The 234,814-nt window shown below is 56.5% G+C and overlaps 15 protein-coding genes across 22 annotated transcripts; 4 read left to right on the forward strand and 11 right to left on the reverse strand.

Moving 5' to 3' along the window:
* Window positions 1-7,579: 7,579 nt before the first annotated feature.
* KLHL10 (kelch like family member 10) lies at window positions 7,580-14,958 on the forward strand. 2 transcript variants are annotated; one of them, XM_029074631.2, is made up of 5 exons: window positions 7,580-7,892; window positions 11,536-12,025; window positions 12,711-13,328; window positions 14,236-14,385; window positions 14,494-14,958. In XM_029074631.2, exons 1-5 carry the CDS (start codon window positions 7,696-7,698, stop codon window positions 14,866-14,868), a joined length of 1,830 nt encoding a protein of 609 aa, XP_028930464.1. In that variant the 5' UTR covers window positions 7,580-7,695; the 3' UTR covers window positions 14,869-14,958. The 2 variants fall into 2 exon arrangements, with proteins under 2 accessions (XP_028930464.1, XP_028930465.1); XM_029074632.2 differs by having other exon boundaries at window positions 11,551-12,025.
* Window positions 14,959-15,083: 125 nt separating this feature from the next.
* On the reverse strand, window positions 15,084-24,360 carry KLHL11 (kelch like family member 11). The gene is made up of 2 exons (XM_029075538.1): window positions 23,871-24,360; window positions 15,084-20,149 (listed from the first exon to the last, which is right to left on the reverse strand). The coding sequence occupies exons 1-2, from the start codon at window positions 24,344-24,346 to the stop codon at window positions 18,556-18,558; spliced, it is 2,070 nt and encodes a 689-aa protein (XP_028931371.1). The 5' UTR covers window positions 24,347-24,360; the 3' UTR covers window positions 15,084-18,555.
* A 4,904-nt stretch (window positions 24,361-29,264) lies between these two features.
* Window positions 29,265-60,657, reverse strand: ACLY (ATP citrate lyase). Of its 2 annotated transcripts, XM_029075129.2 has the most exons (29): window positions 60,578-60,657; window positions 50,710-50,890; window positions 50,386-50,508; window positions 49,568-49,630; window positions 49,044-49,234; window positions 48,225-48,304; window positions 46,826-46,956; window positions 42,036-42,154; window positions 41,699-41,835; window positions 41,259-41,320; window positions 40,938-41,055; window positions 40,029-40,183; window positions 39,712-39,805; window positions 38,792-38,821; window positions 37,248-37,389; window positions 36,982-37,150; window positions 36,686-36,790; window positions 36,183-36,379; window positions 35,331-35,412; window positions 34,869-34,979; window positions 33,944-34,071; window positions 33,510-33,603; window positions 32,783-32,937; window positions 32,040-32,190; window positions 31,517-31,660; window positions 31,087-31,200; window positions 30,909-30,991; window positions 30,672-30,748; window positions 29,265-30,334 (listed from the first exon to the last, which is right to left on the reverse strand). In XM_029075129.2, the coding sequence occupies exons 2-29, from the start codon at window positions 50,866-50,868 to the stop codon at window positions 30,240-30,242; spliced, it is 3,309 nt and encodes a 1,102-aa protein (XP_028930962.1). In that variant the 5' UTR covers window positions 50,869-50,890; window positions 60,578-60,657; the 3' UTR covers window positions 29,265-30,239. The 2 variants fall into 2 exon arrangements, with proteins under 2 accessions (XP_028930962.1, XP_028930963.1); XM_029075130.2 differs by lacking the exon at window positions 38,792-38,821.
* Window positions 60,658-77,531: 16,874 nt separating this feature from the next.
* Window positions 77,532-88,764, forward strand: ODAD4 (outer dynein arm docking complex subunit 4). The gene is made up of 12 exons (XM_029075131.2): window positions 77,532-77,748; window positions 79,737-79,868; window positions 80,091-80,244; window positions 81,488-81,549; window positions 83,423-83,585; window positions 84,634-84,858; window positions 85,410-85,617; window positions 86,195-86,281; window positions 86,650-86,846; window positions 87,324-87,424; window positions 87,885-87,975; window positions 88,449-88,764. The coding sequence occupies exons 1-12, from the start codon at window positions 77,635-77,637 to the stop codon at window positions 88,700-88,702; spliced, it is 1,788 nt and encodes a 595-aa protein (XP_028930964.1). The 5' UTR covers window positions 77,532-77,634; the 3' UTR covers window positions 88,703-88,764.
* Window positions 88,765-90,944: 2,180 nt separating this feature from the next.
* On the forward strand, window positions 90,945-94,070 carry LOC114815024 (2',3'-cyclic nucleotide 3' phosphodiesterase). Of its 2 annotated transcripts, none has more exons than XM_029074811.1 (4): window positions 90,945-91,053; window positions 91,957-92,623; window positions 92,903-93,042; window positions 93,191-94,070. In XM_029074811.1, exons 1-4 carry the CDS (start codon window positions 91,051-91,053, stop codon window positions 93,638-93,640), a joined length of 1,260 nt encoding a protein of 419 aa, XP_028930644.1. In that variant the 5' UTR covers window positions 90,945-91,050; the 3' UTR covers window positions 93,641-94,070. The 2 variants fall into 2 exon arrangements, with proteins under 2 accessions (XP_028930644.1, XP_028930645.1); XM_029074812.1 differs by having other exon boundaries at window positions 92,014-92,623.
* A 378-nt stretch (window positions 94,071-94,448) lies between these two features.
* Window positions 94,449-105,837, reverse strand: DNAJC7 (DnaJ heat shock protein family (Hsp40) member C7). Its single transcript, XM_029074810.2, has 14 exons — window positions 105,735-105,837; window positions 99,921-100,009; window positions 99,585-99,709; window positions 99,393-99,506; window positions 99,089-99,163; window positions 98,260-98,378; window positions 97,606-97,759; window positions 97,050-97,214; window positions 96,788-96,879; window positions 96,211-96,284; window positions 95,836-95,982; window positions 95,524-95,676; window positions 95,066-95,128; window positions 94,449-94,787 (listed from the first exon to the last, which is right to left on the reverse strand). The coding sequence occupies exons 1-14, from the start codon at window positions 105,809-105,811 to the stop codon at window positions 94,750-94,752; spliced, it is 1,485 nt and encodes a 494-aa protein (XP_028930643.1). The 5' UTR covers window positions 105,812-105,837; the 3' UTR covers window positions 94,449-94,749.
* NKIRAS2 (NFKB inhibitor interacting Ras like 2) lies at window positions 104,919-109,572 on the forward strand. 5 transcript variants are annotated; one of them, XM_039913663.1, is made up of 4 exons: window positions 104,919-105,085; window positions 108,322-108,428; window positions 108,594-108,834; window positions 108,916-109,572. In XM_039913663.1, exons 3-4 carry the CDS (start codon window positions 108,601-108,603, stop codon window positions 109,153-109,155), a joined length of 474 nt encoding a protein of 157 aa, XP_039769597.1. In that variant the 5' UTR covers window positions 104,919-105,085; window positions 108,322-108,428; window positions 108,594-108,600; the 3' UTR covers window positions 109,156-109,572. The 5 variants fall into 5 exon arrangements, with proteins under 5 accessions (XP_039769597.1, XP_039769596.1, XP_028930646.1 ...); XM_039913662.1 differs by lacking the exon at window positions 104,919-105,085 and adding an exon at window positions 105,979-106,086 and having other exon boundaries at window positions 108,593-108,834; XM_029074813.2 differs by lacking the exon at window positions 104,919-105,085 and adding an exon at window positions 106,131-106,352.
* A 119-nt stretch (window positions 109,573-109,691) lies between these two features.
* On the reverse strand, window positions 109,692-122,574 carry LOC100077714 (zinc finger protein 385C; the record flags this gene model as incomplete). Its single annotated transcript, XM_029074809.2, has 7 exons — window positions 109,692-110,311; window positions 110,582-110,689; window positions 110,846-111,045; window positions 111,286-111,600; window positions 111,860-112,016; window positions 113,008-113,118; window positions 122,425-122,574. Coding segments are annotated over 7 exons (1,278 nt in total), but the record flags the coding sequence as incomplete, so codon positions are not given.
* Window positions 122,575-123,913: 1,339 nt separating this feature from the next.
* On the reverse strand, window positions 123,914-127,277 carry C11H17orf113 (chromosome 11 C17orf113 homolog). Its single transcript, XM_007658852.2, has 2 exons — window positions 126,724-127,277; window positions 123,914-125,918 (listed from the first exon to the last, which is right to left on the reverse strand). Exons 1-2 carry the CDS (start codon window positions 127,255-127,257, stop codon window positions 124,353-124,355), a joined length of 2,100 nt encoding a protein of 699 aa, XP_007657042.2. The 5' UTR covers window positions 127,258-127,277; the 3' UTR covers window positions 123,914-124,352.
* Window positions 127,278-131,800: 4,523 nt separating this feature from the next.
* On the reverse strand, window positions 131,801-153,686 carry LOC120638685 (zinc finger matrin-type protein 3-like). Its single transcript, XM_039913483.1, has 4 exons — window positions 153,641-153,686; window positions 139,356-139,622; window positions 132,353-132,412; window positions 131,801-131,880 (listed from the first exon to the last, which is right to left on the reverse strand). Exons 2-4 carry the CDS (start codon window positions 139,618-139,620, stop codon window positions 131,801-131,803), a joined length of 405 nt encoding a protein of 134 aa, XP_039769417.1. The 5' UTR covers window positions 139,621-139,622; window positions 153,641-153,686.
* A 3,112-nt stretch (window positions 153,687-156,798) lies between these two features.
* DHX58 (DExH-box helicase 58) lies at window positions 156,799-167,051 on the reverse strand. The gene is made up of 13 exons (XM_029074499.2): window positions 166,923-167,051; window positions 166,531-166,699; window positions 164,066-164,267; window positions 163,747-163,937; window positions 163,395-163,511; window positions 161,972-162,098; window positions 160,933-161,124; window positions 159,492-159,751; window positions 159,050-159,199; window positions 158,784-158,945; window positions 158,078-158,268; window positions 157,812-157,908; window positions 156,799-157,055 (listed from the first exon to the last, which is right to left on the reverse strand). The coding sequence occupies exons 1-13, from the start codon at window positions 166,952-166,954 to the stop codon at window positions 156,882-156,884; spliced, it is 2,064 nt and encodes a 687-aa protein (XP_028930332.1). The 5' UTR covers window positions 166,955-167,051; the 3' UTR covers window positions 156,799-156,881.
* Window positions 167,052-172,047: 4,996 nt separating this feature from the next.
* Window positions 172,048-193,011, reverse strand: KAT2A (lysine acetyltransferase 2A). The gene is given in 21 exon segments (XM_029075277.2): window positions 172,048-172,303; window positions 172,432-172,516; window positions 172,973-173,036; window positions 173,152-173,188; window positions 173,429-173,543; window positions 173,634-173,777; window positions 174,017-174,127; window positions 174,377-174,503; window positions 174,796-175,004; window positions 175,089-175,225; window positions 175,333-175,464; window positions 175,583-175,689; window positions 175,894-176,085; window positions 176,201-176,382; window positions 176,711-176,800; window positions 176,910-177,055; window positions 185,378-185,501; window positions 186,178-186,360; window positions 186,362-186,462; window positions 190,006-190,055; window positions 192,959-193,011. Coding segments are annotated over 21 exon segments (2,583 nt in total). The 3' UTR covers window positions 172,048-172,109.
* A 563-nt stretch (window positions 193,012-193,574) lies between these two features.
* RAB5C (RAB5C, member RAS oncogene family) lies at window positions 193,575-200,850 on the reverse strand. Its single transcript, XM_029075827.2, has 6 exons — window positions 200,776-200,850; window positions 196,871-197,133; window positions 195,654-195,805; window positions 194,958-195,080; window positions 194,723-194,816; window positions 193,575-194,494 (listed from the first exon to the last, which is right to left on the reverse strand). Exons 2-6 carry the CDS (start codon window positions 197,034-197,036, stop codon window positions 194,373-194,375), a joined length of 657 nt encoding a protein of 218 aa, XP_028931660.1. The 5' UTR covers window positions 197,037-197,133; window positions 200,776-200,850; the 3' UTR covers window positions 193,575-194,372.
* Window positions 200,851-218,844: 17,994 nt separating this feature from the next.
* Window positions 218,845-221,010, reverse strand: HCRT (hypocretin neuropeptide precursor). Its single transcript, XM_029075716.2, has 2 exons — window positions 220,713-221,010; window positions 218,845-219,471 (listed from the first exon to the last, which is right to left on the reverse strand). The coding sequence occupies exons 1-2, from the start codon at window positions 220,725-220,727 to the stop codon at window positions 219,043-219,045; spliced, it is 444 nt and encodes a 147-aa protein (XP_028931549.1). The 5' UTR covers window positions 220,728-221,010; the 3' UTR covers window positions 218,845-219,042.
* Window positions 221,011-221,547: 537 nt separating this feature from the next.
* GHDC (GH3 domain containing) lies at window positions 221,548-229,164 on the reverse strand. The gene is made up of 9 exons (XM_029074831.1): window positions 229,093-229,164; window positions 227,544-227,923; window positions 224,748-224,884; window positions 224,060-224,567; window positions 223,777-223,945; window positions 223,109-223,180; window positions 222,767-222,900; window positions 222,279-222,367; window positions 221,548-222,185 (listed from the first exon to the last, which is right to left on the reverse strand). Exons 2-9 carry the CDS (start codon window positions 227,833-227,835, stop codon window positions 221,979-221,981), a joined length of 1,608 nt encoding a protein of 535 aa, XP_028930664.1. The 5' UTR covers window positions 227,836-227,923; window positions 229,093-229,164; the 3' UTR covers window positions 221,548-221,978.
* Between the last annotated feature and the right edge of the window lie 5,650 nt (window positions 229,165-234,814).

Raw genomic sequence — 234,814 nt, forward strand, 5'->3', positions numbered from 1 at the left:
AGCACGTGTTCTTTCCACTAAGCCAGGCTGCTTGTCCTGAATGGATGAATGAAATGACAGACAATTACTCTCCCCCTCTTCAAAGCCTTACTGAAAGCACATCTTCTCCAAGAGACCTTCCCTGACGAAGCCCCTTCTCCACTCCCTTCTATTGCCCTGACTTGCTCCCTTTATTCAAACTCCTTCCCAGCCCCATGGCATTTATGTATATATCTGTAATTTATTTATATTAATGTCTGCCTCCTTCACTAGACTGTAAGCTCATTATGGGCAGGGACTGTCTTTATGGTTATGTTGTACTCTTCCAAGCCGTGAGTACAGTGCTCTGCACACAGTCAGAGCCCAATAAATACAATTGAATGAATGAATGACAAAAAGGAATGAATCAGTACTACTAATAATAATAATGTTGGTATTTGTTAAGCGCTTACTATGTGCAGAGCACTGTTCTAAGCGCTGGATAGATACAGGTTAATCAGGTTGTCCCACATGAGGCTCACAGTCTTAATCCCCATTTTACAGATGAGGGAACTGAGGCACAGAGAAGTGAAGTGACTTGCCCAGAGTCACACAGCTGACAAGTGGCGGAGCCGGCATTAGAACCCATGACCTCTGACTCCTAAGCCCGTGACTAGGGCCTGACTCTTTCTCTTCTCCTCTTTCCTCTTCTCCCTCTTCCTTCTGTCACCCTTGCAGTTGGATTTGTAGCGTGGCTCAGTGGAAGGAGACCGGGCTGGGGAGTCAGAATTCATGCGTTCGGATCCCAACTCTGCCACTTGTCAGCTGTGTGACTATGGGCAAGTCACTTCACTTCTCTGTGCCTCAGTTCCCTCATCTGTAAAATGGGGATTAACTGTGAGTCTCAGGTGGGACAACCTGATTACCCTGTGTCTACCCCAGCACTTAGAACAGTGCTCTGCACATAGTAAGCGCTTAACAAATACCAACATTATTATTATTATTTGCACCCTTCATTTTCCCTTCCCTCAGCCCCGCAGCGTTGGCATACATATCTTTAATTTATTTATATTAATGTCCGTCTGCCCTTCTAGACTGTAAGGTCATGTGGACAGGGAATGTATCTACCAAATCTCTTATACTGTACTTAGAACAGTGTTCTGCACACAGTAATGGCTCAATAAATATAATTGGTTACTGTTTATTGAGCACCTACTATGTGCAGAGAACACTCTACTAAGTGATATTTGTAAAACCCTTAGCCAATAGCATTTACTGAACAATTACCATGTGCAGAACACTGTCCTAAGCGCTTGGGAGAGTACAGTGTAACAGACACATTCCTTGCCCACTGTGCTAAGCAATAGGGTAGAGACAATACAATCAGATCAGGGACAATTTCTGTCCCACATGGGGCTCACAGTCTAAGGGGGAGGGGGAAGCAGTGTGGTCTAGTGGAAAGAACATGGTCTGGAGTCAGAGGTCCTGGGTTCTAATTCTGACTCTGCCTTATACCAGCTGTGACATTTCCCCCGCCCCCGCCCCGGGTGATGATGTCCTTGTTCTCACCATGTTACCTTACCTTACCCGCCGCCTACGGCCGCAACCCACCCCGGACAACCTCAGGGCCACCCCGCCGCCACAGGGACATTTGGTCATGAGCTCTGGGACTCTCTCGGCCGCTGGCCACTTGACTTTGAGTCTGATCGGGTAGGGTCGGCTCGTCCCCCGACCCTGGTCATCGCCTGCTTATTAACACTATTGTATTGTGTCTTACTGTACCATGTTGCTATATTAGCGATTTTGCTTGTTATTGTTTATGTCGTGCTGCCACCCACATCTCTGGCCTCACCAGCCACCTGACTTTGAGTTTGATCAGGTCGCCCCTTAATCGAGCCTACCCCCGACCCTGGTCATCGCCCGCTTATTAACACTACTGTATTGTATCATACTGTATCATATTGCTATATTAACACTACTGTATTGTATCATACTGTATCATGTTGCTATATTACCGATTTCGTTTGTTACTGTTTATTGTTGTCAGTGCTGCCACCCACCTCTCTGGCCTCGCCATGTCCCTCCTCCCCCCCTCCTCCCTCCCGCCCCTTCCTATCCTCCCCTTCCCCTTCCCCTCTCTCGCTCAGCTCTTTCCCGCTCTCTCCTCTGTCTCCTTCCCCCCTCCCCTCCCCCGCCCTAGAACCCCACTTTACCAGCGCTACCCCTCTTCCCCCTCCCCCTACTCCCCCCCCCCACCAAACCACCTCCTCACCCCCTCCCCCCTTCTCTCTTCCCCACCCACGCCCCATCCCAGTCCTCTTGTCCCACCGCCACCCCTCATCCCCCTCTCCCCGTCCAGGGCCCCGCCACCTCCTTCCCATCCAAACCCTCCCCTCCTCCCGCCCTTCCCTCCCTCCCCCCCTTGCACCCACAGCTACTTTCAAGTGTGGCCTCTTGAACCCCCGCTCTATTACAGGTAAGCTACCTTTCGTCCATGACCTTTTCCTCTCCTGCTCTCTCCTCCTCCTCGCCCTTTCGGAAACGTGGCTCTCTCCCGAAGACACGGTCTCCGCCGCCGCTCTCTCCAGCGGAGGCCTCTCCTTCTCCCACTCCCCCAGACTCACCGGTAAGGGAGGAGGCGTCGGCTTCCTCCTCTTGCCCCGTTGCCGCTTCCGCACTATCCCTCCTCCCCCCTCCCTCTCCTTCCCCTCCTTCGAAGCCCACATCATTCGCCTCTACCACCCCCTCCAGATACTTGTCGCCGTCATCTACCGCCCTCCTGGTCCCACCTCCGACTTCTTCAACCACCTTGACCCCTCTCTCACCTTCCTTCTCTCCTTCTCTCTGCCCACTCTGATCCTCGGAAACTTCAACATCCATATGGATGTACCCTACGACTCCTCTGCCGCCCGCCTGCTATCCCTCCTCGACTCTGCCGACCTCCTCCTCCACCATACCGCGCCCACTCACCGACTCGGTCACACCCTCGATCTCGTCATCTCCTACCGCTGCACTATCTCCTCCCTCACCGACTCTGAAATCCCTCTGTCTGACCATAACCTTCTCACCTGCCTCATCTCTCACACTCCCTCCCCCTGCAAATCTTCGCTACTGCCCCACAGAGACCTCCGCTCTCTCGATCCCATCCGTCTCTCCAAAAGCATCTCTCCTCACCTTGCCGCTCTGTCCTCACTTCCCACTCTCGACGATCAGGTCTCCGGTCTCAACTCCACCCTCTCTACTTATCTCGACTCTCTCGCCCCCCTTTCCCTCCGCCGCTCTCGCTCCACTAACCCACGGCCCCGGATCACCTCCTCCGTCCGCCTCCTACGCTCCTATGCTCGAGCTGCTGAGCACTGCTGGCGAAAGTCCAAGCACCAAGCCGACCTCACACACTTCAAATTTATCCTTTCCTGCCTTAACTCTGCCCTCTCCTCCGCCAGGCAAAACTTCTTCTCCTCCCTCATCAACCCGTCACCCCCGCCGATTGTTCCGGACCTATAACTCTCTCCTTAGGCCCCCTGTTCCTCCCCCTCCCCCATCTCTCACCCCCAGTGATCTGGCCACCTATTTCCTCACGAAAATCAACACAATCAGGTCTGAGCTCCCCAAAGTCACCCCTCCGCCTCTCCCCTCCCCCACACCGACCTACTCCCCTACTTTCCCATCCTTCCCTGCAGTATCCTCAGAGGAGATCTCCTCCCTCCTTGTAAGTGCCACCCCCTCCACCTGCGCCTCGGACCCCATTCCCTCTCACCTTATTAAAACCATCGCCCCTGCCCTCCTCCCTTCCTTAACTTCTATTTTTAACCACTCAATCTCCAATGGCTCCTTCCCCTCTGCCTTCAAACATGCCCACGTCTCCCCCATCCTAAAAAAACCCGCTCTTGACCCCACTTCCCCCTCCAGTTATCGCCCTATCTCCCTACTACCCTTCCTTTCCAAAATCCTAGAACGAGTCGTCTACAATAGATGCTTAGAATTCCTTAACTCCCATTCTCTCCTAGACCCCCTCCAATCTGGCTTCCGTCCCCTCCACTCTACCGAGACTGCTCTTTCTAAGGTCACCCGTGACCTCCTTCTTGCCAAATCCAATGGCTCCTACTCCATTCTAATCCTCCTTGACCTCTCTGCTGCCTTTGACACTGTCGACCATCCCCTCCTCCTCCATACCTTATCTCACCTTGGCTTCACGGACTCCGTCCTCTCCTGGTTCTCCTCTTACCTCTCTGGCCGGTCATTCTCGGTCTCCTTCGCTGGTGCCTCCTCCCCCTCCCGTCCTTTAACTGTTGGAGTTCCTCAAGGGTCAGTTCTGTTCTCCATTTACACTCGCTCCCTCGGTGAACTCATTCTCTCTCACGGCTTTGACTACCATCTCTACGCAGATGACACGCAGATCTACATCTCCGCCCCTGTCCTCTCCCCTTCCCTTCAGGCTCGCATCTCCTCCTGCCTCCGGGACGTCTCCACCTGGAAGTCGGCCCGCCACCTAAAACTCAACATGAGCAAGACTGAGCTCCTCATCTTCCCTCCCAAACGCGGTCCTCTCCCAGACTTCTCTATCACTGTGGATGGCACGACCATCCTTCCCATCTCTCAGGCCCGCAATCTTGGTGTCATCCTTGACTCGTCTCTCTCGTTCACCCCACGCATCCTAGCCGTTACCAAGACCTGCCGGTTTCACCTTTACAATATCACCAAGATACGCCCTTTCCTCTCCACCCAGACGGCTACCTTACTGCTACGGGCTCTCGTTATATCCCGGCTAGACTACTGTGTCGGCCTTCTCTCTGACCTCCCTTCCTCCTCTCTCGCCCCACTCCAGTCTATTCTTCACTCCGCTGCCCGGCACATCTTCCCGCAGAAACGATCTGGGCCTGTCACTCCCCTTCTTAAACAACTCCAGTGGTTGCCTATCGACCTCCGCTCCAAACAAAAACTTCTCACTCTAGGCTTCGAGGCTCTACATCACCTTGCCCCTTCCTACCTCTCCTCCCTTGTCTCTTTCTACCGCCCACCCCGCACGCTCCCCTCCTCTGCCGCCCACCTCCTCACCGTCCCTCGGTCTCGCCTATCCCGCCGTCGATCCCCGGGCCACGTCCTCCCGCGGTCCTGGAACTCCCTCCCTTCTCACCTCCGCCAAACTGATTCTCTTCCCCTCTTCAAAACCCTACTTAAAACTCACCTCCTCCAAGAGGCCTTCCCAGACTGAGCTCCCCTTCTCCCTCTACTCCCTCTACCACCCCCCCTTCACCTCTCCGCAGCTAAACCCTCTTTTCCCCCTTTCCCTCTGCTCCTCCCCCTCTCCTTTCCCATCCCCTCGGCACTGTACTCATCCGCTCAACTGTATATATTTTCATTACCCTATTTATTTTGTTAATGAAATATTCATCGCCTCGATTCTATTTAGTTGCCATTGTTTTTACGAGATGTTCTTCCCCTTGACTCTATTTATTGCCATTGTTCTTGTCTGTCCGTCTCCCCTGATTAGACTGTAAGCCCGTCAAACGGCAGGGACTGTCTCTATCTGTTGCTGACTTGTTCATTCCAAGCGCTTAGTACAGTGCTCTGCACATAGTAAGCGCTCAATAAATACTATTGAATGAATGAATGAACCTTGGACAAATTACTTCACTTTTGTGTGACTCAGTTACCTCATCTGTAAAATGGGGATTCAATGTCTGTTCTCCCTCCTATTCAGACTGTGAGACCCCTGTGGGACAGGTACAGTGTCCAACCTGATTATCTTGTATCTATTCTAGCATTTAGAACAGTACCTGACATATAGTAAACCCTTAGCAAGTACCATTTTTAAAAGAAGTATTTAATCCCCATTTTTCAGATGAGGAAACTGAGGCACCGAAAACCTAAGTGACTTGCCCCAGGTCACACGGCATGCAAGTGGCAGAGCCAGGATTAGAACCCATGTTTACTTGTTATGGGCAGGGAACAGGTCTACTAATTCTGTTACTCTCCCAAGTGCTTAGTGCAGCACTCTGCACATAGTAAGCACTCAATAAATACCACTGATTGATTGATCGATTATCAGTCCTGTCTTCTTTCCACTAGGCCATACTGCTCCTCAGGGCTTTTCGGTACAGAGTGCGTGGGAGAGTACAATAGAATGAGGAGATATGATCCCTGACCTCAAGGATCTTACAATGTAGGAAAGGAGACTGATTATGAAATATATTACAAGAGGGGAAATAGAGAGTAAAGTTCTGTTCAAAGGTTCTACAGTGAGGTTGTGAGTACTTACATGCTTCCGTGGCATGGACTATTCATAAGTGTGGTACTTTTTAAACACTCGCTATATGCCAAGCCCCCCTCTCAGGGTCACACCTGGAGAGTTTCCAGTACTCTACCAATCTTGGACAGTGGCTAATGAGTGGAAGGCAATCTGCTACAAGTCAAAACTCACCCGTGCTGGGCAGCAGCGGCACGGGAGAGAGTCGAGGGCGGAGATTCTAGTTTACTGCACAGAAGGATGCAATGGTAAACCACTTTCGTATTCTTACCAAGAAAACTCTATGGATCCACTACCGAAATGATTGCAGATGGAGAGCGGGACGTTCTGGGAGAGATGTGTCCATGGTGTCGCCATGGGTCGGAAGCGACTCGACGGCAGAAGACAAGACAAATATGCCAAGCAGCATAAGACAAGACAAATATGCCAAACACTGTTCTAAGTGCTGGGGAAGGTACAAGTTAATCAGGTTGGACTCAGTCCCTATCCCACTTAGGGCTCTCTGTGTAAGTAGAAGGGAAAGGTCTTCAGTAAGAGGGAGTGCTGAAATTGTGGTTGGGAGCTGCCAGAGAGGATTTCAGAGTCCCTTGGACCCCCAGAGATAGAGAGTGGTAGTCCAGAGAGGTAAGAGGAGAGGACCATTTCAGAAAAATCAAGGTTAGATAGTGCTTAGAACAGTGCCGGGCACACAGAAACACTTAACAAATGCTATAATTATTATTTTTATGGGAGTGGTCTACAGTGCCAGGTACTGAGGAAGATGAGAGTAGACCTGGCAAGGAGGAGATCATCGGTGACTTTGGAAAGGTCAGTCTCAGTGGAGCAAAGGGGGTGAATACCGGATTGTAGAGGATCGAGATGGTATTTAATATAACAATAATAAACGGTGGTATTTGTTAAATGCTTACTGCGTGCTTTGCAAGCACCATTCTAAATGCAGGGATACATGCAAGATGATCAGGTTGGACATAGTCTCTGTCTCTCATGGGACTCAAAGTCTAAGTAGGAAAGTAGATTTTGGGTGTAAACTACCTGTTGGAAGAGTTTGGACGGGAGGCTGTAAGCTCGTTGTGGGCAGGAAATTTGTCTCTACTGCTATATTGTACTCTCCCAAGCGCTTAGTCCAATGCTCTGCACACCATAAGTGCTCAATAAATATAACTGAATGAAATACAATTGATTGAATGAACGAATGGGAGGAGGGAGAAGGGACAATGACGATCTGCCGCATCGGTGATGCAGAGAAGGTTGTTTTTAAGGTGGGGAAACGTTTGACGGCTGAAGGGGCGAGGGGGTTCTGCGGCGGTAGTGGGGAGGGGCGCCCTCCAGAACAGAGCACACAATCCCAACAGTGACCTCACTGTCATGAAGATTCCGGAACAGGGGTCGCACCCACCCATTCGAAAGATGTAGTAGCGAGGCGGAGAGGACCGCTGGCAGCTGGCGACAGGCCCCTCCCCTCCACTCGGCCCCACTGACCGCTAGCTATCATGGAGCTGGAGGGCCCCAAGGGTGCCTCCACACGCTTCCACCAGCCACACATGGAGAGGAAGATGAGCGCCATGACGTGCGAGATCTTCAACGAACTCCGGCTCGAGGGGAAGCTGTGTGACGTGGTCATCAAGGTCAATGGGTTCGAGTTCAATGCCCACAAGAACATCCTGTGTAGCTGCAGTTCCTACTTCAGGTACCAGGGCCCAAGATGGCCTCAGTTCCCGCCCCCGCTTCCAGGGCAGTCCCAGCCCCTGCCCACCGGAGGAAACGGGCCCGGGCCTAGTCGACCCCGGGTCCGTGGGGTGAGTCTACGTCCCAGCTACCGTGGGAGCGCGGCCCGATCTGTGGGGAAAGGCCCGAGTCGACCTCGCTGGGGGAGAGGCCAAGACAGTGAGGGAGAAGGAGGCCGGACTGGGCTGGAGATAAATGTCCCCGGGAGGGATGGCATGAGAGAACTCCCTAAGTCTGGCCGGAAACAGCACTCTGGGCCAGACCGGAGAGAGGATCAGTTAAGGGTGATAGAAGGGATGGTAGTGGGTAGAGAAGCAGCATGACTTAGTGGAAAGAGCAGGGGTCTGGGAGTCAGAAGGACCTAAATTCTAATCCCGCCTCCACCACGTGTCTGCTGTGAGACCTTGGGTAAGTCATTTCACTTCTCTGTGCCTCAGTTACCTCAACTGTAAAATGGGGATTTTAAGTGTGAGCCCTATGTGGGACAGGGACCGTGTCCTACCTGATTAACCTGTATCTACCCCAGTGCTTACAACAGTGCTTGGCACATAGTAAGCACTTTACAAGTACCATAATTATGATTACTAGCGCGTAGTGGGGAATGACAAGATTGTTGGGCAGGCCCACTGGATGGAGAGTCAGGGGGTGTTGGATGGACTCTGCTGAGTCCCGGGGAAGGAAAAGGATGTCTCCACATCGACCTCACACCACCACCTCCCCAGCCTTAATCACTTCCTCAGTACACTACCCGTGTTCAGGCTGCAGAATACTTCTTGGGGAAATCCAGACACTAGGTCGACTTTGAACACTTCAGACTCATCTTTGCTCGCTTTAACTCTACCTTCTCCTCCCTTCAGCAATCCTCCTTCTCCTCCCTCATCGGAAATCACCAAGTATTCCAGATCTTCCACAACCCTCCTGACGCCCCTACATTCTAGCCCTTCGCTAGCCCCTGATGACCTGCCAACCACTTGGTGTACATAAATGAAACCAACGGGGAGCTCCCCACGGATCTCCCCCTCACTTTCCCAACTTCTCCTCGTACCCCCATTTTCATTTTCACATCCTTCTGGGGCACTTCTCAAGAGGAAAATTCTTGCCTGCTTTCAAATTCTACCTCCTACTGGCACATCAAACCTTATTCCTCATCTTCTCACAAACTTTCCCACCCACCCTCATTCCCTCCTTGACCACCATTTTCCACCATTCACTCTCTGACAGCTCCTTCCCTTCCACCTTCCCACTTGTTCATGTTTCCTCTATTCTAAAAAAGCCTTTTCTGGATCCCATTGCACCTTTCAGTTAACACCCTGTCTCCCCAATCCCATTCCTCTCCAAACTCCTTGAACGGGTTGTAAGCCAATCTTGCTCTCCACCCACTCCCTCCGTGACCCACTTCCCTCCACTGAGACTACTCTCCCCAAAGTCACCAATGTCCTCTTCTTTGTCAGATGGACTCTGCCCAATCCTACCTAATTCTCCTCCACCTCTCAGCTGTCTTTGATACTGTGGATCACTCCTTGTGGTTTTACTGACACAGTTCTCTCATGGTTCTCCTCTTACCTCTCAACCCACTCCATTTCAGTCTTTTTTACCAGTTATTTCCTCTGTCTCCCATCCCCTTGCTGTGGGTGTTCTACAAGGCTCTGTCCTAGATTCTGTCTTCTCACCATACAGTCACTTCCCATAATTTCTAACAGATGCTCTATTAGACGCTCCCGACCATTAGCTTTAAAACAGTCAGCTCTCTCTCCTTCCGATTTGTCCACTCCCTTCTTCCACAACACCCCAGCTCATACTCTTTCTCCTCTCAAGCCTACTTGCTGTGCCTCATTCTCTTCTATTTCACCATTGACCACTTGTCCGTCCTCCCCCGCCACCAGCCTGGAACTCCATTCCTCCGTCCATCTTACAGCCCTCTGAAATCAAAACTCCCCTAGGAGGCCTTCTTTGGTTGAGTTCTCACTTCCCCACTTTCTTTTCCCAACAGTCATTTCAGCATATCTCAGTCACCTAAGCACTTAAGTACTCACATCCCTCTGGAGTATCAATCATCCAGTCAATAGTATTTATTGGCTGTCAACTGTGTATAGAGCACCATACTAAGCCCTTGGGAGAATGCAATTTTTTTTTCTACTTGTGAATTGTTTCAAGGCTTGCCTCCCCTGCTAGACTGTAGGTTCCTTTAGGGCAAGAGACCCCATCCACTTATTCTACTGTAATCTCTTAGGCATTAGTACAGTGCTTTGCACACAGTAGGCACTCAGTAAATGCTGATTGGTCACAAGGGGAGAAGTAGATATTGGATGGTCTGGGCTGGATCACTGGGTGAGTGAGGGATGGAGAGAGGAGGGTCAGGCGTGTTAGATGATCCTTGCTTGGTCACTGAGGATTTCAGGAATGGAGAGGGGAGAATTAGTTATGTTAATCTGTTAATCTGTTAATTAATCTGTTAATGTGTTAATTAGGAGAAGCAGTGTGGGTCAGTGGAAAGAGCACGGGCTTGGGAGTCAGGGGGAAGGGTTCTAATCCCCGCTCTGCCACTTATCAGATGTGTGACTTTGGGCAAGTCATTTAACTTCTCTGTGCCTCAGTTACCTCATTTGTAAAATGGGGATTAAGAATGTGAGCCCCTCGTGGGACAACCTAATTACCTTGTATCTGCCCAGCGCTTAGAACAGTGCTTGGCACATAGTAAGCGCTTAACAAATACCAAAATTATTATTAATCCACGCTGGGTGACTGGGGAAGAGTCTGGGGAGAGGAGATTTAGAGTCCGTGCTGGGTTACTAAAGGAAGAGTCCAAGGGTGGAGCAGGAGAGCCAGAGGTGTTGGATGGTCTATATTAGGTCACTGGAGGAGAGCCAGAGGTGGGGAAGACCAGGGACAGGACAGGGAGAGCTAGGGGTGTTAGAAAGTTCATGCTGGATCACTGGGGGAAGCACGGAGATGGGAGAGCCAGACGTGGGAAGGGGACAGACAGGCATGTGGAAGATGTGAGCCAGGAGTGGGGAGTGGAAAGCGGTGTGGCCTAGTAGAAAGGGCATGGACCTGGGAGTCAGAAGACCTGGGTTCTAATTCCAACTCTGCTACTTGCCTGCTGTGACCTTGGGCAAAGTCATTTAACTTCTCTATGCCTCAGTTACCACATCTGTAAAATGGGGATCGAGACTGTGAGCCCTAAGTGGGACAAGGAATGTATCCAATGGGATTACCTTGTAGTTATCCCCGCACTTAGTACAGTGCCTGGCACATAGTAAGTGCTTAGCATGGTGTAGTGGATAGAGTAAGGGCCTGGGAATCAGAAGGTCCTGGGTTCTAATACCGGCTCCACCATTTGTTATCATTACTTATTCAAATGATAAATACCATTAAAAAAAGCCGTTGGTGGGGATGGGAGAATCAGGAGTAGGGAGAGGAAAGGCAGGGGTGGAGAGGAGAGACCCAGGAGTGAAGGTCCATCCATCCCCAACTACAAGAATGGGCGACCAGCACCCGGTTCCTCTAAACGGGCCCCCCGTTGGAGAGCAAGCCCCAGGACGGATGAGCCCGGGGTGTCGCTCAGGGCCTGACAGGCCGTGGGCCCGCCCCGTGTCCGACTGCAGAGCTCTGTTCACCAGCGGCTGGAACAACACGGAAAAGAGGGTTTACAACATTCCCGGAGTCTCCCCGGACATGATGAAGCTGATCATCGAGTACGCCTACACCCGCACGGTGCCCATCACCCCGGACAACGTGGAGCGCCTGCTGGCCGCGGCAGACCAGTTCAACATCATGGGCATCGTGCGCGGCTGCTGCGAGTTCCTCAAGTCGGAGCTCTGCCTGGACAACTGCATCGGCATCTGCAAGTTCACCGACTACTACTACTGCCCAGAGCTGCGCCAGAAAGCCTACATGTTCATCCTGCACAACTTCGAGGAGATGGTCAAGGTGTCGGCCGAGTTCCTGGACCTGTCCGTGATGGAGCTGCGGGACATCATCGAGAAGGACGAGCTCAACGTCAAGCAGGAGGACGCCGTGTTCGAAGCCATTTTGAAGTGGATCGCCCACGACCCTCTCAACAGGAAACAGCACATTTCCGTCTTGCTGCCCAAGGTCGAATTTCTCCGGGCCCTTCCCTGCCTGTTTCCCGCCCCCCTTTCCCCGTCCCACCGGGAGGGCCGGTTCCTTTCCCCGTGGGTGCTGGAAAGGGGAGGGGGCCTTGCCCGCTGGGGGCCCTTCCTGACTGTTTGGGAGAGGCATCCCGGAGAGTCAGGGAGTGGCAGACAGCACCCACATAATGGGGGGAAGTCTAGCGCCTACTTCCCCTCTCCCGCTCTGAGGGCAGAGTCCACCCGCCTTCATGCAGGGGAGCGTAGGACAAGGTCGGGGGGTTGGGCGAGGGTCCCTGCCCCCAGTGTGAAGCCTCACTGCAGAGTGTCCTCTGCCCTCAGAAAGGCAATCCTGAGCAGCCCGACTAAAGCGGGCACCCGAGTTCCCCACACCTGAGTCCCGGTTGCCATCCACTGGGGTAGTCAGGGGCATGGGGATGGGGGTCCCGCCCCGGATGCTTGCCTCTGGCCCACCGAGGGTCCCGAGAGACCCAGCCAGGGCTAGAAATGGACCCTCCCGGTGACCGGATGGGCCCCTGTGGTTCTGACTAGGACCTTCTCTCGGCCCCTATCCGGGCCCCACCGGGACCCCATAAAGCACGTGCCAGTGTGTAGAGAAGTAGGGGGGTGGGGGGCCACTGCCCAGGGACCGCCCCCAGAAAGCAGCGCCTCGTTTCCCACCGCCACAGGTGCGCCTGGCCCTAATGCACGCGGAATACTTCATGAACAACGTCAAGATGAACGACTACGTGAAGGACAGCGAGGAGTGCAAGCCGGTCATCATCAACGCCCTCAAGGCCATGTACGACCTCAACATGAACGGCCCCTCCAACTCGGACTTCACTAATCCACTGACCCGGCCGCGGCTGCCCTACGCCATCTTGTTCGCCATCGGCGGCTGGAGCGGCGGGAGCCCGACCAACGCCATCGAGGCCTACGACGCGCGGGCGGACCGCTGGGTCAACGTCACATGTGAGGAGGAGAGCCCGCGGGCCTACCACGGCGCTGCCTTCCTGAAGGGCTTCGTCTACATCATCGGCGGCTTCGACAGCGTCGACTACTTCAACAGCGTCAAGAGGTTCGACCCGGTAAAGAAGACCTGGCACCAGGTGGCCCCGATGCACTCCCGGCGCTGCTACGTCAGCGTGACGGTCCTCAGCGACTTCATCTACGCCATGGGCGGCTTCGACGGCTACGTGCGCCTCAACACGGCCGAGCGCTACGAGCCCGAGACCAATCAGTGGACTCTCATCGCCCCCATGCACGAACAGCGGAGCGACGCCAGCGCCACTACGCTCTACGGCAAGGTAAGGCGGCTGGGCCTCTGGGCCCGCCGGTCCTCTCCCCGAACGTCTCTGACCCAGATGTCCGACTACATCAGCCACGCTGACGGGGGCCCTGGAGAGAACCAGTGTGGAGATTCTGCCATTAAAGGGGTCTTGGCTGTTGGCTTGTCCTTCCTTCCCCATCAAGCCTTCTCCAGAGGCACTCGTGGAGGGCACCCCCATCCTCACGAGGATGTATGTATACACTACGGCGGGTGAGATGGCTAAAATGGTTCGGGAGAACAGCCAGTGATCTGGATGAGCCTCCGGCTGGATCATCAGCTTCTGAGTGAGACTGACTCCCCTTCCTAATTGGAGTCTCGAGGGGATCGGGGAGGGGCCACCCGGGCTGGAAGTCTCCAGCCTCGAGGTTAAGCCATCTGCCCGGCCGGTCCTTTGAGGTGAAAAGGCAAACGATGATTCCGGATTGGGCTGGGGATGTGGCTTCGCTTGGCCCTGCCGGCGGGTTCCATCCCTCAGTCCGAGGGAGGACCCGGGCCCGGCTGTCCCTCAAGATGAGGGGCCAGGTGGATCAGGGGAAACGATGGTGCTTTTGGCCTGGGACCTGGGATCTGGGAGACGACAGGGAGAAGAAAAGGCAGTTGGGGAAGGATGTTATTGGAGTCCCTGGTCCAGGAGCCCCTGTAGGAATCAAGCCTAGGGATGAGGGCCAAAGTAGGGGAAAGGGTCTCAGTACGATCGAAGATCCTCCCCCTGCTACCATAGGTGGTTGGGTTTGGGGTGGGACACATCCTTCTCCTCTGAAGGGGGAGAAAGGGCGAACTTGACCAGCCCAAGAGACCCTGCCCCTCGGGGCCTTGTGTGTCCATGAGGCAGCGAGGGGTCTCTGGCCGGCCCGGTGCCGAGCCCTGTGCTCTCTGGCCCTCAGGTGTACATCTGCGGGGGCTTCAATGGAAACGAGTGTCTGTTCACGGCCGAGGTGTATAGCACGGAGAGCAACCAGTGGACTGTCATCGCTCCCATGCGCAGCAGGAGGAGCGGGATCGGCGTGGTCGCCTACGGGGAGCACGTCTACGCGGTGAGCTGGAGGAAGGGCGGGCCGGAGGGCGGTAGGGGCCGGGGAGGACCAGCGGCCGGGTCCGGCCGCACCTCCCCAACCCCAACCCCGTCCGGTCTGGGTCCGCAGGTGGGGGGCTTCGATGGCGCCAACCGGCTGCGGAGCGCCGAGGCCTACAGCCCCGTGGCCAACACGTGGCGCCCCATCCCCACCATGTTCAACCCACGCAGCAACTTTGGCATCGAGGTGGTGGACGACCTCTTGTTCGTGGTGGGCGGCTTCAACGGCTTCACGACCACCTTCAACGTGGAGTGCTACGATGAGAAGACCGACGAGTGGTACGACGCCCACGACATGAGCATCTACCGCAGCGCGCTCAGCTGCTGCGTGGTGCCGGGCCTGGCCAACGTGGGCGAGTACGCCGCCCGCCGTGACCACTTCCCAGGCCTGGCCCTGCGGGACGAGGTCAAGTTCTCTGCCTCGACGAGCACCCTGCCCGTCTGAACCCCGCCCACCTGTCTAGTAGGGAATAAAGAGTCTAAGCAATAAGGGTTAATGCTTTTTTTTCCAATAAACACACTACTTGAACCTTAAGGAGACCTGGAGAGTGTTCCACCCGAGGGACCCGGGTGGGCAGGGAGGGAAGCGGGGGAAGTAGGGAGGGTAGGGCCCGCTCCGCCGAGCCCCTCGTCTGACCCTAGCGAACACGACTCAGGCAGTTAGAGAAATAAAGTTTATTTGCACAAACCAACATCTGAGAACCACGGAGTCGGTAGTGAGTACACGCCATGAACCGAAATGCTGGCTCTCAGCAAGAGCCCCGAACCGAGAGGCCCGTCCTCCGGAGTGGGAGCCAGAGCAGTTGCCGTGGAGAGCGCTCCGGGCTCCTCCACGTGCCGGCTGGGGAGGTTGAGGGCCTGGCAGAGCCCACCCCGAATCCACACAAAACAACAGCCATATCCATGGGCTAGGGACCCTCGGACGGGGGGACGCCCCGCACTAGGCTGCCTCAGCTTGAAGTGCAGATCTGCGACGGGACTCGCGTTCTCATGAGGGCTGTGGCCACGCCCTGCCCCAGGACCGTGCACGGTGACCACAGCTGCCCAGGAGCTCTCGGTGGGAAGCCACAGTCTGGTCCCAAGTGCCCCAGGGTAGTGGTTCTGAGGTGATCCCGGGGAGGGAAAAGCCGGCAGCCTGCCCCCTCGGCCAGGTCCATCCCGGGAGTCGTCTCGGCCTGCTGGGACATGGTGGGCCACGGAATCCACTGCTGAGGGAAAAGGAGGGGCCGAGGCGCCCCCGGGAGTTCGTCTGTGGCCCCGTGGTGGCCTCTGTCCTCCCAAGGAGGGGCTCAGGCCGGAGTGTGGGCAGCAGCCCCAGGGCCTGCTTCTCAAGGGGCAGCAAATGGCTGTGGCTACGGTGGTCCCAGTGAGACAGCGGTGAGCACAAGGCCCGAAGAGGCCGGCCACAGCTAGCCTGTGACCGGAGCGGCGTGGAGTGTTTCAGACAGATTACTGAGCTACACAAGACAAGACTCACACCCACACGCATGCACACAGAGGCACATGCATGCACATACATGTGGTCCAGGAAACCAATTGTGAGATTCTAGGATGGGGAAGAGGGGTCCCCCCAATCCCCTGCCTCCGCTCCGTTTCGTACTAGGAGACAGGGATTTTTGGTCCAAACACACAGTGTCTTCACCCAACCAGCCCAAGCTCATCGCTACAGCTGAGTTTGGCGGAACGGCCGGCTGTTCTGACCGTTCGGACTGGTGGTCGGGGTGGGGAGGGAAGGAGCCCCGAGGGGAGGTAGTTCCGCAACAAGGTGCACACATGCATGCCCACGGTTACCAGGCTGACCCACCTGGGGCTTAGGGTTGATGTTCCTGTGCCCAGCGTGGGCACAGCGCCACCGCACCCAGGTGTTTTTGGGGGGAGGGGGGTGGTGGGGAAGCAGGGGAGTGAGTCTATTCCCCAGCCCAGCAAGTCTTGGAGATGGAGGGAGGGAAGAGGGGAGCAGCGCCAAAGGGGGACAGTGAGATTAAATCTGCCACCTTGCCAGCTGGGTCACCCACAAATTTAAGTGCAGGAGCCAGGGGTACTGCCAAGGCTGGGCAGTCCCCCCGGCAACTCCAGGACTCCCTACCTACCACCACGCCCACTCTCTCATGATTCAGTCCTGGATTCAAATCCGATTTACCCCAGAAACACCCTCCAGCCTACCAAGAGAACTCCTTCTCGCCCTTGCCAGCAAGGGCCATAATGGATCCCCTTCACGGGTCAGTTTGAGGAACCCGGCACCCAAGATACCGCCATGCCAGGGAGACACAGAACTGAGAGAGCCCCCGAGGCTCCCTCACAAACCATGCCGATGGAGCTCTTCCCTTCCCCACAGTCATGGCCTGGGCCATAACCGCTCTAGAGGAAACTGAGACCCTCAGGGCCTCCACCCAGGAGTAACAGGAAACTGTGGCCCCCGAGGTCTGGTAAAACAATTTGGGTTCTAAGGCAGAGGCCTGCGGCATCCTTCGCCAAGAATGGGCAGCCACTCCCCCTGCTGCCCAGGCTCCCGGCTCCCTGCCCCCTTTCTCCTATTCTCAAGGGCTGGCCATAGCCCGATCCCTGGTTTCACCCTGCCCCTACCCAAAATCTGCTCCAGTGGCGGAAGGCTGAGGGCTTGGGTCGGACAGCTCACTGACTCGGACAAAGGCCTACGAGCCAACCTCGGCCCAGAATTGTGCTTCTCCTTCCAGCCTGGAGGCAGGTGCCTGGGGGTGCCCGCTGGAGGCTAAAGGACCCTACACTCCAGAAGGCCCCTTTGTGACTAGGTGGTTGTGCCACAGGCCGGGAGCTCGTTACTCTCTGGAAGCGTTGACTCCTTCCCGCCTCCCGGGACAAGGACTGGAGGAGAACGACATCTTCTAGCTGCAGGGGAAGAGGTCCCAGCCCGCCAGAGGTCCAGTCCCTCGCTTGCATGATGGAGACCCACTAGCCAGTGCCTGGGAGGCACGGGGAACCTGAGACCGGCTTTGGGGAAAGCTTCCTGAGGAATTCCAGGCCTCTGACCATTCCCACAAACGCAGTGGCAGCGTCGTGGCCGGAAGGTCCGTTAGCCGGCCAGCCAGAGAGCCAGCCCCCGGCCCCGCTCCAAAAGAGGTGGGGGTTGGGCGAGAGGCAGCGACGGATGCGATAGGCTGACTCCTGCGGCCGCTGGCGGCCGGGCAGACGGTCAGAACGGCGGCCCTTGGCAGTTACTGCCATTTCATCGGCCCCCAACTTGCCCCCCTGGAAGATCGAAGGCACCGTGGCTGGTTGATTGTCAGAGGTGTGTGGGAGGGGGAGGAGCGGGAGGGGGGCAGGGGTGGTAACACAGAGGGGGTGGATGCGGCTCGGCAGCAGCTCACCCAGGTGGTCTGAACCGACCGCGGGCTCTGAGCCACCCAGGAGTCTGGCTGCCTCGCCCGCTTTTCCGGCCTGCCTTCAGCGGGCGACGGTGGGTCCCTCAGCCGGCCGTCCCAACACCCGGATTCTCTCCTGGCCCGCCAGCAACCGGCTGAGGAACCCGGGTGCCGTCAGCGGCCGCTCCGGCTGGCTGCCCACTGAACCCGTCCTGCGTCCCTACGCCGGGGAGAGAGTACGAGTGCCAAATCCCCGCCTCGAGAAAGCTTTTCCCGCTCTCTTCCCAGGCCGTAAATGCCAGTGCCTCTGGACAAAGACGCCTACGGACCACTAGTCAGGGAGGCTGCCTGGAGTCAGCCCCGTCTGAGAGGTTGTGCTTCTCCTCAGCCCGAGGAGGGGGAGAGCCCGGTCCCCCTTGCCAACCCGTGCCCCAGTCCCTCCTCCATGAACAGTTAGAGGGAGAGCCAGGTCAAAGTGCAAATCAAAAAAGTCATGCTTAGTGCACGTCCCACCACAAGTAAACCCTTAAGACCAGAACCTCTCTCTCTCTCTCTCTCTCTCTCTCTCTCTCTCTCTCTCACACACACACACACACACAACCCCACATACGCACGCAACGTGCAAACACACAGTGGAGACGGCAGAAAGCGACGAGAGCAAGCCGCACCCGCACTTCCCCCAGATGGCATCGACAAGCAACGGGGGTATCACTGGAAGGGGCGTCCGGACGCCTGCACCACAGACCCAACCCCCGGGGTCCAGAGCCCAGCGCCCTCCCCCCCGCCGCCCGGGGTCAGCACTCGATCTGGGAGCGCGGCGTCCTGCGCAGGTTGAGCGCGTGCCGGTGGATCTCCTGCATCTGGCGGATGCGGTCCTTCTGCCAGACGAGGTTCTGTGGCATGGGGTAGCGCTGGGCGCCGTGCAAGCAGCGGTAGGGGATCCTGACGGGGCAGGCCGTGGCCCGGCAGCGGGGCTGGGGCATGGGCGGCAGCAGAAGCCAGCGGCCCCGCTCGGCGCAGTAGCGGTAGGCCTCCTTGCGGTACTGCTTGTCGACGTCGTCGCTGTTCTTCCAGCCGCCGATGACGAAGACGTCGTCTCTGTAGTAGCAGACGGCGGCCCCCTCGACGCCCAGCACCTCCGGAGGCAGGCTCTCCAGGATCTCAGCCGAGGGCCGGGTGGCGCTCTTCCGCCGGGCCTCCTCGCGGTCCACGGCGTAGCTCCGGGGGCAGCAGGAGGCCGTGTGGTAGAAGTTGGTGCCGGCCACGGCGGCCTGGAAGAGGCAGTAGTTGTCCAGGAGCGGCAGGGAGTCCACGTCCTGCCAGTGCCGGGTCTCGGTGTCGTAGCGGGTGACCACGGCCCGCAGCCCGTCCTCACTGTCCCCGTCCACGGGCGTGCGGGCGGCCACGTAGACGAAGCGGTCCTCCAGGGCCACCGCTTTGACGTCCCGCAGGATCCGCGGGGCCGACTCCAGGCTGTGCCACTTGTCCTGCTCGGGGCTGTACACGGCCACGTCCTTGAAGCCGGGGCTGAAGTTGCCGTGGCCCCCGATGCCGTACAGCTTCCCTTTAACCTCCGCGAGGGCGAAGGAGTGCTTCCGCGTCGTCAGGTTGCAGACCTGCTCCCACGCGTTCCGGTTGGGCTGGTAGCGCTCCACGGTCTTGGCGAAGCCGGGCTCCATGGACCCCGCCACGTAGACGTGGGACTCGGTCACGGCCACCGCGTGCCCGTCGAGGTGGTTGTGGATGTGGGGCAGGTTCACCCAGCGGTCCTCGGCGATGAAATAGCCCACGCATTCGCTCAGGTAGTCCCCGCCCTCCGACACCCCTCCGACGACCATGATCACGTCCATGTTCTGCCCGTAGCGGGGCAGGGAGGAGCCCTCCGCCGCGGCGGGGGCGAGGGGCGGCGGGGGGCCGCCGGACTGCAGGGCCTCAGCCCGCAGGGCGTGGCGCTCCACGGCCTCCGACACCAGGCGGGCGCAGACCTCGCTGCCGGACACCAGCCGCTCCGACTTGACCTGCCGCGTCAGGTAGGTGGGCCTCATCTGCGACAGGCGCAGCAGCTGGAACAGCTCTTCGAAGTACCGCTCCCTCTCGTCCGCGTTCCTCTGGACCCACTTCAGGACCGTCTCGAAGAGCACCTCCTCCGAGTCCACGGTGATATCCAGGTCGGACAGCCAGTCGCGGATCAGGTGGAAGGGCAGCGTGTAGAACTCCTCGTCCTGGATGACTTTGTGGAAGTTCCGGCGGATCATATCCGCCGCCTTCAGGGCGAGCTGGCTCAGGGTGTACATGTGGGCCAGGCTGTGGATGGCCACGCAGTTGGAGAGGTTCAGCTTCTTCTTGAGGAACTCGCCGCAGAACTCTTTCAAACGTGTCAGTAAGAACCTGAGGATGGGAGACGAGAGTCACTCGCCGGGATCCCCGGACGGTGGGTCCGACCGCTTCCTGCTGACCCGGGCCCGCCCAGCCCTCCCTCCCCCACGCCCCCGGTGGAAAATTGGTTTGGGAATGTGTGACATCTGCACCGAGACCCATCACGTGGCCCCGCAGCTCAGCTTGGTCGACTGTCACGTCCATCCGGCGGTGGACCGCCGTCCTCATGACCTTCCCCCGCATCGGGGGAGCTCTGTCTGGTCTCCTGCCCGATTAGTGACCCAGATGGATTGCTCACTTCCCAAGACGGACCCTCTCCCCCTCGAGCTTACACTGACCTCCCGCTGCATATCCCCGAGGGGAAGCATCAGTGGAACAAGCTGGGATCGCTCTGAAGACCCAGACCGGACAGAGCGAGTGACCAGTGGCGATGTTGGTCTAAGCCTATGGGCCCAGGTAAGTCGGGGGAATGGAGAGGATGCAGCATCACTGAGTGGACTGGGGGTTTCGGCAGAGTGGAGAGGATAATAATAATAATAATCATGGTATTTAAGCGCTTACTATGTGCCGGGCACTGTTCTAAGCGCTAGGGTAAATACCCAGTAATCGGATTATCCCACGTGAGGCTCACAGTTTTAATCCCCATTTTACAGATGAGGTAACTGAGGCACAGAGAAGTGAAGAGACTTGCCCAAGGTCACATAGCAGACAAGTGGCAGAGCCGGGATTAAAATCCAAGTCTTCTGACTCCCGATCCGGTGCTCTTTCCACTGAGCCAGGCTGCTTCCCTGGGTCATCGGGTGGACTGGGAGTTTCTCAACCCAAGAGCCCAGGTCGGAGGGAAATCCACACGGCCTCGACACCGGTTTGGGATCTGCAGTGCCCCCCGCTCCCTTCCCCTCATACCTTCGATTCCCGGGCCCCAAGACAGGTAAAGCCCCCGGTCCGGCGCTTAGAATAATAATAATAATAGTATTTGTTAAGCACTTACTCTGTGGCAAGCAGTGTACTAGATGCTGGAGTGGACACAAGCAAATCAGGTAGTTTCTATCCTACAAGGGGCTCACAGTCTCAATCCCCATTTTACAGATGAGGGAACTGAGGCCCAGAGAAGTGTATGGTTCATTCTTTCAATCGTATTTATTGAGCGGGGAGACAGACAACAAAACAAGTAGTCAGGCAACAATACCATCAAGGTTCTATTTACCTATTTTGATGGTCGAGATGCCTGTCTACTTGTTTTGTTTTCTTGTCTGCCTCCCCCGTCTATACTGTGAGCCCATTGTTGGGTAGGGATTGTCTCTATCTGTTGCCGAACTGTACCTAGTGTGGCTCAGTGGAAAGAGCCCGGGCTTGGGAGTCAGAGGTCATGGATTCTAATTCCGACTTAGCTGTGTGACTCTGGGCAAGTCACTTCACTTCTCTGGGCCTCAGTTACCTCATCTATAAAATGGGGATGAAGACTGTGAGCCCCACATGGGTCAACCTGTATCTACCCTAGCGCTTAGAACAGTGCTCAGCTTAACAAATACCAACATTACCTTCCAAGCGCTTGGTACAGTGGTCTGCACACAGCTAGCACTCCATATATATGACTGAATGAAGTGGCTTGCCCAAGGCCCCAGAGCAGACAAGCACCGAGAAGCCGAACGGCTCAGTGGAAAGAGCCCGGGCTTGGGAGTCAGAGGTCATGGGTTCTAATCCCGACTCCGCCGCTTGTCAGGTGTGTGACTTTACTTCTCTGTGCCTCAGTGACCTCATCTGTAAAATGGGGCCTAAGACTGGGGGCCCCACTGGGACAACCTGATCACTTTGTATCCGCCCCTGCTCCCAGCGCTTAGACCAGTGCTTAGCCCATAGTAAGCGCTTAAATACCATCTGTCCATAATCCAATAATAATATATTAGAGAGAAGCAGCGTGGCTCAATGTTAAGAGCCCGGGCTTGGGAGTCAGGGGTCATGGGTTTGAATCCCTGCTCTGCCACTTGTCAGCTGTGTGACTGTGGGCGAGTCACTTCACTTCTCTGTGCCTCAGTTCCCTCATCTGTAAAAATGGGGATGAAGACTGTGAGCCCCACGTGGGTCAACCTGTACCTACCCTAGTGCTTGTAACAGTGCTCAGCACATAGGAAGCACTTAAATACTAACATTACCTTCCAAGCACTTGGTACAGTGGTCTGCACACAACCAACGCTCCATAAATACGACTGAGTGAATGAAGTGGCTTGCCCAAGGCCCCAGAGCAGACCAGCACTGAGAAGTGGCGTAGCTCAGTGGAAAGAGTCCGGGCTTGGGAGTCAGAGGTCATGGGTTCTAATCCCGACTCCGCCGCTTGTCAGCTGTGTGACTTTGGGCAAGCCACTTTACATCTCTGTGCCTCAGTGACCTCATCTGTAAAATGAGGCCTAAGACTGTGGGCCCCACTGGGACAACCTGATCACTCTGTATCCCCACCCCCTGCCCCCAGCGCTTAGACCAGTGCTTAGCCCATAGTAAGCGCTTAAATACCATTTGTCCATAATCCAACAGTAATATACTAGAGAGAAGCAGCATGGCTCAATGGAAAGAGCCCGGACTTGGGAGTCAGAGGTCATGGGTTCGAATCCCAGCTCTGCCACTCGTCAGCTGTGCAACTGTGGGCGAGTCACTTTACTTATCTGTGCCCTCATGTATAAAATATATACATGTATAAAATGTATAAAATGGGGGTGAAGACTGTGAGCCTCAAGTGGGACCACCTGATGACCCTGTATCTCCCCCAACGCTTAGACTGCCCATAGGAAGCGCTTAACGAATACCAACATTGAGAAGCAGAGTGGCTCAGTGGAATAAGCCCGGGCTTGGGAGTCAGAGGTCATGGGTTCAAATCCCCCCTCTGCCACTTGTCAGCTGTGTGACTGTGGGGAAGTCACTTCACTTCTCTGGGCCTCAGTTCCCTCATCTGTAAAATGGGGATGAAGACTGTGAGCCTCACATGGGACCACCTGATGACCCTGAATCTACCCCAACGCTTAGAACAGTGCTCTGCATGTAGTAAGCGCTTAACAAATACCAACATTTTTTTTTTAACTTCTCTGTGCCTCAGTTCCCTCATCTGGAAAATGGGGATGAAGACTGTGAGCCTCACGTGGGACCACCTGTTGACCCTGTATCTCCCCCAGCGCTTAGAACAGTGCCCTGCCCATAGGAAGCGCTTAACGAATACCCACATTCTTAGTATTATAATATTCATTTTGTTAAGTGCTTAATACCCTTATTATTACAAGCGGCGGAGCGGGGGTTGGAAGCCATGACTCCCAGGCCCGAGCCGTCTGCAGTGCTTGGCCCAGAGTAAGCGCTTAACAGCTTAATAATAACAATGTTGGTATCTGTTAAGCGCTTACTATGTGCAGAGCACTGTTCTAAGCGCTGGGGTAGACACAGGGGCCTCAGGTTGTCCCACGTGGGGCTCCCAGTCTTCATCCCCGTTTTCCAGATGAGGGAACTGCGGCCCAGAGAAGTGAAATGACTCGCCCACAGTCCGCTGCCAAGCGGCAGAGCCGGGATTCGAACTCATGACCTCGGACTCCCAAGCCCGGGTTCTCTCCACCGAGCCACGCCGCTTCTCTCTAAAGTTGGTGTTGGTTATGGTGGTGAGGGTTATTCTATTCGGATGCTGAGGATGAGGCTCCCCTCCATGCCCGCGTCTTCCTGCCCTGCGGGCCGGTCCTGCGTGCGGGGGCAGGGGCCGCACCTGTCGGCCAGCTCGAGCACCTCGTGGACGCTGCCGGTGGAGACGCGGATGCGGCCGGTGTACATGTACTCGATGACGGCCTCCACCGTGTCGGGCTCGGGCCCGGGCTCGGAGCTCCACTTGCGCATCTCCACGCGGCCCGAGCGCGACTCGGAGAAGTGTCCCGACAGCAGCGGCGTGAAGTACTCGGTGGCGGCGGCCAGCACGGACCGGTGGGCGCGGAACTCGCGGCCGCCGCCGAAGCACAGGGTGATGTCGCAGAACAGGCCCTGGCGCCGCTGCTCGTTCTGCCTCCACGACAGCGCCGGGCAGTGCTCGCTGCACTCGAAGTCCTCGGCCTCGGAGCCCGCCTCCCCGCCGCCCGCCTCGGCCCCCGGCCCGGGGTCGGCGGGGACGCCGCTCCCTTCTCCCGCCGGCCCCGCCGCCTCGGCCCTCTCCATCTCCAGCGGCTGAGGCGAGGCCGTCGTGGCCGCCATCTTGCCACCGCCACCCCCCGGCCCGGCCCCCGCCCGCTCGGCCGTTAGCCACGCCCCCAAGTCCGCCCCCAACCAATCCCAAGCCCCCCAGCCCGCCCTCTCGGCCAATCACAAGCCTCTCCCCTAGACCGCGCCCCTAAGCCACACCCCTCGAGGGGCTGGGGTGGGAGGGCGAAGGGGCGGGGCGAAGGCCGTGGCGGCCCCTCTCCTCTGCGGAGCGGGGCATGCTGGGTAGGAGGGAGGGACGCGGGACGCGTCGCCCTGGTAACGGCCGTGGGGGCGAGGCGCGCATGCGCCTCGCCCCCCGCCCCTTTCCTCATCCAACGCATTCATTCATTCATTCATTCATTCATTCATTCATTCATTCATTCATTCATTCATTCATTCATTCATAATAATGATGATGTTGGTATTTGTTAAGCGTTTACTATGCGCAGAGCACTGTTCTAAGCGCTGGGGTAGAAGCAGCGTGGCTCAGTGGAAAGAGCCCGGGCTTGGGAGTCAGAGGTCATGGGTTCGAATCCCGGCTCTGCCATTTGTCAGCTGTGTGACTGTGGGCAAGTCACTTCACTTCTCTGGGCCTCAGTGACCTCATCTGTAAAATGGGGATTAACTGTGAGCCTCACGTGGGACAACCTGATTACCCTGTATCTACCCCAGCGCTTAGGACAGTGCTTTGCACATAGTAAGCGCTTAACAAATACCAACATTATTATTCCAGGGTAATCAGGTGAGGCTCACAGTCTTAATCCCCATTTTGCAGATGGGGTAACTGAGGCCCAGAGAAGTGAAGTGACTTGCCCACAGTCACACAGCTGACAAGTGTCACGAGGCAGAATTTGAACCCATGACCTCTGACTCCCAAGCCCGTGTTCGTTCCACTGAGTCACGCTGCTTCTCTATAATAATGTTGGTATTTCTTAAGCGCTTACTATGTGCAGAGCATTGTTCTAAGCTGTCCTCATCTGTTAAAATGGGGATTAAAAAAAAATGTGAGCCCCACGTGGGACAATCTGACTACCCTGTATCTATGCCAGCACTTAGAACAGTGCTCTGCACATACTAAGCGCTTAACAAATACCATAATTATTATTATTATTAAGCACTGGGGTAGATACAGAGTAATCGGGTTGTCCCACTTGAGGCTCACAGTTAATTCCCACTTTACAGATGAGGTCACTGAGGCACAGAGAAGTGAAGTGACTTGCCCACAGTCACACAGCTGACAAGCATTTATTGAGCGCTTAGTACGTGCAGAGCACTGTACTAAACGCTTGGAATGGACAATTAGGCAACAGATAGAGGCAATCGCTGCCCAGTGACGGGCTCACAGTCTGTCAGATGGTGGCATTTATGGAGCGCCCACTGTACCTAGAGCGCTTTACTAATGAAGCGCTTGGGAAGGTGATAATAATAACAATGATGGTATTTGCTAAGCGTTTACTATGTGCCAAGCACTGTACTAAGCACTGGGGTGATCAGGTTGTCCCATGTGGGGCTCACAGTTTTAATCCCCATTTTACAGATGAGGTCACTGAGGCCCAGAGAAGTGAAGTGACTTGCCCAAAGTCACACAGCTGGCAAGCGGCAGAGCCGGGATTAGAACCCATGACCTCTGAAACCCAAGCCCATTATTAAATACCACAATTATTGTTATTATTATTATTATTATTAAAGTGCAGTACAACAGAGTTGATAGACAGGATCCTCGCCCTCAAGGAGTTTACAGTCTAGTGGGGGAGACAGACGTTAAAATAAATTACAGACAGGGGAAGCAGCAAAGTACCCGATTATGTACAAAAATGTTGTGGGAGTGGGGTAAGCATCACAGAGTTTAGGGGGTGTGGAGCCAAGTGCATAGGTAGGGTAGGGATATGAGAATTGACTCCTATCCACCCCAGTGCTTAAAACAGCGTGGGCACAAAGTAAGGGCTTAACAAGTATCATAATTATTAATTATTATCATTAGGGGTTGTCAGGGAAGGCTTCTAGGAGGAGATTTTAAGATTTTAATAGGATCATGGAGTTGGGAAGAGTAGTGGTGGTCTTGCAGATTTGAAGAGGGTGGGAGTTCCAGGCAGGAAGGAAGATGTGCACTTCTTACTAACTCTAGCCCTTCCTTTTCACACCTTCCTCTCCTCTCAACCCACTCAGGGCCATTTTCTCCACCCTCCCACCCTCCATCCGCTGCGCCCCGGATCTGTGAAGTTGGAGAAGGGGAAGGGCCCCCTCTCGGCCTTCTGTTTTCCTGGGGAGAAGTTGATTGAGACGGAGCATGGCTTTAGTGGCCTGGGAATCAGGACATGGATTCTAATCCCACCTCCACCACGTATCTTCTGTGTGAAGTCACTTCACTTCGCTGTGCTGTAACACACTTCGATGTGTTACCTCATCTGTAAAGTGGGGATAAGAGTGTGAGCATAGGGACTGTGTCCAACCTGATGAACCTGTATCTTCCCCAGTGCTTAGAATGGTGTTTGGCACATAGGAAGCGCTTAACAAGTACTATTATTATTATTATTCTGGATCTCCCCTGTGACCCCTGGGGCTGTGTGGGGCGGGGGGGGGGCAGGTCCCCAAGATAGGAAGAAGCAGTCTAATTTGAATTTTCTCCAAAGCCTGGCTGGAGGAAGGGTCCAGGAGGGAAGACAGAGCTCATCCCTCCTGCTCTAGGAGCCCCCTCTACAACCCCTGCCTGGGTTCTGCAGAAGCAGAAAGTCTTCAAGCTCAGGACTGGTGCTCCGACCACCGGCAGATCTCCACTTGGACCTGGCAAAGGCGGCATCTTTCTCGGGCAAGGGGGTGGAGAACAGGCTACATTGATTTGTACCCAGCAGCTTGGTTGATGTGGTGGGCACAGACCTGGCCGAGCAGAAACGCAGCTGGACCTGGGTGCTTCCACTCAGCCTGGGGTGGAAGTGGTTGGACCCAGTTCTGATGATCAGTGGACTCCAGGCCTGACCCCGAGAGGAAAAACACATGGCCACAGCTGGGCCTGAGAGAGCCAGCGGGAATGGTATTGAAGAAGCAGCGTGGCTCAGTGGAAAGAGCACGGGCTTGGGAGTCAGAGGTCATGGGTTTGAATCCTGGCTCTGCCATTTGTCAGCTGTGTGACTGTGGGCAAGTCACTTAACTTCTCTGTGCCTGAGTTACCTCAACTGTAAAATGGGGATTGACTGTGAGCCCCACGTGGGACAACCTGATTCCCCGTGTCTACCCCAGTGCTTAGAACAGTGCTCTGCACATAGTAAGCGCTTAACAAATACCAACATTATTATTATTCTCTGTGCCTCAGTTACCTCATCTGTAAAATGGGGATGTGAGCCTCACGTGGGACAACCTGATTACCCTGTATCTACCCCAGCGCTTAGAACAGTGCTCTGCACATAGTAAGCGCTTAACAAATACCAACATTATTATTATTATTATTGTTACCGTACTTGGATTTCATCTCTCTCACCACTGACACCTCGCCCACGTCCTGCCTCTAGCCCGGAACACCATCCTCCACCCTCATATCCAAGACAATTGCTCTTCCCCCCTTCTAAGCCTTATTGAAGGCAAATCTCCTCCAAGAGGGCTTCCCTAAGCCCTCCTTTCCTTTTCTTTAACTCCCTCCTGAGTCGCCCTGACTTGCTCCCTTTATTTATCCCTCCTCCCAGCTCCACATATCTGTAGTTTATTTAATGTCTGTCTCCCCATCTAGAGTGCAAACTTGTTGTGGGCAGGGATGTGTCTGTTACACTGTACTCTCCCAAGTGCTTAGTACAGTGCTCTGCACACAGTAAGCACTCAATAAATACGACTGAATGAATGAAAGGGACCACTTCTGGGTTTGGTGTCCTGTGCTGGCAGGGAAAACTCCAGCAGGAGAGGTACTGGAGGGGAATGGGACCCCACCCTGCAAAACTCCCTCTGGTCTTCCAACTCTTGGTGAGGCCAAAGCCAGTCAGCAGCCAGGAAAGCAGGTAAGTTTTATGAGCACTGCACTACAAATATATTTTTAGCAATTTGACGTCAACAAGCCACCAGTCCCCCCCCCCACTTCAAAACTCTCCTAAAATCTTATCTCCTCTAAAAGCTCTTCCCTGACTCAGCCCTTAATTTCATTTCCCCATCCCCTTCTATTTTAATACCTGTCCCTGCTCTAGACTGTAAGTTCCTGCTGGCAAGAAGCCCGTCTACCAACTCTTAGAATAAGAGTTTAGCATAGTACCCTACACATCGTAAGTGCTCAGTAATAATTTATTATTTACATGTAATTTATTTATATTAATATCTGTCTCCACCGCTAGACTGTGAGATCATTGTGGGCAGGGAAAGTGCCTCTTTGTCCTCTTCCAAACACTCAGTACAGTGCTTTGCCCACAGTAGTCAATAAATACAATTGAGTGAATAGCACTAAATGATCAAGCTCTTTGAACTTTACACTGATGAAGTAATCGTGCAGAGACATGAGGACCGAGAGAGAACCTGTGCAGACGGTCTAGACACCTCCAGTGTGTTGCACAGTTCCACTTGACCTCTCTGGTCCCCATAGTTGTGTTCCTACAGGGGATCAGACTGCCACGAGTTGAGTGGGTAAGGGGGAAAGCCAGTGGGGAGAATGCATTGCAAACGGCACATCGTCTTTTCCCTAGGGCCAGTGATGGCCACAGCAGAGTGGCCACAGAGTGCCAGCAGGTGGTTACGGTCTCCCGTCACCCCATCGTGAACCAGCCATCTTTCAGGAATCCCTCCAGGCCCGTTCACTTCCTGGATGCCATGGGTGGCCCTCTGGTCAGAGGCCTTGCTCCCTAACCGCAGCCCCCCCCACCCCCGGCTTCTGGACATTCCCACCCCCTCTCCCACGGGGTGTCCATCCCCCACTGAGGGCGGCCCAGTCACCCAAATCGCAAGCACCTGGGGACGCCAAGGCTTCATCGTCAGCGACTGTTTATTTGAACTGAGCGAAGGGGTCTACAGAGAACATGTAAGACTGAAGATACCCTTGAGGCTACAGAGCCAGCCCCCCAGGGGACGAGTTCGGGAGCTGCCCCCAACTGGAGGATGAGAGAGAGGTGGTGGGGGGCGGGGAGATGCGGCACTAATAGGAACTCATTGGCAGGACACTGGCCAAGCTGTGTAAATATGGAGGAAACATTACAGACCATTTCACAGTTTGACACGAGTGTATGTTACAGTTTTACATTTCAATTCACGACTGTGCAGCTTGTGTGTGGCCTTGCTAAACGGCCCAGTGGTCCCAGCCCCATGCCGCCGCCGGCCCCAGGACGGACATACAGGCACGGTGACACGCACGCCCACACAAACAAAAGTCAACGCAACATACAAAAAGATCCCCAAAAATCAGATCGCTTAGTACAACGACGCTCTTCATGTTACAGGAGGAGAGGCCTTTAGGAGGGGAATGCTGTGGGCCTTTTCAGGGAAGACGACCCCTTGCCCTTACAATGTGGAGATCCAGCTGGTCTCCGCACCCCCGGAGGAAAAAAGCAGAATAAAACCAGGTTGTTTAAAAAAACAAAAAACAAAAAAACAGCAAAAAACACACCCTACATGTACATTAAGAGGAAATGGGCCCAGGCAGTGTCCGACTGCCCAGGTAATAAATACGGCTGGCGGCAGGGGGAACCTCCGGAGGACGTGGCTCCCGTCTCCGTCACTCTGCCGATAAAACCTACGAAGCGCCTGGTAGGGGCTGGCGGCAGCAGGAGCTGAGAGGCGCCGGGCTCTGGGCTTTCGGCTCGGGTGGACTCCGGTCCCCCCAGGAGTCGCCGCCATCGCTGGTCACCCGCAGGCCCGGAGGTGGGGGAGGGTGTGGGGGGAGGGAACGGGAGGAGAAGGCTGGAGCTCTCCTGTGCCCGTAGCGGGGACATGGTACCCGCCTCCGTTACATGCTCATGTGCTCCGGGAGGACATACGAAATGTCGTCCCACGGATGGCGGTAGAGGCCTTGCTTGAGCCTCTTCTGGTCGAGGTAGTGCCCTGCACAAGGAAAGGAAGGGGCTCTTTAGGAAGGGGGGAAGGGAGGGAGGGACTGAGGAAGGGGAGGGTTCTGTTTAGGAGTGGGGGAAGGGAGGGAGAAACTTCCACGCCAAGCCAAAGGGTCTCTCGGTTGACCCAGGCAGATGGACTTGGATGAGCTGTAAGCCGTAGGCCTCAGCTGCAAGGCCGAGTCGCCGAACCACAAGACGCTCTCTGGGACTCCCGCCGGGCCCAGAAGCAGCGATGTGGGGGGACGGGGAGAGGGGGAGTGGAGCCGAATGAAGATGGCGGCCTTGGGGAGACACCCAGGGTTCGATCCTCCAAAAACCGGACTCACCAATGAATCCCATGCTCCGTCCCAAGACGAAGATGCCGTTGAGAGCTCCGATGTCGATGTATTCGTCGGCTTCCTCCCTGAAACAGAGGCAATTTCCAGCTTTACCAACATCGGGGTCTAGCTGCGCTTGGCCGGGCCGATCCTGGGAACGCACAGAACCCCAGCCCCTAGTGCCAGCGGATCCAGCTCGGCCCCGGGCCTCAGCGCCGCCCGCCGGGGAGGACCTGAGGGGCTCACCGGGTGAACGAGCCGCAATTCCGCAGCATGTCGACGAACGCGACCCCGATGAACCCGTCCACGTTCAGGATGAGGTTCGGCTTCTGCGGAGGAGAGACGGCGTGTTGGAGGCCGAGCTCAATCCGCGGTACCCGCAGCCCTGCTCCCCTTCCCTGAGGAGCGCCCGCAGGGCCCTCACCTTCGAGGTGGTGATCTTCTCGACCTCCAGGGCGTAGTCCAGCAGCGGGGTGGCGGGGAAGTGTTGTTTGACATAATCTTTCAGGATCTGCACTCGCATGTCCGGGTTGTTGATCTGGAAGCCAATCCCAGTGGTCCGGAGGCCTCTGCCCGGCTGAGGCCAGATCCCCTCCACACCATCCCTTGGCCCCCCCACTCCGAGGAGTTCACGCTGCCACAGGGTGCCAGGGACTCGTTTATCCCGTACCTACCCCAGCGCTGAACACAGTGCTTGGCACATAGGTCCTAAATACCACAGTTATTACTGCAATCGGGGGCAGGGATTGACAGAAAGCTACAGTTCAACATTAAGCAGGTTGGACCCAGGCACAGGTGGGAGTCGGCAAGGGCAGAGCCAGCCACCTCCAGCCGCGCTTACCCCCGGCCCTTACCGATTTAACCCTGTGTCCGATGCCCATGATCAGTTTCCCCTCTTTCTTCATCTTGTTCACAAACTCCATGGGGATGATGCCGCTGTCGAAGGCCTTGCTGAACATCTTGGCTGCGGCATCCAAGGCTCCGCCAAACCGATCTCCCTGCATCATAGACCTCCACGTCACCCGGGGCCCAGACCCTCCGACCAGATGCCCAGGAGAGATGGGTGCCCCACCCCCCACCACTGGCCCTTCCACCTGGGGTCTCACAGATAAGATCCATGGAGAACTAATCTGCCCTACCCCGAGGGAGGCCCAGGCAAGGAAAAGCGAGGAATCCAGGCACCCGGGACCCACAGTTATAGTCAGAGGCTCAGAACGCTGGTCCCAGCAGGCTGGGTTCACAGGTGGTCTCCACTGCCTCAGCCCCTGACTCCTCGTGGAGACGTGGGCCGGAGCCCGGTAGTGGACACTGCACACCGGTCAGTGGTGGGCAGCAGGGAGGTAGAGAATGCGGGGGCGGCCTGGGGCGAGGACTCACGATGGTGAGCAGGCCGGACGTGAGGCTGGAGACCAGGTCCTTGCCAGCCCGGGCGCAGATGATTGTATTGTGGGCTCCGGAGACGGCCGGCCCGTGGTCCGCCGTCACCATCAAGCACATCTCGATGAACTGGCAGGAGTACTTGGGCAGCCTGAAGGCCGGGGGGAGGGGAGGGAAGAGAGGTGGCGATGAGAGAGAGACCACAGCCACGGGCCCAAGGGAGACTCCACGTCAGCCAGTCCCAGGCCATGGCCAAGGGGACCAATCAGAGAAGAGGAAAGAGGTGTGATAGAGGGTTTGGGGGTAGAAGGTATGTCGGGGGCAGGGGAGAGGGAGAAGAGCGGGAAAAGGAGCAGAGAACTAGGCAGATAAATGAGCTTCTCCCTTTGTGGGGAGGTGGGAGTTTGCAGGCTGTTGAGGGCTTCCCAAGCTCTTTCCCCTTACTCCTACCACCACAGGAGTCAGGGGGCAGCTAGCCCCTCCAAAGCTTGCTGCCACCCCACCTCTGTTCCAAAGAAGTGGGGGGATATGACTTGCAAAGACTCCAAGGAACAGGACTCCCATTTCTGCACCTCACGTCCACCCTGCCGGGAAGCTCTTCTTCTCACCGTTCCCCAGTTCTGTGCCTACACCTGCCCACCGCAACGCAAGCCCCCACCGGACGCTGAGCTGGCCCTCTTGAGGCTCCCAGCTCCCCATTGCAGGCCTGAGCTGACCACAGGATGCAGTCCCAAGGCTCTCACCGTCTCTGGAACCAGAGCAGGCCTAGCACCCCGCCAATGCCCATCTCCTCCTTGAACACCTCGGTGATGGGCATCCCAGCATAGATCAGCTCCTGGCCCCGCTCGTCACAGATGCTGGTCATGAAGGAGGCGGGTTTGCGGATCAGGCCCAGTTCCTGGGATATAAACAGAACAGAAGCTCCACAGCTGTCCCTGCGCACACCTGGGACCCCTACTCGCCTCTCCCAAACCCTGTATGTGTGTATGTCTCTCTCTGCTATCTGTGCTTGTGCTCCGGGGTACAGGGTTTGCCTGTGACAGGTGTGGGGGCACTCAACTCTCCCATCAGACAAAGGGCAGGGACTGTGACTTCTCCCTATGACCCTCTCCCAGGGCTCAGTGACCTCTGGAGAGACGGCGGGATTTTATTTCTATGAATAATGGATGAGGTACAGACCCGCTCCCCCGGGCTCCTGCCATTACCCCCAACTCCCCAAGGCAGAGGCCCAGAACTGCAAAGGCGGCAAGCCTCCCGCTTGGCTTAGCTTGCTGTGCCCCGGGTCAAAGGTTAGAGCTGCTCCTGGGGGGCGAGGGGACGCTGAGGGCAGTTGCCTGCTGACCTCCAAGCTACACCATTAGCCCAGGGCCAAAATCCTCCCTGGAACCTGGGGAGTCGGAGCCTTAAGGCTGGGCCAGTACCCTGCACCCTCACCCCCGCCCACCCACACCGCCCCAGGCCGTCGCTTACCCTGGCCCAAGAGTAATCCATAGGGACTGTCGGTGGGGGCACCTCTTGAGCGGGGACAATCACTCCCTTGGCCACGAGATCTTCGTACACAGACCTGGGGGAGTGGGAGAGAACATTAAAGGGCTTTACCTGACGCACTCAGACCAGCAGCCTTCTGGGGTCACTCCTATCTTCCATTCCTCTGGCTCGAGAAATTGCACTCCACCTCCCTTCTTCCCTAACTAGATATTGGTGCACCCCTGGTGTCAGGGCCCAGGTGGGGTGAACTTCAACTTGACTGGGTTGGTCCAGGCAGTCAGGGCCTACGCCAATTCTGGGCTGACTGAGGAGAGGAGAGGAGGCAGACCCCAGGCCTTGGCTTGGGTTCGAGGGGCAAAGGGGAGTGCTGGCTCTGGGGTAGGGGACACTGATGGCAGAAGCAAGAGTGGGCTTACTGAATCACATCTCCCAGCTCATCGAAGCTCCGGGGCACGTAAGCACCGGCCTCCTTCAGTGCCTGGTTCTTGGCTACTGCGGTCTCTGACGCTTGGTTGGCACAGGCGCCCGCGTGGCCGAACTGCACCTGGAATCACGAACAGTCGATCCATTAACCGAGGCCCTGGCCACCTGATTCGGAGGCCACTGGGGTCCTGACTTCTCTTTCCCCTCAGGCCCCTCCCTAGCCCTCACAAATGGTATTGGCTGAGCTCTAAGGCACTGAATTAAGCATTGGGGAAAAGAAGAACAAAAGCAAGACCCTCCCCCAAATTCCGGCCCTCCAGGAGCTCACACACTGTAACAGAGGAGACCGGCAAATAGTAACTCACAAACAGCACCCACCACAGTAGGAGGAAGGCCAAGGGCAGTCTGACATTGGCTAGGTATCACTCCCAAGCAGGGTGGAGGGGAGGGGTATCTCCCCTAAAAAGCCAGAACTACAACCCTGCCCACAAAGAGGTGGTCGAGGTGTCCTCTCTGCTAGGCACCCCAACTCCTCTCCATAACGTGTCCACACTGTCTGCTCCAGGACTTGTGGGACCAATTTTGGGGGTGACCAGAGAGAGCCATTTATGTCAGACGCCAGTTGTGCCCTTCTCACTGGGGCCACAAGGAAAAAAGAGAGTGCAGCTCCCAGAGGGGGCAGACGTCAGAGCAAGCACCGAAGGGAACAATGGAACTGTTTACTCCTGATTGATTCAAGACCCCTCAGACTTTAACTGCTTGTGGAATATGGCATGATGTGGGGCTCCTGGTGTTCCGCTTCCCCTGTCCCGGTCCTCCGCCACCTTCCCTGACTTCTCCTATGCCCTTCTTGGCAACTTGCTGCTCCTCCAAGGGGCCCGGTGCCCCAGCCCATCGTTCCCCACCACAGCCACCCACCTCAGAGGAGAACATGGTGGCACAGGTCCCGATGCACCAGCAGACGATGGGCTTGGTCAGCCGGCCCTCCCGGATGCCCCGGCAGATGCGGTATTCTTCAGTGCCGCCAATCTGGCAAGGGAGAGGAAAGCAGTTGGGCCCCGGCTCCCGACCCTCTCAACGTAGGCTGTGTGGTCACCCACGTGGGATTGGAACCCACAGAAAGCAGGCAGGGCCCCAGAGAAAGCAGGCTATGAGCAAGGGAACAGTGGATTCAAGATGGAAAAAGCTCCCTCAATCCCAGAGAAGGGTCTAGCAAGGCCCCAGCGAGGAGTCCGCCAGCAAGGACATGGAGGGTAGGGGTTATGGGGAGAGAGAAGGATGAGGGAAAGTCTGGAGGATAAGGTGGGGCCTGAATCCAGGCCCCAAGGGTCTGCTCTCTGCTCAGCTACTCAGAGCCCTAGTCAGCAGGGCACAACTCACCTCCCCCAACACCACGATCATCTTCACCCCCGGGGTGTCCTGGTAGCGCAGAACGTGATCCATGAATGTTGACCCCGGGTACCTGCCGGTCAGGAGGGGAAAGACAGTGATGGGGGTCAACGGGCCGAGAGGGGAGGGCAACCATGATCCCCATCAATCCCAGGGCACCTGTGCTCGCTCACCCACCTGAAGCCCTAGTGAATAGTCTCCACTATTGTCCTTACTGTTTGAGCAGGCAGTGATTCATCTGTCCATCCTCCCTTTCCCTTCCTCCCCCACTAGAAATACTATCCTGTGTCTCTCTCTTATTAGACTGAAATCTCTTTGAGGGTGGAGTCAGAGACTTTGACGTCTGCCGCACGGTTCCCCAGGGTTCAGTAACAGTTACGGTATTTGTTGAGCGCTTACTATGTGCCAGGCACTGTTCTAAGCGCTGGGATGGATCCAAGTAAATCAGGTTGGGCACAATCTCTGTCCCACGCAGGGCTCATAGTCTCAAACCTCATTTTAAAGATGAGGTACTTGAGGCCCAGAGAAGTGAAGTAACTTGCCCAAGGTCACACAGCAGAGAAGTGGCGGAATTGGGATTAGAACCCATGGCCTTCTGACTCCCAGGCCCTTGCTCTATGCACTACCAGAGATGGGGGATGAGAGGGACAGGGACCACACTCAGTCTTACAAAGAGAGGACACAGAAACCGGGGTGTGGACGATGGGGAAGAGAAGGCAGACCTCAAGATGCCCAGGGTCGTTGTTAACTTCCCCATCCCTTATCCTTTTCCCCAAAACACACCTGTTCCCACCAACAACCACATCCAAGACCCTCTCCCATTCCCCCCCAACACACACACACCTGTCCCCACCGATAGCCACACCCTCATAGACGCCATCGGTGGTCCTGGAGATGATGTTGTTGAGTTCGTTGGACATGCCCCCTGAGCGGGAGACATAGGCCACGCTCCCAGGGCGGTACAGCTTGGAGGCCAGGATGTTGTCCAGCATGCCGCCCGTGTTCCCAATCTTGAAACAGCCAGGCTTGATGCCACCCACCTGCAGGCAGGGGCAATGAGGGTGAGTCCTACCCCGCTCTACCCCTGCCCCCCTTCCCCCTGCCCAGAGAAACTCTGGACTGTCTGAACAGGGAGATTCTGGCTAGTGGAACAGGCCAGTGCTCAGGAGAAGCAGGCAGGGTATGCACAAGCCCTGCAATTCCCCATGTGAGAGCCACTCAGGAGTGGGAGCGGTAGGGATACTTTAGAAGGGGCAGAGGGGCAACTGGAGGGATGGGGAATATGGAGGGATAGGGTTGGTAGAAACAAGTGATGGTGGCGGGTGATGGAGCAGAGAACCACTTACAGTAGCAGGGCCGATGATGGTGACTCCCTTTTGGTCTGCCTTCTTGATCAACTTCCGGGTCAAGGCCTCAGGGATGCCCTCGGCGATAATGGCAATGGTGCGGATCTGGGCCCAGATGCGGGCAACGGACAGGGACACACAGGGACCGACAGTTATGACCCCCTCGGCACTACCCAGAGCCCCCCAATGGCTGAAGCCAGCTAATCCAGAGCTCAGGCCAGGCTGCGGACTACTTTGCCTGGACCTCCCTCCCCCTTCCCAGCCCCGCCCCACCTCCACCAGGCCCCTTCCCCAACCTGCGCGTAGTTCATGGTTTCCAGGGTGCTGTCATAAGCCGAGCGCAGGGAGGCAAAGTTGATGAGGACATCCACCTCTGGGTGCTTCTTCATGGCATCCGCCATGTTTTTGAAAACAGGAACCAGGATCTCTTTGTGTCCCCAGTAGAACTTCTGCTTGTGGTCCCCGCTGCAGGAAGGTGGGAGGACGTGGTCATCATTCATGCCCCCATCCGCAATCCCCAGCCCATGGCCACTGCCCCCCACGCCCGGCTGCCTGGGCTCACGTGAAGGGGTAGACCATGGCGGCCACCGAGGGCCCGTCCCGGGAGCAGATGTAGTCGAAGTCGAACATGCCCTGCACGGCGCGTGTCTGCATGCCCCACACGATGGCCTTGGTGTGGCGGCTGAACAACGTCGCGGACTTGCCTGGGGGTGGGCAGAGGGGAGGGGACGGTCCAACCCACGCCGGCACACAGCATCCCCGCCAGCGAAAGCCCCCCAGCTTGGGGGTTCCGCTCCGTGGGCCACGTGGTGGCAGTCGGTGGGCCCCCCCCCCCCCCGAAACTGGTGAAATGCCACTGCCCCACACTCGGGTTGGGGACTGTAAGCCAATGGCTTACAGGGGGGAGGATCAGGAGGAACTGGGAGCTGGAAGCACAGTTCCGGGCCCAGGAAGGGCCATCCCTAGCCAGACGACATCCTAGGCCCATTATGAGCGGGGCGGGCCAGGAGAGGTTGGCCAGGTGGCCACTGGGCAGAGATGGTGGAAGGTCAACTGGAAACTCCTGGGGCCCCAAGTCTGGAGACCCCAGGTGCAGAGTGCAATCCCCCAACTCAGGCAGCTCCAGAACCCACTGCAGCCTCTGGTCACGGGGTGATCCCACTGCCCAACTCTGGGGTCCGGAGAAGGCCCCAGACCCACTGACTCCCGCCCAGTGGAAGACAAGGCGGCTCCAGGCATCACAGCAAGCAGCCCCCAGCAGAAGACAACGGAGGACCAACAGTTCCATGGTGCTCTTGGCCAGGGCCACTGTCCCCTCCCCAGCAGGCCCCTCCACCATGTACTGAAGAGACCCTGAAAGGATGAGTCCTGTCCTCTGTTCTGAGAATTTATTTCCCAGAGATTCCCCAAATCCTCCTTCCCACCCAGAGGCCCCTGCTCACTGGTCCCTCACTTCTTTTCCCACTCTGAACCCCTCCTTTCCAGTCAGCCCTTCCCTAGAGGCAGAGGCTAGTTAGGGGTTCCCAGGGTATTTCTCCAGTGTGCTGCTCGCTCCTCAGTCTTGCTGACCCAGACATCAAAGGGTGCACAGAGGGGTCCTGGGGCCAGATCGCCACCTCCCCACTGCAACAACCTTTCCAGACCCACTTAATTCCCTCCGGGAGGGTGAGTCCGTGTCTGGGCTTGGGGGATGGATGCCCCGATTCCTGGCTCTGTTCAGCACCCTGGTCCCTCCCTTTTCCTAAACTGTCTCCCTGGCACACACGAGATCATCCACCCCAAAGCCCTGCCAAAAACCAGATCCAAACGTGAGTCCCAGGAAGCGGCTGCCAAGTTAGAACGGGGGCGTGTTACACGGGAGGCAGAGGCTGGGGAGGAAGGGGCCAGCTGTGGGGAGGTGGGGAGGCTGGAGGGCGAGGAAGAGGATGGGGGAGGGGACGGCTGGAGGCCAGGGCGGCTGGGACCGGGAAGTAGCGGCAGAGAGGGAGCGGAGGGGGAGCCGCCCGACCAGCTAGACAACACTGCAGACTGTCAGGAGAAGACACACTGCCCGGCCAGGCCGCGTAAGCTGGACCGGACACACTCAGCTGGCTGCAGGAAGCCTACCTTGCAGAGCTCCTGAAGGTGGGACAGAATCTGTCAAAGAAAGAATGACCAGGGCACTGGGTGACCGCGAGCACCCCAAGGGAGCGCCCTGGGGGCGGGGCCGGCCGGCTCAGGCCTGGTGCGAGGCGGTGGCGGCAGGAGGTGGGAGGGAGAAACGAGCTGGCGCAAAAGCAGTGAGATGGGAAGTCTGAGTGGAAGTGGGGCAGTATAGGGGGCATCAGTGGCTCCGCTCCACACCCCCTCCGGCAGGCCCCACGCCATCACCAACTTCGAACCAGGCAGCTGCTGGGCCCGCCCCACCCCTAGAAAGGTAACATGGGGGGCAGCTCTACCCTCGAGGTTCTGCCGCAGCACTGGATCAGCCCCTCCGGAATCCGACCACGAGGGCCAAGACGGGGGGTGGGGGCCCTCCCTCACAGTGCTTCTGGCCCCACCCAACAGGGTGGTCCCATACCCAGAGAGAAAGGAGTGGAAGAGCAGCTGCGGAAAGAAGGGGTAAGGGTTTAGGCACAGGGGTCCCTGGGACGCGGCAGGAGAGGCGATTGGGAACTCTGGGCCCGAGGCTGGAGTGACCCCACTGGCTCGGCCTCTCTGGAGGGGAGGGAGCAGGTGGAAGGAGGCTGGCTCTGGCACGGGTTGGATTCCGGCTCTCCTGTTCTCCAGGCCGTGGTCAGCTACCTGGGGAGACGGCGGAGCCTCCGGAGATGGTTTGGCCAAAGCTGCTGCCAGCCGAGGCACCTGCTGAGCCGCCTCCAGGGCTCGGAGACCTCATAAAGCCGGCAGGGAGAGGGCAGGTGCCCGCCCCGACCTCACTCCATGAGACCACCCAAGATACACGCCCTCATCCATCCGCTCTGCCCATGTCCTTCTGTCCGGGGCAGCCCGGGGGCAGGGCAAGTTCCCAGAGTTCTCGGGCTCACCTTGGGGCATGGCTGGTTTAGCCTTCTTGGCAGGGGCTACAGCCTCGTCAGCTTTGGATTCCGAGAAAGAAGCAGTTCGGCTGGGGGCGGGGGTCTGGGGAGGAAGTGGGGGGAACTGGGTCACTCAATGGCCACCTGAACCTCTCCCTATCCCACTCCACCCCCCGGGCCGTTGGAGGGGCTGTGCGGAAGAGCTTGTAGTGGACAGGATGGGCTGGTACAGGTTGGGAGCTGAGGTGGAGAGTGGGCCCAGCCTGGGGGGGGGGTAGAGGGTTTTCAGGTGCAGTGGCAAGAGTACAGCGGCATCGGGCACTTACCGAGGAGCTGCCGCCGGCATTGAGCAGGAAGTTGGCAGTGTGGGCCGCGGTAGGCGGCTGGTTCGGGATGGGCCGGTGCCCCAGGGCCATACCCACAATGGCCGTCATGTGGGTCTCGGTGCCAAACACATGGATGGGAATTCCCGTGGTTTTTCCTGTGGCCAAGGGAGACGGTGAAAATGGGTAAGATGGGGGAGATCCAGCTGTGGGGAGGGAGAAAGGCTGCCAAGGACCTGGCGGTGTATGTGTGCGCATTCTGGGTGTTGGGAGAGGGACTACGGAAAGAACCCAAGATCCTGCCTTCAAGCGGCTGCCAGTCTGATGGGGAGACAAATTTACTAGACTGTAAGCTACTTGTGGGCAGAGATCATATCTACTAACTCTGTTGCATTGTACTACTCCAAGCACTTAGTACGGTGCTCTAACAATAGGTGCTTAATAAATACAACTGATTGCCTGAGTGCCCCCATATGTGTCCCAAGTATCTGTGACAGAGAAGGCAGCAGATGCTTCCAGGCCCAGATGAGGGATCGACATTCATATCATTGTGATTGGGGATGGGGCATGGCCTACTGGATTAAGCATGGGCCTGGTTTCTAATCCTGACTCTGCCACTTGTCTGCTGTGTGACTTTGGGCAAGTCACTTCACTCAAACCTGTGCTTCAGTTACCTCGTCTGAAAAATGGGAAGACTGTGAACCCTATGTGGGTCACGGACTGTGTTCAACTTGATTAACCTCTATTTACCCCAGGCAGGTATGCTGCCTGGCACATAGGAAGCACTTTTATACCTTTTTTTTTCTTTTTCTTTTTTTTTAAGGTGAAGAGGATGAGTGTGGGTAGGCATGATGGATAAACTGTGGCAGCCAGGGAGAAGGGGGTAGGGATGCGGTGGGGGCAGGGTCTTACCAACTTCTCCCATGACCCGCAGGCCTTCCTGGTAATTGGGGCCGCCTCTTCGGACAAAGATGGTCACCGCGTGCTCCTTCAGGGGGCCCTGGTAGTCCCGAATCGCCCGCACGATGCCCTGGATGCCAGCAGAAGAGGGGGATCTTGCAGCAGCCTACCCCCAGGTCATCACCGAGCTCATCTAGAACCCTGCTGCCCAGACCTGGGCACCATGCACAGACGGTGTCGCAGGCTGGCCCCCAGATCCCCAGGTCCAGATATTAGCTGCCGCTCCCCACCCTCTGGGCCCGCAGCCTGGTCCCAACCTCCTAGCCCTGGTACCTTGAAGGTGGCGGCGACGTTGGTGAAGTTGGCAATGCTGCCGCCGATGATGAGAATCTTACCTGGGGGTGGAGAGGAAGACAAGGATGGTGTCACCCCCATTCCCAGCCCTCCACACTGGGAGAGTGTCCTTGAGAGCCCAGAATAAATCATCACCGGACAGCCATGCCCTCTCAAATGGATAAGTACAGGCCGTTCTCTGATACTCATTTCTTCCTGGGGGGCCTCCAGGAGGAACCGCCCCCTGAAACCGTAAGGGATGGACATTAGACAAGACAACCTCTTAGCAAGGAAAGGATGAGGTTCGGGAAGGTCCCGGGAGCCCAGCATCTCTTCCTTCAGGACCACGTCGGGCCTGCCTGGAGGCAGGGGATTGGAGGCCTTGACCCATCAGGGGAGCTGGCAGGAAGGGCGAGGAAGGGCTGGGGTTGGAGTCTCACCATCGTGGTGCTTCTCCCGGGTCATGAGGGAGAGGATGGTCTTGGCGTAGTCGTACGTCTGCTGCTCGCTGGGTGCGCCCGAGTACTCGCCGTAGTTGGCCAGCTCAGCCACGCCGCCCAAGTCACAGATGGTGTCGCTGCAGGAGGGGAAGAAAAGCATCAGGGAGGGCCCCTGATCCAACCAAGTGACAGTGCACCGGGAGGGGGACGGAGGGGGGCGGTTGCTCAGCGCTTACTGGGCACCAACTGGATCCAGCTGCCGGGGCAGGGGGAGGGAAGGGGGGCGTCCCACCCTCACCTCAGGTTCCCACCCGGAGCCGGCCGACCTGCCCCGCACCTGTACACGACCGAGGCCCCACCCCCGGCCACCATGGTCCAGATCCTGCCCTTGGGGTTCAGCAGGGTCAGTTTCAGGCTGGCGCCGCTCTTCGCATCCAAGTCAGCGATGTAGGCCTCCTGCAGAGAACGGGAGGGACAAGCGCTCCGGTCCACCGCCTCCAGTCCTGGGACCCCTTTCCATTCCACAACCGCCTCCCTCCTCCGAGGCCCTCCTGAGGAAGTCCCTGCTGGCCAGCTTGCAAGAAGGTGAGCCCCCAGCCCACGACCTAACCTCACTCATCTACTAAGTAGACAGATGCCTGTCTACTTGTTTTATTGTCTGTCTCCCCCTTCTAGACTGTGAGCCTCTTGTTGGGCAGGGATTGTCTCTATCTGTTGCCGAACTGTACTTTCCAAGCGCTCAGAGCAGTACTCTGCACACAGTAAGCACTCAATAAATGCGACAATGAATGAATGAATACTACAGCCTGACCTGACAGACCCACACACACCGCTCCTATAAAGTCTCAGTGCCTCGATCTCATCTATCCCGCCGTTGAACCCGAGGCCCGATTTCCCTGTGGGTCGGGATCTCCCTCCCCGTCATATCCAACAGTCCACCATTCTCCCCACCTTCAAAGCTCTCCTCAATATCACATTTCCTCCAAGAAGCCTTCCCACAGAAGCAGTGTGGCCTCTCGCTTAGAGCAGAGGCCTGGGAATCAGAAGGATCTGAGTTCGAATCCCAGCTCTGCCACTTGGCTGTGTGACCTTGGGCAAGTAACTTCACTTCTCTGTGCCTCAGTTACCTCATCTGTTTACATCTGTTTACACTTTACATCTCCCCTATGTCTACCCCAGCGCTTAGAACAGTGCTCGGCACATAGTAAGCGCTTAACAAATACCAACATTATTATTATTATTATCTGTAAAATGGGGACTGAAACTGTGGGATAAGGTCTGTGTCCTACCTGCCCTGCTTGTATCCACCCCAGTGCTTAGTGCAGCGCCTGGTACGTAGTAAGCCCTTAACAAATACCACAGTTACTAGTTACTTCATCTGCAAAATGGGGATTAAGACTGTGAGCTCTATGTGGGACAGGGACTGTGTCCAACCCAATTACCTTGTATCTACTCCACTGCTTAGAATACTGCCTGGCACATAACACGTACCATAAAAAAAAAAAAAATTTAAAAAGCCCGTTATTTCCCCTAACCGCCTTCCCCTCTGCGTCGACTATACACTTGACCCTGCACCACTCAAGCACTTTGATACTCACCCACCCCCAAACTATTTATGTAAATATTCTTATACCTTATTTCCTCTATCCCTAATCTACTTTAATGTCTGTCTCCCCATAGACTCTAAAACCCTTGTGGAAAGGGACCATACCCAACTCTGTTGTACTATACTTTCCCAAGTGTTTAGTACAGTGCTCTTCCCAAACGGAAAGCACTCAGATCTCACTGATTGGTGGGGCCACAGAGTTGGAGACGCAGCCTCCCAAGGGGGCTGAGTCGCAAGGGCAGTGCTGGCTACTCGGGTGGCCCCACCCAGACCTGCGGGACCAGGCTTCGGGGCTTGGATCGGACCCCGGGCTTCCGATCAGGTGGGACCACCTGGGTCCAGGAGGGACGGGGAGGGGCGGCTCAAAATGGAGTCCCAAAGTCTTGGGGCAGAGCGAGAGGGACGCCCCCCTTACCCTGGGGTGTGAGCACAGTGGGATTGGCAAAACACGACTCCATCTGGAAGAGGAGGGCAGCGTGTGGGGTCGGAGGCTCGCTCCTTCCTCATGGTGGGGGGCTGACCCCGACCCACAAGAGCTGGGCCCGGGGCCAGAGTGGGTGTGCAGGGATGTGGCTTAGGCTGGGAGGCTGGCGGGGGAGGGGAGAGTTGATTAAAATTCCCCCACAGCACTCAGACAGCAGCACTTTCCAGAGAGGATGAGTCAGTTGCTGGAATCAGCCATTAATCTAGTTAAGAGCTGAGGGAAGGGGCCGTCAGAGGTTCTGGCTTCAGAGAACAGGTTGCACGGTGGCTGCTTCTCCCCCCGCCAACAAGCTGTTGCTCGGAATATTAATTAACAAAGCCTCTCTCCGCTGGATCTCACGCCGCCGAGACCACCCTGGGATAAGCCAAAGATGAGAGCACACGGGTTCCTGTCACCTCCCTCCACCCAGCATGTCTGCCCACTCCTAAATCCAAGGTCCGCTGGGGGGAGATGCCCCGTTCTTCTCCTCCCATTGAGGGTCATTTTGTCCCTCCTCATCTCTGTTCCGCTGACCACACCGGCATCCTCCCCATCCCTCAAGCCTGCAACCTTGATCTTATCCTTGACTCCTCTCTCTTAAAACCTCCAGTCAGTCAGCCACCAAATCCCATCAGTCTTGCCTTCACCCATTCCCCTCCCCTCCAGCCAAGCTTGTCAGATCTCGACAAGTAGATACAGGATAATCAGGTTGCCCCACGTGGGGCTCACGGCCTTAATCCGTTTTACAGATGAAGTAACTGAGGCCCAAAGAAGTGAAGTGGCTTGCTCAAGGTCACACAGCAGACAAGTGGCAGAGCCAGGATTAGAATCCACGTCCCCTGACTCCCAAGCCCGTGCTCTTTCCACTAAGCCGCGCTGCTTCATCCCTATTGTTCTCCCCGCACTGATCATCACTTTCAGATCACTTAAGCACCTGATTCACCCTCTAAGCACTTGCTCACTTGTCCCCATCCCCGTAGCACGTCTTTAAATTTTGTCTCTTCCCTCTACTTGTATTTTAAATGTCTGACTCCCGCTAAGCTGTAGCTCCTTGATCAACTGAGCAATCATATTTGAGCGCTTACTGTGTGCAGAGCACTCTGACCACTTGGGAGAGTGCAATACTACAGACACATTCCCTGCCCACAACAGGCTTACAGTCTAGAGGGGGAGACGGATATTAATATAACGAAATTACAGATATGTACATAAGTGCTAAGGGGCTGGGAGCGGGGGATGAATAAATGGAGGTCAGGGTGGTGCAGGAGGGAGTGGAAGAAAAGAAAAGACAGCTCAGTCAGGGAGGGCCTCTTGGAGGAGGAGATGTGCCTTCAATAAGGCTCTGAAAGGTGGGGAAAGTAATTGTTAGGTATGCGGAGGGAGGGAATTCCCAGCCAGAGGCAGGACGTAGGCAAGAAGTCAGAGGCGAGATCAAGGTGATTGAGTGCCTTAAAGCCGATAATAGGGAGTTTCTGTTCGATGCAGAGGTGGATGGGCAACCACTGGAGGTTCTTGAGGAGAGGGAAAACAGGGACTGAATGTTTTTGTAGAAAAGTGAACTGGGCAGCAGAGTGAGATATGGACTGGAATGGGGACAGACAGGAGGCAGGGAGGCTGATATAGTAGTCAAGGTGGGATAGACTAAGTGCCCAGATTAACGAGGCAGAAGTTTGGATGGAGAGGTAAGGACAGATTTTAGCAATGTCGTAGAGGTTGAATAATAATAATGACGGTGTTTGTTAAGCGCTTACTAAATGCCAAGCACTGTTCTAAGTGCTGGGGTAGATACAAGGTCATCAGGTTGTCCCATGTGGGGTTCACAGTCCTCACCCCCATTTTATACATGAAGGATATGAGGCACAGAGAAGTGAAGTGACTTGCCCAAAGTCACAAAGCTGACAAGTGGTGGAGCGGGGATTAGAACCCATGACTTCTGACTCCCAAACCCGTGATTCTTCCACTAAGCCACACTCCTGTTTGACAGGATTTAGTGACAGACTGAATATGTAGGTTGAATGAGAGAGGAGTCAAGAATAATGCCAAGGTTATGGGCTTGTGAGACAGGAAGGGTGGTGGTGCTGTCCACAGTGATGGGAAAGTCAGGGGCAGGACAGGGGTTTAGGTGGGAAGATAAAGAGTTCTGTTTTGGACCGGGGGAGTGCTCAGCAAATACCGATAGATCGCTCTCTCCCCGGCCCTCGCCACGAAACACATCTCTGGGGCCAGAGGGATCCCCACCTACCTCAGTATTATGATTACTACGGTGTTTAAGTGCTTACTTCGAGTCAAGTACTGTTCTAAGTAGTGGGTTAGATTCAAGTTAATCAGGTTGGACAGAGTCCATGTCCACATGGGGCTCACAGTCTAAGTGGGAAGGAGAACAGGTATTGAATCCCTATTTTACAACTGAGGAGACTAGGCCCAGAGAAGTTAAGTGACTTGCCCAAAGTCACCCAGCAAGCAAACCACAGAGCTGGGATTAAAAGCCAAGTCCTCTGACTCCCAGGCCCAAGGTCTTTCCACCAGGCCAGGCTGCTTCTCGGGTCTCCCGCCTCTGACAACTACTCAGTCCTCCCTGCTGTCTAGCCTCCAACCCTTCGGCTGCAGTGCCAGCCCATTCCCTCTTGTGTGGTTCTTACTACAAAGTTGGGTGCTAATAACCCCTCCCAAAAAACAAACTGGGGAGGGAAGAAGAGGGGCCAATTTTGTCAGCTAGGGACTCCTGGAGTGTGGCCTGAGAGAACCTCCCCGAGCCCCAGGCTCTCCTTTATTTATCTGGGCTTTCCAGGGAAGGGGGCTCCTCTCCCACTCCTCCGCCCCTGTACGGGAGGACCAGGGGAGGGGTGGGGGGTGACAAGGCCACATTGTTCCTGCAGAAGTAGGGATGGGGGCAGGAACAGATGGCTGTTGGCTCAGATGGTGGGATGGTCAATGGAGGAGGATACAGGTATGTGTGTGTGTGTGTGTGTGTGTGTGTGTGTGTGTGTGGTGTGCTGGGGGAAGGGGGGTGCATGGATGCCAGCCTCAGAGAGCACAGGGGTCTTAAGGGAGTTCCTACCTCTGGGTATGCCTCACGCCCGAATGGTGGGGGGAAGTCCACGTCGCCCCACTTGACTTTGCAGAGGTAGTCAGCTGTGGCGTCTATCTTGGCGGCCATGTCCAGGACGTACACCCCATCTTTGGTCACCACTGTGGGGGCGATATGCCCTGGGCTGTCACTGGAGGGGCTGGGAGGGAGGGAGCCTCTTCCCCACAGCCCCCATTCCAGCCCGGGGAGTCCCTGAATCAGGCTCAAAGGATCCAACTGATGCTCCCTGAGCCGGTCGGCCTGGGCCCCCGTGCAAACCTTAAAGAAACCAGGCTGCAGGCCAGCCAGCTTCTCTGCCTGCCGCCTGAAGAGGATGAGGAAGCCAGTGTGGTCCAAATCACTCTGGTTCCCTTTCTTGAATTCAGTTAATCACTAGTGCCCATCTGGCCCGGAACCAAACCCTCAGCTGATCCCAGCTTCTCCCAGTTCCCCGCAGGCTGCCCTGTTGCTATAAAGGGAGGGCCCACGGGGTGCCCGCACTTCAGTGCCCTCCCAACTTCCCACCCCCGGCCGGCAGGGACACCCCAAAGAGTTGGGGTGAGGTGGGGGAGATGTCACGATTGCATCCTATTCTCCCCACCCTCTCCATCCCCCACAGGGCTGTTGGCTCTGCCCAACCCTGCCAGCCCAGCGATGGCACATCTGCAAGGGGGGCTCGGTGAAAAGGAAAGAGGGCCCTATTTCCCATGCTGGAAGATCCCTGGGGCACACACAGGATCAGAGGGGAGCATGGGACGGGCTCCAGCACTTCTGGTAAGTGAGGGGGATGGAGGCCAGGCCAGCTGGGCGGTCCTCCATTCGGTTAATGAAGTTGGCTAGTCTCGGCAGGGCTGTGGGGGTGGAGGCCGTGTGGGAGGAGAGAGCTGGACAGAAGACAGAGCTCGGCAGGGACCGACGGGATTTCCTGGCAGCCGCCCATATCACCCCATCCCCTCCCACCCCGCGATCCTCACTGCATCTCTGAGCAACCGCCGGCTACACCCGGCCCCTAACAAAGAATGGTCACCTCCAGTTTCCCCCAAAGGTAGAGAGGCAGCGGGTGCGGGGAGGCCCTGAGCAAAGCAGAAGCGGCCAAGGGCTGGAAGGGAGCCAGATGGACGGACAGACAGATGGGAGTCCAGGATCTGGGGCCAAGGCCCCTCCACCCTCCTCGGGTTTGTCTCAGGGCCCAAGCCCCGAGCAGTCAGGGAAATCTGCCTCTGTCCGGCTCCGGACGCAGTGGGTCCTGTCAACTGCGGCAGGGGGAAGGAGTTGGAGCACCCCAGTGAAACATCTGTCTTCATCCCCGCTTAGCTGTTCAGGTCCAGACTCTGCTTCTCCTTGCCCCCTACCCACCTCAACCCATTATCGCCCCCGGCGCAGGAATTACCCAGCGGGTTGATCTCTAGGTAGGTGAAGTACAAGTCCTCGTAGAGGTTGAAGAGTCCAGTGATGAAGCTTGCCAGGACCCTGAGGGATGATCGAGCAGAGACAGAGCTTCTGCCGGTCACTGCTGACAGTGAGGCTGCTCCTTCCTGACAAAGTCGGTTCCTGCCTCCACCATAACCCAGCGATGGAGATCGGGCAGCTGACAGAGAGGCTGCCCCTTCCTGACCCTATCTCATTGTTAGACCATCCCCACTGCTCCAGCCTCTGTCATCACCCAGCGATGGAGAACGGACAGCTGACGGTAAGGTTGCCCCTTCCTGACTCCTCCGGCCCCAGTCTCCATCATCGCCCAGCAACGGAAAGCGGGCAGCTGACAGTTAGGTTTCCCTTCCCAATTCCACCTCCCCGCTGGACCACCATCACTAAGTGCTAGTGGGGGCTGGGGAGGTGGGGGACAGCTGACAGTGAGGTTGACCCTTCTCGACCCCACCTCTCTACCAGACCACCCCCCTGCCCTCTGCCCAGACCCAGGATCCAGGACCTTCCTGAGCCAGCCAGCAGCCCCAGAGCAGGAAGGGAGGGGGAGGGATGTACGAAATGGGGCCGTGATGGGTGGCTGGCAGGGGCAAATCTCAGCTGCCCACGATGGCTTCCAGATCACATATCTAGCTGGCCAGGTAGCCCACACCACCAGGCCCTCCCCCTAACACCTTTCCCCAGCCAGGCACCCCCAATTTCTGCCTTCTCACCCCCAGACATGCCTGGGCATCTCAGAGGTCAAGCCATCCCTTCCCCTGCCTCCACACCCACTTCCACTTACTCTTTCTTGGCCTCAGGGGCATTGACCAGAAGGACCTGCTTCACCTCAGCTACGTCCAGGGGCTCGCCCACAGGGACCAGCAGCTTCTGGGCCTTGGTGTCGACATCGCCCACGTCCACCCCGCCCTCGTGGTGGAAGAGCACGTAGTCCCCATCGCGGGTGGCATAGATACATACGTAGAACTCCTCTGCCTGCGGGGACGAGAGAGGTGTGGCTTTAAGGAGCTGAAGGTCACAGAGGCCCAGCCTGGGGGGCTGCCCGCCACCCACACTTCAGCAGCTCTCGGAGCTGGAGTCCAGTCCAGACCAGGGGGAGAGAGCGGAGGGCGTGACGGGGGAAATAATGGCATCCCCACAGCTGGAATGGAGGCGGGGCTGCCAGTGCCCCTCCCCCAGGCCCCAAGCTCACTTCACTGTGTCCCAGGTGTGCTATGTGGCCAAAGACAAGCAGCTCAACCTCTCTGGGCTGAGCCCCCGCCTGCCGACTGACCGTGTCCGTAGGGCAGCCCCGAGCCCCAGACCTACCTGAGCATGCGGGACGAAGGGTTCAATGAGGAAGTTCTTGAGGATGCCCCGGGCTGTGGCGATCTGGGAAAGTAAGGAGACTGATCAATCGGGTGCCACGGACATCCAGACTCTGGACCCCTCCTGCCCCCATCATCCCACACCCCTCAGCCAGGCAGGGCTTTCTGGACAGGAGAGCAGGGATGCACTTGGGCGGGCCCAGGACCCTCAGGCCTGGGAAGATACAGAAATGCAGGGGATGGGAAGCTATGCCAGCAGTCCAGGTGTTTTGGAAACTAGGAGGCACTGCCCTATTCAGGGGTGAGAGATGGGGGGGGGCAGGAATTGGCTGAAATCCTTCTTGTCACCCCACCCTCTGGAAAGGGTGGGGATCTTCAGGGCAGAGACCCTCCATTTCTGCTCCAAAGAGAAGACACCAAGCCCATCTCCTCCACCTTTGGAGATGGCAAAGACCTGGCCCTGCTGAGGGAAGGGCGGGGGGGTGACGGGGGTGTGAGTGTGTATCCGCCTCGGAGGAATGGAAGAGAACAAGGAGAGGGAGCCCCACAGAGACTCAAGATGCTAATCAGGACTCGGAATAATGTCCTACCCCCTGCCAGCACCACCCGCGGGCCAGGCAACCTTCCATCAGCACTAATGAGCCCAAACCAGGCAGTGATACACTGCCCCTCTGCCCACCCTGGGGCACGGAGTGACGGAGAAGAGGCCGGGGGCCAAATGACCGCTCCCACCCCAGCCCTTAGCCCCACCAGGACCTCACAGGGGTCCCTGGGGGGAGTTTGGAGGCTGCAGAGAGGGGAGGCCCGCCACCTACTCACCGTGGTCTCCTGTCCCAGCCGCTGCTTCAGCCACGCCTTGACGCCATCCAAGGTCAGGTTCACACCCACCAGCCCCAGCTTCCCACGCCGTTTGATCAGCTGGTCTGGCTTGACCACCAGACGCTAGACCAGAGAGAGAGGGTGCCCATCAGGAAGCGGGTGAGGATAAGGGTCAGGCTCAGGCTGTTCAGGTCCGTCCATCCACTCTGCCCCCCCCCCCCCCATACCTGGGGACTTTCTGGGGTGGCTCTGTGGGGGCGGGGGCAGGGGGAGAGAAGGCACAATGTTGCCTGGGGTGGGCAGGGTGGGCTGGGTAGCGCTCACCTCATTGAGCAGCCAGGGGTGCTCCTGCAGCAGGCAGTCCCAATCCGTGTCGGCTGTCACACGGGCATACTTGAAGCGGTTCTGGATGACTGACGTGGTGCAGATGTATTTGTACAAGAATTCCTTCCCCGTCTGCTCCGAGATGGCCTTGGCAGACATGGCTGCACACTCCCAACACTCCCTGCATCGGGTACACAGGGTAGGTGGGTGAGGGTGAGCCGGGCTGAGGCCAGCGGGCCCGGGGTGGAGGTGAGGGGGTGGGCGGGAGAAGGGCTCTCTGGGAGGGGAGGTGGCCCCAAGTCTGGATTCACCGGACCCTATGGCCCAGCGGGCCTGGGGGGCAGCAGGGAGAATGGTCTCATGATGCAGGTGGGAGACCAGGGCATGAGGGAGCAGACCTGGCTTGGGTTCCTCCCCACTGAGCTCTCAGAACAAGGGAGAAAAACTGCAAGCTGTGTGGGCTGGGAGAGAGGTCGGTTGGCCGAGAGGCAGGAACTGGGGGGCTCCTGCAAGACCGGGTCAGCTCTCTGGGGGAGCATCAGAGGCCCAGAGCCTGCTCCCTCCCCCTACATAAACGAGGGATTGGCCAACCCCGGGACATCTCCACCCTCTTTCCCCTCCCGGCCCTCCTGACTCCTGCCAACGTAACTGTTTGCTCAGGCTTGGCCCAGCTGGCTCAGCCACCTGGTCTAGAAAGGGCAGCCTCCTCCCCACCCCCACTCACTCCTTACCAGGCCAGGCTGGGGGCAGAAAGCTGTTCCCTCACACACACATCCCTATCCCCCAACTCTCCCCTCCTCAAAAGTCTGCCTGAGCCTGTTCTTCCAGGGGCAGGGGGCAGGAGGGTGCAGAAGCCACGCAGAAGGAGGAGGTGGCAACCATGACAAGACAGGGCACCCCGGCTGCCACGTGATTGGCTCCACATTGCCGGGAGTGGGGGTGGGTGGAGGAGGAGTTACCCAGTGCCAGGTGGATGGCTGAGCCCTGTCCCAACACCTGCCCCGGATGTGTCCCGCAGGATTGGTTCCCAGCCAAGTTGGCCACGTCGGATACCAGGGCCCTAGGCCCGGAGAGGTTACAGCAGGTCGGTCTGCACCAGGGGAAGAGGGGTGGACTCGAAGGATCCTCTCCCCCGACCAGCACAGCCAGTCTTTTCGAGACCAGGGATTGTATCTGCCAACCCTTTGGTGCTATACTCTTATGAGCACCTGGCACAGTGCTCTGCACACAGTAAGCGCTCAGTAAAGATGACTGATTGAAGAGGCCGGAGCTGGGGAGGCACTACAGAACTGGGAGAGCTGATGAGGAGGGGTCTGGCCTGGACTGCGCTGTCACCCTCCGGCCACGCCCCTCCCCGCAGGACCATCCCTTCGGAACTGAGGCGGCAGAGGGGGCCTGGGGAGGGGGAGAATTGTCCGCCTTCCCCAGAAGCCTGGATGGAAGGAGACAGGATGCAGGAAGGGCTGCTGATCGGCTTGGCTGTGGACTCTGGGGAAGAACAGGCAGCAGAAAAGGCCAAAAGATAAACGGAAAAATCGCGTTTTCTAGCCTCATGGGGCAGAGCCAATCACGGGGCCAGTGACCGAAAGGCTGGTTGGCCATGGCCGACCGGGCCCCGGCGACTCTGAAGAGGCTCCAGTGCCCACTCCCTCCCTCCAACCCGAGTTAGGCCCTAGCACGGATCGAGGCCACACGGCGCATCCAGGGAGGGCCTGCCTCCCCGTGGCTTTCACTGCCCTCTCTGGAAAAGACGAGCCACTCAAGCTCCCGAAGTCGTCACCCCATCGATGCCAAAGGCCAGCATCCAGCACACGTCCACCTGGGGAGGGAGAAGGCCAAGCACCAACTCCAAGCATATGTACAATGCATTCACACACACTACGCAACAAACACCTATGCATCTATGCATTCACACCTATGCATGCATACCAATCAATCAGTGAGTTTGTTGAGCGCTTACTGTGTGCAGAGCACTGTACTAAGCACTTGGGTGAGTACGATTCAATAGTTGGTAGACCCCATCCCTATATTCAAGTAATTTTCAATCTACTGAGGAAGACAGACATTAAACTAAATTACAGACAGGTGAAAGGGCAGAGTTTGGGCAGGGAGAAGCAGGGGCAGTTGGTGCCTATACATTGGGTGCCTATGCACAACTTGGCCTCAAGATCTTTTCCAAGGGTGTTAATGGTTGAACAGGAGCATATATTACTACCTAAATAATGAAAGTGTTATGGGGCAGGGGGTGAGATGAGTAAAGTGCTTAAGGGGTACAGATCCAAGTGACACGGAAGGGAGGGAGAGTAAGATGATGAAATAGAGAAGCGGCATGGAGTAGTGGGTAGAGCATGGGCCTGGGAGTCAGAAGGTCATGGGTTCTAATCCCGGATCAGCCACTTGTCTGCTGTGTGACCTTAGGCAAGTCACTTCACTGTGTCTCAATTACCTCATCTGTAAAATGGGGATTGAGACTGAGAGCCTTACATGGGACAGGGACTGTGTCCAACTTGATTTGCTTGTAACACCCCAGCATTTAGAGCAGTCCATGGCACATTGTACGCACTTAAATACCATCCTCATTATCATTATTATTATTATTATTGTAAGTTAGTCAGGGAAAGCTCCTTGATTTTAGTAGGGCCTTGAAGATGGGGATAGTGGTGATCCCTCTAGACTGTAAGCTCATTATGGGCAGAGAACGTGTCTGCTAATTCTACTGTATTGTACTGTCCCAAATGCTTAGTACAGTGCTCTGCACATAGTAAAAGCTCAATAAATACCACTGATTGATTGATTGATCTGCTGAATACTAGTTTGATTGATTCATCCATTGGATACTGGCCTCTCTCATCACCTCCCTCCGGGTTCTTGCAGCCGTAGCTTAGAACATGAGCATTCCAGTTTGTTGTGGGCAGGGAATGCATCTGTTTATTGTTGTACTGTAGTCTTCCAAGTGCTTAGTGCCGCACTTTGCACACAGTAAGCACTCAATAAATATGATCGAATGAATGAATGAAACTTTGACCCTCCCCTTGAAAAGATGCTGTGAGCCAACCACGCCTAGGCACTCAATCCAACATATACATGGGCAGCCCCTGCCCCTCTCTTGTCCCCAGGCTGGAGCCCAGCAGGCAGGCTGCACATTTCCAAATCCACCTTGCAGCCAGGATGGCCAAGGAAAGCGCTACCAGGTGGTCCAAGAGGACCAGATCAGCCCGGCCGGTGGGCCCACCCCTGGACTGGGCAGGGTCTGCCGGCAAGGTGAGCCCCGCTCACCCACAGGAGATCTGAGAGGGGCCAAGGGGCTGCCTGAGCCTATAGCGGGCTCGGCCAAGGGCCCAGAGCAAGCAGACCCAGGAACGGACCCATCTGCCGGGGAGCTTGAGGGAACCGGTACCTGGCTGGACTGCAGGAGGAGGAGGAGAGAGGAGGGTGACCCCAGAGATGGGTAAGGGCTTTGAATCAGGGGGAGTTTCAGTCCCTAATGTGGCCAAGTAGCCAGCTCCTATACCTAGGTGGAGAGGGCAGAGGTGGGGAGGAGGTATGCCTGCCCCATTTTGGGAACTGGTAACAGGGGGCAGAGGAGGACCCAGTGGCTTCAGCCTTGCGTTGCACCACTGAGTCTGTCAAGTCTCAACACACCGGGCACAAGGGACCCTCTCCGCCCTCACCCCCACCTGGCCTCCCCACCTCTGGATCACCCAAGGTCACGGAACACCTCCCAAGCCTGGTCTGGCCCTCTGGGAGGCAGACACAGCTGCCGGTGAGGTCAACTCAACAACCCACGACCGATCTTATGACCCAGCCCCAACCCGCTGTGTTGCCTGAGGCCACTCTCCCACCCTCTCTGGGTCTCTGTTTCCTTCTGCACCCATTTTCCAGAGGAACCAAGATGTATACGGTCTTCCCCTCTGGCCCCTTGCCCGCCACCCCTGCCCAACCCCGATCTTCCCCACTTCGTCCTCCGTCCTGGTCAGCGAGGTGGGGGGGGTGACAGTAGCATTCCCATAGTTCTAGGCAGAGCCCACCTGTCTGACAGCAGCTGCAACCCCAGAGGCTGTTCCTGGAGACCAAGTCAACTCCTCCACTTCCCCCACCTACCTGGCCAGGAAGATCTTGTTGCAACCTGGCTGCAGAAATGGAGATAGGAGGTGGCCGTGACAGAGGCCAGAAAGGGGGGACCCCGAACCACACAACCCAAGTGACCACGGTCCCCAGCTGCCAATCCTCCAGACCCTCCCAGGCCCACTGCGACAGGGGACAAACTGCCCCTCTCCCTCCCCCCACCAACCCAGGAGCTAGGGCAAAGTACCAAAGTGACAGTTTCCCAACCCAACTCACAGACCTGGAAAAACTGGTCCTCGGGTCACTCCCGCCCCCCTCCTTCCCTGCAGGACGAACCTGCTCTACTCCAGCCTCAAGTCACCGTTACTGAGGAGGTGGGGGCTACCTCAGATCCCTCCAAAGGCAGCCCACCCTTTGGGGGAGGGGAAATGGGGTGTCCGTACCCGTTGCGGCCCCCAAATTATTAAACAGCGACGCTCCAGGAAGCAGCCTGCAGGCCGGCCTGCCACCTCCATCCAGGTGCATTTGCCGGGAAGCTTTGAAGGCTGGTCACGGGGGTGACTCAGTCAATCGTATTTGAGCGCTTACTGCACGCCGAGCACTGTATTAAGCGCCCGGGAGAGTACAATATAATAGAGTTGGTAGATACGTTCCCTGCCCACAACAAGCTTACAGACTAGAAGGGGAGGCGGACATTATTAATAAATATATTAAGGTATGTACATCAGTGCTACGGGGCTGAGGGAAGGGTGATGCACAAGGGAGTGGGAGAAGAGGAAATGAAGGCTTAGGGAAGACCTCTTGGAGGTGTGTTTTGCTAAAGCTTTGAAGGTGGAGAGAGTGAACATCTGCCAGATAAGAAGGACGGAGTTCCAAGCCAGAGGCAGGACGTGGGCGAGGGGTCTGCGGTGAGATAGACAAGATAAGTGAAGATGCCGGATTATCAGAGCTTCATCTCCCTCTGGTCTCCCACAGTTCCAGAGCAGCGGAAGGAGCAGGGAGGGGCCCAAGTGGAACAAAATGTTTGCTCCAGAGGAAGGACCGCTCGAAAGACAACTTGGGCTACAATGGCCCGTGACCCTCCCACTGGTCTCGGTCAAGCTGATTCCCCGGCCCAGAGGCAAAAGTGACCCACCCTGCCAGGGGAGTGGGGAGGGACAGTTTGGCGGCTTTCACTCAGGACTGGATGAAAGATGGGTGCGGGGGGAGAGAGGAAATGCACTGGGGAAGAAGAGATTGAAGGGCCACTGTGAGGAGCAAGACGGATCATGTCCTGGAGACCTTCAGAGTTGGTGGGGCCAGGGGGAGAAGAATCGCCAACCCTTAATAATAATGGTGATATTTACAGTTCCTAGACTGTAAACTTGTTTTGGGCAGGAAATATGTCCGCTAATTCTGTTCTATTCCCTCAAGTGCTCAGTACAAAGCTCTGCACGCAGAAATAGTAAGATATTTAAAGTATTAATAATAATATTTGTAAAGTGCTTACTCTGTGCCAAGCACTGTTCTAAGCACTGGGGTAGATACAAGGTAATCAGGTTGTCCCATATGGGGCTCACAGTTTTAATTCCCATTTTACAGATGAGGTAACAGGCACAGAGAAGGGAAGAGACTTGCCCAAGGTCACGCAGCAGAAATGTGGCAGAGCCAGGATTAGAACCCATGCTTTGACTCCCAAGCCCGTGCTCTTTCCACTAAGCCATGCTGCTTCTCTTAGTAAGCACTCAATAAATACCACTGACTGATTGATATTTGAGAAGCACTATGTGCCACACACCGTACTAAGCACTGCAGTAGATAGAAGATAAGGAGATTGACTTGGGAATTACAGTGAAATAGGGGGAAATGGTAGCTTTCCCTAATTTTTACAGATGAGGACACTGGGGCATAGAAGTGAGGTAAATTGCCCAAGGTCACTCAGCAGGCAAATGGTGGAGCCAGGATTAAAAGCTCAGGTCTCCCGACGCCTGGGAGACGATTCATTAGTCCCGGCTACCCCGATGGGAGATAGAGAGCCAGATGACAAGTGCAGCAGCAGTTTCGGAAGCCCAAACCCAAGCCCCAATCCTGCTGAATCTGGATCTGCTTGTGTCCCGCGACCCTCTCCTCCCCACCCAGCCAGGGACAGACCCTGTAGGGGAGAAGCACCTGTAGCCTGGTCCCCCACGGCTCGTTGTCTATATGGCTGAAGTGAGTTATTTAGGGCTGCTCTCACCCTGCCTGCCTGTTAAAACAGTGCTCAGCCCTTAGCAAATACCATAATTATTAAGGCTGGGGACCTCCCCCGAGACATCAGTGCCCCCAGCCCAGCAGAAACCCACGGGCGGAGAGCCAGGCACGCAGGACCAGGCTGCAGTGGGAGGGGCCTTTCGGGGTGGGAAGATCCCTCCCCGCTCCAGGAGCCAAGGAGTGGGCGGTGGGGGGGATGGGACACGACAGACTGGCAGACTGGTAGAACCAGGCACCGACATCATCTTGAGACCCTCATGTTGGGGTCACATGCAACCACACTGAGCCGGGGGGGGGGGGGCATCCCTGTTTCACTAAGCGGGAGGAAGGCACTTGGGATAGGGCAGGGAGTGCCACCTCAAGGCAGACTGGGCAGGGAGGGGATGGGAGAGGGGCTGGCAAACTATCTTTGTTTGCATTTTTCTCCAGCAATTCCCCCACCCGCAGTGCATCTTCAAATAACTCCAGGCTGGGGGGACCTGAGGAGTCCTCCGTGAAGCCAGCAGCTGGCTCCACTTCCCCTTGGCCATCATTCTCTCAAGGAAGGAACCATCAGATTTCTGAGTCCCAGCGCATTCTTACAGGACTGAGCACAAGGGAGAGGCCACTGCAATCTAGGGCAGGCAATCAAGATTAGAATCCCGGTCGTTTATCACACCAAACCCGGGGACTGGACCAATGGTCACCCTCGGCCGCCCCTTGGGGGAATCTTGTCCCCCAGCCCCTCTGCTCCCGGGGACCCGCCACCCTGCCACCCCACACCCCCAGGCTGCTGACAAACAGTTTCTAATCCCGGCTCTGCCACTTGTCTGCTGCGGGACCTGGGGCAAGTCACTTCACTTCTCTGTGCTTCAGTTACCTCACCTGTAAAATGGGGATCGAGACTGTGAGCCCCACGTGGGACAGGGACTGTGTCCAACCCGCTCTGCTTGTATCCACCCAAGTCCTTAGTTTGGTGCCTGGCACTTAGTTAAGCGCTTAAACGCCACAATTATTATTACTTGACAGCCAGTTTTTCACCAAGAAAACTCGAGGGATCCCATTACCAGAACGATTGCAGAGGGAGGTGGGGTATTCTAGCAGAGATGTGTCCACGGTGCCGCTATGGGTGGTAGACGACTCGACCGCATAAGACCACCTAGCAGGTAACTATTTGCCCAGGGCCCGGAACTTGTGCTGGGCAGGCTGGGCACCCTGGCAGAGCGGGGGTGGGCATATGGCAGGCGGTGTGGGCAGCCGGCTCCGGCCCAGTTCTGTTCTCGGGTGGGGACGGTAAAGGCAGAGAGGCCAAAGATCACGCCCACCGCCTACCTCCACGCCACGCCCGCCGCAAGGTTCCTGTTGGGTCACAGGACTGAGCAATCCCAGAGCCCGAGGAAGGGTGAGGGGCTGGATGCCAGCCAAGCAGTGGGGGGGAAGGGGCTTCTTCGCCCCCACTCCCGCGTATTGGGCAGGGGGCGGGGTGTAAACCCGGTGTGGACAGGGATCGTCTCTCTTTATTGTTGAATTGTACTTTCCAAGCGCGTAATAGAGTGCTCTGCCCCCAATAAGCAGCGAGGCTCAGTGGAAAGAATGAGGGCTTGGGAGTCATTCATTCATTCAATCTTATTTACTGAGAGCTTACTGTGAGCAGAGCACTGTTCTAAGCGCTTGGAATGTACAATTTGACCATAGATAGAGACAATCCCTGCCCAGCAACGGGCTCCCATTCTAAACGTGGGAATGGAGGGGAGCCTCATCATCAGAATCCGAATATAATCATAACCATCATAACAAATACCAACATTATAGAGAAGCAGCGTGGCTCAGTGGAAAGAGCACAGGCTTTGGAGTCAGAGTCCATGGGTTCTAATCCCGTCTCTGCCTCTTGTCAGCTGTGTGACTTTGGGCAAGTCACTTCACTTCTCTGTGCCTCAGTTCCCTCATCTGTAAAATGGGGGTGAAGACTGGGAGCCCCACGTGGGACAACCTCATTACCTTGTATTCCCCCACCCCTTGCGCTTAGAAGAGTGTTTTGCAGCATGGCTCAGTGGAAAGAGCCCGGGCTTGGGAGTCAGAGGTCATGGGTTCTAATCCCAGCTCCACCGCTAGTCAGCTGTGCGACTATGGGCAAGTCACTTCACTTCTCTGTGCCTTAGTGACCTCATCTGCTCAGAGCACAGAGTAACCGCTAACAAATGCCGTCATCATTATTCTCTGTGCCTTAGCGACCTCATCCTTAAAATGGGGATGAATACCGTGAGCACCACGTGGGACAACTTGATCACCTTATATCCCCCCAGCGCTTAGAGCAGTGCTTGGCACATAGTAAGCACCTAACAAATGCCATCATCATTATCCTCTGTGCTTCAGCGACCTCATCTGTAAAATGGAGATGAAGACCGTGAGCCCAGCGTGGGACAACTTGATGACCTTGTATCCCCCCAGCGCTTAGAAAAGTGCTTGGCACAGCGTAAGCGCTTAACAAATGCCATCGTTATTATTATAGTAGGCGCTGAGAAACCATCATCATTATATGCGCTCAACAAAGACCATCATTATTAATGAGTGCTCCCTAAATTGTACCTTCCAAGCGCTTAGTACAGCGCTCTGCACACAGTCAGAGCTCCTGAATGGAAGAAGGGGGTGGTGAAGGCTGGGGAATCCCATGACTCTCGGCAGGCCTGGAGGCACGGAGGTGTGCGGGGCAAGGCCGGTAGGTAGGAGGCCGCCAGGTCCGGGGCGGAGCGTGGGGCCCAAGGTTGGCCCATTCATTCATTCACTCGATTGTATTTATTGAGCGCTTACTACGTGCAGAGCACTGTCCTAAGCGCTTGGAACAGACAATTCATTCGTTCAGTAGTATTTCTTGAGCGCTCACTATTTGCAGAGCACCGTCCTAAGCGCTTGGAATGGCCAATTCATTCACTCCATAGTATTTATTGAGTGTTTAGTATGTGCAGAGCACTGCCTTAAGCGCTTGGAATGGACTATTCATTCAATCGATCGCATTTCTTGAGCGCTTACTATGTACAGAGCACTGTCCTAAGCGCTTGGAATGGACAATTCATTCATTCAATCGTACTTCTTGAGCGCTTACTATGTGCAGAGCCCTGTCCTAAGCGCTTGGAATGGCCAATTCATTCGGTAGTACTTCCTGAGCGCTATGTGCAGAGCACTGTCCTAAGCGCTGGGAATGAACAATTAATTCAGTAGTACTTCCTGAGCGCTCACTGTGTGCAGAGCCCTGTCCTAAGCGCTGGGAATGCACAGTTCATTCGGTAGTACTTCCTGAGCGCTCACTGCGTGCAGAGCCCTGTCCTAAGCGCTTGAGATGAACACTTCAGTAGTACTTCCTGCGCGCTCACTACGTGCAGAGCCCTGTCCTAAGCGCTGCGAATGGACAGTTCATTCGGTAGTACTTCCTGAGCGCTCACTACGGGCAGAGCCCCGTCCTCAGCGCCGGGAATGGACTCAGAGCCACGCCGGGCCCACTCCGCCTGCAGCGGCCGAGCGGAGGAAGGGCCGGGAGGGGCGGCTCGTTGCAAGCTTCCCGGGGCCGAGGGGGACGGTGCGGGGTCGAGGGGGGGCTCACCTGTCCGCGGGCCGTGCGGGGAGCGAAGCCTCGACGGTGCAACAGCAGCAGCAGCAGCAGCAGCAGCAGCAGGGGCGGCCGCTTTTGTCCCCGACCCCGCCCCCGCCCCCTGGCCGAGGGCCCCACGTGACCCGTAGCCCCAGCCGGAGCGCGCTTCCCATTGGCTGCCGCCCGCCCGCGCGAGGGGGCTGCTGGGATTTGTAGTCCCGCCTCCCCTCCTCTCCCTGGCCGCCATGGCCGCGGCAGGAGGCGGGGCCGGCGGTGGCCTGATGTGGGCCGGGACCAGCCGGGGCCCCCCGGGGGTGGGTCCACGCCGGGGAGGGGGCCCTTAAAAGAGAAAAAAAACAAATGAATAAAGAAACCCCCTCCCAACATGTTCGTCCCTTCAATCGTATTTACTGAGCGCTCACTACGGGCAGGGCACTCGAGGGAAGCAGCGTGGCTCAGGGGCGAGAGCCCGGCCTGGGCAGTCGGACGTCGTGGCTTCTAATTATTGTTATGATGATGGTATTTGTTAAGCGCTCACTATGTGCAGAGCACTGTTCTAAGCGCTTAATGATGTTGGTGTTAAGCGCTTCCTATGTGCAGAGCACTGCTCTGAGCGCTGGGGGAGATAGAAGCACGGGCTTTGGAGTCAGAGGTCATGGGTTCGAACCCCGGCTCGGTCACTTGCCAGCTGTGTGACTTTGGGCAAGTCACTTCACTTCTCGGTGCCTCAGTTACCTCATCTGGAAAATGAGGATTAAGACTGTGAGCCCCACGTGGGACGACCTGATTCCCCTGTGTCTACCCCAGCGCTTAGAACAGTGCTCGGCACATAGTAAGCGCTTAACAAATACCAACATTATTATTATTAGAAGGTGATAGTAATGTTGGTATTAATCGCTTACTATGTGCAGAGCACTGCTCTAAGCAGTACCCGGGGGGGATAATAATAATGTTGGTATTTGTTAAGCGCTTACTATGTGCAGAGCACTGTTCTAAGCGCTGGCCGGGGGGATAGAAGGTGATAATGTTGGTATTTGTTAAGCGCTTACTATGTGCAGAGCACAGCTCTAAGCGCTGGCGGGGGGATAATAATAATGTTGGTATTTATTTGTTAAGGGTTTACTATGTGCAGACCACCGCTCTAAGCGCTGGTGGGGGGATAATAATAATGTTGGTATTTGTTAAGCGCTATGTGCAGAGCACCGCTCTAAGCGCTGGCGGGGGGATAATAATAATAATGTTGGTATTTGTTAAGTGCTTACTATGTGCAGAGCACTGTTCTAAGCGCTGGGGGAGATACAGGGTCATCAGGTTGTCCCACGTGAGGCTCACAGTTAATCCCCACTTTACAGATGAGGTAACTGAGGCACAGAGAAGTTCAGTGACTTGCCCACAGTCACGCAGCTGACAAGTGGCAGAGCCGGGATCAGGTTGTCCCTCGTGGGGCTCCCAGTCCTCATCCCCATTTGACAGATGAGGGAACTGAGGCGCAGAGAAGTGAAGTGACTTGCCCGAAGCCACACAGCTGACAAGTGGCGGAGCCGGGGTTAGAACCCATGACCTCTGACTTCCAAACCCGGGCTCTTTCCACTGAGCCACGCTGCTTCTCTAATCCCGGCTCTGCCGCTTGTCAGCTGTGTGACCTTGGACGATTCACTTTACTTCTCTGGGCCTCAGTTCCTTCATCTGGAAAATGAGAATGAAGACTGTGAGCCCCACGTGGGACAACCTGATGACCCTGTATTTACCCCAGCACTTAGAACAGTGCTCTGCACGTAGTAAGCGCGTTAAGATACCAACATCATTATTATTAACTTCTCTGGGCCTCAGTTACCTCATCTGGAAAATGCGGATGAAGGCTGTGAGCCCCACGAGGGACAACCTGATGACCCTGTATTTACCCCAGTGCTTAGAACAGTGCTTGGCACATAGTAAGCGCTTAACAAATACCAACATTATTATTATTACTAAGCGCTTGGAATGGACAATTCAGCAACAGATGGAGACCATCCCTGCCCAACGACAGGCTCACCGTCTAAACCGGGGAGACAGACAGCAAAGCAAAACACAACAAAATATGCCAAATACTACCAATAATGAAATATGAACACTTTCGACGTCGGATTATTTACACTTCCAGGTTGGCCCCAATACACAGAAACAGGCTCTAGGAAAATAAAATAAAATAAAAGTTCATATACCGTGCATATGTGTTTGTGTGGCAGGAATGTGTATGTGGGCAGTTGAGGGGTGGGGGTGAGTGGTTTTTCTCTCTGATGCAGTATAATGCTTTTTTAAATTTGTTTTTTCTTTTTTAGGGGGATGAGGGGAAGGGTTTGGGGTTTTTTTTTGGTCATTGGTCAAACATTTAATTGTTATTAACCTCCACGGCCCTCCCCAGTAGCCACCCTGCCCACGCTGTCAGCCCCAGGCCCGACGGGCACCGTCGCCAACCTAATTGATTTGTATTCGATCGTGTTTAATAATAATGATGGTATTCGTTAAGCGCTTACTATGTACCAAGGACTGTCCTCAGTGCCGGGGTAGCTACAAGGTAATCAGGTTGTCCCATGTGGGGCTCACAGTCTTAATCCCCATTTTACAGATGAGGGGACTGAGAGGCAGAGAAGTTAAATGACTTGCCCAGGGTCACAGAGCAAACAAGTGGCAAAGATGGGATTAGAACCCACATCCTCTGACTCAGCAAGCCCGTGCTCTTACCGCTAGGCCATGCTGCTTCAATATTAATTAAGGGCTCAATTTATCGAGCACTCACAGTGTACAAAGCACTCTATTTACTGCTTGGGAGGGTACAAAAACAGACACATTCCTGCCCACAGCAAGCTCACAGTCTAGAATATCTACCCTGGCGCTTAGAATAATGATAATAATTGCGGTATTTGTTAAGTGCTCACTATGTACTAAGCGCTGGGATGGATGCCAGCAAATCGAGTTGGACACAGTCCCTGTCTCAAGTGGGGCTCACACTCTTAATCCCCACTGTACAAATGAAATAACTGAGGCACAGAGAAGAAAAGTGACTTGCCCAAGGTCACACAGCAGACAAATGGTGGAACCAGGATTAGTATCCATGACCTTTTGACTCCCAGGCCCATGCTCTGTCCACTAAGCCATGTTTGACACACAGTAAGCACTCAGCAAATACCATTAAAAAAGAAAACCTGGCACTCGGTGTGCAGCCTGTCCACGTGTCCCGGGGTCTTCCAGTCAGTCAATCATATTGAGCGCTTAACTGTGTGCAGAGCACTGTACTAAGCGCTTGGGAGAGTACGATGGTAACAGTAAAACAGACACATTCCCTCCCTTCAACGAGCTTACAGTCTAGAGGGGGAGCCAGGCATTAATATAAATAAATTACAGCTGTGTACATAAATGCTGTGGGGTTGGAACGGAGAGATGAATGAAGGGAGCAAGTCAGGGCAACGCCGAAGAAAAGGAGGGTTTAGTCAGGGAAGGTCTTTTGGAGGAGATGTACCTCCAATAAGGTTTTGAAGGGGAAATGAGAGTAATTGTTGGATATGAGAAGGGAGGGCGATCTAGGCCAGAGGCAGAGGTTGGGCGAGAGGTTGGTGGTGAGAAAGATGAGATCAAGGTACAGTGAGAAGTACAGTGTCCCCAGACGGCACTCGACCCCGCTCCCCAGAAGGAGACCTCAAACTCCCCCAAATCTTCAGGGATCTCGTCTACTAACTCTATTGCATTCTCGGACTGTGCTCTGCGCAGAGAACGCACTCAGTAAATACTATTGATCGTCTGATTCTATTCCAAGGTTCCCTGCCCCCATGCACTATTTTAACCAGCCAGCCTCTCCCAGCAGAGAGACAGTCAGATTATCTCTGACTCCAAAGTAAACCCCTTTCCCTCCCACCATGGGCCTGGGCCAAAAGCAGAATCACCCGTTCTCCACCTGGGCCTCAGGTAAGGGGTCAGGCCAAGGGCCATCCTCACTCTTGGCGCTGGTGCCGATTGCAACAAATCCCAGGGGACACACAAACTTCCACCCCGGGAGAGTGAGATAAGGGCCAGGACTGGTAATTATAATAACAATAATAATGGTGGTATTCATTAAATGCTAATTATGTGCTAAGCCCGGTACTAAACTTTATAAGAATAATAATTGTGGTATTTGCTGAGCGTTTACTATGTGCCAAGCACTCCACTAAGCTCTGGGGTAGATACAAGATAATCGGGTCCCACATGAGGCTCACACTGGGGGAACAAATACTGAATCCCCATTTTGTGGCTGAGTGAAGTGAGGCACAGAGAAGTTAAGTGACTTGCCCAAGGTCACACAGAGGGCAAGGGGCGGAGCCGGGATTAGAACCCAGGTCCCCCAGCTTCCAGGCCACGCTACTTCTCATGGGCCGAGAGGTATCCCCTACACATCGAGAATTGGGGGAGGGGGTACCTTTCTGTTCTCCCAGAGACTCTCCCTCCCTTTGACGCCATGTCTCACTCTCTCCCACCTCCACTCTGTTCACAATGCTTCCACAGAGCTGGCAAGGCCCCAGATTGTGAGGAAATCCTGCCCACCCCACCCCTCTGAGCCCCAGGGCTGCAGGAGATAGAGCCACTTAGATGGGAAGAGTCCAACTGCCCAGTACACCCATATGACCAGCCCGAGACGGAGGCACATAAGGTCAACAGTGGGAATGCGAGGCAGGGAAGATGTGACTCAGCTCTCCTCTGGCTCTCTGTCTCACTCCTTCTTCTGCTCCCAAACCCAGCCTTTTTCCTCTCCATCTCCACCCTCCCTGGGCCTCCTCCCTCCCTTCTCTTCCACCACCCCTCCCCGCTCCTTCACCAGGAGGGGAGACCGACCCCCCCAAAACAGCTGAAATCGTTGAAACGGCTGAAGGGCAGTTTGGCCCTTTGATCCGGAGTGTTTGGCCTCTCCCTCCAGCCCCACTTGTGGGCGTTCTCCTCCATCTCTGGCTTTTCGGGGAATCCCTCCCCCTGCCCCACTGGTCCTCCTTGACGTCAAGGGTGTTTTGAAATTTGGAAGGGCTCCGCCTTGACAGGGAGAAATGGCCCATCCCTCAATGAGTAGTGGCCACTCAAATTGGCCTCTGATCCCACTGAGTTTAGGGCTCTCGATCAATCAATCAGTCGAATTTAATGAGCACTTTCTGTGTGAAGAGCACAGGACTAAGCGCTTGGGAGAGTACATCATAACTGAGTCGGTAGACACATTCCCCGCCCACAAGAAGCTTACGATCTAGTGGGGGAGAGAGACGTGAATATAAATAAATGATGGGTGTGTACATAACTGCTGAGGGGCTGAGAATGGGATGAATAAAGTGTGCAAGTGGCAAGAGTAACACAGAAGGGAGTGGGAGAAAAGGAAATGAGGGATTATTTCAGGGAAGTCCTCTTGGAGGAGATGTATTTTTAGTAAGGCTTTGAAGGGGGGGAGAGTGGTGGTATGAAGAGGAGTGGAATTCAAGGTCATTCATTCCTTCATTCCTTCATTCAGTCTGAGCACTTTGTGCAGAGCACTGTACTAAGCATTTGGGAGAGTACAATATAAAAATAAACAGGCACATTCCCTGCCCACGATGAACTTACAGGCCAGAGGCAGGATGTGGGCAAGGGGTTGGCGGCAAGATAAAACTAGATCAAGGTACAGCATGAGGAGATGGGCAATAGAGGAACAAGGTGTGTGGGCTGGGTTATAGAAAGAAATCAGAGAGGTAAGGTAGGAGGGAATCAGGTGACTCTGTCATCCCCTACGTCAGCTGCGGCCGGACAGGGGCTGGTCTGGGCCCGTGACATCAGCCCAGACCAGACGCTCTCTCAGGCCATGATGGAACGGCAGACGGCAGGACTGAGTTCCCGGGGGACCTTCAGCCTCAAGCTGAGACCTCTCAGGCCTCTGACCTCTGTCCAGCTCTTCCTGCCCTACTCTGACACAGAGACTGGTCATCTTGGGGTCACCATCCAGGCCCACATCCCCTGGGCCTTCCAGAAGGGACAGGAGCACAACTCCTCAGCCCCTCAGCTTAATGAGCTGAGGGAGCCAGAGCCTGGCCTCAGCCCCTGGACGCCCCCTGAATGAGTAATCTCTGAGATGGGGCCGGGTGCGGCTCTGGCTACCAGCCCACCGGGATCTTGGCCGAGAGAGCAGTCTGCAGGGGCTACTGCAGTGACTCACCCATGGGCCCCCCTCCTCCGTCCCCCTCCTCTGGGTGGGAGGGGGCACGAGGGACCGCACAGTCAAAATCAAAAAGCCAGGTGAATCAGGGGCCAGAGGAAGAGGGATGGGCTCCTAAGTGGATATTTCGGGATTTTACAGTTTTTGTATAGATGGTTTGCTGATTACCAAGCAGGCTGCCACAGTTTCGTGAGCTCATCTACTGGGTGGGAGTTAGGACGCGGTTTAGAATCGGATGCATCATATGCAACACATCACAAATAACAGCTCAACAAGTAACCAGGCATGACCTCCCCACAAGCCCTGCCCTCGGTCCAGCCTGGGCCTTTCTCGTGGAGCCCCCAGCAAACCCGAGCTCCTCCAGCCACACAGGAGAGGACCTGCAAATCTTCCTCCAAACCTCCTCCGCCGCTAATTATAATAACAATCACTGAAGTTTTTTTAAGCGCTTACTATGGGCTAAACGCAGTACTGAGAAGCAGCGTGGCCTAACTGTCAAAGCCTGGGAGTCAGAAGGACTTGGGTTCTAATCCTGGTTCTGTCACCTCCCTGCTGTGTGACCTTGGGCAAGTTGCTTCCTTTCTCTGTGCCTCAGTTACCTCAACTGTAAAACAATACTACTAATTATAGTATTTTCTAAGTGCTTATTATGTGCCAAGCACTGTTCTAAGTGCTGGGGTGGATACAAGTTAATCAGGTTGGACGCAGCCCCTGTCCCACATTGGTCTCACAGTCTTAAACCCTTATTTTACAGATGACGTAACTGCGGCACAGAGAAGTGAAGTGACTTGCCCAAGGTCACCCAGCAGACACGTGGCAGAGCCGAGATTAGAACGCAGGCCCTTCTGACTTCCAGGCCCGTGCTGTCTCCACTAAGCCACATTGTTTCTCCAAATGGGGGACTTCAAGCAGGTGACCCACCCTTACCTCCCACCAGCCCCTATTTGAAGAACCGGGTGGGGATTGAGATGGGGACTAAGACTGTGAGCCCCACGTTGGACGGGGACTGGGTCCAACCCGATTTGCTTATATTCACCCCACCGCTTAGTACAGTGCCTGGCACCGTATTAAACGCTTAACAAATACCATTATTATTATAACTACTAAGTGCTAGGGTAGAACAAAGTTAATCAGGTCAGACCCAATCCCTATTAACCCACTTGGGGCTCAAACTAAATAGGAAGAACAAACTTTGAACCTCCATTTTACAGATGAGAAAGAGGCCCAGAGAATTTAAGTGACTTGCCCAAGGTCTTACATCAGGCAATCAATCAATCAATCACTCGTGTTTATTGAGAGTTTATTGTGTGCAGAGCACTGCACTAAGAGCTTCTTGTCTTATCTTATGCTTTTGAGTCGTCTCCAACCCATAGCGACTTCATGGACGCATTTCTCCCAGAACGTCCCACGTCCATCTGCAATTGTTCTGGTAGTATAGGTCAGCAGTAAGATAGACACGCTTGAGGTGCAGCGAGAAGGTCAGCAATAGAGGACCAAAGCCTGCAGGCTGGGTAGCAGGAGAGTAGCAAGGAGAAGTAGGAGGGGGCAAGGTGATCGAGTGCTTTAAAGGCAATGGTAAGGAGTTTCTTTTTGATGCGGAGGTGGATGGACATATGCTGGAGGTTCTTGAGGATTGGGGAAACATGGACTGAATTATTGTGTAGAAAAAATGATCTGGGCAGCAGAGTGAAGTATGGACTAGAGTGAGGATAGACAGGAGGCAAGGAGGTCAGCAAAGAGGCTGATACAGCATTCAAGGTGGGATAGGATAATAATAATAACTGAGGTATTTTTTAAGCACTTACTACGTGCCAAGCATTTTCTTAAGCGAACAGTCCCTGTCTCACATGGGGCTTACAGTCTTAATCCCCATAATACAGATGAGGTAACTGAGGTCCAGAGAAGTAAAGTGACTTGCCCAAGGTCACATAGCAGACAAATGGCAGAGCCAGGATTAGAAGCCAGGTTCTCTGTCTTCCAGGCCCGTGCTCTCTCCACTAGGCCACCCTACTTCCCCACAGGATAAATGCTTGGATTAAGATGGCAGCAGTTTGGATGGAGAGGAAAGGGCGGATTTTAACAATGTTGTGAAGGTTGAACTGACAGGATGGTGGGATGAATGAGACAGAGGAGTCAAGGATAATGCCAAGGTTATAGTCTTGAGAGCCAGGAAGGATGGTGGTGCCATCTACAATGATGGGAAAGTCAGGGGGAGGACAGAGTTTGGGTGGGAAGATAAGGAATTCTGTTTTAGACATTTTAGATTGAAGTGATGGCAGGACATTCAAGTAGAGATGTCTTGAAGGCAGAAGTAGATGCGAAACTGCAGAGAGAGATCAGCAGCATGGTGTAGTGGGTAAAGCGTGGGCCTGGGAGTCAGAAGGTCATGGCTTCTAAACCCGGCACTGCCATTTGTCTGCTGTGTGACCTTGGATAAGCACTTTACTTCTCTGGGCCTCAGTTACCTCGTCTGTAAAATGGGGATTGAGACTGTGAGCCTCACATGAGATAGGGACTCTGTCCAACCTGATCTGCTGGTATCCACCCCAGGGCTTACCTGGCACAAAGTAAGAGCTTAACAAATACATTATAATTATTATCAGAGCAGGGCTGGAGATGTAGATTTGGGAATCATTGACTCAGAGGTGGTGGTTGAAGCCATGTGAGTGAATGAGTTCTCCAAGGGAGTGGGTGTAGATGGAGAATAGAAGGAGTCCCCGAACTGAACCTTGAGGGATCCCCACAGTTAGGGAATGGGAGGCAGAGGAGGAGCCTGAAAAAGAGACTGAGAATGAGTGGCCAGAGAGATAGGAGGAGAACCTGGAGAGGACAGAGACTGTGAAGTCAAGGTTGGATAACCTTTCCAGGAGAAGGGGCTGGTCCATGGTGTCAAAGACAGCTGAGAGGTCAAGGAGGATTAGGATGGAAAAGAAGCTGTTGAATTTGGCAAGTGGCGGGGTCAGGATTAGAACCCAGGTCTTCTGACTCCCCAGGTTTGCACTCTTTCCACTAGCCCACCCTCTTCTTTGCAACTCCGACCCTTTCACTCCCCTCATACCCTTTCAGCAGTCGAGGCCAAGCCTACCCCTTTCCCCCTCCTCTCTCAGAGCAATCACTGATGGCCCTAAAGAACACCAGACATCTTGTTGCCAACTTCATTTATTTTTTTTAACATTTTAAGGGCTTACTATGTGCCAGGCACTGTACTAAGCCCTGGGGTAAGTACAAGATTATCAGGTTGGACTCAGTCCATGTCCCACATGGGGCTCGCCTTGACTTACTCCCATAATAATAACAATAATAATAATTATGGTACCAGTTAAGGACTTACCAGGTCCCAGTCACCGTACTAAGTTCTCTAGTAGATACAAGCACATCAGGTTGGACAGAGTCCCTGCTCCACATGCGGCTCACAGTCTCAATCCCCATTGTACAGATAAGGGAACTGAGGCAAAGAGAAGTTAAGTGACTTGCCCAAGGTCACACAGCAGACAAATGGTGGAGCTGGAATTAGAACCCTTGGCCTTCTGACTCCCAGGACCGTGCTCTATCCGCTACGCCACGCTGTTTCTCATCCCGGCCCCATCGCACTTATGGACATATCTGTAATTTTACTTATTTATATTAATGTCTGTCTCCCCCTCTAGACTGTAAGCTCGTGGTGGGCAGGAAATGTGTCTGTTTTATTATCTTGTACTCTCCCAAGCACTTAGCACAGTGCTCTGCCCACGGTAAGTGCTCAGTAAATACAATTGACTGCCTGGTTGACCCCCAACCTCTAACTCTGTGAGTCCCTCAGGGCTCAGTTCTGGGTCCCCTTTCATTCTCCATCTACACCCACTTCCTTGGAGAATTTATTCAATTCTATGCAGACAATTCCCAAACCTGCCTCTCCAATCCTGACCTCTTTCCTTCTCTGCAGTCTCGCATTTCCTTCTGCCTTCGAGATACCTCTACTTGGATGTCCCACCTCTACTTCAAACTTAAGGTCCAAAATAGAACTCCTCATCTTCCCACCCAAACACTTTTTCATCACTGTAGACAACACCTCCCCTCTCAGGGTGGCACCTGGGGAGTTTCCAGTACTCTACCAGTCTTGACTCCTGGAGGGAGAGTCAAGCAGAATCATATCCATTCCATTCCTAGCTTGGGCAGTGGCTAGCCAGTAGAAGGCTTTTTGCTACAAGTCAAAACTCACCTGTGTTGGGCAGTAGTGGCATGGGAGAGAGTCGAGGGAGGAGACTCAGGTTTATCGCGCGGAAGGAGGCACTGGTAAACCACTTCTGTATTTTTACCCAGAAAATTACAGATCCACTACCAAAACGATTGCAGATGGAGAGCGGGGCGTTCTGGGAGAGATGTGTCAATGGCGTCGCTATGGGTCGGAGATGACTTGACAGCACTTTTGCTGTCAACACCACTATCTTCCCTGTCTCACAAGCCCTTAACCTTAGCATTATCTTCCACTCATTTCTCTCAATCAACCGCCACTTGTCAGCTTTGGGCAAGTCACTTAACTTCTCTGTGCCTCAGTTACCTCATCTGTAAAATGGGGATTGAGACTGTGAGCCCCACATGGGACAAACTGGTAACTCTGTATTTACCCCAGCATTTAGAAGAGCACGTGGCACATAGTAAGTGCTTAATAAATACCATTATTATTATGATATTCAATCTGTCACCAAATCCTATTGATTCAACCTTCACAAAGCCGCCCTTTTTCCCCTCCATCGAAACTGCTCTTAATCTGAGCCAGCCACTTATCCTATCTCATTTTGATTACTGCATCAGCCTCCTTGCTGACCTTCCTTTTTCTTGTCTCTCCCTGGCCCAGTCTATACTTCACCTTGCTGCCCTGTTCATTTTTCTAAAAAATCACTCAGTCTCCATCTCCCCACTCTTCAAGAACCTCCAGTGGTTGCCCATTCATCTCTGCATAAAACAGAAACTCCTTACCATGATCATTATCAACACTAATATTGATAATAATAATAATTGCTGTTTTTGTTAAGTGCTAACTTCCTGCCAAGCACTGTACTAAATGCGGGGGGAGATACAAGATAATCAGGTCAGAATCAGCTCACCTTCCTCCTACCTTGAATCCCTGGTTTCCTACTACAACCCAGGCCTCATGCTTTCCTCCTCTAATTCCAACCTACCTAGAGAAGCAGCATGGCTTAGTGGAAAGAGCACAGGCTTGGGAGTGAGAGGATATGGTTTCTAATCCCAGATCCGCCACTTGTCTGCTGTGTGACTTTGGGCAAGCCAATTAACTTCTCTGTGCCTCAGTTACCTCATCTGTAAAATGGGGATTAAGACTGTGAGCCCCACATGGGACAACCCTCAACTCTGGGTCCCCTTCCATTCTCCATCTACACCCACTTCCTTGGAGAACTTATTCAGTTCTCTGCAGACAATTCCCAAATCTGCCTCTCCAATCCTGACCTCTTTCCTTCTCTGCAGCCTAGCATTTCCTCCTCTGTTCATTTCAATATTGTAGAATTTGTACTTGTAGAACAGTGCTTGGCACGTAGTAAGTGCTTAACAAATACCATAATTATTATTATTATAATTACTCACTATACCTCGACTTGGTTTATCTCTCCACCAGTCACTTGCCCATGTCTTCCATGCTGCTTCTCTTTTTGTTAAGCACTTATTATGTGCCAGACGCGGTACTTAGCACTGGGGTGGATAGAAGCAAATCCAGACGGATCTGATCTCTGTCCCACATGGAGTTCGCAGTCTCAATCCCCATTTTACAGATGAGGTGCTTTATAGAAGCAAGGTGGCTTAGTGTAGAAGCAGTGTGGCTTAGTGAAAAGAGCCTGGGTTTAGGAGTCACAGGTCATGGGTTCTAATCCCTGCTCCACCACTTGTCAGCTCCGTGACTGTGGGCAAGTCACTTCACTTCTCGGTGTCTCAGATACCTCATCTGTAAAATGGGGATTAAGACTGTGAGCCCCATGCGATACCCTGTATCTACCCCAGCGCTTAGAACAATGCTTGGCACATAGTAAGCGCTTAACAAATACCAACATTATTATTACTATTATGAGGTCACTGAGGCACAGAGAAGTGAAGTGACTTGCCCAAGGTCACACAGCACAGGAAGAGCCAGGATTAGAACCCATGACCTTTTGACTCCCAGCTCCATGCTCTATCCACTGCGCCATGTTGTGCTCCACTTTCAAAGGGAGGGAAGAAAAACAACTCCTGAGAAGCCCAAGCTGGAAGAACAACCACTTTATTTCTCAGATTCATATCTCATATCTCTGTTCCACTAACCGAAATGCGGAGTTCCGTTTACGTTGACAAGCTTTCAAAAGAGCAGCCTAGGTTTTCGGAAGCTCCCATATGAAGCTAACTACCCCTGGGCCAGCCCATTCTAATATCCAGATGATATTTGAGGAATGCAAGACTGCAAGAAAGCAAGGCAAGATCCGGTGCAAAATGTATTAAATGGTGGCTACAATCTAGGAAAAACATTTTTTCACTCCACATTGGGAAGTGTCAATTATAACTGGGACTTGAAAATTTTATGAAGTTTAGCCCTTTGCTAACTGTAGGTACTGTAGGTAAATTTGAACATCCACTTTTCTTTCGCACTCCAAAATTTTAACAATCAGACTTGGTTTATCTATTTGGTAATTAGCAACTGGATCATTAATAATTGTGATTTTTGTTAGAGAAAAAGCATAGCGCAGTGGATAGCACATGCGTCTGGGAGTCAGAAGATCATGGGTTCTAATCCTGACTCCACCACTTGTCTGCTGTGCAACCTAGGGCAAGTCACTTCACTTATTTGAACCTCAATTTCCTCATCTGTAAAATGGGTTTGAGACCATAAACCCCACATGGGACAGGGACTGTGTCCAACTTAATTTGCTTGTATCTACCCCATCACTTAGTACAATGCCTGGCATATAGTATTTAACAAATACCATTATTTTTATTATTATTATTAAGCATTTATTGGACACAGAGAGCCCAAGTACTCCCTCTCCCACACAGTGATAAACTGCAGCCTCCTTGTCACAGACATTAGGGATTAGCCTGAATTAGACATATTCCTTCCCCCCACAATCATCTAATAATAATTATTATGGTATTTGTTAAGGGCTTACCATGTGTTGGGCTCTGTACTAAGCACTGGGGAAGATACAAGCAAATGGGGTTGGACACAATCCTTGTCTCATGTGGGACTCACAGCTTCAATCATTTCCTAGAGCTTGGGAGTGGGGAGGCAGGAGAAAGCAACTAGGAGACCATGACTGGGAAACAGTGTGGCCTAGTGGAAAGAGCCTGAGCCTGGGAGTCAGAGGACCCAAGTTCTAATCCTGAGTCCACCACTTGTCTGCTGTGTGACATTTGTCAGGTCACTTAACTTGTCTGTACCTCAATTCCCTCATCTGCAAAACGGGGATTTAATACTCATTCTCCCTCCTACTCCGACTGTGAGCCCCAAGGGGGACTTGATTCTCTTGTATCTTGACACATAGTAAGCATTAGCAAATATCACAATCATCATTACTGTTCTCCCTCCTACTTAGACTGTAAGCCTTGTATGCGACCTGATTAGCTTGTGTCTAGCCGAGCACTTAGAACAGTTCTTGACACATAGTAAGCGCTGAACAAATGCTGTAATTATTATTACCACAGAATCAGTTTCTAATTCCCACCGTATACTTTTTCAAAGTGCTTATGGTACGTGGTCTGTACACAATAAGTGCTTGATCAGTAGGATTACTATCACCACCACCATCACTGTATGTATATGGGTGTGTATGTGCATAATTTCCCCTCATAGCAAAATGGGAGTCTGGCAGGGGGGCAGCAGGTGGGTTTTCTCAGTGGGGGAATGGGAGGGAGGAAGGGTGGGAGGGCAGGTGCTGCTTGGGGCAGCCTTTGGGTCACTGCAATCAACCCTGCCTGGGAATCTCATTCATTCATTCATTCATTCATTCATTCATTCATTCATTCATTCGTATTTACTGAGCACTTATTGAGTGCTCATCACTGTAATAAGCACTTGGAAAATACAACACAGCAATAAAGAGACAATCCCTGCCCACAATGCGCTTGTAGCCTAGAGGAAGGGAGACAGACATCAAAACAAGTAAACAAGCATCAGTAGAAATATAGATATAGATATATACATAAGTGCTGTGGGGCAGGGGGCCGGAAAAGCAAAGAGAGCAAGTCGAGGTGACGTGGAAGCGGGGGGGTGGGGGGGGGAGGGGAGCTGAGGAAAAGGGGGCTTAGTCTGGGAAGGCCCCTTGGAGGAGGTGTGCCTTAAGTAGGACTCTGAAGAGGGGAAGAGTGATTGTTAGGCAAATTGAAGAGGGAGGCCTTTCCAGGACAGAGGTAGCACCCCTGGTAGGGCCAGGGATCGGCGATGAGACAGGAGAGATTGAGGCACAGTGAGAAGGTTAGCACCAGAGGAGCAGAGTGTGGGCTGGGACATAGAAGGAGAAAAGGGAGGTGAGATAAGAAGTGGCAAGGTGATGGAGAGCTTTAAAGCCAATAGGCAACCACGGGACATTTTTGAGGAGGGGGGTGACATGTCCTGAATGTTTCTGTAGGAAGATAACATGGGCAGGGGAGAGAAATATGGACTAAGCCCCCCCTTTTCTTCAGTTCCCCCCTTCCTTCTGCATCACCTCGACTGGCTCCCTTTGCTCTCCCCCCGCAGCCCCGTCCCACAACACTTATGAATATATCTATAATTCTATTTATTTATATTGATGCCTGTTTACTCACTTTGATGTCTGTCTCCACCATTCTAGAATGTAAACCCGGTGTGGGCAGGGATTGTCTCTATTGCTGAAATGTATTTTCCAAGCGCTTAGTACAGCACTGTGCACACAGTAAGGGCTCAGTAAATATGACTGAATGAATGAAGTGGGGAGAGGCAGGAGGTTGGGAGGTCAGAAAGGAGGTTATTCCAGAAATCCAGCCGGGATAGGATGAGCGACTGTACTAGGTAGTAGCGGTTTGGATGGAGAGGAAAGGGCGGATGTTGGTGATGTTGTGAAGGTGAGACCGGCGGGCTTTGGTGAGGGATTGGATATGTGGACTGAATGAGAAAGCGGAGTCAAGATGGGAGCAGGGATTCCCGTCCCCCCGTTCACGAGGCGGCTGAGCCGACTGGATCCCCACAAGGACGCAGTGTGCGGCGAGAAGCAGCGTGGTTTAGTGGCAAGAGCACAGACTTGAGAGTCAGAAGTTTTGGGTTCTAATACTGGCTCCACCCCTCGTCAGCTGTGTGACTTTGGGCAAGTCACTTAACTTCTCTTTGCCTCAATTACCTCATCTCTAAAATGGGGATGAAGACTGTGAGCCCCAAATGGACAACTGTTCTACCCCAGAGTTTAGAACAGTGCTTGGCTCATAGTAAGCACTTAAGAAACGCCATCATCATTATTATTATTGTGCTGGTGGTAGCTGGTGGCTGGAGAAGGACCGAGGACACCAGTCCCTCTGTCCCTTGGTGGTGGGAGAGGGCCCGGGGCCGCCCCTCCCTCTCTCTCCCCGTTGGGGTCAGGGGACCCAGGGTTGCCCCTCCCTCCCTCCCTCTCCTCTGGGGACCAGACAAGGGCTCGTGGTCGCCCCTCCCTCCCTCTTTGACCCCTGGGGACCGGACAGGGGCCCCTTCCCCTCCCCTCAACACTGTGCTCATTTGTATATATTTGTTACCCTTTTTTTTGTTTTGTTAATGAGGTGTATATCTCCTTGATTCTATTTATCTTGATGAAGTTGTCTCGTTTTGTCCTGTTCTGTTTTGCTTTGCTGTCTGTCTCCCCCATTTTGACTGTGAGCCCGTCACTGGGCAGGGACTGTATCTATCTGTTGCCTAATTGTCCATTCCAAGCGCTTAGTACAGTATTCTGCACCTAGTAAGCGCTCAATGAACACGATTGGATGGATGGATGGATGGATGGATGGATGGATGGATGGATGGATGGATGGATGAATGAATGAATGAATGAATGAATGAATGAGGGGCCCGGGCCGCCTTTCCTTCTTTCCCTTGGGGATGGGACAAGGGCCCGGGGCCGCCCCTCCCTCCCTCTCTGTCCCCGTTGGGGTCAGGGGGCCCGGGGTCACCCCTCCCTCTCCTCTGGGGACCGGACAGGGACTCGGCGTCTCCCCTCCCTCCCTCTTTGACCCCTGGGAACCGGACAAGGGCCCCTTCCCCTCCCCTCAGCACTGTGCTCAATTGTATATATTTATTACCCTATTTATTTTGTTAATGAGGTGTACGATCTTCTGGATTCTATTTATCTTGATGAAGTTGTCTCGTTTTGTTCCGTTCTGCTTTGCCGTCTGTCTCCCCCTTTTAGACTGTGAGCTCGTCACCGGGCAGGCCACTGTCTCTATCTGTCGCCGAATTGTCCATTCCAAGCGCTTAGTACAGTACTCTGCACCTAGTAAGCGCTCAATAAACACTATTGAATGAATGAATGAACTGAGGGGCCCGGACCGCCTTTCCTTCCCTCCCCCGGGGACGGGACAAGGGCCCGGGGTCGCCCCTCCCTCCTTCTTTGACCCCTGGGGACCGGACAAGGCCCGGGGCCATCCCTCCCTCTCTCCGGGAGCAGAGTTCAGGTCTTGTCGCCACCCCGGGACGAAGGTGTCTCCCCAGTGCCCGGCCCGGGACCCCGCTCCCACCCGACCCGGGTCCACCCGCTTCCCCCCCGTGTTCCCGAGGGCCGAGGAGGGGAGGGGGAGGTGGGGAGGGGGCGAGGGGGGAAGGGCAGGCCCGGAAGGGATGCGACGCGCTCGGCGGTTGCCAGGAGACCGGGCTCAACCCACACAAACCGGCCCAGTTCCCTTCTTCCCCCGCTCCGGCCCGGCGGTGCTGACCTGACCCGACCCGATCCGGTCCATCATGTCGGACCTGGAGTCCAGCGCTCTGCGCAACACCTTCCCGTCCTACGTGGCGGAAGGCGGGCGTCTGTACCTGTGCGGGAACTACCCCAAGGCCATCCAGAGCTTCAGCAACGTGAGTCCGCCCCCCACCCCCCACCACCCCCCGGACAACGGACACCGGACCCCCGGGCCCTGGGAATCTGAAGCAGGGTGGGAGAAGTGGCGCCGTCCCGGGCCGCCAGGACGTGCAGGCTCGATGGGAGATGGACTCTCTCCCCCTCCCCATCTCTCCCCCTCTCTCCCTCCCTCGCCCTTTCTCCCCCCTCTCTCCCCCCTCTCTCCCCCCTCTCTCCCCACCCCTTTCCCCTTCTCTCCCTCCCTCTCCTCCTCTCCATCTCTCCCCTTCTCCCTCTCTCCCCCTTTCTCCCCCTCCCCATCTCTCCCCCTCTCCCCCTCTCTCTTAATGTTGGTGTTTGTTAAGGGCTTACTACGTGCAGAGTACTGTTCTAAGCGCCGGGGGAGATACAGGGTAATCAGGTTGTCCCACAGGAGGCCCACAGTCTTAATCCCCATTTTACAGTTGAGGTAACCGAGGCACAGAGAAGTTAAGTGACTTGCCCACGGTCACACAGCTGACAAGGGGCAGAGGCCGGATTTGAACCCATGACCTCGGACTCCCAAGCCCGAACTCTCTCCGCCCCCCCCCCGTCTCTCCCCTCTCTTTCCCCCTCTCTCCCGTCCCCTTCTCTCTCTTTCCCCCTCCCCTTCCCTCTCTCCCCATCCCGCTGCCCCTGGGAAGGGGCAGAGGGAAGAGGAGACACCATCCCTGACGTCGAGGGGCTGTCAGCCGGATAGGGGAGACAGGCTTCCTGTTTCACTCTTCCTGGGAAGGGACAAAGGGAAGAGGAGACGCGGAGGGGAGCGGCCACTCTCTCCCCCCGCCCCTTTCTTGCTCCCCCAGGGGAAAGGCAGAGGGAAGGGGAGACATCATCCCTGACGTCGGGGGCGGGGTGGGGATGTCAGCCGGATAGGGGAGAAAGACCACTTCTCTCACTCCTCCTGAGAAAGGGCAAAAAGAAGAGGAGATACCATCCGTAACATCTAGGTCTTGTTGGCCCGATGGGAGAGACAGGCGTGCTCTCTCTCTCCCCCCTCCCCCCACCCAATTCTGGCACCCCAAGGAGGGGCAGAGGAAAGAGGAGCCACCGGCAGTGACTTCGAGGAGATGCCGGTCTGATGAAGAGGCAGAAATCAACAAAACTCACCAAGTTCATAGTTCAGAGGAAGTGAAAAGCTATAAAAGTAACGACTTTTATAAGCCCACTGCTTAGGCTCTGAGCCCCATGTGGGACAGGGACTGTGTCCAATCTGATTATCTTCTATCTACCCGACTGTCACATAGGAAGCCCTTAACAAATATCACAGAACAGATACAAATCTATTGACCCATCTATCACTCCGTCAAATATCAATGATGGAAGGTTCAATTGTAATCAACTCGATCACCTATAAGCCCCGTCATTCACCTACCACCAAGATCCTGCCACAAACCGATCGCTAATTGGGCTAATCAGATCACCAGTTCCCCAGCCCTGATCGGTAACCCGTCACCCAGTGGCTCACAAATCTCTCTTCCCCACCGATCCACGGAGCCCTTGATCCTTCCTTCACTCTTGTCCACTTTCACCTCCCCTGTTACATCGGCATGATCTGGTGGGGGCTGGGAAGATCCCACAGGAACCAGGTCTCGAGATCTTTTTGGGAATGGGATTGGGAGTAAGGGTGCTGGAGACTGCTCCCTGCTCCCTTCTTCTTGCAACCTGCTGTCTGCCTCCTTCCCATAGGGGTGCCCCTCAACCTCACCCTGCACCCCCTGCAGTAGGGAATGGGGTTCCAGTAGGTGAAACAGGACCTGAGCATCCTGGCACCCAGGCCCTGAGGGCAGGCTCCGCTCGGCCTCCCACGCCCCAAGCCGGGCCCCGAGGGGTGGGACTGGGGAGAGACCGGGCCACGGTTGGACCGTGCCCCCCGAAGGTGGCTGGGAGAGAGAAAGTTGGGGCCCACCCTTGTGGCCCACCAGCCCGGAATTGAGCTGACCTGGTCCCTCCCCTGTTCCACCAGGCGCTGCTTCTCCAGATGGGTGACCGCAACTGCCTGGTGGCTCGCTCCCAGTGCTACCTGAAGCTGGGTGACGTGGAGAACTCACTCAAAGATGCAGAAGCCTCTCTCCAGAATGACAAGACCTTCTGGAAAGTGCGTCCCCTCTGACTGGCCAGACTGGACCTCCGACCCCCCGGGTGCCTGGCTCAGGGCCCACGATGGACCTTTCCTCCCCTCCCCCCTTCCCTAGAGCTCATTCCTCATGGCTGGGGATGGGCGCCCCCAGTTCCTCATTGCTCCCTGGGTCCTGCCCTAACTCTCGCTCCAACTCTCTCTCCTTCCCTCTCTCCTTTTCTCACTCTTCCCTTCTACCAGGGAATCTTACAGAAGGCAGAGACCCTGTACGCTATGGGGGACTTTGAGTTTGCCCTGGTCTTCTACCACCGTGGCCTCATGTTGCGCCCCGAGATGCGTGAGTTCAAGGTTGGCATCCAGAAGGCCCAGGAGGCCATCAACAACTCCGTGGGAAGTAAGTGAGCCAGCCCAGGACCAGGAAGGAGGCCAAGCTCAGGCCTGTCACTGGGCGAGGCCCAAGCCGGGAGTGGGTCAACCCTAGGGCTAGTCACCCCGATGGGAGCGAGCCCCCGTCTCCTGAAGTGCATGTGGTGTTTGACCAGCGGTAGACTGTGCCTTCAACAGTGGTCCAGCCTCTCCCCAGTCCTACCCCTCAGGGCCCGGCTTGGGGAGTGGGAGGCAGGGGCTCCCCACAGGACATTCAGGTCCCGTCTCCACCCACTGGAGCTCCATTCCCTACTGCAGGGGGTACCAGGTGGGGTTGAGGGCCGCCCCTGTGGGAGTGGGGAGTGAGGCAGACAGCAGGTCATGAGAAGTAGGGAGCAGTCCCCGGCAGCTTTGCTCTTCATCCCACTCCCAGAAAGGTCCCAAGACTTGGTCCCTGTGGGATCTCCCCAGCCCCCACCAGATCAGGCTGATGTAATAGGGGTGGTGAGACTGGACAAAGTTTGAGGATATCTGAGGTCTCCGTGGATAAGTTGGACTGTGCACCCCGTGGGAGCAACGGGGTGATGAGTTACTCATTTGAAATCTAATCCCGGCTCTGCCGCTTGTCCGCTGTGTGACCGTGGGCAAGTCACTTCACTTCTCTGTGCCTCGATTACCTCATTTGTAAAATGGGGACTGGGAGCCCCCATGGGACAGGGACTCTGTCCAACTCGATTTGCTTGTATCCACCGCAGCGCTTAGTACAGTGCCTGGTACAAATAAGCGCTTAACAGATACCATTATTATTATTATTATTATTATTATTATTATTTGAGTGCCCCCTTCTGGCCCCTGCCCCTCATCCGCAGTCCAAGCTGTGGCCCAGAGTTCACCCTGCCTGCCCTTGCCTCTGAGGCCCAAACTCCGCCCTGCCTACCCCTGCAGCTGTAGCCTGCCCTGGGGAGCAGGATTGGTCCAGCTTTAAGGCAAGCAGACAGGGTGGAAGTGGGTCGGGGTTGGGAAGTCTCAGCTTGTCACCTGGCTAATGCCACCACAGCCTTGGCCGTCTGGGGGCTGCCCAGTTGGTCTTGAGTGACATTGCTTGCCACCTCGCCCCCAAGGCCCGGAGCTGGGCCCGCTCCCAGGATCATCAGCAAGGTGGGGTGGCACAAGTGGCCCGGGCGGCATTGGGTGGCGGGGAGCCTGGCTGTCTACAACTCGTTCGCTGAGCCCCTCTCCCTGACCCTCACCCACCCCGTTCCCACCTCCAGGCCCGTCCTCCATCCAACTGCAGAACAAGGGAGACGTCTACTTCCTGAGCAAGCAGGCCGAGGTAAGGGTCCTGCCCACCCCAACGCCCACCCCGGACCTCCGTGGGCTATGGGTGAAGCGGGCTCGGGGAAGAATCGCTGCCCGGGCTGAGCTGCGGCCCGGCCCGGGCCGGGGCGCTGAATCTCCTGGGATTTTGAGGGTTTTTCCAGGCCACAGCCCGCTTCCCCACCCTCTGCTCTAGCAGGAGGCCAAGGGGGGACCAGGCCCAGGTCTCACGGCCCCCGTGAACCGGCTTGACACCCAGATGCCCACCCGAAGGCCCAAAGGCCCCAAGGCCGGCGGCAGAGGGCGGGCAATGAGGTCTAATGGTTAGAGCGGATAACAGCGGCTCGCCGTCGCCACCTAGCGGCCGAGGACTGTATTTGCGGGCACCCCGGTGAGTCCGGCCGGAGGAAGAAGAAGAATGATGGCATTTGTTAAGCGCTTACTATGTGCCGAGCACTTTTCTAAGCGCTGGGGTAGATACAGGGTCATCAGGTTGTCCCTCGTGAGGCTCCCAGTCTTCATCCCCATTTTCCAGATGAGATAACCGAGGCCCAGAGAAGTTAAGTCGTGGCTCAGTGGAACGAGCACGGGCTTGGGAGACAGAGGTGGGTTCGAATCCCGGCTCGGCCACTTGTCAGCTGTGTGAGCAAGTCACTTCACTTCTCTGGGCCTCAGTTACCTCATCTGGAAAATGGGGTTTAAGATTGTGAGCCTCCCGGGGGACAACCTGATGACCCTGTATCTACCCCAGCGCTTAGGACAGTGCTCGGCACATAGTAAGCGCTTAACAAATACCAACATTATTATTAAGTGACTTGCCCACGGTCACCCAACTGACAAGTGGCGGATCTGGGATTCGAACCCATGACCTCTGACTCCCAAGCCCCTGCTCTTTCCTCTGAGTCACGAAGGCAGAGTGACCTCCGGGGAAGGCAGAGTGACCCCGGGAAAAGGCAGAGCGGCGCCAGCCCATCTGGCCCATCTCGGCCAAGGAAACCCTGGAACCAACGTCAGCTGCCGGGAGGGATCCCGGGGGACTCTTGGTGGTGGGTCCTGGCCCTGGTGGTGGCCCGGCCTATAATAATGTTGGTATTTGTTAAGCGCTTACTATGTGCCGAGCACTGTTCTAAGCGCTGGGGTGGATACAACGTAATCGGGTTGTCCCACGTGAGGCTCACGGTCTTCATCCCCATTTTACAGATGAGGTAACTGAGGCACCGAGAAGTTAAGTGACTTGCCCAAAGTCACACGGCTGACAAGTAGCGGAGTCAGTCCCTATCACTCGAGTCCCCAGTGGTCAAACCTGGGGGCCATTTCCTGCAGTCAGCTTTGCCAGCTGCTGCCCCCGGGGACGGTCGGGGGCGAGTACCTCCCACCTCTAGGGTGACCTGACAAGCCCCAACCACCGCGAGGCTTGTCCACGACACCGCAGCCCTGGTGTGACTTCCCTTCGCCTGGCGACCCCCCCACCCCAATCAACCCCCACTGCGGAGCCGAGGGTGGATGCTGGGTACTACTCGCTGAGGGCGAGGGTGCACCGCTGGCCCGGCCCACGGCCCTCTTCTCCTCGGGCAGGGTAGTTCCCCGGCTATGCCAGGGGATGCCTGGTCGGCTGAGGTATCTGTTTCCAGCTTCTCCCTCAGCCCCTCCCCAGAGGTGGCCAGCTGGGCAGAACCCCCAGCTGGGGTGGAAAGGGGGAGGTACAGTAAAATGTCGGCCCAGCCAAAGGGGAGGAGGTGTCCGGCCGCAGTCCGAGGCCACCTCCTTCCCTTCCCCGCTGGCTAGGAAATAGATTAGGTGAGGTGGCGGGGACTCGGAGGGTCAGATCCGACTCCAGGACCGCTCTAGCTGTGACCCGCCGCCTCACCTCTCTCCGTCCGCCCCGCCAGAGCAAGAAGGCCCAGCAGAAACCCCTTGTGAAGCCCTTCCGCCCGGCTCCCGAGGAGCAGCGGAGGGGCAAGGATTCCCAAAAGACCCAGAAGGCCACGCGCCAGCTGCTGGGGGAGCTGTACGTGGACAAGGAATTCCTGGAGAAACTCCTCCAGGACAAAGGTGGGCCCTGAGGCACGAGGCACCGCCCCTATCCCCCACCCCCTGCACCAACCACCACTCCTGAACCCCGGCCTGCACGGCCCCCCGGCCGCCAGTGAGCAGGAGAGCAGGGGACTTCCCCCAGCACACGGCTGCGGTGCCGGGTGTATGGCCTTGGGTACTACATCCCTTATGCTGGCTGGATCCGGGCTCGCCCTCCGGTAACACAGGGGGACCCTGCCCGCCCACCGCGGTGAGCTTCACTGCCTCTCGAGCCGCCCCGTCTGGCCCGCTGATGGCTTCAGGCTCTCCAGTTGGGTTCCGCTCGGCCGAAGGACCAAGACGGGGAGATGGGGGACCCCCACGCACTCCTCCTGGTCCACAGGGTTCTGGCGCTCACTGCCAAGCTGCAGCCCCAGGGTCATATGCTCTGCCCATCCCCCTGCCCCCCTCGGTCCACGAGGGAAGTAGGCCAGGCCTTTGGGGCCCCCAACGGTGACGTCGCCATCATCAAAATTGGGCTTTTTCTTAAATGCTTAGTAAGTGTCAAGCGCTTTGCTCGGCACTGGGGCAGGTAGTCAAACACATTCTCTGTCTCACACGAGGCTCAGAGTCTAAGGGAGAGGGAGAGCAGGTTTGTAAAATCCCCATTTTACAGATGAGGAAACCGAAGCCTAGAGACATGAAGTAGCTTGCCCGAGGTCACATAGCAGGCAAGGGGAGGGACTGGGATTAGAACCCAGGTCTCCTGACTCCCAGGCCGGCGCTCTTTCCACTAGGCTCTGCTGCCCCCCAGGCATCCAGAGCCCCAGATGGGGTTCAGCTGGATGGGCCGGGCCCCTCTCCCATCGTATACCAGCTCTGCTGCGGGGCCGGCCAGCGGGCCTGTGCCCCCATCCCCTCCCACGCCCCCAGCCTGGCTTGCCACGGCCCCGCCGGTTCTCCGGGGATGAGCTCTCCGCCTGCGGCCAGACACTGGCCGGTTCCCGCCAGCCTGGCCTGCTCCTGCCGGCCCACGAGCCCCTTCCCTCCGGGAGCCCCCGCTCCCGCTAGCTTGCCCGCCTTGCAGAGCTGATGAAGAGCACCACGAAGGAGGGCACCACGGTGGAGTACCTCATCACCAGCGGCCTCAAGTACCTAGACATGCGCACCAACTTCTGGAGGCAGCAAAAGCCCATCTACGCCCGGGAGAGGGAACGGAAGCTGTTGCGGCAGAAGTGGATGAGAGACCACTCGCAGCACCCGGCCGACCTGGCCAGGTACATCCTCAAGAGCCTCGAGGACATCGACATGCGTAGGTGGAAGAGGCCGCGAGCAGCCCGGGCCACTGCCTCTGCTGGCCCGACCCTCCCCCCGACCTCCAAACCCCCCTCCAGTCCCCTGGCTTCCTCATCCCCATTGAGCTGGCCCCATCTCTCATCCCACTCTGTCCGATCTGAGCCAAACTCCGAGCCCCTCCCTCCCTCCGCCCTCCTCCTCTTCCCCAGACCTCATCCTTCCCCGCCATCGCACGTCTAAGCACTTACCTCTTCCGAGAAGCCGGTCCGGCTTACCCCATCTGGCTCCGGTTCCTCTGATCACTGGATTTCCCCTCACGCTGTTGTACCTAGCTTGGTGTGGGCGGATCCCGGCTCTCCCATTAGACTGACAGGCCCCGGCTTCCCCCCGCATGCCCCTTGGTGCCCAGCTGCGTGTCCGCATGTGGGTATGCGTGAGCCAACCCCTTCTCCTCCATTCGACCGGTAGGCCCTGGCGGGAAGGGCGATATCTTCCCGGCTGTGGCCCGCCACTTCGGCTCCCACCTCCCGGAGCCCCGCCCACCGCGGCTGCCCATCTTGCCCCCAGTGTTAATGAGCGGCAGCGCCGAGGGCAGCTACCGGAAGGCCGAACAGCTGCTGAAGAAGGTGCAGGGGTGGAACCAGGAAGCGGTGCCCAACAAGGATGAGGTGGTGGGCAACCTGCACAGCTGCATTGGAAACGCCCAGATGGAGCTGGGCCAGATGGGGGCCGCCCTGCAGAGTTACAGGCGGGACCTGGACATCGCCAGGCAGTGGTGAGGGGCCGGGGTGGGGTCAATATGCGGAGGGGTGGGTCCGGGGACGGGGTCAAGGCGGGGAGGGACGGGGCCCAACCCCAGGCCTAGAGGGAGCGACGGGTCTAGCCCCTCATCCCCATGATGGAGCGACCCGTCTAGCCCCTCATCTCCGCTTATCTCCAAGGGGGCTGCGTCCAGTCTAGTTCCTCCCTGTGGGAGGATGGTCAGCCTAGTCCCTCATCCCACCCGGGGGAGGTGTCTCGTGGATTGAGCCCCTCATCCTCGCTGGGGGGGGGGGGGGCGGCATGTCGTATCTACTGAACCCGCTTGAGCTCCGTGGGGGAGGTGGGGCTGCCTGCTTATCTGCCTGCCGTTGGAGGGGGAGGAAGGAAGGAAGGATCCCGATGAGGGTTTTGTGGGCCTGGCCAGACCCCGCCCCCTGCACACAACCCCCCCACAACCCTCCGCTGTTTCGGATGCTGCTTTTCCAGCATTCTGTGGACAGTTGGGGCTGGGTAGCCCGGAGCCCTTAGTCAGGGGAGGTCTGGAGCAGGAGCGGGTTGTGATGAGTCCCCCACTCTCCACTGTCCCTCAGCAACCTTCCCGACTCCGAGTCCCGCGCCCTGGACAATATTGGCCGTGTGTATGCAAAGCTTGGGAAATTCCAGCAAGCCATCACCACGTGAGTGCCCCTCCGTGCCAGCCCCGAGCGGGGCCCAACTCTCCTGCCCTCGGGGGGCTGCCAGTCTGGAGGGAAGACAGGACACACGCGCCTATGGGCCACACCGGTACCTTTCATCGTAGAACCGTGAAACCTGGTAACCTGGACTCCGGGTGGGAGGGGTGGTGGCAGCTCTATGTGGAGGCGAGGGCAGACTGAGATGCGCCCCCCACCCCACCCCTGCAGCCCCCTTCCTTGAGGATGCTAAGATTCCAGATTCTTCCGAGGTCTTGGCTCAGCTGGCTGTGTGCCCCCAGAGGGACCTGGGCAGACACTGTGGGGGGACGTGAAGGGAAGCCAGAAGTACCGTACCCCTCTCTGCTCTCCAGATGGGAAGAGAAGATCCCGCTGGCCCGGACGGGCCCGGAGAAGGCGTGGCTGTTCCACGAGATCGGCCGCTGCTACCTGGAGCTGGGTAGAGCCGCGGAGGCCCAGGCCTACGGGGAACGGTCCCTGCAGGCCGCCGAAGAAGAGGGGGATGTCGAGTGGCAGCTCAACGCCAACGTCCTGGTGGCCCAGGCCCAAGGTAGGGGCAAGGCCCTCCTCCCATCTCCTGAGCCTGGCACGGACTGGCTTGCTGGGTCCCCGGTGCAAGCCCGAGATTGGGGTGGTGCCCCCCGAGCCTGGTACAGATGAGCCTGGTTGATCCCCACACTGGTTGGGCTGCATGGACCCGGGGCCTTTCCTGCCCTCTTCAGATCTGAGCAGAGGGTGGCCCCTCTAGTCCAGCACAAAGTGTTGCCCGCCCTTCCTTTGTGGTCTGAGCTTCCAGAATGTCCTGCTCAGGGAGGCCACATGAAATTTGGGGGGAGGAACTGGCTTCACATTGCAGATTTGGCCTGGGGGGAGTTTGCAGGCGTCAGGACTCTCCCCTTGGCTGTGTAGCCAGCAGGGTCCAGACAGTGACTCTGTCCTGGCCCAGAGCTCTTTTCAGCTCCCGATGGCAGTCGCCAGAACCTGGACCTTCTCACTTGTAGCTTGTCCTTTTTCCCTCCCCTCACAGTGAAGCTGAAGGATTTCGAGGCTGCGGTTATCAACTTTGAGAAGGCGCTAGAGTGGGCAAAACTGGTGCACAACCGTGAGGCGCAGAAGGCCATCATCAGTGTGCGTGGCCACGGGAGATGTTGGGGGAGGGGGAAGGAGGGAGGGAGACAGAGCTGGCCGCAGGGCTCCACACGTGCGTGCAGCAGAGTGGGAGTCCAGCAGTCAATCCATGGTATTAGTGAATGCTTCCTGTGTGCAGAGCACTGTACTAAGCGCTTGGGAGAGTACAATACAGCAGAGTTGGAAGACACGGTTCTTGCCCACAAAGCACTTACAATCTAGAGGGGGTGACAGACATTAACATAAATACATTACCAGATATGTATGTAAGGGTGGGGTGAATATCAAGTGCTTAAAGGGTGCTGAGCTAAGTGCAAAGGGGATGCAGAAGGGAGAGGGTGTAGGGAAGAAAAAGCTTCATTAAGGACGGGCTCTGGAAGTGGCAGGGCCAGGGGTCCACCCGTACCGGAGGCGGGGGGGGGGGGGGCGCTTGGGCCTCACCGGAGCCTGCCTTCCCCAGGCCCTGGAGGAAACCAACAGGGGCATCATGGAGGAGCTGCGGGCTGCGGGTTTTGGCAGGTTAGCCAAGTACAAGAGAGGCTCCGCCAAAGGTAGGTGCCACCAACCACCCCACTGCCCTCTGTTTCTACCTCTTCTCCCTGCTGGGCCGGATCGGATGCGAAGGAGGGAGCCTGATCCACTCTCTATCCCCAAGAACTCCGTCACGCCGGCCGCAGGCAGGCATCTGCCTGGGTCAATCAGGCAGGGGTATTTATTGAGCACTTACTGTGTGTAAAGCACTGTACTAAGCACTTGGAGACTATAACACAACGGGGAACCTGAAAGGCAAGGGGCAGAGACATAATCTTCCTCTGACAGCCATGTTCACGCCCATTAGCGCAAGCTAACACACCTGAACCCAAGTCCACATGTCCCTCGGCGAACCATTAGCGCTCACAGATACGCCCCCGTCCACCCGCGAAAGCGCTGGGGCCCTCGTCCCCGGGAGTGGAGCCCGAACCCTTGATCCTCCAGGGCTCTCAGTGCCAACTCACCCCTTCCTGGATCCCCTTTGATTTTCCAGAGGGAGAATCGAGCAGCACCGCAGACAAACCCCAGGAGAGCAAGCCCGGGCCGGCGGACGACAAGGGAGGGCAGGGGCCTGGACGGGAGCAGGAGGGGGCCGAGCGCAGGGAGGACGGAGGAGCAGCAGGAGCAGCAGCTGGAGAGGCGGAGAGTGGAGAGGAGGACACCGGGGCCCACGAGAAGGCCAAAGGAAAAGGGGACGGCGAAGAGGGGGAGGCCGCGTCATTGGGGGACCGTGATTTAGCTAAATGAGACGTGGGAGAGCAGTGCGGGGCCGACCTGCGGCCTCCCGCAAATATACACGGTCTCTCCTACGTGCTGGGCAGCATGTTTTCTTTTACTTTTTTTCTATACGGCCCCCTCCCAAGTCCCACCCTCCCACGGCTGCCCCGGAAAGCGGGCGGCGGCCAGTGCTTGATGGAGACCACCTGCCAGCAGGCCGGCCCCAGTCCCATGCCAGACCGGGGTGCCGGGGGAAAATGAAGCCAAAAGTCCCGCGCTTCACGGGAGCCTTCTCCCCGGAGCCTTGGGAGCCGCAGCCTCTCCTGGCCAGAGGGGAAGCGGGGAGAGGGGAGGGTGAAGAGGCCCCCGAAGGCAGCGGAGACCCTGTGGGTTTGGAGCCCGTTTCTCTGGGCTGGAGGAGTGGGACCCGTGGGAACCGGCTCCGGGCCTCAGGCTGCCGTAATAATAGTAAAAATGACGGTATTTGTTAAGCATTTACTAGGTGCTAAGCACTGTACTGAGGTGCTGGGGTGGATACAAACCAGGTTGGACACAATCCCTCCCTCGTCGGGCTCCCAGTCTCGATTTCCATTTTCCAGATGAGGTAACAGGTATGGAAAAGTGAAGTGATTTGCCCAAGGTCAAACAGCAGACAAGTGATGGCGGAGGGATTAGAACCCAATGCCACGTGACTGCCAGGCCCCTGCTCTCTCCGCTACGCCAGGCTGCCTCGCTGGTGCCTCGCCCACCCCCCTCAACCTACATAGCTCCCTATCCTAATAAGTGAGTGAGGTGATGAATGGGGCAGTTAATTAATTAATAGTGAGAAGATGTCCACCCCACGCTCCGTGGCTTAGTGGAAAAAGCACGGGCTCGGGAGTCAGAGGACGTGAGTTCTAATCCCGACTCCGCCACTTGCCAGCTGTGTGACTTTGGGCAAGTCACTTAACCTCTCGTTGCCACGGTTACCTCATCTGGAAAACGGGGATTAAAACTGTGAGCCCCAGGTGGGACAACCTGATGACCTTGAATCTCCCCCAGCATTTAGAACAGTGCTTGGCACAGAGTATGCGCTTAACCAATACCAACATTATTATTAACTTCCCTGGGCCTCAGTTACCTCACCTGTAAAACGGGAGTAAGGCGGCGAGCCCCACGTGGGACAACCTGCTTACCTTGTATCTTCCCCAGTGCTTGGAACAGAGTAAGAGCTTAGCAAATTCCATCAGTCAGAGGTCGTGGGTTCTAATCCCAGCTTCACCGCTTGTCAGCTGTGTGACCTTGGGCAAGTCACTGAACTTCTCTGTGCCTCAGTTCCCTCGTCTGTCAAATGGGGATGAAAACCGTGAGCCCCACCTGATCACCTCGCCTCTCACCCAGCGCTTAGAGCAGTGCTCTGCACATAGAAAGCGCTTAACAAATACCACCATTATTATTATTACGGGGATGAAGACTGTGAGCCCCACGTGGGACAACCTGATGACCCCGTATCTACCCCAGCGCTTAGAACAGTGCTTGGCACAGAGTAAGCGCTTAACAAATACCACCATTATTATTATGGGGATGAAGTCTGTGAGCTCTTCATGGGACAACCTGATGACCTTGTATCTCTTGTATCTTGTATCTCTTGTATCTAAAGAAGCAGCGTGGCTCGGTGGAAAGAGCCCGGGCTTGGGAGTCAGAGGCTGTGGGTTCTAATCCCGGCTCCGCCACTTTTCGTCCATTCAGCAGTATTTATTGAACGCTTACTATGTGCAGAGCACCGTACTAAGCGCTTGGAATGTATAATTGGGCAACAGACAGAGACAATCCCTGCCCAATGATGGGCTCACCGTCTAATCGGGGACTTGCCAGCTGTATGACTTTGGGCGAGTCACTTCACTTCTCTGTGCCTGTGACTTCATCTGTAAAATGGGGATGAAAACTGGGAGCCCCACGTGGGACAACCTGATCACCTTGTATCCCCCAGCGCTTAGAACAGTGCTTGGCACAGAGTAAGCGCTTAACGGATACCACTGTTTATCTCCCCCAGCGCTTAGAGCAATGCTTGGCACCCACGGGGACCCGCTGCGCCTCCGCGGCCTGACGGGTCGCCGAGGCCCCGCCCCTTTCTCTCCCCGGCCCCGCCCCCTCCTCCGGCCCCGCCCCCAGCGCGTGCTGTAGGTGTGCGCGTGGGGCGCATGCGCCGGGCCCGCGTCCCCATAGGCCCGGAGGGTCCCGGGCTGGCGGCGCGCGGCCCCGCCCCCCTGCCGCCGGGACTATGTAAAGCGGCCGCGCGCAGGGGGTCGCTTCCCACGGGGGTCCGGTGTCCCTCCGCGCAGGGTGGCCTTCCCGGTGAGTGAGTCCCTCCGGCGGCGCTGCCTCTGGCCTTCCTCACCATGGTGAGTGGGCAGGGAGAGCGGGGCGGGCGGCGGCGGGGGGCTGCAGGGGGGCGGGCCGAGGGGACGGGCGGCGCCAGCCGGTGCCGGCCCGGTGCCCACCGGCCCGGGACCCCCGTCGGGGAGAGCCGGGGCGGCGCTCAATGGGTCGATTGTGGACCGGCCCCCTCTGTGGCCCCATTGTCACCCTCGGCCCTGCCCGCACAAGCGGGCATTATCCCCCCGCCCATTGTCCCGTTGTTGAGGATTCAATGGCCTTTTAGCCCAGCCTTCCCCCCCCCCCCCCAATCCCCACCCCGGCCAGCTGGCTCCCGGGGCACGGAAAGCCGACGGGCCGGGGACCCTCACCCCCGAAACGGGTGCCAGCCCCCACGCCCCGGCCGGGGCGATGGCACAGGTGCGATCCGCGCCCTGGGAGAGACAGGTCGAAGAGGTCGGTCGGTCCCCGGACCGCCCCCCTCTCTCTCACCCGCACATTCGGAGCGAGCGTGGAAAGGGAGGCGCAGCCCGGGTAGACTTCCTGGAAGTGGAGAGGGCGGGCGAGACCGGAGTGGAAGGCCCCCGGGCGGCCGGCACCCGTCCCCTCTCTGCATCAGGAAGCACGTGTCTGTGGGGCGGGTGGATGTGCTGTGCGCAGAAGTACCGTTTCCTCCGCCAACTCGTTCTGCTTCGGAGACCGTAGCTCACCCCTCCGCCGGGGCGCCGGGGGTGGACCCGAGCGGCGGCGAGAAGCGCCGGCCGGCTCCCGCCTCGCCCGGCCGGCGCCGGGGCCGTCCGCCGGCGGGGCAGCCGAGAGGTCCCGGGGAGGGCGGCCCTACCCCCGTCCCGGCCCCCGGGCCCGTGCCCGGTGGCGTCGGGCAGGGGGACCCTCCCCGAGGGGGTCTGACCGGCCCTCCCCCTCCGCAGAGCAGAGGCTTCTCCCGGAGGGGCCAGGCCTTCCTGCCCAAGCTCTTCTTCCGCAAGATGGCGTCGGCGTCGGGACCCCCGGCGGAGCTCCAGTTCCCGTTCCTGCAGGACGAGGAGACGGCGGCCGTGCTGCGCGAGTCCAAGACCCTCGTCGTGCTGCGGGGGCTGCCGGGCAGCGGCAAGTCGAGCCTGGGCCGGGCCATCCTGGAGCGCTACGGGGACGGCGCCCGCCTGGTGTCCGCCGACGCCTACAAGATCACGCCGGGGGCCCGCGGGGCCTTCCCCGAGGAGTACCGTCGCCTGGACGAGGAGCTGGCGGGCTACTGCCGGCGGGGCGTGGCCGTCCTCGTGCTGGATGACACCCACCACGAGCGCGAGCGGCTGGAGCAGCTCTTCGACGTGGCGGACCGGTACCAGTACCAGGTGGTGCTGGCCGAGCCGCGCACGGCCTGGCGCCTGGACTGCAACCAGCTCCGCGAGAAGAGCCAGTGGGCCCTGCCCGTGGAAGAGCTGCGCAAGCTCAAGCCGGCGCTGGAGCGGGACTGGCTGCCGCTCTACTTCGGCTGGTTCCTCAGCAAGAGGAGCTCCGAGAGCCTGCGCAAGGCCGGCCAGGCCTTCCTGGACGAGCTCAGTATCCACAAGGCTTTCCGCAAGGAGCTGCGCCACTGTGCGTGGGGGCGGGCGCGGCCCCTTCCGTCACCCACCCCCCGGGGATGGCGGCGGGTGGGGTGAAGGACACGGTCCCGGGGTTCATGCGGCCCCCTGCCTCGGTTTCCCATACCCTGGGGGGAGGTGGGGGGGAGAGGCCGGCTGGGGTCCTCTCGACCGAGGTCAAAGGAGGGAGGGCAGCGGGGGGCTCGGCTGCGTCCCCTTCCGCCCCTGGGGCTGGGGGAGTCGGCTCTCCCGGGGCAGAGAAGTCAGCCCCCCGCTCCCTCTCCCTCCTCAGTCGTGTCCGGCGACGAGCCCAAAGACAAGGTGGACCTGGCCGCTTATTTCGTCAAGCGTCCCCCCGGAGTCCTGCACTGCACCACCAAGTTCTGTGACTACGGCCGGGCCGCGGGGGCCGACGAGTACGCGCAGCAGGACGTGAGTCGGGGGCGGCGGGCTCGCTGCGGGGGGGGCAGGGGGTTCCCGCCCTTCTGCCCGGCCAGAGACGGGGGTGGGGGGGGCGCGAGGGAGGTGGGATGGGAAACGGGCATCCTACCGGTCCACACTCTCCTCCCTCCCCCGCCAGGTGGTGAAGCAGGCCTACGCCAGGGCCTTCTCGCTGACCATCTCGGCCCTGTTCGTCACACCTCGCACCGCGGGGGCCCGCGTGGAGCTGAGCGACCGGGAGCTGCCGCTGTGGCCCGCCGACGTCGACAGGCTCACGCCGGCCGAGGCGCTGCCCCGGGGCAGCCGTGCCCACGTCACGCTGGGCTGCGCGGGCGGCGTGGAGCCGGTGCAGACGGGCATCGACCTGCTGGAGCTGGTGCGGCAGGAGAAGGTGGGGCCCCCAGCCGAGGAGGTGGGGGAGCTGGGCCGCGGCCGCCTGGTCGCCTACGGCAACGGCCGCTGGCTGCTGCGCCTGGCCAAGAAGATGGAGGTGCGCGCTATCTTCACGGGCTACTACGGCCGGGGTCAGGCCGTGCCCACGCAGGGCCCCCGCAAGGGTGGGGCTTTCCGCTCCTGCACCGTCCTCTGAGGGCCGCCCGGCCCCTCTCCACACCCGTTAACCCGACTGAACGGCTCTCCCCTCCCCCGGAGAATAACGTCACCCCGACTCTAACTCCACCCCGCACCCGGTGCTGGCGCACCCGGGCCCCTCCGCCCGTGTACTAAGCACTTACTACAGTGCTCCGCACGCAGTAAGCACTCGAATACTATCGATCGGCGCCACCCGGCAGCCTTTAAGCAGAGCGGGACCCGGCCCCTCCCGCCCCCTTCACCAGCAGCCGGTGGGCCCGCCGGCCCCGGCCCTCCCCGAGGCCCGCTCGCGGTCCGGGGAGGGGGAGAGGGGCGTTGGACCGACTGCCCGCTCTGGCCCCTTCTGGTAACCCGGACCCACTAATCCTACCCCACTGGGGGCTTGCCCGGCCAGGCCGGCCCATTCACGCAATAAACCAGTAACCAGACCCGTGACTCGTGTGCTGGATGCGGAAAGGGGGGTGAGGGGGAGGGAGGAGGCCCGGGGGTGGGGGGGCAGCAACGCTGGCTTCCTTTCCCCAGCAAGGGGAAGAGGGGCGGGAGGACCCCCGTCCATCCCCCACCCACCCCAGAGGGGGCCGCGGACGCAGCGGTGTGGCACGGCTGCCGGGGAGAGGACGGGAACATTTGAACCATCCCCAGGTGCCACACTCCTGCTCTGGAGGCTCCCACCTCCCACCTCTGGGCACAGCTTGCCCCGACCATCTGCCCCAGGTCGGGGAGGGGGTCCGGGAAGGCGGCCGGGGGCGTCGGACTCTCAGGCCTTTGGGGCTGGGCTCGGGGGCTGAAGCCTATAGGCCAGGTGCTCGGTCTGGATTGTTTTTAATAAAGTTAAACAATAAAAGAAAAATTCACAAGCTGCCTCCCCTCCCCACCCAACCCCGCCCCGCGTCCCCACCCCCTGGCCGTCCCCTTCCCTGCCGGCCCACCGCGATCCCACCCCATCCCCCACGCTGGGGCGGAATGGGAGCGGCCGGAGGGCGAGAGGGTGGCCGGAACCCGGGGGGGGCGGCCGGAACCCGGGGGGGGCAGGGTGAGCGGAAGGGGGAGGCCGAGTCTGTCCCGATGGCAAGCAGCACCTGTGTTCCCCTGATGTCAGGCCAGCCCTTAGCCAAACTGGAAAAAGAAGTTTCCTGGGCCGGAGGCTGGAAGGGTAAAGGAAAAGAATACTGTGGGGGGGGGGAGAGGGGCATGGCCGCAGGAGGAGATGGTTACGTGAGACAGGAGACTCAGGTGCCCAACCTGACAGAGTGTACTCCCCGCCTCCCTCGGGCCAGGGTGGGATCAACCTCATCCGCTCCACCCCATCCTCCCTCTCCAGTTGCCCCTCGGGCTCCTCTAACCCCGATTTGTTACCTAGAATACCCCTGGGTGTAGGGAACCCAACAGAAAGGGAGGGAAGGCGGGCCCCGGCCAGACTCACCTTCAAAGCTGAACCCCCCAGGCCCCCCGAAGAAAGCCTTGAAGATATTGTTGGCGTCGAAATCTGCAAGGGGAGAGGGGAGGCGCGTTGTGGGTAGGGAATGTGTCTGTTACTCTGTTGTGTTGTACTCTCCCAAGTGCTTAGTACACTGCCCTGAACATAGTAAGTGCTCAATAAATATGATTGACTGATTGGGAAAGGCAGTTACAACAGAAACCAAAGCCGTGTGGGTCGGGCCAGACCAATGAACTGGACATGGTTGTCTGTACCAGCCCCTCGGCCCCTCCCCTGAGAGGATGATACTGGCTCAAGTGGAGTGGGCAGCTGAGAAAGAGAAACACAGACACGTGTGTATATATATATATATATATATATATATATATATATGCAAAACACACACACACACAAAACAGTCGCAGCCCAGGGTAGCTCTGCTCGGGGAACCCGGGATGACTCACCGCCCATGTTCATGCTGTCCTCATCCAAGTCCTGCCCGCTGTCATAGTGGGTTTTTTTCTTGGGATCGGACAGGATGGTGAAGGCCTCCCCGACCTCCTTGAACTTCTTTTCCTCTTCCTTCTGCACTTCAGCGCTAGCCCCGCTGTGCCGGTCTGGCAGAGAGGGAGTCGGGGCTCAGCGGGCGGCAGCGGGGCCCGGGGCGGGGGCGTGAGGGGGAGGGAAGGAGGGAGGGGAGGGGAGTGGGCAGCGCCAACCCCGCCGGGTCCCACCTCACCCCACCCGACATCGGCCCGGCCACCGGCTGCCCCGACCTGGATGGTGCATGAGCGCCCGTTTCCGGTAGGCTTTCTTGATGTCGTCATCGGAGGCGTTCTTGTCTACGCCCAGGATCCGGTAGTAATCTTTCCGCTTACTCTTCTTCAGCTCCAGCTGTGCACCTTTGAGCAACTGCTTGTGCTCTGCAACGGGAAGGGTGACATCAGCCGGGCGGGCCCGGACCCCCAGCCCGGAACTCCCAGCGGGGAAGAGATGGGTCCTTGCCGCCCAGGGATGGAGTCTGGGACTCGCGGCCCGGATCTCTGCTCTGGACCGGACCCGGACCCACCCGGACAACTCTCTCCTGGGGACACGGCTGGAAAGGTCACCGGCCAGCGGTTGGCCCGGGCAACGTGGCCCGGTCCCTTCACCTTTTGTTTTCTCCGTCTGGCAAACCCTCTCGTAGTCGCGCACGGCCTCCTCGAACTGCTCCGTGTCCATATAACTAGAAGACGAAATGCCGTCTCCCTGGGCCGCCCCACCACGTGCTGTCCGCCCCGCTGCTCCCCACCACACTGCCCCACGCCACCGGTCGGACATGAGAGCAGGGCAGCCCCATTCCCCAGCCTCCCCGTCCCTGGCCCCTGGAGGAAACTGAGCTTGGTGGGATGCCCACAGTGCCAGCCCCTCCCTGCCCCTGAGGATCTCCATGCCGACGCCGCTGGCCACAGGAAAGACAGCAGAGGGGAGAACCACCGCCCACCGCCGTTACCCGGGCATCCCGCTATACCGCCCGGCCCCGGGGTCAAGCATCCGTATCTGGTTGGGCCAAGGATGGGCCGGCTTTTCCACTCCCATCGGGTAGACACAGAGGCAACCGAAGCCCAGATGCTTGTGCAACTGGCTCCTGCCAGACTAGCCCTGAGGTGTGGGGGGGGGGGGGGGGGGGGGGGGGGGGGGGGGGAGGACTAGATGACCTCTGACCTCCCACCCAACCAACACGCTCACCACTGAGCCCGGCGCAGGTAGGCTTTGATGTAGGAGTCGTCCAGTCTCACGGCGCTGGTGCAGTCCTCGATGGCATCTTCCAGTTTCCTGAGCTTCAGCAAAGCGGCGGCGGTCAGGGCTGGAGCCCGGAGGGCCCGGCCGGTCGTGGTCAACCCAGAGTCTCCCCACCCTGTGGGCTTCCACACAGATGGCCGCCAGGCGCGACCCGTAGGAAACCGTTCGATTCACTGTCCGGGAGGAGCGAGCCGGCACTGGGGGGTACCTTGGCATTCACGGTGGCCCGGTTGCAGTAGAGCTTGGCGTTGGTTTTGATGTTGTTGGGGTCGATGGCCAGGGCCTCTGTGTACAGCTCATGCGCCTGCTTGTAGTCGCCATCCTTGAAGGCTCTGTTCCCGTCGTCCTTCTTCGCTTTCAAAGCTTTGGCATTCTGGGGCGTGGGGAGCAGCGCCGGTCACCCGGGGGTCCCAAGCGGCTGTCCGCTTCCCGCCCTGGACGGCCTCCCGCCCCCGTGTGACACTGCCACAGGTCGGGGTGGTGGGGGGGAAGGCCGAGGCGAGCGCGGATCAGGATGGGGAGGTGGGAGGGGGTGGGAAGGGCGAGCCGGCAGGGCCACGGGACCACCCAGCCTATCCCGCTGCCACCGTCGAGGGCCCCGCCCCGCCCTCTCACCCGAACATCCCCGGACTCCAGCCAGCCACCGGGGAGAGATTCTGACCACTCTTCCGGCGGGCCCCGCTCACCCCAACTCCGCGAGCCGTGGGGGCCTTGGGGCCGGCCCCCCGCTACGGCTGATCTCGACGGCCGGGGGCCGGACTCACCCTGCAGGCCACGCAGGCCTTCTCGTGGTCGGGAGCCATGCGTAGGGCCTGCACAAAGAACTGCACGGCCTTCTCGATGCAGTCCTCCGAGTACAGGCACAGCCCCCGCACATACAGCGCGTCGGCGTTCGTCGCATCTACCCGTAGGATGTCACTGCCGGGGCACACCCACCGGGGGGAGAGCGGGGGAGGAAGGAAGAGGGAGACGTTAGCCCGGGACCCCCAGCACCAGACCCCACCCCACCCGACTGCCAGTGGAACCAGAAAGGCATGGTTCCCCACCATGAAGTCTCCTCACAATGTAGGAAGTCCCCCTGGCAGAGGGGTCCGGCCAGGAAGGTTGCTGCCGCAGCTCAAGGAGGAAACTCAGGGTTGGGGGGGAAGGTCAGGTCTGGGGGTTCGGTCACACTTGGCCACAGACCGGGCCTTGGAGTAGCTCCCCAGCAGGATTAAGCACGTAGGCGGGCAACACTGGGGGAGCAGGGTAGGGCAACGCCAGAGGGTCAGGGGAGGGGTGGACGCGACAGGGCGGGGGGAAGGTCAAGTCATACCCGGCCAGAGGTTAGGCCCTGAGGTAGCGGCCTGGCAACCCTAGGCACCGAGGCAGGGAGCCCCAGGGGTGGGAGGGCAGGGCGGGGCAAGGCGGAGCTGTACCTGGCCACGGACTGGGCCTCGGGGTAGCGCCCCAGGAGCGCTAAGCACTCAGCCTTGAGGATTTTGAAGCGGTGGCAGGAGGGAGCGAATTCCAGAGCCCGGTCCATGCAGAACACGACCTGTCCCGGGGCAAGAAAGGAGGAAACGGGGCTGGGACCCTAGGGCTGGGGGGAGGACGGGCACCCAAAGCCTACTGGCCCGGCCCTCCGGGAAACGGTACAGGCCGGGAGCGCCGGAAGGAAAGTACCGTCACGATGTGCTGGGGAGACCTGCGTCAGGGCGGGCTCCTCCCGGGGCCAGGAGGGCAGGTCCTGCCCCGTGTCCCCAGATTCTAGCCCGTTCTAGGTGGTGGGAGCAAGGGTGCGGAGGGAGGGAGGTGGGGCGAAGACCAGCACGGGGCTGGGCCCCACTCAAGGGCAGGGACTGTGCCTGGATGCCCGCCCTCCCCTCGTCCCAGACAGCTGCGCCAAGACAAGATCTCTGTGTCTCGAAGGATCGCCCGCCCCGACTGCTCATAATCCTCCGTTTGTGGCAGAGGCCCCGAGCCCCAACCCAGGCAGCCCCCAGCCCCACGCGGACAAAGCTCCCATGTCGGGTATCCGCCCTGGAGGAGGGGGGCAGGGAAGGTGGCTCGGTTCTGGGCCGGAGAGGCCGGGCCGTCCATGCCACTCTCGCCCGGTGGTGGTGCTCGACCCCGCCCCACCCCAGGGGGACCTCCTAGGGCAGTGCAGCAGGGCTGCCCCTACCCGCACCCAGCTTGGAGCCGGGACGGGGGGCAGGAGGGAGCTACGAGCCGAGTGGGCGGGGCGGGGCCGGCCCTCAGCCATACCTTGCGAAAGTCCCGCTTCTCGAAGTCCACGTCGGCGATCTTTTCGTACTCCAGGACGGCGCTGGCGTTCTTCAACTAAGGCGACCAGGCCCCACGTGGGTGTCAGCCCGGCCGGGCCCCAGCCCTCCGCTCCCCCGCAGAGCCACGGCAGTCGCCCCCTCGGAGGACCCAGCCGCTGCTGCCGGGGCAGCCACGCCGCAGCGCCGACCCCCTCTTAGGGTAGCCTCGCTTGCCCCGGAGTGGGCCGGAACCCGCTGCCCTCCTCTCTTGGGGGGGACGACCCGCAGACGGGGGAGGGGCCTACCTCCTGCTGGGCCTGAGCGTTCCTGGGATCCAGATCAAGGACTTTCTGGAAGGAGCGGCGGGCAGCCATGGCATTGCCCAGGGAAAGGTGGCACTTGCCCTCTCGTAGGTGACCCTGGGGGCGCAGGACAGGGTGGTCAGGGGCAGGCGTGGTCCGCTCCCCTCCCCAGCATCTCCCGGTCTGCCCACGTACCCGGACGAAACTGTCATCCAGGCGCACGGACTGCTGGGCGTCGCCCAGGGCCTCCCGGAACCGACCCAGCATCATCAGGGTGGCTGCACGGTTGCCATAGTAGCTGGCGTTCTTCGGGCACATGTCTGTGGGACGGGGTGAAGGCCGTCCCCATGGGCGCTGGGCCTCGACCCATCCGCTCCCCCCGTCTCCCCAGCGGCCTCTCCCCGGGCCCCCTCCCTGCATTCACGGCAGTCCGGCCAGACGACCCCGGGGGCAGGGTCGGGGTGGAGGCCGGGCCGGGGCCGGGGGCGAGGGCTGCCGCCGGACCCACCTCGACTTGTGCCGACCGCTCACCTATGGCTCGGGTGTAGCAGTTGAACGCCTCGTGGTAGTCCTTGTTGGCGTAGAACGCGTTGCCCTGCTCCTTGAAAGCTTCCGCCTCCCTAAGACAGAGCGGGGAACTCGATTTGGGACGGGCCACCTGCCGGAGACCGACTCCCCAATCCCCCCCGTGGCCGGGGTACCCCGGCACCCCGGGGTGCCGCACGTTGACTCGGCGGAAGCCGGGGCTTTGGTGCGCAGACGGGTAAACGTGCGAGAGCCCTGGGCCCCGAGGTCAAACGGGTGAGCCCGATCTCTGTCATCGCATCGCCCGCGTCATCGGCCTCTGAGCGCCGGGTGCCTGCTGGGAGCAGGGTCCCGGACCCGGGGGTGACTACGGTGGGATGGTCCACGCTGGGTCACTGGGGGCGTTGAAGTTGGAGAGGGGAGAGGTAGGGGTGTGGCGGGGCCCGTGCTGGGCCACCGGGGCAGAGGAAGGGATGGAGAAAGGGAAATTAGGGGTGTGGGATGGCCTATTCCTGAGGATGGATGTCCAGGAGGATAACCGGCACTCAGTGCCTCTCAGACTGCGTGGGAGTCAGAGTCCCGGGCCGCCCTTCTCCGTCCCCACTGACCCCCTCAATGGACCCCGACTTCCCAGGTGTGGGCTTCGGGCCCTCCCGGAGACGCCCCCGGCCCTCACCGCCGATGCCGCGGGGGACTCGGCCGGGGCCTCCCCGGGGAAGGGCGCGTGCTGCGTGTGGTAAACAGTGAGTGGGATCCGCTCCGGAGACACAAAGCGGGCAGTGTGGGGGCGGCAAAAGGCGGACTGTGTGGGGGCGGGCTGATATGTTTCTGTTCGGGAGCTCCCCCCCGCCGGCAGCTGCCACAACAATGGGGATGCAGTCCTGCTGGCCGGCCCCCTGGCCCGCTCCCCGCTCCCGCCCCCACGCTCCCGGGCTGGCGAATGAGCGAGCGGCCCCGGCCCCGGGGGCCACCGGCCCAAGGGACCGGGCTCCGGGTTGGAAGGGGAAACGGGCGCGCCAGAACGGCACCTATCTGTCCCTCCCCCCTCTGCCGTCGCAGAGTACCGTACCAAGCGCTTGAGAACCGGGCTGGGCCGGGAGGGAGACTGGGGGGCGGGGAGAAATGCGGCGGAGGCCGTGTTAATGCGGGAAGCGGGGCCCCCCGGCTCTACCGCTTGAGTCAATGACGACCTGTCAGAGGGGACCCCTAAATGTCGGGACCTCATTCCCCCGCCTCAAGGCTTCTGTGCTCTGACTAGCTTCACTACAGCCCCATCCCGAGCCGCAAGTGGAGCAGGGAGGAAACCCCAGGTTGGCACCGCAGGGGGCAAGCTGGGCCTGTGCCCCAAGTGGGTAGGGGGTATGGACACACGAACCAGGCCCGGCAGGTTCCCAGAAGCCAGCGCCGGGGGTCGGATGGGTCCAGCTGCTGGGGTGAGGGGCCTGTGCCCGGCTCAGCTCCCGACCGCATGGGCAGGTTGAGCTCTGGTCATGCCTCCAACAAGTGCCCCCTTGTCTCCCCGGTAGCCTCACCGGCCCATGACAGTGGACAGCAGGGGGAATTGTCCGCCGCACACAGATGGGGCGCCTGAAAGAGGCCATTCTGCTCATCCCGCGCGCCGCCCGCCCCCCAACCCGGCCAGCGGGCTGAAGCGGAGTCTGGGGGGGGGGGGGGGGGGGCACTGACGCAGCTCCGGCGGGGTGGGACGGCCACTGCCCGGAGGACGCGAGTCCCCCCGCCACGCCCACCTTCCCATGAAACTGATCCGGCACACACCAGCGCCCCACCTCTTCCCTGGCTTTTCTGCCCGAGCCGCCCTACGGCCCCACCGCATCTCCTGGACAGGCAGCCCTCAGGGCCGGGGTGGACCCCAGGAGTCCAACCTCTCCACTGGGGACCTCGCAAACAACACGTCCCCCAAGGGCTCATGTCCCAGCCCCCCAACTCCAGCCTCCTGGCCCCCACAGGGACCGGGGGAGGTCAGGCGTCCGCTTAGAAGGGAAAGGACAGGGCTGGTCCACGGGCAATCCCAGTGGACCTGTCAGACTCCGTCTGCGGGGGGTCCCCGGCTCCACTGTCCCCCAACTTCTGCAGGACTTCTGGCTGCTTCTGTCTTAGAGCAGGGAAGCCCCCGGGCATGCTCCCTCTCCAGCTGCCCAGCCCTCGGCCCCCGAAGCTTGGACAGCCCTGGGGGCTGGGCCGGGGGGGGGGGGGGGGGTGGGTTGGGGGGGGGCGGCTGGACGGGTGTGGGTCCTGCAAGGTGCAAGAGTGCCCCCTGCTGGCCCCTGAGCCGCGGCCAGCTCCAGCAGGCTCCCAGCCCCAGTGGATGGGTCTGAGGACTCCCCTGCCCTCCCTCCCTCCCTCTCTCCTCCCTTCCAAGCGTCATCAGGGCAGTCTCATTTCCATCCCCCCAGGATCCCCACGACGGGGCAGACGGAGGCGGCCCCGCTCCCTGAGGTGTCCGGGATCACCTCGGGAAGCCCCAAGCCGGACCCCTGACAGGCTGATCGGGGAGGGGGCCCCCCCGAGGCCTGGAGCTGGCCCAGCCCGGGGCCTCGGCGGCTCTTCTGAGTTCCTTCAGGGGACCCGGCCCCATCAAAGAACGGTGGACAGGGGAGCGCAGCTCCCGACGCCCACCCAGCTAAATCTGGACCCCCTGTAGGGCCCCGCTGCCCCATCAATACCACCCAGAGTCCAGACCTCAGGACGCAGAGGCCTCACGACCCTGCCGATGGGTGGAGGGGTCAGTCGGGGACACTCTACTGTCCTATCCTACCAAGGCACCACTGACTGCCCAGTCTAGGAGCAGCAGGAGATGACTGTGAAGAGGGCAGTCTGACCTGGGCGCCACCCCCCCAAAAAGGAATGTGAATCAGGGCCGGGGCCGGGGGGAGATGGGCAGACCCGTCAGTGTACACATTCTTTCTGTGGCAGGCACAGACCCTGCAAGGGAGAAGCCACTTTGTGCGGACCAGGGCCAAGCACATCGTGTCCCGTTCTGGGCTTCTCCGTGGGCCAGGCCCATCTGTTACCCAGAAACCCCAAGGCAGGAATCGCTCACTTTCCCAGTCCCCAGATGAAGAGATCGGGCCGGGCCCACCGTCGGGACAAGAGGGGCTAGATGGAAAACTGAGGTCTAAAGCAACCAAGTGGATCTGCGGGTCTGCGTCTCCTGTCTCTTCTTAACATCGCGAGCTCCACGAAAGCAGGGATCTGCCAGACTCCCAATACAGCGAAGGTTCAAAGATGCCACGGGTGGGGAGATTTTCTTCTGGGTGGGTCCCCGGTTCCAGTGGCACTAAACACAACCCCGTCGTTCGCTGCTCCCGGTGCCCTTGGTTGCCTCCTTGTGTCTCAATTCTTCTGAGGCTTCCAGTCCCATAAAGCCACTCCTTTCTGGTTTACCTGCACCAGCTGACTCCTAGTTTTCGGCTGATGCAGCACTGCTTGAGGCTTGGTTCTGCCAGGTCCTTAAAACACCTCCTCTGTCCTCCCGGTTTCCAGTTTTCCAATTCCAGCTCTCGATCCGGCAGCTGTCTGGATATCCTGCGGTCGGCCATTTTTCTCAGCGTCGAGCAACCGGGCTCAGGGGAATGTAGCTCCGACGCTAGGAGACTGACTCCGTTCCCAGACTCGAGTGCCGGTGATCCCGCCTTGCCGTGTGATACCGGGTGTAGCCCAGAAGTGACGCTGAGGGAACTGCTCGAGGCGTCAGGCGTGGCACCTGGGTAGAGCGCGGGTTTACAGCTCCGCGGACCTTTAGGGTGGTGTGAAGCCTAATATCACACATTTGTGACATTCCGGCTGACTCTCCCAAAGGAGGGGCTGGCCTTCTTCAGTCAATCTGCTACTTCTTTAAGGCGCTCCGGCTAGCCCTCTGTCTCCCCCAAAATTAGACTCACACCTCGCTAAAGTGCAAGGCTGAAAAACCTAAGAGAGGAAGGGGAGTGCCTGCTGGAGGGAAGAGTTTCTGACCCAAGAATCACCCGGGGCTTTCCACCAGGAACCTCGAGCATGAGTCGGATAACGTGGGCGGTGAAACCCACAGTGGCCCCCGAGGTGGTTGCCCGCTACGGTCCTGGCACTACAGCCCATGGTCAGCCCCGTGCCGTGGGTGCGTTAGCCATCCGTGGGGCCCGCAGGTAAACAACCCCCGTGGGCAACTGGCAAAGTGCCGTGCCCCTGACCGCCTCAGGGCCTGTCGCCCTCTGTGCCTGGTCCAGCGGGAACTCGTGCGGCAGCAGGGACCAGAGGACGAGCGGCATGGGGCAAGCCAGCGGCGCGCCCATCAAGCCGTCTGGTCTCGCATCTTCCCGATGAGGCCGCGGCTCAGGGCTTGTCTCGGACGGGGCCGGTGTGAGCGCCGTGGGACCTCCGCGGCCAACGGGCACCCGGCAGGGAGCTCCGCCCGCGCCCCGTAGGCCCGCTCTCGGTTCAGCACTCCGCACGGTGCAGGAGCCCAGTCGATCCAGGGCGGAAGGTGGCTTCAGCAGAGCTCACGGGGACTGAGCAGACTCTTAGCATCCCTGCTCTGGGGCCCAGGCCTGGCCCTGAAACCACGGGAGGGAGAGCTAGGGGAGGGGCGGGAGGAGGGAAGGGGAAGTGCCATGCCCGGTCCCCTGCGGGCCGGGGGGGCCGGTGACCGTTTGGAGGAAGGGAGAGAGGGCCCTCCCGGGCCCTCTTCCCTCATCAGAAAGGGTGGGGCTGGAAGGAGAAGGGCTTGAGGTACCGCCACTCTGGCTGCTCCACCGAGCCACGGGCCTCTCCAGGTCTCCACGGATGCCACGGCGGCCGGCCTGGCTTCCCCCGTCCCCTCCTGGGCCGGGGTACGGACGGGGGGCCGGCTCCCCCACGGAAGACCACCCTCCGTCGCGGGGAGCGGCAGTCGGCAACCGGTGGAAGAAAGGCGGGCTTGCGGTTTCTGCCCCTGGCTCGGCCAGCGCCCCGGGCAGGGCCGCAGGTAGTGGCCCGGGAGCTCCAAAAGTTGTGCGTCTACGTGTGCGAAGGAGGCAGACCTTGGAGGAACCTCGCGGGGATGCCAACCGTCATGGGTCACTTCGGGTCACCTTCCTGGGCGCGCGGCGGAGGCGGCACAGCGGGTCGGGGAGGGGGTGCGGTACGATCGCCGGATCGAGCTTGAACCCGTGCCGGGTGGCAACGGGAGTCTCAAGGTGCCAGGCTGCAGCGGGGCACGGGAGCCCGATTCAAGGCTCGCCCGTCCACGGGGCCATCTCCGTCTGCCCCTCAGGCCCCGGGCGGGGTGCGGGGGTGGCGGAAGGGGGGGGGGGGGGTCTTTCAAACCGGCGGGGAAGGGGAGGGGTCCATTGGAGGCGAGGACCGGCCGGCTCTGCCCCCCATGTCCCCGTCTCCGGGGCGGGCTCTCGGCCTGGAGGCGGGCGGGGCCTGCCCGGGGGGGAGGAGCCGGTGCTCCGGGGACCGGGACGGAAGGAAGAGACGGCCCCGGCGGGGAGACGGGGCTGCTTCGAGGGGGGTCCGCGGACGCCCCCCAAAGTGGGCGCCCGAAGCCCGGCAGGCCCCGGCCGGTCCTGGGGGGGGGGGAGACGGACGGACGGACGCGGGGCACCGCTGGCGGGGGGGAGGACGCTGCGGCCCTGCAGGGCGGCCCCACCCCACCTCCCCCGGGGTGGGTCTGCAGCGGGGGATGCCGCGCCGCTCGGGCCGAGGAGGAAGGGGCGAGGATGGCGGGGGGCGAGCGGAGCCCCTGACGTCCGAGGGGCCCCCGCATGGAGACCCCCCCTCCCCCGCACACCGTCGTCATCCCGCCGCCCCGACTGTTCCCCCCCCCCCTCCCCGCGTTACCTCCTGGCCTCCTCATCGCCGAGCGGGTCCGGGGGGGCCGCCGCCATTACCACATCGCAGCCCGCGGCCGCCGCCATCTTAGCGCCGGGCCCCGCCAGCCGGGCGGGGGGCGGGCGGTGAGGGGCACTTCCGGGCGGACCAACGAGCGGAGAGGCCGCCCGGCGGCCAGAGGGGCCCCTTAGGCCGCCGACACCAACGAGAGGAGCGGCGGCGGGCCAGAGCGGACCCCCGCTTCGGGGCCTCCCGCCGCCAGGGCCCAACGGGGGAGCCAAACCGGGGACCCCCGCGCTCAGGGACGGGGGGCGGCCCCGGCGCAAGGGGGGGACCATCTCCTTGGATCTCCACCGTCGGGGTATCCGTCAAGGCCTCGGGGTCCACGTGGCCATGCACCCGTCGGGGTCCAGCCGCGGTCGGACGGGCAAGGACGGGTCGGGCGGGTCCGAGGACCTTTCATCCCGGCCTCGCTGCCTCCTCCCCTCCCGGGCCACCGCCGCCCCCTGACTCACCCCGGCGACGCCGTCGGCCGGGACAGGGCCCCGGGCCTCTGCCCCGCCTCCAGGGATTCCTCAGCACCGGCTGTTGGCTGGAGGGGTTGTGATGATGATAATGATGATGATGGTTGGTGGTGTTTGTGGAGCGCTTACTAGGTGCCAGGCACTCTTCTAAGCGCTGGGGTAGATACAGAAGCAGCGAGGCTCGGTGGAAAGAGCCCGGGCTTTGGCGTCGGAGGTCATGGCTTCGAATCTCGGCTCTGCCACTTGGCGGCTGTGTGACTGTGGGCGAGTCACTTCACTTCTCGGTGCCTCAGTGACCTCATCTGTAAAATGGGGATGAAGACTGGGAGCCCCACGTGGGACAACCCGATTCCCCTGTGTCTACCCCAGCGCTTAGAACAGTGCTCGGCACATAGTAAGCGCTTAACAAATACCAACGTTATTATTATTATTACTGTGGGCGAGTCACTTCACTTCTCTGGGCCTCAGTGACCTCATCTGGAAAATGGGGATTAAGACTGGGAGCCCCACGTGGGACAACCTGATTCCCCTGTGTCTACCCCAGCGCTTAGAACAAGGACTCTGCACAAAGTAAGCGCTTAACAAATACCAACAGTATTATTATTACAGGCTATTCAGGTGGCCCTCCCCGGGGGGCTCCCAGTCTTCATCCCCACTTTGCAGACGAGGGAACCGAGGCACAGAGAAGTGACTTGCCCAAAGTCATGCAGCTGAGAAGTGGCAGAGCCGATTGTTTTAATGAGATGTTCATCCATCCCCTTGATTCTATTTATTGCTATTGTTTTTGTCTGTCTCCCCCGATTAGACTGTAAGCCCGTCAAAGGGCAGGGACTGTCTCTATCTGTTACCGATTTGTACATTCCAAGCGCTTAGTACAGTGCTCTGCACGCAGTAAGCGCTCAATAAATACTATTGAATGAACCCACGACCTCTGACCCCCAAGCCCGGGATCTTTCCACTAAACCAGGTGGTAAATAAGGTGGAGGGTGGGGTTCCCCCCGGGGGTCGGAGGGTAGGAAGACCCTCTTTCATTCCCCACTGCCCCCAACAGTTTGCAGACCACTGTACTAAGCGCCTGGGAGAGTACATTATAGCAATAAGCAGACACATTCTCTGCCCACAGCGAGCTTACAGTCTAGAGGATGCTGTCTGATCACCCAGAAACTCAGAAAAGGAGCATCTCCCACCCCGGCCCTCACAGCCCCGACCCCAGCCAGCACCCCGTTGTCTGACCCTTCCCGTGCCCAGGTCCCGGAACCCTATCTCAATCCCTTGATCAATTGAATTGTATCTATTCGGCGCCTATTGAGTGCACAGTCCCGTTCTGAGCGCTTGGGAGAGAGATCAGAAAGAATAGGCTTGTTGTGGCCAGGAAATGGGTCTGCTTATTGTTATATTGTGCTCTCCCGAGCGCTTAATACAGTGCTGTGCACACCGTCAGCGCTCAGTATTGACTGACTGGAAGATGTATGTGTCTACCACCTCTGTGGTTTCGTGCTCTCCCAATCGTTTAGTCCAGTGCTCCTTACACAGGAAGCGTTTAATAAATACGATCGATTGATTGATTGCTCCGTAAAGTTAAGGAGTTGGGCTTGGTGCAGGGTAATCGCCCCGACCTTAACTGGGCTTCGCGCCGGGCCCGGATGCTCGAGGCTGGGAAATAGGGCGGGGGGCGGAGCCGGGGGCCGGGCCTCGGCCCTCGGGGGGCGGGGAGAGGAAGAGGCGGCGGCGGCTGGTGCTGGAGCCCGGGCTCAGTCGGTGAACCCCCTCCTTCCCCCCTCCGGGAGCTCTCCCCACCTCCCCCGGAGCCCTGGGGCTGGGGTCTTGGCTGCAGCCCCCTCCCCGCCCCCGCGCCCCCGGCCCGGTCTCCGCTCTGCCCCGGATCCGGTTCCCTTGCCCCGGGGCGGCCCCGGCCAGCTGGGCCCGCCGGACGGGTTTGCTTGGACGCTCCCTTTCCTGCCGGGTCCGAGAGTGGGATAAACCCCTCCCTTGTCCCTCCCCCCAGCGGGGCCAGCCGGTGGGGGCGGTGGGGGGGGGGTGTCCGTCCGTCCGTCAGCCTGAGTGTCCGGCAGGGCCGGGGCCGGCATGGGGAAGAGCTGCAAGGTGGTCGTGTGCGGCCAGGCGGCCGTGGGCAAGACCTCCATCCTGGAACAGCTGCTCTACGGCAACCACGTGGTTGGTGAGTACCAGGCTGGGGGGCGACGAGAGACCCCACCCCCGGGCTGGACAGCCCTCCACCGGGCAAGTCGCACAGGGCATCCCATCCCTGGGCGCCTCCGGCCTCCTGCCCCCACCGTCCCCCCCCTTCCCTAGCTCCCACCACCCCATTTTCCTACCCCCCAGGGTCGGAGATGATGGAGACGCAGGAGGACATCTACGTGGGGTCCATCGAGACGGAGCGGGGGGTGAGGGAGCAAGTGCGGTTCTACGACACGCGGGGGCTGCGCGAGGGCACGGACCTCCCCCGCCACTGTTTCTCCTGCACCGACGGCTTCGTGCTGGTCTACAGCACCGACAGCCGCGAGTCCTTCCAGCGCGTCGAGATGCTCAAGAGGGAGATCGACAGGGCCAAGGACAAGAAGGAGGTACGGGAATTGGGGTGGGGGCAGCCCTGGGGAGTGGAACCTGTAATACATACACCTCCCCCACGCCACACCTCCCCGCAGGTGACCATCGTCGTGCTGGGGAACAAGTGTGACCTGCAGGAGCAGCGGCGGGTGGACCCGGACGCGGCCCAGCAGTGGGCCAAGACGGAGAAAGTCAAGCTGTGGGAGGTGTCGGTGAGCGACCGGCGCAGCCTGCTGGAGCCCTTCGTCTACCTGGTCAGCAAGATGACCCAGCCGCAGAGCAAGTCCGCCTTCCCGCTCAGCCGCAAGAACAAGGGCAGCGGCTCCACGGACGCCTGAGCCCCGGCCCGGACCCCGGACCCCGGCAGCCTCCACCGCTGTCACCGGCTCCGGCCCCAGAGGGCCAGGGAGGACCGAGGGGACCGAGGCGGGGAGATCTAGGCACCGGAGGGGGAGATCGTGCCAGCTGTGCTGGTTGGCCCCTGCAACCAACCTCCTGGTTGGTCCTGGGGTGGCCGGCCTCGGTCTCCCCCCACGCTGCCCCAACTCTGTTCTTTAAGTTCTTTTTCAGCCCCAGTGTATTTGTAGCAAAACGGAGGGTGCACAAGAGCCAAGGCCCCCCACTGTGGCATTGAAACACCTCTCTCCGTCTCTCGTGCCTCACCAGGACCCTCACCCTGCCCCTCGGGGCCCTGACACTCTGCTCTGAGGGGGTTTTTGTTATAAGAGAGTTTGCTATAAAGAGGTTATGCTACATCCCGTTGTCAGTTGGTCATCGCGTGTCAACTGGAGATAGGTGGAAGAGCCCTGCCACGCACACCCGCACCAATCCCTCCCCTCATGGCCTAGGCAGGAAGGCAGGGGACAGTGTGGGGGTCATCAGACTTAAGATTTTATTTTGCGGAATTAGACACAGCAAAGCTGTGAGATTGACATTGCACCCATGAAGACCCCCCCACCCTGTGCCACGGGGCAGGTACTGGCCACGTCCCAGGGACCACCCTGGCTCTGGAGCTGGGAAACAGGTTTGCCACGGAGGGTTGGGGATGCAGAGTGAGGGCATAATTCAATCACTCGCCACCCCCCACTGCCCTGTCGTTCCAGTTTTGACCCAGGGCAGGGGAGGCAAACGCTGCCTCCGGCCGGAATGACTTGGGAGACGCACACACTCACGCGCACACCAGAGACCGCCCTCGACCCACGTCCCTGGCCATGAGAGGGACCCCTGCTCTCTGCCCAGGGGGAAGGGGGAAGGGGGTCAGTAGGGGGTGAAGACCAGTGTCCCCGGGCTGGTGCGGCCAACAGCCATGGGGGGGCGGAACAGGGCTGGTGCCAACAATGAGCCCGGGAAGATGGCGGCCGTAGGGGCGGAGCTGAGCGCCAGGGGTCCTGGCAGCCCACAGAGAGTGGGAGTGGCGGCCGCTGCAGGTAGGGGGCCGGGCAGGAAGCGTGAGGCCAGGGCCTTGGTCAGCTGCTTCTGCAGGGCCAGCTTAGACTGCGGGGAAGAGACACGTAGAGACACAGAGAGATGGGAGGCAACTGAGAGAGGGCCTGGGACCCCAGGAGTAAGCTAGCTTCCCCACCTCTCCTAAGTAGGTGGGAGACCTGAGGTAGGGGTGATCCAGTTCTTCCCCCAGCCCCTTCAACCCCCATGTCTCTGCCTCAGGAGTGTTGTATGTGTGGTGGGCGGGGGGCAGTCTTCCATGCTTCCCACCTTGTCCCACACCTCCCCATGAATGTCTCAGTCAGGCCCCGAGGTTATTACCTGGAGGCCGGAAGCCGGGGGCTCTCGCTGAAGCCGGCCGTAGGGGCTGAATGTGACTCTGGGGGGCTCCCCCACCAGGTGGTCTCGATGCTTCCGGCTGCTCATGTGCTGGAGCAGGGATGGGGGAAGCGGGGCTTTGGGTGAGAAAGGTCAGAACCAGGGGCCACCCACCTCCACCCCGTCAGGGAGCAGAGTACCTTGACCCGTGCTCACGTCTCTCCCGTCCCCACCTCCCTCCCGCCACCCCCACCGGCTGGCGGGCACCTGCTGGAGCTGCGTTTCCGAGTTGACGTGGACCTGGCAAATAGGGCAGTGGAAGACCTTGGCCTTGGCCTTGACTTTGACCCTGGCCAGGCCGTGAGTGCTGCCCGTGGTCCCGCCTGGCTTGGCCTGGGGCAGCAGCTTACCACGGCCGCGGCGAGGGGGACCGTGTTGACCCTCTGCCATCCACCGGTGCTTGGCCCCTGGTTGGGGGAGAGGAAGAGGGGTCCAGGGAGCACATCCCATCATGGGGCAGGGTTTTGGGGATCCACGGGAGAGTCAAAGTCATTGTAACAAACCCCTTGCTTCCACAGGGTCTGGGTAGACCCAAAGTCCTCTGAGCAGAAAGAGGGAGAGGGGGAGGTCAAGGCCTCCCTGATTTGGGGGGCATTTGCGGGGAGGGGAGATGGCAAGGGTGTTGGAGGGGCAGGGGTGAAGCTGACCTGTGGTGTGTGCTCGGAGCTGCGAGGCAGAGTTGACTGTCACCTTGCACGTGGGGCAGTAGAGCTGCGCCCGGACCCCCTCAGCCTCCTGCCCGCTGGCCAGGGCGGGCGCCACGCTGGCCCCCGCTTCCACTCCATTGGCCTCGGGCCCCGACCCCAGCGAGGAGGCAGAGGAGGAGGCGTCGTCGGAACGGAAGGTGGACTGCGGGGAGCCCAGGGGTGCACAAGGACCAGGAGGCTCCCCCAGGGTGGGTGCTGGGACTACGGGCAGCTGGGCTGCAGGGCACGGGACCCCTGCGGGGGCAGGAGATGGAGCTGGGGAGACACAAAGCAGACCCCTCACAGGGCTGGCCCAGTATCCCTTCCGAGGCAAGGGTGGAGAAGGGTGGGAAGAAGAGGAGAAGGAGACCCAGCCTGGTCCAATTTCCCTCCCACTCCCTCCATGGGTGGAAGTCCCCTCTGTCATCTGACTGCCACCCCTCCTGCTGCTGCTCCCGGGAATCCTGCCCACGGTGGAGCTAGGCATCCCAGACAGTGCCTCCTCCCCCCGCTCCGGCTGCCAGCCTGGCCTTACCCTGCTCCCCAGGGGGCACCGCAGCAGGCAGGGTGGTGGGCTGGCCTCGTTCTGACCGCCAAGTGGGGACCGGTGCCTTCTGCTTCTTCCTGGCAGCTTCGACGGCCTTGAGCTTGCGGGCGTGTTTGTGGCCCTTGTAATGGGCCTCAGCCTGGTTCTGGGCAGGGGAAGCAGGGTCAGGGCCATCGCAAGGGGGAAGCGACCAGACCGATCCCATCACCCGCAAACACACCCCAGAGAGGCGCTCGCACAACCACACACGTGCTCAAAGTACATGGTCACCCAAGTGGCCATACGAGGCACACAGTTACACATTGGCACGCCTAGACGCAAGGCAGTCACGTATGCACCAGCGCTGTGGGCCGTGCCATTGGGGAGGACCCCCCCCCCCCCAACTTCCTAACTTCCCTGGGCTCAGATGGGCCAGGGCTCGGAGCTGGCCGGGGAGATCTGGGGGGCCGGGGGTTGGAAGGCAAGGGGGTGACCAGGGTCAACGGCACCGACACGGACCCAACCCAGTGATCTTGGCATCCGGGGCAGCCCCCGGCCAGGAGACTTGGACAATCCAGCTGCTTAGCAGGGTGGGAGAGGTGACCCCCCACCCCAACCCCGGCTCATGGAGGAGGACTGCCTGGCAGCTCATCTGATGACCCCCCTCCATGAGATAGCAAGGTCATCCCATGGGCTTCAAGCTATCTCCCCGAAGAAACCACCCAGCCTTCACCCTACTAGGAAATGCTGCCTCGGGCCTCACTAGAATACCTCCTGCTGCACTGTGAGTGGGGCCAGGAGTCCCGCTGAGCCGAGGACTATGGAGAGAAGCCTGGAGCGAGATTAGGGAGCTGGTTTCAGAGATGATGGGGAGGGTGGAATCGGAGAAATTATTAATTCCTGGTCAAGGGGAGAAGGCAGCAGTTGCAAACTCGAACTGGAGCAGAACACTGGGCACTGCCCTGGTGGGGACGGGACGGTGAGTGGTAATCTGGGGTGGGCACGAGGTACGTCGCCCTCCTGGCTCCAGTCCTTTGTGTCTGATGGCCTCTATGTCTCTGTGTCTCCTTCCAGTTTCTGCCTCTGCATCTCTGCCCCCCAGCCTATCCCCCGCCCCACTACTGACCCCCCACCCCGGGTCCCCACAGCTTGCTCACCGCTGAGTTGAACTGCAGGTGGCAGATATTACAGGAGATGAAAAGCTTCTTCTTCAGGGGGGAAGGGGCCCCGAAGGTGTGGCTGATCACGGCTTTCTGGACCGGGTCCATCTGTAGAGAGAGCCAACCTCCCCCCCAGTCACCGAGCAGGAGGGGGAGGGGATGGGTGCGGGCGGAGAGGGGACCCTCTGTTTTCCACCCCCCATCTGTGAAACCGCTTGTAGGGGTGGGGGTGAGGGGCAAGGAGGGTCTGTGGGAAAGGACAGTGGCTTGGGCAACCATGTCACATACACAGTCGTGCATCCATAGGGTCTCACGCACACACACTCACCCACACAGTGTCACTCACAGACACCCCCTCGGAGTGACAAACACACACACACACACAAACTCCTCTGCAGTGACTCACCCGCATCCTCTCAGCGTCTTGCAGACACCCACCCAGGGTCAGTCCCAGACCCCACGTCCACAGTATCACACAGACAGCCACCATGTCACACACACACAGACACCCACCCAGGGTCACAATGACAGATCCACACACTCAGTGTCAGACACACAGATGCACAGCCACAACCAGGCATATACACCTTAAGTCAGATTCAATCAGAAGCCCACTTTTAGAGAGATTTAGACATCCAAAGTCACATCTATACACACAGAGAATCAATTTACAGATGCTTAATTCTGGGTTCATCTTCTTCCTTCCCTAAGTGCCCTCCTCCCACCTCACAGTCTTCCTACCTCCTCCTCTTGCCCTGCCTTCCCACTTGTTTCTCAAGAGATCTCCCACCCGCTCTTCAATGCTTTTTCCTCTACCTGCACCTCTGACCTCATCCCCTCTGTTCTTAAAAAGGTTTGCTTTTGCCTTCTGCCTATCACTTATTGCTGTCTTAAACTCTCATTCTCAGATGGTTCCTTTTCCTCAGCTTTCAAACATGCTCAAGATTCCCCTTGCCAAAAAATTAGGGTATTTTTACACTTAAACTTAGAAGGTGTCAAGCACTGTATCAAGTACTGGGGTAAATACAAGATTATCAGATCAGACACAGTCTCTGTTCCACAAGGAACTCACAGTCTAAACAGGAAGGAGAAAGAGTTCTGCACCCGCATTTTTCAATTGCGGAAACTGAAGCACAGAGAAGTTATCTGTTTACCAATGTCATATGGCAGGCAATTGGCGGAGGCAGGATTAGAATCTGGGTCCTCTGACTCCCGGGCTGGTGCTCTTTCCACTATGCCATGGTGCTTCTCAAATAGCTTTCTCTGGCTTCCAACATCCCTCTGAGAGTTCCTCATTCACCTGCTCTTGCTTCCGCACAGACTCCTTCGAAATATTGCCTCCACCTGTTGATTTCACGTCCTCTCCTCCAGCTTTCTTCTAGCCCCTTAGGGGCAGGAAAGAAGTCCAATAATTGTGTTGTACTCTCCCAAGTGCTGAGTACAGTGCTGTGCACATAGTAAGAGATCAGTAAATACCAATGATTAATCAGTCAATCAAGGGAAGCTGAAAGGCCTAGTGGAAAGAGCCTGGGCCTGGAAGTCAGGGGATCTGGGCTTTAAACCTAACTTTACCACTTGTCTGCTGTGGGACCTTGGGCAAATCATCTCTAAAATGGAGACTAAATCCAGTTCACGCCAATTTAGACTTTGAGCCTTATGTGGGACAGGGACTGTGTTCAACTGGATTATCTCGTAGCTGCCTTAGGGCTCAGATCAGTGTTTAACAAATACCATAACCCCCCCCCCCCAGTGGTATTTATTGAGCACCATTACTTAGGATTACACTCTCTTCAATTCCCTGAGCCCTCAGTCCCCAAAGTCACCAATGACCTCCTTTTGGCCAGTTCCCTGAACACTATTCTGTTCTCATCCTCCTTGGTCCTCTAATAATAATAATGTTGGTATTTGTTAAGCACTTACTATGTGCAGAGCACTATTCTAAACACTGGGGTAGATACAGGGGAATCAGGTTGTCCCACATGAGGCTCACAGTCTTAATCCCCATTTTACAGATGAAGGAACTGAGGTCCAGAGAAGTGAAGTGACTTGCCCACAGTCACCCAGCTGACAAGTGGCAAACCCGGGATTCGAACCCATGACTTCTGACTCCCAAGCCCGGGCTCCTTCCACTGAGCGGTGCTGCTTCTCAAGGCTGCTTCTCTAGGCTGTAGCTCATTGTGGGCAGGGAATGTATTTGTTAAATTATTATATCTTACTTGCTCAACTACTTAGTACAGTGCTCTGCACCCAGTAAAAGCTCAGTAAATACAACTGACTTGAGCCACTTTGGACAAGGTAAATGATTCCTTCTTCCTCAAGGCACTTTCAGATCTCAGTTTGACCAACAACAACTTCATCTCACCTCACCCCCATGATTCCTGCCTTTGGGTCTTGTTCTTTGACAACTTTTCCACATCACTTCTCCTAACTGTGGTTGTCTTGCAAGGCATTCATTCATTCAATAGTATTTATTGAGCGCTTACTATGTGCAGAGCACTGTACTAAGCGCTTGGAATTTGCAATTCGGCAACAGATAGAGACAATCCCTGCCCAGTGACGGGCTTACAGTCTAAGGCATCCCCTCCTCTTCTGACTTTATGGTCTCTCAATCCCATGGCACTTACGTACATATCTTTAAATTACATATTATTAATGTCTGTCTCCCCGTCTAAACTGTAAGTTCATTGTGAGCAGAGAATGATGACCCCTGATATGACCCCAGATGATGATTTCCCTTGTTGGCATGTTGACCTCAGTCAATCGTATTTATTGAACACTTACTCTGCGCAGAGCACTGTACTGAGCACTTGGAAGAGTACAGTATAACAGAGTTAGACATATTCCCTGCATACCAAGAGCGTACAGCCTAGAGGGAAGAGAGAAGTATAGAAGACCTAGAGAAGAACCTTAGAGGACACCCACCACAAGAGGATGAGAGAGAGATGAGGAGGAGGAGCCGGCAAACAAAACTGAGGAGTGGACAGAGCGGTAACAGGAGAAACAAGGTCATTGATGACATTAGAGAGAACTGCCTCGGAGTGAAGGAGTGAAAGCCGAACTGTGAGATTGAATAATGGGAGAGAGCTCCCTAGGACTAGATTGATTGATGTATCATTGTCCTTCAAATTCAGTGATGTATAGTCATCCTTCAAATTGGGGAAGCGGTGTGACCTAGTGGAAAGAGCATGGGCCTGGGAGTCAGAGGACCTGGGTTCTAATCCCAGCTCCACATTTGTCTGCTGTGTCATCTTGAGTAAGTCACTTCACTTTTCTGTGCCCCAGTTTACATTTACAAATGACATTTACATTTACAAATGACATTTACAAATATCCCCAATTGTAAAATGGGGGTTAAAGCTTTGAGGCTTCTCTTGACTGTTAAGTTCATTGGGGGCAGGGAATGTGTCTGTTTATTGTTATATTGTACTCTCCCAAGGCTTAGAACAGTGATCTGCACACAATAAGTGCTCAATAAATGCAACTGAATGACTGTGAGACATGGACTGTGTCCAAACTGATTATCTTGTCTCTACCCAAGAGTTTAGTACAGTGCCTGGCTCATATTAGGTGCTTAACAAATACTGTGGAAAAAAAAAAGGCACCACTGATGGTGAGTTCACCTATGAATAAGGATGGGGCTCATTAGGCCAATGTAGGAGCCACAGTTCTGGCCAAATTGTGCACACAAAAAGGTTGTCTCTTTGTGGGTCACTCTAATGGTGCCATTTTCTCTTTTGCCTCCTTGTCTCTCTTTTCATTCTAAGCTTTTGCTCAGAGAGAGTTGCTCCCTTCTTGATGGCGGGGCACCTTTCATCCTCATCTACTCACCTGGTTTCAACTACCACCGCTAAATGGTTGAATCCCAGATCTATCTCTCAAAGCTTGATCTCCAATTCTGCATCACTGCATGCCTCCCGGACATTCTTAGATGTCCTTCTGGCACCTTAAACTCCACATGACAAAAACCAAATTCCCCATCTTTCTCCTTAAAACAACATCCCCGACCCGGATTTACCCATCTCATTCAACACCACCCCCATCTTCTCAGAGGGCCACAACCACAGTGTCCTCCTCGACTGTTCACTATTGTTTAATTCGCACATCCAATCCACTGTCAAATCCTCCCGGATTTTCCTACAGAATATTGCCCGGATTGGCCCCTTCTTCTCCACCAAAACTGCCACCACCCTGGTACAGCATGGCCTAGTGGATGGAGTATGGGCCTGGGGTTCTAATCCTGGCTCCACCACTTGTCTGCTGTGTGATGTTGGGCAAGTCGCTTCACTTCTCTGTGTTTCAGTTCCCCCATCTGTAAAATAAAGACTGTGAGCCCTATGTGGACAGGGACTCCGCCCAACCTAATTAGGTTGTATCTATCCCAGCTCTTAGAACAGTGTTTGGCATATATAAAGTGCTAAACAAATACTATTGCTATAATAATTATTATTATAAGCTCTGGTCTTGTCCCAGCTAGACTAGCTCATCAGCCCCCTCCCTGGTCTCCCAGCCTCCGGACTCTCTCCTCTTCTATCTACACTCCACTCTGGAGCACGGATCATCATTCTGAACGATGGATCGACTTACAGCTTTCCTCTCCTCAAACCCTCCACTGGCTCCGTGAGCCTTTTTGCAGCAAATACAGACTCCTCACAATCAGTTTGAAGGCTCTCCACCACCTGGAACCACCTCACCTCTTTGCTTCCTTCTCCCATGACTCCCAATTTGCTGCTTTTGCTCCTCCCAAGACAATCATCTAACTTTGGCTCACTCTCACCTCTCTCCCCTCCCTCCTCTTGCTCAGACTTGGAACTGGCCCCCTTCCCCACATCAGACAGACCCCAGCCCTTCCCAGATTCAAAACCCTTCTAAAATCCCACCTCATCCAACAAGCTTTCTTTGATTCATTTCCCAGCCCCCTGGTCAACTTCGGTCAACTCTAGCACTTATGAACTTATTTACACCTTCCTGAGCACTCGGGTATATATGCCTACTCAGTTTATTTATTTTTGACCTCTCTAGTGTAAAGATTTTATGTTTCCTCTATTAGAGTGCAAGCTCTCTGGGGCCTTTTTTAAAAAAAGTTTTTTTATGGTATTTGTTAAGTGCTAACCATGTGTCAGGCACTGAACGAAGCCCTGGAGAAGATAGAAGCTAATCAGATTGGGCAAGATCTATGCCCCACATGGGGCTCACAATCTTAATCCACATTTTATAGATGAGGTAACTGAGAAACAGAGAAGTGAAATAATATGCCCAAGCTCTCAAAGTGACAAGTGGCAAAGCCAGAATCAAAACCCAGGTCCTTCTGAAGCCCGGGCCAGTGCTCTATCCAATAGGCCACATTGCTTCTCCAAGAGTCTTTGTACTTTCTGAGGTATTTCCTAAAACCCTGGTGAAGGGGACTCCCCCAAGTGGGTGTTCAATAAATACTGCTGTTAGTATTACTGTACCTCCTCTTGCCTCCCTGACACCTCCACTCTCTTTTGCGTGCTCCTCCTCCCCCTTCCATCCCTTAACTTTAGGGGTCCTTCAAGGTTCAGATCTTAGTCCCCTTCGATTCTCCATCTACGCTCACTCCCTTGGAGAACTCATTCGCTCCCAAGGCTTCAACTATCATCTCTATGCAGATGATGCCCAAATCTCTTCCCCTGTTCTCTCTCCTGCCCTCCAGGCTCGCATCTCCCCGCCTCCAGGACATCTCTACTTGGAAGTCCTCCCACCACCTCAAACTCAACATGTCCAAGACAGACAGAGCTCCTTATCTTCCCTCCCAAACCCAGTCCTCTCCCTGACTTTCCCGTCACTGTGAACGGCACAAGCATCCTTCCCATCTCACAAGCCCGCAACCTGGGTGTCATCCTCGACTCCGCTCTTTCATTCACCCCACACATCCAATCTGTCACCAAATCCTGCTGGTCTCACCTTCACAATATCACCAAAATCCACCCTTTCCTCTTCATCCATCCATATCACCTCGACTCGCTTCTTTTGCTCTTCCCACCCCACGGCAATTATGTATATATCTATAATTCTATTTATATTGATGCCTGTTTACTTGTTTTGATGCCTGCTCCCCAACTCTAGACTGTAAGGCCTTTGTGGGTAGGGATTGCCTTTCTTTACTGCTGTCTTGTACTTTCCAAGCCCTTAGTACAGTGCTCTGCACACAGCAACTGCTCAATAAATGAGCAGATGATGAGCAAATGATAATAATAATAATAATAATGTTGGTATTTGTTAAGCGCTTACTATGTGCCGAGCACTGTTCTAAGCGCTGGGGTAGACATAGGGGAATCAGGTTGTCCCACATGGGGCTCACAGTCTTAATCCCCATTTTACAGATGAGGGAACTGAGGCACAGAGAAGTTAAGTGACTTGCCCACAGTCACACAGCCGACAAGTGGCAGAGCTGGTATTCGAACTCACGAGCTCTGACTCCAAAGCCCGTGCTCTTTCCACTGAGCCACGCTGCTTCTCCAGCGTGATGAGAAGTAGCAAAGTATAGTGAGGAGACCAAGTACCTGGGAGTCAGAAAGTCAAGGGCTCTAATTCCAGCTCTGCCACTTGTCTGCTGTGTGACCTTGGGCAAATCACTTCACATCTCTGGGCCTCAGTTACCTCACCTGTAAAATGGGGATGAGACTGTGAGCCCCACGTGGGACAGGGACTGTGTCCAACCCGATCTGCTTGTATCTACCTTAGAGCTTAGTATAGTGCCTGGCACATAGTTAAGTGCTTAAAAAGTACCATTATTACTATTAGTAATAATAAATACTATTGAATGAATGAATGTCCCACTGGTGCCTCAAACTCAACATGTCCAAAACTGAACTTCTCATCTTCTCATCCACCCATTCCTCCTCCTAACTTTCCCTTTTCTCTCAAAGACACCAACATCCTCCCCGAAACCCACGACCTCGGTGCCACCCTCAACTCCTCATTTTTTGCCTCCATGCTCAGTCTAGCGTATTTACTGAGAGTTTATTGTGTGCCAACCTCTGTATTAAGCGCTAGATCCTGCCGGTTTTTCCTCCATGACATTCTCTGGATCCACCCCTCCTTTTCCCCCAATGGTCACCACCCTAGCCAAAGTTGTTGTCGTCTTCTGGCTGGTTTCTGTTCCTGCCTCCCTGCTGGCCTCCCTGCCTCCAGCCTCTCCCCCTCACACCGTGTTACCCACTGCTGCTCAAACTGCCTTCCTGAAATGCCGCTCAGCTCACCCTTCTCTACTCCTCAAACATCTCCAGTGGCCGCATTTAAGCACTAAGTACAGTGTTAAGTGCTTAGTACAGTGAGAAGCACAGATGAGAAGCAGCGTGGCTCAGTGGAAAGAGCACGGGCTTTGGGGTCAGAGATCATGAGTTCGAATCCCGGGTCTGCCACTTGTCAGCTGTGTGACTGTGGGCAAGTCACTTAACTTCTCTGTGCCTCAGTTACCTCATCTGTAAAATGGGGATTAAGACTTGTGAGCCCCACGTGGGACAACCTGATTCCCCTGTGTCTACCCCAGCGCTTAGAACAGTGCTCTGCACATAGTAAGCGCTTAACAAATACCAACATTATTATTACAGTGCTTTACACACAGTAAGCACTCACTAATCCAATTGAATGATTCTCCTTTCACAGCCAATAAATTCCTCACTCCTGGTTTCCAGGCAACCCATCAGTTTTATCTCCCCATCATCTTTTCGCCTCCTTCCTCCACTACCCTGCTTCATTCATTCAATCGTATTTATTGAGCGCTTACTGTGTGCAGAGCACTGTATTTCACTCCTTCCATGCTGACCTCTTGGCCATGCCTCAGTTTATATACTCTCCCACCCACAAGCCCTCACTCCAGTCCTTCTCCCTTCCTGGAACATTTTCCCCAACATCAGATCCCCCAGAACACATTGTTTGCCATCTTCAAAATACCTTGAAATCCCTCCAAGGGGCCTTTCTCAGACCAGGTGACCCTATTAGCCACTCTATCACCTGGGTCTGTTTTTATTTCTACTACGCTCTCTCCCCAAACCTTTGCGTATTCATCAATTCTGTCCCATTCTCCCCATTAGACAGGGGATGAAAAATGGGGATGAAGACTGTGAACCCCATGTGGGACAACCTGATTCCCGTGTCTACCCCAGCGCTTAGAACAGTGCTCTGCACATAGTAAGCGCTTAACAAATACCAACATTATTATTAGACTGCAAGCTTGTTGAGGGCAGGGATTGGGTCTTCCACTTTTATTATATGGTCCCAGGACCCCCTCCAGTATTCTGCTCTGTTCACAGCAGGCACTTAATAAGGCATCCTACACACTTATATACTTTTATATTTGATTAGTCACTTACTCATCTAGTTTAACTGTGGTCTACTGGAAAGAGCATGGGCCTGGGCCTGAGAGTCAAGGGGCCTGGGTTCTAATCCCAGCTCCATTCTTGCCTGCAGTGTGACCTCAGGCAAGCCACTTGACTTCTCTGGGCCTCAGTTTCCTCATCTGTACAAAGGAAGATTCCATACCTGTTTTCCTTCCCCCTTAGATTATGAGCCCCACGTAGGGGACAGGAACTTTGTCCAACTTGATGATATTGTATATACTCCAGCACTTAGTACAGAGCTTGGCCAATACTAAGCACTTAAATACCAAATAATAATATTAAATAATTATATTTGTTAAGCATTTATTATGGCCAGGCACTGTTCTAAGCATTAGGGTAGATACAAGATAACTGGGTTAGACACAATCCTTGTCCCCTTTAGGGCTCACAGTCTTAAGCCCCATTTTACAGATGAGGGAAGAGGGAACTGGGGCACAGAGAAGTTAAGTGACTTGCTCAAGGTCACACGGCAGACACGTGAAGCCGGGATTAGAACCCATGATCTTCTGACTCCCAGGCCCGTGCTCTATCCACTAGACCATGCTGCTTCCTCTCGATCATTGGTAAATTCTTTGGTATCTGTCTTCCCCACTAAAATCTAAGCTCTTTGAGGGCAGAGATTATGTCTTTCACCTCTATTTTGGTTCCCAATGCTTTAGCACACAGTAGCCACTCAATAAATGCTACTGACTGATCACTGACTGCACAAAGGAGGTGCCCAGTACAGTGCTCCCCACATACAGTATAGGTATCAAGTACAGCGCATTACTCTCAGGAGGCTCGGCACATTCTGGGGAGAAAGAGACTCTTGCCACCCACTCCACCCACAATACAGGGTCACAGACGGAGTCACACTTAAACACCACAGTCACATCCTCCCCAATACACACCCATACAGTCCCAAACAACCCATACAAGCTGGGGTGGGGGGTACGGGTCATGAGGTGCAGATGGAGGTGAGGAAATGGGATGGAGGCAGGCCCCAGACAGACAGACACACCCAACGGGCCACCCTGGCCGAGGCCAACTGTGCCCACCTTGGCCCCCCACTGACCGTGTGGAAGTTGGGGAACAAGCCCAGAGCGCTGGCCCCGCTCAGGTGGAAGGTCAGAAAGTGCTTGAGGTCCAGCGGGGGCTGCAGGGGTCGGGTGGCCAGTGGCAGGGGGGCCAGCAGGGGGCTGGGGGCTCCAGCGGGGCCTGGGGGCGGGACAGAGAGAGGGACAGGGCTCAGCTGGGTGGGGCGGGGGGAGGGACCCAGGGCAAAATCCTCCCATCGGCACAGGGGGCCGAGATGGGGGGCCCCGAGTGGGTTACCCCCATCCCCCCTCGCCTGCACCCGCAACTGGAAAGGGGGCTGGAGCATCTGTTCCCACCACCCAGTGTGACCGACAGAGAAACAGAGGCTCAGAGCAGGTGATGAAGTTGACAAAGGTCACACAGCACTTGGCAGGGAGGATTTCCAACCCAGGCACTCCAGCTAGCGGCCGCAGTAGAGATGGGGCTGGGCCAGATTCCAGAGGGCAGTGGTCAATCTGCCCATCCGGTCCTCATCTTTTCCCTGGGGGGAGTCCCCTCTTTCCACCCCATCCAGGGGAATTACAGTCTGGGGAACAGAGAGGACCCAACACTCCAGCCAGGTGCTCAGTACCCGGGGAGGCAAAGACAGGGCCGAAGGGGATGGGGTCATTCCAGCCATCTCCTAGTTTCTATGCTCCCCTGTGCACCCCCTCCCCTCGCACCCCAGGCATCTGGCAAGGGTCTCTCCTGTAATGATATCTCGGGTGGGGAGGGGGGAGATGCTACATTTTGGGGGGTCCTGCTTCTCAGAAGTTTCACTCTTCTCCCTCTCTCCATCCCAGACTCTGACCACTATCCCTCCCACTGTACCTGTCCAATGGGGAAGGAGAGGAGGAATCTCCCCCAACCTGCCCCCATTCCCAAAATCCCTCAGACATGAGTTAACTCTGCAGTGGTCATCACGAGGGGGATCCCGACTTGGCTGCATCACTGCTCCCCACGCGCTTCCTCCTGCAGCTCCAGTCTCCCCAGGGTCCAGAGGAGTGACCGGGGCACCTGCAGCCCCTCAGTCTGATGCTCTGACCTCTGACACCCGCTAGACCGGGCCCCTTCCTACTCCAGGAAGTCTTTCCTGAGGTGACAGGTCCTTAATAACCCCCTCCTCCAATCTTGACAGTGAGACCCCAGAGGGCAGGGGCTTTTGCGTTTCCCAGATCCTCCCTCTCCCCCACAAATTACCAGCACTGAGGGCGGTGGGGAAGGGAGCAGAAGTGGTCAGTCCCCAGACCCAGGAATTGTCTCTTTCCGGGTTACAGAATACTCTGCCTAAGAGGTGCGCACAGTCCCCGATAGTTCAGAAGGGAGAATTGTGCTTGGAAACTGAGGCAGTCTGGGGGACAACGAAAGAGGCCGGGGGCTGGGGCTGTCACTATCAGGTAGCCCTTTTGATCCTGGCTGGCACTGGGCCGGGAGGGGCGGGCGAGGGGGGAGGGCATACAGGTCGGGGGGGGGCTCAGGGAGCGGGACGCCCCACCCCACCGCCCTTCTCCACCCCTAGCAGAGGACAGGCCTATGCTGGGTGCCCCGGGGACACAGAGCTGTGTTTGGTAGATTCTGTATTTCTGCAGCTACATACACGCCTATAAACATGCCGGGCAGGCCTGGCGGCCACAGTCCAACCTGAAAAGCAAAAAGGAGGGGTCTTTCTGCGGCCGGCCGGCCAAAGGGACACCCGTATGGGCGGCCAGCGGAGGGGGGCCTGGAGCCCTGGAGACTAAGGACCAACCGGGGGAGGTTTGGTCCATTTAGAGTGGTGGGTGCATCCGGGGCAGAGCGGGGCTTCCCGTCCCCCAAAACCGGAGCGGGTCCCAAATCCACATCCGCCCGGACCCCCGGCAGGTCCCGTCCCGTCCAGCCGCCCTTCCCTTCCCTCCCCGCCGAACCGGCCCCCAGGCCGGCTGTTGGTCACTTGCCCCGGCCGCTGCCGCCCCCCCGCGCCCCCTCAAAGTACTCGACCGCCAGCCCGAAGTCGAAGTCGGGGGCCGCGGGGCCGTCCACGGCGATCTTGAGGGCCGGCCCGGGGCCCTCTCTCCGCCGCTGCTGCTGCTGCTGTTGCTGCCTCCCCCTCCAACGCCTCTGCAGGGCCCGGCTCCGCCCCACCTTGAGGGCCAGCGCGGTGCCGGCGGGAGCGGCCAGGGCCAGCGCGGCCAGGGCGGCGAAGTCGGGGAAGAGCTCATGCATCTCGGAGCGGGCGCGGGCCAGTGTGGAGCACAGCTCCCTCAGGCTGAGCGGCCCCAGGCTGTGCACCACCCGCTTGAAGAGGGGGAAGTCGCTCAGCGCCCGCTCGCTGACCACTGCAGGGGCATAGGTGGCCAGCAAGGCCCTCAGGGCGCCCTCCCCATAGCCGCCGAGCTCCTCCAGCGCCCGCGGGTAGCGCTCGGGGCTGAAGACGGCGGCCAGCGAGTCCACGGCGTCCAGCGCAGAGGCGGGGAAGCGGTCCAGCAGGCGGCCGCGGGTTCCTTCCAGGTACGTCTCGCGCAGGCGCTCGAAGCTCTTCAGCTGGGCCCGTGAGCATCCGGCCAGCTCCACACCCTTGTAGAAGAAACGGCCTTCACCTGCCCCCCCCCCACCACTGCCCCCGCCTCCTCCGGTCACCCCTGCTGCCGGCCGCCGGCTCACCTCCTGCAGGAACCCCTGGAAGTGGGGGCCCCCGGCGGCCTTCTGGGCCTGCAGCGCGGCCACCGTGGCCACCACGGCCGGCTTGACCTGGCCCAGGTCGGGCCCGTCTCGCTGGAACAGGCGGCCCAGCTTCCGCAGAGCATCAAGGGCGTCCAGCAGGACCTTGGTGAAGGCCACGAAGCAGAACTGCTTCAGCTCAGCGCCCAGGGCGGGCGCCACGGCCGAGGCCCCCGCCGCGCCCTCGAGCCACAGGACCAAGCCGGGCCAGGCGGCATCCACGGCCCGGACGGCGGGGAACACGGACGTCCAGGGCACCTCCCCGTCCGGCTCCACCTCGGCCCGCTCCAGCACGGCCCGCAGCTCTGGAGGGCACCGACCGTCCCCCTGGGCCCCGGCGTAGAGGCGGTAGACGGCGTCCACCGTGGTCTCGTAGCGTCGGATGGCATCCCCCGGACCGGGGGGCAGAGCCCCACGGGGCGGGAGGCAGTGCAGCTCGGTCAACAGGGGGCAGGCGGCCCGCAGACGGGGGCCCACGCCGGTCAGCCGGGCGGCCGTGAGGGCCGAGCCGTCCGAGCTCAGCCAGGCCACCTTGGACGGAGGCACCCGGAAGGCCCGCAGGACCTCGACCAAGCGGTCCGCGGCCATGGCCGCCGTCACCTCCCCCGGCTGGAGCTCAAAGCTGCCCAGGTAAGTGACGGCCGTCTGCCCGTCGCAGGGCGACACCGTGCAGGTGAACAGGACCAGCGTCCGGTGCTCCAGGATGTCCACCGTCTCATCCACCACTAGGCCGACGAAGGGTGACGCCCGCAGCCGGTGGCGGTCCTCGTCATGCAGGACCTTCACGATGGCCTCCTGGTAGGGTGGGGAGGGCGGAGAAGGGAAGGGCACAGAGTTCAGACTGCTTGCTGGGCACCGCTTATCACCCTGCAGTGTGAGGGATGGAAGGCAGACTTCTCCTTGGTCAGAAACAGGATGAGAAGGGTAGGCCAGGACTCCTCCTTTCCCGGGGAGGATGGAGTCTTTGTGTGAGAGACAGGGAGTTTGGTGGCAGGGGGAGGACAGGTTAACCCTTGTCCTAGTGTGAGACTACCTAGGTCTCGGTCCCTCATCCTGGACCCGAAGGGGTCAGGGGTCACAGGCCAACCTGACCCTTTGGTCCTGAATTTTCCAGATTCCCTTCGGCCGCTCACACGGTCGGGGCAAATCCTGACTAAAGCCAGGGGGGCGGCTTGAGAAGGGGTGGCTTCATTCTTTCATTCAATTGTACTTATTGAGTGTTTACTGTGTGCAGAGCACCGTGCACGGGATCGGAAAGGGATTGAATTCTCTCTCCCGACCCTGGCCCTGCCCCAGTCCCAGCCCGGGTCTGAATCCAACCAGGTTCAGGGAAGGGCAAATGACCCTCAAGTCTGGGCTCCTCCCCAGGTTGGGGGGAGGGAGTCAACGTCTGTTTGCTGTTTCCGATCCCTTCTCTCGGCAGCCCAGCCTTGTCAATAACCAGGGGCCGGCCGGCCAGCAACAGAACGTCGGTGACTTCTTGGCGCGGCAAGGCAGGCTGGTGATTTTCTGCAAGGCAATGCAAAACCAGTCCCCCCAATCCAGGACCACACAAGGAAACTCAGGCTCTTCCCCTCCCACCCAAAGTCAGCTCACCCACCTGCATCTCTCTGACGCTGCCCGGGTGGTAGGAGTCGCCTTGCTCGGAGTCCAGCAGGGCCTGGCACAGGTTGAACTTCTGGAACTCGAGCAGCGACAGGCACCGGTCATCCGGGATCTCCTCTTTGGCCATCCAGTAGACCGTGGTCAGCACGGCCACCTTGGCCGGGTTCACCTCCACCTTGATGGCGGCGGGGGCGGCGGGGGCGGCGGGAGGGTCCAGGCGGCCCCCGGGGGCGTCGCAGGCGGGCTGCTCGCGGTTCACAGCCAGGGCCTGGCGGTGGGCTCCCGACGTGACGTGGCGGAGCAGGGCGTGGCGCTGGAAGTTGTCGGTGCCCACGGTGAAAGCGTTCTCGGCCTTGCCGTGCTTGTTGCGGACCAGGGCCTGCCGGCACTCGCCGCAGAACATGAGCTTGCGAGCGTAGTCGAACTCCAGCCAGGCGAACTCCTCCTTCCAGTGCTCGTTGAAGTAGCGCTTGCACTTCTTGTTCGAGTTCGATGCCTCCCCGGCTGGCTTCTTCCCCGGAGGGACCATAGCGCCGGCCCTGCCCCCTTCCCCCCCCCGCCCCTCCCCCCCTCGGGCAGCGGAGGAGAGAGGGGGAGAGGAGAGGGTGGCGGGGGCTGGGGTGAGGGGGCAGGTCCGGGGACAGGAGCCGGCTACCCCAACAAGCAAATTCTATTAAAGCTCCACCGGGCCGGGACTGGGGACAAAAGAGACAACGGGAGAGGGGTTAGGGGACACCTGCAGCTTGAGGGGTTATTTGGGGTGGGTGCGTGGGGGACACAGTGGCTAGGGAGGAGGGTTGCATTTGGCATCTACCCCCTCCCGCCCCGACTCAATCACTCTCAATTCCCACTGCTGAAGGAATGGGGTGGGGGTTTGGGGGTTGCGAATGGGTAGGAGGACCTGTGCAAATAATCACAGATTCATCATCCACCTGGAGGCTGCCATCCTTCTACATCCTCCTCATCCCCTCCTACCTAAGTATGAGGCAGCCTCTGTGCCCCCCCAGATAACTGTGAGCCCCCTCCCCTTAACCCCACCAGATATGGGCATACACACACAGGCACACATACATGCACACATACAAATGGACACGCACACATGCCCTGACAGGGTCAGGTTGGAGTCTGGGGAAACTTTGCTCTGCCCAGGAGCTGAATATACCAGCCCCCCGGCCCCCTACCCTATGACCGGTCTAAATCCCTATCCCCCAAAGCTGGAAAAACATCCAGATCGGGGCGGGCTACAGCTGCGGAGAAAACAGCTGGTCACATTCGAGTAGGAGAAGCCAGCCTAAGCCCCAAAGAAACCAGGCAGAGGTCAAGTCACCCAATCCCCCTCTTTTCTCCCAAGGGCCAGAGCCTGTCTCGGGAGCCTGCTAGGCCCTGTGGGGGGGATGGGAGAGATTTGAGGGAAACCAAGGGGAGGTGTATTATGCCGGACCCTAGGACTTCTTAAATGGGGGGTGAGGGGGAATGCATTTCCTATCTGGGTGGAGGGGGGCATGCAAACTGACTGGGACTCCCCTAAAACAAACGAGGGGGTGGGGAGGAGTTGGGGGTGCAGAAAGGGGCCTGCGGCCTCAAGGAGGGGTGTGCCACTGATCTCACACTCCCCATGTCACCCTGCCTGCCCCCTCTCCCGCTTTCCTTCCCCCAGGGAGTCCTCAGTAACCACCAAGCTTTATCCCTCGGCGGCGCGGTGGGGGGCGGCTGGAGCCGTCTGGGGGCTTTTGCTTTCAGTGCGGCCCGGGGGTGGCCGAGGTCGGTTGATGGGACAGCATCCTGTCCGCCGGCGTGGGGCCGGGACACGGGTGGGGGGGCGGGGTCCTGAAAATCTCAGCCCGGGAGGGTAAAGAGAGGGGAACCTCCCCCTTCGGACCCCCCTCAAAAAACACACACACACGCACAGACACACCCGCCCCGCCCCGCCCCGCCCCGCAAGCCTTCCCGGCCGAGCCTCGGCGGGGCTGGAGGTGGCGGGTCACGCGTGGGCCCTTCGTCCGGGCCGCCCCCTCCCCACAACCCCTTACACACTCACGGAGACATGGGAGTCGCCATCTTGCGCGGACGCTGATCTTTCCTCCTCCTCCTCCTCCTCCTCCTCCTCCTCCTTTCCTCCTCCTTCTCCTCCTCTCCTCCTCCTCCTCCCACCAGGATCCACAGTAGCCACTAGCGGCCGCCGGCCCGAGGCGCTGGCTCGGGCGACCCACTCGGGACCAGCCCACTCGGGACCAGCCCACTCGGGACCGCGGCCCTTTCCCTTCTCCCTTCCTACCTCAGCCTCACCCAAGGGCGGGAGCGACGCCAGGAGGTGGCGGGGAACGGGTCTATCGACTAGCGTGCTCTCCCAAGCGCTTAGCACAGTGCTCTGCGCACGGTAAGCGCTCGGTAACGGCCGTTGATTGACGGGTGGGAGGGGAGGGGGCTCTCCTACGGGAGGGGTGGGGGCGGGGGAGGCCCCAGTCGGACCCTCTCAGGGGTTGGGGGGGCGGGGGGTTGCAGCAGGACGGACGGAGGAGAATAATGATAATAATGCTGGTACTTGTTAAGCTCCTACTCTGTGCCAAGCACTGTTCTAAGCGCTGGGCTAGATACGAGGTTATGGGGTTCACATGGGGCTCACGATCCTTAATCCCCAGTTTCCAGATGAGGCAACTGAGGCACCGAGAAGAGAAGCAGCGTGGCTCAGTGGAAAGAGCCCGGGCTTGGGAATCAGAGGTCATGGGTTCAAATCAAAGCGAATCGTGACTTTGGGCGGGTCACTTCACTTCGCCTCAGTTACCTCATCTGGAAAATGGGGATGAAGACTGAGCCCGACGTGGGACAACCTGATCACCTTGTATCCTCTCCAGCGCTTAGAACAGTCCTTGGCCCACAGTAAGCGCTTAACAAAAACCATCATTATTAAGTGACTTGCCCAGATGAGCCCGTCATTGGACAGAGATTGTCTCTATCTGTTGCCGAATTGTCCATTCCAAGCACTTAGTACAGTGCTCTGCATATAGTAAGCGCTCAATAAATACTATTGAATGAACACAGCAGACAAGTGGCGGAGGCGGGATTAGAACCCACGACCTCTGACTCCCAAGCCGGCGCTCTTTCCACTAAGCCACGCTGCTTCTCAGGTTAGACAGCCGCGAGGACTTCCCAGCTGTCGGGGGAGGGCGGAGTGGACCCCTGCCCTTCAGATGTCTCCCCCCAGGAGAGAACCCCCCGCCCCCGGCTCTCAGACACCTCTGCCAGCGTGGGAGCCGGAACAGGGGCAAGGGGGCAGAATCAGCTGCCCCTTTCCCCCCGCGCCCTCCTCCCACGCGTGGCGGGGGTCGCGGAGGCACAACGGAGCCTCCTCCCGAGGGGGCGAGGGCACAAAGATCGCCCACGGACCCAAGAGCTCTTCGGTCACGCGTGGGAACTCCCCGTCCCGCCGGTCGGACTCCGCCTGGATCGGGTTTGGGGAGGAAGGGGAGGGAGAGGGCCGAGCTGACCCTCCGGGTTTAGGAGGAAGGAGGAGCGGGGAGACACACCAAAAAGGGAACCCTCAGATGGCGGGGGGTGGGGGGAGATGGCCGGGGGAAAATGATTCTGGAAAAACTTGGGAATGGGACTTCGTGCTTCTTGGTGAATGTCTGTGTATTTGCATTGGGCAGGGGTGGGGGGAGATCATCTGTGTGCACAGGTGTGGTTGGATAGCTCCATTAATTAACCATTAATTATTATGGTTATTATTAGTAATAATAATGATAACAAAGGCCCAACCCTCATTTCCCCATCTGCCGTCCCCTCTGCGTCGACCTTGGACTTGACACTTTGATACTCTCCCAGCCCCACAGCACTTACGTAATATCCTTACACCCTACAATTTCTCCTATCCGTAATTTATTTTCAAGTCTGTATCCCTCTGAAGAACAGGGATCACGTCTTCCAACTTGTACTTTCCCAAACACTTAATATAGTGCTCTGCACACAGTAAGAGCTCAATAAATACCCTCGATGATGACGATGATATCCTCATAGTCTACTATTTCCCTCTCTGTAATGTCTACCTCGTCCTACAGACTGTAAACTCCTTGTGCTCAGGGATCGCGTCTCCCAACTCGTACTTTCCCAAGCACTGACTACGGTGTTCTGCATCCAGTAGGCGCTCAATAAATGTTTCTGATTGGTTAATTAATAATAAAATAATAATAATGATGGTATTTGTTAAGCCTTTACTGTGTGCCAAGCACTGTTCTCATGGGGGAGATAAAACGTAATCAGGTTGTCCCACATGGGGCTCACAGTTTTAATCCCCACTGTAAAGTGGGGATTTGAATCCCTCATCTGTAAAGATGAGGTAACTGAGGCAAGGAGAAGTGAAGTGACTTGCCCAAAGTGACACAGCTGCTAAGTGGCGGAGCCAGCATTAGAACCCACAACCTCTGACTCCCAAGCCCGTGCTCTTTCCACTAAGCCAGACTGCTTCTCCTGAGTAAAGTATGCTAAGCGCTGGGGAAAATATAACGCGATCAAGTCAGTCGCATTACCGGCCCTCGGTCCCACAGGTGAAGAGCTGAGGCTGGAAGAAGCGAAGTGACTTGCTCAAGGTCACACAGCATGCAAGCAGGTTAGCTGACCTTAGAACCCAGGTCAACACTGAGCGTGCTGTGTATGTTTCTGTGGGTGCCTGCCTGTGTATATGTGTGTGACTGTGTGTGTTGTCTCTAAGTGCCGGTGTAAGGATGGGACTGAGGTCGCATCCGGGGCTGGGCGTGCTGCCAAGGGGATGAGGACGGGATCGCAGTAGGGGTTGAGGGGGGTCGCAGCCTGGGTTGGGGAAGGGAGCCAAAGGGGTGTCGTATTCCCGTCACCCCCGACCCTCCCCCTCAGCGCTTTTGCTTCCTTTTGTTGTCTGTCTCCCCCCTTCCAGACTGTGAGCCCGTTGCTGGGCAGGGATTGTCTCTCTTTGTTGCCGAATTGTACTTTCCGAGAGGTCAGTACAGTGCTCTGCACACAGTAAGCGCTCAATAAATACGATAGAAAAAAATGAATGAATGAATGGATCGCGGCCGCCCCTTTCCCCCCCGGCCCCGGCCTCACCATCTGGCGAGCCGAGAGCGGTGTTTTGGGGCGGGGGTCTCGGGGTCAGGGCTGGAGAGGTTCCTCTCCGGAGGTTCTCCAGAGGGGAAGGGGGAAAGTGGCGAGAGAAAGAGATTTACCCGGGGGTCCGTCCCCGGACAGGCGAGGCAGGTGGGGGGTCGGGAGGGACGACCCCGGCACTTACCGGATTTGGAGAGAGTGGTCCCTGATCTTCCCCCTTTCCTCCCCCCCGCCTCCGGAAAAACCCCAGACTGACCCTCTCAGGCCTCTCTACGGCAGGACCCCCACCCCGGGACTGCTCCGCCCTTCCCCGAGCCCCCCGCCTCACCAACGCCCTCCATCCCTGTTTGAAGCTCTGGCGGATTTGGGGAGAGGAGGGGGTCGGTTTGGCGGGAGAGGATTTGACAGGTGGCCCCTGGAGCAGGAATTCTGGCACATCTAGAGGGAGGAAGCTCTTCCGAAGGGACCACCCCTCTTCCACCCCCCACCCCCCACCTCCCACCGGTCCCATCCCCCCGAAAAGCGGCCTGTCCCGGCCGGGCACTTACTCCGGAGCATGTTGGCCCGGTTCGGTTCGGCCCGGCTCGGTCCCGGAGCGCAGAGCGACGCTGGAGACGCCCGGAGAGCGAGGGGGAGAGACGGGGCGGGGGAAGCAGAGACACGGAGAAAGACACCCGGAGAGACAGAGATAAAGACCCCACTGGAGACCCGGAGAGCCGGATAAAGTCACAGAATGCCAGAGACAGAGACCCCGAGGCTGAGAACCGTCCCCAGCCCAGCCCCTCCTCGGCTCCCCGGCCCCTGCTCCCTCCGAGAGGGGACCCCGTGGTCCCTGGGCAAGGGGCGGCTCCGAGGGGTCGGGGGGAGGAGCGTCGTCACCCAATTCTCTACCCCCGGACAGTGGGCAGCGTTGGGTAGCGTCCACAGTCATCGTCTCTCTCCCCTTCTCCCCCAGTTATTATTATTGTACTCGTTAAGCCCTTAGTGCCAAGCACCGTTCCAAACACTGGAGTAGATACAAGGTGATCGGGATGTCCCATGTGGGGCTCACAGTCTTAATCCCCATTTTACAGATGGAGTAACTGAGGCGCAGAGAAATGACTTGCCTAAGGTCACACAGCAGACAAATGGTGGAAACGGAATTGGAACCCACCCAGGTCTCTGACTCCCAAGCCTGGGCTCTTGCAACTAGGCCACGCTGCTTCTCTAAGCCCGGGCGAGGGTCCTGGGGTGGGGTGGGAGCGTCCCCCAACCTCCTCCAACATCCCTGGCCTGTCTCCCCAGTAATAGCCCCGCCGTCCCCCCACTGCCTTCCTCAGTCTACTCCTGAGCCCCGAGGCGAGGAGCCGGGGAGTGGACCCAGGGTTCCGGCTTAAACGCCGATGCATGGCTGGGTGGGGGTGGGGTGGTCCTGGGGTTGGGCGCAAGTGGGGCTGCTGCAGTCTGGCTCCCCCTCCAACTCCCAAATCTTCCATCAGCCTCCCACCGGGACAAAGAGCTGGAGAAGGGACTGGAAGAGCAGCGGAAGAGCCTGGTGGCCTGATAGCAGGGAGATCTTCCCCACAGTGAGAGGGGAGGGAGTTCAAGGTTTCCTAATTCTCGGGAGATTGGAAAAGACCCCCGAGGGCAGACTGGAGGGTGGGGGGTCAGGAAACGGGCCGGTTTGACACCCGAAGGGCTAGAGAGAAGGAATGATTTCATTTCGACTCGCTGCCTGATGTTTTATTAGGCCCACTGCCTGATTTCTTTCTGGCAGCGAGAGCGTGATTCGGGGGTGCTGGCCCCTCAAGAAAGCTTCTGGCTGGTCGGGGACAAAGGGGGACTGGATATTCCTGAGTGGGAAACTTGGAGAAGAGGACAGTGGAAGAAGGGTGCTGCTGTGGGGGAGGAGGCCGGAGCTGACCATCCACCTCCTCTTCCCCAGCTTCCTCCAGCTCAGAGCATAGCTTTGATCTCCCAGGAGCTTATCCGGTAGATGGGGGGGTGGTCGGGAGGGGAGGTGGGGTGACACGGGTAGAGGAGCTCCGCTGTATTTCCTGGGAGTTCAAAGCAGGGGTTGGTCCCTCCCGATCCCATCTCTCCTCACCGGTCACCCATCATGATCCCTGCTTCAAGATGGGGAGGGAAGGGGGTGACTCCACAATTCCATCTCCCACTTTTCCTGTTCCTTTGTTCCCTCACACCGTTTCCATCCCCACCCACTCGGGTTGGACTTTTATCTGGGAGTTTAAATCCTTGAGAAATCCCCTCTTCCTGAGCATCAGGTTGCATGGTGGGGTTGCTGGGGGTGGAGGAAATAAGGGGCAGGCTCAGGCAGGCACACACACACACAAGCACACACACACATTCCTGCCGGGAGATGGGGGGGCTGCCATCCTGCCCTACCCAAAGCCCCAAACCCAGGTATCCACCCCCTTGGAGAAGGGGAGCCCAGAGCACAATGTAGCCTGGGGGATAGGGCACCTGGGACCCCTCAATGCCCACCCCCCCACACCATATCTGGGCTGGAAGAGAGAGATTGAAAGCTCCTTGTGGGCAGGGAACATTTCTACCGACTCTGTTATATTCTCCCAAGCACATAACACAGTCCTCTCACAATCAATCAATGGTTTTTAATGAGCACTTACTGCATTCATTCATTCAATCCATATATATTCAGTCATATCCACTGAGCGCTTACTGTGTGCAGAGCACTGTACTAAGCCCTTGGGAGAGTATGATACAACAGTAAACAGACACTTTCCCTGCCCATAATGAGCTTACATTGTACTAAGCATTTGGGAATGTACAATACGATAGATTTGGTAGACATATTCCCTGCCCACAATGAGCTTACAGTCTACACAGTAAGCACTCAATAAGTACCATTGATTGACTGATTCATTAGGAGATGAGCATCCTGCCTAGAAGTTGGGAGGTGGACAGGATGGACCTCAGGTAGACCTGAGATTCCCCCCTGGCCCCAAAAGGGAGAGAGTCACCAGAAGATGATTTGGGACAGAGAGAATTACAGGTTGTTTCTGGACCAGAGATAATTCTGACCATAGGATCCATAATCACACTAAGACCAATCAAGGTAGACATCCCCCAGCCCTGCTAACACCCAGCCTCCACTGGGCAGTTTATCCTTCCAACTCTCTCACCCGCAGCCTGATTTCTCTCAGGTCTCAGACCTGTGCTCCTCTGCCTGGACCACATTTCCCCAAATCCACACAGCCTACTCTCGACATAGGCTAGTGGAAAGGGTACGGGTCTGGGAGTCTGCCAGTTGCTTGCTGTGTGGCCTTGGGCAGGTCACTCGGCTACTCTGGGCCTCGGTTTCCTCCTCTGTGAAATGAGAATTAAATTCTCTTCACTCCATCTTAGACTGAGAGTTCCATTTGGGACAGGGATTGTGTCCAACCTGATAAACTTGTAATAGTAATAATAACGACAATTATTATTGTTACTGTGGTACCTATTGAGCACTTACTATGTGCCGAGCACTGTTCTAAGCAGTTGGGTAGATACAAGTTAATCAGGTTGGACACAGTCCCGGTCCTATATGGGGCACATAGTCTTCATCCCCATTTTACTGGGGCACCCAGAAGTGAAGCGGCTTGCCCAAAGTCTCACAACAGACATAATAATGATGGTATTTGTTAAGCGCTTACTATATGCCAAGCACTGTTCTAAGCGCTGACACTGGAAGCAGCATAGTGTAGTGGATAGAGCACAGGCCTGGGAGTCAGAAGGTCATGGGTTCTAATCCCGGTTCCACCACTTGTCTGCTGTGTGACCTTGGGTCAATGACTTCACTTCTCTGTGCCTCAGTGACTTCATCTATAAAATGAGGATTCAGACTGTGGCCCATGTGGGACAGGGACTGTGTCCATCTGGATTTACTTGTATCCACCCCAGCCCTAGTATGGTGCCTGGTCCATAGTAAGCGCTTAACAAATGCCATAATAATAATAATTATTAAACAGCAGAGCTGGGATTGCTGACTCCCAGGCCCATGCTAAACCACACTGCTTCTGTATCTACCCCAGCGCTTAGAACAGTGCGTGACACTTACTAAGCACTTACCAAATACCATTAAAAAATAAACAAACAAAAAGAACTCTGTGGATTAACCACAACAGAATCCAAACATTCCTGGTAGCTATGAGCCCATCCGGCCTCCGGCACCCGCAGGCACTGCCTCCTGCCAGGGAGGGGAAGGGTGGCTTTCTCCAGCTCTGTCTGCCAAGCTATTCCCCCTTGGTCACCCCCCTCTCCACAGTCAGTCCCGGGGTCACCTCCCCCAGCCACCTCCCAAACAGGGCCACACCCCCGCCCTCCCTCCAGCTGTTATCCATGCCTCGCTGGTGCAGGGAGTGAGGAGCTGACATGCTTCATTTGCCCTTCTCTGATGAACCCAAAGTTCTCCACCTCCACCCCACACCCCTCAACTCCCTTCCATAATAATAGTAATAATGGTATTTAAGTTCTTACTATGTGCCAGGTCCTGTACTAAGCGCTGGGGTAGATACAAGCAAATTGGGTTGGATATAGTCCCTGCCCCAAATAAGGTTCACAGTTTCAATCCCCCTTTTACAGATTCAATCATTCAATCAAATTCATTGAGCGCTTACTGTGTGCAGAGCACTGTACTAAGCTATTGAAATATACAATTCATCAACGGATAGAGCCAATCTTGGCCCAACAACGGGCTCACAGTCTAAAAGGGTGAGACACACAGCGAAACAAGTAGACAGGCATCAATAACATCAAAATAGATAAGTAGAATCATAGATATATACACATCATTAATAAAATAAGTAAAGAAATAATATATACAAATATACACAAGTGCTGTGGGGAGGGGAAGGGGGATGAGGTACGGATGAGGTAACCGAAGCACAGAGAAGTGAAGTGACATGCCCAAGGTCACACAGCATACACATGGCAGAGATTAGAACCCATGACCTTCTGACTCCCAGGCCCGTGCTCTATCCACTAGGCCATGCTGTTTCTTTCATCCCCGCTACCTGCGACCTTCCCCTCTCAGTCACCATTTTCAGACCTGAAGACCCTGCTCTCCGCAGTTGCTGGAGGAAAGAAAAAAACCCACAGGACCCAGCCAGTGCATGGCGGGCAGGGCAGGGAGGGGCAGTGAGGGGAGAGGCGAAGGGGGTCATTCATGGCCTTCTGATGGGTTGGGGGCTCCAGGGGTTCACGGGTGGGTGGAGGGGTACGTGAGCAAGAGGCAGGTGCACAGGACAGGAAGTCCTGAGGGATGCAAGAGGCTGCTGTGTGGAGAAGCAGGTGGGGGGCTGGGGGTCAGGGGTCTAAGGAGGTGGGGACGTAAGGTAGGCAGGGGGATGGTAGGGAATGGTGGTCAGGGTCTGGGGAGGTTGGGGGGCAGGGGCAGGACAGGGAGGTTGGGGCATTAGGTGACCCTGCCTGGTGGGTGAAGCAGTGTGGTCAAGTGGATAGAGCCTGGGCCTGGGAGTCAGAAGGACCTAGGTTCTGCCACTTGTCTGCTGTGTGACCTTGGACAAATCACTCAACTTTTCTGTGCCTCAGTTCCCTCATCTGTAAAATGGGGATTAAGACTGTGAGCCCTCTGCGGGACAGGGACGGTGTCCAACCACATTATCTTGTATCTGTCCCTGTGCTTAGTACAGTGCCTAGCAAATAGTAAGCGCTTAACAAATACCACAATTCTTATTGTTATTAGGGCTGGGGCAAGGTACTGGTGCCCGGGTACTGAGGGGTGAGGGTGTCCTTATTATATTGTAATAATAATAGTAATGTTGGTATTTGTTAAGCACTGTTCTAAGCTCTGGGGTAGCTACAAGCTCATCAGGTTGGACACCGTCCCTGTCCCACATGGCGCTCACACTCTTAATCCCCCTTTCATAGATGAGGTAACTGAGGCCAAGAGAAGTGAAGCGACTTGCCCAAGGTCACACAGCAGCAAGCGGCGGAGCCGGGATTAGAACGCAGGTAGTTTAGGGCTAGGAGAGCCAGCTCCCCATCTTCCCAGGCCAACCCAGCCCACACCTCTCTGGTGTTCCCAGCCTGCTGGGCTGGAAATGTCTTTCCATCTCTATGCTGCTGGGAGCATGGGGGCATCTACAGGGGGTTGGGCAGAGGCGGGAGGAGAGGAGGAGGAAGGCGTAGGGGAGGAGGGGAAGGGGATCAGAAAAGAATGTGATATTGCTTGTGACTGACTGTCAGTCTGTGAGAGAAGGCCCCCAGTCTGCCCCAAATCACAGTGACAACCAACACCCCCCAGCTCTGCCCTCCCCCTCCCCCGCACCTCCCAGAGAACAGGATGAGAAGGGTGGAGCCGGGGGCATGGGGCATCCACTCGGGCCATGGGGTCAGGCAGCTAGGCAGGTCTCTCTGAGAGAGGGTGACTATAAAGGTGGCTCCCCCCACCTCCCACTCAGGAAGACCCACAAACGGAGATAGAAACTGAGGCAAAGAGACAGGGAAAAAGAGATCAAGAGGGGACCAGAGATAAGCATAAAGGAGAGATGGGTGTTAACGCATCCCACTTCTCCCCTCAACTGAGGCTTGAGCCGGTGGCATTTCTGACTTCCCCCTCCTTCCCCTTCTCCCTCTCCACCCTTTTGCCTCCCCTGGCACACCGCCCCCATCCCCCAACCCCACCACGCACACCCTTGTCTCATCACCACTTGCCTGCACTGATTTGCTTTCCCAGAATCGGGGGCTGCACAAAAGCTGCCCTTAGGGATTTCTGGGATACAGCTCAGCTGTTTGACCTTCACTCCTGACAAGGCTGCCCTCCCATTCCACCCTGCAGGTGACCTGGTGATACCCAGAACATTAAACACCTTGACCCGGATTTGCCTGAGGTGCCTAGTGCCCACTGAACTCAATTCTGTGGGAAGCTATATGCCCGGGGCGGGAGGTCTGGCTTGTAAGGTTGACCTTTCGGAATGTTGAAATTACTAAGGATTCTACCTGCGTAGTCCAGGAAGGGGAGCCCTAGGGGAGGTGGGCAGGTAACACTCTGTCCTTATCTGCAAGGTTGACATATGGTGCAGATCATGGAGAAGCGCACGTTTCCTCACAGTCCCTTAGTTCCGATTGGAGATGGGGCGTCTCCGGACCCATGATGGGCCCTTGTTTTTTCCTTTCCTCTTGACATCCCTAACTCCTCCCGTCAGCCTGCATCACCCTCACAGACTCATTCATCCGTCCCCAGCAACGGAGCACCCCACCAGGCCGCGGCTGGCAGCCAGCTGCCCCCTCGGGTACTCTTTGCCAAATCTCTCAGAAAGTCACCCAGATACGGGGCGAGCCGGAAATCCCGGCTAGGATGCAGGCAGAACATGGGAGGTGGGTTCTGATTGGGCATCTCGAAGGGCACATTTGTGGGTTTCTCTACCCCATCACCTGCTTGGCCAGGGGCCTCTCTGGGAAAATCTCTTTATTATAATCTGACCTCTCTGAATGTAAAGGGGTCCCCCGTTGCCCCTCCCTCCCCAGACATCTCTCTCCCCCTGGTTTCAGCCAGTAACTCCCCAGGCCCCATCCCCGACCCGGGAGTACCTTGACCGAGAGGGGCCCTGCTGGCCCTGCGCTGCTGCCGGAGTCGCTTCAGGTGGGCCTTGCCGCTGTAGTGGGTCTGGGCCTGGGCGGCCGAGTTCAGCTGGACGTTGCAGAGGTCGCAGAGGGTGTAGGTGGGGCGCTTCCTCTCCCTCTTGGCCCGGGGGGGCTCGGGAGGCCCGGGGGGGCACTCTGCACTCCCCGGGGGAGCGGGTCCCCCCGGAGGGTCCGGCTCCGTTGGCGGGGAGGGGCTCAGTGGCCGCTTCATACCTGGTGGGGGGTGGGGGAGAAAACACAAATTGGACCCAGCAGAGGGCCAGGGCAGTGAGACCCACGGAGGCAGAGAGACACTCTGAGAGATGGCCCAGAGAGTCCTGGAGTCAGAGCCCCAAAGAACCACAGTCGGATGAGGGGGGCGGGGGGTTGGGGGTCCACCGGCCTCCCTACCCTCTGCTCAGGGATGCGGTGACCCGATCCCAGGGGGAAAGGGGACAGGGTTGCAGGCATCTCAGGGGCCACTGCACGGTAACCCAAGCCTGGGGCCGGGCCAGCGGGGGCACGAGGGACATTCCCAAGTGATGACCCCATGACAGGAGAGCAGCAAAGCCATCTCAGCTGGACCGGCTTGCGGGTCCAATTTCAGCAGCTGCCCTGTCCGCCCCCAACCCTGCCAGCGACCCTTGCTCCCCGCAGCAGCGCTGCACAGCAGACACTCCCAGCACCCTCCAAATAAAGGCCACACAGAAAAGTTTGGACCCTCTGACCTCACTCCTGCCCCGCCCGTCTTCGCTCCGGCTTCGCCCCTGCCCTTGTCCTCACCTCTGCCCCTGGCCCTGCCCCTGCCCCTGTCCTCACCCTTGGCCCTGCACAATCAATCAATCACTGTCTCTGCTCCTATCCTTGCTCCTGTCCCTGTCCCCGACTCTGCTCAAGGAATCAATCAACCACCGTCTCTGCCCCTGTTCCTGCCCCTGCCCCTGCCCTTGTCCCTATCCCTGACCTTGCCCCTGTCCCTGCCCTCCTCTCATCCCCACCCCTGCTCCTACCTCAGCTCTGGCCCTCTCTCCCTCCACTCTGGCCTATTGGAGGCCTGTGTGGGGGTGGGTGAGGGGGTGGAGAGAGACTGCGTGTCTGCTTTGTGGTTGTGTGTGCGATTCCGTGTGACTGTGTTTCTCAGTGTGTATTTGTTTTTATGTACTTTTAGAGGTGCACGACTACCTGTCTTAATGGCTGTGTGACTGAGTCTGATTGTGTCTGTGCATGTGTGTATGTGAGACTGTCTGTGGGCCTCAGTAAGCAACTGTCTGAGAATGTCTGTGTGTGTGTGAGCCTGGATGTCTATGTGTCTATGAGGGCCCGGGTGGGTGATTGTGTGGGTGACTGGGTGTGTGATTATATATCTGTACGTCTCTGTGAGCGCGTGTATGTGTGTGACAGGGAGGGAGGCAGGAACAGACCCAGAGGGGAGAGGCAGCCACCTGGGAAGGGTAGGACAAGCCAGGTCACGAACAGGTGCTCGGACTCTGAGACTGCGGCTAACTGGTCTGTGATTTACTGCCTTCCCTGCCCCCTTATCAGACAGACATTTCCGTTTAGAGACACATATACCCGTCCCTGGGATCCAGGCCAGATCTCCAGAGCCCATTCCCTCCCCGCCTGCACCCCAGCCTTCCCTGGCCCCTTCTCCAGATCCCAACCCCACCCGTCCAGGCTGACTGCCCAAGGTGCTCACTGGGAGGGAAGAAAACGTTCTGGCATCCAAAAGGCCACCCTCTTCTTGGGCACAGAGCCCCCCGACTCCCCAGAGCCCTCCTGCGACCAGAGCGTCCCATGCAAGGAGGGACACTGAGGCTACAGCCAGGGAAGCAGTGTGTCCCAGCTGGATCCAGGGTCAGCATGATCTCGGGGAGCCCAGGGTAGCGCTTTGTCCCGGAGAGGGTGTGTCTACACCTTTGGCTTCTAGGCCTGCTGGGATGGCGCAGCAGCTGCCAGGATACGGCCTTCCCCCAACCCAGGTGTCTCTGCCACTCCGGTGTCTGTCCTGAGCAGACCCAGAGGAAACCACCTGTCCCCCATCCCTGACCCCAACCCAGCCTACTTCACCCTCATAATAATAATAATAATAATAATGATAATAGCGTTTGTTGAGAGTTTACTGTGTGTTGAAGCACTGGGATAGATACAAGATATCAGATTGGTCCCATTATTCCTATACTGTACTCTTCCTAGTACACAAGAAGTAATGTAGCTTAGTGGAAAGAGCACAGGCTTGGGAGTCAGAGGTCGTGGGTTCTAATCCCGGCTCCCCCACTTGTCAGATGTGTGACTTTGGGCAAGTCACTTCACCTCTCTGTGCCTCAGTCACTTCCTCCGTAAAATGGGGATTAAGACTGTAAGCCCCAAGTGGGATAACCTCATTACCTTGTATCTCTTCCAATGCTTAGAACAGTGCTTGGCACATAGTAAGCGCTTAACAAATGCCACCATCATTATTAATAATATAAGATATTAACCAATTGATTATTAATATAATAACATAATTAATAATAATGGTATTAGTTAAGCACTTACTAAGTGCCAAGCACTGCTCTAAGCACTTGAGGAGATGCAAGGTTATCAGCTTGTCCCAGGTGGGGCTCACATCTTAATCCTCATTTTACAGATGAGGTAACTGAGGCACAGGGAAATTAAGTGACTTGCCCAAAGTCACACAGCTGACAAGTGGCGGAGCCGGGATTAGAACCCACGACCTCTGACTCTCAAGCCTGTGTTCTCACATTCCCTGTCCCACTTGGGGCTCACAGTCTCAGTTGGAGGGGGAACAAGAGCTGGATCCCCATTTTTAGAGTTGAGGAAATGGAGGTCCAGAGAAATGAAGTGACTTGCCCAAGGTCACACAGCAGGCGAGTGGCAGGTCCTCTAACTCCCAAGCCCATGCTTTATCCTCTAGGCCACGCTGCTTCTCCTAATCCAGACGCTGGGCATGGGAGGGGGTCTGCTGGAGGGGATGGAGATTCCCCCACCCCTGGGCCACCTGTTTCCACCTTTGGCATGACCATGAAGTCCCCACAGCAGACAGCTTTCCTTGCAAGCTTACTGTAATTCCCACACACCTGGTAAAGTGCCTGGCAACAATCCCAGGGGGCACGGGGTGGTGGTTGCGGTGGGGGGGCGGCAGCATGGTCAAGTGGAGAGTACACAGTCCTGGGAGTCAGAAGACTCAGGTCCTAGTCCCAGCTCTACTACTGACCTGCTGTTCGGCCTTGGGCAAATTTATTTATTGAGTGCTTACTACGTGCAGAGCACTGTACTAAGCATTTATCACTTCACCTCTGTGGGTCTCTGTTTCCTCATCTGTAGAATGGGGAGACGATACCTGCACTTAGACGGTGAACCCGTGTGGATCGAGGACTGTAGGCATGCTATGAAGAAAGACATTAATAAACATTTTAATCATTATTATGGCAGTGCTCTGTAGACAGTAGGTAGCCAGTCCAGTGCTCTGTCCCTAATATACATTGCACGATAGGTATTCAGTCTAGTGCTCTACTTGGAGTAGCACCCAGGATAGCATTGGGAACTTGGTAGCCCCAATGAATATGACAGGATGAGGATGAGGAAGGGGACAGAGTTTCATCTACATCCTTGCTGTGGCCACTCTCCCCTTATTCTCTGGCAGGAAGGTGGGCTGGCAGAGGCTAGGTGGGCCACTCCCAATATGCACTCAGAGATCATCCACTGGATGCTGCCCCTGGGCCCCCTGAGCTTTTTCTTTCCCAGGGTTGGCATCCCACCCCTACTACAGAATTCCATTTCTGTCTCCCATGTCGATCCCCACCCCATCCCGGTGGCCTACGCCTCATCCGACACCCTCTGACCCAACTGTTCCGGTCCCACAAGATGGGACAAAAGGAAATCGATTTAAAAGTTCAGCAGAAGGGAGTGAAGTCAGGGGGCAAAAGGATCTTCTTGGGGCAGGAGACTCAGGGTTGAGGGAGAGGAGATGGTGGGTAACTATCTCAGGAAGAGGGGGAGACTGACACGGGGCAAAGGGGACGGCAGCTTGGGCTCCCGCAGGCCGCAGGACACTTGGGCTGGAAGAGGGGTCTTGCCATCCATTCCTCTGCCTCCAGACCGGCCAACCCTCCCCGACCCCTCTCATTTTGAAAGAAGTTACTGAAGATGCCCCCCTTCTACCTCCCACTCTAACCATCAGAGGCCAAACACACATTTCCAGTTCTGCCCCGTGGGCCAACTTCTGGATCAGGACCTAGGACAGCCCTCCACCCAACCTAGCTCCTCTCTCCCCCCCACCCAACTCCTCTCCCCTTTTCCCCTCTGCCCCCCAGTTCCTGGTGAAATGTGACCTGGGGGAGGTGGGGGAGAGAGAGAAGCACTTACCTAGAGCTTCCCTCCGCCCCCGCCCCCAGATGCAGGGGCTGCCCCTACTAGCAGAGCACGATCCTGTCAGATCTGATGCCTCCTTGGTGGCTCCCCGGAGCAGTGTCCCCAGGGACTCCCCCACCCCCAACTCCGCCAGTCAGCCGACTGCCAGGGTCACATGGGGCAAGTGGGCAGCGGGCGGGGGAAGACAGGAACAGGTGCCAGCGGCCATGAATTACCACAGCCAGAGCAGGTCCAGTCCCAGAAGCTCCAGGCCCACGTCGACAGGGTCAGGCAGGGAAGGGTGGAGGACTCACATCAGTCCTGTGGCCCCGGGCCAGCCTGGACTCACCTTGGCCCTGGCCTCAGTCCATTCTAATCCAGGTGCCTGCCTGTGTGTGTATATGTTGGGGGGGGGGCAGGCGGAGGGGCTGTCTGGGAAGGTAATCTGGAAAGGGGGAGGATGCAGGAGGGGGCTGACTGAAGGAGCCCCTCTGAGCATGGCTGAGGCCCAAATGTCCTTTTCAGGTGAGTCACCAAATCCTCCTGGCCCCAACCCCTCCCCATTATCCTCCACCCCAAGAAAAGATATCCTGCCTGCCCCTGAGGGCCAGGGGTGCTACTCAGTTAATTAGTCCATAGTATCTATTGAACACTGAATTAAGCACCGTGCTGCAAAGCACTGTACTAAGCACTTGGGAGAGTACAACTGGGCCCCTTTGAATAGGGAATGTGTGAAGGGGGGTCTATGTAGTCAGAACCCCTGGGAGGAGTGGGGGGCAAAGCAGACGCAAAGGACAGGAGCATGTAATTTCTCCAGATAATTCAGATCAAGGAGTATTTTATAACAATTAATAATTATGGTATTTGTTAAGTACTTACGATGTGTCAAGCGTTGTACTAAACTCTGGGGTAGATACAGGTTAATCAGATTAATTAGACACATGGGGCTCACAGTCTAAATAGGTGGGAGCATAGGTATTTAATCCCCATTTTAGGGATGAGGAAACTGAGGCCCAGAGAAGTTAAATGAATTGCCCAGGTTCACACATCAAGGAATTGGCAGACCCGGGAGTAGAACCCAGGTTCTCTGATTCCCAGCCCCACACTGTCTCCACTTGGCCACGTTGCTTCTAAACCCAAATTATTCAGAGAATTTGAGTGCAGAGAGAGATGAGCTGAGACAGACATAAAGAGAGAGATAGAGACCAAACCAAGAAGGGAGAAGAACCAGAATAGTGGTATCTGTTAAGTGTTTATTATAAGGAAGCAGCATTGCCTAGTGGACAGAGCACAGGTCAGGGAGGCAAAAAAACCTGAGTTCTAATCCTGATTCTGCCACTTGTCAACTGAGAGAATTTGAGCAAGTCACTTCACTGCTCTGTGCCTCAGTTACCTCATCTGAAAAATGGGGGTTAGGACTGTGAGCCCCATCTGGGACAGGAACTGTCTAACCCAATTTGCTTGTATCCATCCCAGCACTTAGTAAAATGCCTGGAATATAGTAAGTGCTTAGCAAACACAATTATTATTATTATTATTCTATTCTAAGCACCCTGGTAGATACAATGCAAGCAGATCAGAGAGTCGCTCTGTGGCCCCAGTCAGAGGTCATCTTGTCCGTTCCCCTGCCTTCGAGGGAACACTTCTTCTAATCCAGTGGTTGCCCATTCACCACTGCATCAAACAGACTTCTCACCATTGGTTTATAAAGCATTTAATCACCTTGCCCCCTCCTACTTCACCTCGCTACTCTCCTACTACAACCCAGCCCGCACACTTTGTTCCTCTAATGCTTACCTTAACGCTGTGCCTCGGTCTCATCTATCTTGCCGCCGACCTCTCGCCCACACCCTCCCTCCCCCTATCAGATAGATAATTGCTCTCCCCCACTTCAAAGCCTTTTGAAGGCCCATCTCCTCCAAGAAGCCTTCCCTGACTAATCCCTTCTCTCCTCTTCTCCCACTCCCTTCTGCGGTGCTCTTACTTGCTCCTTCATTCATCCTCCTTCCCATCCCCACAGCACTTATGTATATATCTGTAATTTATTTATTTATCTATTAAGGTATTTATATTAATGTCTATCTCCCCCCAGACTGCCCCCAAACTCTCTCTGGTCCAGCCCCTCAGGCCTCACCCCCAAACTCTCCCTGGCTCAACCCCCAAGGCCACGCGCCCAAACTCTCCCTGGTCCAGTCCTGCAGGCCAGGCCCCCAAACTCCCCCTGACCCGACCCCGCAGGCCACGGCCCCAAACTCTCCCTGGCCCAGCCTCTCAGGTCACTCCCTCACCCCTGTCCTGCTCACGCCCATCACCCCCACACTCCCTATAGCGTCCAGGCCATACGGTCGTAGACCACTCCCACGGTCCCGCCCTGCCGGTGCCCCCGAGCACGGACACTCCCCCGCCAAACGGCCAAGCGGGAGTTAGCTAGCATCCTGAGGTGGTTAGCAGGCACCCTCCAACTCCCAGATGGCGGGGGCCAAGAGGCTTCACAATACCACCTGGCCTCCGCACCACGGGAATTTGGGGGAGAGGGAGAGAGGGCCTCTCCAGTCTCCCTCTGACCGGCCACGGGATTTGGGGTCTAGCAACGGGGAGGAGACCCAGTGGTGGATGAAGAGATCCTAGACCGTAAACTAGTTATGGATAGAGAACGTGCCTGCTGATTCTGTTGTACTCTCCCAAGCGCTTAATACAGTGCTCTGCACAGAATAAATGCTCAATAAATATGATTGAGTGATCGATAGAGAAGAGGGAGAGGTAACACCTGTAGATAGCTCAGCGCCTGCCGGCCTGGATGACCCCTGGAAAGCCTACATCACCCGAAAGCAAGGGGGTTTCATTCCCTGGAGTCCTAGCTGCCTGGAAAGGAGAGGGAGGGTTTGCATAGAGGCAGAGGGCGGGACAGAGTGCTTCCCTCCCCCTGTGCACTGCTCACTGTTGAGGGGATAATATGGGTCGAGGGGCAATGGAGAACAAGTACAGCTGTTCCCAATCTCAGCCACGGAGACCGAAAAGGACCCTTGCAGCTGGAGGGATGAAGGTTAGACTCCAGTTTCTCTCCCGCTGGAGAGGGAAACGGAGTCACTGAGCGGAGAGCGTGCCATCTAAGAGCCGCCTCCCAGTCCCCACTGACCGTATCGAGGGCGAAGGGGGAGCAGAGCTGGATCTGGCCACCGCCGCTGAGGGCAGGGCGAAGCCTCCAGACTCCTGCCCCTCTCCGGTACCTCCACCCTCTGCCCCTGCCTCCCCCCAAGCCCCGCACAGAGCCCTCTTTGTTCCTCCGGGCCCCACCCTCCTGGCCCTCTCCTTGCCCCAGCAGAGACCCCCACAGCCGCCCCTCTGTCTCTGCTCCGGGTGTTGGCACTTGAGCAGGGTGGAGCTCAATCCACCCCTCGGTCCATATAAAGGGGTCTCAGTGCAGGCCAGGAAGGTCCCAGCTCCCTGCCTCTCTCCCCACCCCCAGCCCCTGCCCCTCAGCGCGACCAGCCAATCCACCCCACCCCCCACTGCTCTGAGGGGTCCCCATTCGGGAGGGGCCGGGGGTTGGGCCGGGGAGCATCAGAGGCCTATGGGGCCCTGGCTTCCCAATCCCCTCAACTCTGCCTCCACCTAAGTCCCAAGAAAAACAAGAACACTCCTTACTGCCCCACCCTCCGCAAACACCCCTTGTGCCCCCCCGTGTCCCCCGGAGGGGCTGTTGGCTGGAGCAAATGCACTCAGCCCGGCCAGCTGGGAATTATCCCAGGAGGAACTACCAGAGGAGGAGGAGGACCCCAGTCTGTGGGGTCAAGGAGAGGGGCCAGAGGTGGCCCCAGAGGCTGGGACTCTGAGCCCCAGGGAAGAGGAGGCTGAGAGGTCATCCCCGGGAGCGGTCCAACCTGACCGGGGCCCTCCCGGCCCCCCTTCTCCCTGACTGGCCTTCCTCTGACCCCAGACCCCCCGCTCCCCCGGCCCTCAGTTGGGGCATCAAAGGGGGAGCGGCAGAACGGGGGAGGTTTCCATCCCGTGCGTGGGCCGCCGCAACCCGTCCTACGAGTAAACAAACAGCCACAGCGGCTGCTCTGTGCCTGGAGAGGAGAGCACCGGGTTCCCAAACAGACTCAGCCCAGCCCAGCCCTGGCCAAACACAGGCGTGTGTGTCCCGGCACCAGGAGTGTGGGGCGTGGGCCCAGGGAGGAAATGCTTGGGACCGGGTGGGTAGGAAGGACTGCAGTCCAGCCTCTTTCAAGGAAAAGTCTCATCTGAGCCCCGGTCAGCTAAATTCTAGCTCCATCAATCCACCTCCAGAGCGGGGATGGTTTTGTAAAAACCCCAAATCCCACCCTGGGCCCTCTGATGGGGTCATTCTATCTATCCCCTGACCTCCACTCCCCTAACTCATCCACAAATCAAGGTGAGATGGAGAGACACAGGGTGGGACACAGCAGGAGATGGAAATGCAGAGAGAAAATGGAGGAGCATGGAGACCTTTGCTGAAGCAGGAGATAGAAGGCTAGGCGGGAGCAAGGTGACCCCTCCCCATGGGCAGGGGGATGCTGTCTTGGAGGCAGGAGGTTTGACCAAGTGGCCCCTAGAAGGTCATCCCTTGAACTCAAGGAGTCAAGGAGAAAGACACAGCCTCAAAGAGAGTTTGGAGGGAGGATGGTGTGTGTGTGTGTGTGTGTGTGTGTGTGTGACCTTGTATCTGTGACCGGGTGTGTCTGTGTAAGGACTGCATGTGATTGGGGGGTTATGTGACTGTGCGTGACTTTGTGTTGGACTTGGTGTCCTCTGAGGCTCACAAGAAATGCCACGTGGTGGGGAACCAGCGGGAGTCAAGCCCCAGCGGAAGCTGAGGTACACAGTGACCTCTGACCCCCAACTCTTCCCCACTGGTCCCTCCCTCTTTCAGTGGCCCAGGTCCATTCCTGACCCAATAGACTCATCTCTCCTTGATGCAAGTCCCCCAGCCCCATTCCCAGGGTGACCCTAGGGGTCACCTAAAGGTGCACCCAACTCCCTAACTTGTGGCAGACCCCCTCCCACTCCTAATAATAATAACGGTATTATTCAACTCTATGTGTCAAACACTGTGCTAAAGATTGTGGTAGACAATAATCTACTTAGAGAAGCAGTGTGGCTCAGTGGAAAGAGCACGGACCTGAGAGTCAGAGGTCATGGGTTCAAATCTCGACTCTGCCACTTGTCAGCTGTGTGACTGTGGGCAAGTCACTTAACTTCTCTGTGACTCAGTTACCTCATCTGTAAAATGGGGATTAAGACTGTGAGCCTCACGTGGGACAGCCTGATTACCCTGTATCTACCCCAGCGCTTAGAACAGTGCTCTGCACATAGTAAGCGCTTAACAAATACCAACATTATTATTATAATCTGGCTGAATGGAGTCCCCATCTCACGGGACTCAGTCTAAAAAGGAGGGATAAATAAATATAAATTGTTCATTTATGTTAATGTATCTCTCCCCCTCCCAAGTGCTTAAGACAGTGCTCTGCACACAGTAAATTCTCAATAAATATGATTGAATGAATAGAATGTAAGCTCATTATGGGTAGGGAACATGTCTACCAACTCTGTTGTACTCTCCCCAGTGCTTAGTACAGTGCTTTGAACACATTAAGTGCTTAATAAATACCACTGATGAGGAGGAGGAGGAGGACAAACGTTTTATTCCCATTTTGCAGGGGCCCAGGGAAGTTAAGTGACTCATCCCAGATCACATTCACAAGACAAGTGGAAGAATCAGGACTAGAACTCAGTCCTCCTGACTTCAAGTCCTGTGCTCTTTCCTTTAGGTCATCCTGCCTCCCACCTACTCCCTAAACTCCGGGACACCCCAGCCACCATCTTCCTCCTGTTGTCTAATCTTCATCCCTCCTGCTGTGCCTTGACCACTCCGCATTTCCTCTGCCCCATCAAGGCCCCAGCTTTCACATCCCCGAATTCCTGGCCCTTTGAGGGGAGAGACAAGGGGTCTGCCTGGAAGACGTATCTCCCTCTTTCTTTCTCCCTTTTCACCTTGAAGTCTCCGCCTGTCCGCCTGCACTGCCTGTTCCAACTTCAGTGATCCTGTCCCAGCGCGCTAATTAGCGGAGACGCTATTCCTGGGCCAGGAAACCGGAGCAGGGCTGGAGGGCGGCGGGCGGGGGGAGAGGGAGGCAGTCTGCGCCCCCCCCCCCCACCTACTCCCTCCCTGACTGAGTAAAGTTCAAGCTGAACTGGCAGCTTAGGGCATGGCTCTTTCCTAAGGCCCAGACACCCCCCCCCCCCGCCGGACCCTCGGCCCCCACACCGGCCCAGAGCCCCCAGGCTCCTCCGGCCCCCCGTTCCTGGCTCTGCGGCTGCTGCAGCTGTCCCTGCAGAGTCGGGTGACTACACAACGAGACTTTCTGCTCAAACTGGACTGGCCATCTTCCCTGCCTTCACCCCCTCCCCTCAGGCCCCCCGGATCCAGCGGCTTCAAGGACTCCGTCCTTGTGGACACGGCTCCCTTGGACGTCTGGGTGGGGAGTTGTCCCAGCCCAGGGGGTGAAGTTCAGCGGTTGGGGGGCGGGGAGCATCCAGGCCGCAGAGATTCCCCCAAGGGGCCCAGGCCGTCTCCGGCCCCCCAACCCACGGGTGTCCTGCCCCCTGGGTGCCAGCCTTCTCCCCAGTGTCCAGGCCAGACCTCTGTCAGTGTGACCCTGAGCGGTGCCCACACCCCGCGCCCCCGCCCGTCCTCCCGGTTCGGCACGGAGTGGGTGGCCTCTGGCCCGAATCTCCCGCCGCCCGGGAAACACCACGCAGAACAAACAAACATGGGGAACAGATAAAGATGCCTGCCAGCCCCCCTTCTGGCCCCACCTCCCCAGATCTGCAGAAGCAGGGTGGGGATGGAGTTTCTCTGTCTCCTTGCAAAGTGCATTTTTGGGCGGGGGGGGCCTAGAGGATTGATGATCAACAGCCACCCTTCAGGAGCTATGACTGTCTACAAGATGAGGGGACATCTCCTCTCTCTCAGCCAGATGCGGGGGTCGGACTCTCTGTCTTGCCGACCTTTGACCTGGAGCAAGGGGCAGCCAGGCCCGGAAATCAGGGCAGCTGGACACGTTGAACCCGAAGAGGAGGAGGCTGAGGGAGAGGCTTTGGTGACCCCCTGTGGTGGCAGGGTCCCCTCTGGCCTCAGGGTAGCAGGACCAATGGAGCACTGGCCACAGGAAAGAGGTCTAGGAGGTGGCCAGCAAGTCCCCCATCCCATAATGCCCCAGAGATCCACCTACCATGGGTATAAACTGAATCCCTAAATGGAGGAAAGAGAGGGAGGGAGAGGAGGGGAGACTAAGTTTCTTTTTGGAGGCAGGGGATGAGAAACAAGACCCCCAGGAGACTCTCCCAACCCTGAGAAGTGTGAGTTGGGTAGAATTTGTCTGTGCGTAGAGTCGTGTGTCACCATGTTTGAGCTTTCCGCACAGGGGGTTGCCTCTAATGGGCGGTCCTCTCCTCTCCCATCTCCAACCTCCATCTTTGTGTGGCCCCTCCAAATATGTGGCTGAAGGTGTCCAGCTTCTTTCAGATCCCCCTAGCCTTCGCCCCCACCCCCTAACCAGCTTCGAGGATGCAAAGGGTATGGGAGTTGGAGCTGGGCCAAGGACTCAGGTAGGGAAGGGAGTGGGAAGAGAGGTTGGCTTCCTCACAAACAGCCTCAGCTCCATGGGGGTCAATTCAGACTCTGCCCCTTGCCCTCCACGCACTCATCCATTTGAGAAGGGTTAAGTGGTGTTCTGCTGGACGCGGGGGATTATGAGGAATGACCAGGGAGAAAGGGCTGAGGACAGAAGTTAGGAGAGGTACAAGTAGAAGCACAGACTTGCCCAGAACCCTCAGGCCCTGAGTCCCCACTCCTGGCAACCTCAGCTAGAAGCAGCTGAGGTCTAGAGGAAGCCCAAGGCCCGAAGCCTGAGGTCTAGGGGAAGGCAGCAGCATCTCCCTGGAAGCTCCCCTACCCTAACAGGCCATGGAAAGCAGTGTGGTTTAGCACAAAGAGCACGGGCCTGGAATTCAGAGGACCTGAGCTCTAATCCCAGCTCTGACACTTACTTGGTGTGTGACCTTGGACAAGTCATTTATCTTCCCTATGCCTCAGTTCCCTTATCTGCAAAATGGGGATTCAAAACCTGTTCTCCCTCTTCCTTAGACTATGAGCCCCTTGGGGGACCTGATGATCTTACATCTACCCAGAGTTTAGCATGGTGCTTGGCACATAGTAAGCGCTTAATACCACAATTATTATTCACTCCTCAGACACCCCAGGGTGGGTCCTGACATCAGCCCCATGCCTTCAGAGCACCCCAGGTGCTAAAGAAAACTATCTTTCCATGGACTCCTTTCCCCACCTCCATCAAGTGCCCCGGGCCCAGGATGGGGGCAGGAGAAGCGGGAGAGCGGCTCACCTGAATCCCCAACGGGAAGCGGGACCTACCGGTATTTCCCCCCAATGGTTAACATGCAACCGTTTCTCCAGTCACTCATTCATTCAATCATTCAATCATACTTATCGAGCGCTTACTGTGTGCAAAGCACTGTACTAAGAACTTGGGAGAGTACAATATAACAACCAACAGACACATTCCCGCCCAAAATGAGCTCACAGTCTAGAGGGGGAGGCAGACATTAATATAAACAGATAAATAAATTACGGATCTATACATATGTGTTTTGGGGATGGGAGGGAGGATGAATGAAGGAGCAAATAAGAGCGGTGCAGAAGGGAGTGGGAGAAGAGGAGAGGAGGGCTTAGTCAGGGAAGGCTTCTTGAAGGAGATGTGCCTTCAATAAGGCTTCGAAATGGGGGACATCAATTATCTTTCTAATATGAGGAGGAAGGGCGTTCCAGGCCACAGGTGGGATGTAGTCTCAAGATAGATGAGATCGAGGTACAGTTCACCCCCAACTCCCACCCCCGGGGCAAGTGGGGCAGAGCCCAAGCGATGGGACCTCTAGACTGTAAGCTCATTACGGTGAGGGAATGTATCTGCTAATTGCGTTGTGTTGTACTCTCCCAAGGGCTTAATGCAATGTTCTGCACAAAATCAACGCTCAGTAAATAGCATTGAGTGGTTGATTGATCGGAATGGAGTTCGGGCTACCAGAGTCCCCTGCCCCTGCCAGAGTCTGGAGAACGGGGGAAGGTGGGGGCCACGGCCACGGTGGGTCCCTACAGTAATACTCTGGTTTTCCAGCTCCAGCCCCAGAAGTAAGGGAAGGGGAAAAGAGGGGAAGGGAGAAAAGGGGATAGCCCTAAATCCCAGATTCCTCAACCAGACCCCCTGCCTGCTCCCTAGACAGCCGCCCCCCAGCCCCGGCAGGCAGGAGCTCCACACCTGTGCAGGAAAGGAGACTCCCCCACCCCCCGCCATCCCTCACTGCCAGGAAGTCCTTCCTCCTGTCTAACCTCCATCCCTCCTGCTGCAGCAGTTTCTTCTAGCTCTTCCTATGAGGAGTGGGGGCGAGGGAGGGGATGGAGGCCGCGACCCTCACCCCTCTCCTCTGGAGCACAAACCCACTCACGGGCTGTACCTCGCTTTCCTGCCCGGACTCGGAAATCCTAACTTCCCTGTCACGGCCAGCGTTTCCCGCTCCCCTAGGTTGGGGGGGTGGTCCCAAGGGGGACCCAGGGTGGAGGTCCCCTCGCATTCAGAGGGGACAGAGGCCCCCCGGGCCCCGGTTCCCCCCGCTCCACAACTTCCCCCCCTCATTGGATCGTATTCACCCAGCGCTTACTGGGTGCAAAGCACTGTACTGAGCGCTTGGGAGAGTCCAGCGTAATAACAGACACATTCCTGCCCCAGTGCTCAAAAGCGTCGGATACTCGGGGGTCTGGGTCTCCTCGCCCCCTCCCCAATCTCCCCTCCACCGTCTCCTACCTGCCCCGGCGCTCAGCTCCGCCGCAATGTGCAGCACGCTGGACCTCGCTGGGCGGGCCGGGGCGGGGCCGGGGGAGGGAACCGGGAAGCCGGGGGAGGGAGGGGAGGGAGGGGTGGGGAGAAGCCTGGGTCCCTGGGAGGCGGGGGCAGGGGAGGGGGTCCAGCCCGAAGAGTGGGGTTACCAGAGCGGCAGAGAGCGACCCACTCTGCGCCCCCGACCCAAAGACCCAGCGAAGCCCCCCTGGCCCAGATCTCCCCTTCCCTCCCTCCCATGAGTGGACGCCCCTCCTCTGGGGTCAGGTAGTCGAGATGGCCTTTTTTCCGGAATAATAATAATGTTGATATCTGTTAAGCGCTTATTATGTGCAAAGCACTGTTCTAAGCACTGGGAGGATAGAAGGTGATCAGGTTGTCCCTCATGGGGCTCACAGGCTTCATCCCCATTTTTCAGATGAGGTAACTGAGGCCCAGAGAAGTGAAGTGACTTGCCCACAGCCACACAGCTGACCTCTGACTCCCAAGCCCGGGCTCTTTCCACTGAGCCACGCTGCTTCTAGAGGACCCCGGCTTCCCAGCCCCAGGCTCAAATTGGGAGGGGCTGCCAGTCCCTTAGTGGGAAGGGGGCTTTATTATTTAGAGGAGAAGCCCCCTCCTTCGCCCGCGCCCTTCTGAAAGGAGGCCCTGATTTTGTGTGTGTGTTTGTGTCTATCGTGTGTGTAGGTGTGTATGTGTATAGTGGGGAGGAGGAGTTGGTTGGAGGGTGGGGAGAGACAGACGAGGTCTTTCACACCTCGGAAGGGAGGGGAGAGCATGGCATAATGGAAAGAACCCGGGCCTGGGAGTCAGAAGGTCACGATTTCTATTCCCGGCTCCGCCACTTGTCTGCCGTGTGTCCTCGGTCAAGTCACTTAGTTTTTCTGGGCCTCAGTTCTCTCATCTGTAAAATGAGGGCTAAGACTCTGAGCCCTATGTAAGGCAGGCACTGTGTCCATCCGCTTATCTTGTATCTACCCCAGCGCTTAATAATAATGTTGGTATTTGCTAAGCGCTTACTATGTGCAAAGCACTGTTCTAAGCATTGGGAGGATAGAAGGTGATCAGGTTGTCCCTCATGGGGCTCACAGGCTTCATCCCCATTTTCCAGATGAGGTAACTGAGGCCCAGAGAAGTGGAAGGGTTCTTTCCACTGAGCCACGCTGCTTCCCCCCAATACCATTATTAATATTAGCGGTATTAATAATTATCCGCTACGTCCAGCAGCCGTCCCTGTCCCCCTAACACTAAACCCTTCCCATCCTGCGGCCTCCCCGTCGCCCCTTCTCTCTCACCCCCCAACGACCACCCTCTCCCGGTCCTGAAACAGATAGGGCTGCAGAGTGAGAGGCGAAGTGGTGGCCCGATGTCCCCCCCACCCCGGGGAAGGTTTCAGGGACAGTGGCCCCCGTCCCCGAGCCTGGCCCGAGGGAACAGACACCCAGACAGACAGTCGGATCCTTGGGGGATGGGGCTGGAGGGCTTCCCTGAAGAGGGGTCCACGAGGCAAAGACATCACTGAGCCCCAAGTGGGTTTTCAAGCAGACCTTCATTGACCCTCGGCTCTAGAAAGTTTGGAGGAAAGTTTGACCCTTTTCTGGAAATTGCCCCGACGTGGGGCGGGAGTCCGTCCGTCGGTCCGTCCCCCTGGGTTCCCGACGTTGGCTGCGGGGGATGGGGGGCGGGATGGGGAGGGGGGCGGCCCCGCTCCGGAAATAGCGCTTCCCCTTGGAACCGACCTAGTTCGGGTTTCTAGGTTAGAACTCCCCCCGCCCACCCGCGCTCCGTCCCACCGGAGGGCAAACCAGGGGACGGGGGGGGGGGGGGGGGGCGGGGGGAGGGAAACGGGGGCGGGGGGAACAGGATCCAGACCCCGGAGTTCTGGTCCCCAGCACAGGGTGGGATGAGGGTGAAGGTTTGGGGCAAGGAGTGGGGTGGAGAGGGAAGGGCTGGTTGTGGGCTGGGGCCGGAGGCTAGGCTAGACGCTCTGGACGGACCGAGCAGAGCCGCCCCACTCACGGGGTGAGGAAGGGAGGAAGAGAGGGAGGGATGGAAGGAAAGAGGAAGAGAGGGAAGGAAGAGGGAGGGAGGGATGGAAGGAAGGAAAGAGGAAGGGAGGGAGAGAGGGAAGGAGGGAAAGAGGAAGCGAGGGAAGGAGGGCAAGAGGAAGGAAGGGAATGGAGAGGGAGGGAAGGATGAAGGGAAGGGGAGGGAGGGGGTACGGAAGGAAAGAGGAAGGGAGAGGGAGGGAAGCAGGAAAGGGAGGGAAGGATGGAGGGAAAGAGGAAGGGAAGGAGGAAGGAGGGAGGGGTACGGAAGGAAAGAGGAAGGGAGGCGGAGGGAAGCAGGAAGGGGAGGGAAAGATGGAAGGAAAGAGGAAGAGAGGGAAGGAGGGAAGGGGAAGGAAGGGAAGAGGAGAGGGAAAGAGGAAGGGAGGGAAGGAGGAATGGGAGAGGGAGGAAAGAAGGAAGGGAAGGGAGGAATGGAAGGAAAGAGGAAGGGAGGGAAGGAGGAATGGGAGAGGGAGGAAAGAAGGAAGGGAAGGGAGGAATGGAAGGAAAGAGGAAGGGAGGGAATGGAGAGGGAGGGAAGGAGGAAGGTAAGGGGGAGGGAGGAAGGGAGAGGGAGGGAAGGATGGAAGGAAAGAGGAAGGGAGGGAAAGGGAGGAAGGGAAGAGGGAAGGAGAGCGGCAGCGAGCAGGGCAGGGCGGGTCGGAGCGGGGTCGCTCTCTAGCGGCCTCCGGCGGGGCTGCATCGGCGCGGCCGCCGCCCACCCCCCGCAACCCCCCGGTAGGGACAGCGCGGACCCTCGGGCTCGGCCTCCCGGGCTGCGGGGGCTGGCCCGACCTCCCGCCGGGGACCCTGGAGTCGTGGCACCTGCTGATCCCCAGGCCTTCCGGCTCCAGCGGGGCTTAGCCCATACAGCCCGGGCCTGGGAGGCAGAAGGACCTGAGTTCTAATTCCGGCTCCGCCGGGCAAGTCCCTTGCCTTCCCTGGGCCTCAATCACCTCATCTGGAAAATGGGGATAAGAGCGTGAACCCCTCGCGGGACGGGGACTGTGTCCGACCCGATTAACTTGTACCTAGGACGGTGCTCGGCACATAGTCGGGGCTCAACAAATAGCATAATCATCATCATCGTTATTATTATCCCCGGTCCGTCCCTCCGGCGGGGCCGCGCCACCCGACCGGAGCTCAGGCGGCGGCCGCTAGCCGTCGTGCTGGTTCGTGAGGTGCTGGATGTAGTCGAAGTCGTCCACGGCAAAGGGTACCCGGCTCCACTGTTTGATCGGGAAGCGGCCGGCCGGGGTCTCCAAGACGAAGTTCTTGATGCTCAGGGCAGGCAGCTTCACTGACTTATAGATCATCTCCATCCCCCAGAGCTAATAATAACAAGAAGAAGAAGAAGAATTATTATAATTGTGGTATTTGTTAGGCACTACGTTCCAGGCATTGTACAAAGCGCTGGGGTGGATACAAGCAAATGGGGTCGAACACAGTCCCACGTGGGGCTCACGGTCTCGATCCCCATTTTCCAGGTGAGCTAACAGAGGCTCAGAGAAATGAAGTGACTTGCTCAGGGTCACACAGCAGACAAGTGGCAGAGCCAGGATTAGAACCCATGACCTTCTGACTCCTAGGCCCGAAGGGGAGGCAAAGGGCGATGTCAGAGCCCGAGACTGGAAGCTCCTTGAGGGCGGGGATCGTGTCTACCAACTGTGTCATACAGGGCTTTACCCAGTGCCTAGTACTGTGCTCTGCTCACAGTGAGTGCTCAAAACACCACTCCCCGCGCGGCCTGGGCCCCCGGCTAGACTGAAGCTCGTTGTGGGCAGGGAATGTGTCTGTTTATTCATTCATTTATTCAATTCAATCGTATTTAATGAATGCTTACTGTGTGCAGATCACTGTACTAAGCGCTTGGAAAGTACAATTCGGCAACAGATAGAGACAATCCCTGCCCAACAACGGACTCACAGTCTAGAAACAGCTTATTGTTACATTGTACTCTCCCAAGCGCTTAGTACAGTGCTCTGCATAAGGTAAGCACTCAATAAATGTGGTTGAATGAATTCTAGCCCTCTTCCCGCTCACCCCCACGACCCCCGCTGTCGGGCCGAGGCTCTCGGGTCACCCACCTGTCCACAGGCCTTGCAGCTGATAGCGCCCCCGGGAATCCAGTCCCTGAAGACCCGGTCGATGGTCACGGATCGGGGGGAGGCGTGGTACAGTAGTCTTGGAGGGGGAGGGGGAGAGAGTGGGGTGGGCACAGGCGGGCCTCTCGACCGGACACCCCTCCCCCCGAATCTTCAGTTCCACCCAGCTCCCACGCCTGGCCGGGACCCGGGGGGAGGGTGTGATCGGGTACCCCTCAGCACCCACGCCCACCCCTCCGTGGGCTGACCGGAATCCAGGGTTGACGTTGACACGGTGGGTGCCCTCCAGCAGACGCAGGTCCGAGCCTTTGGCCACGGGGCACGTGCAGTTGATACAGTGCAGGCGCACGGTGCTGGGCCGGAACTGATTCCTCTGTGCCTCCTTCTTGGTGGCCTGGGCCTGGCGCTGCTCCACCGCCTCCCGCTGCAACTTTAGGATCTGGCGGGGGACCAGGTTGGAGGGATCAGCATGGTGTTAAGCACTTGTTAAGCACTTACTATGGGCCAGGCACTGTACTAAGTGCTGGGGATAGAGCATGGGCCTGGGAGGCAGAGGGTAGCGGATTCTAGTTCCCGCTCCACCACTTGTCTGCTGCGTGATCTTGGGCAAGCCACTTTGCTTCTCTGGGCCTCAGTTCCCTCATCCGTCAAATGGGGATCGAGACTGTGAGCCCCACAGGGGACAGGGACTGTGTCCAACCTGTCTGCTTAGTGCTTAGTACAGTGCCTGACACATAGTAAGTGCTTAACAAATACTATTCTTCTTCTTATTATTATTATCAGGCCTGGAAGGGGCTGGGAGGTATGGGGGGCTGCGCCAAAGCATCTCATTTTCATCTCATAATAATAATAATAATAATGATGGTATTTGTTAAGAGCTTACTATGTGCAGAGCACCGTTCTAAGCGCTGGGGTAGATACAGGGTAATATCCTCAGGCCCCTCCTCCATTGACCTGGGCCCTGTAGATGTCCTCCGGCATGGCCTGCACTTCGGCCACGGCTTCCTCCATCAACGTCTCCAACGCCTCGTTGACCTCCTCCCGCCGCACCTCCCGGCTGCCCTCGTTGGCCACAAAAGAGTAGAGGCTGTTTTCGGCCCGCGCTCGGCCCCGCGCCTGGAGACACCGGAGGAGCGGGGTGGAGGCGGGTGGTGATTAGGGGGCGGGCGTCCCCCGGGGTGGAGGTGAGGACGACGTAGGGGGTGGGGGTCGGGGGTTACCTGGACCATAGCGATCTCGTTGGTCAGCAGGCCGTAGCGCACCACCATGTTGCACTGAGGAATGTCCAGTCCCTCCTCAGCCACGCTGGTGGACAGTAGCAGGTTCAGCGTCCCCGCCCGGAACTGCTGAATCACAGTCATCTGGCACTTCTGGAGTCAAAAGGTGGGGATGCGGGGCAGGAGGCCAATCATCACTCTCCCCTGCCTTCCCCACCCCACTCCCTGGGCCCCCTCAAGATCTCTACCCCCTAGTCATTCAGTTCATTCAATCCTATTTATGGAGTGCTTACAGTGTGCAGAACACTGTACTGAGCACTTGGGAGAGTACAATAAAACAATAAACAGTCACATCCCCTGCTCCCAACGAGCTTACAGTCTAGAGGGAGGCCGGTCCCCTGCCCCGGACCCCCACTTCCACCCCATCCTGCCCCGCTGGACTCACCTGAGTCATGGGCCTGGTCTGACTCCCCTGCCCTGCGCCGGTGAGCACCGCTGCCTGGATGCCCAGGGCCTGCAGGCTGGGCTGGGCCAGGAGCCAGTGCAGCAGGGCGTGGGCGCTCTGGCGCGTGCGGGTGAAGATGATCCCACGTGTGGAGGTGTCAGACCCCTCAAACTGCTCCCGGAGCACCTCCTCCAGCACTTTCAGCTTCGGATTTTCATAGCGGACATCCTGGGCCAGCCGGGCCAGTTCACCTTTGTGCTCTGCCAGGGGAAGGCGAGTTGGTCCAAGGAGCGAGGAGTAATAATAATAATAGTAATGTTGGTATTTGTTAAGTGCTTACATGTGCAGCACTGTTCTAAGTGCTGGGGTAGACACAAGGGAATCAGGTTGTCCCACGTGGGGCTCACAGTCTTAATCTCTATTTTACAGATGAGGTAACTGAGGCACAGAGAAGTTAAGTGACTTGCCCACACTCACACAGCTGACAAGTGGTGGAGCTGGGATTTGAACCCATGACCTCTGACTCCAAAGCCCATGCTCTTTCCACTGAGCCACGCTGGCCCTTACTATGTGCCAAGGACCATTCTAGGCGCTGGGGTAGATACAAGTCCATCAGATTGGATGCAGTTCCTGTCCCAAATGGGGCTCACAGTCTAAGTAGGAGGAAGTAGGATTGAATCCCCATTTTACAGAAGAGATAACTGAGACACAGAGAAGTTAAGTGAGAAGTTGAGAAGCAGTGTGGCTTCGTGGAAAGAGCGCGGGCTTGGGAATCAGAGATTTTGGGTTGTAATTCCAGTTCTGCCACATGTCTGCAGTGTGACCTGGGGCACGCCACTTAACTTCTCTGTGCCTCAGTTCCCTCATCTGTAAAATGGGGATGAAGACGGTGAGCCCCACGTGGGACAACCTGATTACCTTGTATCCCCCCCAACGCTTAGAACAGTTCTTGGCACATAGTAAGCGCTTAACAAATACCATCATCATCATCTGTAAAATGGGGATTGAGAATATGAGCCCCATGTGGGACAACCTGATTACCTAGTATCTACCTCAGCGCTTAGAACAGTGCTTGGCAAATAGTAAGCACTTAACAAATACCACAAATAATTAATTGACTTGGCCAAGGTTTCACAGCAGATGAGGGATTAGAACCCAGGTCCTCTGACTCCCAGACCCGTGCTCTTTCCATTATGCCACGCTGCCCCTCTGAAGAGTAGGGGGGCACATGCCTGCACCCCCTAGTTATCATAGAGAGGGCAGCGAGTTGATTGGCACAAGGGGCAGGAGCAGGGAGGGCACACATTAGCTCCCTCGTGCTCCATCAGGGACGGAGAGTTGGCACGGGGGCAGCAGGATGGAAAAGGCTTGGGAGGCCTAGGGCTTCCTGAATCTCCCCCACTGGCCTCCCCAGCCCCACCCCACCCCGGTGCCAGCTCACCATCAAACAGTGCCAGCAGCCAGCTCTTGGAAGGCAGCACCAGGCCTTTGGTACCACGCTCCATCTTGTAGAAGTCGGTCAGGGTCTCAAGGGCGTCGACCATGCGGACGGCACCGTGTACAAGGAGGGCGTCGTGATAGCGGCGCAGGTGCAGGGCACAGACCCGCCGGTGAGGGCAGAACTCCTTGGCTCCTGCGGGGTGGCCGGGGAGGGGGTCAACATGGCCCGTGCCTCCCCCTGGTGTCTGCACCCCCGGGGGTTCCCTCGCCCGGGACTTGAAGGGTCCCCTCCTGTCACGCCGACCTCGGTCTTTGAGGTTTCTTCCTCTCCCGCCCCCCGAAATCTCCCCATCCTCATTTCAATCAATCAATCAATCAGGGGTACTTGTTGAGCACATACTACGTGCTGAGCACTGTTCTAAGTGCTTGGAAGAGTAGAAGAGAATAAGCTGACTTGTTCCCTTTCCCATGAGCTCCAGAGACGGTTGCCTCGCTGTCTGCTCTGATCCCCAGCCCCCAGACCCAACTCACACACACCCCCAGCAGTGTCCTCCCAGCTGACCACCACCCACAGCCTCCCACTGACTGGGCCTGAATGACCCCCATCTGTGTTCTCTGCTTTTCCACTCCCTTCCTCCTTCCTTCCAATGGCTGTAGAGATCCCACCTCCTCTAGGAAACCTTTCCAGATTAACTAAACCTGGTTGGCCTAATGATTCCAGGCCTGAAATCTGTCCCTGCAGCCATTCGGCGTGAATATGTCTGCTCACGGGTATCTGCAATGGACTCTGCTGGAGCGAAGGGGGTGCATCCTTCTGTGTGTGTGTGTATATTCATTCATTCAATCGTCTTTTTTGAGCATTACTGGGTGCAAAGCACTGTACTAAGCCCTTGAGCATGTGTGTGTGTGTGTGAGTAAAATCTGCATTCCCCCAACAGACTGGCAGCCTATCGAAGCAAGGACTCTATCTCCACCCGCCTCTGATCTTTCCTTAGGCCTGGCTGTGCCTGGACAATCCGGCAACTGGCTGGTGGTGTCACCTTGTTTGCTGAGCTCGGTGACTTGCTGCTCGTACGCCTGGGTCCCGTAGTCCCGGGACAGCCCGGACTCCCCCAGGAACTCATGGATCCGGTCCATTAGCTGCTTCAGGAGGTCCCCAAATGGGTCCTGAGGTGGGTAGGGGAGGAGAGACACGGTCACGGTCACGGTCGACTCTCCTGGGCCTGCCCCCTCCCCCTTCCCTGCCACATCTCCTGCAGGCATGAACCCCCAGCCCGGGCTGTAGCCCAAGGACAGGGGACGTGAAAGAGGTCTGGGTCCTGGGAATGGTATCGAAGAGTCAGGGGCAGCCCCTCCCTGGGAGGGGAGAGAGACAAATGTCTCTGACTCTACACTGTGTCTGCCCCTGCATCCATCTTTCCATCGCTATCTCTGATTTACCATCAGTCTCTGTGCCTGTTTATCTCCATCTGCTTCAGTCTTTACCCCGGTGTGTCTCTCCATCTGTCTCTGTTCCTGTCTCTCCATCTTCCTCTGTCTCTACACCAGGATCTCTGCCTGTGTCTCTCCATCTGTTTCCATCTCTACACCTGTATGCCTCTGCACTTGTGTCTCTCCATCTTTCTCTGTCCCCACACCTGTCTCTCTTTCTGTTTCTGCATCAATCTGTCAATCATATTTGCTGAGCGCTTACTGCACACGGTGCACCTTACTAAGCGCTTGGGAGAGTAAAATGTAGCAATATAACAGACACATTCCCTGCCCATAACAATCTTATAGTCTGTACCTGTGTCTCTGCCTTTATGAGACCTCCATCTGTTTCTATCTCTACATCTGCATGGTGTATCTCACCATCTGCCTCTGCATCTCATCTGTTTCTATGCATCTTTCCATCTTTTTGGGTCTACACCTGGGTGTCTCTTCATCTGTGTCTCTCCCTGTGCCTGTGTCTCTCTCCCTCTCTGCATCCGTGTAGTATCTCTCCATCCATTGAGAAATGGCATGGTGTAGTAAGAAGCAGCATGGTGTAGTGAAGAGAGCAAGGGCCTGGGAATCAGAAAGTCATGGGTTCTAATCCCGACTCCACCACTTATCTGCTGTGTGACCTTGGGCAAGTCACTTCTCTGTGCCACAGTTCGCTCATCTGTAAAATGGGGACTAAGATTGTGAACCCCATTTGGGACAGGGACTGTATCCAACTCATTTTGCTTGTATCCACCCCAGTGCTTAGTACAGTGCCCGACACATAGTAAGCGTTTAACAAATACCATAATCATTATTATTATTATTATCTATCTCTATCTTTGCTCCTGTGTGTCTCTCCATCTGCATCCGTTTTTGCGAAGCCCCTGCTGCTTGGGTGCTGCAGCATAACGCCAATCTTGTCCTGTGGCTGGCTGAGGTGAGCTTTTGGGATCATGTATGGCGGGGGGTCATGCCCCTCCCCTGCTCCCAGCCCCTTACCTTGTCCCTCTTCTGGCACACATCATAGCGCTTTTGCGGCTGTGGGCTCCAGGTTTCCAGCTGCAGCTGGTGCTCCCGCGGTGACAGGATCCTCCATGTGTCCAAGTTGGCGCACAGCTGCCCAGGACGGTGGGGGTGGAGAGAGGGCGCTGAGCTGAGCCATGGCCCGGGCATCCCAGCCGGACACTGGGGCCAGGGAGAAGTACAGGCCCAAGGGGCAGAGACACGAGCCGGGGCCTGGGGGCACTGGATTGGGAGAGGCTGGGTTCCCAGATCGTGCCCAGGGGCGTGCCCGCGGGAAGAAGGAGAAGTGCCCAGGGGAGGGGAAGGGAGGCCTGGGACCAGAACGGACCTGCAGAACGTGCTCCTTGGCCTTGGCAAGAGTGGATGCACCTCCTGTGCCCGGCGAGGCCGTCAGCCCCAAGATTTGGGGCAGGGGGGTTTCCCCTCGCAGCTTGTGTTCCAGGAAGCGACCCAGGATGGCGTTGTAGACGGTGCCCTTGTGGGTGTGGTGGCATTCATCCACCACCAGCAGGGAGAAGTCTGCCCAGTGGGGAGAGTGGGGGGAATCATTGTCCAGTTCTTCCCAGGCCCCCTTTGGGACTGGCTACCCAGCTCCTCTCCGCCCCATCCCCCAGCCCTGCCCAATCAGTGTCTGGTCCCTCTCTCACCCTGCAGATCCACGTGCCCGTCTTCCTCGGTGCTGCCCAGCGCGTTGTGCAGCAGCTCAGCGGTGCAGATGATCAGATCGTGGGTCCGGGCCACGAAGCCGAAGCCCGGGCCCTGCCCGCTGTTCCCGCTCAGCCCTGACACCGTCCACCGCGGGTTCAGGAAGCGGCTGAACTCCTGGCTGTGCTGGCTGACCAACGGCACCTAAAGAGGGCAGTGGTATTGACCGAGTCCTCACTAGGTGCAGGGCACTGTACTGAGCGCTCGGGGAAGTCCAGAAGAAGCAAAAGAGCACCTTTCCTAACCACAAGAAGCTTATACCCTAAAGGGGAAGACAGACACAAATACTTCCAAGTAATCAGAATAAATAATTGATTACACATGTATAATATCCTGAGGGAGGGATAGAAACAGATCAAAGTGTGAATTGGTGGGAGTTCCTCTTGGAAGGTTTGTTGGAGGAGGAGAGATTTGGGGAGAGAAGGAAAGTGGCCTACTGGAAAGGGCATGGTCCTGGGAGTAAGAGGACCAGGGTTCTAATCCCTGTCCGGCCACTTGCTTGCTGTGTGACTCAGGTAAAATCACTGAACTTCCCTGTGCCTCAGTTTCCTCATCTGTAAAATGGGGATTAAGTACCTGTTCTCCCTTTTATATAGACTCTGAACCCCACGTGGGACAGGGACTCTGTCTGAATTAACTTGTCCCTACCTCAGGGTTTAGAAAGGTGCTTCACACTTAGTAAGTGCTTAGCAAATAACATACACAAACACACACACACAAGCTGTGATCTGGCAGAATTGCAGGAGGATGGAGGTGGCATTCCAGGTTGGGGGAACAACAAGAGCCAGAGGGCGGAGGGGAGGACAGTCCAGAGGGAAGAACAGTTAGGGGGCTTGGGATGAAGAAGCCAGTGATAAGGGGCTCCTGCTGGATGTAATCAATGAATCCATAGCATCTACTGAACACTTAGTGTGTGCACACCACTGCATTAGATGCTTGGGAGAATATAATACAGTCGGTAGACATGATCTCTGCCCACAAGGAATCTAGAGGGGGTGGCTTTAACATAAAATACAGCATAGAAAGATATGTACGATCTCAGGGAATGTATCTACCAGCTCTGTTACATTGTACTCTCCCAAGGGCTCCGCAAAACACAGTAGAAGCAGTGTGGCCTTATGGATAGAGCATGGGCCTGGGAGTCAGAAGGATCTGTGTTCTAATCCCGGGTCTGCCACATGTCTGCTGTGTGACCTTGGGCAAATCACTTCTCTGGGACTCAGTAGTCTCATCTGTAAAATGGAGATTAAGACTGTGAGCCTCATGTGGGACAACGAGCGGGTCCAACCCGATTAACTTGTATCTACCCCAGTATTTAGAATAGTGCTTGGCACATAGTAAGCGCTTAACAAGCACCATAATAATAATAATTATTATTATATTAAGCACTCAATAAATATGAATGACTGATTCCTTTGGGGCTGGGGTGACTATCAAGAGCTTAAAGGGCACGGATCCAAGCCCAAGGGTGATTCATTCATTCAATCATATTTATTGAGCACTTACTGTGGGCAAAGCACTGTACTAAACGCTTGGAATGTACAATTCTGCAATAGATAGAGACAATCTCTGCCCAACAAGGGGCTCACAGTCTATGCAGAATGGGGGAAATGAGGGCTTAATCAGGGAAGACCTGAGGGAAGCAGTGGAGGGTCGTCGAGGGAGGGAGCTCAGCGCACAGTAAGTGCTCAATAAATACCATTGCAATTATTGTATCTGTTAAGTGCTTACCATGTGCCAGACACTGTACTAAGCGCTGGGATGGATTCAAGCAAATTGGGTTGGACACAGTCCCTGTCCCATGTGGGGCTCACGGTCTCGATCTCCATTTTAGAGACGAGGTAACAGAGTCACAGAGAAGTGAAGCGACTTGCCTCAGGTCACACAGTGGACAAGTGGCGGCTAGGGGATCAGAACCCATGACCTTCTGACTCCCAGGCCCGTGCTCTATCCACTACGCCATGCGCAGGCCCATCTCTCAACGGCGAGGCAAGTACGAGAACCGATCGATCGATTGACCAATCATGAGATGCATGATCATGATCATGAGAAGCAGCGTGGCTCAGTGGAAAGAGCCCGGGCTTGGGAGTCAGAGGTCACGGGTTCTAATCCCGCCTCCGCCGCTTGTCGGCTGGGTGACCTGGGGCAAGCCGCTTCACTGCTCTGTGCCTCAGTGACCTCATCTGTAAAATGGGGATGAAGACTGGGAGCCCTACGTGGGACCACCTGATTACCTTGTATCTCCCCCGGCGCTTAGAACGGTGCGTGGCACATAGTAAGCGCTTAACGAATACCAACATTATTATTATTATTGATCGAGTGCGCGCTGCAAGGAGATGATCCGTTAGGCGGCGGGTGGGCAGGGGGATGGGGTTCAGGATCCGGGGATAGGGGTGGGGGGGGTCACCTTATTGACCAGCACGGCCACCTTGCCCCGGTCCCGAGTGTCCAGGTGGTGCTTGCTGACATAGGCAGCGGCGCGGGTCTTTCCAGAGCCCGTGGGCATCCAGATGATCACGTTGTGTCCTGCCATCGCCGGCCGCACCACTTCCCGCTGGTAGGGTCGCAGCTCCATTCTGGGGGGGGGGACGGGGGCACTCAGTCCGGAATCCCAGGACCCCCATCACCCCCTCACCCATCCAGGACAACCCCAGCCCCCTCTCCCGCCCCCCTAACCTGTGTGACCCCGCACACCCCTGGTCCAGCTCCCAACTCCCAAGCCACCTGACCCCTTCCTCCAAATCCAGCCCCCTCCCCTACAAAGCTGAGCTTCGGTTGGAAGGGGTCGAAGCTGCTTACCCGGACGGGTCCTTCCCCTCGGGGGTCTCCATCCTGGCTCTCAGAGGGTCTCCCCGGCCCGGACCGCACTATCAGCCTCGGGGACCTCGGGAGACTGGGGAAGGCCCGGCTACTCGCCCCTCCTCGGTCGCAGGAAACGAAACTAGAATCCGAAAGTGGGCGGGGGCAGAGGGAAAGACCGAGGGCGGAGGCTCCCCGGAGGCCGGTCCTCTCATTCATTCAATCGTATTTATTGAGCGCTTACTAATAATAACAATAATAATGTGTTGGTATTTGTTAAGCGCTTGCTATGTGCAGAGCACTGTTCTAAGCGCTGGGGTAGATACAGGGTCATCAGGTTGTCCCACGTGAGGCTCACAGTCTTAATCCCCATTTGACAGATGAGGTAACTGAGGCACAGAGAAGTGAAGTGACTTACCCACAGTCACACAGCTGACAAGTGGCGGAGTCGGGATTCGAACCCATGACCTCTGACTTCCAAGCCCGGGCTCTTTCCACTGAGCCATGCTGCAGAGCGCTTTACTCGGCGCTTGGGAAAGCGCCATACCACAGTAACCAGTGACATTTGCTGCCCACAACGAGTTTACAGCCTAGAGGTGGGGAAGACAAACCTCGATACAAATAAATGACAGATATGGACAACGTAATAATAATAAAAATGGTATCCGTTAAGCGCTTACTAGGTGCCGAGCACTGTTCTAAGCGCTGGGTTAGATACAAGGTAATCAGGTCGTCCCACGTGGGGCTCACAGTCTTAATCCCCATTTTACAGATGAGGGAACTGAGGCTCAGAGAAGTTAAGGGACTTTCCCAAGGTCACACAACAGAATAGCGGAGTCGGCATTAGAACCCACATCCCCTGACTCCCAAGCTCGTGCTCTTTCCACTAAGCCACGCTGCTTCTCTAGTGCTTTGGGGCTGGGAGCGGGGAAGAGCAAAGGATGGGCAGGCTTGTATCTGTTGTTACACTGTACTCTCCCGACTCTGCCCCGTCTCAGCTGTGTGACTGTGGGCAAGTCACTTCACTTCTCTGTGCCTCAGTTCCCTCATCTGTAAAATGGGGACGAAGACTGTGATCCTCACGTGGAACAACCTCATTCCCCTGTATCTACCCCAGCGCTTAGAACAGTGCTCTGCACAAAGTAAGCGCTTAACAAATACCAACATTATTATTATTATTATTATTAAAGTGCCTTGCACACAGTAAGTGCTCAATAAATATTATTGAATGAATTAATAAATAAAAGGACAGATATGTACATAAGTGCTTTTGGGCTGGGAGGAGGAAGGGCAAAGAGAGCAGGTCAGGACAACACCGAAGGTAATGGGAGATGAGAGGTGGGACTTAGTCTGGGAAGGCCTCTTGGAGGAGATGTGCCTTCAATAAGGCTTTTTTTTTTGATTGGGGCGGGGAAGAGTCATTGTCTGTTAGATTGGAAGAGGGAGGGTGTTCCCGGCCAGAGGTAGGACGTGGGCCAGGGGTCGGTGGCGAGACAGGCGAGACGGAGGCACACTGAGAAGGTTAGCGCTAGAGCGGCCAACTGGGTGGACTGGTTTGTAGATCTTGCCGGGGGGCCAGGGGTGGCTGGGGGCTCCCACCCAGGGAAAATCGACTAGGAGGGGAGAAGCGGACATCTCGGCCCCCTGCTACTCTTCGTCACTGTCTGTGAGTCTGTCCGGCTTTCGGTCCACCGGCCTCCCTCCGCCTCGCTCAGCCCCGGCAGGGACAGGAGAGCAGGTGGTCATTCTTTGACCCCATGAGCCTGCAGCCCCCACTCTCATGGAAGATGGGCCAGAAGCCCCTGAGGGTGAGTGGGGCAAGGACAGCTGAGTCCTCCCCCTGCTTTGAAGCTAATGGATGCTGAGCGCTTAGTTCATTCATTCATTCATCATATTTATTGAGTGCGTATTGAGTGCAGAGAACTGTACTAAGCGCTTGGGAGAATACAACAATACAACATTCCCTGCCCACAACAAGTTTACAGTCTAGAGACAACGAGGCTGCACACGCAGTAAGCGCTCAAGCAATACCAGTGATGGATTGACTGGTGGAAGGAGATGGGGGCGGGAGCTTTGGGTTTCCAAGGAGTAAGGATTTGTCTGCAGGGTGGAAGGCGGCCGAGAGGTCAAGGAAGGTGAAGGCAGAGTAGAATCCCATCCCCATCCTCACCCCCGCCCCCCCAGCCTCGTGTCCAGAACCGCAGAAGGACACAAAGACGCAGAGGCAGAAAGCTTGACTTTAGATCGTGGTTTCCTGGTTTTCCCCCTACCTCTCTCATTACTCCTTTTCCATCTCGTCTGCCAGCTCCTCTTCCACTTCCACCCTCTGCTCTGTGTCCTCGCCCTTTATCACTCTAAATTCACTCTCCCCTTCTCACATAGTTCAGCTACCACCCAAAGCTTCCTCTCTAGCCTCACATACTGCTACTTACTACTACTATTAATTATGAATATGGACTTTATTAAGCATTTACTCTTTGTCAAACACTGTGCTAAGCACTGGAATAATCAGATCAGACAATAATCGGATCAGACACGTGCCCTGACCCACATGGTGCTCACAGTCTGAGGAGGAGGGAAAACAAGATTTTAATTCCCCATTTTACAAATGAGGAAACGAAAGGCACAGAGAGGTTAAATACTGTATCTGAAGATTCAAGGCAGTGAAATCCACCATTCTGCATTCCCTCTTGCCTCTGGGACCTCTCCATTTGTCCGCCCCATCCACATTTCAAACTAAACATATCCAAAGCTGAACTTCTCATCTCCCCTCCTAACCCATTCCCTGCTCCCTATTTTCCCATCTCAGCTGAGATTGCCCCCACTCTCCCTCACAAGCTGGGCGCCATCCTTAACTCCTTTTGGCCCTCATATCCAAATCAATTTTTAATTCTTGCAGATTCTTCCTAAGATCTCCTTGGACCCACCTCCCTCCTCTACACTTCAATAGTTCTCATCCCAGTCCAAGGTCTGGACCACAGATTACTGTATCAGCTGTCTTGCTAATGATAATTTAATAATGGCACTTGTTAAGCGCTTACTTTGTGCCAAGCACTGCTCTAAGCACCGGGGTAGACAAAAGTCGATCAGGTCGGACACAGTCCCTGTCCCATAAGGGGCTCACACTTAATCACCATTTTATAGATGAGGCAACTGAGGCACAGAGAAGTGAAGAGACTTACCCAAGATCACACAGCAGACTGCGTGATTAGATTCCACGTCCTTCTGACTCCTAGGCCCATGTTCTATCCACTAGGCCATAGATTGCAGCATGGTCTCCCTGGATCTAGCCTTTCCCCACTTAACTCCATGCTACTATTCAGATCCCATTCCTTGTGTATATGTGATCAATCAATTGTACATTCAGTTACTTTTTTGGCTCTTTGTCAATATTTGTGTCTGGCTCCCCCATTAGAGCACAAACTCCCCGTGGTTGGGAATGTGGTCACTTCCTTATGTTCTGTATATACCCTGACTACTACTTTCCTGAAATACAGCAGGGCACACATTTCTCCATTCTTCACCATCCTCCAATTGTTACCCATCCCCAAGGAACTGCTAGGGTAGGTACAGAAGCAGTGTGGCTTAGTGGATAGAGCATGGGCCTGGGAGTCAGAAGGACCCGGGTTCTAGTCCTGGCTCTGCCACCCCTCTGCTATGTGATCTCGGGCAAATCACTTCACTTCACTGGGCCTCAATTACCTCACCTGTAAAATGGGGATTACGAGTGTGAGCCCCATTTGGGACAGGGACTGTGACCAAATTGATTATTTTATATCGACCCCAGAACTTAAAAACACTGCTTGACACACAGGAAGTGCATAATAAGCACTATTATTATTATTGGCTTCGCCCCTGTCCTTGCTTGTATAATTTAATCCTATCCCCAGCATATGCATATATGGATGCATTTTTCCATTAATTCAGTTGCTTCATCCTGAGGCTTATATAGCTTCCTCTTTTATACTTGTTCTTCCTCCAGCTTTTAGGGGTTTTGCTTTTGTTTTTCAATGGCATTTGTTAGGCACTTTCTATGTGCCAAACACTGTACTACAAGTGCTAGGGTAGATACAGTTAATCAGGTTGGACACAGTCTATGCCCCATAAGGGGCTCATTTTTAATCCCCATTTTACTATGCTTCTTTTCTTTAGTGTAATTAATTTCCATGTGCTTCATTAAATTGTGGATAATTAAACGGCCTAGTGGATAGAGCACGGACCTAGGAGTCAAAAGGTCACGGGCTCTAATCCCAGCTCCTCCAATTGTCTGCTGTGTGACCTTGGGTGAGTCACTTAACTTCTCTGTGCCTCTGTTCCCTCATCTGTAAAATAGGGATTAAGAATGTGAGCTTTATGTGGGACTGTATCCAACCTAATTATCTTGTATCTAACCCAGCGCTTAGAACAGGGCCTGGCACATAGTAAATGCCCAACAAATACCATTGTTATTATTAATAGCACTAGTATCTCCTAAGCGGCTATGTACTAAGCCCTTGGGAAAGTATTTATTTCCATAGCTGTAATTTATTTATATTAACGTCTTTGTCCCCCTCTCGACTGTAAACTTGTTGTAGGCAGGGAGTGTGTCTATTTATTGTTACATTGTATTCTCCCAAGCACTTAGTAGAGTGCTCTGCACACAGTAAGGGCTCAATACATACAACTGAATGAAAGAATAACACAAAGAAGTAACATATTACCTGTCCACTCTCCCTGTACAGTGGCACAGGCACTCAGAAAAATACCACTAATTGGTTGAGTGGGGCATGGAGCTGTGAACCTCGCTCTGGGTAGGGTCCCCCGACACCCAGAAGCAGAAGGAGGGCTGAAGGATATTGGTTGAAAGAACCCAAGGCTGGAAGTCAGAGAACCTGGGTTCTAATCTGCTTAGTTCAGTGCTTGGCACATAGTAAGCGCTTTAACAAGTACCCCAAACAATCACCCCTCTTTGGGGCCCCCACCCCCAAGAGCAGATGCTGAGTAGGGGCTGAAAAACAAGGCAGGATTTTATTGTTTCATTAACGTCCAGGGAGAAAGGGGAGAGACCTGGCCCTTGGCTCTCTCCCTTCCCCTGACCGCCTCCTCCCTCCCTCCCCCCCGCCCACGAAACACGGGGCCCCCAGGGCAGACCCCCCACCCCCCCTCCCCCCCAAGTTTCAAGCGTGGGGCCGCTCCCAGGGAGGGGCGTCACTTGTCGATGAGCCCTCCCTCCTTGAGCTTGAAGTAGAAGAACTTCTCCAGGGTGTTGGCACAGCGGCAGTAGGCACTGTCGGGCGGGTTGTATTCTCGGCAGTTGGCGATGACCCGCTGCAGGTCCGCCACGAACAGCTTCTTGGTCACGTAGTAGCGGGCTCGGAGCCTCTCCGTCATGGTCTTCAGATCTGGGGGTGGTGAGGGGAGGGGTTGGGGCACAGTGACCGGGCAGGGGGGTGTCAGGAGCGCAGTGTGGATTGGGACTGGTCTGGGCATGAGTGTTGATGGGTCGGTCGATTGGGGGTCGGGGACTCACCGATGGGGAAGCGAATAACCTCGTAATAGTCTGGCGCTTCGGCCTTCTTCACGGGCTCCATGAAGGGCCAGGCACTGGGGTGCGTCTGGTTGGGGGGCGGAGGGTAAAAAGGGGGTTGAGTCAGGGGGCCAGTCGGACCCTCCTCACAGCCTAAGGCTTTTCTTCCCCCAATCCAACCCACATGGCTGTGGGTGCCAGCCAGGTGCCCAGTAAAGACAGACAGGTCTTCCCTCCTTCCTCACTTGGCTCAATGCAAGGCTACTTCCCCCAGGAAGCCACTCTGCGCTGACTCCAGCCTCTCTCTCGTTCTCGCCAAACTGCCTGCCTACCTGGACCCCTCGCCTCCAGCTCTCTCCTGCCAAACAGTATCAGTCTGACTGTCTGTGCAGATGGGGCCTGCCCTTGTGACCTGTCTTCCCTGCTGGGCTGGAAGTTCCCCTGAAGAGTGGGGGACCTCATTCCTGCCCTGTCCCAGAGACCCCAAGGCAGGGCAGGGACAGGGTCGGGGCAGGGTTGAGGCAAGGTCGAAGCAGGCCAGTACCTTAATCTGGGCCAGCAGATTCTTGAGCGTTGTATACAGCTGGTCTGGATCTTTCAGTTCCTTCCTGGAGAGTGGAAGATAAGGAGAGACTGAGCCCCTTCCCCTCTCACGTCTGCCTGACCTCAGGCCGCCCCCGGGGGGATGCACTCCCACGGCACCCCCTCCCATCCCCAACTCACCCCTTCTCCTTCCCAAGGGACTTCCAGCCTGTCTCTCCTGTGGAAAAAGGGAGATGGGAAGAAGGGATCAGGGAGATGAGGATAAGGAGAGAGCAGGATGGGCAGAGGGGGACAAGGATGTCGTCAAGACTCTTGGCTGCCCCAGCCTGCCCTCCAGCTTCCCCCTCGTCCCTGAATCCTGGGACCTTTCCAAGCCCCAGGCTCCAGGCAGCGGTCACCATCCCCGCAGTCAGGACCACATCCCCCTCCCCGGCCACAGGCCGGCCCCCTGCCTCACGCAAGCCGGGGATGCTCTCGACGGGGATCTGCCGGACGCCTTCCTTGAAGCAGCTGAGCCCGGGGTAGACACGCCGGATCTGAGCCTGCTTTCGCTCGATTAGCTTCTTGATGATCTGAGCCGGGGGGACGGGGACCGTGAGCCGGGATGGGGATGGGGACCCCCCGCCCAGAGCCCTCCAGATCCCCCCGGCCCCCGGCCGCACCTCCTTCTGCTTCTTGATGATGTGGGACAGCTCGGTGTAGGGAATGCGAGGATTCAGCTCGCACTCCATCAGGGTGGCCCCCTCATAGTCCTTGATGTAGCCCAGGTAGCGGCTCTTGGGCACCTTGATGTCTTTGGAAAAGCCCTAGGTGATGGAGGGGGAAGCAGGGGCGGTTGGGGGTGCTGGTCAGCCTCCAAAATGACCCCCTTCACCCCGGCTCGCCTCCCCAGCCCCCGCTGCATGATGATGGATCGTGGCTGGACTGCAGGAGGGCCCAGCCTACAGCTGGATGGTGTGTGGGTGTGGGTGTATGTGCATGTACATTTATGTACTTGCACACATGTCCCTGTGTGACTGTGGTGTGGGTGGGAGAAGCCCCTAACCTGCTTCTTGAAGTAGCCAATGGCGTACTCATCAGCGTAAGTGAGGAAGAACAGGATCCCGTGTTTGATGTGATATTCCTTCAGGTGGTTCATCAGGTGCGTCCCGTAGCCCTGTGGGGTGGGGGGATAGGGAGAGGGTAGAAGTCATGGTCCAGGGGCCCCCGCTCCCTGAGCGCTAAGCCAGGAAGAGTTACGGGGGCTGAGAACAGTGAGACCCCCAGCAGGCAGAGCGCAGCCCTGGGGCCGTGTTCCCCCCACCCTCAGGAATGGGTTGATCCCAGAGGAGAGAGGGCCCGGGCACCTGGACTATGCCACCGACAGGCTGGCGGTGGGGGCGGAGGGCGGGGGGCACGCACACACCTTGACTTGCTCATTGGAGGTGACGGCACAGAAGACAATCTCGGTGAAGCCCTGGGTGGGGAACATGCGGAAGCAGATCCCCCCGATGACCCGGCCGTCCTTGATCAGAGCCAGCGTCTTGTGCTTCCTGGGGGGGGCAGGTGGCATCAGCATGGGGGGATGGGAGGAGCTCCCTGACCTCCCAAGGACAGGACCCGCAGCCGCCCGTCCTCGTCTCTGAGGTCAGGAAAGGGTCAGGGCCAGTGTCAGGGGTCAGCTGGGGCCTCCCGATCTCCCAGGGACAGGTCTGGCCCCCCAGGTCTGAGGTCAGGAAGGGACTGGGTCCAGTGTCGGGGGTAAGCTGGGAATCCCCGACCTCCCAGGGACAGGACCCACTCCCCCTCCCCGACCAGACCCCATCCAACGGTGGGCACACGCACGGGTCAAAGACGAGGCGGGCGATGTACTCCTTGGGCATACGGGGCAGCTGGTGGGAGAAGACGTTCTGCAGGCCGACCAGCCAGAGCAGCAGTCGCCGACTGGCCTTGGGGGCCAGCGAGTTCCCGATCACGTGGAACTCGATGATGCCACGCCGCTCCTCCAGCCGCGCCGTCTCGTCCCGCGCCGCGTTGGCCGACAGCAGGCTGGTCTGGGGGAGGGGGACGGCGGGAGTCAAGGGAGGCCCCCGCGACACCCATGGGGCGAGGCGGGGTCCCACGTGAGCGGCTGTTACCTCGGGGCCCAGCATGGCGGCCGGGTCGGTGACGGTCAGCATGACCTCGTTAACCAGCTCCATGGGAATGTCGCCCGTCACCCGCAGCCGCTTGGCATCTTCCAGGGTCAGGCTGTCCTGCGGCTTCCGTTTCTCGCCTGGACCGACAGACAGGCTGGCAGACGGAGGCCCGGAGGCCGACAGACGGCTGGACCCGTGGGGACGGGGGACCCACGCCCCGGATGCCCCTGCCCTGGGCACCCACCTGGCAAAGGTTCAGCGGCGCCAGTGTCCCGGGCACTCAGGGAGCTGCCGGCGCAGCCGCCGTTGCTGCTGCCGCCTCCCAGGCTGGAGCTGAAGAGCGGGGTGGTGGGCACGGCCGTGGCGCTAACGGCGGCTGCAATAGACGGGGGTCAGGCCGGGAGACCGAGGGCAGGCTCCGCCCTGTGAGGCGCCCGGATGGCACAGCCTCTGGCCCGCTCCTGCCCACCCCCTAAGCCCGGTTCCCCCGGCACCTGGCTGGGGCCCAAGCTGAGTCCCCTCCGCCGCGGGCAAGGTAAAACCGGCTGCCCAGATGGGTGAGTTCTCGCCATAGATCTCCTCCTCCAGCATCGACAGGAACCTGTGGGAAGGGGAGAGGGAGGGAGGGAGAAGGGGAAAAGGGAGGGGGGAAGGGACAGGACCCCAGGGTCAGTGCTGTGGTAAACCCCAACCCCAAGCCAATCCCTCCACCTCTGCACTAAAACCTCCCCCTGTGCCCCCGGGGAACCACCTAATCCCTCCACCCTCGTCCCCATCGCGTCGAACACGGGTCCGGGGCCCGTACTTGGGGAAGTGGGTGAGGATCAGCGTCCTCTTCTCGGGCACCAGCTTGTCCTTCTCCACGCGGAACTTCTCCAGGAGCTGGCGCCGCGTCACGGTGAAGATGGACTTGAGGAGGCCGCGGCCAAACACGTGGGTGGTCTCGTAGCGGGGCAGGCTGTCGCAGCTCTGCGGGACGTGGCAGTAGCACAGCCACCTGCGGGGGTGGGGGGACGGGGAGGCGGGGCGCTGAGCCCGGTCGCCCGACGGCCTGCCCCTCCCCCGGATCTGGGGCCGGGACCCCTCGGCCGGCCCCGACCCCGTTGGGCTACCTGGTGTAGTTGACCTTGTAGGCGGCCACGTCCTCGGCCTGCGAGCGCTGGCGGAACTGGGCGGGCGTCTCCAGTTTCCAGTAGTTGAGGCACAGCAGGAACATCTTGGACAGCTCGTACATCGTCTGCCGCTCCTTGGGGGCCAGGTGGCTGAACTTGTACTGGACGAAATTCAGGACGCCCTAGGAGGGGGACGGGAGGGGCGGGTGTGGTGGCCAGGAGGAGGAGAGGAAGGTAAGAAGACCGACGACAGACAGACGGACAGACAGGCTGTCGGCTAGAGCAGTTCACCACACACCAACTACATTCCCCTCTTTCTGGCTCGTCCCTACATCGTCTCACCACACCGGCACCCAGCGGGGCGGAAGGCACTGAGGTGGAGCAACCGGGCACCCGGGACAAAGCTAACCCCGGGCCCTCAGGCTGGGAGCCCCAGAGCTTATCTTCAAGGTTGGATCAAAGCCCCTCTCTGGCTCAGGGAGTGGCCTGGCCCCGTCTCTGCGACCTTACCTGCTCGATGTTGGGCTTCTCGAAGGGGGGGCTTCCCAAGGAGCCCTCCACCACGGGCCTTGTCATCTGCAGGATGCACTTGCGCAGGAGCTGGAGGTGGAGGAGGAGACACAGCGTGGCGCTGAGGGCGAGCCCGCCCAAAGGGCCCCAGCCCCGCCCGGTGTTCCTGGGTCCCTCAGCCCCCCACACCGGGCTTCACCTTGAACAGGTAGAAGTACACCTGCTTGGTGTCAGTGTCCTCTTCCTTGTGCACAGACATAAACAGGTTCTCCACGTCGACCACCATGCCCAGCAGCCGGCTGATCTCGTCCTCGGAGACGTTCTCCAAGTGGGACACGTGGTCAGCTGAGTGTGGGGAGAGAGGCGGAGGTTGGAGGGGCTCCCCCGCTCCCCCCAGCCTCCGAGACACCCTTGATCCAGTGGGCTCCCTCAGCCTTCGTTTCCCCCAGATTTCCCACCTTACCACTCCTCACCCCGCCCCTGACAATCAGTCAATCGACCAATAGCCTTGCCCGAGAGAGGTGGAGAAAGATTGTGGTGATGAAGTTTTAGAACGTTGCCGGCCAGTGAGCCCCAAAACTCCACTCCACCCACTCTTCTGGACGTCTTACCATGTTCATCACTGCCCCGGTAGCCTAGTGCTGTTTGGTCTTCAGGTATCCAATCTTTCCTCATTTATGTACCATTTAAATTTTTTTAATGGTGTTTGCTAAGTGCTTACTCTGTCCTGGGGTAGATACAAAATCTAAGCTCTGGGGCTCATTAGCGCTGGGGTAGATACAAGATTAGGTTGGTCATGTCCCATGTGGAGCTCACAGCCCATTTTACAGGTGAGATACCTGAGGCACAGAGAAGTTAAAAGACTTTCCCAAGGTCATACAGCAGACAAGTGGCGGAGCAGACATCTGAGTCCCAGGGCCGTGCTCTCTCCACTAGGCCATGCTGCTTCTCACAGCACTTAGTATGGTGCTGTGCACCCAGAAAGCACTCAATAAATACCACTGAAGGAATGAGTGAACTGGAAAAATACAACACAAACTAGTAGACATGACCTCTATCTTCAAGGAGCTTGTAATCTAGCTGGGGAGACAGTCATCTGAATGAATTACAGATAGGATGAAATAATATAGTATACAAGATATGCACATAAGTGAGGAGGGAGGATATAAAGTAGGAAGACTAGAGATTAATCAAGGAAGGCCGCCTGGAGGAGGTGCAGTTTCAGATGGGCTTTGCAGATGGGGAGAGCACTGGTCCATCAAATATGAAGGGAGAGGGAGTTCCAGGGAGCGGGAAGACCGTGAATGAGGCCCAGAGAGAAGAATGAAGAGTGCGAGCTGGGGGGTAGTGGAAAAAGAGAGTAGATAAAAGGCAGAGAGTGAACTGATTGTTAGCTCCACAGCACTCAGTCAGGAGTTTCTGCTCGACACGAAGAGAAATGGATAAACCATTTGCGATTTTGGGGGAATGAAGACATGTGCACTGAATGTCATTTTAGAAAAGTGATAGGGGCAGCAAAGTGAAGTATGGAGGCCTGGAGAAGGGAGAGTCTGGAGAAAGGGAGGTCGGTGAGGAGGCTGAGGTAGGAGTTGAGTCGGGATAGGACAAGAGCCTGGCCCAGCAGAGAGACCATTTGGATGGAGGAGACGACCCTGAAAATGTTAGAGGAAGAAACAACAGGATCTGGTGACAGGTGAGACATCCAAGTCCAACTGTTCTGAAGGCAGGAGGAAATGTGGGATTGCAGAGAAGGGGAGAGGTAGGGGCTGGAGACGTAGATTTAGATGTCACTGACGTAGAGAAGCAAGTTGAAGCCGTGGGAGTGGATGAGCATCCCAAGGCAGTGGGTGGACAATAGAGGGGACCCAGAACCAAGCGTTGAGGGACTCCCCCTCCCCTTCCCTTTCACAGTTAGGAGTTGGAGGCAGAAGAGGAGCCAGTAAAAGAGTCCAAAAAGGAGGACTTGATAAGGTGGACACAATTTTTTTTTTTTTAATGCGAAGGGATGGGGTGAGAGATGCAGGTGGTGGAGCCATATTTTGAAAGGAGACAGCTTTTCTCTCAAGAGACAGCTGGGAAGGATGAGAGAGTGGACGTGGAAGTTGGAGGGGTCAGGACCTTGAGAGGTAAGGGGAAAATTTGGAGGCGGTCATAATTGGTTTCAATTTTGTTGATGAAGTAGATAGCAAGGTCAACAGGGGAGACATATGGGGGATGTGATGGTACCTCACCCCCAATGATCTGGCCACCTATTTCCTCACGAAAATCAACACAATCAGGTCTGAGCTCCCCAAAGTCACCCCTCCGCCTCTCCCCTCCCCCCAACCAACCCTCTCCCCTACTTTCCCATCCTTCCCTGCAGTATCCTCAGAGGAGATCTCCTCCCTCCTCGCAAGTGCCACCCCCTCCACCTGAGCCTCGGACCCCATTCCCTCTCACCTTATTAAAACCATCGCCCCTGCCCTCCTCCCTTCCTTAACTTCTATTTTTAACCACTCAATCTCCAATGGCTCTTTCCCCTCTGCCTTCAAACATGCCCACGTCTCCCCCATCCTAAAAAAACCTGCTCTCGACCCCACATCCCCCTCCAGTTATCGCCCTAACTGCCTACTACCCTTCCTTTCCAAAATCCTAGAATGAGTCGTCTACAATCGATGCTTAGAATTCCTTAACTCCCATTCTCTCCTAGACCCCCTCCGATCTGGCTTCCGTCCCCTCCACTCTACCGAGACTGCTCTCTCTAAGGTCACCCGTGACCTCCTTCTTGCCAAATCCAATGGCTCCTACTCCATTCTAATCCTCCTTGACCTCTCTGCTGCCTTTGACACTGTCGACCATCCCCTCCTCCTCCAGACCTTATCTCACCTTGGCTTCACGGACTCCGTCCTCTCCTGGTTCTCTTCTTACCTCTCTGGCCGGTCATTCTCGGTCTCCTTCGCTGGTGCCTCCTCCCCCTCCCATCGTTTAACTGTTGGAGTTCCTCCAGGGTCAGTTCTTGGCCCTCTTCTGTTCTCCATTTACACTCACTCCCTCGGTGAACTCATTCGCTCTCACAACTTTGACTACCATCTCTACGCAGATGACACGCAGATCTACATCTCCGCCCCTGTTCTCTCCCCCTCCCTTCAGGCTCGCATCTCCTCCTGCCTCCAGGATGTCTCCACCTGGATGTCGGCCCGCCACCTAAAACTCAACATGAGCAAGACTGAGCTCTTCATCTTCCCTCCCAAACCCGGTCCTCTCCCAGACTTCCCTATCACTGTGGATGGCATGACCATCCTTCTCGTCTCTCGGGCCCGCAATCTCGGTGTCATCCTTGACTCGTCTCTCTCGTTCACCCCACACATCCTATCCGTTACCAAGACCTGCTGGTTTCAACTTTACAATATCGCCAAGATCTGCCCTTTCCTCTCCACCCAAACGGCTACCTTACTGCTACGGGCTCTCGTTATATCCCGGCTAGACTACTGTGTCAGCCTTCTCTCTGACCTCCCTTCCTCCTCTCTCGCCCCACTCCAGTCTATTCTTCACTCCGCTGCCCGGCTCATCTTCCTGCAGAAACGATCTGGGCCTGTCACTCCCCTTCTTAAACAACTCCAGTGGTTGCCTATCGACCTCCGCTCCAAACAAAAACTCCGCACTCTAGGCTTCAAGGCTCTACATCACCTTGCCCCTTCCTACCTCTCCTCCCTTCTCTCTTTCTACCGCCCACCCCGCACGCTCCGCTCCTCCGCCGCCCACCTCCTCGCCGTCCCTCATTCTCGCCTACCCCGCCGTCGACCCCCGGGCCGCGTCCTCCCGCGGTCCCGGAACGCCCTCCCTCCTCACCTCCGCCAAACTGATTATCTTCCCCTCTTCAAAACCCTACTTAAAACTCACCTCCTCCAAGAGGCCTTCCCAGAAGGAGCTCCTCTTCTCCCTCTACTCCCTCTACAACCCCCCCTTCACCTCTCCGCAGCTTAACCCTCTTTTCCCCCCATTTCCCTCTGCTCCTCCCCCTCTCCCTTCCCATCCCCTCAGCACTGTACTCGTCCGCTCAACTGTATATATTTTCATTACCCTATTTATTTTGTTAATGAAATGTACATCGCCTTGATTCTATTTAGTTGCCATTGTTTTTACGAGATGTTCTTCCCCTCGACTCTATTTATTGCCATTGTTCTTGTCTGTCCGTCTCCTCCGATTAGACTGTAAGCCCGTCAAATGGCAGGGACTGTCTCTATCTGTTGCTGACTTGTTCATTCCAAGCGCTTAGTACAGTGCTCTGCACATAGTAAGCGCTCAATAAATACTATTGAATGAATGAATGAATGAATACTGAGAGAGCTAAAAGTCAAAAACAGTTGGTGTGGACAATGGGCATTAGAGTCTAACAGGATGGAGGACTAGTGTGGTTAGGCAGAGGAGAGAACACAGTTAGAGCAGGTGAGGATGAACTTTGGTGGGTGAGGTAAGCCTTATATCTGGATTTCCACCAGCAGCTCTATGCAGCTCGTGCACAGGAGTGAAGGAAGTGAACTGTGGAGGTGATCTAGGGCTGTGGCTTAGTGCTGTGAGATCGGCGAAGGGATGGGGAGCAAATGAGTGGAGTTCAGTAGAGAGGGTGGTGTGAAGAGCGTTAATTTGGTGGTCACGGGAAGCTGGTTTGGGTATGGAAACTAAATGGGGCATGATGACTTGAGAAAATTAGATGGGGTCAAAAGTTTGGAGGTCTCTGTGAGGGAACGGGGCAGATTTTTGGGGAGGGAGTGTGTGGGAGGGAAGGCAGGTGAGGAGGTTGTGGTAGGATAGAGGAATTTCAGAGTTGGTGAGGGTAGAGATTATTTTGTGACTAGAGATGATGAGATTGAGTATATGTCCAAGTTGGTGAGTGGGTGGCTAGGGTGAGGTAGGAGGTCAGTGGAGTTGAGGAGTGATAGAAATCGGGCAGCAGGAAGGTTGTCAGGAACATTGAAGTCCCTGAGGATCTTTGTAGGGATGGAGAAAGAAGGAATTTGAGAAAGGGATCAAAATGGTTCAAAAAGTTAGAGGTGGGGCCTGGGGGTGGTAAATGACTTTGACTAGAATCTGGGACTCAAAGGAAGGGAAAGAGAGGGTTGAGGGAAGTGAAATGGGGTGAAAATGGCATTGGGAAGTGAGAAGGAAGCTGGCTCCTCTCCCAGTGAGTCTGGAGGAGTGGGAGATGAGGCCCCCCTCTAGAGAGAGCGGTAGGAGAGATGTGTCATCTGAGGAGAGCCAGGTTTCAAGTGATTGCAGGGAGGAGCCAGGTACAGGTCAAGGATCAACAGAAGCTTTCATTCAACGGAGCCAGGGTTTCCACAGGCTGCATTTGGCAGAGGCTGCTGGGGGAAGGGATGGCACAAGGGGTAAGGAGGGGTTGGATGGGAGTGAGCTGAGGGGGCCAGCAGGAGGGGAGGGGGATGAGAGGTGGCTCTGGGACAAGATAATGGGGATCGGGTGGGGGATGGGGAGCAAAGGGTAGAAGGTGATGGACGGAGGGGGACGAGGGTGGGTTCTGGGAAAGGAGGACAGTGAAGGGTGGAGAGAGGGGACTGAGGGGACATGGTGGGGTCGGAGAAGTTAAAGGTTATAGGTGAGGTTGTTGATAGCAGTAACTGCCCAATTTGGTGGTTCCACCACTAAACTGCTGAATTGAATTGCGGGTCCTTGGGTCCTTGAGAGTGAAGAGACAAATGTTTTGGGGGTAAACAGAGGACTGATTCCCTGAGGATAGTGTAGGGAAGGAGAAAGAGAGAAGGATCTCCCCATCACCTCACATACAACCTCTCCAAAACTGAGCTCCTCCTCTTTTCTCCCAAATTTTCTCCTCCCCAGCTTTCCCATCACAGTAGACACCACCACCATGCTTTCTGCCTCACAAGCCTGCAACCTTGGCATGATTCTCAACTTCTCTTCCCTTCAACTCCCATATTAGGTCGGTCCCTAAATCCTGTCAATTCTATCTCCAGAATTTCTCCTTCCTCTCCATCCAAACTGGTTTAAGACCTTGTCATATCTTGCCTCAACTTCCACACCAACCTCCTCACTGATCTCTGTGTCTCCAGCCTATACTTCCGGGAACATTAGAAAAAAAAATAAATAACCCAGCTCCGAACTCATCTTGCCACTCGTCCAGTTTCTCCAATGGTTGCCCATCCATCCGTGCATCACACAGAAACCCCTCACCTTCAGGGAAGTCAGTCCATTTTCTTACCCTCACTCCTCTCCCACTACAACCCAGCCCACCCACTTTTCCCCTCATGCCAGCCTGTTCACTGTGCCTCACTCTTGCCTCATTGGCCATCGACCTCTTCTTCTCACCCTCCTTCCTGCCTGGAGTTCCCTCCCCCTACATATCTGACAGACCAGCTTTGGAGATCTCCCCATATCCAAAGCGCTACAGAAACGACATTGCTTCCAGGAAGCCTTCCCAGGCTAATCCCTTATTCCTGACCCTATTTTCCTCACCCACTGACTCTCCCATGCACTAAGTCCCTCCCCCACAGCACGGTGTAATGGACAGAACATGGGACTGGGAATCAGAAGGTCATGGGTTCTAATCCCTGCTCCACCACATGCCTGTGTGACTTTGGGCAAGTGACTTTACTTCTCTGTGTCTCAGTTACCTCATGTGTAAAATGGGGATTGACACTCTGAGCCCCACATGGGACAGGGACTGTGTCAAACTCGATTTGCTTGTATCCACCCTAGTGCTTAGTACAAGCACCTGGCATAAAGTACTTTCCCAAGCGTTTAGTACAGTGCTCTGCACACAGTAAGTATAAATATGACTGAATGAATGAGCTTAAATACCATCATTATTTATTATTATATCTTTTTTTACTGGTATTTGTCAAATGCTTACTATGTGCCAAGCACTGTACTAAGCGCTTGGGTAGATACAAGATGCTCAGGTTGAACACAATCCCTCTCCTACAGGGGGCTCACAGTTTAAGTAAGAGGAAGTAATCCTCATTTCACAGAGGAGGAAACTGAGACCCAGAGAAGTCAAGTGACTTGCCCAAGGTCACAGAGCAGACAGAGCCAGGATTAGAACACAGGTCCTCTGACTCTTTCGACTAGACCATGCTGCTTCCTTGTACTTGTAGTTTATTTTAATCTGTTTCTCCTTTTAGACTGTAAGCTCCTTGAGAGCAGGGATAATGGCCACCAACTGTATTGTACTTTCCCAAGTGGTTAGTTCAGGGTTCCACACAAAGTAAGAGCTCAATAAATACGACCAATTGATTGACCGATTGAAGGACGTACTGAAAGTTAGGATTGAAAAAGAGGGAGGAATCAAGGACAACGCCCAGGTGGTGATCTTGAGAGACGGGGAGGATAGTGATAGTGCTACTTAAGTCAACTATAATGAGGTGAAGGAGAGGATTTGCGGGGGGATGATGAGGTGCACGTGTAGTCATGAGAGCAGATGAGGTTTGCAAGAGGGGATGAGGGCAAAGTAAGAAGAGTAGTGAACATCCAGTTATTCATTCATTCATCCAATAGTATTTATTGAAGATTTACAGTGCCCAGAGCACTGTCCTAAACACTTGGGAGAGCACAATACAAACATATACAAATTCATTCCCTGCTCGCAATGAGCTTACAGCCTAGGGGGGAAGACAGACATCAATACAAATAACTAAATTACAGATACGTACATAATTACTGTAGGGTTGGGAGGGGGGAAGAAAAAAGGGAGCAAATCAGGGCGATGCAGATGGGAATGGGAGAAGAAGGGGGGCTTAATCTGGGAAGGCCTCTTGGAGGAGATGTGCCTTCAATGAGGCTTTGAAGATGGGAGAGAGGAATTGTCAGATTTGAGGAGGGAAGGCGGTCCAAGCCAGAGACAGGATGGGGGCCAGGGGTTGGCAGTGAGACAGATGAGATGGAGGCAGAGTGAAAAGGTTAGAACTAGAGGACCAATTGTGCGGGCCGGTAAGGAGCCAGTGTGTTGGCGAAGTTATTAAGTTGTGGACTCAAGAAAGACTCACCCGGAGCCCATCCCAACGTGAGCCCTCACACAATCCATCCATGGTATTTATTGAGTACTTACTAAGGGCGGAATATTGTACTAAGCGCTTGAGGATATAGAATACAACTGAATCGGTAGATGTAATCCTTGCCCTCGAGGAGCTTTCAGCCTCATTTCACTCCCCAGAAACACCGCCCAAACAACTTATGTTGCTCACTTCTCAACAGACTCTCGGCTTCCCCCTCTAGACCGTAAGCTCGTTGTCAACAGGGAGTGCGTCGGTTTATTGTTGAATTGTGCTCTCCCAAGCGCTTACCTCAGCACTCTGCACACAGTAAGCGCTCAATAAATATGATTGACTTAACGCATGCATCAGAAGCGGTATGGATTAGTGGACAGAGCACGGACCTGAGAGTCAAAAGGTCATGGGTTCTAATCCCAGCTCTGCCACTTGACTGCTGTGTGGCCTTGGGCAAGCCATTTCACTTCTCTGGGCCTCAGTTCCTTCATCTGCAAAATGGGGATTGAGGCTGTGAACCCTGCGTGGGACAGGGACTGTGTCCAACCCGATTTGTCTGTACTCACCCCAGCGCTTAGTACGGTGCCTGGCACATAGCAAGCGCTTAACAAATACCATAATAATAATTATTATCGTTATCATCACCCCTCCCCGACTCCCCGTCACTCACCCAGCGCGTGCCCGCAGCTGCGACAGGCCTCGCTCAGGTTGGCGGCCGGCTGCTGTAGGTCCATGCGGGGGGCCGTGGGGGGATTCGGGTTCTTCCAGCCATTGCACTTGCAGGAGTCGTTGGCCTGAGGGGGTGCCCGCCCGCCGGGGCCACCATCACCCGCCGAAGCCATGGCCGACGCGCCCTCCCCGCATCCCGGGGGCTCCGTGCTCCGCCCCGGCCTTGGCCACGGACCCGCCGGTCCCGCCCTCGGGTGCCCGCCCGGTTCTCCGGGTCACGCCTCCGGGTGGCCCAGACGACGTCCCCAGGTGGCACAGGTCATGCCCCCAGGAGGCAGAGTCTCCACCCCCAAGTGATTCCCCGGGGCCCCGCCCCCAGGAGGCACAAGCCCCGCCCCAGGTGGCCCCAGGCCCCACCCCCAGGTGCTGCCCCAGGTCCCAATCCCAGGTGATCCCAGGCCACACCCCCAGGTGATTCCCCAGGCCCCGCCCCCAGGTGATTCCCCAGGCCCCGCCCTCAAGTGGCACAGGTCACGTCCCCAGGTGATCCCAGACCCCGCCCCCAGGAGGCACAAGCCCCGCCCCAGGTGGTCCCAGGCCCCACCTCCAGATGATGTCCCAGGTCCCAATCCCAGGTGATCCCAGGCCCCACCCCCAGGAGACCCAGGCCCCGCCCCCAGGTGATTCCCCAGGTCCCAATCCCAGGTGACCCCAGGCCCCGCCCCCGGGTGATTCCAGGTCACACCCCCAGGCGATTCCCCAGGCCCCCATCCCAGGTGATTCCCCAGACCCCGCCCCCACCTTGCAGGCGGAGAAGACCCCGAGCTTCTCGAGCTTCTTGGCCCTGGGCAGGCCTCGCACCTGCGCCTTCCGCTGGCTGGCGCGCTGCTGCTGGCTCAGGCCGGGCCGGGCCGGGTCCCCCCCGCCGCCGCCTCCGCCGCCGCTCCCCGAGCCTCCCCCCGCGGGGGCGGGAGGCGGGGCGGGGGGCTGCAGGCTCCGGGGTTGGGGCTGGGGCTGGGCCTGGGCCGGCTCCGCCATGGCCAGCGCCGCGCTCCCAGCTAGGGCCGCATGGGCGCCCCGGGGCCTCTGCGCATGCGCCGCCGCCGCCGCCGCCGCCCCGGGGCACGCTGGGAGTTGTAGTCCCCTCCCGCCGCCCCCGCCCCCCCACTTCCGCTCGGCCCTCGACAGGGCCGGCTAGGCCGGTGGAGCACGTTTGAAACTCTTACTGTGTGCCAAGCACTCTTATTAATAATAATAATAATAATAATGTTGGTATTTGTAAAGCGCTTACTATGTGCCGAGCACTGTTCTAAGCGCCGGGGTAGATACAGGGTCATCAGGTGGTCCCCCGTGAGGCTCACAGTCTTCACCCCCATTTGACAGAGGAGGTCACTGAGGCCCAGAGAAGTGAAGTGACTTGCCCACAGTCCCACAGCTGACAAGCGGCAGAGCCAGGAGTCGAACTCATGACCTCTGACTCCCAAGCCCGGGCTCTTTCCACTGAGCCAGGCTGCGATGACAGGGACTGAGAGGGACAGAGAGATGACAGAGAGACTGAGAGAGATAGAGACGGAGAGAAATTGGGAGATGACGGAGACTGAGATATGGAGAGAGATTGAGGGACTGAGGAGGGACACTGAGAGAGAAATTGAGAGAGGAGATGACAGAAACGGGGAGAGAGGGAGAGGGATTGAGACTGAGGGGAGAGACTGAGACTGAGAGAAACTGAGAGATCAGAGAGACAGAGAGAGATGACAGAGAGAGACAGAGACAGAGAAATTGAGAGATGACAGAGACTGAGAGAGATGGAGAGAGATGACAGAGACTGAGAAATTGAGAGATGACAGAGACTGAGACAGAGAAAGATCACAGAGAGACTGAGAGAGACAGATACTGAGAGAAATTGAGAGATGACAGAGACTCTAAACCATGTGCAACCCAGCAGTCCTCTTCCGTGGAGCCGGCCTCTCTAGCCCCCTGTCGAAACTGGGCCGGCTGAGCTGGGGGGGCGTCCACCCACAGGCCTCATGCAGGCTGCCTCTGGAGCAAGGAGGCAGGAAGGGCAAAGTGTCAGAGGGATGGAAGACCAGGACTGATCAACTCCCCTCTGTCCCTCCCTGCCTCCTCTGTGGCCCAACACTGACCGTCCAGTAATAATAATCATAATAATGTTGGTATTTGAGCGCTCACTATGTGCATAGCACTGTTCTAAGTGCTGGGGTAGATACAGGGTGATCAGGTTGTCCCACGTGAGACTCACAGTCATCATCCCCATTTTAATAATAATAATAATAATAATAATAATGTTGGTATTTGTTAAGCGCTTACTATGTGCCGAGCACTGTTCTAAGCGCTGGGGTAGACACACGGGAATCAGGTTGTCCCACGTGGGGTTCACAGTCTTAATCCCCATTTTACAGACGAGGTAACTGAGGCACCGAGAAGTCAAGTGACTTGCCCAAAGTCACACAGCTGACGAGTGGCCGAGCTGGGATTCGAACCCATGACCTCTGACTCCAAAGCCCATGCTCATTTTACAGATGAGGGAACTGAGGCACCGAGAAGGGAAGTGACCGTCACACAGCCGACAGGTGGCGGAGCCGGGATTAGAACCCATGACCTCTGACTCCTAAACCCGGGCTTTTCCCACTGAGCCACGCTGCTGCCTCACTCCCCACAAGTGACCCACCCTTAGCCACCTAACACCCCTAACCGGTGACCCGGCATGGACCAGCCCACACCCCTAACTCGCCCCTCTCCATCTCTGACTCTTCCCAGTTACCCAGCACTGATCATCCTACACCCCTAACTCTCCCGGGTGACCCAGCATTGACCATTCAAAATCTAATAATAATAATGTTGGTATTCATTAAGTGCTTACTATGTGCAGAGCACTGTTCTAAGCATTGAGGTGGAAACAGGATAATCAGGTTGTCCCATGTGAGGCTCACAGTTAATCCCCATTTTACAGATGAGGTAACTGAGGCACAGAGTAGTGAAGTGACTTGCCCACAGTCACACAGCTGACAAGTGGCAGAGCCAAGAGCCAAGCCCGTGACCTCTGACTCCCAAGCCCGGACTCTTTCCACTGAGCCACGCTGCACCTCTCACTCCCCTCTCCAACCCTGACTCTCCCCAGTGAGCCAGCCCTGACCATCCTTTACCCCAACCTTCCAAGTCTTACCCACATTCATTCCATCCTATTTATTGAGCGCTTACTGTGTGCAGAGCACTAACCAGCCCATTTCTCAATAGTATTTATTACATGCCAACTGTATGCAAAGCACTGTAGGAAATAGTTGGCAGCATATAATGGAGGTAAGAGATATGATCCCTGCCTTCGAGGAATTTACATTCTACCCCTGGAAAGATATGTGGGAAAGTTAGTGACTAAATAGTAATAATAATTCTAGTATTTGTTTAGAACGCCAGGCACTGAACTAAGTGCTAGGGATAAAAGCAAATCATGTTGGACAGTCCCTGAACCACATGGGGCTCACAGTCTCAAGCCCCATTTCACAGATGAGGAAACGGAGGCCCAGAGAAGTGAAGAGAGAAGCTCTCTCATTCACCCCACACATCCAATCCGTCACCAACACCTGCCGGTCTCACCTTTACAATATCGCCAAGATCCACTGTTTCCTCTCCATCCAAACTGCTATCGTGCTGGTACCAGCTCTCATAAATATCCCAACTGGATTATTGTGTCAGCCTTCTCTCTGACCTCCCTTCCTTCCTTCTGTCTCTCCCCACTCCAGTCCATTCTTTGTTCCGCTGCCTGGATCATCTTCCTACAGAAATGCTCTGGGCATGTCACTCCCCTCCTCAAAAACCTCCAATGGTTGCCTATCAACCTCTGCACGAAACAATAACTCCTCTCTCTTGGCTTCAAAGTTCTCCATCACCTTGCCCCCTCCTACCTCACCTCCCTTCATTCTACTGCTCACCCCGCACGCTCCGCTCCTTTTCCACTCACCTCCTCACCGTCCCCAATTCGCGCCTGTGCCGTCGACCCCTGGCCCACATCCTCCCGCTGTCCTGGAATGCCCTCCCTCCTCACTTCCGCCAAACTAACTCTCTTCCCCTCTTCAAAGCCCTACTGAGAGCTCACCTCCTCCAAGAGGCCTTCCCAGACTGAGCCCTCCCCTTTCCCTCTGCTCCTCCCCCTTCCCCTCCCCTCAGCTGAGCCCCCTTTCCCTCTGCTTCCTCTCCCCTCCCTCTGATCCTCCCCTTTCCCCTCAGCATGGTGCTCATTTGTATATATTATTTATTGCCCTATTTATTTTGTTAATGAGTTGTACATCCCCTTGATTCTATTTATCGTGATAATCTTGTCTTGTTTTTGTCTTGTTCTGTTTTGCTCTGCTGTCTTCCCCGATTAGACTATGAGCCCATCATTGGGCAAGGATTGCCTCTCTCCCTGAATTGTACATTCCAAGGGCTTAGTACAGTGCTCTGCACATAGTAAGTGCTCAATAAATACTATTGAATGAATGGACTGCACAGGGTCACACAGCAGGCACCTGGCAGAGGCCGAACTAGATACCATAACCTCATGATTTCCCAGGCTCATGCTCTATCCCCTAAACCATACTGCTTCCCATAAATCAATAGATGCAAAAATGCTACCGAAGGCTGTGAGTACAAAGGCGGTGAAATGATTGTTGTGAAGGTGTGACCTGAGAAGAAAAGTTACAAAAGTCCCCATTGGAGGGGGGCGGGATTTCAGAAGGGCACTTTTTTTTTTTTTAATGATATTTATGTGCCCGGCACTTTACAAAGTACTGTGGTAGATACAAGCTAATCAGGTTGGACACAGTCCATGTCCCACATGGGGCTTACAATCTTAATTCCCGTTCTACAGATCAGGTAACTGAGGCACAGAGAAGGACTTGCAGACATGCCTTGCAGTCTCACAGCAGACATGTGGCAAAGTCAGGCTTAGAACCCAGTTTCTCTGATTCCCAGGCCCCTGTTCTTGCCACTTGGCCACATCTGTTGCCGATTTGCACATTCCAAGCACTTAGTACAGTGCTCTGCACATAGTAAGCGCCCAATAAATACTATTGAATGAATGAATTGCTTCTTTGATGATGGGGAGAGCAGTTCTCTGTCAGACAGGAAGAGGAAGGGAGTTTCAGATGGGAAGAACAGGAACATAATAATAACTGTGGTATTTGTTAAGCGCTTACTATATGCAGAGCACTGTTCTAAGTGCTGGGGTAGATACAGGGTAATCAGGTTGTCCCACGTGAGGCTCACAGTTAATCCCCATTTGACAGATGAGGTAACAGGCACAGATAAGTTAAGTGACTTGCCCACAGTCACACAGCTGACAAGTGGCAGAGCTGGGATTCAAACTCATTACCTCTGACTCCCAAGCCCATGCTCTTTCCACTGAGCCACGCTACTTCCAAAACATAGAATGAGGCATAGTGAGACAGTTTCAGAGAATGGTACAAGCTGGAATGCAGTTGAAGTAGGATGGAGAAAGCTGACTTCTATAAAGTCAATGCTTAGAAGTTTCTGCTTGATGCAGAAGAGTGGGAGCCATTAGAAATAAATGAGATAGGAGGAAGATCAATCACATTTCTTAAGTGCTTACTGTGTGCAGAGCCCTGTACTAAGCACACAGGAGAGTACAACAGAATTGACAGTCGCTTTACCTGCCCACAAAAAGCTCACAGTGTAGATGTGTGCAGTGATGTTTAAAAAACAACAGGCAGCAGTAAAATTAACTCAATGGGGGGAGGGAATGTGTCTACCAACTCTTTTACACTATACTCTCCCAAATGCTTAATACAGTGCTCTGCACACAGAAAGTGCTCAATAAATAGGATTCATCGAAATATGGATGGGAGAGGAGGGAGATTGGAGGCGGGGAGGGAGTTGATGCAGCAGTCAAGCTGGGATAGGGGCCTTTCGTATGGAGAGGAGGGGGCAGAACCTGGAAATAAATGACAGAATTTGGCAACAGAATGAACATGGGTGTTGAGAGGTGGGAGTCCAGAAGGATGTCAAGAGATGAGGAAGATGGAAGCCTTCAAAATTACAATATTGTGGTATTTGCTAAGCGCTTACTATGTGCCAGACACTATACTAATCGCTGGGGTGGATACAAGCAAATCAGGTTGGACATAGTCCCTGTCCCATGTAGGTCTCAATCCCTGTTTTACAGATAAGGTAACAGGCACAGAGAAGTGAAGGGACTTGCCCAAGGTCACATAGCAGCAAAGTGGTGGAGCCGGCATTAGAATCCATGACCTTCTGACTCCCAGAACCGTGCTCTATCCACTACACCATTCTGCTTCTCAACTATAAAGGGAAAGCTAGGTGGAGGAATGGGTAGATTTGGGAAGATGCATTAATAAATGTAGCATTCATTCATTCAATAGTATTTATTGAGCACTTACTATATGCAGAGCACTGTACTAAGCACTTGGAATAATATTTGCTAAGCGCTGGGAAAGATAAATAACAGGTTTGGCCACACCATCCCTATCCCATATAGGGCCCACACTTAAAGAAGCAGTGTAGTCTAATGGAAAGAGTGGGCCCAGGAGTCCGAACACCTGGGTTTTAATCCCTGCTCTGGTCCTTGCCTGCTGGGTGACCCTGGGCGACTCACTTAACTTCCCTGTGCCTCTGTGTCCTTGTTTGAAAAATGGGGATTAAGACTGTTAGCCCCATGAGGGACGGGGACTACGTCCAACTTGGCTTGTATCCCCCACAGCGCTTAATACAGTGCCTGGCAATTACCACCGTGCCATTACAAATACCATAAAGAGGAAACCAGTTCTCTTTCCTACCTAGATTATGAGCCTATGTGGGACAGGGACTCTATCGATTCTGTTTGGAATGCACTAAGCATTTAAATACCACGACTACCGTTATGGGGTGGCAGAAGGACATTCATTTACAGGTGTTCTGGAGGCAAGGAGGAAGTGTGAGACTGCAGAAAAGATGAGAGGTAGATTCAGGAGTCATTCACACAGAGTCGGTAAACTGGAGTCCTGGGAGCAGAGGAGCTCCCTAGGAGAGAGGAGTGCCAAGTATGAAGATCAGCCAATTGATCTATTCCCAGTTAGGATGGGAGAGGCAGAGAGGAGCCAGCAAAAGGGACAAAGTAGTGGTCACAGGCGTGAGAGGAGATGCAGGAGAGAGATTTAAGTCGGAAAAAGCAAGGTTAGCTAGAGGTTCCAGAAGGGGATCGGGTCCACAGAGTTGGGGGCAGCTGAGAAGAGGAGGAAGATTAGGGTGAAGACGACTCCATTTGATTTTGCAAGAAAGAGGTCATTGGTGACCCTGACGGTGTAATTTTAGGGGAGTGGAGGCAGAAACCAGCTTATAGTGGCTCAGGGAAGGATCTGGAGGAGAGGAAGTAGAGGCAGAGTGTGTGTGTGTGTTTGACCCGTTACAAGAGTTTAGTTAGAAGTAGAAGTGGAATGGGGGTGTAGGAGATGGGACACAATTCCTTATCCATCCCTGCCCCTCCTCCTGTGGCCCAGCACAGCCCACCCCCGGCCTCTCACTCTCCCCTCTCCGTCCCTGACTCTCTCTCCAGTGACCCAGCTCAGCTTACTTGGCCGTGGACCTCTCCACACAGCCCAGATCTGCTGCTTTCTCCAGCCGCATGGCGCCCTAGAGTGTCTTCCCCCACGGCCCCGCCCATCTCAGCTCTTCCCCGAGACTACCCCCTCCAGCTCGATCGTTGTCCCCGACAGGGTTGGGAGGGCCGTGAGGGATTCGGGGTGGGGGGGAAGACTGGGGAACGGGCATTCCAGATGTGCCCAGTGTGCCCTAGTCCCACCCACCTGTCCTTCCCAGTCCCTCCTCTGGCTCCCCTCTGACCAAGCCACGGCCCCATGTTGAAGAGTCAGGGGAGCCTGCCGGGCTCTGCTCTACCTGCTGAGGGTCCTATGCAGTACTGATCCTGGCTGGGCCCTGTACCAGGAAGGGGCACCACACTCGTGCTAGGGAGGACAGAGTGATTTTCTCTTGCTCCTTGGGCACACGGCCTTAAAAAGGGTTGGGGTCTCCCATCCTCCCAGCCGGGGCGCAGTCCCCACCCCCCGACTCAAAGATGCACCCCTCAGACCGTCCGAGACCATCTGCTCTCTGCCTCCTCCTGGAGAAGGGCCTGGCTGCATGATGGACCCGTGGGCCCGGGGCTGGCGCAGAAGGAAGGAGACGGCCGCTAGCCCGGGTGGACTGTATTGTTGACAAGATACTGCTCGGTTACAAGGTGAAGAAAACAAACAATACAAAATACAGAAAAGGTCACTGCCCCTCTCCCCCCCTCCCTCCCACCCCCCCAATACTCATAATTAGGATTTGGTCAAACTTGGGTGTGGCCCCAAGGAGCTGGGGGATGGAGGAGTTCTGGAAGGGGGCTGGGGGCCGTTCCACCCACTGTTCCCAAGGGTAGGAAGGGACCGGGGGCAGAGGGGGAACAAGGCACAGCCCAGAGGGGAGTCTTCTGCCACCGTCACCCCACCCACCCCCTAATACAGGGTCATCCTGTGGGGAGTGAGGAGGTGAGGGGCGGGGGGGGGCCGCGGGGCGGATACCCCAGGCTGGTCCCAGCAGACGAGGCAAGGGAGAGTATGCTCCCACGCAGCTGGGGTGCAAGGGTCAGACCTATCGCTCCAGGAGGGTGGGGAAAGTGGGGGCAAACAGAGTTCATATATATATTAAAAAAGGACTTAAGACTTAAAATGGGATTAGTATTGTACAGGAAGGGGAAGGGGTCAGAGATGGGGAGGGATTGACCCCTTGAGCCTGCGGTCAGGAGTATGTGGAGAAGAAATCATGGCGGGCCCCCAGGCAGGGGCAGCAGGGACCCGGCCTTGTTAAGTGCGATTGGTTAGAGTAGATTCCAGTCAGGGGATGGAGGGAGGTGAGAGAGAGAGAGAGAAAGAAAGAAAGGGAGAGAGAGAAAGAGAGAGAGAGACAGGGAGAGGGAGGGAGGGGGCAAGGGTGGGGGGGCCGCTGGCTCAGTTGCTGCTGCAGCACTGGCTGCGACTGGATGGGCTGCTCTCCTGGAGGTCGACGCCCCGATTCCTGCCCCCCGGCGCGGCCCCCGCACTCTGCGGCTCGTTCTTCGGCAGCTTCTTGGCTGAGGGGACAACGGGATGGGGGTGAGTGAGGGAAGAGCCCCTCCATCCTGGGCTGGGGGGTCTCCGTGTAATACCGGTTGGGGCTTTCCATTGTGTGGTTCAGGACTGGTGGGGGACTTGCGGCGGGGGTGGGGGACAGGGCCCCTGCAGGCCAGACGGGATGAATTGGCATAACCCTCTGCCTGGGGACCCAAAATGTGGACTTGAGGGGGGAGGGGAGGCGTCACCTATGGCCATGAAGATCTCATTGACGTTCATCGCCGTCTTGGCTGACGTCTCCATGAACAGCAGGCTGTTGTCGTCTGCGTAGGCTTGTGCTTCCTGGGCCAGGGAGGGAAATGGGGCTCAGGCAGCTCCCGCCTCGTCCAAATGGCATGGGGTGAGGGGGCCGGGAAGCCCCCAGGTCACCCTCAGCGCCCCCCACCCTCCACAGATCCCACGGTCCCTCTCCGAGCGGCCCACCTGGAAGTCCACGGCTCTCTTGTTGGCCAGATCAGCCTTGTTCCCGGCCAGCGCGATGACGATGTTGGGGCTGGCCTGGCGCTGGAGCTCCTTCACCCAGTTCTTGGCCCGGGCAAATGTGTCCTGCGCCGATGGGGTGGCTCAGCCGGGGGCAACGCAGGCCCAGCCAACCCCCACCAACTCCCGCCATCCTCATCACCCTCTCTCACAACCACCCAGCCTCTCCTACAGCAATCCAACCGGCCCACTTTGCTCTTCTAATGCTAACCTTCTCACCGATCTCATCTCACCACCGACCTCTCACCCACGTCCTGCCTTTGGGTGACCCTCCTCAAATCTGACAATTTCTCTCCCCCATGTCAAAGTCTTATTGAAAGCACATCTCCAAGACATCTTCCCTAAGCCCTCCATTCCTCTTCTCCCACTCCCTTCTCTGTGACCCTTTATTCGTTACCCCCACCTGGCCCCAGAGCACTTGGGTACATATCTGCAATTTATTTAATGTCTGTCTCCCCCCTTTAGACTGTAAGCTCGTTGTGAGCAGGGAATGGGTCGTTTTTTGTTATACTGTACTCTCCCTAGCGCTTAGTAGTGCTCTGCACTCAGTAGGCATCAATAAATAGGACTGACTGATCATCACCCTTCTGGTCAGTCATGACGGCACAGGGGCCTTGCCCACCCCGGGAGGCGGCTCACCGTGTTGGTGATGTCGTAGACCACGATGGCAGCCTGGGCCCCGCGGTAGTACATCGGGGCCAGGCTGTGGTAGCGCTCCTGCCCCGCCGTGTCCCAGATCTCAAACTTGACCGTCGTATCATCCAAGCAGACCGTCTGCGTCAAGAACGCCGCTGCGGGGGACCGCGAGAAGGCCCGGCTCAGGGCAGAGTGCACAACCTGCTCCTGCAGAGCCCGGGTCAAGGAGGAGCAGCCCTGGCCCTCAGACCAACTCTGAAAAGGCTCTTAGGCCCTCCACCCAGCTGGCCAGAGCTGACTCCAGCCCTTCCGCTGGCACTGGGGATGGGACGGCCCGGATCCCATTGGCTTGGGCTGGAAAATCCAGAGCCCGGCAACCTTAGATCCTAGCCAAGACAGCCCTAGCCATTGCTGACCAGCCTGCCTCAGCCCCCAACTGCCACACACACTCTCTCTCACACACTCACACACACATTCGCACGTGCCACAGAAGGATTTCATCACTTCCGCCCGTGCGCGCCCGTGTCCTGGCCTGAGCTGCTGAAGCAGCACCCATAGGCCGGGAAAATGCTGACAGAGCTGCTGCTATTTCCAGCGGGGAGGGGGCAAGGAAGGGCCAGGGCCCCCACCAGCCAGACCGGCCTGTCCTCCTCCCTCAACGCTCTGTTCCACGTGCGAAGTCGTGACCCCCCCAACTCCGGCCCGGATGGGGGGAGACGGGCATGGGCACACACACACACACACACACACACACACACACACACACACAGACCCCCCCCACCCCGCCTCCCTCGCTGGTCTCCCCAGCTCTCCGGGGTGGCAAGCGGGCAGGCTCCAATGAGTCCGGTTCAAAGGGCGTCCAGCCACGGATCGGTAGCAGGAAAGCCAGGTCACCCCCAGCTGCCTGCAGGATGTAGAGCTGGGGCAGAGTGGGGGCAGAGCTGGGGCAGGGGAGGAGGAGGAAGAAAGGCCAGACTAAGCTGTCAACTCCAAGAGGCTGCTGCAAACCTTAACCTCCTCAGCTCACCAACCCCGGTTGTCTCAGACCACTGCCCTTCGGGATGCCGAGCCTCCCTTGCCCTCCCTCAGCATAGACCACTCTGGTGCTCCCCCCGATGGTGCAGACCCCTCCCCCCTGCCCCCACACATACCAGGACTCACCCTGACCCCCAGCCCCACTGGTGCGGGGAACCCCCAGAGCCCCCCACCCGGGCACTCACCCCCGATGGTGCTCTCCTGGTATTCGTGGAACTGGCCCTTGACGAAGCGCAGCACTAGGCTGGACTTGCCCACGGCCGACTCCCCCAGCAGCACCAGCTTGAACTGGCAGATCTTGTTCCCGGCGGCTGGTCCGTTGGGCCGCGCGGCGCCGCCCCGTCCCGCCATGGCCCGGCCAGCTGGGCCGGCCCCAACAGCGTTTGGGGGGCGCGGGGGAGGGGCTGAGGGGACTCGTGGGGCCCACGGCCGGGAGCCGAGACTCCGACTGGGGGCGGGAGAGAAAGGAGCCCAAGGTTAGCACCGCATGCCAGACATCAGCTCGATCCCAGCCCCCATCCCGGCATCCGGCTTCCCTGACAGGGGTAGGGGTGTGTGGGGGTGAGAGGGAGGGCCAGCTGAGCACCCACCCATGGCCAGCATGGGCCAGAACTAAGCGGGTGAAGTCCCACTGTGGGCACCGGCTGGCATAGAGGTGGCGAGCCAAGAGGGTGCAGTATGATGGCCCATCCTCTCCCAACAGCTATAACATGGAGGTCCAGCTCACTGGGGGAGGGAGGCCCCAAGCGCCAGGCCTGCAGCAGGCAAGGTTCCCCCTCACAGCTGGAGGGGCAGGAACATCGAGGGGCTCCGGTGCCCTCACCGGCACAGAGGGGAGGGCAGGGCTCCCGGTTGGCGACCGTGGCGGCTCAGTGCCCATGGATGTTTCCACAGCTGAGGGTGGCCCCGTGGTTTGCTGGCACGGTTGAGAGAACATGTGAGTGGCCCGGAACTCGGGGGCAAAGGGCACGGGCGGATTCCCCAGGCCCGAGAGCCACATGGGTTGTGTTAGTTTTCCGGCCGGCAGCGGAGAGCCATCCCCATCCCCCTGGCCTCCGACAGAGCAGGCGGGGAGGGGTTGCGGACACTCAAGGGAGACCTTGCCCTCGGGACCCCCTGTGACTGTGAGACCCTCCTCTTGGGATACAAATTGGTTACCTGGGGCAAAGGCCCAGTCACTGACCTGATTCCCCAGCACCGCCCAGGTGGGGAGGGAGTGACAGCGTGTAGACTGCTGAGACCCCTTAGGAGGTTCAGCTGAGGGAGGTACATCTAGGTCTTGGGGAGATCCAGCTAACAGGCGGCAGCAAGCCACCGCAGCCCCCACTGCTGCCAGAGACGGCCCCCCACCAGCAACTCCCATCCTGCCTTCCCAGCCCGGGACACGGACCCTCCCCCCGCCTCCATCTCTGCCAGGGACGGCACTCGGCCCGGACAGAGGAAGGGTTATCTCCCAGGGCAGATTTCTGGCTCCCGGGCTTCCTGTTTGAGGCAGAGACTTCCCCACCAGCTCGGAGGCCACCGCATGGCATTCTCTGCGGTGGCCTTCTCTGGGCCTGGGCCACGGCTGGTCGGAGAAAGTAGGCCGAGGGTCCCCGCACACACACTCAGCACCTGCTGGGAGAGGACGTGGGGGGCAGGGAGGGGCCGAGACTGCCAATACAGCCACACTCCCGTAGGCCGGGTACAGCTCAGGCGGCCAGGCCGGGGGGGCTCAGACAGAGTGTGGGGCATCAGGCCTGAGAGGAGGGAGGATGGCAGTGCCCCCCTCCCCCTGCCCCCCTTGGGGAGGCCTGGGCCTGAACCACTGCCACTTATGTTTGAGAGAGTCCTCTCCCCTCCCCCAAGACCTGTCTCTTTGCTCTGACACACAGTGGGCAATGTCCGGGGGCTGGGGGCAGTTGAGGCTACCAACTCCCAATGTTCAGTCCCAGCTGGCTCTGGGATCCCTGCCACCCTCACTCCAGGCTGGAGCAGCAAACGCCAAGGGGAGCGGCTAGCTGAGGTCACAGAGAGAGAGAGAGAGAGAGAGAGATGGGCCCGGTGGGGCCGAGCCCCCTCCATCCCCCTGCCTCTCCCTCCAGGGACCAGGTTGGACCTTCTCCCCTGGAATGTTCCCCCTCCAGCAAGCCTGCCTCTCTGATCATGCCTGGACTCTGGACTCATCCACTCCAGGCCTTGAAAAGACATTAAGTGGAGAAAAGGGAGGGATGATAGACGTCACACACACACATTCAGGGGATGAAGGGGTGCTGCCGCCTCAACGGCATTTCTTGAGCTCTTACTGCGTGCAAAGCACTGTACTAAGCGGTTGGGAGAGTGCAATACAACAGTGTTAGTAAACATATTCCCTGTCTACAACATGCTTCCAGTCCAGATCAGTGCCCTCTCCGCAGGGAGCGGGCGCTCAGACCAACCTTGCTTAGGCCTCGTCTGGTACCCTGTCTCGCCTCGCCCCATTTCTCCCCTCTGGCCAGGCCACGATGGCCTTAACCCTCCCTGCGGGTCACGGGCGTGGGACCTGCTTTGTTTTGCTTTCTGTTTCAAACCAGAATCATTTTTGGGTTCTTGTGAGGTGCTGAACATGAGTATGTGCATGTCCACACACACACGCACACAGTCTTGCCTCCGCAAGGCCATATAATGGGGCTCTCCCCACCACTCTCCCCAGTTGCCATCAGGGCCCGGGGTTGGGACCTACCCCTGTTGATAATGACGATGGCATTTGTTAAGTGCTATGTTCCCCCACATGGGCTTCTATCTCCAAGTGGGAGAAACATGGAGGAGGAGGGGGAGACCCGACAGCTGTTCCCACACCCTCTGAAGGGCAAGCAAGAGGAAAAGGACTGTGAATGCTTGTGAGCAGGTGACCGGCAGGCCAATTAACCCTGAACAGGTGAGACGGGGTGGGGTGGGGCCTCCAGCCTGGAGACCTTTAACCAGGGAACAGAGACCCCGCTGGAGACAGGGACCTGGGCCAGTAGACCCCTCAGGGTTCGTTCCTCTCCTAAACAGGACCCCCTCCTCCTATCCGGAGGGGCAGGGCAGGAAAGTCTGAACCCGCAGCTGATGCACAAACTTTAGCAGAAACTCGGATTCCACCTGAAGAATGATACCCGCTCCGGGGGCCGGGAGGAAGGACCCCTCAGACTGGAGGGAGAGGAGTCCCCAGCTGCCCCGCGGGGCTTAGAGAGCAGGGGCTCGGGAGTTAGAGATCACGGGTTCGAATCCCGGCTCTGCCACTTGTCAGCCGTGTGACTGTGGGCAAGTCACTTCACTTCTCTGGGCCTCAGTTCCCTCATCTGTAAAATGGGGATTCAAACCGTGAGCCCTATGTGGGACAACCTTATTACCCGGTATCTAACCCGGCGCTTAAACAGTGCTCTGCACATAGTAAGCGCTTAACAAATACCAACATGATTATTATAATAATAATCCCATCCGGTCCCCTCCCTCTCCTCCCCGGGGTGCAGACACCAAGGGTCGGCCAAGGAGGCGGAGTCCCCAGTCCCGGGGACCCGTCCGCCGAAGAGGGTCTCCAGGGCAGCTAGAGCCCCCGGCCCTCCCCGCCCCCCAGCCCTTTGGGGGAGGGGGCCCCGGGCCGGCTAAGCTCCAGGGGCCCAGAGCTAGAAGTTGCTGGGGGTCCGGCTCCGGCCAGCGGCCTCTGGGGCACGGAGTCCTGTGGCTTCCTGCTCGGACTAGGGGGAGCCGGACCGGACAGCCCACCTAGGAGGGGCAGTTGGCACAGTCCTCCCGGCTGGGGGTGGGGGAAGCAAGGGCGCTCGCCCTGCCACTGACACACACATACATACATACATACACCCGGGCGGGGGGCACATCGGGCAGAAGGACGCTGGAAATCTGGATGGGGGAAGGACAGGACCCCACCAGAGCTAGAGAGGGTGACCCCCCCTCCCTAAATGGGGGCGCGGAGGCGGGGGAAAAGGGAGAGCCCGGAGGAAGGGGGGCTTTTGGGGGACAGAGGGGGCGAGGCTGGGCTGGGCAGGGAGCTGGGCAAGGGGGCCGCGCGAAGGCGTCTGGGAGGGGCCGGGAAGGAGTCTGGGAGGGGCGGGGGTCCGGGCATACTCACGGCGGCTCCGGGGGGCGAGGCCGGTGGCAGGCGGATGGGGTGGGGGACGGGGACGGGGTAGGGCAGGGTGGGCTGGGCTGGACTCCCCCACCCCCCCCGGGCTGTGTCCCAGGCTCCGGCCTCTACTTCCGCCTTTCAGTCGCTCCGGATCCGGATTCTGCAGCCTTAATCCCGCCCCTCCCCCCCCAAGGTGACTGACGGCCCTGCGGCCCAATCGGCGGGCAACAACACACAAACACACACTTCTCTTTCTTTCTCCTTTTCCCTTTCTTTCTCTTTTTCCCTTTCTTTCCCTCCTTCTCACACACACATAGAGTCTCCCTCGCTGGCGTCCCCCTTCCTTCTTTCCCCCTCGTCCCCAGTAGGGGGCGTCGTCCCAGCGGGCGAGTGACCGCAAAGGACGACGGTCTTTGTAGTCCAAAGGAGGAGGCGGCGGCCTCCTCGACCCCTCGGCCCCCTCGTCCCCCTCAGCCGCCTCCCCCGAGTGGGCCGCCGGGCTCTGGGACCCGCAATCGCCCTTGGGGAAATCAATAAAGAAATAAAGATGAAGTGTTGATGAAGGCGGGGCTCCTGCCCGCTTTCTGTCGAGGCTGCAGCCCTCTCGCCCATCGAGTTCTGCCCCACGGTCCCCTGGGGTTCACTCAGTCGTACTTATTGAGCGCTTACCTTTGTAGAGCCCAGTACTAAGCGCTAGGGAAAGTACAGTGCAACAGTAAACAGTGACATTCCCTGCCCACAACGAGCTCACAGTCTACAGGGGTGTCTTGGGCCAGGGCGGCTGGAATCCCAGTAATTCCTCCATTGGTACTATTTATTCAATAGTATTTCATTCAATAGTATTTATTGGGCGCTTACAATGTGCAGAGCACTGTACTAAGCGCTTGGAATGAACAAGTCGGCAACAGATAGAGACAGACCCTGCCGTTTGACGGGCGCATAGTCTATTTACTGAACATAATAATGGTGGCATTTGTTAAGCGCTTACTATGTGCAAAGCAGTGTTCTAAGCGCTGGGGGGGATACAGGGTGATCAGGTTGTCCCACGTGGGGCTCACAGTTTTAACCCCCATTTTACAGATGAGGGAACTGAGGCACAGAGAAGTGACTTGCCCAAAGTCACACGGCTGCCAAGCGGCAGAGCGGGGATTAGAACCCATGACCTCTGACTCCTAAGCCCGGCCTCTTTCCATTGAGCCACGCTGCTTCTCTAACATCACCCAGTGTGAGCCGAACACTGTAATAATAATAACGATGCTACTTGTTAAGCGCTTACTATGTGTCAAGCACTGTTCTAAGTGCCGGGGTAGATATGAGATCATTCATTCATTCATTCAATAGTATTTATTGAGCTCTTACTATGTGCAGAGCACTGTACTAAGCGCTTGAAATGGACAATTCGGCAACAGATAGAGACAATCCCTGCCCAGTGAGTGGCACACAGTCTAATCTGGGGAGACAGCAGAGCAAAACAGAACAAGGCAAAAACGAGACAACATCATCAAGATAAATAGAATCAAGGAGATGTACACCTCATTAACAAAATAAATAGGGTAATAAATAATATATACAAATGAGCACAGTGCTGAGGGGAGGGGAATGGGGAAGAGCAGAGGGGAGGGGGAGGGGAGGGGAACAGAGGGAAAGGGGGGCTCAGTCTAGGAAGGCCTCCTGGAGGAGGTGAGCTCTCAGTAGGGCTTTGAAGAGGGGAAAAGAGTTAGTTTGGCGCATGTGAGGAGGGAGGGCATTCCAGGACAGAGGTTGAATGTGGGCCAGGGGTCGACAGCAGGATAGGCGTGAACGGGGGACGGTGAGGAGGTGAGTGGCAGAGGAGCGGAGTGTACGGGGTGGGCAGTAGAAAGAAAGAAGGGAGTTGAGGTAGGAGGGGGCAAGGTGATGGGGAGCTTTGAAGCCAGGAGTGAGGTGTTTTTGTTTCGTGGGAAGGTTCATGGGCAACCACTGGAGGTTTTTGAGGAGGGGAGTGACATGCCCAGAGCATTTCTGCAGAAAGATGATCCGGGCAGTGGAATGAAGAATAGACTGGAGTGGGGAGAGACAGAAGGGAGATCAGAGAGAAGGCTGACACAATAATCCAGTCGGGATATTATGAGAGGTCATCAGGTTGTCCCACATGGGACTCCAAGACCCAATCCCCATTCTACAGATGAAGCAACCGAGGCACAGAGAAGTGAAATGACTCCCCCAAAGTCACACGGCTGACAAGTGGCGGAGGCGGAATTAGAATCCACGACCCCTGACTCCCAAGCCCGGGCTCTTGCCACTAAGCCACACTGCTTCTCAGGTAGAAATGGTATCTATCGAGCATCCACTGAGTGTGGTGCTCTGAACTAAACGCAGGGAAGCAGCGTGCCCTAACGGATAGAGCGTGGGCCTGCGAGTCCTATCCCGGCTCTGCCACTCGTGTGCTGGGTGACCCTGGGCAAGTCACTTCACTTCTCTGGTCCTCAGTTCCCTCATCTGCAAAATGGGGATCAAGATCGTGAGTTCGACATGGGACAGGGACTGTGTCCAACCCGATTAGCTTGTATCTACCCCGTGCTCAGTACAGTGCATGGCACAGAGTGTTTGAGAGAGTACACTAGAATGAGTAGATATGATCCCTTGTCCTAAGGGAGCTAACAAGCCACCAGGGGAGACAGACCCCAAAATTAGTAATCATAATAATAATATGATAATCGTAATTATTAAGCACTTACTATATGTCAAGTACTGTCCTATCTAAGCACTGGGGAAGGTAGAAGCTAATCAGGTTGGACACAGTCCCTGTCCCATAAGGGGCTCACAGTCTTAATTACATATGGGAGGAAACAAGAGAGTGTAAAATGTTTACAAAAAGGCAACAAGGTGGGGGGGGGGGGGCGGGTATGAGTATCAAGTGCTTAGGTGAGGAAAAAGTGCTAAAATGGAAATTATGGAAAACTAGGTGGAGACATGAGAGATTAATCTAGGAAGATTTCCTGGTAAAGAGGCCTCGAAGATGTGAAGGCATAGTGGAGAGCCTGGGCCTGGGAGTCAGTTCTAATTCCAGCTCTGCCACTTGTCTTCTGTGTGACCTTGGGCAAGTCATTTCACTTCTCTGTACCTCAGTCGCCTCATCTGTAAAATGGGGATCAAGACTGTGAGCCCTACATGGGAGAGGGATCATGTCCAACCTAATTTGCTTGTATCCACCCCAGTGCTTAGTGCAGTGCCTGGCACATAGTAAGCACTTAACAAGTACCATGATTATTGTTATTATTATTATGCAATTTAAGGCAAGAGGGAGGGCACAGAGAGTGAAAGAGGAGAGACCCAGGCTCAGTGAGTGGGTTAAGCTTGAAAGGAAGAAAGTGTGTGGCCTGAGGTGTAGTGGAAAAAGGAAGGCGGATGAATAAGAGGGAGAGAACTGATCGAGTGCTTTAAAACCTATGGTCAGGAGTTTTTATGTGAGGTGGAAAGGAATGGTGACCATTAGAGGTTTCAGAGGAGTGGGGAGATGTGAACCGAACTAGTTTTTTAGAGAAATGGTCCAGGCAGCAGAGTGAAGTCTGGACTGGAGAGAGGTAGAGGCTGGTGATAGGGAGGTCAGTAAGTAGGCTGCTGCAGTAGTCGATACAGGGTATGAAAACGCTTGGGCCAAAAGGGTGGCAGTTTGGTTGGAGGGCAAGAGGCAGATTCTGGGAATGTTGTGGGGGAAGAACAGACAGGATGTACTGACAGACTGAATATGGGGTTGAGGGAAAGGAGTCGATTTTAGTGATACTGAGTGTTTGCATGTGCTTTTGTACTTTTGAGAATACAGTAGAGTTGGTAGACATGATCCCTGCCCACAAAGGAGTGTACAGACTAGAGGGAGAAACAGATATTAAAATAAATTTAAAATTGGATAAATGATAGAGTATGAGAATATGTACATAAGAGCTGTGGGTCTGGGACTGGGGTGAATGTCATAGTCCTTAAGGGGTAGAAACCCAAGTGCGTAGATGACTCAGAAGGGAGGGCAAAGAGGGGAAATGAGGGCTTCATCGGGTAGGGACTCTGGGAGGAGATGTGATTTTAGTAGGGATTTTAGTAGGGCTTTGAGGATGGGCAGAGTGGTAATCTGTCAGATATGAAAGGGGAGGGAGTTCCAGGTCAGAGGGAGGATGGGGGCAAGGGGTCGGTGGCAAGACAGATGAGAGCGAGGTACAGGTTGGTGTTAGAGTGGAGTTTGCCTGTTGGCTTTTAGTGAAAATCAGTGAGGCTAGATAGGATGGGAATTGCTGGTTGAATGGTTTAAAGTCAGGCAGGTTTGAAAGACCATGTGGCGATGAATGGGCAACCACTGGAGGTTTTTGAGGAGTGGGGAGACATGGACTGAACTTTTCTTTTAAAATCATCTGGGCAGCAAAGTGAAATATGGACTGGAGAGGAGAGAGGCAGGAGAAAAGGGAGGTCAGCGGTAGGCTGACGGAGTAGTGGAGAAAGGCTTGGATCAGGGTGGTGACAGTTTGGACAGAGAGGAAGGGGTGGATTATAGAGGCGTTGGGAAGGTAGAGAACCCACAGGTCTTGGTGACAGACTGGATATGTGGGTTGAATGAGCGAAATATGTCGAGGACGATGTCGAAGCTTCTGAGATAGGGAGGATAATGATGTTGCCTACGGAGATGGAAAAGTTCCAAGGAAGACAGGGTTTGGGTGGGAAGACGAGTTCTGTTTTGGACCTGTTAAGTTAGAGGGGTTAGTCCATGTTTCCCCACTCCTCAAGAACCTCCAGTGGTTGTCCATCCACCTCTGCATCAAATGGAAACTCATTATAGGCTTTAAAGCACTAGATCACCTTGCTCCCTCTTACCTCACCTTGCTGCTCTCCTCACACAACCCAGCTCTCAGTCAGTCAGTCAGTCAGTCAGTCAGTCAGTCAGTCAGTCATTCGTATTTATTGAGTGCTTATTGTACTGAGCTCTCGGGAGAGTACAATATAACAGTAAACAGACACATTCTTTGCTCCCAATGAGCTTAAAGCCTAGAGGGATACTTTGCTCCTCTACTTCCAACCTACTCGCTGTACCTCGATCTCACCTATCTCACTGCCGACCTTTCGTCCTTGTCCTGCCTCTGGCCTGGAACACCCTCCCTCTTCATATCTTACAGACAATTACTCTCCCCACCTTTCAAAACTTTACTGAAGGTACATCTTCTCCAAGAGGCCTTCCCTGACTAAGCCCTCATTTCCTCTTCTCTCACTCCCTTCTGAGTCAACCTGGATTTGGACTTGGATTTACTCCCTTAATTCACCCCTCCCGCAGTCCCACAGCAGTTATCAGTAATTTATTCACATATATTAAAGTCTGCCCTCCCCCCTAGACTAAATTTATCGTGGGCAGGGAAAGTATCTACCAACTCTGTCATATTGTTATACTGTATTCTCCCTGGTGCTTGGTTAAGTATTCTTCACGCAGTAAGCATTCATTAAATACGACTGACAGATTGATTGATTGTATCGAGGATATCGGAGTAGAGATGTCCTAAAGGCAAGAGAAAATGTGACTGCAGAGGAGATGGATCATGCCGGAGAGGTGGATTTGGCAATCATCCACAGTGATTGAAACCCCAGTTACCAGGGTGACTTCGTTAAGGGAGTGGGTGTAGATGGAGAATAGAAGAGGACCAGGAACTGTACCTTAAGGGAGCCTCACAGTTAGGGGGTAGGAGGCAGAGGAGGAGTCTGCAAGGGAGACTGAGAATGAACGGCCAGAGAGAGAAGAGGAGAACCAGGAGAGGACAGTGTCAGTGAAGCTGAGGTTAGATACTGTTTCCAGGAGAAAGGGGTTGTCCACAGTGTCGAAGGCAGTTGAATGGTCAAGGAGGATTAGGATGGAGTAGCGGCCACTGGGTTTGGCAAGAAGGAGATCATTGATGACCTTAGAGAGGGGTTGTTTCTATGCAGTGGAGGGACGGAAGCCTGATTGCAGGAGGTCATGGAGAGAATTGGAGGAGAGGAAGTGGCCTCAGCTAATAATAAACAACTTCCTTTAGGAATTTGCAAAGGAATGATTAAAGGGAGATGGGGAGATAACTGGAGTGTAATCAACTCTCCCGGACTTTGGAAAGGAATGATAGGAGGGAGATGACAATAACTGTAGCCCATTATTGTAATAATAATCATAATAATCATGGCATTTTTAATTGCTTACTATATGCCAGGCACTGTACTAAGTGCTGGGGTAGATACAAGGTAATCAGATTAGAAACAGTTCCTGTCCCACCTGGAGCTCACATTTCATTCATTCAATAGTATTTATTGAGTGATTACTATGTGCAGAACACTGTACTAAGCACTTGGAATGTACAAATCGGCAACAGATAGAGACAGTCCCTGCCCATTGACGGGCTCACAATCTTAATCCCCATTTTACAGATGAGGTAAATGAGGCACAGAGAAGTTAAGCGACTTGCCCAAAGTCACACAGCAGACAACTGGCGGGGGCAGGATTAGAACCCCCATCCTTTTGACTCCCAGGCCGGTGCTCTATCCAGTAGGCCACGCTGCTTCTCTGTACTCTTTCAAGGGCTTAGTACAGTGCTCTGCACTCCATAAATAGCTTTGGTTGACTGGTGACTGGAGGGAGCTGTGGGGTTCAGGATAATGTCAGGTTATGGACTTAAAGGAAGGAAGATGGTAGTGGTGTCTACTACGGTGGGAAAGTTAGGAGGAGGAGAGGATTTGGGGAGGGGAAGATGGAGATGGCAGACTGCAGAGGAGGAGGGTGGAGTCCGGGGCGCACTCTGAACAAAGCTTCTCGGCGTCGGGATTGGCCGATAGGTAGGTGGCCAAGTGCCAGGGCTTAGAACAGTGCTTGGAACATGGTAACCGCTAAAGAAACACCAACATTATTTATTATTATTATAAAGCCACGTCGGAGACCCTTCTTATGGAGGAGTAGAGCGCTGCAGTGTCGGCTTGGCGCCACGAGGGGGCGCCCTCCGTCCCGCAGGGCGGGGCCTTGCGGGGGCTGCGGGCGCTGCCTCCAGGGTCTCAGGATAGACAGAGGAAAGAGCAGGGTAATAATAATAATAATATCAATAATGCCAATAGTATTTGTTGACTATGTGCCAAGCACTGTGGTAGTTAATTATGATGGCATTTGTTAATCGCAAAGCACTGTTCTAAGCCCTGGAGAGGATACAAGGTGATCAGGTTGTCCCACGTGGGCTTATAGTCTTAATACAGATGAGGTAACCGAAGCACAGAAAAGTTAAGTGACTTACCCAGAGCTGATAATCAGTGGATCCGGGATTTGAACCCATCATCTCTGACTCCCCAGCCCGTGCTCTTTCCACTGAGCCATGCTGCTTCTCTGGGGTAGGTACAAGGTAATCAGGTTGGACACAGTCCCAGTCCACATGGGGCTCCCAGTCTTAGCCCCCATTTTATAATGGTTTTGGTTAAGCACTTACTATATGCCAGGCACTGTACTAAGCACTGGGGAGGATACAAGCAAACTGAGTTGGACACAGTCCCTTTCCCAGGTAGAGCTCAGTCTCAATCCCCATTTTACAGACAAGGTAATCGAAGCACAGAGATGGGAAGTGACTTGCAGCATAGCATAGTGGATAGAGCCAGGGCCTGGAAGTCAAAAGGTCATGGGTTCTAATCTCAGCTCCGTCACTTGTCTGCTCTGTGACCTTAGGCAAGTCACTGCACTGCTCCGTGCCTCAGTTATCTGTAAAATGGGGAATAAGACTGTGAGCCCTATGTGGAACAGGGATTGTGGTCAAACCTGATTTACTGTATCCACCCCAGGGCTTAGTACAGTGCCTGGCACATAATAAGTGCGTAACAGATACCATAATTATTATTATTCTGATTATTATTAAGGTCACTCAGCAGACACGTGGGACAGCTGACTCCCAGCCCTGAGCTCTTTCTACTAGGCCATGCTGTTAGTAGTCTTTACTGAGCACACCACGCTTAATAATGTTGGTATTTGTTAAGCGCTTACTATGTGCCGAGCACTGTTCTAAGCGCTGGGGTAGATACAAGGGAATCAGGTTGTCCCACGTGGGGCTCACAGTCTTAATCCCCATTTTACAGATGAGGTAACTGCGGCACCGAGAAGTTAAGTGACTTGCCCAAAGTCACACAGCTGACAAATGGCTGAGCCGGGATTTGAACCCATGACCTCTGACTCCAAAGCCCGTGCTCTTTCCACTGAGCCACGCTTAGAGGCTCAGCTAAGTACAGTCCCAAGAAGGGTCAGGCCCGCAAGAGTTTACACTCTGTTGGGAGAGGAAAACATAAAAGCACGCTAAACAAATTAAATAAATGAACGCACATACATGCCCAAGTACATAAATATTTGCACACATTTTCACAAGTGTTGAGTGGACATAAATCAATCCATCAGTGGTATTTACTGAGCACCGATCACTGGTATCCAGTTATCGTCCTATCTCCCTACTACCCTTCCTTTCCAAAATCTTAGAACGAGTCGTCTACAATCGATGCCTAGAATTCCTTAACTCCCATTCTCTCCTAGACCCCCTCCAAGCTGGCTTCCGTCCCCTCCACTCTACCGAGACTGCTCTCTCTAAGGTCACCCGTGACCTCCTTCTTGCCAAATCCGATGGCTCCTACTCCATTCTGATCCTCCTTGACCTCTCTGCTGCCTTTGACACTGTCGACCATCCCCTCCTCCTCCATACCTTATCTCACCTTGGCTTCACGGACTCTGTCCTCTCCTGGTTCTCCTCTTACCTCTCTGGCCGGTCATTCTCGGTCTCCTACGCTGGAGCCTCCTCCCCCTCCCATCCTTTAACTGTTGGAGTTCCTCAAGGGTCAGTTCTTGGCCCTCTTCTGTTCTCCATTTACACTCACTCCCTCGGTGAACTCATCCGCTCTCACGGCTTTGACTACCATCTCTACGCAGATGACACGCAGATCTACATCTCCGCCCCTGTCCTCTCCCCCTCCCTTCAGGCTCGCATCTCCTCCTGCCTCCGGGACGTCTCCACCTGGATGTCGGCCCGCCACCTAAAACTCAACGTGAGCAAGACTGAGCTCCTCATCTTCCCTCCCAAGCCCGGTCCGCTCCCAGACTTCTCCATCACCGTGGATGGCACGACCATCCTTCCCGTCCCGCAGGCCCGCAATCTCGGTGTCATCCTTGACTCGTCCCTCTCGTTCACCCCACACATCCTATCCGTTACCGAGACCTGCCGGTTTCACCTCTACAATATCGCCAAGATCCGCCCTTTCCTCTCCACCCAAACGGCTACCTTACTATTACGGGCTCTCGTTATATCCCGGCTAGACTACTGTGTCGGCCTTCTCTCTGACCTCCCTTCCTCCTCTCTCGCCCCGCTCCGGTCTATTCTTCACTCCGCTGCCCGGCTCATCTTCCTGCAGAAACGATCTGGGCATGTCACTCCCCTTCTTAAACAACTCCAGTGGTTGCCTATCGACCTCCGCTCCAAACAAAAACTCCTCACTCTAGGCTTCGAGGCTCTCCATCACCTCGCCCCTTCCTACCTCTCCTCCCTTCTCTCTTTCTACCGCCCACCCCGCACGCTCCGCTCCTCTGCCGCCCACCTCCTCGCCGTCCCTCGGTCTCGCCTATCCCGCCGTCGACCCCTGGGTCACGTCCTCCCGCGGTCCTGGAACGCCCTCCCTCCTCACCTCCGCCAAACTGATTCTCTTTCCCTCTTCAAAACCTTACTTAAAAATCACCTCCTCCAAGAGGCCTTCCCAGACTGAGCTCCTCTTCCCCCTCTACTCCCTCTGCCATCCCCCCTTTACCTCTCCGCAGCTAAAGCCTCATTTTCCCCTTTTCCCTCTGCTCCTCCACCTCTCCCTTCCCATCCCCACAGCACTGTACCCGTCCTCTCAACTGTATATATTTTCGTTACCCTATTTATTTTGTTAATGAATTGTACATCGCCTTGATTCTATTTAGTTGCCATTGTTTTTATGAGATGTTCTTCCCCTTGACGCTGTTTAGTGCCATTGTTCTTGTCTGTCCGCCTCCCCCGATTAGACTGTAAGCCTGTCAAACGGCAGGGACTGTCTCTATCTGTTGCCGACTTGTTCATCCCAAGCGCTTAGTACAGTGCTCTGCACATAGTAAGCGCTCAATAAATACTATTGAATGAATGGTATTTATTAACCACTTTCTGTATGCAGAGCACTATGCTAAGTAAGTGGGAGAATACAGCGCAATAGAGTAGATAGATACTAGATTTACAATCTAGTTAGTACTTTGTGATGCTGGGAATTTGCAAGCCACCTCTAGACTGCAAATCTGTTATGAGCAGGGATTTGTCTCCCTTATCACTGTATTGTACTTTCCAACACACAGTAAGCGCTCAATAAATGTGATTGAATGAATGAATGAGTGAATGAATGAATTGGGTATACCTTTTTATGGGGAGTGGGATTTTGGGAGGGGTTTTGATATGGGAAGGGTAATAGCAATAGTACTGATAAAATACCAACTGGGATCTATCAGATTGAGGAGGGAAGAACTTCCAGGGAACAGGAGAACAGCATGGAATAAGTGGGGAGACCAGAGAGTCAGGAACAAGGTGCAGTTAGAAGGAGAGCTTTGGAAGAAACGAAGGAACAAACTTTGGAAGATGAAGAGCATCGGTATGTAAAGTAGGGAGAATTGAAGGGGAGCTTTGCTTGGTTATAATAATGTGGCATTTATTAAGTGCTTATTATGTGCTAAGCACTGAAGTATTGTACTAAATGCTGGAGAAAAAACATGATAATCAGGTCTCATGTGGGGCTCACAGTCTAAGTAGGAAGGAGAACAGATATTGAATCCCCCTTTTGCAGATGAGGGAGCTGAGACCCAGAGAAGTTGAGTGACTTATACAAGATCACACAGCAGGTACACAATGGAGCCAGAATAAGAACGTAGGTCCTCTGATTCCCAGGTCTGTGCTCTTTCCACTAGGCCATGCTGCTTGATGTGGAGGGAAATGGGAAGTTAATGGAGGGTTTCGAGGAGAGGAGAGATATGGGCTAAGTGACCTTTTGAAAACATGATCTGGGTAGCAGCATGTAGTTTCTATTGGAAGAGGGAGAGGCTGGAGACAGGGAGACCAGCAAAAAGGCTAATTCATTCATTCATTCAATAGTATTTATTGAGCGCTTACTATGTGCAGAGCACTGTACTAAGCGCTTGGAATGAACAAGTCAGCAACAGATAGAGACAGTCCCTGCCGTTTGACGGGCTTACAGTCTAATCGGGGGAGACAGACAGACAAGAACAATGGCAATAAATAGAGTCAAGGGGAAGAACATCTCGTAGAAACAATGGAAACTAAATAGAATCAAGGCGATCTACATTTCATTAACAAAATAAATAGGGTAATGAAAATATATACAGTTGAGCAGGACCGCAGGAGGACGTGGCCCAGGGGTCGACGGTGGGATAGGCGAGAGCGGGGGACGGTGAGGAGGTGGACGGCAGAGGAGCGGAGCATGCAGGGTGGGCAGTAGAAAGAGAGAAGGGAAGAGAGGTAGGAAGGGGCGAGGTGATGGAGAGCCTTGAAGCCTAGAGTGAGAAGTTTTTCTGTTTTGTGCGGAGGTTGACAGGCAACCACTGGAGGTAATTATAGTGGTATTTGTTAAGTGCTTACTATGCAGGCATTGTTCTAAGCGGCCGGGGTAGATACAGGATAATTGAGTTGGACATAGTCCCTGTCCCACATAGGGCTCACAGCCTTAATCCCATTTTTCAGATGAGGGAACTGAGGCCAGAGAAATACCCTCATTATTATTAAGTGACTTGCCTAGGGTCACACAGCAGACAAGTGGCAGAGCCAGGCTTAGAATCCAGGTCCTTCTGACTCCCATGCCAGTGCTCTATCCACTAAGCCACTCTGCTTCCTCACCCTCTTGGGCTTCACCCTTCCTGGGCCCTCACCTTTACCTCACCGCTCATAGCAGCGGTGGGTTGAATGGGAGCCACCTTCGACTATTCGTTACCCAGTGGTTTTTTCCCCTCTGCTTTCAAACTCGCCCATATCTCCCCTATCCTAAAAAAACCTTCCCCGGATCCCACTGCTCCCTCCAGTCATGTCCCCATCTCCCTTCTATTCCATTCATTCAATCGTATTAATTGAGCGCTTACTGTGTGCAGAGCGCTGTACTAAGCGCTTGGAATGTACAATTCGGCAACAGATAGAGACAATCCCTGCCCAACAACGGGCTCACAGTCTAAAAGGGGGAGACAGACAACAAAACAAAACAAGTAGACATCAATACCATCAAGATAAATAGAATCATAGACTCATAGATATATACACAATACCATTCTTCTCCAAACTCCTTGAGTGAGTTGTCCACACCCGCTGTCTCAAATTCTTTCCACTAGGCCATGTGCCACCCCTATGAAAATACAATCATGCTCTTGCCACAAGTATGAGCCTGGCTCCTGCTGGTAAGGAGAACGGGTGCCATCTGCAGACATGGGCCAGAATGTCTCTGAGCCCTCACCCACCTGGCAAGCCACCAGTAAACATGGGGCTCACATTGGCTTAGTAAGGACTGTTGGGGGAAGCTCAGTCACAGTGGGTCAGATCTTTTCCATGTTCTTGCAAAAACCAAGGGAAAAGCAAACAAGAAACAGAGATTCTAGGATCAGGAGTCAGACAGGAAGGCACAGAGATAGAGAGATTCATGAACAGAGGCACAGATGGGGACACATAAAGATAGAGAGATTCAGGGACAGGTAGGCAGACAGGGAGACATAGAGACAGAGATTCAGGGATGGGGAGACAGACAGGGAAATAAAGACAGAGAGACAGAGAGAGGATGACAGAGAGACATAGAAAGATTCAGGAACAGGGAGACAGAGATAGTCAGTGACAGGGAGACATAGAGATAGAGAGAGTCAGGGTCAGGGAGACAGAGCTAGAAAGAGAGAGATTCAGGTAAGGGGAGACAGACAGGGAGACCAGAGACGTTGTTGGGGCTAGCGGGGGGCAGGGGAGGAAGAAGCGTCGAGCAGGTAGGCCGGGCTCAGGCTGGCTCCATCCTGTTGCCCTAGTGACGGCTCCTATAGAAACACGGTCCAGGCGTCTCCGCATCCGCTCCCTACTTCCCGCTCCGCATCCACTCTTTGCTCTCAGAACAGGCCTGGTGGCGGGATGACTCGGCTCCTGAGGGAGGGTCTGGGTTGGGGGAGGCCGTGCCCAGCCGGGGTTGAAGACACAGTAGACTCAAAAAGGCGGTCCCTCAGCTCCACAGCCGCCTTCACCCTCGATCTCAGCTCCTGACAGTGGCCCTCTCCAGACCTGGCCTCCCCTTGAAGGCTACCCCAGGCCGGCCGCTCCTTGGTGGTTCGGGCCGGGCCGGGGTAATAATAGTGTTGGTATTTGTTAAGCGCTTACTATGTACAGAGCACTGTTCTAAGCACTGGGGTAGATACAGGGTAATCAGGTTGTCCCATGTGGGGCTCACAGTCTTAATCCCCATTTTACAGATAAGGGAACTGAGGCACAGAGAAGTTAAGTGACTTGCCCACAGTCACACAGCTGACAAGTGGCAGAGCCGGGATTCAAACCCATGACCTCTGACTCCCAAGCCCGTGCTGTTTCTACTGAGCCACGCTGCTTCTCACACCAGGAGTGGTCCATACCCCTCCTCACTCTTGAGGCGGCTTGGGCCCTTCATGCGCAGCTGAGGTGGTTGGGGGAATAGTTTGACCCAGCCAGACCTGGCGGGGGGGGGGCTCCCTGCCTTGACCCTTGCTGGCCCGGCCTGGGCTAATGGCTAGAGCATGGGCCTGGGAGTCAGAAGGACCTGGGTTCTAATTCCAGCTCTGTCACTCGTCTGCTGCGTGACCTTGGGCAAGTCACTTTATTTCTCTGATTCTCAGTTATCTCATCTGTAATATTCATTCATTCATTCAATAGTATTTATTGAGCGCTTACTATGTGCAGAGCACTGTACTAAGCGCTTGGAATGTACAAATCAGTAACAGATAGAGACAGTCCCTGCCCTTTGACGGGCTTACAGTCTAATGGGGGAAGGCAGACAGACAAAAACAATAGCAATAAATAGAATCAAGAGGATGAACATCTCATTAAAACAATAGCAAATAAATAGAATCAGGGTGATGTATATCTCATTAACAAAATAAATAGGGTAATGAAAATATATACAGTTGAGCGGACGAGTACAGTGCTGAGGGGAGGGGAATGGAGAAGGAGAGGAGCAGAGGGAAAGGGGGGAAAGAGGGCTTGGCTGAGAGGAGGTGAAGGGGGGGTAGAGGGGGAGCAGAGGAAGCAGAGGGAAAAGGGGGAGCTCAGTCTGGGAAGGCCTCTTGGAGGAGGTGAGCTCTAAGTAGGGTTTTGAAGAGGGGAAGGGAATTAGTTTGGCAGAGGTGAGGAGGAAGGGCATTCCGGGACCACGGGAGGACGTGGTCCGGGGGTCGACGGCGGGATAGGCAAGAACAGGGGACGGTGAGGAGGTGGGCGGCAGAGGAGCGGAGCGTGTGGGGTGGGCAATAGAAAGAGAGAAGGGAGGAGAGGTAGGAGGGGGCAAGGTGATGGAGAACCTCGAAGCCTAGAGTGAGAAGTTTTTGTTTCGTGCGGAGGTCGATAGGCAACAACTGGAGGTTTTTAAGAAGGAGAGTGACATGCCCAGAGCGTTTCTGCAGGAAGATGAGCCAGGCAGCAGAGTGAAGAATAGACTGGAGCGGGGAGAGAGAGGAGGAAGGGAGATCAGAGAGAAGGCTGACACAATAATCCAGATGGGATATTATGAGAGTCCGTAACTGTAGAATAGCCGTTTGGGTGGAGAGGAAAGGGCGGATCTTGGCGATATTATAAAGGTGAGACCGGCAGGTTTGGGTGACGGATCGGATGTGTGGGGTGAACGAGAGAGCCGAGTCAAAGATGACACCGAGTTTGCGGGCCTGAGAGACGGGAAGGATGGTCGTACCATCCACAGTGGTATGAGAAGTCAGGAAGAGGACAGGGCTTGGGAGGGAAGATGAGGAGCTCAGTTTTGGCCATGTTGAGTTTTAGGTGGTGGGCAGAAATCCAGGTAGAGACGTCTTGGAGGCAGGAGGAGATACGAGCCTGAAGGGAGGGGGAGAGGACAGGGGCAGAGATGTAGATCTGGGTGTCATCTGCATAGAGATGATAGTTGAAGCCGTGAGAGTAAATGAGTTCACCGAGGGAGTGAGTGTATATAGAAAACAGAAGAGGGCCAAGAATTGACCCTTGAGGAACCCAGAACAGAATTTGGGGATTAAGACTGTAAGCCCCAAGTGGGACAGAGACTGTGTCCATCCTGATTAACTCATATGTACCCAAGGGCTTAGAACAGTGTTTGACACATAGTAAGTGCTTAACAAATACCATTATTATTATTATTATTATTATTGTTATTGTCCCTTGGGCCTGGCCTGCACACAGCACATGACTTCTTCCCATCGTCCTTGCCTACTCTCCTCTCTCACACAGGGGAGCCTCACATGCCTGTCCAGGGGTGGTGTAGGGGGGCAGGGATGGGCGGAGGGAGAGGTCTTCCCCACCGCCCCCCGTCTGGGGACCACTTCCACACATTGGCTGGCTCCAATTTTTTCATCCTACACAGACCCGGCCCAACTCTTCCCCAGGGTTTCTGGCCTCCACGCAGGACTGGGAATGTAGTGCCACCAGCCAATTCAGGGAGACACTCCCACAGGGTGGAGAGATCAAAAGGCGTGGGGGTGTCCAGGGGCATCGACCTCCCTCACACATGGACTCCTCCTTTGCTGATCAATAAGAGATCAGTAGCATGGCCTAGTGGCAAGAGCATGGACGTGGGAGTCAGAGGATGTGGGTTCTAATCCCCTTTCTGCCACTTCCATTGTGTGACTTTAGACAAGTCACTTAACTTCTCTATGCCTCCTCTGTAAAATGGGAATTAAGACTGTGAGCCCCACATAGGACAACCTGATTACCTTGTATCTAACCCAGTGCTTAGAACAGTGTTTGGCACATAGTAAGTGCTTAACAAATACTATAGTAATTATTATTATTATACCAGATACAGTTCTGTGTCTTGTTCTACCTACTACTTAGACTGTGAGCACCATCGGGGACAGGGACCTTTTCTGATCTGATTATCGTGTATCTATCCCAGTGCCTAGAACAGTGCTTGACAAATAGTAAGCGCTTAAGAAATACCATTAAAACAAGTCCAAGGGAAGGGGCGATGTCCTGAAGGGGACCTGGAGGGGAAAAGGACAGGGTCGACAGCAAGAGGACGGAGGTTAGACGAGAGGGAAGATTTCCTAGGGGTTCCGGGGGCAGACTGGGGCGGTGTTGAGGTAGAACACCGGAAGAACACTCGGTCACCTGGAGACTCTGACTGGGGGCTGATCGGGGAGACCCCGGGGAGGTTGGGGGGCTCATCCTTGCTAGGAAATGCGGGAATGGAGGGAGGGCGGAGAGAGGGAGGGGGCTGCTGACTCTCCCCTCCCCATCCAGCTTCTGCCCCGTGCCCCTGAAAGGCAACAGGGGTGGTCCCTGGATCTTGCCGTTGTTTCTCAGTCCCAGGGCCTTGTCTGTCTGTCTCTCCATGTCTGACCGTCTCTGACCCTACATCCACTCTTCCGTGTCTTTCCATTTTTGTGCCGCGTTACTGGGTCGCTGCTGTTGGGTCTGACGAACCTCCCTCCCTCCCTTCATAAGCAGGCCTGCCGGACCACTGGCTTCCAGCTCCTTCCCCACCTCTCCTCATTTCGCAGGTCCGCTCTCCTTCCCCGCTGCCCCCTCCCCCGTCCTCCCGACCAAGTTTTCTGGCTCTTCTCTCTGCCCCAATCCACCCAGCCCGCCCCCTGGACTGGTCCTTGCTCTCGGCTCTCCCTCCTCCACCCCCTTGGCATATCGTTCCCCCATCCTGTCCCTCCCTCCTTCCCCAAACCCGACAGAACTCATCTTCAAAGCCCTTCTAAAATCTCACCTCCTCCCAAGAACCCTCCCCCAGTTAATTCCTTATTCCTCGGATTCCGGCCTTCATCATACTGGGCTTGACTACAGTAGGCCCGCCTCAGCCTCTTCATCCGTTTCCCTGACTCCTGACTCTTCCCTCTCTAGGCCCTGCATCTTCAAGTTGCACTCCAATCGTCTTTTCAAAGCTCCGCACAAGACCTCCATCCCCTCCAAACCCTCCAGGAGCTTCATCCCAGTTCGATCTCTCCGTTCCACCCAAGTTTACCGCAATATGCCTTGCTCTCAACGCTCCCACCTCTGACCCCTGGCTTAACCCTGGAACTCCCCCCGCCCCACCTTCAAATCCACCAGACCACAGCTCTCTCCAACTTCAAAGCCCTCCTAAAAATCCCACCTCCTCTAGGAAGCTTTCCCAATTACTGGTTCAGATCACACTCTCCTCACAATCCGCTGAGCACTTTTGCGCCTCTTTAGCACTTTCGATTGGTTTAACACTATTTGAGCGCTTTTCCCGTTTATAAATGATTTGAGGACTCCCTCCCCACTCCCCTCAGCCTGTTGGTTCCTCGATAGAAAGGATCCTGTCGTCTTCTGCTACTGTACTCTGCCTATCGCTTAGTACAGAGTTCTGCCCTCATTAAGCACTCTCTAAATACGCTTCATTGATGGAGTCATTTCCGCCTAACCTCTAAAACTTGGTATTTTGTCTATGCCCATCCTCGGTACTGGTGTGTATATGTAGACTTAATCGTCCAATTTTCCTTGCACTGTATGTAAATGAATATTTTGGAGTCCGTCTCCTCTGTCGGGTCCTGGTGGGCGGAGGATGTGTGTCGTGTTTCAGTGGTAGTCTCCCCAGCGCTCAGTACAGGGCACCACACCCTTTGGACACTCAATTTATACCTCCTCCTCCACCTCTTCTTCCTCCTCCACCTTCTCCTCCTCCTCCACCACCTTTGCCTCCTCGTCCTCCACCTCTTCCTCCTCTACTTCCACCTCGTCCTCCACCACTTTCTCCTCGTTCTCTCCTCCTCCTGACCCCCGACTCTTAATGCAGAATGTCCCCCCGTCCCTTCCCAGGGAAAAGGGGAGCCCGCGGGTGGAGAGGGCGGCAGAGAAGAGAAACGCCCGGTGACTTGTCTTTATTCACCCACTCTGCGGAAGGGGTACAGCCCGGGGGACCCCCGTCCCCTCCCCCCGGGGGCCGCCTCCCCTGCAGGAGTCAGCGAGGGGGACCCAGAGGGTCCGAGCTCCTCCTGTCAGGGCGCAGAAAGCGGGTTTAGGCCCAGGCTCCCCACCCACCCAGGGTCCGGCGGCGTCCGGATCAGGCCGGCCCGTGGTTCTCTGGCCGGTCCCGGGGCGGCGGGGGCTCGGGGCAGGGCGGCCCGGGGCAGGGCAGGGACGGGGCGGCGGCGGGGCCGGGGTCCCGGCCCCCGGCGCGACGGCCCATGGTGAGGATGCCGGCGGCGTGGTTGCCGGCGCCGTGGAGCAGGCGCTGGAGCCGGTCCTGGAAGGCGAGGGCTCCGGGCCTCCGCTTGCCCAGGGTGAGGATGCCGGCGGCGTGGTTGCCGGCCCCGTGCAGCAGGTCGTAGAGGCGGCAGGAGCAGGTCCTCTGGCGGCAGCAGGCGGGCAGGGGCTGCGCGGCGGCGACCCCCGCCACCCCAGCTACCCCCGCCCCCCACCCGGGGCTCAGGAGGGACGGGGGCGGCAGCAACAGCAGCAGCAGCAGCAGCGTGGCGGCGGCCAGCGGGACCTGGAGAGGCGGCAGGAGGAGGAGGAAGAGGAGAAGGCCCTGACGGGGGCTGCGCCCCCAGCTCCCCGCGACCCCCACCCCCGGGACGCCACCCCGCCTCTAATAATAACTACTACGGTATTCGCTAAGCCCTTACTAGGTGCCAGGCACCGTACTAAGCTTCTACACTGTCAGCTCTTTGGGGGCAGGAGCCTGTCTACCCCTCGCAAGCGCTTAGTACAGTGCTGTGCACACAGTGATGGCTCAGTAGATACCACCGATCGATTGATGAGGGGCAATGGTGTTGGGGTGGTGAGCGTTTGCCGGGGTAAAATCAGAAAAGCGAAGGGAGGGGAGGAGAGAGGGGGAACACGGAATTGAGGGGTTCAGGGCCTAAAGCCATTCCCCCCGCCCAAATCTCGGCCTTTCTATCGGATCTCCGGACGGCTCGAAACCTCTGGGCTCCCTATTCGAGTGGACTGTTCCATTGAGGCGCTAAATAAACTCTTTTTAAGCGGATGGGGTTGGGAAGAAAGGTCGTCCCCGCATGTGGGGGAGACCTCACCTCCTCCCCGTCCCCCGCGCCCCCACACCTCAGCAGCCTCAGTGGCCCCTGGACGGAACCCAATACTAGGAGGGCTGCTCGTTTGCATACGTTTGCATAATTAATCCCCATTTTCATCCGTCGGCAGCCTCTGCCCAAACCTAGGCCCGGCGTGGCAGATTTGTAATAAGGCTGAGAGACCAAAACAAGAGAGGGAAGAGGAGAGAGGGGCAGAACCCAAGGGACGGGGGCCAGAGCGAGAAGGGTCAGTCGAGATCCGTTCAGGGCTCGGGCCGGTCTGCCCACTCTCACCATGGGCATGTCTAGGTGGGTCCAGCCCAACTCCCCCACACGAATTCCTCTCCTCCACTCACCTGCACAGATGCCCGATTCGGCTGTAATAATAATGAACAACTGCGGTATCTGTTAAGGGCTTACTATGGGTCCAACACTATACTAAGCGTTGAGGCAGAAACACAATCCCCGTCCCACGTGGGAGCTTCAGGCTAGAGAAGAGGGAGATCAGGTCCTGAAGCCCCATTTTACAGATGAGGAAACCGAGGCACAAAGAAATGAAGCGACCGGCCCCAGCTTTGAGGGCTGCAAGTGCAGGAGCTAGGATTAGAGCTCAGCCGCATCCTGGCTCCCCTGAAAACGCACTCGCCCTTCCGGGACCCCCGCGACCCCTTCCCCTCCCCACTACCCCGATCCTTTTTACCTTCGGGGTCTCCATGGTCCCGAGGGGGCGGCGGGGCTGGGACGGAGTTGGCGGGGCAGCGTGTTGGCTCACCGCGCTCACTGGACCTGCAGCATCTTTCCGGCTAGCCTTTATAGCCGGGCCTCAGCCCGGGCCGGACCCCAGAGGACGAAGCAGCGCTAAACATAGGCTCGGAGGGCGCCGGTCACCCGGCCGGAGGGACGGCCGTGTCCAGGCGACGCCGCCGGGGCGGGGGGACCCGCTCCCTGGTCGCCGGGCGCTAACACGGGCTCCGCAGACCCAGGCATCCGGGCGCACAAAGGAGGGGGCGGGGGGCAGGGGGCAGGGGGCTAATTATGGAACCGGCGGGGGGCGGCGGGGGGCTAATTAAGGGACGAGACGGAGGGGGGACCAGTGGCGGGTCGGGGCTAATTAGGGGCTCCTGACGCAGGTTTGGCTGCCCGAGAGCCGGGAGCGGGATCAGCCGCTGTCACTGACTAGCATCCTTCGAGGGCCTGCGGGGGTGTGTGTGTGTGGTGTGTGCCAAGAGATGCCAAGAGATGAGGAGAACGGTGGTCTTCATAACTATAATAATTATGGTATTTATTAAGCGCTTATTATGTGCTGGACTAAGCGCTGAGGTGGACACCAACAAATCAGGTCGGACACAGTCCCCGTCCCGCGTGGGGCTCACGGTCTCAATCCCCATTCTACAGATGAGGGAGCTGAGGCATAAAGAACTGAAGTGACTTGCCCAAGGCCACAAAGCAGACAAGAGTACATGTGTGTGTGAGTGACCCAGGCCCCAGGGTTCAGCCCCGGAGCTCGTGTCCGCCCACGAACGCACCAGCAAGCACAAAGGTTAGTCTGCTTTATTCGGGTGCGGGTTCCTGTGGCTTCCTCACAGCCCAGTTTCTGGGGGCCGGGCACCCTGGATGCTGGCAAGGCACCCTGGCCTCCCCACCCTCGCACCCCGAGGGCTAAGCCTGGGAGGATGGGGAGGGGGAGGAGGAGGACAGCGGAATAGGACCGGGAGAGATGGAGAGGTCCGGGAATGAGGGAAGGGCAATCTGGTGTCTGCTCTGGGAGGAGAGGGAGGATGGGGTGGAGGAGACGGGGGCTCCCGCCCCCCCCCCACTGTCCTGGGCTCAGCCCTGTCAAGGACCCCCCCACACACACACCCCCACACACCACACACACACAGGAGGAGGAGGAAGGGGGAATTTGTGCCTACAGGGCCTCCCAGGCCTCAGCTGTCTAGTCCAGGCGAGGAGTGCGTGCCCGGGCTCAGGACACCACCCGGCTCTGCAGGAGCTGGACCTGGTCTAGGCGCCGCAGGACCCTGGGCAGGGCGGGAGAGGGGGCGGGGGGCGCGGCGCCCCGCAGCTGCTGGAAGGCCCCGGGCCCCAGCAGGTGGACGCGGGCGGGGCCCACGCTGCCTCGAAAGCGCAGGGACTTGTAGGCGGCTGACTCGTCCTGGAGGCAGCGGTCAAACTGGGGGAGGGACCGGAGGGAACTGTGTAGACGCAAGTCCCCGGCTCCCCCCTCGACCCCTTCTCCCCGCTTCCGTCCCCGCCCGGCCCTCACCTTGTCCCGCTGGCCCTCGGACAGATCCCGCACTCCCCGCAGCTCCACAAACACCTCGTAGTGAGGAGCAGATCCATCCGAGAGGGAACCTGCGAAAAATCCTCTCCTGTCAATCAGGACACCACCACCCCCGACCCCCGCGAGCCCGTCGCTACGAGGCAGGGAGACCACCACCGCCCCCCCGGAGCCAGAGCCCACTCCCCCCTTTCCCAGGCGCTCTGTGAACTGGGATCCCCACAGCTTCTCCAGCCTGGGAAACAGGGCCCACCTCCCGCCCCATTCTCCCATTACCGAGTCGGCCCCACCCCACCCAAAGGACTTCAATCTAGGGTGGCAGAACCAACGGTAGGAAGGATGGAGGTTAGACCTCAGGGAGATCTTCCCCGGCAGTCAGGGGTGGGAGTACTGGGTCCCATGAGGCTAACTCCCTCCCTGGCGTGGTGAGGGGCGGGGGACTGGCCCAGATGACCTCCGGGAGCGGGTGGTACCTAGAAGGCAGCTCTCGGCAGAGCAGTAGTCCACAAGGCGCGCCCCCGGCCATCGCGCGGCGGCCTGGAGCAGGGCCCGATAGAAGCCGTCCTCGGACATCCCCTCCCCACGGACACTCAGCGTCTCGGCCCGCCTAAGGGAGCAAGGGAGCCAGGTTCGGGAAGGGGGCCGCGGAGAGGGGACCCCGGAGAGGGAGGCCTGAGAGGGATCTGCGGAGTCTTCGGGGAGGGGTCTCGGGTGGGGGGGGCTGCAAGGGGCTACTCGGGCGGGTCCGGGGGCCTTCAGGTAGTGTTGGGGGGCAGTCCGGGGAGATACTCGGACAGGGGCTCTGGCAGACTCACCTGCGCACGAACTCGACCACCGGGCTCTGGTTGTGAAAGTCCACGACCCGGACGACGTCACCCAGAGAGCACCTGGGGGTAGGAGGAGGGCGGATGAGGGGATCTGGGAAATGTCTGGGTGCAGGGAGAGAGTGGGGGAGGGCACCAGGAGGGCGCCCAGCGGTGGGGGAAGAGTGGGTGAGGGGATCTGGGGGCAGGGGAAGGACAGGTGAGGAGGTCGGGGCGGGGCCTGAGGGTAGGAGAAGGACAGGTGCAGGGATCTGGGGAATGCCTGGGGGCAGAGGGGGGGGGTGAGGGGATCAGGAGGGCACCTGGGGTTGGGGAGAAGATAGGGAGGGGATTTGGGGGGCATCTGGGGGTGGGGGAAGGACGGGTGAGAGGACCTGGGGGGTGCCTGAGAGTGGGGTGGAGGATGGGTGAGGAGATCTGGGGAGTTCCTGGGGATGGGGAAGAAGATGGGATGAAGGGGATGAGGGGAATGGGAGGATGGATGAGGTGGGATACCTGGAGGAGAGGGAAGGACAGGTGTAGGGAGGAGGGGCGAGGGAGGTTGGGCAAGGGGAGTCTAGGGGGCACATGGGACCAGTAAGGGGTGGATGAAGGATGGGGAAAGGGTGCTCAGGGGGTGGGGAGCATGGCATCTTCAGGGGAGTGCTGGGTGGTCCCACCTGGCCAGAGTGGCAGAGGTCAGCCCCAGCTCGTACTCCTCCCCCAGGAGCCAGGGAGGCGCTGCCCCTTCCTGAAGCAGCTCACAGAATGGGGGTCCTGGGGTCAGCAGGTACCTTGGCCGCTGTGCCCACTCCACACGCTCCGGCCACAGGTTCAGCCCGGAAACACCTACGGGGGAGGGGCAGGGGGCCTGTGTGGTGGAGGGAAAGGGGCTGGAGCAGCCCCTCAACCCTCCAACCCTTCCCCCTTCCTCCCCCACCCCTTGGCCCCAAGCACCCTAACCTCCAGTCGCCGTGTAGACGGGTGTGTAGAGACGCACACCCTGGCACCAGGAGGCTCCCAACACGGCCGCGGCCGGGCCTTGCCCCCCGGCATCGCCCACCACGACCAGTCGCAGCTGCGGCCATAGGCGCCGGGCCAGCCCATCTGGGCCCCCCTGCAGCTCAGCCGCCAGCTCGGTCGCCCGGACGGGGGCGGGGGCGGCTGCTGGGGGACCCCGTCCACTAGCTACATCCTCCAGCAGCTGCTCACGGCCGGACACCAGGCTGGAGAAGACGTCCAGGAGCTCCGAGGCTGTCCGGGCCTCCAGCACCTGCAGGCCCCGGGTCCGCAGCGCGGCCAGCAGCGGGGCCCGTGGGCCATCCGAGGGTGGGGGTCTGGGAAGGAGCGGTGCCAGGGGCCAGGGGAGGGGGCTGGGCCAGGGTGAGGCGGGGGTCAGGCAGGCTGTGGCTCCCGGTCTCAGGACTTCAGGGAATGCCCGGGCCAGGGCATCCAGACCCAGCAGAGTGGCCTGGGGCAGGCAGGGAGGGAGGGGAGTCAGTACCAGCTCCCCCTGCCCCCCCACCTCCAGGCTCTTCCAGGTTCCCCCCAGCAGCAGCCCGGACCCCCACATCCATTCTCTGTCCCAGGCTGGGCTGATGAGGGTCAAATTGCAGCATCCAGCTCCTCCCACCTTTCCCCACCCCCATACCTGAAGAGGGGAGCTGTAGGGATTTAGGGGAGAGTGCGGCTCCAGCCCTCCCCTGCCCTCTTCCCCGTGCCTATCTCCAGTGGAGGCATCAGAGCCAGGTCGGGTCACGGGGTGCAGCTCCAGGAAAGTATCTGGGTCTGGGGAGGAACAGAGGATTAGGGAGCCGGGGCACTACAAACTCAAACTGGCCCAAACCAAACTCATCTTCCCTCCCAAATCCTTTTCTGCAGTTAACTTCTCTCTCACAGTGGACAGCACCACCATTCTCCTTTGACTCCTCTCTCTCTCTTCCATCTTCCATCTTCAGGCTGTCACCAAGTCCAGTCAGTTTTTCCTTCATAATCATCTCCAGAATCCACCCCTTCCTCAACATCCAAAGGACCACCACACTGATCCAAGCTATTGTCCTATCCCGCCTTGACTAGGCCATCAGTCTCGTCACTGACCTCCCTGCCACCCGGCTCTCCCAGCTCTTCCCTACTTCATTCTGCTGCCCAGATCATTTTTCTAAAAAAAACATTTCAGTCCACATCCCCGCTCCTCAAAACCTTCCAATGCCTGCCCATCCATCTCCATGTCAATCAATTAATCAACCAGTGTTATCTATTGAGCACTTACTGTGTGCAGAGCACTGTACTAAGTACTGGAAGTGTACAATACAATAGAGTTAGTAGAGACGGTCCCTTGCCCGCAAGGAGCTTAAAGTCTGGAGGGGGAGTCTCCCCACATCTAGATGGTGAGCTCTTTGTGGGCACTGTTTATTGTTGTATTATACTTTCCCAAGCACTTAGTGCTCTGCACACAGTAAGTGCTCAATAAATACGACTGAATGAATGACTGGTCAGACATTAAAATAAATTACAGATATGTGCACAAGTGCTATCAGACTGAGGGTGGTGAATATCAAATGCTTAAAAGGTACAGATTCAAGCTCAAAAGTGATGCAGAAGGGAGAGAGCAGAAGAAATGAGGGCTTAGTTGGGGAAGGTCTCTTGAAAGAGATGTGCTTCTGATTTTGAATTTTGATTTGAGTAATAATAAAATTGTGGTTTTTGTTAAGTGTTTACTATATGCCAGGCACCATTAAGCGCTGGGGTAGGTATAAGATTATCAGGTTGGACACAGTTCCTGTCCCACAAAGGGCTTCCAGTCTTAATCTCCATTTTACAGCTGAAGAAACTGAGGCACAGAGAAGTAAAGTGACTTAGAGAAGCAGTGTGACCTAGTGGATAGAGCATGGGTCTCGGAGTCAGAAGGATCGGGGTTCCAATCCCGGGTTATCTGCTGTGTGACCTTGGGCAAGTCTGACTCCCGGCCTGGAACTCCCTCCCTCTTCATATCTGCCAGGGTACAGCTCTCCCCATCTTCAGGCCCTGCTGAAATCTCATCTCCTCCAGGAGGCCTGCCATGATTAATATCCAATTTTCCAACTGCTACATCAGCCCTCCTTTGACATCTAAGCACCCATCTTTTCAGCTTCCAGTACCACTTTGTACATATCTTCCATACCCTATTACTTAGACACTAACTCATATTTCAGCCTTCACAACATCACTAAAATTTGCCCTTTCCTCTCCATCCAAACGGCTACCATATTAATCCAAACACTTATCCTACCCCACCTTGATTACTGCATCAGACGCCTTGCTGACCTCTCTGTCTCCTGTCTTTCCCTACTCCAGTCCATACTTCACTCTGCTGCCCAGACCATTTTTCTACAGAAACGTTCGGCCTATATTTCCCCATTCTTCAAGAACTTCCAGTGGTTGCCCATGCACCTCTCCATCAAAAAGAAGCTCCTTACCATTGGCTTTCAAGCACTCAATCACCTTGTCCCCTCCTACCTCACCGCGCTACTCTCCTTCTAACCCAGCCCGCACACTTCTTTCCTCTAACGCCAACCTACACCCTGTACCTCCATCTCTTCTATCTCACTGTTGACCCCTCTTCCAAATCCTGCCTCTGGCCTGGAACTCCCTCCCTCTTCATATCCAGTAGACGGTCACTCTCTCCACCTTCAAAGCCTTATTAAAAGCACTTCTCCAAGAGGCCTTACCTGACTAAGCGCTCATTTCCTCTTTTCCCACTCCCTTCTGTGTTGCCCTTGTACTACGATTTGTACCGTTTATTCACCTCTCCCTCAGCTCCGCAGCACTTATGTACCATCTGTAATTTATCTATATTAACGTCTGCCTCCCCCTCCAAACTGTAAGCTCATTGTGGGCAGGGAACGTGTCTACCAACTCTGTTATATTGTACTCTCCCAAGAGCTTAGTAGAGTGCTCAGCACACAGTAAGCGCTCAGTAAATACGATTGTTTATCCCTTTTCCTTCTTTCTGGCTAAATTATTTTAGTGTCTGTCTCTTCCGCTAGACTGTAAACTCCCTGAGGGCAGGGTTCTCGACTAATAATAATTATGGTATTTGTTAAGCACTTACTATGTTGCCAAGCACTGTACTAAGCACTGGGATGGATACGAGCAAATCGAGTTGGACATAGTCCCCGTCCCCGGTGGGGCTCTTAATCCCCATTTTACGGATGAGGCAACTGAGGCCCAGAGAAGTGAAATGACTTGCCCAAAGTCAAACAGCAGACAAGTGGCGGAGCCTGGATTAGAACCCATGACCTTCTGACTTCTTCCACTACCTACTAATTCTACTGTACCCTCCCAAGTTCTGAGTCCAGTGCTCTGCCCAGCCCAGGTGTTCGATAAATGGGACCGATTGGCGCATCGATCGATTGATTGCTTGAAAGACTGCCCTTCTGGGTGACCCCTGCCCTTCTGGGTGACCCACCTGGTCTCCTCCCCCCGGGATGGGGGCGCAGAATGCCCCGAAGGGCCCGCTCCTGGCTCCGGCGCAGGTCTGCCATGTCCGCGTCCAGCCGGCGCTTCTGCCACGCCGCTACCCAGGGCAGGGCCCGCAGTGCCAGGCAGTGCCAGAGCACGAAGGCCCCGCGTTGCCCCTCGGGTCCCCTGCGCAGTGCCAGCAGGGGCAGGGCCACCGCCAAGGGGAGCAGGGGCAGCAGCAGCAGCAGTGCCAGCGGCAGGGGCAGTGCCAACGGCAGTGACGGCGGCGGTGGCAGCATCGCGCGGGAGGATGCGCTGGCGCGGGGAGTGGGCACGGGACGTGGGCCGGGGCGGGCACCCACGGGGGAAGTGAGGCCGGAGACCAGCCTATGGGAAACAGAGGAGCACGGATTGAAGAGGACCGGTCTCAGGCCAGCCTGGCACTGGCACTGCCTCCGTCCCGCCCCTCCCTCCGTGCCCGGTCTCCACCCCACCTCCCGTGCCCAGTTTCCACCCCCCCTTGTGCCAACCTCAGCCCTGCCCCTCTCCCCGTGCCCAGTTTCCACCCGGGCCCACTCCCCCCATTCTGTCTCCGCGCCTCCCCTTCCCCCGTGTCCAGTCTCTGCCCGCCCCTCTTCCCGTGCCCAATCTCCGCCCCTTCCAGTCCTTTAATCGATCGTATTTATTGAGCGCTTACTGTGTGCAGAGCACTGTATTAAGCGCTTGGGAGAGTACAATTCAACAGTAAGACAGATGCCCTGCCTCCAACGAGTTTACCGTATAGAGGGGGAGACAGACTTCAATATAAATAAATCACTACGTACAAAAGTGCTATGGGCCTGGTAGGGGGGGATGAATAATAATAATTCTGGTATTTGTTAAGCGCTTTCTGTGTGCCTGGCACTGTGCTAAACGCTGGAGTGGATACAAGCAAATCAGGTTGGGCACAGTCCCTGTCCCACGTGGGGCTCACAGTCTCAATACCGATTTCACAGGTGAGGAAGCCGAGGCACAGAGGAGTGAAGGGACTTACTGATAATGATGATGATGGTATTTGTCAAGCACTGTGTGCCGAGCACTGTTCTAAGCGAATCAAGGCGATATACACCTCATTAACAAAATAAACAGGGTAACAAATAGTATATTCAAATGAGCACAGTGCTGAGGGGAGGGGAAGGGCAGAGGGTGGGAGGGGGAGCAGAGGAAAAGGGGGGGCTCAGTCTGGGAAGGCCTCCTGGAGGAGGTGAGCTCTCAGTAGGGCTTTGAAGAGGGGAAGAGAGTTAGTTTGGTGGATGTGAGGAGGGCGGGCATTCCAGATCAGAGGTAGGACGTGGATTGCAGTAGGAGAGCAGAGAGGGGAGGCAGGAGGCGGCAAGGGGCAGTGCCAGTCTCCAGGGCCAGTCTCAGCCCCTCTCCTTCCCCATTGCCCAGGCTCCGCCCCTCCCCGTGACCTCTCCCCCTCCCCAGTGTCCTCCCAGCCCCCCCCCCCCGATGCCCTCCCCCAGCCCCTCCTGGCCCCTCGCCCACTGCCCACTGCCCACCGCCCCGGCTCCCACCTCTGCCAGCCCGGGACCCTTCCGTCTCTCCGGGACCGACAGTCGTCCGCCGGACAAAAAATGTCCAGTCGGAGGAACCTTAAAGGGCGGGACCCAACTCGGGAAATCCGGCCCACGGCGGGTGTGTGTGTGTGTGTGTGTGTGTCCGTATGTGTCTGTGAGTCGGGGGGAGGGTTCTTAAAGGCGCAGATGCTGGCAGCCCGTCTAGTGTCCGGAAGCAGGGTAGACGAGTGGGAGGGCCGTCAATCAACCAAGCCCATCCATGGAGCATCTACTACGTGCAGAACACTGTGCCGAGAGCTTGGGAGACCCCCGCCCTCCGGGAGTTTCCAGGAAGGGCGGCCGGGGATGGAGCACTAACTATGTACAGAGCACTGTCTTAAGAGCGAGGTAGAGTACAAAACAATAGAGTTAATAATAATGATGATGATGGTATTTGTTAAGCACTTCCTATGTGCGAAGCATTGTTCTAAGCGCTGGGGGGGCACAAGGTGATCAGGTTGTCCCACGTGGGGCTCGCAGTCTTAATCCCCCTTTTACAGATGAGGCAACTGAGGCACAGAGAAGTGAAGTGACTTGCCCAAAGTCACACAGCTGACACGTGGAGGAGCCGGGATTAGACAGATGCCATCCTTGCCCTCAAGGAGTTTACGGTTCAGAGGGTGAATCCCGGCTCCACCACTTGTCTGCTGTGTGACCTTGGGCAAGTTATTTAACTTCTCTGTGCCTCAGTTACCTCATCGGTATAATAGGGATTAAGACTGTGAGCCCCATTTGGGATGGGGATTGTGTCCAACCTGATTATCTTGCACCTACAGTATAGTGCCTGGCACATAGTAAGCACTTAAAAAAAAAGAGGGTGAAGCAGAAGCATCGTGGTCTAGTGGATAGAGCCCAAGCCTGGGAGTCAGAAGGGCTTGGATTCTAATTCTGGCTCTGCCACTTGCCTGCTATGTGATCTTGAGCAAGAGGCTTTACTTCTCTGTACCTATTACCTCTTCTGTAAAATGGGGATTAAGGCTGTGAGCTCTGTGTGGGACAAGGACTGTTTTCAACCCGATTAGGTTGTATCTACCCCAGCGCTTTGTAAGTGCTTAATTCCTTAAATAAACCTCAAAAACATTAAAATACATTTCATCTATGTATATAAATTATTTGGAGCTGAGGGTGGGGTGAACAAAAGGAACAAATCTAAGCACAAGGGTGATGCAGAAGGACGAGGGAGTAGGGGGAATAAATGAGGGCTTAGTTGGGGAAGGCCCCTTTGAGAAGTGATTTTAATTAGCTTTTGAAGGTGGGAAGAGCGATGGTCTGTCGGACCTGAAGGGGAAGGAAATTCCAGGCCAGAAGCAAGACGCGGGAGAGGGGATGGTGGCGAGGGATGAGACGGAGCCAGAGTGAGTAGGTAAAGAGGAGCAAAGTAAGCCTGCTGGGTTGTAGTAGGAAATCAGTGGGGTAAGCTAGGTGGGGACCTGATTGAGTGCTTTAAAGCTGATAATAAGTTTTTATTAGGACAGATGCTAAGATAAACTACGGGTAAGAACAAGGAGAAGGGGATATGTATATGAACTAGTGCTTAAGTAACAGGGTCTGTGAGATGCGTACATAACCTCTACAAAGTTGGGGGTATATAAGTGGTTCAGAAGTGCTGAAGTAGTGGTGGTTATGTTGGTGGGTGGAAATATAAGCAGGAGAGGTTAGAAAATAAAATTGAATGTATACATACACGTGCTGAAGCTGGGAGTAAACACTTAAGTGTTAAAGGTGGCTATTTGGTTGTCCTAACTTTGGGGTTGTAGATCGTATATTCCTTGTGGGCAGCAAACATGTCTATTATATTATACCATATGCTTCCAAGTGCTTACTACAGTGCTCTCCACACAGTAAGTGCTCAATAAATACCACTGATTCACTTAGTAGAGATAGTACTAAAGGGGTAAAGTGGCAGTGGGGAGTGGGGCGGGGGGGTGCTTGTTGTACAGCCCATTTTTCCAGGCTCAGTCTTGTCAGCAGTCTGGACTTGGCTGGGATCGGGCCGGGGAGTGAGAAATAGAAGCAGAGTAGAGTAGTGGATAGAGCACGGGCCCGGGAGCCAGAAGGAACTGGGTTCTAATCCCGGCTCTGCCACTTGTCTGCTGTGTGATCTTGGGCAAGTCATTTCATTTCTCTTTGCCTCGGTTACCTCATCTATAAATTGGGAATTATTAATAACGGTATTTAAGCGCTTACTATGTGCCAGGCACTGTTCTAAGCGCTGTGGTAGATACACGCCAATCAGATTGGACCCAGTCCCTGTCCCACATAGGGCTCAGTCTCAATCCCCATTTTACAAATGAGGGAACCGAGGCACAGAGAAGTGAAGTGACTTGCCCAAGGCCACCCAACAGACAAGCAGCAGTCGGGATTAGGACCCATGAAATTCTGACTCCCAGCCTGTGCTCTATCCACTAGGCCATGCCGCTGCTCTAGGATCTTCCCACTTCCCCCTCCAGTTATCGCCCTATCTCCCTACTACCCTTCCTTTCCAAAATCCTAGAACGAGTCGTCTACAATCGATGCTTAGAATTCCTTAACTCCCATTCTCTCCTAGACCCCCTCCAAGCTGGCTTCCGTCCCCTCCACTCTACTGAGACTGCTCTCTCTAAGATAACCCGTGACCTCCTTCTTGCCAAATCCGATGGCTCCTACTCCATTCTGATCCTCCTTGACCTCTCTGCTGCCTTTGACACTGTCGACCATCCCCTCCTCCTCCATACCTTATCTCACCTTGGCTTCACGGACTCCGTCCTCTCCCGGTTCTCCTCTTACCTCTCTGGCTGGTCATTCTCGGTCTCCTTTGCTGGCGCCTCCTCCCCCTCCCATCCTTTAACTGTTGGAGTTCCTCAAGGGTCAGTTCTTGGCCCTCTTCTGTTCTCCATTTACACTCGCTCCCTCGGTGAACTCATTTGCTCTCACAGCTTTGACTACCATCTCTATGCAGATGACACGCAGATCTACATCTCCGCCCCTGTCCTCTCCCCCTCCCTTCAGGCTCGCATCTCCTCCCGCCTCCGGGACGTCTCCACCTGGATGTCGGCCCGCCACCTAAAACTCAACATGAGCGAGACTGAGCTCCTCATCTTCCCTCCCAAACCCGGTCCTCTCCCAGACTTCTCTATCACCCGTGGATGGCACGACCATCGTTCCTGTCTCTCGGGCCCACGATCTCGGTGTCATCCTTGACTCGTCTCTCTCGTTCACCCCACACATCCTATCCGTTACCGAGACCTGCCGGTTTCACCTTTACGATATCGCCAAGGTCCGCCCTTTCCTCTCCACCCAAATGGCTACCTTACTGCTACGGGCTCTCGTTATATCCCGGCTAGACTACTGTGTCAGCCTTCTCTCTGACCTCCCTTCCTCCTCTCTCGCCCCGCTCCAGTCTATTCTTCACTCCGCTGCCCGGCTCATCTTCCTGCAGAAACGATCTGGGCCTGTCACTCCCCTTCTTAAACAACTCCAGTGGTTGCCTATCGACCTCCGCTCCAAACAAAAACTCCGCACTCTAGGCTTCAAGGCTCTACATCACCTTGCCCCTTCCTACCTCTCCTCCCTTCTCTCTTTCTACCGCCCACCCCGCACGCTCCGCTCCTCTGCCGCCCACCTCCTCGCCGTCCCTCGTTCTCGCCTACCCCGCCGTCGACCCCCGGGCCGCATCCTCCCGCGGTCCTGGAACGCCCTCCCTCCTCACCTCCGCCAAACTGATTCTCTTCCCCTCTTCAAAACCCTACTTAAAACTCACCTCCTCCAAGAGGCCTTCCCAGACTGAGCTCCTCTTCTCCCTCTACTCCCTCTACCACCCCCCCTTCACCTCTCTGCAGCTAAACCCTTTTCCCCCTTTCCCTCTGCTCCTCCCCCTCCCTTCCCATCCCCTCAGCACTGTACTCGTCCGCTCAACTGTATATATTTCCATTACCTATTTATTTTAATGAATTGTACATTGCCTTGATTATATTTAGTTGCCATTGTTTTTACGAGATGTTAGGGCTTAGCACAGGGTATAAAAGCTTAATAAACGCTCTTGTTATTAAAGCACCTCCACCTTCCTCATTCTCAGCTCGCCCCAAAATGGAGTCACTTGCATGACGGGCAGGACTGGATCAAGGCTCCTAGGCCCTGCCTCTCCCACTTGCCAGCGCTTGCCAGCAGTCCCCGGAGTGGACGATGGATGAAGCCGGTGGGCAACCCCAAGCTCCCAGCCCCGATGTGGCCCCGAGGACTACAACAACTGTAAGCCCCATGTGAAACGGGGACTGCGTCCAACCTAACTCTGTATTTACCCCAGTGCTAAGAACAGTGCTTAGCATGTAGTAAGGGCTTAACAGATACCATCGTCATCAGAAGGCAGGGGGATGGACAAGATGACCCCAGCGGCTCAGGTTCATCTCCCATTTCCCCTTTCCCCCATTCCCCACCGCCCTCAGGGAAAGCACGGAGAGAAGTCAGGGTGAGTCCGTCAGAGGCCTTTATTGTAACATAAAATACACAGTTCTGTGGCTGGACACAAGACTTCATCGGTGGCCAAGCTAATCCACTTCAACACTACGGTATGGATCGGAAATCATGCCACAAGGTCTTAAAAAGAAAAATTATCAAAAGTATATGTCCCGGTTTGTTCATCACCATCAATATTTTAGGGGGTTTGCCCCTAGCAGGGTGCGGAGCCCAGATAGCACAAACAGTCCCCTTGGCTTGACCTGTTTCAACATCCCTTCTCTGGCAACGGCCACGCTTGACTTTAAACGAAAGCCAACGCACGTGCTGAGCCTCACGCTGCAGCTCTGAGGGAAGAGAGATGGCGGGAGGGTGGGAGGGAGAGAGATGGGGGGGCAGAGAGGCAGAAATGGGGAGGGAAAGGCAGAGATGGGGAGGAAGGAGCGGAGAGGCGCAGAGAGAGAGGGACAGAGGGGCGGGAGGAGGGAGCGTGGGCTGAGCCCCACGGTTATTCGGTCCCCACTCAGAGCCACTGCCGAAACCGCAGGCCCCAAGTACATTCTGGCCTAAAGCAGCTGCGGGGTCGGGGCGGGGGGGCGCCAAATTGGGTGCTGCCGGGTCAAAGGGCACAGTCAAGCCTGGGGGACCTGGTTGGCTCGACGGTGGTCCCGGAGGGACCGGCTTTACCGGGGCCTGGACTTTGTCTCCCTGGGGCAGGCGGCTGGCAGCGTTCCGGCTCCGGCCCCCGCCCCCACCCCCGTCCCAGGAGCACTGGGCTGAGGTCGGAGGAGGCAGGAGCCCCGACCGACTCAGCGTCCGGCTCCACTTGCCTGACTCTGCGGGTGATAGTCTGTCTCCCTGGGGTGTGTGCCGGTGTTGGGGGGGTGGGGGCGGGGGCGGGCGACTGCCCAGAGGCGGCTCGGTCGAGGGGGCAGGGGGAGGGCGCCATCGGAACCCGGAGCTTTGGCCTCCCCCCGATCCTGCAGTTTCCCTGACCTCAGGCCCCCCACCCCCAATGGGCCGGGCTTGGACACGCCGGCCTGGGCTCGCCATTTCCCAATAAATAATTTACGAAATAAAGAGGAACGTGCTCCTGAAACAGACAATGGAGAAATCCGTCGGTTTTTTTTTCTTTTTGCTAAAAAAATATCTGTTTATTTACTTCGTGTATAAAAATAAGTTTTGGGGGCCAGGCTGCTTTCCTGGCAAGAGGGGGTAGGATGGGGGTGGGGCGAGGGAGCCCAGCCGC

The sequence above is a fragment of the Ornithorhynchus anatinus genome, chromosome 11, assembly GCF_004115215.2.
Source record: "Ornithorhynchus anatinus isolate Pmale09 chromosome 11, mOrnAna1.pri.v4, whole genome shotgun sequence".
NCBI classification, from domain to species: Eukaryota; Metazoa; Chordata; class Mammalia; order Monotremata; family Ornithorhynchidae; genus Ornithorhynchus; species Ornithorhynchus anatinus.

Coding starts and splice junctions, on each gene's coding strand:
- KLHL10 (XM_029074631.2), top strand. CDS start 7,696: ATGGAGCTGGAGGGCCCCAAGGGTGCCTCCACACGCTTCCACCAGCCA. Junction 12,026..12,710: donor TTTCCGTCTTGCTGCCCAAG/GTCGAATTTCTC, acceptor CCACCGCCACAG/GTGCGCCTGGCCCTAATGCA. Junction 13,329..14,235: donor CCACTACGCTCTACGGCAAG/GTAAGGCGGCTG, acceptor TCTGGCCCTCAG/GTGTACATCTGCGGGGGCTT.
- KLHL11 (XM_029075538.1), bottom strand. CDS start 24,346: ATGGCGGCCACGACGGCCTCGCCTCAGCCGCTGGAGATGGAGAGGGCC. Junction 20,150..23,870: donor GTGCTCGAGCTGGCCGACAG/GTGCGGCCCCTG, acceptor TCCCATCCTCAG/GTTCTTACTGACACGTTTGA.
- ACLY (XM_029075129.2), bottom strand. CDS start 50,868: ATGTCTGCCAAGGCCATCTCGGAGCAGACGGGGAAGGAATTCTTGTAC. Junction 41,056..41,258: donor ACGTCGCCGCCACCTTCAAG/GTACCAGGGCTA, acceptor GCTGGCATCCAG/GGCATCGTGCGGGCGATTCG. Junction 33,604..33,943: donor GAGCTGGGAGATGTGATTCA/GTAAGCCCACTC, acceptor CCACTCCCCCAG/GTCTGTGTACGAAGATCTCG.
- ODAD4 (XM_029075131.2), top strand. CDS start 77,635: ATGTCGGACCTGGAGTCCAGCGCTCTGCGCAACACCTTCCCGTCCTAC. Junction 84,859..85,409: donor CCTCGAGGACATCGACATGC/GTAGGTGGAAGA, acceptor TCTTGCCCCCAG/TGTTAATGAGCGGCAGCGCC. Junction 87,976..88,448: donor CAAGAGAGGCTCCGCCAAAG/GTAGGTGCCACC, acceptor TTGATTTTCCAG/AGGGAGAATCGAGCAGCACC.
- LOC114815024 (XM_029074811.1), top strand. Junction 92,624..92,902: donor CCGCAAGGAGCTGCGCCACT/GTGCGTGGGGGC, acceptor CTCCCTCCTCAG/TCGTGTCCGGCGACGAGCCC. Junction 93,043..93,190: donor ACGAGTACGCGCAGCAGGAC/GTGAGTCGGGGG, acceptor CTCCCCCGCCAG/GTGGTGAAGCAGGCCTACGC.
- DNAJC7 (XM_029074810.2), bottom strand. CDS start 105,811: ATGGCGGCGGCCGCGGGCTGCGATGTGGTAATGGCGGCGGCCCCCCCG. Junction 99,710..99,920: donor CTGCTACACCCGAGCCATAG/GTGAGCGGTCGG, acceptor CCCGTCCCACAG/ACATGTGCCCGAAGAACGCC. Junction 99,507..99,584: donor TGGATGACAGTTTCGTCCGG/GTACGTGGGCAG, acceptor CTGCGCCCCCAG/GGTCACCTACGAGAGGGCAA.
- NKIRAS2 (XM_029074813.2), top strand. CDS start 106,332: ATGATGATAATGATGATGATG. Junction 106,353..108,321: donor TGATGATAATGATGATGATG/GTTGGTGGTGTT, acceptor AGTGTCCGGCAG/GGCCGGGGCCGGCATGGGGA. Junction 108,429..108,593: donor CTACGGCAACCACGTGGTTG/GTGAGTACCAGG, acceptor CTACCCCCCAGG/GTCGGAGATGATGGAGACGC.
- C11H17orf113 (XM_007658852.2), bottom strand. CDS start 127,257: ATGGTCCCTCCGGGGAAGAAGCCAGCCGGGGAGGCATCGAACTCGAAC. Junction 125,919..126,723: donor GCAGCGTCAGAGAGATGCAG/GTGGGTGAGCTG, acceptor CCACCCTACCAG/GAGGCCATCGTGAAGGTCCT.
- LOC120638685 (XM_039913483.1), bottom strand. CDS start 139,620: ATGAAGCGGCCACTGAGCCCCTCCCCGCCAACGGAGCCGGACCCTCCG. Junction 132,413..139,355: donor CAGGGCCCCTCTCGGTCAAG/GTACTCCCGGGT, acceptor GGGCGTCTCCAG/CGTCGCTCTGCGCTCCGGGA. Junction 131,881..132,352: donor CCGGGCCAACATGCTCCGGA/GTAAGTGCCCGG, acceptor TCCCCTCTGGAG/AACCTCCGGAGAGGAACCTC.
- DHX58 (XM_029074499.2), bottom strand. CDS start 166,954: ATGGAGACCCCCGAGGGGAAGGACCCGTCCGG. Junction 163,512..163,746: donor CCAAGGAGCACGTTCTGCAG/GTCCGTTCTGGT, acceptor CGTCCTGGGCAG/CTGTGCGCCAACTTGGACAC. Junction 161,125..161,971: donor CACCGAGCTCAGCAAACAAG/GTGACACCACCA, acceptor GCCACCCCGCAG/GAGCCAAGGAGTTCTGCCCT.
- RAB5C (XM_029075827.2), bottom strand. CDS start 197,036: ATGGCGGGACGGGGCGGCGCCGCGCGGCCCAACGGACCAGCCGCCGGG. Junction 194,817..194,957: donor AGAGAGCCGTGGACTTCCAG/GTGGGCCGCTCG, acceptor TCCCTGGCCCAG/GAAGCACAAGCCTACGCAGA. Junction 194,495..194,722: donor TGAGATCTTCATGGCCATAG/GTGACGCCTCCC, acceptor TTGTCCCCTCAG/CCAAGAAGCTGCCGAAGAAC.
- GHDC (XM_029074831.1), bottom strand. CDS start 227,835: ATGCTGCCACCGCCGCCGTCACTGCCGTTGGCACTGCCCCTGCCGCTG. Junction 222,901..223,108: donor GTGGTCGAGTTCGTGCGCAG/GTGAGTCTGCCA, acceptor TTGCTCCCTTAG/GCGGGCCGAGACGCTGAGTG. Junction 222,186..222,278: donor CCGAGGGCCAGCGGGACAAG/GTGAGGGCCGGG, acceptor TCCCTCCCCCAG/TTTGACCGCTGCCTCCAGGA.